This window comes from Crinia signifera, chromosome 1 (genome assembly GCF_055691185.1).
Source record: "Crinia signifera chromosome 1, ASM5569118v1, whole genome shotgun sequence".
Classification (NCBI taxonomy): Eukaryota; Metazoa; Chordata; class Amphibia; order Anura; family Myobatrachidae; genus Crinia; species Crinia signifera.
In genome coordinates, this window is record NC_139217.1 from 112051406 (window position 1) to 112339763 (window position 288358).

General features: G+C 43.1%; 2 protein-coding genes across 3 annotated transcripts in view; one reads left to right on the plus strand and one right to left on the minus strand.

Moving 5' to 3' along the window:
• Positions 1-50247: 50247 nt before the first annotated feature.
• FHIP1A (FHF complex subunit HOOK interacting protein 1A) lies at positions 50248-237653 on the plus strand. 2 transcript variants are annotated; one of them, XM_083171581.1, is made up of 12 exons: positions 50248-50739; positions 125035-125255; positions 140657-141283; positions 156538-156696; positions 159208-159294; positions 204223-204390; positions 206812-206891; positions 218192-218376; positions 222069-223088; positions 228043-228221; positions 233227-233365; positions 237049-237653. In XM_083171581.1, the coding sequence occupies exons 2-12, from the start codon at positions 125157-125159 to the stop codon at positions 237285-237287; spliced, it is 2982 nt and encodes a 993-aa protein (XP_083027707.1). In that variant the 5' UTR covers positions 50248-50739; positions 125035-125156; the 3' UTR covers positions 237288-237653. The 2 variants fall into 2 exon arrangements, with proteins under 2 accessions (XP_083027707.1, XP_083027716.1); XM_083171590.1 differs by lacking the exon at positions 50248-50739 and adding an exon at positions 57791-57929.
• A 21109-nt stretch (positions 237654-258762) lies between these two features.
• Positions 258763-288358, minus strand: part of GATB (glutamyl-tRNA amidotransferase subunit B) — a 103668-nt gene continuing 74072 nt past the window's right edge. The window contains exons 9-13 of the mRNA XM_083171604.1: positions 287667-287856; positions 273924-274057; positions 270882-270960; positions 263595-263729; positions 258763-259218 (exon numbers count right to left, since the gene is read on the minus strand). Coding sequence (XP_083027730.1) covers positions 259087-259218; positions 263595-263729; positions 270882-270960; positions 273924-274057; positions 287667-287856 — 670 coding nt within the window. The 3' untranslated portion in view covers positions 258763-259086. The remainder of the gene's footprint in view (positions 259219-263594; positions 263730-270881; positions 270961-273923; positions 274058-287666; positions 287857-288358) is intronic.

A 288358-nucleotide genomic window follows, 5' to 3' on the forward strand; every position in this document is an offset into this window, starting at 1 on the left:
TCTTTATAGTATTATGAACCACATAATATTAAAAATTAAACGTGCCAAAGAATCACATCGACTCATACAAACATAATAAATAAATAAAAACCTGTGTATAAGTAGCTGGTGACTCACAGCAATAACTATGAGGAATTAGCTACCGTCATTTTAACTGTTTAGCAATAAACAGCTCAGAGCACTGGAACATTATTGCCACTTTACTAGTGTACACTACCAACTCAATTGGCAGCCACAGTACAATTTGCAGTTACAATTTATAGATCCTAAGCTACATTACATGGAGGTATTCCTTGGAAGGTTTGAAAAACTATGTAAACAACAACATTATTTTTAAGTAATTCTCTTTTGTTACAATTGTTGTATTACTGTGCAATCCTGTTCTCATATTATTTTAGTATTTCCAAATTCACAGCATGACCACTAGGGGGAGCTGGTAGCACAGCATTAGAAATGGAAAAAAAAAAAAGTTTGTTTGCATCAATGGCAAACTATTTTTTTTAGACAGGTTCCATCTTTTCAAAACACAGTATATCTCCATTATATAATCTTCTGGTACAAGGAAAACTTGACCTGGACATCAAAAAATCATATGGGGAAATATAATAATAATAAGTTAAATCAAATTGACTGAGGTGCTTAATATTATTATTATTATTACTAGCTGAAGTACCTTGCAAGAACTGGTTGAAATATTTCAGTTACCGTTATCAATGAGTTGGATGTACCTGTATTCCCACCTCCATTTCTGTCAGTTATTATGTTTTATTGATTTATGGTTATTTTTCAGTTATTACAGGTCATTTCATCCAAATTCATGCGGCGGAAAGCTTAGAACATGCTCCCTGTGTCAAAGTTCTGCAGCATACTCCAACACCAACGGAAGGTCCAACCAAGACCTCAATGATCTAGTATGTATTTTGGGATCCAGTGTTTCCACTTACAAATCCATTCAGTGTTTCCACTTACAAATCCAAATTCTGTCTGGCACAAGGGCCCTTATTCTGATCGGTGCGGATATATCCGCGTGCGTTCGGCCCGCCGATGTTTTGTGTCTGCGCATGTGCAGAGGCGTCTCTGCGCATGTGCGAGCGGGGCGTACGGCCAAATCCCGCATGATATGTGAACACTCCGAACAGGGGGTGGAGAGGGGCGTGAAGGGCTATTTGGGCTCATTACCATATGCATACGCCCCGCGTTTCATGGGAGTTCCCATGAAAACGCTGGGCGTACGTATGGTAATGCGGCCGTGACGCACGTGTAGGGGGCGGACATATGACATCGCCGGATGTCAGCTGCCCGCCCAGATCCCTGCTTTTGCACGGAAACATGTCCGTGTGGTCTGAGGTTGCGGGAGCTGGTGGAGCACTCGGTCCTGCATTCGATGGTCTGCGACCATCGAATGATGGGGGAGGTTCCCTTAGATGGAGGAGGCGTATTCCGTGAAAAATACACGTGCGGTCCGTTCGGCCAGCTTCTTACCGCATACGGACGGAGTTGGCGATCCGTATGGAAGGCGGGGTTTCGCACGCACGGTCCTGGCCGCATAATCGGCTCCGGCCGCACCGATCAGAATAAGGGCCAAGGTCCGACCTGGACCACCTCATGTTTCTTCACGGTTGGTGGATCATCATCATCAATAGTAGTAATAATAGTAGTAGTAGTAGTAGTATCATTGGTGGTGGTGGTGGTAGTAGTAGTTATAATAGTAGTTGTGGTGGTGGTAGTAATACTGGTGGTGGTAGTAGCAGCAGCAGCTGTAGTATCATTGGTGGTGGTGGAGGTAGTAGTAGTAGTAGTAGTAGTAGTAGTAATTATTTAAAGATTTTTCAACCATAAGTACTTGAGATATAAGAACATTGGTACTTGTGTAATATCTGGGTGCCCGATGTGTTTGATTGTATGCCTTAACTTATGGCATACAATCAGATTCGATGGACACGGTTTTCCGGAAAAATCGCGTTGATCGCATCGCATGCAACCAAATCGCAATCTACGCGATTTTTCCATAGGATTCAATGTTAAATGGTCCTGTTCATACCCTCACTATCAAAGTGGGCATGGAGTTGATTTTATATAGCGTGGCAAGCGCAGCGAGCCACAGAGCCCGAAGCGTGACGAGCGAAGCGAGCCCCGCGTGGGGACGCGGATTACTTAAAATGTATTCCGCGTCCCCTCGCAGGGCTCGCTGCGCTCGCCACGCTTCGGGCTCGGTGGCTCGCTGCGCTCCCCACGCTATATAAAATCAACTCCATGCCCACTTGGATAGTGGGGGTATGAACAGGACCATTTAACATTGAATCCTATGGAAAAATCGCGATGCGATCGACCCGATTTTTCCGACCCGATCAAAAAATCGCACGGATATTACACAAGTACCAGAACATTTGACCCAGACATAGATTTGGATAAACCTTTTCCATACTGGTCGAATATGGACCCCCTCATGATGCAGCCAGATCATAAGTATAATAAGCAAACAACTACATTATTGTTAAATATTTAGGTTAAATAAGTACTTGCACCAAGCAATACTTAATCTCTAATTAATGTGACTGTTTGGATATAGTTAACAATCAAATGTAACTGTTGTTGTTTCTTGTCACAATGTTGCTCATCCAGAATTGGATTTGATTAACCAGTTATGCAAGTTACCCAAACAAGATCACTCTTTAATTATATGTATCACACATTAAGATAAGCTATACAATGCAAATTATCAAAAATGAGAGACTGAGTATTAGTGTCAGGGAGAGCGAGCAACAGTGTTGGGGAAAGCAAGTGACAGTGTTATGGAGAGCGGGCATAGTATCGGGGAGAGCAAGCGACCATCATTGTCAGGGAAAGCAAATTAGCATTTATGTCGGGGAGAGTGAGAGCTGCAGTGTCATTGCGAGTCGGGGAGAGTTTGCATCAGTGTCGTAGAGAGCAAGTGAGCATCAGTGTCGAAGACAGTGAGCAACAGTGTCGTGGTGAGCGCGCCTCAGTGCAGGGAGAGCGTGCGTCAGTGCCATCGAGATTGAGCGTAAGTGTCAGGTAGAGCATGCAAGCTTCAGTGTCGGGGAGAGCGAGTGAGTGTCGGGGAGGGAGAAAGCTAAAGTGGTCGGGAGAGAGAGCATCAGTGTTGGGGAGAGCGAGCATCAGTGTCGAAGAGAGTGAGTGACAGTTTTGGGGAGAGTGGGCAATCGACAGTGTGTGTGAGAGTGAGTGAGTGTCAGTGTCGGGGAGAGTGGGCAACAGTGTTGTGGAGAGTGAGTGTCAGTGTCGGGGAGAGTGAGCGACATTGCAGTGGAGAGCAAGCCTTACTCAGTGTCGTGGAGCATCAGTGTCGGGGATAGCGAGCGTCAGTATAATGAAGAGCAAGTGACATTGTCAAAGAGAGCGAGCATCAGTGTTCGGGAGAGCAAGGGTCAGTGTCGGGGAGAGAGGGTGAGTGTCAGTGTCGGGGAGAGTGAGCAACAGTGTCAGGGAGAGAGAGAGACAGGGAGGGAGAGAAAGAAACAAGAGACACAGTGTCAGAAACAGAGGGTGGGGAGATAGAGAGAGAGAGAGAGAGAGAGAGAGGTGTTTTTGGGAGCACTATCTGACCCAGCAGCAGAATTACCTGGTGGGAACGTGCACTTTATGGCATTAAGCCACGCCCCTAAATACCCACAACTATTGGAACTTTGGTAGCTCCCGTCTCCTCCTCTACATTCTCTATGCATTAGGAGGGGGTGGGGGTGGGGGGTGGATGGACACAGAAACGGTGTTATAATATGCTATTGGCAGGAGTGAAGGGGAGCTTTCAAGGCAACTGGTGACTGTGTCAAGGGGGAGCCACGGGTCCTCGAATCAGCTCTGTAGTGGCTGAACAAAGAACCCTTGTTTCTTCCCCACTATTTGCCTTCTTTAGTTATAGTCTGAAAACTATTTTACAGAGCTATACCATGAGTTTTTATTGAGCGCCCTGTAACACCTGACACCCATGCTTATTTTAGGGTTCCACTGCTAACACTCTTTCCTATACCATTTATCTGGAATTTGAACTGTGCCGCAGCCCCCACCTCTGAAATCTCCACTGTCTGTAAGATTAGTGAACTTATGTTAATATAATGACTACCACATCTTTTGCTAGTTGCACATCTGCATTTTTTGCTAACTTTGCTACAAGCCCCTCCCTTGAGTACAGCTGTGTGCCTGAATGTGCAAGGACTGAGACTCCTACTTTGAGAGTCTTTAGACACTCTAATAGTGATTGGTGTGGCCTCCAGTGTAAACATTTGTGTGTCTGAGTTCACAACCACCACAGCTACATATCTGAGACAATCCATCTCCATGCAACAGCTCAGCCACCTCATTGGGCAGTATTCAATGCTCCCGATTCACTTTTTTTTTTTGTCAAATCTGGCTGTTTTCACTCCCTGCGCTGAATTTTTTTCACTTAAAATTTGATTCACCCTATTTAATGTTCACTGTTCCCCGAAAGCGAACAGTGAATGCCAGCCAGTTCTGTTTCATGCTGCAATTCGCTGGTGTATTTCAATAGGGTTTTCACTGGGATTTGCCAAGAGTGTATTCAATGCTAGGATGGCAAACTTCTTTCAGCATGATTTTCACCAGTATTCACCATTTTGCATTCAACATCTTTTTAAGGTGAACTGGAATATGATCTTTTAAAATAAAGGGTTTTGTTTTTATTTGGTGTAAAAAAATCTGTAATTTTATTCTGTGAAGGGGAATGCTATTTTTATTCATGTGCTTGCAGCACATGAATATATATATATATATATATATATAAATATATATATATATATATATAAAAATATATTTTTTGGGGGGGGGGGGGCAGGCAGGGAGGCTTCTATCTCCCTGCCTGGCGCCGTCCCCCCGGTGAAAAATCGCTGTATAGGGCAGCGAGCCCCTGCGGCGTTGAATAGGGTGACAAGGAGGACTGCCCATTGTCACCGCCCAGGAGTGCCTGATTTTCAAGACATTTCTGAGACCATGTTCAACAACTGCAACTCTGGAGGCCTGGACATGCATATATATATCAGCGAGGACGGGCAGAAAGTCACAAGCCAAGCCTGACGCGTTTCGTCACTGGGACTTCGTCAGAGGGCGTCCTCTGATGAAGTCCCAGTGACGAAACTTGTCAGGGCATGGCTTGTGACTTTTTGCCCATCCTCGCTGATTCTCCGCTCCAAGCCAGCGTTGGTGCCTCCGTGTCCTCCTACAGCGTACAGCGCAATCCAGCGTGTGTGGGGTGTAGTGTCCAGGAGTCTTCCACCTGCCTGCCGGTGAACCGTGAGCTGATATTGCCTTTGTGGTATATGTTTATGCCGTGTGGTAACCAGCCCACAGAGTCTGTCAACTTGGTACGAGCAATTGCTTTTACTGTGGATCAAGTGTATTGTTGCATCCTTATTAAACTCTTTTAATGCACCATGAAGCGCCCTCTTCTACCTTCCTTGTTTTAGATCAATTTATGCCCACCTGGACACAGGGTATCCATATATATACGAGTGGAGGAGCTGCAGTCCCGACTTTTTGGACTTTGGTGATATTTATCCTATAGTGTTATCACTAAAGGACTACTCAGCTGGTATTTGATACTTATCAGCGCTCTGACCAACTTCTCTTTCTGTATATATATATATATATATATATATATATATATATATATATATATATATATACACACTTCTTAAAAAAATAAAGGGAACATTTAAACAACACAATGTAACTCCAAGTCAATCACACTTCTGTGAAATGCAGTTGTGCAAATGGAATAGACAAAAGGTGGAAATTATATACAATTAGCAAGACACCCCCAATAAAGGAGTTGTTCTGCAGGTGGTGACCACAGACCACTTCTCAGCTCCTATGTCTTGCTGATGTTTTGGTCACTTTTGAGAGCTGGCGGTGCTCTAACTCTAGTGGTAGCATAAGATGCCGTCTACAACCCACACAAGTGGCTGAGGTAGTGCAGCTCATACAGGAAGGCACATCAATGTGAGCTGTGGCAAGAAGGTTTGCTGTGTCTGTCAGCGTAGTGTCCAGAGCATGGAGGCACTACCAGGAGACAGGCCAGTACATCAGGAGACATGGAGGAGGCCGTAGGAGAACAACAACCCAGCAGCAGGACCGCTACCTCCGCCTTTGTGCAAGAAGGAACATAAGGAGCACTCACAGAGCCCTGCAAAATGACCCCCAGCAGGCCACAAATGTGCATGTGTCTACTCAACCGGTCAGAAACAGACTCCATGAGGGTGGTATGAGGGCCCGATGTCCACAGGTGGGGGTTGTGCTTACAGCCCAACACCGTGCAGGACGTTTGGCATTTTCCAGAGAACACCAAGATTGGCAAGTTCGCCACTGGCACACTGTGCTCTTCACAGATGAAAGCAGGTTCACACTGAGCACATGTGACAGACATGACAGAGTTTGGAGATGCCAAGGAGAACGTTCTGCTGCCTGCAACATCCTCCAGCATGACTGGTTTGGCAGTGGGTCAGTAACGGTGTGGGGCGGCATTTCATTGGGGGGGCGCACAGCCCTCCATGCACTCGCGAGAGGTAGCCTGATTGCCATTAGGTACTGAGATGAAATCCTCAGACCCCTTGTGAGACCATATGCTGGTGGGGTTGGCCCTGGGTTACTCCTAATGCAAGACGATGCTAGACCTCATGTGACTGAAGTGCATCAGCAGTTCCTGCAAGACAAAGGCATTGATGCTATGGACTGGCCCGCCCGTTCCCCAGACCTGAATCCAATGGAGCGCATCTGGGACATCACGTCTCACTCCATCCACCAACGCCATGTTGCACCAAAGACTGTCAAGGAGTTGGCGGATGCTTTAGTCCAGGTCTGGGTGGAGATCCCTCAGGAGACCATCCGCCACCTCATCAGGAGCATGCCCAGGCATTGTAGGGAGGTCATACAGGCACGTGGAGGCCACACACACTACTAAACCTCATTTTGACTTGTTTTAAGGACATTACATCAAAGTTGGATCATCCTGTAGTGTGTTTTCCACTTTAATTTTGAGTGTGACTCCAAATCCAGACCTCCATGGGTTAATAAATTAGATTTCTATTGATAATTTTTGTGTGATTTTGTTGTCAGCACATTCAACTATGTAAAGAACAAAGTATTTAATAAGAATATTTCATTCATTCAGATCTAGGATGTGTTATGTTAGTGTTCCCTTTATTGTTTTGAGCAGTATATATATATATGTGCTGTAGATGCCTGGCACTCCGCTTAAATAAGAACAACTTGTACGGTGCTAATGTCTTGATAAAGGGTTTCAACACCCGAAACGTTGACACATACCCCTGTGTGGGTCTCTTCATTTTGTTGCATTGTATATGAAAGTTGATTGCTACGAGTGCCTTATCCTGTTGGCAACTATATATATATATATACATATATATATATATATATATATATATATATATATATATATATATATACATATACATACACGAGAAGAACAAAATTACTCAACTGTGTCCTGTGTCTGATATCATTCAGCACCTTTATTTGCTATGTCCTTGTCAGTTACATTCATACACACACAATGCGACAACTGCCCACACACACACACAATGTAGAGACATCTGCTAACAAGCGGGTGCACGCACACACATGATTCAGATGTATCTAGAGGTAATTTAGACCTGATCAAACGGCTGCGAATTCCCAGAAGCCAGCAATCAGTTAAGCTCCAGTGAAATCCCGTCTTATGAATGAATGTGCTCACAGTGCGAATGGATGTGTATGGGTGCACATCCGTTCACACCCATGCAAATATGTCCGAAATCCTTTGTAACAGGCTTACCATCTAATGATTTTACATAGGGCACAAGTCATAGCAGGAGCTGCATAGCATGAGAGAGACACATCCGGGCTGAATCTGACATCATAAACCCTCCCCTTACACTGAGTGGCAAGCCTGCATTTTCCCTGGCACACCCAGAGAGGGAGCACATCATTAAAGAGAGCCATGGCTGTGTATACCCTTGCTGATGCCAGCACTATGCCGGTTTCCCAGTGGGTCAGGATCGCATAGTGTTTATGGGCTATAAGAAAAAAGAAATCACTGAATCTCATATGGTCACTGGGACTAGCATCATGGCCAGAATGGAGACAAAGCCAATACTTATAAATGTGGCCAATTGTGATCACGCCCTGTGGACCAAATGATCAAAAATGTTTTGGAAGGTACCAAATAAAATACATGACACAAGTACTACAGCTAACCGATTCGTTAAATCATAACTAATAATTAACATAGTTTATCAGGAAACTCCACATTTTGCCCTGTTCTATTACTATGTATCATATAGATAAACCTACTGTATCCTATATAATGATGACATTGATTATATGACTGGATGGGATAGGGGAAGATCTCCCCCAACTTAGCATACATAAAATCGGGAGAACCAACAATAATTTCTCCAGCGGAATCCCTACTGTCAGGCAGGGCCGTCTTAAGAATATAATGGGCCCCTGGGCAAAATAATTTGAGGGCCCCCCTCCCCTCATAACCCCCCTCCTTTCATAACCCCCCTCCCCTCACAAACCCCCTCCCCTCACCTATGTGCAGCAGCAGCGGGTGGTGGGGATCCGGGCAGCGGTGGGTGGAAAGGTCCGTCCAGGAAGCGGCAACTCAGACCTTGATGTAGTGCTTTTTGCCGCCGTGCGGGAAGCGCTGCAGATTTTGGAAATAATGGCTGGGCGCTGATTGGCTGAGCGTCCGGCCAATCACCATATGGCCAGTCTTTTCAAAATCAGCACAGCAGCGCTTCCTGCCCGGCGGCAGACAGCACTACATCAAGGTCTCCGCTTCCTGGACGGACCCTGCCACACGCTGCTGCCCAGGTCCCCTGCACACGCCGCCCGCTGCCCGGGTCCCCTGCACACGCCGCCCGCTGGCCAGGTCCCCTGCACACTTCGCCCGCTGCCTGGGTCCCCTGCACATGCCTCCCGCTGCCCGGGTCCCCTGCACACGCCGCCCGCTGCCTGGGTCCCCTGCACATGCCTCCCGCTGCCCGGGTCCCCTGCACACGCCGCCCGCTGCCCAGGTCCCCTGCACACTTTGCCCGCTGCCTGGGTCCCCTCCACCCGCCGCTGCCAGGATCCCCACTACACACCGCCTGCCGCCTTTCCCTAGGACAGTGCCATCTTCTCCATTGTGGTGGGCCCCTACTATCCTTGGGCCCCTGGGCAACTGCCCATTAAGCCCAATGGGAAAGACGGCCCTGCTGTCAGGACCCCGACAGGGGGGCGAGCGCATTATAGCCATTATAACCTTTGCAGGCTCCCTGTGCTTTCCACCTTTTCTATTCTCCCTCTATGGGGGTCGTGGACCCCCACGAGGCAAAATAGCCCTTGTAAGTTTGGATTCTGACTGTCGGGATCCTGTATCATATATCATTTAAGTGCACAGTCTGGAACCTGATTCCTTGAGAAGAGGGTGGGCACACAGTAGGGCCCACTGAGGATTTCTCCAGTGCCCCTATGGACCAGTCCAACCTTGCCTATATTATAACCTCTTTACTACTTCCCTCCTCACTACCTGCACCTTCAAAATATTTATTTTCAGTAGAAAGAAACCTCACACCAACAACACATCATCTTGGCATGCCTCATTTTTCGTACTGCTCTTTCTGATCCCTGCTTCCCCCAACCTATGGTATAAACCTCTGATTTATCCATTTATAGACAATGGTCTAGTACCTTGATGGCTAACCTTGACACTCCAGATGTTTTTAAACTACACATCCCAGCATGCTCTGCTTCAGTTTTGCTATTTTGGCCATGCTAAATCTGATGCAGAGCATGCTGGGATGTGTAGTTCAACAGCAGCTGGAGTGTCAAGGTTAGCCATCAAGGGTCTAGTAAAATTAATAAATGCAAAACATTCATTTATAGGCAATTCTTTTAATGGATTACAGTTCTTAAAAGCAAAAGTCTTTGGTAAAAGGTATTGCTAGCGGCAGGGAGGTGTTGATAAGGGTGGGCACATCACTCAATGTAAGTGCCCATCTATGCTCATGAATAACCTAGAATTTTCGGTGGAAAAAGGGTCTATGACTAGGTTTTCTCTATATTTACTTCAGAATATTGGACTAACAAGAGCCTCAGATTGTGCAGTCTAATGATTAGACACAAGATACAAAGCAGAAAAAATCTTGGCAAGTCTGTGCCTTACAGTATATAGTATGTCTAACCTTACATTTCTGTTGTTTTTTTTCCCCTTTGATAATTACCCCTTTTCTATGACACGTCTTACTATTGTATTGCTCATTATTTTGTATTGAGCTGCATAAGAAAGAAGGGTTAGAGAGTAATATGTTTAAGAATATTAAATTACTATTATTTGTGATAATTGACTGTGGGGCAGATTCTCTAAGCTTCAAAAGTGATAAAATGGAGAGTGATAAACAGCCAGCCAATCAGCTCCTACCTGCCATGTCACAGGCTGTGTTTGAAAAATGTCAGACAGGAGCTGATTGGCTGGCTGTTTATCACTCTCTATTTTATCACTTTTGAAGCTTAGAGAATCTGGCCCTTTATCAGCAAATATTGCCTTATGTAACAGACAATCATAGTATATAAGCTGCATCTCAGTCAGTTTCAGACAGTTCCTATGGGAATATGTCATGATCCAGGAATGCAAGATAACTGCTTATTCATAATAAGTCAATTAGAGGTTGTTAATTTCTACTCTTTAGATAAAAATATAAACGAACAAGCCAGCCAGCTTGATTTTGCTTTTACTAGTAAGCCCGCTCGAAGCAAATGCTTCAAAAGCTAGTCTGCTACCATGTACAAACATGCACAAACACTTGCCTCTTTGATTGTGCATGTGTGAGAGAGAATAAAGAGATTCAGTGTTTCGGGGACTCACGGACACACTATATGTATATATATATATATATATATATATATATATATATATATAGACAGACAGACAGACAGACAGACAGATAGATAGATAGATAGATAGATAGATAGATAAATAGATAGATGATACTGATAACTTGGGCACAAGTTAACAACTTCTACAAAATTAAGTAGAGTTGTTAAGTGACACCAACAATTTGGCTCAGATCACTAGGAAAAAACACCATAAATGACTTTGGCTGGCAAAATTGCCATTTATCTGTACCTGTTAATAAACAGTATCCTATATAATAAAAGGCTAGTACTACTCCTCACCTTTGTGGGGGGAATTCCAGTGTTTTGCCTTACCAGAGGCCACTAGATGGCGCCTGACAGAGCAATGCTAATGTTTTGCCGTGTTCACCCGCACTTACTGTTATGTTGTTCTGTTATTTTGACAGGCTGGTAACTAGTATGTAATAAGTGCCAATCAGTAAATTAGTAAAGAGTCAAAACAATACAAATATTAAGAAGAGCTTTAAATGGACAATATTATCTATAATAAATATTAAATTGGTAATTTTCATTGTAAAACAAGTAATTAGGGCAATGCAAGTTTTTGCCAATTAGAGCATATATTAATTTAACGGATAATGGGCCAGATGCACTAAGCTTCAAAAGTGATAAAATGGAGAGGGATAGACAGACAGCCAATCCGCTCCTACCTGCCATGTCACAGATTGTGTTTGAAAAACATCAGGCAGGAGCTGATTGGCTGGCTGTTTATCGCTCTCCATTTTATCACTTTTGAAGCATAGTGCATCTTGCCCGATATATGCCCAAGGCTATTCAATTACAGCCCCTTGTCTTTGAGCAGTAAATTACCTGCTTTTGTGTATTAACCCATAGAATCTGCTGGGATTTAAAAAAAATAAATGCCGACCACAGGGGGCCCCTAGCTAGAGGGGGGGCCCAGTGGTACTGAGCCCCTCCCTTAAACCGGCTTTGGGTAGATAATAATACAATAATACAGAACGCAGGGGCTTATTTATTATCTGCAATTAGCCAAAGCTCTGAACTAATGACAGTTTTCTCTACCTATCACAGAACTACATGTCGTTTATCATCAGAGATCTATCCAACGTTAGTCTTTTTAACCGGCACAGTCCTCTTTGGGATGGCGGACTTAGGCAAGGTCAAAAGCTGAGCATCTATCTGCAATGTAATTCCATCTCATGTGATATGACGGAACGCATAATGAGTTAGTACCACCCACTGCCACCACAACACTCAATGTTAAATAAATACTGACAAACATAAGAAACTTATTATACTTACATCAAAGGATTGAGAGCCATACATCTACCTGGCTAGTCCCCGATTCATTCCCTTATGACATTTTATTTGCCGATCTGTCTGGAACTCTACAAAATACATCATGCTAAAAATTCTCAGAGTTGCCGATTTCGACCATTTTTGTGGTAGACTTGCCCATTCTGCAGAAGAATGGGCAAGATTTTTACGAGTCTCCCTGCTGTTCCAGAAGGGGGAAAGAGTGTCAAATATGGGCTAGCTTTAACCTGTACAACCTGTACCTGTACACCTATACAATAAATTGGCCCTTTCACCGCAGGGCCATCTATGTGAGCGTTCATGTGAATTGGCTTCCCACATTGTCTCGTGTAAACTTTCCTCCATCACTGCATGAAATATGTCCATGTTCTTGTGAATATTAATCTTTTTTTTTTCACAACTGTCCTATTGTTTGAACTCACTAAACTGCTATATGCTATCACGTATAGGTAGATGCATTCACCTTGTTCACCTTTCTTTCTTCCTATATGAAGTATTAGTAAATTCTGTTTACATCTGGAGCCTGAATCGGGAGAGTGTGTATGTTCATTAACGTTCAATATTTTGCATGTAATGGAATAGATGTAAAATTGTAGGTGCGTACCCAGCATTCCATTGCAAGCACTATGAATAGATCTGAATCCCACAATATGCTTATAGATCTGGCCCAGAGAGCATCTTCAGATCAGTAACAGCTGAGAAGAAAGTCACAATACTTGAAAGATTAATGTTGCCCACACACAGTGCGATTACGAGTTTACTTTCCCTTGCTCCTGCATAGTCCATATCGCAAGGCAAAATAGTATGTGCATGTAGGTATATTTGTATTACATTGCATGCTGTGGTCAAGTGTAGTTAAAATCTGGTGTAGTTCAAATTGCATGTACTGTAGTCTAAAGGTCCATACACACTGGGCAATTCCTGGGGGTGGACGACCAGCAGATGAGCGGCTGGGCCAGCGAAGATACAGAAGTGTGCATCAGCACTTACCGCCCATACACTTTGAGCGGCTTTGGAGCTGAAAGCAGCTCAAAAGATGAAACTGAGCTGCTTTCAGCTCAAAGTCGCCCATTCTGTATGGGCCTCCAATCTCATGTAGTTCAAATCACACAATGGCCCTTATTCTGGTTGACTTAGTAAACATTATGCGCATGAGCAGAAAGAAAACATCATACCCTGTGCGAACACGCGGGGGAGTGTATGAACTAGAATGACCCCCAATGTGTACAGTCCAGATCGCATAGCACGTAGTCAGAGGCGTACTTAGATATTCATAGGCCCCATACCAAAAGTTTGTAAGGGCCCCCTATTTAGCAACTGATGGTGATAAATGTATGTAAAACATATTAGTTAGCTTTATTCTCGCCCCTTACCTGTTTGCATGCTGCAAACGTCCCATGTTTCCTGGATATCATGAAAAGTGTTTTTTTATTTTTCTGCAGTTGTCTCATTATCTGTAATTTCCTGTATTTTATTATCATATGAATATCTTCTGCAGGCAATTGAGAGAAAAGAGCTTTGTTTAGCAGGTTTATTGACTATGACAGGAAAAGAGCAAAATGTACTTAAATGTATTATGAATTGGCTTTTTTATGTACGCTCGTCTCTGTCCCTTTTTATCTGGACAGCTTCATTTGCATAATGTCTTAAGTTCCTTTACAGCTTTCATTGCAAGTAAATCATTTGAAATGTCAGAGGTAAGTGCTTGAATTTTAAGAAAAATACAATGAGGTTACCTCCAGAAAGGTGTTCAATTTAGCAGAAGTGAGCGTGCAATTGGAGTTAAATTAGTTTCTTAGAATGTATTACCTGAGGTACACAGACAGGATGCTGGGAGTAAGTGAGCTCAGTTCCTCATAGTCTGACTAGGGAATGAATAGAAAAGTATATATTTGAAAAAAAAAAAAAAAGGATTTTTTTTTTATGGAAATACTCACATTGGTAAATTTTGTTATTAATAAATTCACAAAATGCAGAATACAGTGATACAATTTAGTGACAATCCAGCAGGCTGATTAGGTATAAACACCTCCCGCGGTACAAACTGAGACATTCATGGCAGTGGCGGATCTACATTTTTTGGAACCCTGAAGCTTTAGCTGTTTAGGGGTCCCCTTTGCAACCAGCAACAATAGGGCAATATCCAAGAAGGTCCAAAGGATATTTTAAAAGGATAGTTTCCAGCTAGCATTCAATGTTGGGGCAAAAGTGGATATTTTTTGGTCCAAATCAACACCAGGGTATATAATTACCATATATTGTGGATAACCTTATTTGGAAAAAGATTTTCAAAGTCCTGGAGATTTCCCAGTGGAGGATTCCCAAGTGTCACACAAGTGTGAGATGGTGAAGAATGCAGTCCTTAAGGTATGGTGGATACCAGATTTTAATGGCTGATGATTTTCAGAATTCAAGATGGTGATACAATGAAACTTGTCCGGGTGTGATGTCCTGAAATTATGCCTTCATCACAGTTGTCTTACCTTATTAGACGCCTCCTTGCTCCGCCTTTCATTGCTCCCAGCCTCCTTCCTAGTAGAGACAGAATGTAAGAACAGGTCACTACTACCCCTTTCACAGTGCTAAGCCGGGTCCAACCTGGGTTGGGCGCTTTCACATTAAGGGATGATTCTGATTTGTTTGCAAAAGCAAACTGCTTCTTTAATGGACAAAACCATGTGCACTGCAGGTGGGGCTGATGTAACACGTGCAGAGCTTTAGATTTGGGTGGGGTGTGTTCAATCTGAAATCTAAATTGCAGTGTAAAGGGGTGTACACAAGGGGAGATTTTGGCTAATGGACAATTTTGACTAAGTAATTTTGACTAAGCAATTTTGAGAGAGATTTTGTCTAGATGCACTGGAGATTTTGACTAAGCGATTTTGACTAAGCAATTTTGAGAGAGATTTTGTCTAGATGCACTGGAGATTTTGACTAAGCGATTTTGTCAAAGTAATGATAGTCTATGATCTAGTCAAAATTGCCTTTCCTGTTACATCAGCCGCCACCTGCAGTACACATTGTTTTGTCCATTAAAAAAAAGAGTTTGCTTAAGCAAACCAACCAGAATAACTCCCTTAATCTGAACCGCCACTTTACAGAGGGTGACCCAGGTTTACCCCATTTTAAAAGCTGGGTCAAATTGTCAGGTTGGTCAATAATGATTATAAGCTTTGTAAAGGTGAACGGGTGTCTAAAATATACAGCTACATACAGTGGCGTAAGTTCGTACCAATTATCTGGAGGCAAGATAAATATTGGTGCCCCCACACCCACGCACACACAACACCTTATATAGATATATTTATGCATGTGTGTTTGTTTGTATGTATGTATGTACAGTATGCACCTATGTTATGGATATTATATTTAAAATAATGAGAGGAGTGTGACATCTATGGTCCTGCTAGGAGGGGGAATCATCCACAGAAGCATTGATGGCTTTCAAGTAACTGAATTAAACTTGCAGGGAGTAGAGGTGCCCCCTTGGAAGCAGGAGCCCGGTGGCAGCTGACTCCATTGCCTCCCAGAGTTACGCCTCTGGCTATAACCCCCACATTACCAGACCTATATCATGCAAACTTTACTCCTAAGATTGAACATGTACTGGATAGTTGGCACCTACTCCCTTTGTCCTTAAAGCTTATACAGTTACGGTATTAATGGTAGACAATGTCTAGGTTGACAGTCACTAGGTTGATCACTAATGGTCTATAGTGACTAGGTCGACACCTTTAAATGGGCAGCATACCCAAGGCGGATATAGACAAAAAGTCGGCACAGGCTTATGGCAACATATACATGGTCGACACACTTCGGGCAAGGTGCCTCGCTGCACTTGTACACTATAAAATTCCCACTCTATGCCCACTTGGATAGTAAAGTATTAATAACCACCTTTAAAAAAAAAAATATGAAAAATTCATGTCAACCTTATTTATGTTGACCATAAGCTTGTGTCGACCTTTTGTCAATGTTGACCTTGGTTATATCGACCATTTCAAGGTGTCGGCCTAGTCAGGCCAACCCCGCCTGGGCCGGTCGTAGAAAGCAGTATTTTTATATGAGCCACCATCCGAAAGCACGGCCACTTGCCCACATCTGCAAAGTAGTTTGCATTCACTACTGCCATTACAGCGATGTTGAAGTACCCATTGTAGTTGTAGTAGTAAGATCCACGCTAAGTGGGGTAAAATGAATATGATTCAGACCTGTTCACTATGCAGTGTGTATTTGCAGCCTAGTGAGCAGGTAAACGCGGCCTCACCGATCGTCCGCCCCGCCCCCCCTCCCCCCCCCGCTGGCCAAATGCGTTTCCTAGTAGGGGAGCAGATGCGTTCGCATATACATCTCCTCGCATGCACCCGAACAGGAGAGAAATCATTCGATGGTTGTTCACCATCAAATGGTTTCTCTATTGTTTGCTAGGAAAAGTCAGCCTCAACTGCTATCCTCCGAATCCAGGGCGAGTGCTGACGTCATGTGATGTCAGCCCAAGCAAGCATAAACACACCTGCATCTTTACATGGGTGTGCCCACCATTTTTGTGGGCAAGCCTATAAAACACTGGGCGTTCTCCTGCGTCCTCCCCTCAGTGAAAACTCGCTGAAGTCATTCACTCCAGGGGTTTGCACATACCCAGAGGAACGAATCCCCCCCCCCCTATGGCTCCTCCGCAGCTAGGGAATTGCAAACACCTTTCAAACTCCTCACTAATGGCTAACCATTCCTCCATACTTGTAGGGAACTGTAAGGTGAAAAAATGAATTCAAATAATGTTTTTCTGTACTTGTTTTCTAGAAGGGTGCCCACGATTTTGATCTTAGGCATCGCAAGGAAAAAAATCACGTCGGTCGCATCGCATGCAGCCAAAAAAATCGCATGCGATGCGACCGACGCGGTTTTACATAGGGAACAATGTTAAATGGCCCAATTGACCCGATTTCACAAAGGGAACAATGTTAAATGGCCCACAAACCCCAAATACCCACCCTGAAGTGTGAAATGGCCCCCCCAATTGTTAACGCCACCCCACGATCAACGTCAACCCGAAGCGTGGCGAGCGCAGCGAGCCCGCGAGGGGCGGCGGTACGCGTCCTCCGACCTTTTCATACCCCCACTATCCACGTCGGCGTGGAGTTGAGAATAGAAAGTGTGGCGAGCGCAGCGAGCCACCGAGCCCGAAGTGTGGCGAGCGTGGCGGGCGTAGTGCGCCCCGCGAGGGGATAACTTAACATGTATTCCGCGTCCGCTCGCCACGCTTCGGGCTCGTATTCCGCATCCCCACGCGGGGCTCGCTGCGCTCGCCACGCTTCATGCTCGGTGGCTCGCTGCGCGCGCGACACTCTCTATTCTCAACTCCACGCCGACGTGGATAGTGGGGGTATGAAAAGGTCGGAGGACGCGTACCGCCGTCGCTCGCCACGCTTCAGGGTGGCTATTTGGGGTCTGTGGCCCATTTCACATTGTTCCCTATGTAAAATCGGGTCAATTGGGCCATTTAACATTGTTCCCTATGTAAAATCGGTAATCCGTCGGTCGCATCGCATGCAATTTTTTGGCCGCATGCGATGCGACCGACGCGATTTACATTTTACCATGCGTTGCTATGTAAAATCATGGCCATCGCATCGGTTGCATCGCATGCCATTATAATGGCATGCGATGTACATGCGATGCCCGCGATGGGCGCCCTTCTAGGAAACAAGTACCGTTTTTCTTTTCAATAGACTCCTGACATGGAAATTCCATCTGTCCCAAAAACTCCAGGAAGGCAAAAAACAGAGAGGAAGTCAGAGACGCATTATCCATTCCAAACCACCAGACAAATGCAATTGGTGTACCTCATATGTCAGCAGTGCACTACGTGAAGTGCCAGACAATCAAATGATGCATTTCAATAGAATATCATCAGACATGCTCTGTAGAGCATAAAACAGTCTCTAGACCATGGAGACAAACCTCACACCCTTGATCACTTATCCTCCCCAGGCTACTCTCCCCACCCACGTACCCTTCCGCCCAGATATTCCCCCAGACATTATACCTTCCTCAAATTATCCAATTCCAGCTCCGCTTATACCAGCCTGCTCCCACACCCACCCCCTCATACCAGCCTGCTCCCTCATCCACCTCCTCATACCAGCCTGCTCCCACACCCACCCCCTCATACCAGCCTGCTCCCTCATCCACCTCCTTATACCAGCCTGCTCCCACACCCACCCCCTTATACCAGCCTGCTCTCACACCCACCTCCTCATACCAGCCTGCTCCCCCACCTACCTCCTCATACCAGCCTGCTCCTACACCCACTTCCTCATACCAGCCTTCTCCCCCACCCACCTCCTCATACCAGTCTGCTCCCCCACCCACCTCCTTCACAAAGTTTTAAAATTATGGTTTCTCATCTCAGAAATTCTTAAGAGGTTTTCATTTAAAAAGAAAAAAGTTTAATAAAACAGTTTCCTTTTTAAATCAGATACAAGTGTGGTGTTTATTCCTTAATATACCTTGCAATACTAGTACTGCAGCGCCTTCATGATAGCCTTGCCGGTCTCAGGGATGATATGCCCCAAAGCATGAGCCAAGATACGAGTCCCAAACTTCAGGTCTTGCATAGACCTTCCTGTAGCCAGGTACTGCAGCGAAGCCCATCAACCTCTCCTCAGTTGTGATGGCCCTCCAGAACTTGGTATCCTCCAATTTCCGAAAGTCATCACCATATGTGGTACCCCCACACAGTTATTCAGAGATTGAAAGGGTTAGTGTTCACATCAGGGGTTAACTCTCTGGCAGCCTCTTACAGGTGGACAGCACAAGACTGCAATGTGCTGTCAAGGAGGGCTTTAGGACCCAGCATTGCCTGCAGGGGCAAGGGCACTGGAAGGAGAGTGTGCTGGGACAGGAAGTCTGTGTAAGGAGGAAGCATGCTGCTGCTCTGAGGAGCTGGGAAGAGAGTAACAGGCAGTGCTGAAAGCTGTATTTGGAGCAAGTCTTGGACCCTGAGCTGTGGAAAGTTGCAACAGAGGATGCAAGAGGTGTGAGTCAAGTCCCAGAGACTGAAGTGCAGCATCAGTTACAGAAACTGTGAGCAGCAGAAGCAGAGGCTTGTGTGGGGCACCAAAGGGGAGCAATGAGACTTCTCTTACAACTGCAGCCCTGTATAAGACAGTCTATAGCTTCAGCAGAGAGAGTGCTTATCCAGGCAAGCACATACCCATCTTTATCTACAGGAGCTGCATACAGAACCCCAGCAGTGAGAGGTCACCATGCTACCACAGTAACTAACAACGACTACAGTATTACTTAACAGACGCCAGCAGGCCTCAGAGTGATGAGTCATGGACTGTATAACATTGTGCTATACTGGCATCACCCATATCCACTTGTTTGCCACATGACTTTGGCTTCATCTATTTGCTGGAACCCATGACTGTCCTGTCCAGTTTATCATCACCTGAAAGGAACTATAATACTGTCCCTGTTACACCCCTGTGGCTGGATCCCGTATTGCAAGAGCCATTTATTATAGACAGCAGTTCTCCAAGCCGTTTGCAAAGGATTCTTTTATGTTTAAAATGCACCTACATAATCAATTGGGCCCCAACGTAATCGTACGATGAAGACTTAGGGACACTGTTCCTGGATGCAGGAATACGGGGCTTAGAACCAATTCATACTGTTGACAGTTAAATGTTATTCTATATTTGATCATATATTGTGTTGTAGAGTATTGCTCATATGATAATAGTTTTCACATAAAATGCAAAGTAATTTTTGAATATTTACAGTATTAGCAAAGAATTGAATTGGTTCCTATTTTAGTGAACAGCTTGCTTGTAGCATCCAACAATCAGTATTCACCAAATTGCAATGGTCTATAATAAATCTGTTCTCTGCGGAGGAAACTGTTCAACATATCCCTTGTCTCAACTGATCTTCCTTACCTCTCTGAAGAGTGGAGAGAATCTGAACCAGGCCCGGAAACCTAGGTAATGAGGTAAAGCCACACAGTTGCCATTTCATACCACTCGTGGGTGTCACACATACATTCCATCCAGGAAGTTGCAGTAGTCTTGTAGATTGTTCTCACGAATCTCCGTCATCAGGAGCAGCTAGGATCAACTCACCCTCTCCAGCTGCTAATCCTTGGTCCTCCAGGACCTCATCCTCCTCCTGTGCTGGGCACTCTCCCCACTCAGCTTGACTGGGATCTATCGCCACAGATAACTGTATACAACTCAGGATAGTAAGCAGTATAAAGCACTTTGTAATGCCAAGCAAAACAAAGCAATGCACCGTAGCTAACAATGCCTCGCTAGTCTCAAAGCAAATATAAGTCCACAGACAGGTGCACATGCACCTGCTTTATATCCCCTAGTAAGGCCCACTATTTAAATTGATTGCCAATCTTTAAGATCGCATGGTTTTTGTGACTCATGCGATCGTTGATGGGGTAGCTGGATCGTACGTTGCATTATGAGCACATCGTTGGCACATTGTGTGTAAAAAATGCATCAAATATTGATTAAGGAACTGCCGGAAAGTTCAAGGGAAATCATGTCAGGAACGGATGCTGGTCGTTCTAATTTATAGCCATTTTAAGTCTGAGCACCTGCTGCAGCTTTGACAGTGTCACATGGGAGCTACAGGATGGTCATACTCCCCTATCAAACACCCATAATTCCAATGCCTGAATTTACAGAGGACCCCTACACAAACCAAGGGGCCTGGCTGGCATATTTATAGACAACAGATGAGTCCATAAGTTCCCCTTTAAGAAGAAAAATGATTTAACCTGAATGTCTACAATGACGGTTTTTGCAGGTCCCCTTAATGGTAACAGTATTTAACTGCTTTTGAAAAATAATTTCAGGGAGATTTAAAAGGCATGTCATTACAAGGTCATGCCCTTTAAGCCATACAAATGCAAATCTAGGACTGAATCAGACCCAATCTCAGGGCTGCTAAAAAACAGAGCCCTGCAATCAAATTGACGCCACCCCGCCAGAGTGGAAAACTGTCCATGTGCAAGCCTGCAAATGGGCTGCGAGAATAGACAACTTCAAGTAACCAGGTACAGCCAGACCCTCTCTCAGGGTGGGATGTACTAAGGTAAAAATGCAGTAAAACCCCCACATTTTCAATGAATTACGACCCGGTCGCCGCGTCTTCGTCCGGCAGGGTATCGCCACCTTTGGGTCATAACCATCTTTGGGTCATAACATAACACGGTCATAACTAATGATTAATGATATAACCATTAGTTATGACCTGCACTGGGCGGTGATATGGGCTACCAATCCATGGCTAAGCTGTCATGAACCCGGAACTCACGTGCGTGTCAACCACCACAATCAGCATCACATCATTCTTATGTAATCCGTCACATACCTCCATTCACTCCTATTATCTGGGATCATTATTTAATTAAGCCTAATGTTTTAGTATCTACATACTCCATTTGTTATAGCAACCCATACAAAGGAAAACAAATTTTTGTGCACACAGAAATCTCATGCAAATAAGCCTAATCTCAATTAAAAAAACTAAAATTGTCATATTCCAATGTGCATCATGTATACATCAGAAATATATCAACCATAACTGTTGGTCAATCACTACATTTATTATCACTACAATTAGTATCACATTCACCATTTATCCATGATCACAGTCAAATAATCTAAATTAAAGAAAAAAATATATGTAGAGAATAATTCAAAAACAAAATTAATAGAAAGACATTAAACCCATTTTTTTTTTCATTTAACCCATGTGGGTAAAGAGTGTCCAGCGTGCCTCCTTATGTTTCAACAATAATTTGCGGTTCCCCCCACGATGTAACTTAGGTACAAAGTCAATCAGCATACATCTCAGAAGACTTTTGTTGTCTTGTGTCTCCATGGTATTGTCTGTATGCCTTTTGTATACATCTCGATATGGTGTTTGGTGAGAACCCTCTTTGCAGGAATCGCAATCTCATGTCCTCAATCTGTGTCCTTGCTTTGTCAGCTGAGAAATTAATTCAAAGGACCCTCAAATATTGGGACACTGGTAGGTTCTCTTTCAGTGATGTTAGGTGTTGGCTATTTGCCCTCAGGGGCATATTCCGATCTGTGATTTTCTTATATAGAGTGGATCCCAATCCTACATCATTCTTAAAGAGTGTGACATCCAAAAAATCCATCTTTAACGAATCAATGTTAAAGGTGAATTTTACTGGTTCATTTAATGCATTCAGATTGTTAACCATATCAACAAAGTCTTGTCTGGTACCGCACCATAAAATGAAAACGTCATCTATATAGCGAAAAAAACTTTTTTTTTTTTTTTAAATCTTTTTATTCATTTTCATCGACAACAACATACAATAATTCACACTTCAAATACTAGTCTGGATTTCACATCACATTACATTACAAACAGACATTAGGATTATACATCTATTTCTGGGTCCTATCCGAGAATTTTCTTTTAACCCTGCCAAGTTTCCCATAAAATATATTCTCCCCTTCTCTAGTATCCTAGACACTAAGTTTATACTGTACCTTTCTAGACATTTTACCCCTACAACCAAACTTAACATATAACATATTGGGGGTTTCACATTACAAACATAGGGGAAAGGGGGGTTTCAGATATTAATCGTCTTGGTCCTGTCATATATAGTTCTTTTTTATATGCATACTGTAGGAACTGTAAATGTACTGTTCCTCATAGGCCACCATATACTGTAGATATTGGCGTATGCCGGAGCAATGTTTGGACCCATCGCAGTTCCATTACGTTGACCATAGCAATGGGACCCATACATAAAGTAGTTTTGAGTTAAGATTAATTCTATCAAATTAAGCAAGAATTCTGTTGGAGGTGTTGTGTATTTGCCTATCTGTAGGCTTTTTTTAATCTCTGCTATACCTTTATCGTGCAGTATAATCATATATAATGATTGGACCTCCATCGTAGCCATCAAAAAATTGTCATTACCACAATCAAACTTTTATGGTATCGTTTGTATCCTTTATATAACTTGTAATGTCATACACTAATACATCTGTTTGCTTAAACACTCAGTGCATTTGTGATCCATACTGGGTTTTGGTAGGAGTAATGATCAGCGCCTCAGACATGGAGGGAGGGAGAGAGTCACTCTCATATAGAAGGTTAATGTACCAACAAAAGGGGCATGTACATTCCATCCATTTCCGGTGATTTACCACTCGGTAATCTAGTACTAAAAGCACAGAGTTCATCGCACCGTGTATGGGCACCGTAAGAATTCCTGAGTTACAAAGGATACAGACAGTACAGACAGATACAGTATAGCCGCTAAATAGAAGTGCAGTTCCTGTGTCTTGTAAGTTAATTAAGAGCTAAATAACTGCTGATAATACGGATCAATTGCCTGAGCAGTATCAGGGATTGGAAGCAAAGTACATCACCTGGGCCTAGAATTTTCATCATAATAGCTGAGGCGCTTTCCACCTGTGCTAGGGTTAGCCAAATAACTTCCAGGTTTGTCATCTGTTGCATATATTGAGAGTGTGCAATAAATAGGAGTTTATATTAAGTCGAGGGGCTTATTTTTATTTGTAGACCTGGAGCTGTAGGTTAACCCATGTTAATCTGAGCTTCAGCACAAAAATGTGGTAGGGGAAGCCACTGCAAACTTACACTAACATCAAGAAACATGAAAGATGCGTAAAATATTAATGGAGATGTGGATAGGCTTACCACCCATATGAGATTTCTCCAAACAGTCCAAGAATTGCAGTCTCAGTCAGGAATCCGGAGGTCAGATCTTCTCAGATGGGTAGTAGCTGGTAATTATCTGCTGTTGTGGTTAGCTCTGCCTCAACATGGCACGTTTCCTGGCCTAAGCCCACACTGCTGTCATCCAAATGCTGAGACTTGACTTTTGCTTCTCCGCCACGACTTACCTTCTTCTCGCAGACATCATCCGGGACTGTTGGGGACACTGGGAGATCCATCAATCAGGAGATCCATCTACAGTCCGAAGGCTTGGGAATTTTGGACAGAAGGCATTTGAAAATCATGTACACACACACACGTAAGGTTATACCAGGGACGAAACTAGGGTTTCCGGCGCCAGGGCAAGTCAGTCATTTGGTGAATTCAGCCAATCAGCCTCCAGCAAGTCTTTTCAAAGTCACCAGCGCTTCCCGCCGCCGCGCTAGTAGGAGACCGACGGAGTCAAAGTAAGCTGCCGCTACAGCGGCTACACCAGTCCCCGGAACCCCGCTGCCTGTCACCGGACCTCCGCTGGCTGTTCCTGGACCTCACAGCGCCCCCCCTCCAGCGCCCAGTGCGCGTGACCCCCCCAGCCCCCCCCCTAATTATAGCCCTGGTTATACACATGTAACAGGATGGTAACTAGGGGGGTGCAGATAGTGCATGTGCCCTGTGGATGCATAATCGCATCTACCTGCACTCATCACTGCACTACTCCAATGTTTAGCTTTTGTGAAAATCCTGGGTTGGACCCAGGTTTGCAATGTAAAAAGTAAAAAGCCGTATATAAGTGTTACTGTCTTTGTCCCGAACTCTAACAGCAATTTAAGTTCATAGGACACAAAGGAGATCTTAACCATGGAACACACCACTTGTTAGGTCCATGGGTCCTGGCAGTGTGTGGGATGCTCCTGAGCACCTGTTTAATTGCATGAAGCAGTGAAATGTCAGAGTTTTTGCCTTAAGTTGTTAATACTATAAACTTAAACTTGTCTTTATAATGGTGTTATTAAATGTGCAATACTGTAGGTCTGTAGGACAATGTAGTATAAACATATTGCCTGCATAGTTAAAGGAAGGCTGTGTTTCTGTGCTAAGTGAAAGCGTATTTTCCTTGAGGACACACTATTTGCATCCACCAGTGTTTGACCGTTTATGTATGCAACGCCTTTGGCAGCCTGCAGCACTGCCCGCTATGATGTATAATAGTAGTGGTGAACTGGGCTCCTTCTCTGCTGGACACACCAATGCTAATATACAATACAGCTGGCAGCTCTGTTCTCAATTCTAAAGGCAATTGTGGGGACTAATAATGGACCTTTTCCATATCAGCCTCAAGCAGCTGCACTATGAAAAAATAACAATCTACAGCGATTGCAGACAAAATTAGATGTTATTGCAACCAGACACAACAAAGATGCATAGCTGCTTTGGGGTGGGCGAGAGATCAAGGGGCTTTACCTGACATAATCTGTATAAGGTGCTCTGTCTGGCATAATATATATATAAGGGGCTGTTTGGCATAATGTGTATAATGGCCTCTACTGTGGTGTAAGGGTCTCTACCATGGCATAATGTGTATAATGATCTCTTCTGTGGTGTAACATGTATAATAGGCTCTAATGAGGCATAATGTGTATAAGCAGATCTACTTTTGTGTGGTTTGTATAAGGGGCTCTACTGTGTGGCATAATGTGTATAAAGGCCACTTCTATGTGGCACAACTTGTATAAGGTTTGATACTCAAATCTATCTATCAACCCCAGAGTTGTCACCAGTGGTTTTGGGCCGAGTCTCTGAATGTCTCTCTGCCATCTCATTTTGGATGTCTTCTCGCCAACTCAAACTCAATATTTTCCAAAACGGAATTACTTAGTCTCCTAACTGGTCTTCCCAAGAACAGACTCTCACCACTACAATCCATTTTAAATGCTGCTGCTAGGCTGATCTTCCTTGCAAGATGCTCATCGTCTGCTGATCCGCTCTGCCAGTCCATCCATTGGTTACCTGCATCTTACCGTATTCAATATAAAACACTTCTACTAGCATATTAAGCTATTAACCATACTGCACCAGCATATATCTCTCTACTTATCACAAAATATCTCCCATCTCGACCACTCCGCTCTGCACAAGATTTGCGTCTCTCTTCTGAACGGATCACTAGCTCCCATTCACTATTACAGGACTTTCATCGGGCTGCTCCCACCCTATGGAACGCCCTTCCAAGCACAATAATACTCTCCGCTAGCCTCCAAACTTTCAAGCGTTCCCTGAAAACTCACCTCTTCAGGCAAGCCTATCATATTTAAGTTCTACACGCATAACCCTCTGAGGCACTTATGTATTATATAGCTTCCCTTCTGGACTTGTAACTTGGTGGGACTGCTATGCTATTACTGGTGCCTGTCCTTGTGTGTCCCTCCAATATCCCTATAGATTGTAAGCTTGCAGCAGGGCCCTCTAACCCCCAAATCTGTCTGTTGTTACCCAGTTTGTTTTATCACTGTCACTATTGTGAAGCGCAACGGAATCTGCTGCGCTATATAAGAAACTGTCAATAAATAAATAATAAGGGGTACTCCTGTATGGTGTAATGTGTATAATGGACTCTACCCACTGGCGTATCTATAATGGGTGCACATCCTATCTTGAAGTGCCCCTGAGACTACTGTGTAGTGTAATGTGAGTTGGTACTATTATGATCCCATGCCCAATTCAGCATGCTATAGATATTTGTGCTCATGGAAAAGCTTTTGATTTTTAACTTGTAATTTTTAGGCCCTCACACATTAACATATAAAGTGGTCATGCCCATGCCCGGAAATCTAAAAAAAATTCCATCATCTCCAACACCAGCAATGAAACTTTGTTTTGTATTGACACTACTTTTTTGGGTATTATAACTGTATATTCAGAAATGTATAACTCTTGTACTGTAGTTCATGTTCTGCATTTTTTTTTACTGTGAATATATTGCACTTTTATCATACATTTCTTACTGTTCCTGATTCAGTACTTATTAACGTTTTTTATACTCCATGTATCGCAACATAAATAAAGCATAATAATAATAATCATAATAAGAAAAACGTCATTGTCCAAGGTGAAAAAACATAAAATGTAAAAGGAAGCTAATCAGATAGTGAAAGCATGTCAATCTAACTTCTCTGCTTTCTGGTATAGGTATTCTCATGGTACACTGGTGCAGTATGCAGAGAACCATAGCCATCGAGTTGTCGTTGCTGGAGATTTTGTGGAGAAGATGATGAAACCAGTCAGATGGAAAGCGCCAATTGGGAGAAGACATGCATACCTGAAAGCCAATGGATTGTGCTGCGAGGAAGACAGTGTTGATGGACCTTGGTGAATGCATGTTCATCTAACGCTTGTGCTTTCTCTAGCAGATGGTGGTCTGGTATACCAGTATAGTATTAAGATAATTTTTGCTGAAAAATTGTCATCGCTGGAAGTGTTATGGAGAAGAAGAATAGACTAGTCAGGGAGAGAGCACCCATAGGGAAAAGAAGCAAACCTACCTGGATCCAAGAAATTGTTACGAGATGAAAACAGTGACACTGGACTTTGGCCAGGTAAGACAGTAAATCCATATCAATCTAATGCCTCTGCTTTCAATTGCAGGTGTATGCCTGTTTCACTGGTGCCATATGGAAGAAAATATGGCCGTTGAGTTGTCATTGCTGGATATAATCTAAAAGAGATTATGAGATCAGTCAAGGAGAGAATGCCAATGGGACGAAGAAACACACACCTGGACATGGACAATGAAGACAGTGTCACTGGACATTTGGTCAGGTAAAGAAGTGAATGCATATCAATCTAACTCCTCTGCTTTCTATTTAACATGTACTACTGGTTCCCTGTTAAATTGGAAAGGAACTGTAGCCTTACTCAGGGGAGACCCAGGGGAGCAGGACAGCAGGAGCCACGACTGAGGACTCCAACACAGGATTCAAGTTCTCCCGTTCTCCTCCTCCCACCCTGCCCCAGCACAGTTTGCGCCGCTTGTAATGTGCGCGGTGATGTCATGACGTCCTGAGGCACATATAATCACAGACTCAGAGTGAGACTGTCACTCCAGAGTCTGCTGCCCCCCTACTCCCAGTGCACTCCCCAGCAAACAGTGCCCTGCCTGCTACTGGATGCGGATACTGTCCCACCTTCTCTCCAGCCCATATATGTTGTAACTTGTATATTATATAAAATAAAAACGAGTCCCCGGGCCGGCCGGCGACGATCAGCGGCCGCCCAGGTCATGTGCCAGATTAAGGTCTGTATGGGCATGGAGCTGAAATTTATGAAGGGCCAATTGTGTGCCTCTGCAGGGGATGTGGCCAGTGCGTTGTGTGTTCTATGCAGGGGGTGTGGCTATCTGTGGAGGGCATAGGTGGTGTCCACATTTAACCATTTTAAAGTGACGTTATAACAAGAAAAAATTAAACGATAAAAAAACTAAGTTGGGAGCTCTATTGAAGATGGGATGCTGCCCATAGCAACCAACCAGAAACTACTTCTTATTTATTTACCTAGAATCTAGAAGATAATAGGTTGAATCTGATTGGATGCCCATAGAAACATACCACCTTCTGTAGAACTCCCATCTTAGTAAATAAACCCCAAAAAGTCTACATATAAAAATATTTTAAAACAAAAACTATTTTAGATAGCTAAAACATTTTTTGGTTTTACCTTATATGTTCATGCCAAAGTGAAACTATGCCTTTGAAAAGTCATCCCCTTGGTCCCGATTCAGACCAGATCACAAAACTTACTCAGCAAAGCTATTGCCATGGGGGAGAAGGAGGCCGCTTCCTCCTAACGGGGAACACCTGCGTTTTCTGGGACACTCCAAGAGTAACTGCCCCCAGACATCCACAGGGTGCCAATCACCCTGTGAGCAGCCTGAAATGGCTATATAAGACACTGTAACAGAATCTGCTGCGCTATATAAGACACTGTAACGGAACCTGCTGCGCTATATAAGACACTGTAACAGAATCTGCTGCGCTATATAAGACACTGTAACGGAACCTGCTGCGCTATATAAGACACTGAAATGGAATCTGCTTCGCTATATAAGACACTGTATCGGAATCTGCTGCGCTATATAAGACACTGAAATGGAATCTGCTGCGCTATATAAGAAACTGTAACGGAATCTGCTGAGCTATATAAGACACTGTAACGGAATCTGCTGCGCTATATAAGACACTGTAACGGAATCTGCTGCGCTATATAAAGCACTGTAATGGAACCTGCTGCGCTATATAATACACTATAACAGAATCTGCTGCACTATATAAGACACTGTAACGGAATCTGCTGCGCTATATAAGACACTGAAATGGAACCTGCTGCGCTATATAATACGCTATAACAGAATCTGCTGCGCTATATAAGACACTGTAATGGAATCTGCTGCGCTATATAAGACACTAACGGAATCTGCTGCGCTATATAAGACACTGTAACGGAATCTGCTGCGCTATATAAGACACTTTAACGGAATCTGCTGCGCTATATAAGACACTGTAACGGAATCTGCTGCGCTATATAAGACACTGTAACGGAATCTGCTGCGCTATATAAGGCATTGTAATGGAATCTGCTGCGCTATATAATACGCTATAATAGAATCTGCTGCACTATATAAGACACTGTAACGGAATCTGCTGCGCTATATAAGACACTGTAACGGAATCTGCTGCACTATATAAGACACTGTAACGGAATCTGCTGCGCTATATAAGACGCTGTAACGGAATCTGCTGTGCTATATAAGACGCTGTAACGGAATCTACTGCTCTATATAAGACACTGTAACGGAATCTGCTGCGCTATATAAGACACTGTATCGGAATCTGCTGCGCTATATAAGACACTGTAACGGAACCTGCTGCGCTATATAAGACACTGTATCGGAATCTGCTGCGCTATAGAAGACACTGTAACGGAATCTGCTGCGCTATATAAGACACTGTAACGGAATCTGCTGCGCTATATAAGACACTGTAACGGAATCTGCTGCGCTATATAAGACACTGTAACGGAATCTGCTGTGCTATAGAAGACACTGTAACGGAATCTGCTGCGCTATATAAGGCACTGTAATGGAATCTGCTGCGCTATATAATGCGCTGTAACAGAATCTGCTGCGCTATATAAGACACTGTAACGGAATCTGCTGCGCTATATAAGACACTGTAACGGAATCTGCTGCACTATATAAGACACTGTAACGCAGGGCTGGGCAATTGCGGCCCTCCAGATGTTGAGGAACTACACATCCCAGCATGCCTTGCATCAGTTTCAGCATGGCCACATAGCAAAACTAATGCAAAGCATCCTGGGATGTGTAGTTCCTCAACATCTGGAGGGCCGCAATTGCCCAGCCCTGCTGTAATGGAATCTGCTGCGCTATATAAGACACTGTAACGGAATCTGCTGCGCTATATAAGACACTGGGCCTTATTCTGGTCTGTGCGTACTTTCCCGAATTCTTACGGATGGCGTTTTTTAGCCGTCTGCGCATGCGTGGGGAACGCTATGCGCATGTGCCACGCATGGTCTCCGTACTTGTACTCGCCAATACGTACAGAAATGTGCACCGCAATCATTCGGGAAATATGGGCGTATTATAGGCGTCATTCGGAAATACACAAGGGCGTAGTTTCAAAGTGGGCTAAACTGGGCGTAAACATGGGCGGACACGGGGGAGTGCACGAATTCTGGTAGGCGTGCATTCGGACAGCACACCGAATGCACGCGAACAATAAGGCTTGAAATATGCGGTGTTCATAAGCAAGTATTGCTTTGCGGACACCACTCGTTCATGCGCTAGGCAATCGCTACGCCTAATCAGGACGGCCGCACCTCAACCAATGTCAGCTGAAAACAATACAATCCACTCCTTTACTCATTAATTACACGCTTGTCAGTGCTTCAATTGGAACCATTGCAGCTTAAATGGACCATTACTAAACACACACATATATGCTGCAGTTTTCACACACTTTTACACTGCAACCAATGGACAGAACTTACTATCAATAATAGAAATAGACATGTCACTTCTACATGTAACAATTAAACCACACATTTGGGGATACAAATATACATTTATTACAATAAATTTAAAAATAAAATGGAAACCGTAACAAAATAAAAGGTACCATGCCAGGAATGTACAAAAATAATATATATTAAATAAATGAATTTGTGACATACAGAACCACATCAGAATCATTAGGAAAACATCAGGTGGCTTCACAACAAAAGTATAGCACCAACACTTCAAGTACAGCAGACAGTAATGGTAGCCGAAAGAGGCCAACAGGGGAACCAAACAACACATTCAAAACGAGGGCAAATGTGGGTACCCTCTGCACGGGATTGGACACAGGAAGCTGACACACACAGCTCAATGAAAGATTTGGGAAGACATGAGGGTGGAGATTAATGCGGACACAAGTTCATTTGCGGGCACGTTTGGCTCTGGTAGGCTCCTTGCCACGTGCAGCAGCTCTTCGGCCACGGCCACGGCCACGATCAGATGGTGGGCCAGGTGGAGCAGATGCTGGTGAGGGGGGGGATGGTGTTCCCCCTCGGCCAGCAGGGAGTGCTGCTGGTGGGAATGCACCAGAAACGGATGACATTAGGACCCTATTGCTGGAAACTAGCTCCACCATAAGCTCATTATGGTGGAGGAGGAGGTCATTTTGGCGCAGGGCTTGATCTGCCAGAACCTGCAGGCTTGCAGCAATTGATTGCTGGGCCTCAGCCATAGCCTGCAGGCTCCCAGCTATTGTCTGCTGGGTGGTGACCAAACCCTGCATGACCTCCTCGGTCCTACGCATCCGCTCTGATGCCAAGTCTCCCTGCTGGTGAATGTGGCCAAGCACCTGCACCCACCTGTCGTAATCGGGGTTGGCCGGTGGCTGCTGCTGCTGCACGTGCCTGGCACTGGTGGCAGGTGGCACAGACTCCTCCACCTCCTCAAGACATTCTTCACCAAGCGGTGGGGATGCTGGTGAAAGAGAAAATTTCAATTACAACACATTCCAAGAAAATTAGTACCAACTACTTATGGCATGCCAAATAATTACCTTCAACAAAAGCAGCAAAGACTTCCGCTGGGGCCTCGCTATCCATGTTGCTCACCCCCCGGACCTCCTCTACTGCAATGCAGTACTCTGCCATCTCCTCCAGGGGGGTGAGCTTCAGCCGGCCTGGCATGGGGCCAGCCCCAGAGGTGTGGCTGTGTTCCCACCGCTTGGTCAATTTCTTCTTGAGGTTGGTTTTGAAGTCGTGCCACCTGCAATCAAAGTTTACATATTACTACATGTCACTCCTCATGTTTGCTGTAGCACCCATTGCAATCTGCATCTGATTACAACATGTGCTTCATTACACCAAACTTACATAATATTTAAATCGAAAACCAACCCTTAGAAGATACACTCACACTCACCCTACAATAACTATCGATTAAATGACATGGCAATCATGTCCGTGGCTCCAGGCAACGTGACCGGCCATTGACCAACTCCATCTAACATGTAATGTAAACATTACTGGTCTTGTACTGCTCAAATGTAACACACATGAACTTGCCTCTTCTTAACGTGCTCCGCCTCACGAACTTGTGGAGCTACCGCATTAATTTCCGCAGTTATGTCCTCCCAAATCTTCCATCTCCTTGTGTGTGTCAACCTGTCCTGTGGACACTCAATCCAATCCCGTGCGCGGGGTACCAGGATGGCAAGCTCCTGCGCTTCGAATGCCATGTTTCTGCTGCTTGGTTCCTCTGTTGGCCTCTTTCGGCCACGGCCACCTGTCGCTGTACTTGAAGTGCTGGCCAGGCTACTCTGTTGGGAAGCCACCTGTTGTGTTCCCAATGATTCTGCTGAGGCTGAAGATGGGCCAGCTGCCGATTGGCCTGATGTAGATGGCCCATCTGGCTGCTCTTCTCCCACTGGCTGGTCTGTGTTGAGGGGGACATAGGAGGTGCTGGAGTCCATGCGGGCAAACAGGTCCTGGCACTCCTGCTCTTCCTCAGATAGAGATCCAGCCATATTTGCAACAACTTTTGGCCTTTCTAGCACAACTTTAAATACTATTTATGTAATTGGCGTACATCAGCGACACCCTGCGTTCCGTGCGGCAGCGTCACGTACGGCAGCGTACGCCGGGCTGTTTGTGCGGCCCATAGTAGCGGCAATTCGATTGTGCAAAACCTGGCGTACCTTCAAAGTCTTATTTAGGTGAACTGTTGTAAGATTTGCTATATTGGCCACCTCCAACGTTATGAAATGATAAATGCTATCTGTGAATGGTCATTAGTACTGTGCTATTGTTGAGATTGTCCTAAAAATGTAAGTAACCCAATCCATTTGGAAATCCAGGCCACAATTCATGCAATAGTCATCACTGATGTCATGCACAACACATGTGCTAGGCCTATAAATCGTGGTTTGCTGCTAGATTCATTTGTCTCCAGATCTGTATTGTGCCAGGGTCTTGGGTAAGCTCTCCCATGGTCATGGGAGAGCTTACCTTAGACCCTGGCACAATACAGATCATTAGGCAGCATGGCCTCTTAATGCCAATAGCAATAGCACTACGTATTATGTTTGAGGTGTATTGGTTTAAGACCAATATTGCAGGTCACACTTATACCTTGTACATAGATTTGAAAATGTATTTTATGCTTCCATTATTTTAGCTGACCTTATCATCCATGTCTGGTGAGTACATTGAATTTCATACTTTTTTCACCATGTATGTGTGGGATGTGGGGGTGATTATTTTATTTGTAGATGTAATATTTATTATCATATATATATATATATATATATATATATATATATATATATATATATATATATATATATATATATATGTATATATATATATATATATATATATATATATATATATATATATGTATTTTTTTTTTTTTTGGGGGTGTTTATTTTTAAATATATTTTCAGTAGGAGCTAGGCAGCCAGGCAGGCAGGCAGGATTCCAATATAATGGTATAGTCAGGAGAAGTGCTAGTATGTGTATGTGTTTTTTCTCATAAATGTACGCATACACATAAATGCATACAGTAAGTAATGCGAAGTACAGCTAAGCGATGCCAAGCTATAGCACGCGTTGCTTGGCGGTGTGATGTTTTCGCCGATTGTTGGGCGCATACACAATGTCCATGTCAATATGGATAATAAAGTTAATACCAAATAGTAAAGTTAACAACCAATCACACGACAGGAAGTATTTTCATGTGCCATTGCTAAAATGGCTGCCTACCAGCGAGCACCACCCTTCTCCACTGCGGAGCTGCTAGCGCTGGTGGCAGTGATGGAGAGGAGGCTGGGGCAGGCAGGCCCCTACATATCAAATAGTGACAAGCGCCGGGCATATGTTGCAGCCCGGCGCCGCATATTCGCCCGCACTAATGTGCGAAGGACCATCGCCCAATTGGAGAGGCGATGGTCCGACCTGCGGAGGCGGCAGCCGGAGCGGCTGCAGGCTTTGAGGCGGCATCTTCAACGCTGTAAGTATTTTCGCAAAATACACATAATTGACAGTGGGCCAGATTCTCTAAGCTTCAAAATTGTTAAAATGGAGAGTAATAAACAGCCAGCCAATCAGCTCCTACCTGACATTTTTCAAATACAGTCTGTGACATGGCAGGTATGAGCTGATTGGCTGCCTGTTTATCACTCTCCATTTTATCACTTTTGAAGCTTAGTGCATCTGGCCCAGTGAATGTTATCATTTTCACATTATTTAATATTAATATTACATGATGTCAATTGGGTGTTGATGACATAGAAATGCCATATACTATATGTGTGATATATAACACATCTATAATGTGGTTATGATATGTACTTGTTATAGTGATTAGAATGTCAAATGACACTCAACCATTTTGTTTGTTTAACCCACAGCGCGGGAGAGAGCCAGACAGGCCAGAGAGGAGGCCAGAGAGGAGGCCAGAGAGGAGGCCCAGGAGGTAGGCCAGGAGGTAGAAGTGGAGGGCCAGGTGGGGGTGGAGGAGGCGGGACAGGTGGAGATGGAGGAGGAGGAGGTTGAGGGCCGCCATGAGGTGGAATACCTCACCTCCACCACCCCTACACACACCCCTCCCCCTAGCCACTCACCAACCTCCACTGTCTACCTTCCCCCCCCCCCCGTGTACCAAGAGGAGGAGCTCGGCCTACCCCTCCAGGATTTCCCACCACCTCCAAATCTGGAGGAAGAAGAGCTGGTGGAGCTGCCTGGCAGGGGTAAGTAGACGTAATGCCTCATTACTGACTTAGCTACAGTTTGTTATGTTGCACAGCTGATGACATTTTGCTAGAATATAGTAAAGAGTAGTCCAAACAAATGGAAAACAACAGACACACTTTGGCCTTATAGGGCCATGCTGCAAACGTGCAATGTGGAGGCTCATGTAGGTGATGAGTGTTTATTTCTGGAGGGTCTTTGTATAGAAGCAACAATAAAACATCAATGGAATATGGGCAGCCCTGATTTATAATGGAGTCCCAAGTGTCCAGTTCCCCTGGGCCCCCCTCTAGCCAGTGGGCCCGTGTTGTTGCCATGTATTTGTGAAAGGTATTATGTAGGATGGATTGCCCTTAGAAATTGTTTGGTGTATGGAAGCAGATTAGTGCTGCACTTTCACCTATCTGGCAATGTGACAAGGAATCATGAAGTAATGGGTAGAGGGACTAGCCTAGCCTTTTAATGTGGTATCTATTCTCTCTCTATCTCTCTCTCTATCTATCTATCTATCTATCTATCTATCTATCTATCTATCTATCTATCTATCTATCTATCTATCTATCTATCTATCTATCTATCATACAGTTTAGCTATTAAGCAGTGACATGCAGGTATATATGTATGGCTAAATGTGGCATGTTGTAGTGGGTGTAGCTTTCTAGTAGATTGGTGAGTGTTTTGGCAGGAGAAGTGTGAGTGAGGCTCAAGTGTTGTTGTGATTTTGATAGATTCATTGTGAAGTTTATGAGTCACATATTCTGTTGTGTAAGCCAGTGTGTGTGTGTGTGTGTGTGTGTGTGGCAGCATCATATATTTTCTGCCTTTAGATACAGTATTGGCTATGTAATTGTTTGTATGTATGATTTCTCATGCTGTAGGTATTTAGGATTGACTGTACAAGGTGTACCTGAGTAGCATAATTAATGTTGAACCCCCTTTCACATGCCCACAGATGACCCGGAAGAAGGCCAGGGTGTAAGAGGGGCCCTCATGAGGCAGCGGCAGGACCTCATGCAGATGGCGGCCCACAAACAGGACCTGTGCGACCTCCTGCTGGATTAATTAAATTTTTTTTTTTTTTAAGTAAATAAATTTTGGTACTTATGTATTATCTGGACTCCCATGTTAAATGCACTATCCAACTACGCATGGAGTTAATTTTATATAGTGTGGCGAGCGCAGCGAGCCACCGTGCCCAAAGCGTGGCGAGCGGACGCGGTCTCATAAGAAAAACGGGAGCCCAGATATTACATAAGTACCTAAATTTTTCAGTTTAAGTACGAAGTGGTCTGTGTGTTATTTTATTATTTTACAGTTTAAGTATAAATATACCGAAATAAGTAAAAATATTGATGTTTAGTTATGTAAGGTGCAAAAGGTATATACAGTACATAGATGTTTTTATTGCATAGCAGTGATTTAAAGGGAATGTTAGGGTTAATGTAAAGTGGTTTTAAGTGTTTAATTATCAATTAGATAAATAATAGATGACCAGGATAAACAATCCCTTTTCAATGAGGTTGGCTAATTGCCTAAGTGTGTCATGTGATCGCTTTGGGGATTCAGATAAGAGTGGTGGTGATTTGTGCGTAAATACACCACATCGGTGCGTACGGGCAGGTTCCCGTCCGTTCTGACGCGGTAAGACCGTGCATACGCTGTAAGACCGTGCAGAATTTGTGTGTGTCCACCGCACACGCATGGTTTGGATGTCGTCCGTAAACACGCCCTGTTCTTAAAGAGTGAGTCCGTCCGAATGCGGAGGACCGGTGGGCGTTTCTACGGACGATGTCCGCACAGCGTGGCGTGCGGACCGCTACGTAAGAATACGGGAAAGTACGCACCGATCAGAATAAGGGCCACTGTAACGGAATCTGCTGCGCTATATAAGACGCTGTAACGGAATCTGCTGCGCTATATAAGACGCTGTAACGGAATCTGCTGCTCTATATAAGACACTGTAACGGAATCTGCTGCGCTATATAAGACACTGTAACGGAATCTGCTGCGCTATATAAGACACTGTAACGGAATCTGCTGCGCTATATAAGACACTAACGGAATCTGCTGCGCTATATAAGACACTAATGGAATCTGCTGCGCTATATAAGACACTGTAACGGAATCTGCTGCGCTATATAAGACACTAACGGAATCTGCTGCACTATATAAGACACTAACGGAATCTGCTGCGCTATATAAGACACTAACGGAATCTGCTGCGCTATATAAAACACTAACGGAATCTGCTGCGCTATATAAGACACTAACGGAATCTGCTAGCGCAGCAGATTTACAATTGCAGACAGAGATAAACAAACTGGGTAACAACAGACAGACTTGGAGGTAGGAGGGCCCTGCTGCAAGCTTTCTATAGGGATCCATATAGAGAAAAACATTGCAGCCATATAATACAGACAGCACAACAGTGACCCCCATATATGACAGAGAAAATAGGGCATCAGTGACCCCCCTTCCCATATAACACAGAGGACATTGGCGACACCCCCACCCCCTGCTCTGGAGGCACAGCTCCTCTACACACAGCACAGTGCTAGGTTTCCACACACGGCTGGCTTCTCCTTCCTTCTTCCTCCTCCCAGAGTCCTAGCAGCAGTTGCAGAGGCGCCGACTTCATTGGTGCCTCCATAGCTCCCCACGTGAGTACCTCAGTCCTGTTGCTGGGACCCCGCTCTTCTCCTCCGGCGTCCCTCCCTACTCGATAGCCCAGAAATGCATGGGCGGAGCGCAGCATAGTCGCGCATGGTGGAGCTATGGGGCAGGCAGGCAGTGCAGTGGACAGAACAGCGGGCGGGAGGAGACTCTGACGGCAGCCACTGACAGTGACATCCACCAATGACAGGCGGTGGAGGCGGGGCCGCACAAAAGGACTGCCAATGAGCGATTGAGCAGCCCCGGCCTCAGCCCAGGCCCCCAGGCTGTCACTGTAATGCTTGTCAGTGACTGTGGCTTTGCGCATGCGCAACCTTCGGCGGCGGTAGCCTCTGCAGTGTCGGCCTACCGGGAAAGTTCCCGGTAGGTATAATGGCCAATCTGCCCCTGGAGGGTGCCAGTGGGGAGAAGAAACACATACCTAGACGCCAAAGGATTGTGTTGCAAGGAAGACAATGTCGCTGGACCTTTGTCAGTTAAGACTAAGGGCCTTATTCTAGTTCACTCTTTCTGCCAAAATCCTTCTTAGATGGACAAAAAAAATGTGCACTGCAGGGGGGGCAGATGTAAAATGTGCAGAGAGAATTAGATTTGGGTGGGGTTTTACTTCAAAGTGAGATCTATATTGCAGTGTAAAAATAAAGCAGTCAGTATTTACCCTGCACAGAAACAAAATAACTCACCCAAATCTAATTCTCTCTGCACATTTTACATCTGCCCCCCCTGCAGTGCACATGGTTTTGTCCATCTAAGAAGGATTTTGTCAGAAAGAGTGAACTAGAATAAGGCCCTAAATTCTCTGCTTTATTTTGTAGTTGATGCATCTGGATGACTGTGGGTGCAAAGATCCTCGTCTACTGGCCAGTCACCTGATACAGGCAAGGTAACACCAGCTACAATCATATGTTATGCAATTTTGAATACTGTATATTCAAATATTGTATTTTTCTTATTTACTTTACATTTTTCATTAGCCATAGATTAATAAAAAAGCACTGTTTAAATGTTGCAGGTAGAGGTTACTAGGATTTAAGCTACCCCTGCTCCCAAAAAGAGGTATAAAGGGCTTTGGGAGGGTAGAACCTCTTCTTTGGAGCTGGGGTATCCCCACAAGACCAGTCAGGGAGAGAGCGCCCATGCGGAGAAGAAACAAATACCTGGAAGCCAAGGGATCTATTCATGAGGAAGACGACGTCGCTTTTCGCTGGTGAGGTAAGAGGAGTGAATGCATGTCAATTTAACTCCTCCGTTTTCCATTGCAGGTGTATGCTGGGTTCACTAGTGCCATATAGAAAGGCCGTGAGTTGTTTTCACTGGATGTGTTGTGGAGAAGATGATGAAACCAGTTAGGGAGAGAGCACCCATGTGGAGAAGAAATGTTTCCCTGGATGCCAAGAGATTGTGATGAGATGAAAAAAGTGTTGATGGACTTTGGCCAGGTAAGACAGTGAATCCATATCAATCTATTGCCTCTGCTTTCTCTTGCAGATGTACCACTGGTTCACTGGTGCCATATGGAAGGAAATGTGGCCATTGAGTTGTCATCGCGGAATGTGATCTAAAAGAGATTATGAGATCAGTCAGGGAGAAAATTCCAATGGGATGAAGAAACACACACCTGGACATAAAGTGATTGTGACACGATGAAGACAGTGTCACTGGACCTTTGGTCAGGTAAGGAAGTAAATGCATATCAATCTAACTCCTCTGCTTTCTATTAAAGGTATACTCCTGATTTACTGGCGCAATAGGGAAGGAACTGTAGCCGGTGAGTTGTCCTCACTGGATGTTTTCTAGAGAAGAACATGAAAATAGTCAGAGAGAAAGTGCCGGTGGGGAGAAGAAACACATACCTGGACTCCAGAGGATTGTGTTGCAAGAAATACCATGTCACTGGACCTTGGTCAGGTAAGACAGCGAACGCATGTCAATCGAAATTCTCAACTTTATTTTGCAGGTGTCCGTCTGGATGAGTGTGTGTGGATTGCTCCTTGCTTACTGGCCAGTCACCTAATACAAGTAAGGTAACACCAGCTACACTCATATGTTATGCAATTTTGAATACATTCAAATATTGTAGTTTTCTTATTTGACATTTTTCATTTGCCATAGATATTATAAAAAGCAATTAGTTTAAATGTTGCAGGTAGAGTTTACAAAGAATTAAGCTACCCCTTGTTACAAGCTGCAGTCACAGCTTGTTCCTGTTTGTTGGTTGATACCCCCATTCCAGGGTTTGGTATTCTCCATGTAGTGGAGAACCTGGTATTGGGGTCCCTTGACCCCTCTTCAAGGGGGGGTACTGTTAGGATCCGCCTCCAGCGGATCTGTGTTATGCGCAGATTCACATATTCTGTGTGTAGTTTCATGTTCTCCCTGGATTCTGCTCCCTGGGTTTATCCCAGCCTGTGTGTGTGTGTTTACTCGCTGGTGGCATCCAGTGGTCAGCCTGGGCCATTGCAGCTCACTTCCAGTACTGTGTGTTCTGGACTCAGGTGTCTTGATTAGGCTCCTAGCCTGCAGTGCACACCTTTAGGCAATGTGTAATCAGCACCACATTGTGCTCACTATAAAGACTCTCTGCTCACACACTCCGGTGCCAGTTATAGTATTCAGTTGCATTGTTCAGTTCTTTGTAGTCCACTCTGTCCTGCTTCAGTCAGCGTTCTGTCAGCCTATGTCAGAGTGTGTTCCTGGTCCTGGTTCCTGTTGGGAGCCTTCCTATTGCTCCACGCCTGTCCTGCCCTGCCTGGTTTGGTCCTGCTGTGTCTGGGATTCAGCTTGTCTGCCCGGCTGTACACTCATCTGCCCAAGAGATCTGCAAGTGGTGGTCTGGGACTCCGTCATCTTCTCAGATAAGTCAGGGGTTACCCTGTCTTTCTCCTTACGCAGTTTTGACACATGGTGTCACTGGGCATGATAGTCATTTCTTTATATAACATCTCATTAGCATTGTTGCCATTTCATTATATAACATCTCATTAGCATTGTTGCCATTTCATTGTATATCATCCCACTTGCATTGTTACCAGTCAGTGTCACCTGCTCAGCCCGTATTTCTTTTGGGTTTCTGGGAGTTCCCCGACATAGGGTATTAGTTAGCTTGTCCCCTTGCTCTCTCCTGGTCTTGGTGGGCGCGTTGTCACTCTTAAGACCAGGTGGCATCGGGGTTGGAGACAGACTAACTGTCTCCTTCGAACGCGGCTATTATTGGCGAAGCCTAGTTCTGCACGCGCCCGCCAACTCCAGTCTGAGGCAACGGAGGTAGGTCGGCGGGGACACTCCCAGAACCCTTACATTATAACTGGCCATAACAGATAAACTCTGGAGCTGAGTTCTGCCCTCTCAGTCCAGCAGTTTTTTTTTGCCTTGTCACAGTCTTGTCTTGTCACAGTATTTTTTGCCCTGTCTCAGTTGTTGTGTCATAGTCTTTTTGCACAGTAACCTTGCACGGCCATATCATGCAGGCCATGCAAGAGTCATTAGCGGCCCTAAATCTGGCGTTTAATACCTTTAAATCTGGGCGGTTGGAGATTTTGCAGCAGTCCCTACTGCAGCTGCAAAAACTCCTCACTGAAATATTTCTGATCCTTCCCGAGGTCACTGGGGTTAATTCAGCCCCTAATGAGACCCTGTCTAAAGAGTTATTAGGCAGCGAGTCCATAAACCCGGAGGTTCAGGAGAAGCATAAAAGTGTTCTACGGCCAAAACTTTCGCTGGAGGAGCGTCAGCGGCGTAGAGACCTGAATTTATGCTTGTACTGTGGAGATTCAGGCCACTATCTCCAGGCTTGCGGATTGTGCAGGCTTGGTGGTGGCGATAGGGTGTCTCCTCTGGCCAAGTCAGGGCAGGTTGTCAGATCTATGCCTGTCTTCACTGTGGCAGAGGAGCGCTCTGAGTCTCCCAGTAAAAGCACTCTGTTTAATACCGTTGGTCTAAGTGCTGGGAGACCTCATTTTGAGTTTAAGAATCAGCAGAGGAGGTGCTCCCCGCATGATGGTATTTCTGCTAACATTAAGCCAGAGTTGCAAACCCTTAAGAGGAAAGCCCAGGTGATTGACTCAGATGCCGGGGGCCCGCCGAGCCAGTCTGATGCCGGGGGCCCGCCGAGTCAGTCTGATGCCGGGGGCCCGCCGAGTCAGTCTGATGCCGGGGGCCCGCCGAGTCAGTCTGATGCCGGGGGCCCGCCGAGTCAGTCTGATGCCGGGGGCCCGCCGAGTCAGTCTGATGCCGGGGGCCCGCCGAGCTGGTCAGATGCCGGGGGCCCGCCGAGCTGGTCAGATGCCGGGGGCCCGCCGAGTTGGTCAGATGCCGGGGGCCCGGTGAGCCGGTCTGATGCCGGGGGCCCGGAGAGCCGGTCTGACGCCGGGGGCCCGCCGAGCCGGTCAGATGCCGGAGGCCGCAGCCCCGAGTGGGGGCCCGGAGGCCGCAGCCCCGAGTGGGGGCCCGAAGCCTCAGTTTGTAGCCCCAAGTGGGGGCCCGAAGCCTCAGTTTGTAGCCCCAAGTGGGGGCCCACAGTCACAGTTTGTAGCCCCAAGTGGGGGCCCACAGTCACAGTTTGTAGCCCCAAGTGGGGGCCCACAGTCACAGTTGGTAGCCCCAAGTGGGGGCCCACAGTCACAGTTGGTAGCCCCAAGTGGGGGCCCACAGCCTCAGTTGGTAGCCCCAAGTGGGGGCCCACAGCCTCAGTTGGTAGCCCCAAGTGGGGGCCCACAGCCTCAGTTGGTAGCCCCAAGTGGGGGCCCACAACCACATATGGTAGCCCCAAGTGGGGGCCCACAGCCACAGTTAGTCACTGCCTCTGCCGAGGTTCCTAAGGCCACTGTTTCAGGGGGGCTCTCACTGGTCTTGGAGCTACAGGAGATGCTGAAGGCCATAACCTCTAAGGGGGTCCCTAAAGTCACAGCCTCAAGGTTCTCATGTGAGGTCAATGGTGCCACTATCCCAGTGAAGCACTCGAGCCAGTCAGTGCAAAAGGCCCAGCCCATAGCTATTTCCGCTGGGTGTGCCTTTTTGTCTCCCTCTTACAAAGGTCTTCCTGAATTATTACCACCTAGAGCGCTGGTATCCAGGTTTGATGCTTTCTCAGATTCAGACTCAGAATTTGTGTCTGAGATTGATGGGTATCCGGTGTATACAGGCCCTATGGTTTATGAAGAAGCCTGTTTAAGACCAGGGACATCTTCTCGTACCAAACATTCTAAGAGAAGGAAAAAGAAGTATATGCACTGACCTTTTGCTTGTCCTGTTTGTCATATCTGTTTGTCTGGTCTTGTGGTGTCCGAAGGCCACCTTTGAGAGGGGGGCAGTGTTACAAGCTGCAGTCACAGCTTGTTCCTGTTTGTTGGTTGATACCCCCATTCCAGGGTTTGGTATTCTCCATGTAGTGGAGAACCTGGTATTGGGGTCCCTTGACCCCTCTTCAAGGGGGGGTACTGTTAGGATCCGCCTCCAGCGGATCTGTGTTATGCGCAGATTCACATATTCTGTGTGTAGTTTCATGTTCTCCCTGGATTCTGCTCCCTGGGTTTATCCCAGCCTGTGTGTGTGTGTTTACTCGCTGGTGGCATCCAGTGGTCAGCCTGGGCCATTGCAGCTCACTTCCAGTACTGTGTGTTCTGGACTCAGGTGTCTTGATTAGGCTCCTAGCCTGCAGTGCACACCTTTAGGCAATGTGTAATCAGCACCACATTGTGCTCACTATAAAGACTCTCTGCTCACACACTCCGGTGCCAGTTATAGTATTCAGTTGCATTGTTCAGTTCTTTGTAGTCCACTCTGTCCTGCTTCAGTCAGCGTTCTGTCAGCCTATGTCAGAGTGTGGTCCTGGTTCCTGTTGGGAGCCTTCCTATTGCTCCACGCCTGTCCTGCCCTGCCTGGTTTGGTCCTGCTGTGTCTGGGATTCAGCTTGTCTGCCCGGCTGTACACTCATCTGCCCAAGAGATCTGCAAGTGGTGGTCTGGGACTCCGTCATCTTCTCAGATAAGTCAGGGGTTACCCTGTCTTTCTCCTTACGCAATTTTGACACATGGTGTCACTGGGCATGATAGTCATTTCTTTATATAACATCTCATTAGCATTGTTGCCATTTCATTATATAACATCTCATTAGCATTGTTGCCATTTCATTGTATATCATCCCACTTGCATTGTTACCAGTCAGTGTCACCTGCTCAGCCCGTATTTCTTTTGGGTTTCTGGGAGTTCCCCGACATAGGGTATTAGTTAGCTTGTCCCCTTGCTCTCTCCTGGTCTTGGTGGGCGCGTTGTCACTCTTAAGACCAGGTGGCATCGGGGTTGGAGACAGACTAACTGTCTCCTTCGAACGCGGCTATTATTGGCGAAGCCTAGTTCTGCACGCGCCCGCCAACTCCAGTCTGAGGCAACGGAGGTAGGTCGGCGGGGACACTCCCAGAACCCTTACACCCCTGCTCCCAAAAAACGGTATAGACGGCTTTGGGAGGGTAGGACCTCGTCTTTGGAGCTGGGTTATCCCCACAAGACCAGTCAGAGAGAGAGAGCGCCCATGCGGAGAAGAAAGGCATACCAGGATGCCAAAGGATCTATTCATGAGGAAGGTGATGTCGCTGCTCGCTGGTCAGGTAAGAGAAGTGAATGCATGTCAATTTAACTCCTCCATCTTCTATTGCAGGTGTATGCCTGGTTCACTAGTGTCATATGGAAAGAACCATGGCCGGTGAGTTGTTTTCACTGGATGTGTTGCGGAGGAGATGATGAAACCAGTCAGAGAGATAGCGCCAGTGGGGTGAAGAAATGCTTTGACAGTATTGATGGACCTTGGTGAATGCATATTAATCTAAAGCTTCTGCTTTCTCTGGCTCATATATGCCTGGTATACCAGTGTAGTATGGAGAGAATTATTGCTTGAAAGTTGTTATCGTTGAAAGTATTATGGAAAATGATTAGAGATTATTGTTTTACTTAAAGGGGTTTTAGGATTCCGCAGAAGGTTTTCCCCACCGCTTTTGAGGGAGGTCAAGGGAGGCCTCGCCGCCCAGTTATAAGGACTCTGGGAGGTACCCCCAAACCTGACCCCTGACTCTGTTGCCTCTCCTTGTGGTTGATGGACACGTGCGGTGCTTGTCTTCACCTTTACCACGTTCGAAGGAGCTGGTTATGCCAGCTCCAACCCCGATGTCGCCAGGCTTTACGTGAAACAACGTGTCCACCAAGGCGAGGAGAGTGCAAAAGGAAAGCTGACTAGAGAGACACATAGGAGGGGGTACCCCCAGAGTCTCCAGGAGTGCAACAATGCTCAAAATGTGACACACTAATACAAATGACCAGGTGTAACAATACACAAGATACCGTAATAAATAGGATAATAATAGCTGAGATGCAACAATGCACAAGGTGACTACGGAAAGATAAATATAAAAGACAAGAATCCCCTGACTTATCTTAGATGAGGATTGACAAGCCCAGGGGCTCTACAGCAGACAGACAGGCAAGCAGGACTGTGGCACTGGAACCAGGAACACGCTAGCTGAGGCTCTGGAAGCACACAGGATGCTGGATACAAGGGCTGAGACCGGGAACACTCTGGAACTAGGAGCCAAGACCTCCAGACTAGGACTGAGGACTATAACTGGCAGGGTAGTGCTGGCCAGAAAGCCTTATGAACAGCTCAGGTGATTAACCCAGCTGTGACAGATCCAGTCCAACTTCCAGCAGGGATAACGAGGTCATTACCTCTCAGATTTGGCATGGGTAACCTGTAACCAAATAATTATAGAGTATAACCCAATAACGGGAGAGGTTTTTTAGAGTTGGTCCAATAATAATGTAGAAGGAAAAAAGGGAGCAAAATGGGACTCTTTGTGGGGCACGCTTGAAATAAGATTTGTGAAGTTAAAAATTAACTTTTATTATAGAAATAGTTTTACAAAATTTGGGATGTTAGGGCCTATTTCGATAGACCAGATTTAAATTCCAGTTGGGCAGTGAGCTTTTAAATAATATGCTATGCACTGGAGAGGGACCAATTGGTTGTGTGTGCCTGAGGCAATTTGTTAATAAGATTTCATTCTGTCCCCTCTAAATAACATACAATGTTGCAAGGGGTATGAATGCCACTGTCTCTATTGAAGTCTGACATCAGAACATTCCCAGCCAGAATTCTGCACGGCAATCCTCCGTTAGGAATTACAGAGCACAGGCAGCTACACGGCAATCTGTCGACTGGTACCACGGAACAATTAGCCACCCCACTGTCCCTCAAGCAGCGCATCTTCCAAAAGGTATTCTGGTCACTCTCATTGGCGACTGACCCCAGTTGACCCTGCACTGAGGTCCCACAACAGGGCGACGGGCGCTGGGTAACGCCAACAGCAGAAGTGACCATCCGATTAATATCTAGGTATTTTTCCAGCCTTTACAGCAATATTATCACCTCTCTCATCATTTGAGTCCTCTGCGGGAGCATGACTCTATGACAGCAGAAGGTGATCTCATGTGCACGGAAAGGCTACCTACTTTCTTTCCATTTCATTCCCTACATCATTTACCCTACTCTGTCCTACATTTCCATGACATTTTCTCTGTGGCAAATTGGACAAGTTCACTGCCCTGCAATGCATTAAGTTAACAGGGCAAATCAATCGTCGATTTTGCCATCATCAGAATTGTCATCTCTTTTCTCTGTCCCTACCTGAATATAACACCCGGCCAAGATCTCTCATCCTGACTCCGCTACATGTCTGTAAGACTCAAGGAAAGCAGATTTCTGGCTGGGAATGTTCTGATGTCAGATTTCAATAGAGACACCTCAAAACATTGTATGTGATTTAGAGGGGACAGAATGAAATTGAAATTTATTAACAGCTGTAATCTGATACTTTAAATTAAATGTATGGATAATGTGTATGTGATTGACAGAAAATACAGTGAAACCTATAGACACACTCTGTTCCCACAAGCAGTCTCTACTACCTTTGGGGAATTCAACCCCACTTTTTCTTTAGAAAAACCTGACATTTTGTGAATTAACAAATTGCCTCAGGCACACACAACCAATTGGTCCCTACTCCGGACCAATTTCCAGTGCATAGCATATTATTTAAAAGCTCACTGCCCAAATGGAATTTAAATCTGGTCTAGCTAAATAGGCCCTAACGTCCCCAATTTCTGAAAACTATTTCTCAAATAAAAGTTAATTTTTGAACTAAATTCCCAAATCTTATTTCAAGCGTGCCCCACAAAAAGAGTCCCCTTTTTCTCCCTTTTTTGTGTTTTACCAGTAACGTATATTTGGATTCTGATAATTTGCAAAAGGAAGATTATTGTGGTTACTGGATGATAGCTATTGTTTATTTCAGCATATGATAGACATCCCTGCTCCCCCCCCCCCCCATACTGCCACCAATACCCACTTTCCAACCCCTTAAGGCATACTTGCCTAACAATCCAGAATAGCACGGAGGCTCCCAAAAATTGGGTGGTAATCTCAGCTCTCCAGGAAGGTGAACAAGTCCCCTGCTTTCACAGGAGGTCTCCCTTTGCCACCCACAATAGAGTACAAGGAGGAGGGGGCAGCAAAGTAGGGACATAAGCCTCAAGTAAAAGTATGGAGGTGAGGTCTTAGATGTTGCACAGCGTGCAACAAGTACAACAAGGATCCTCTTAGACATTAATGATTTTTTGATAGGCAGACATGGTGCCGCCCCCCCAGATCCTATCACCCTAGGCAACTGCCTTAAGCTGCCTAATGGTAGAGCCAGCTCTGCATCTCTGGGAAGATGAGAAGTTGCCTGCATGTCCTAGCCTACTTCCACAGCTGCTTTCTACAGCCTTGACATGAGATACCCATAAAATTGTAGATGCTAGTGCTAGTTTATGAAATAGTTACAGCTGGTGCCACTATAGCAGGGAAACATGCATCATGAGATTCATCTGCCACATAGCAGTTTAGCGTGGGACTGAATTCTCTATAGTAGGACAGGCCAAACCAGTCCAGGAGGTCTACCAAAATGGGTCATACTTATCTCAGGGAGCCCAGAGAGAAGAGACTGATGCTGCACTTTGGGGGGTAGGAATGGAGTCTGACCCCATCAAGCTAAAATTTTGTGCAATTACATATTTTGCATCACTGTCCCCTTCCTGAAGCACAGTGAATTCTGTCATTTTTATTGGCAGATGGGGGGTGGGGATTTTCATTGGGCCATCCAATTATGGTGAGCCTCCCAACTGACATTTTCAAGAATGTGCTGCATTCATTCCTAACAATAAATTCTACTTATTCACAGTGGCGTAACTAAAAATTTGCCCCCCCCCCCCCCCCTGCAGTTAAACTCCCCGCGCAGTTAACCCACAGTTAAACCCCACACAGGTGCCGGGAGCTCACCTGTGGTCTGAGCCTGGGACCCACAGAAGATTTCTCTGTGGTCCCGGCTCCCCTGTCCGCTCTGTCCTGGCTCCAGCGTCTAAAGAAATTGGACCATCACAAAATGTCCGCCCCCATACAGCAGATTTTATGTTTTATACAGTTTTAGGCTGTATGGGGCGGACATTTTGTGATAGTCTGTTTAGATTAGAAGCAGAAGCCAGGAGGGGATAGGGGAGCGGGGACCACAGAAAAATCTTCTGCGGGTCCCGGGCTCCGACCACAGGTGAGCTCCTGGCATTGGCACCGCGGGGTCTGCGGGGCTATTGTTACGCCACTGGGTTACTGGAACTGTTGTTAGCTCCCGTCGACTTATTTGACCACCTCCATCCAAGAGGGATTCTGGCCATTAAAAAACCCAAGGTACTACATTAGTCATCCTCAGCCAGCAGTGGACCATGGAGGATCGGCCCCCTTGACGTTTTCCTGCTCACTAACACTAGCCACTGAATGGCAGAGCAGCGGAACATCATGTAATGAGAGAGGAGGGGGCTCTGATGTCTAGCGTAACTGTATATTATTTTTCAAAAAATAAAAAAACAACCATTTTACATACTGTACACAGTTGTATCAGGTATATCTGTGGCTTTGCATACTTGTCACATTATGTTGATAGGCTACTTCTGATACTGTTTATTCAGGGATAACCCCATTACATCCCCCCTGTCACTCATGAATAGATGCTCTGCGTATGCACACAGCGTCTATTCCTGCAGCCTAAGGGGCTGGGGGCAGGGCTGCTGCCAGAAATAGTGGGGCCCGGGACTGACAAATTCCCCCCCCCCCCCCAACACTCCCCCGGCACCCCCCCTTCCCTTCCCCTACCAACACCCCCCATTCCCTTCCCTTACCAACACCCCCTCCCGCTGACTGCTGTGTATTAAAAGCTTACCTGCGGCTGCGGTGGTGGTCCACCCGAATCCTCTGGCATCCATGATCTGGCTGCGGCATGCTGGGCGCCCGCACTCTAAGCCGCGCGATGACGTCACACCATGCGCAGCTTACAGTGCGGGCACCCGGCATTCCCGCTGCACCTGTGCGCTGTGCAGCAAGAGGATCCAGCCAGGCCCTGGGGACTGTCCAAGTGCCTATGTGCTGCGGGCTGCAGAGGACCTGCGGCCCACCGCTGTGTAGTGGTGAGGGGGGCTAAAGTGAATGGGGGTGCTGGTGGGCTGCTGCCCGGGCCCTACTGTCTGTCAGAGTGGCCGGGCCCGGGACAGTTGTACCCCTAGCACCCCCCTGTCGGCGGCCCTGGCTGGGGGCATGGTCAGCAGCTCATAGAGCCACCAGCTATGCCCCCACAGTGGCAAAAGTGGGGGCGTGGCCTTACGTAAGGATCGTGATTATAGCTCACACCCCTTTTCCGATTGGCCACACTTCCATAATTTCTGCTGCGAAGAGTATATCTTCTCCGAATCTTCTAAAGTTCGGAGGTATGCCATTATTAGAGCTCTATAGTCATACCTCCTAACATGACCTATTCCAGGAGGGACAAACTACTCTGCTCTTGGACTTCCCTCTTAATTTTTGATTGCCGTCACCTGTTTTGAACTGGTAAACTAATGAGAAAGGTGTTTTTTACCACAGGTGATGGCAATCATAAATTAAGAGGGAAGTCCAGAAGCAGAGCATTGTGTCCCTCCTGGAGAGGGTCATGTTGGGAGGCATGGAGGCTGAGCTAGATATTATATGTATTGGAAGCATATAAGTTACATAAACATAACAGGTATTCCTAGCAGTTTGCTATGTTTAGCTGCACATTAACTGTCATCCAGCAACTGATTTATGTTTTAGTTTCTGAAGTCTTTAAATAGGCTACAAGTCACTTTGTATATAGGGTATGCTAATTAGAGGCTGTGATCACTGTCCTCATATTGCAAAGGAGGAGTAATGCACTTCACACACCTCAGTGAGAGATCTGCAGGTTTAACAACTCCTACTTGTACTATCCAGTCCTCAACACACCCTCCCCCCTGGCCCTCCCTGTTTGCAAGTCAGAAGCAAATTCTCAGCCAGAGTACTAATCCTGAGTCTCTCCTCCCCACCCATACATGCAATCTGTTTTTGTATATTTCATGTTTGTAAGGGGTGAGGAAGGATAAACCTGCGTGAAGCTTACCAGTTTAGTCTGACAATCCCTCAGCATCTCCCAGGATTGCGTTGTAAGGCAGCCTTCCTTGTCTCAGGAGAGTTCACCTGGCAATCTTACCTTTATGTACATTGTATGAGATCAGTAGCCGGCATGCAGAAATCCTGCTCTCAAGAAAACTTTAACGCTCTAACAGCTTACAGTATGTGCATGTTTTAGGATTGCCCTTTTAAGCATCTGCATCTGCTTTATCCCAAGTTGGCATGTACAGGTATGATGATATTTTTTGTTACATTCTACAGTTTGTGAGTTTGTGTCTTCATTGAATTTCATTTGTTTTGTTTTTGTATTGCTGAATGCAGTCTGATTAATGTTTTTTTGTTAGCTTTAGAACCAGATAAACTTGTGATATTAGATGCCCTTTACAATTGTTAAACAAAGAACAAAACAAATAATTACATCTGTCATCAACTTGTGATCACTTCCGACATGCAACACCTTACGGTGTAGCACAGATGCCAGGCAAATGCTGAACATGACAACTGTCTTTCGGTTTTCTTATGTCATTGTCTATATCGGTGCGTGACACCAGGTGACTATAGCGAGATTATTTGTTACACAGAAACATGGGAATTATTTCACATGACCCTGGTGGATAATAATTTCCTGACATATCGGAGTATCACATCTTAAGGCACAGGTCTCTTTGAAACTTGTTCTGTAACTCAGTAAATATTTTTAAATAATCAGCAGTTACCAAAAACTTTGTGGCCTATTGAAGGCCCATTGTTTTTTTTTTCCACAATGAAAGTATAAATTCATGTATCCCACTGACTAATAATGTCTTTATAGAGCTGTATATAGAGTATTTTGCCAGGACAGTGGCTCCGATAAGAGCTGTCTCGATGAAATGTAAAATCAAAGGCAGAACTACCAGTGGTGGGTCCCTGAGGACTCTTCCTGTCACCCACTGTTTTTTTACTGTCACACTATACCTCTCCCTGTCACCCACTGCTGTGTTACACATTGTAAACTTGGGCTGGGATGGAGGAAGGGAGCCCATATTATATTTTTTGCACCTGGGCCCACAACCTACAAATTCCGTCACTGTGTTAAGTGATACTTTAAAGGTGCGTACACACGGGCATAATATCGCTGACAATATGGTCGCTAAGCGACCATATTGCCAGCGATTGGAGTGTGCACCGGCGATAAATCGCCAGGTGCGCGCTCCCGTTTTCAGCCCCTGATTGGTCGCTGGTTGGAGGAGCTTGCTCCTAAGACCAGCGACTTCCCCTGCCTCTTCTCCCGGCAGTGTGACTTTTCATCTGCAGCCATCTTTGGTCGCTGATGAAAACGGAAAACACTGAGCGATATGATTGATGAGCAATATATTGCGAGCGATCATATTGCTTCGTGTGTACACAACTTTAGTTCTTATATTGCTGCTGGGGTTGGCTTAGCTAATGTATTGGTGTGCACCATATAGATCTGCGATCCCACTATGGTGAAATTGTAACCTATAGACTACAATTGCTAAGCTCCAAACAGCTAACTTTTTAGGAGCTTGTAAGTTACTAAAATTTGCCACTTCGTTAGAAAATTATGTGGACAGCAAAAGCAGTCATTTGGTTAGAGCAAGAGATATCTGAGATACATCCTGTTTTGATCGTTGTTAAAATTCCCTGATACTAATATTTGCCTTAATCATGTGGACACTTTATGCATGATAGAAGGTAAATATTTGGGTGATAAATAGGCACTATACATCTATTATCATATGCCTTTCTTTTGCAAAATTGGCTATTTCCAGATCTTATACACCCAAATACTTTCTAAGAGCCACATTACCCTCAACTTAAGCTGTTATTATCACAGCAGCTTGAAAAAAAACGAGATTATTGGTTTTCCTCTTAAATATGAGGTCAATACAATTTACTGAATGCTTGACTGACTGTGTTTGTGAATTGAAGTGTTCAGAAAGTACAAATGTGTACGCACACACCCGATCTGCCATGACTCACGTGCGCAACACACAGCAATGTTGTATATACTGATGCTGCTTTTACTCTAGAGATCAATGGTTTAGGTTTTGACAGCTGTTCAAACTGCAGTGACCTCTGCTCAGGTAGAACCTACTACAGGGGTAAAGACAGTGTCTGTGAGAATGAGCCCAATGGTTTCCAGGGGTTAACAAGTCATTGTAGTATTCCATAAAAAAAGAAGCAGATTGCAACTGCAACCGTAGATGCTGGATGCTGTATTTGGCTTTAATCTCTGATTGATTGTGCACTCTAGTATAGAACCTGCCTAGTGCGTAATGTAGTAAGAAATCTTAAAGCAAAGACATAAAGGTATTTTGTCAGTATGTTTTCACCATCATATTATCGTTGTTAAGTCTCCATAGCCTGCTGGTTTGCGTACATCTTATGTTTGTATAACTTCACATGTGCAGAGCTAGTTCTTTGCCGTTGGATAGGGGCAGCGATGGAGACCACTTTATAAAACCATTTTGTAGGCATGCCATAGCCAGGGTCTCTATAAAATCGGTGTACAATCATATGTTGGCATGCGTAAAGTGAATGAAACCGGTCCTCATTAATATGGTAAGGTTTCTGAAAGACAGGCATTGGTGGATGAATGGGAGATCTAAATTATGCCTAGCATGTAAAGCAGACACAACAGATTAATGCTGGATCTAATACAACTGCATAGATTAAATTCATTAAACACCATTTATGGGGGCTGATGCAGAGGAAGATGTACAGATGGCCAATGTTAATACACACTGATCTGATATTAAATCATGGCAGCAGAAGTCGGAAGAAGGTGTTGGCATGAGATGTGTATATTAATACAAGGTGCATCCTGCAGCATAAGCCTATTGTCAAGCTGTCCATCTCCAGGGCCTGATTAACCAATGGGCTGATTAGGCTGGAGCGCTGGGTCCTGGGTGGGGGGGGGGGGTATACAGTCAGGTCCATAAATATTAGGACATTGACACAATTCTCATATTTTGTGCTCTATGCACCACCACAATGGATTTGAAAAGAACTAAACAAGATGTGCTTTAACTGCAGACTTTCAGCTTTAATTTGAGGGTATTTACATCCAAATCAGGTGAAAGGTATAAGAATTACAATGGTTTCTATATGTGCCTCCCACTTTTTTAGGGACCAAAAGTAATGGAGCAATTGACTAAAAAACTATTTCATGGACAAGTGTGGGCTATTCTCTCGTTATTTCATCATCAATTAAACAGGTAATAGGTCTGGAGTTGATTCCAGGTGTGACATTTGCATTTGGATGTGTCTAGTGATGTCTATGCGTTCCAGACTTCAGGCTGTAATTGACTGCAAAGGTTTTGCAACAAATTATTAAAAAGTGAAAGTTTGATTTAGGATTGTTTAGTTTGTCCCGTTAATTTTGGTCCCTTAAAAAACGGGACGCACATATAGAAACCATTCTACCATCTAGGGGCAGACTAGATGGGCCAAATGGTTCTTATCTGCAGTCAAAATTCTATGTTTCTACCTATTGTGGTTGTGTATAGAGCCCAAAATATGATAATTGTGTCGATGTCCTAATATTTATGGACCTTATTTTATATACTGTATACCAGATGCTTCGTGGTGCTGCTGGAGTTGGGGTCAAGCAAGGTCTCATGAGATCTGCCCAGGGAACTGTAAAAGCAGTAGTATCTGCAGGGATTGCTGGCATCACCGAGGCAGGGACAGTCACAACGGGAAGTGAATATCCTCTGAAACTGAGGCTGTCATTGATGCCACTGCCGCTGTTGCCACACTGCTGGGGTAGTAAGTGGCAATATGAAGGGAGCTAAAGCCTTAGCCGGTTACAGATTTTTAGCTGAATATGAGCGAAAAAATTGCTATTAAGGAGGGGGGGGGGGAGGTTGGAGCCCATTTCTGTAGTTGCCTAGGGCCGCTGCAACCTTTAATCAGGCCCTGTCCGAGGATGCAGCATCAGATCACCTTCAACACCATTGGCTGGCTGAGTAACCCATAAGGTTACATAGACCAGCTGCCGGAACTCTGACGCAATCAGAGGGATGAGTGAGGTTAAGGTAACATTTTATATTAAATGAGTTTACTGAAAGCCCCGGTCATTTTTGCCTATTCACATTTGGTGGAATATACATCCTATGAATAGATCTGGGAATATGAGTCCTTTCATTTTCTTGTTTTATGTGGAAATCCTAAGAAAACTTAAACCCAAAATTCTGATTCCAAATGCAGAAAAATGCTAATATTTTACTAATACTTGACATCTACTATCGTTAATCAGTTTTACTTGGTAAAATAATATTTTGCTAGTAGATAATAGGGATCTACACACCAAGGCTGTGATGAGTGAAAGCATGCTGGATGTCCTGGTCTGGTCATATTATATAATGTTGGTATTGAGAAGAAAACTCAGGACGAATGGTGAAGTTTGTTACAGATAGAATATTTATATTGTTGGACATGTACTTGTTTAACACATAGGATATGTTATGAAAGTACCCGAAACAAGCAACAGGCTCCCTTTTTGCTATGTAAAAAAACAGGTCACAGAAACGTGACCTGACCTTTGGCATATGTCAAGGTTGGAGAAACATCTTAATTACAACTTGCAGTAGTTTTCTGCTCCATACCGACACTTGTGTTTGGCTTGCATACTCACTACTGATAAAGTGAGTTTTTGTGTATTCTATTTGTTGAATATCTGAGATGCTGCAATATATAATATCAGAAGTGATCCTTGTGTTACTTGTGACTTTAGAGAAAATTATTTAAGAAGCTATTCTTCCTAATTAAAGCATAGGAAGCTGGTCACACAGCTATACAATCAAGGGTGAGATTTAATAGGATGAGAGATTCAGAAAGTGAGAGATTTTGTAAGAAATCGCCAGTGCATTTACACTGCAAAGTCAGTTCGATTTTGCATTGTAAATGATTGCCGCTTTAAAAAAACTGGAGATTTCTTATCAAATCTCTCACTTTCTGAATATCTCATCCTATTAAATTTCACCCCTAGTGTTCATTCCAGCACCCTACATCTTTCAAAACCCTTGCAGTTCCTCTTCCCTGTCTGATATGTCACTGTCTGCTGTGGTGCAGAAAACGCAGGCATCTCCCGGTGATTGGGAGGGAGGGCTTTACAGTGCGTTTACAGAGTCTACACTTACTTAGCGCTGTGGTGCAGAGGGAAAGTCATTAAATGGTGAGTGATTTTCCCCTCTGTTTACACAGCTTCGAACGCCTCTGGCGCTTAACTACAGTATGCTAGAATGTGGGGGGGATGTTGGAAGTGATTGGAGGGAGGCTACGGTGAACTCCAACTACTGTAGTCATTTTAAGTTGGTGTGGATACCAGCTAGCACTCCCCGAAAACGCTGCATTACCGCCTCCAAATGCCCGTGGGGTGTTAATCATCCTGCAAGCAGCCAGTGAAGGCTAACCTTCGCTGGAAGCCTACGGACGGATGGTTCAGGCATGCGCACTATGCATCTAACTAGCCTTCCTCATTGCTTTGCTACATTGCTTTCCTGCCTTTAAGTCACTTGAAATAGTGACTCCTAGATCTCTTTCCTCCTCAGTAGTTTCCATTATATTACCCTTGATACTATATTGAGCCTTTGGGTTTTTGAGTCCCAAGTGCATAATTTAGCATTTTTTAGCATTAAACTGTAGTTGCCATTCTCTTGACCAATTCTCAAGTTTACCTAGATCATCAGTCATTTGATTTACCCCTCTTGGTGTGCCTACTCTGTTGCATATCTTTGTGTCATCTGCAAAAAGGCATACTTTTCCTTCAATGCCATTTGCAATGTCCCTAACAAAGATATTAAAGAGCACTGGTCCAAGTACAGATCCCTGGGGTTCTCCACTGGTAACATGTCCCTCCATAGAATGCACTCCATTTACTACAACTGTCTGTTTCCTATCCTGCAACCAGGTTCTTATCCATTTAATTGTTTTATAATCCAATCTAACACTTTCAAGTTTATTTAGCAGCCTGCGATGTGGGACAGTGTCAAATGCCTTACTAAAGTCTAGATATGCCACATCTACAGCCCCCCCTTCATCTAGTATTTTGGTCACGGAGTCAAAAAAGTAAATAAGATTTGTTTGGCATGATCTCCCTGCAGTAAAACCATGCTGTTTTGGATCCTGTAAATGGTTTAATTTAAGCTATTCCACTATTCTTTCTTTTAATAGTGTTTCCATTAATTTCTCTACTACTGATGTAAGGCTCACTGGTCTGTAGTTACTTGCTTCTTCTTTTCTTCCGCTTTTTTGCAGTGGAACTACATTTGCTCTTTTCCATTCCTCTGGAACTGCACCTGTATCTAGTGACTGGTTGAATAAATCTGTTAATGGCGCTACCAACACATCTTTTAGTTCTTTTAGTATCCTTGGATGCACTCCGTCTGGCCCCATTGATTTATCCACTTTCAGTCTTGAAAGCTGTTAGGACTTTCTCCCTAGTAAATGTACTTCCATCTACCTTATTTTTATGAATGTCCTTGCAACTTAACTGTTGTCCCTTCCCTTCTCCTTCTATAGTGAATACGGAGCAAAAATAATTATTTAGATGATCTGCAATCGCCTTGTCTCCCTTCACCAAATTCTCAGTGTCTGTCCGCAGTCTTATTATTCCTCCATTTGATTTTCTCCTTATATACTTAAAAAAAGTTTTGTTTCCTTTATCTACTGACTGAGCCATTTTCTCCTCAGCTTGTGCTTTTGCACACCTGATCACTTTCTTAGCCTACTTGCATCTGGCAAGATACACTTCTTTGTCTTTATTATTTTGAGTCTGCTTGTATGTCCTAAAGGCCATCTTTTTTGCTTTTACACTAGTTGATACCTCTTTTGTAAACCACACTGGCTTCCTTTTCCTGGTACTTTTCTTAACCCTTTTGATACAAAGGTCTGTTGCCTTTTTGACATGTCGACCTAATGCATGACCTCCTTTTTCCTGTGTCGTCCTTTTGACTGTCGACTAATAGTGGTCACCCTAACAACATACTTGCCTACCTGACCCTCTCCATGAGGGAGAAAATGCTCTGTGCCTGGACTTCCCTGGTAAGGTATGATTGCCATCACCTGTAGTGAAACACCTTTCTTATCAATTACCTAGCTCACCACAGGTGATGGCAATCATACATTACCAGGGAAGTCCAGGAACAGAGTATTTTCTCCCTGAAGGAGAGGGTCAGGTAGGCAAGTATGCCTAACACCCCATACCAATTATATACACCTAGGTTGAATGTATGCTGGGTGAGACTGCATACAATCCATGTTATCTGTGCACCTCTAGTACAGCCTTGAGAGACACTTCTGCACATAGAAACAAGCAATCAGCTGGTCTCCAGGGCTCTATTCCCAGTCATGGTAACAGGTAGAGCCCACAGTGCTAGATAACCCGGTGTGCGTTTTATTCTCTGTTTCTGGAGTAAGTACATAGCATTGTGTTGCTTTTGTGGTGTGTTCACAAAAAAATGTGCAGTTTACATAGTTTTGTATTATTTGACTAACTTCAGTATGGTTAAAATGCCTGCAGTACAGTTTCTGTGGGTTACAGCTCTCTGTGTATGATGCTGATCAGGGAGTTTTGTTCTGCAAGGTGCCTGGTGCCACGAAGAAAAAAAAACCTCCAATACTCTCTGAAACGTCACAATGTTCCTATTCATGTGCTGCACACTTCCCAAGCTATACTGCATACCTGCCTAAACCCCCCCCCCCCCCCCCCCCGGACCTAGCAGAGAAATGCAGACACATTTCTCTTCATGTTATTTAATTCTATTACATTATTTTCCTACAGCAGTATTGATAGAATAGTTTTAGTTCCAGTTAAATTAGGACGACCTTATACAAACTGCAGTAATATGTTTATTGTTAATGTGGTCTAATATCTCATAGTCATAGCTGAGGTTTCCCGTGAACATAGCACATCCCACGTTAAACATGAACTTTCTTAGCTAAAGTGATGACGATGAATGGGATACTTATAACGCTCGTGATGTCTGCACGCTGGGCCAAACAGCTAGCAGAAAGCGTCTGTACAAATCCATTTATTTACCTTGCATATTGCCGGGAGTGATGTAATGAAAAGCTATTTAAAGCAGTGATCTTTGTCTGTTTTTTCCCATGGGATTTAAAGCAGCATTTTTGATACGGTGAAATTATACAGGTGTTTTTTTTTATGGCACCTGGATCTTCATTGCATTTGTGTATCTGTTATTCATGCACCACCTCAATTAGAATTAGCAAAATGTATAGAGACTGTTGTCTTCTCTATGCCAACTGTGGCTCCCACACATGCTGGGAAGAGCAGGGGCCTAATCCTGTATACTGGTATGACACATTGCTCTTTATTCTCTTGTAGAGTAATACTGTCCAGGGGAAATCCCCTCCTCTAAGGGTCAGTATCATGGATGAACTTGGGTGCTTGCTTGTTTTTATTTTTTATTTTTATATGGAAAATACACCTAGATGGTGTACCATATTTACCGTACTTGCTTCAGAAATACAGCCCAGGTACTATGTGGGTACATGCTGAAAGGGGCGTTTTAAGAGAGGTTGAGGTCCGTGTGCAGCCTCCTCCATCCAGGCCCTCTCCTCTCTGCCAGGAGTTGTAGACTGCGCTTGAGTCTGAGCACTAGAGTCAGAATATACTGCGTATTCACAGATCTCTGGAGAAATCGCACGATGGCCATTTTTCCAGCTACTACCACATTGATGCTGGGGAGCTTTGTGGACTCTGAGCACTAGAGGGCTGAACTGCCACTGTCACAGGACTCCGGAGGGTAAGTGTTAAAAAAATAAATAAATTATATATATATATATATATAGATACAGAAGTACCAACACACTCGCCATTCCTAGAAATGGGGTGCAAACAGCACCCACATCCCAGGGTGGGGTGCGGTGGCCTGTGACCACAGACTCTAGTAAATACAAACACAGGGGGCCCAGCACTCACTACAACAAACTAACTCACCTTAACATTCAAATAATCAATAAATAAATAATGGGGTTTTAGTTCATGAATTGATCAATGCATTTAAGCTTGCAGCCCATCGCCAAGGGACCCCATTTCACTGCAAGTCCTACACTAACTGGTTTTCTTGGGAACCTGGCACCTGCTTACACATCATAGCTAAAATGAACATGTGTTTTTTCTCTGGGTTAATGCTCAACTGCCAAGTAACATGGCTTTTATAAGGTGAGACAATCCCAAACACAGCACCTGAATTAGTATTAAAGGGGCAGCTGTCACAGGTTTCAGGTAAATGAGCTTATCAAGGGTGCATGAGAAAGCTATGATCACAGTAACAGAGGTTAATTAAAAATCAACCCAAATATATAGATACAGAAGTACCAATACACTCGCCATTCCTAGAAATGGGGTGCAAACAGCACCCACATCCCAGGGTGGGGTGCGGTGGCCTGTGACCACAGACTCTAGTAAATACAAACACAGGGGGCCCAGCACTCACTACAACAAACTAACTCACCTTAACATTCAAATAATCAATAAATAAATAATGGGGTTTTAGTTCATGAATTGATCAATGCATTTAAGCTTGCAGCCCATCGCCAAGGGACCCCATTTCACTGCAAGTCCTACACTAACTGGTTTTCTTGGGAACCTGGCACCTGCTTACACATCATAGCTAAAATGAACATGTGTTTTTTCTCTGGGTTAATGCTCAACTGCCAAGTAACATGGCTTTTATAAGGTGAGACAATCCCAAACACAGCACCTGAATTAGTATTAAAGGGGCAGCTGTCACAGGTTTCAGGTAAATGAGCTTATCAAGGGTGCATGAGAAAGCTATGATCACAGTAACAGAGGTTAATTAAAAATCAACCCAAATATATAGATACAGAAGTACCAATACACTCGCCATTCCTAGAAATGGGGTGCAAACAGCACCCACATCCCAGGGTGGGGTGCGGTGGCCTGTGACCACAGACTCTAGTAAATACAAACACAGGGGGCCCAGCACTCACTACAACAAACTAACTCACCTTAACATTCAAATAATCAATAAATAAATAATGGGGTTTTAGTTCATGAATTGATCAATGCATTTAAGCTTGCAGCCCATCGCCAAGGGACCCCATTTCACTGCAAGTCCTACACTAACTGGTTTTCTTGGGAACCTGGCACCTGCTTACACATCATAGCTAAAATGAACATGTGTTTTTTCTCTGGGTTAATGCTCAACTGCCAAGTAACATGGCTTTTATAAGGTGAGACAATCCCAAACACAGCACCTGAATTAGTATTAAAGGGGCAGCTGTCACAGGTTTCAGGTAAATGAGCTTATCAAGGGTGCATGAGAAAGCTATGATCACAGTAACAGAGGTTAATTAAAAATCAACCCAAATATATAGATACAGAAGTACCAACACACTCGCCATTCCTAGAAATGGGGTGCAAACAGCACACACATCGCAGGGTGGGGTGCGGTGGCCTGTGACCACAGACTCTAGTAAATACAAACACAGGGGGCCCAGCACTCACTACAACAAACTAACTCACCTTAACATTCAAATAATCAATAAATAAATAATGGGGTTTTAGTTCATGAATTGATCAATGCATTTAAGCTTGCAGCCCATCGCCAAGGGACCCCATTTCACTGCAAGTCCTACACTAACTGGTTTTCTTGGGAACCTGGCACCTGCTTACACATCATAGCTAAAATGAACATGTGTTTTTTCTCTGGGTTAATGCTCAACTGCCAAGTAACATGGCTTTTATAAGGTGAGACAATCCCAAACACAGCACCTGAATTATATATATATAACAGGAAGGGCCGTCACTCTGGACTGAGATGAGCTGGAGTGAATAGCTTGCCCCGGTGCCAGCTTACAGAGGGCAGCAGCGATGAACTGCCCACAAAATATAGTAGAGCAATGAATGGGCACTCAGGGACTCACAGATGCTGGTGAAATCAAAGACCAAGTTTATTCCATATGTGGTCTTACAGGCGTCAACGTTTCGGGGGCCGGACCCCCGTCGTCAGGACAAGATGCAGACAAGGTGAAGTACTTCACCTTGTCTGCATCTTGTCCTGACGACGGGGGTCCGGCCCCCGAAACGTTGACGCCTGTAAGACCACATATGGAATAAACTTGGTCTTTGATTTCACCAGCATCTGTGAGTCCCTGAGTGCCCATTCATTGCTCTACTATATATATATATATATATATATATATATATATATATATATATATATATATATATATATATATATATATATATATATATATATATATATATATATATATATATTGGAATAACTAAATACAATTGCTACAGGTTGTGCATCGTGGGTTTGTGTGTTAAAGACAGGACACTCTGAGACACCTACGGTATGTCTCTAATACCCAAAAGTGAATTACAATGAAATGCACCTCATACTCAATCATTAGGATGAGTAATAAACTGTAGCAATCTAAAAATAAGGGGTATTTAATTAGCTGTGGAACTTAATGCCAGCCCTTGGCTTTTAACCATTCGAGTGCCAATTGAATTTGTATATTATGTAGGAAATATATTCTCTTTTTACACAACATTTTGAATTTATATAACCAATTTAAGCTAGCATTTTCAGATGATATTTTCTCTCACAGAAATGTTGGCACTCAAAGGCAGGTATATAATGCTGTGTACACACGGGGTAATATAATTGCTGGGGATATATTGCTAGCAATATATCCCCAGCAATCATATTGCTCAGTGTCTCCTTTTCATCAGCGATGAAAAGGAGACACTGCTACGGGGCGGAAGGGGAGCGCAGCAGCAGCAGATGCTGCTGCTGTCACTTTGATGGGAGGAGGGAGCAGCGGCACGGGGCTGGGGAGATCAACGCTGACCTCCCGGCACAGCGATCGCCGGGGAAAGCCGCTGGTCGCAGGAGCATGATTCAGCGACCATTAGGCAGTGCACACGGGAGCACGCAGCTGGCGATTTATCGCCAGCTGCGCTCCAAATCACTGGCTATATGGTCGCTCAGCGACCATATTGCCAGCGATTTTACATGAAATTGCACCCGTGTGTACTCACCTTAACTCCCAGAGTCAATGGAGGCTCCAGCCTCTGGGCTCCAAGCCCTGAAGGGGTACCTGCATGTATAGCAGCACCTGTGTGGTTTACAGAGGGATCCAAGTGTGACTACTGCTCTTGCAATGGAGCTTTGCGGCACACCTGTAGTTAATTGGCTGTATACCAGGAGCCCTGCTAAAATCTGCAATAGGGGACAGGATGGCTCCTGCCTGGTACCACTCAGCCTGCGCTGCAGCAATGCTGCTGGACTCTGGGATGACATGCACAGGTGAATGTTGACACACACCATATTTGTGGTGGGTGGGGGGCACCAAACTCCAACTTGCCTATGGGCGACTGAGATGATTTTACACCCTTTCATCAAAGGGTTAAGCTTTTCAATTGTATCCTGTGCTAAACCCTGTAGCTATAATACAGTATAAGGCATTGATTCATGGTTAAAGATTCATAACTACACTACTAAGTACACTCATGGGGGCTAACCACATGCAGTAATTGAACGGCTTCAGGCTCTTAACCCTGGAGCAAAAAGCCAGCAGTAAAGTCCTGAGGATAATTGATTCCCCCTGTAAACATACGAAGGACACAGATTAGACATGTCATCTGCTTCCTCTGTGATTGGAGTCTCTGAGCCAGTGTTCTCCAGTCTCTACTGAGAGACAGCTAGATTAGTAATAGGTGGTCCCTATTAACTTCCAATGAGTTTATTTGGGTGGTGCCCATCAATATTCTAGCTAAACTCAATGTAAACAACAATAACATTTCATGCTGACTAGTCTAACACACAGATTACATAAATATAGATTTAAGTAACGTGAGTTGTAAGCTGACCACATTCTGCTCATCATGGGTGACTCATTGAAACGTACGTTTTGAATGCATTTGTTCACACATGCCACTTTAATAACAATCTGATATAATTGTTAGCATATACCACAGTAATGAGTGCATGCAGTATATTAGATATTAGTAGAAGCAACAGCACTGTTCATAAACATGAGCGCTGTGTCATTGTCATTATTTTCTTATTTCATAACAAGAACATCATATCAAACCACCGTGTGAGTGGCCTTTATGTGCATCTTCCAGTGGTGTAGAACATTGAGGATAAGGAGGACATATTCCTTCAGGCCTAAATGCAGGAGTTCTCTCCTTCCACTGAGAATGTAGTTTTGGTGTACTGTATATCTATATATATTTGTGCAGTAAGGTCAAATACAAGTTCTTTTCAACATCATTCATAAAGGAGAACACTATGTCTACGTTCTCTTTTCAATTACCCATATAAAGCACATTTCCCATGAGTTTTGTAATGCAATTCAGGGTTGCAAAGTGTACACACAGACCTAAAGATGCATTGGCCAAATGCAGTAATTGCTTCTTTCAAAACCCACCTAAAGTGGAATTACTTAACCACTCCTTTTATATAAGTTTATAGCCTTATTTTTCTGCCTTCACAGCTGTCACCCACTTGTGGATAAAAGAACACTGCTAGTGTCTTATGATAAATCAATGTAAAAACACTGTAACGTCATATTTAAGCTGCTTTATCATAATCCCTATCTTTTTAGCCAAACACAGAAAAGTGTACAGATAAAACAACTTGATTGAATTCTACAGCCTGACCTTCATTCTGTGTTCAATTAAACCTGGGTTGTCTGCTCTGCGTCACACACATTAAAATGCTTATTGATTATGTCAGTTACACATTGAAGTTCTCGATCTCGCTTCCAATTGTGAGTATGATGAATGCCCATTACTAAAATCTCAGTGCAGTTCTGTCTTGCTTTTCTATTGTTATGTATAGTTATTGTTTGCTGTTGCTTATATGTTGGTGCACAAAAGGATTGTTGGTAACATGAAGACTGCAAGTTTCTTCATTTTATTGTATTTGTAGAAATATGGTTATAATGTATCCAGAGCATGTACATATATGTAGATGACTGATTTGATAATCGTTTAAGGTGTTTCCTTTCATGTAATTCCACATCGACAAATGCACATGCTATTTTCAAAATGATGGGTTTAGTGCCAGCTCCTAAAGCTACGGGCAGGCATGCACGAATACACTATAAATGGGTGAGATGGGGAAATAGGATATTTTCTGTAGTAGGGTTAAAGCAGTATGTAGAACAATGCTTGTTTCATAGTTTTATTATTCAACAAATAGTTTGATAACCTTTTTAGATGTGGTTTGTTGCATATTTTAATAGCCATAAAAAGATTATTTGCCATACAGTATGCAGTATACTGTATAAGGTGGAAAAACACTGGAATAAATCAGACTGGGTATTAACAGACAGATAAAGAGGTTATGAGTGCATTGCTTGCAAGATTACAATTTATAGGACAATAGGAGTTTGATACTATGAGATGGTAGATCCAGATTGCAAGGGGAAAAGGGCTTAATAGGTTATATGTCACACAGCAATGTCAGTCATGTATCAGAGGCGTGTTACAATATAGAAAGAAATTGCATGTATGTTCCGTGTAGATAGATGGTAATTATGGAGAATAGGATTGGTAGTTTTTTTTTTTTTCCAGTGAGTTCTTAAAGATCTTGAGCTAGAGCAGGGGTGGGCAAACTACACCCCGCCACCCGATCTTAACTGGCCTGCGGTGCCGCTGAGGATGTTTTGCACTCCACATGGGGGCAGCTGGCAGGGATTTTCTCATAACCAGGCTCCCCACTGCCCTGACTCAATTGAGTGACAGCTGAGCCGTTGGCGCCACAGAGCAGTGCAGGGCAGCCAGTTGACAGCTCAGCTGTCCCGTAGTTTTCTAGGGGATGCCAAATGCCAGAGGCTCAGTGATTGGCTGAGCCAAAGGTTGTGCAGCGCTGCAGGAGGCGGGATCTCGGGCAGCGTGTGCTGTGCGGATGGAGGCTGCTTGGAGGAGATACAAAGAGAGTCTCTGATCTCCTCTTGTCCCTGTGCTATGGGCTGGCTGCTCCCTTCAAAACCAGTAAAACAGCCTGTTTTTCTATATATATAGAATTTGAGCTCATACCATGTGGCGTAATATGAATTTGTGTGCAGCCCCCAAATATTTACTGGAATTGTTAAGTGGCCCCCCCCTGGCCAAAATAATTGCCCACCCCTGAGCTAGAGGAAGGTTTTGCTGGCAAGCAAAGAGCATTACACAGATTGCGGCAGACTGAAATATAGACCTTTATTGGATGCTCAATGAGTGTGGGTGCAGGTGTTGTACAGAGTGAAAGGAACAAATTCAGATAAGATTTTTGAAACCAAGGCCTTGTACTATTAGTACTCATACACCTATACTGTATAATATTTTAAATAGTTTTACAGTATATAGTACAGCAAATTCCTTTGCACTTTACAATTGGAAACAGTGATAAGACAAACTGGGAAGTTAAAGACAGTTGAAAGAGTAGGGGGGTCGTTCTTTGCAAACTTACATTCTATAGGGAAAAAGGCATTTACACATACACAAGGATAGGTGTTATCTATTGCATAATGGTCCACCAGATTGCAAAAGTTGTTGGTGGGATGATATGTTGACCCAGCAATGTGTGCCAGGGGTTAGGAGAAAAGTATAAAAGAGGATATGTTTGGACTTTACAGTTGGGATGTCATTGGATAGGTAAGGTAGGTCTGGAATTTCATAAGTTTTCAAGAATGCTTGAAGGAGACTAAAATACAGGTTTTTTTTGCATGGGAGGGAATTCCACAGAGTGGATGCAGCACAAGGAAAGTCCTGCAAGAGTATGCAAGTCTCTCAAGTAGCTTGGACTGTCAAAGAAGCTGATGGAGGGAAAAGAAGCTGAGAGTTGGGACAGTAGTTTAGGAAAGACCTTGGGTCAGAATTGTGTTTTTTCAGAATGGGATTATTATCTGCACATTTAATCAATTAAGGAAAGATACCAGTAGAGAGAGAGAGAGAGAGAGAGAGAGAGAGTGCAGATTTTAATTAAGGTTAGAATTAGCATAGGAGATGGAGCTTTACTTATTTGTTAGGATATATGTTCAAGAGGAGAGTTAGTACAGTAGGAGGAAGAGAAAAGCATAGATACTTCCTCTTCATTTGTGGGATCAAATGAAGAGATTGTGCCAGGGGGTACAGATAGGGAATTGAGCAGGTCACAGACTGAGGAAGATCGTACAATTTAATCTCAGATCTTCCCAATCTTGTCCTTGAAGTATGATATTGGTCGGTGGTTTTGGTGAGAGAGGGCTGAGATGTGATTTTAAATATACTAAAAAGTTGTTAGAAGCTTGAGGACAGATGAGAGTTTGGAAATATGTCTGTTTGACACCATAATATCCCCCCCCCCCCCCCGGAAATTATAAGAAATTATAGACAGAATCTGATTGGTTGCCATTGGCAACATCATCTATGTGTATTTGTAGAAGCTTCAGTAAATTTACCCCCTGCAGTCATTCCCATTTGGTGGAATGTCTTACTTTTGCTTATACTATACTATTTTTTAGGACTAGTATGTTAGTTACTTAGGATTAGTAGGTTTGTAGCAAAGTAATTGTTATAAATGAACACATTTTGAAAGAGTTAGGGAGAGAAAGGGAGAAAATTATGCGAATTGTGATGCCAAATGGAGAGGCAGTGATAAATGATGCAAAGTGTGTAATTTTAGCTCCAACCCCACCTGTGGAACTGTAAATCGCAGCATTTTGCCATGGTTGGGATGGGGCCTAATGACTCCACAGACTGGCTCCAGCCCCCAAAGTGACCAGCAGTGTTTCCTCTCCTGAAGGTAGTCGGCAAGTATATCTGTAGACCAGGGTTTCCCAAACAGGGTCCTCAAAGCACCCTAACAGTCCAGGGTTTAAGGATATCCATACTTGTACACAGACTGGCTAAGGTACTAATTAAGTCACCTGTACCAAAGGATGGATATCCTTAAAATGTGGTCTGTAAGGGGGCCTTGAGGACTGAGTTTTAATGTATGAGATAATAGAAACTATTACAGGGCCCAAACAAATTGTAATTAGGTGTACAAATGTATGGGTGCAAACATTTTAACAATTTCAATCTTTGCAATCTGTTATAGAAGTTGTAAAACAATCAGATTCCAAATCACTATTAATGAGGAATCTTCAGATTTACTGGTAGATTGCCTAAAACTTCTATCAAGGAAAATCTGATTCAAGTGCTCATATATTTTTACTATGGGAACAACTCAACTCTTTATGGGGATTGGAATGTTTACCTAAAGTTAGGGTAAATCACCCCAGACATTGCCTTCCTCTATTTCCCTTTTAGTTTTCCTCAGTAATTATATAATTGTTTTTATTACACCCATTTGCTGTTTAGGGCCTAATACATATGTTGCATTTTATAATTGGTTAATAACTAAATATGCAATAAAAAATTAAATTGTTGAAATTGAAAAAAAAAAGTTATATCATATAACTTGTTTAACTTATTTAAATTTGAATAAAGAATATAGCTTCTGTAACACATTACAAAGGATGAGGACATTTGAACATACCTCCCAACTGTCCCGCTTATCGCAGGAACGTCCCATTTTTTTAATGACGTTCCCAAGTCCCGCACGGGGCCGGCAGTGTCCCGTGGCGGGGGGGGGGGGGGTTGTTTCAGTTGGGAGTCCCCCCTGTCTATTCCTGCAGCCAGATGGGCTGTGGGCATGGCCAGCAGCTGCTGGGCATGCCCCCACAGCGGCGAAACTGGGGCGTGGCCTCGCAGCAGCACCACGAGTACAGGCCATGCCCCTTTCCTGCTAGGCCAAGCAAGCACACTCTCCTTCTTTGGGACAATCAGAAGTTGGGAGGTATGATTTGAAGTACATTACAGTTTAGATATAGCATAACAAATTTTATTTGGAAAACTCATTGCAGAATATCCAGTTAGCCGCGGTAATTAACCGTGGCTAATAGAAGCTATCTAATTAGCCACGATAGCTGGCTGTTATCAGGGTTATAAAACACGTAAAGCAAAATCCCTGATAACCAGCTATAGGAGATCCGTTATGCAGTTATAACAAAGGGCTCTGAAAATGGAACATTGGGGATAGCTTAGTAATGACCATCAGCCTAAAATCAAGATGTTCAACCATTTTTTTTTAACAGGTTAAAAATTGACAAGGCTAATAGGAACCCCCCCCCCCCCCTCACACACACAAACACACACACACACACACACACACACACACACACCATTTAACATTACTTTTAATATTTATTGTTTATCTTGTCTACTAAGTTTTGTGTTACAGTATCACTGATAATAAAGGATACAGTACTGTACCTCTCAGTGGCTTAAGTTCGTCCCAGTTGCCCCGGAGGCAAGATAAATATTGGTGCCCCCGTCCCAACACACACATACACACCAACGTTTTATAAATATATGTATGCATGTATGTATGTTATGGATATTATGTTTAGAATAAAGAGAGTGTGGCATCTATGGTCCTGCTAGGAGGAGGAGACAGCCATAGAAGTGATATAAACGGCTTTCAGTTAACTAATTCAAACTCACAGTGGAGGAGAGGTGCCCCCTTGGGAGCAGGAGCCCGGCGGCAGATGACTCCATTGCCTCCCAGAGTTCTGCCTCTGGTACCTCTACCAGTAGGATAGGATAGAAAAGATGGACAGTGTTACATTTTCCTGTCTGTTATTTATATTTGCTTAGAGGCAGCAGAGTTTATAAATTAAAATTCAGTGTAGTATCATGCAGTATTTATTTATTTGCAAATGTCACTAGGTGCCAGGGGTAATATTTGAACACGCCAGATGTATATGCTCTCAAGGTCTCTTATGCAGAAGTCCCACGTGCTATGTTAATGCATACTATAGCCAGGCACTTGGAGTGAAATACATGGAAGGTAAACAATATATTTAATCTACCTCCAAGAACTTCTTGATAAGCTGTGTCGTCAATGATTTTCCAATTTTTTTTTTTAAATAAAATAAATTAGTTTCATGGGCCTATATTTTAATCATGAACATTTAACACTTTCCATGGTGCCTTTCCTGATGACCAAGGGCATCTGAGCATGTTCTGTACGGAATTGTTTAAGCAAATTGTGATATTTTTCAATCCCTAATGCAGTATTTTACATTATTTTGTTAGAATACATTTTCATGGCTTTGTGTAAATTCTTTAAATAAATTGTAGCTTCTAAAGAGTGTCAAGCTAATGTAAGGCCGGGGGGGGGGGGGGGGGTGTATGGTGAGGCACTAGTGGGAGACTTAAGGTGCCCATACTCTAGGACAACATCCATGCGATTTGGTCACTTTTTATGCGATTGTGGCGATTAACCACATAAAAAGTGTCCAAATCACATGTACTATATGTGGCATAAGGTCCGATGTGATGCGTGGTCTCAGACTCATCACTTTGGAACTACTAGATTGCATGTAGGATCTGTCGCATCACACTCAAGCTAGACGGGCTAGGCAGGGATTGCGTGTGATACATTAAATGCAATACAGTGTATCATATACTGCCCTGCCACCCTCGAGGTTCCTGAGCAGCTCATGGGGGGATCACTGCAACTACACAGCTTGGAGAAGTCGCCCAGTGTATGGCCAGCTTTAGGTTTAGGTTGTAGCAGGAGCAATATTAAGGTTATAGTTGCCTATCCTCCCGGAATGGTTGGGAAGCTCCCCAAAACCGGGTCCCCCTCCCGGCCCCCTGGGAAGGTGAAGAAGTCTGCCACGCAGCCTCCGCACCCCCTTCCCTGCTCCACGATTTCCTTTGAACAATATAATACATACACACTAAATGATATAATTCAGTGATGTCATCCTGTCCCTGCTCCGAACATACTGATGTAAAATTGAGTTGCATGTACAGATGATGGAGGACATTGTTAACAACCACAGGAACGCTCATCTTTAACATTGAGTGTAGACACTAGACAATATTACAACTGGAATAGCCAAAATGAGCAACATCTTTTAAAATATTGCTTAGTGTGTACGGGGGCTTCAGACCCGTATAATCACTTTCAGCATGTATCCCTGCTCAGCTGCTCATTTAACATTTTCTTAAATTAATTGTGTCAATAACAGAGTTGGCATCTCTTCAATAAGTGGGTATTAAATAATCTGTGCTGCACAATAAGAAAGAGCCCTGTTTACAGAGCCAATGAATTGTGGTGTCTATGGTGCATTTTGTGTGGGATTTCTACTCCTCTAATTTCACCACCCACAGCACTTTTCCAAGTTGCTTGAGAGTGCTATAAAATGTTTTCAAAGACAAGAGCTGTTATGTGAAATCAGTGTGCAATCAACCATCAAGTTCCGCAACAGATTAACACTTTCTGTTGTTAGCAGAGCCTACATGATATCGTGGTTTTATTCGCGTACTTGTACTCATTGTTAACTGTAGTTCTCAATAAACTCTTTTATATCTACATTTATAGTTTTGGATTACTATTGTTTGACACCATGGGCGAGATTTAATGCCACCCGAGTTCAGTAGCAGTGCGAGCTGTCCGCCAAAAATGTTATTTTTTTTAAAGGGGAATTAACTTTCAAGGCAAAACCATGCCTTGTAAGTTAATTTCCCTTTAAAAAAACATCAGAGTTTGTTGGACAGCTTGCTATTCCGCTGAACTCGAGCGGCATTAAATCTCACCCCATATTTCTGTCATGGCTGTGAGTTTTGTGAACCCAGCGTACAGTATGTGTGACGTATGTGTGAGTAGGTGGAAAACAGGGGGAGGTGAAGCGAGAGAGAGAGCAATCCCTGACCAGGAGTCAAACCTGGGCTTCAGCAGGGAGAGCTGTATCCTGACCACTGGATCACCAGGGAGTTGGTCTTGATAGCAGATTGGTGAAGGTATAGCTGCATGACTGAACTATGCTGGTTGTTGGTGCACTATGGACAAGACTGGATATTGAATAGGACTGGGACGGGCTGGATAATGGATATGACTGGACCAGGCTGGATGCTGGATATGACTGGAAGCAGACTGTGAACCGGACTGGGTACCACAATAACTGGAAGCAGACTGTGAACCGGACTGGGTACTGGAATAACTGGAAGCAGACTGTGAAACGGACTGGGTACTGGAAGCAGACTGTGAACCTGGACTGGGTACTGGAATAACTGGAAGCAGACTGTGAACCAGACTGGGTACTGGAATAACTGGTACCCAGCCCAACTAGTTGGTTGGTTGGACTGAAAATCTAGTGCTGTATGGGGGCAAATTTCAATAAGCAATTTGCTCACAAACTCAGGAGAATGGACAAAAACATTCAGTGAAATTGTTTAAATCAAATAGGTCCAACCACAGTACATTGTCTGAGTGACAGTTGTTGTCCATTTTCTGATTTGGGAAACAAACAAATGACTTAATTACAGATTAAATTTGCTCCTATCCAGTACCAGGTTTTTATTCCATCCAACTAGTTGAATAGTTGGAGGAAAGTTGGTCTGAGGTGTGGCCAGCATTACTCCAATGCACAGGGAATGCTGGCTTTCAGATCCAGACACCAAAGAGCTGATTGCAGAGGAGAATAAAATGCTGCACCCAGGTTGTTGCTAATTACTCACAGATAAATTCCTATTCAGGTGTCTAATTAGAAGTATGCAGCAAAGATTGCAGACTACATTCTGATCTAAAATGCAAGCCACAGGAATACACTGAGGTAAGCCACTAAACATGAAAATAACAGTCAGGATCATGACAATTTCGCCATTATAGTCTTACTACTGCTATCAATGATCTTAAAATATATTTAATTATGTCTAATATGGCATTTATTGTGCATAGTTCTGCCCAAACTAAACAAATATGAATTATGTCATACATTTCTCTTTTCTGGAAGAACCAGTATTACTAGACAATGGCATATGGTGCTGTACCATTTTCACAGTGATTTGCGCATATGTGGTATAAATGTCCTCGGGAACGAGGTGCGGGCGCCATTTAACCGGGACCTACACAAAGCCAGTGTCTGGGGAACTACAGGGAGGTTGACACTAGTCCTCTTCTCTTTTAGGGCCTCATTCTGGTTGACACGATAAGCTGAGAAGATCGCAGCTTACCGAGTGCCTGCCCTGCCGAACCCCCCCCCCCCCCCTGCACCATATCCCCTCCCACAATCTCATACCTCCCAACATGACCCTCTCCAGGAGGGACACATTGCTTTGTTTCTGGGCTTTCCTCTTAATTTATGATTGCCATCACCTGTGGTGAAATACCTTTCTTGTCCATTAACCTGTTTGAAACAGGGGTACTTGTTTCCTAGCACGGCCACACCGATTTGCATCGGGGTGATCGTGTCGGAAAAATCGCGTTGGTCGCATCGCATGCGACGCGATCGACCCGATTTTTACATTGAATCAAATTTGAATAGGGTCCCTGGGACCCTATTTTACATTGGATTCAATGTAAAGTATTCCCCAGAACCCCAATTTTACCCCCTCAACGCCACCCCACGATTGACGCCAACCCAAAGCGTGGCGAGCGCAGCGGTACGCGTCCTCCACCCTTTTTCATACCCCTACTATCCACGTCGGCGTGGAGTTGAGAATATAAAGTGTGGCGAGCGCAGCGAGGCAAGCGGGCGCGTATAACTTCACAGGTATGCGCGTCCCCTCGCGGGGCTCGCTGCGCTCGCCACGCTTCGGGCTCGGTGGATCGCGCTCGCCACACTTTATATTCTCAACTCCACGCCGACGTGGATAGTAGGGGTATGAAAAGGTCGGAGGACGCGCACCGCCACCCCTCGCGGGCTCGCTGCTCTCGCCACGCTTCGGGTTGGCGTCAATCGTGGGGTGACGCTCACAATGGGGTTGCGTAACCCATGACGGGGCCATATATATAATGTGAAATGGGTAATTTCCTGCTTGTATAGAGGAGACGCTGATAAGAGCAAGAATCACTTTGTGAGAAGAATCCGGGGGTTTCTATCAGTCTAAAGCTTCAAACAGAGTCTTTTAAGATCTTACCTGCTGCTTCTTATGAAGCCGGTGATACCGGGGAAACGCGTTGAGCACCTGTGAATATTGCTGTTCATCCACCTCCCACCATTCTGCCAAGTGACCTGTCCACATCCCTCAAAGGACCCTCGTTTTTTCCTGGACTACAAATATCTGTGGGATAACTGCATGATCCCTAATTGCTCCAGACGTACGCAAGAGGATACCACTGGGAACCTTGAGTCTTTGAAATTATAGGACAATTACAGGACATCGTGTCACAGCACCGGGCCAATTCAAATCGGGCCAAATGGGATGGTAATATACAGCTCAAACTTTCTTGTTTCACAATTGAACTCACCTTAAGCTGAATAGCTAAACAACCTGATTATCCTCTTGATAACTAGCTTCAATATCTCATATATGTTACTAGAGTGATTCACCATTTTATATACATTTTATATTGTTTTATTGTTGATATGAATAAATTGTTATAATTTTTGAGAACCGTGCATTGTATTTATCCTAAAACAGCCAGCGCTGGCACAACCTTCTTTCTAAAACTGTAAAACATGATCGTTATTCATGGGGATGTTTTGCTTTTTGTGGTTATTCCCCGAAAATAGCAGTTTTTCGGATGATTTCCTGCATAATTACTTTAATAAATACTGTGTGCCCCATTATGTCAACCATTGTAGATGTTTTATATCCATTCAACTGTATTGTAACTCATTGATTTATATATTTAATTTTTATTTTGAATCATTGATAAAAAATATTTAAAATAAAAATAGATGAGAACCTGTAGTGGGGAAAATAGAAAGAGGGCCCCCAAGAAACTTGGGGAAATAACATGCGCGGTTAAGGGCTCTTGATTGAAGCAGCTTTAATAATATGAGTAAAAGTTGTACAGTCCATATACTTGTGACCCAACACTCACTAGAAGAGAATCTCATGTTGTAGAAACTCATGTTGGAGGGTGGATGTCCCTGGAGTGGAGATGATTTGCTGAATTCTTGGTAGCATACACTTAAAGCTCCTGAGGTCTGGTCAGGGTAAGATGATGGACACTGCTGACATTGTTCCCTTATTGGGTTCCAATGGTAGGAGATATTTAGTCCAGTATTTCAAAAGAGAGATCCCTAAATGGGGTACACCTAAGGTATTATTATTATTATTATTATTATTTCTCTCAATTTGTGCTGTGTTTCTATCTTTTTTTAGTATACCTGTGGTGGGGACAATGTCTTATATGCAAACAATTAGGACTTTTATACCTTTTACTCCTATTGTGTCCTACATATGGAGTCATAATAGGAGTGGGAGTTATCCACTGCCTGTTGACTATGCACTACCCAAGAGAGACTTGGGTACTGTACTAGTATTTGCACTATCATCCAAAGGCCTTTGTATATGATCTAACAATATATGTTATTATTTTTTTAATCCCTTGAATATGATTATTATTATTCCTCTCAATTAGGCTATTTTATCTCTTTTTGTTTATACATGTAGTGGGGACAATGTCTACGCTAACATTAGTGCACATTTAAAGATGTTTACAGGTGAAGAATAGCTACCGCCCCCTCCCTATGTACGTACTGCTTGCAATGGGCTGCGGAATATGATCCAAGTTAGTTTACCCTTGAAAATGTTTGAATTGAGTATGTTAAGAGTATGTTAAGAGCTATGAAGCTGCAACAATTCATCCAGACCCGAAGAAGTATGCATACATTTGTTCAGATAAGGGTTACAAAGTACAAAGTCCTTAAGCTATAGTATCTGGTGTATGTACTCACTGTGCATTGGAGCTTGTGACATATTAGAAACTGGTATGGTTCATTATGTTTATGCAATATATTATTACTTCTAAAGGTGCATACACACTACAATTTTTTGACCAACTTTTTTGACCAATTTCGTTCATTTCGGCCATTCTGAATGAAATTGGTCAAAATATCTTTCAGTGCATTTGCGACAAATGACGAATGATGATGTGCATACCAGTCAGTTGTTCATCAAGGTTGTTCGTCAACTGTGCATGCAGCTTAATTTGGATATCTTTCAAAAAGAGCCTATAAACTGTCTTTCATCTGTCCTCAATATCTTTCGTCAACATCTTTCGCCCAGGACGCTGGGTTCAAGGGAAATGTCTTTCAACGAAATTGGTCAAAAAAATTGTATATGTGTGTATGGACCTTTTTAGTTATGAGTTAAATGGGTACTTGTTTAGTTTCACGGTGGCAGCGTCTCAGTCGAGCAGCGTCTGTGTCCCCTTGAGGGTCTCGCTTCGCACGCCGACGCTATGGGCTCGGTGGCTCGCTACGCTCACCACGCTATCTAAAATCAACTCCATGCCAACGTGGATAGTTGGGGTATGAACTATTCACATTGGCATGGACTTTATTTTAGAAAGTTTGCCGAGCGCCGAACCCGGTAGTAGCGGGCGGCCATGCTGCCGCCGTGAAGCTAAACAAGAACCGTTAAATGAAATAATGAATTTAAGAAAACTAGATGCTTGCTTAACATCCCAAGTGTTAATGTGTCCATACACTGTGCGATGAACTCCGTGCTTTTACACAGAAACATAGAATTTGACGGCAGATAAGAACCACTTGGCCCATCTAGTCTGCCCCTTTTTTAAACATGTTACCTAAAACCATATTTGATGCTTATTTTTTTTCAATATCAATATGACTATCCCAAGCATGTTTAAATTGTTCTACTGTATTTGCCTCTACCACCTCTGATGGGAGGCTATTCCACTTAATCACTACCCTTTCTGTAAAATAATTTTTCCTCAAATTTCCCCTGAATCTTCCTCCCTCTAATTTCAGTGGATTTCCGAGTGTTCTGTTGCACCTCTTCCTGTGAAGAATGTCTCCTACCTGTACCTTGTTAAAGCCCTTGATATATTTGAAAGTTTCTATCATGTCCCCCCTTTCACTTCTCTAACCCCTTAGTACTAGATTAAATAGCATCTAGTACAAAAAGCATACAATGTGCTACAGCACCGTGCTTTTTTTTACTTTATAGGAATCATACGATGCAGTACTAAAAGCACGGGCTGCACAGACTTTATGTGCTGTGCGATGGGATGTCCATGGGAGCGCGCATCTCATCGCACTGCCCTGTTGCACCGTATATGGGCACCTTAAGTGCTGTGAACATTTTGTTAAGGTGCAGTGCGATAAGATGCGCGCTCCCGTGCACATTCCATCGCACAACGCATGAAGTCTGTGCAGCCCGTGCTTTTAGTACTGGATTGCATTGTATCTAGTCCAAAAATGCTTTATGTACTAGATGCTATGCAATCTAGTACTAAAAGCACAGACTTCATTGCACTTTATATGGGCACATTAAGAAATATAGGCAGATGTCCAATTACATATAATCACTGATTGAAGTTAATTGGCTCACCTTTCTTGCTCATTGCCAGTGATTTATGCTGCTCAAACCCCCCTTCCCTTCGCCCAAAGCAGTAAGTGCAACCACGCTGGCAGCCGGCGACCCTGCATGCCAGTCACTTCCAGGATTGCGCTGTCTCCTATTTGCCGGCAGACATTTTGGGTGGGACATTTACATAGTATTACATGTGGACAGCTAGTCCGCATGTAAAACTGCTCTTGTACTTTGGCCGGTGCCCTGGGTGATTACACGGCTTGCCTGCTGATAAAAATGGGCATGCGGGGGCTATTTTATCATGTGACCTAGTTGGATATTGCAAAGTGATAAGTCGGGTAACATAACTCAAAACTTGGGGGTAATTTGGTCCCCCCCAGGTGTAGTTTTGTGCTATTGTTTATGGAACGGAGATTCCTAGTAGAAGCATTCTTTTTCTTGGTATTACCCTTGTATATTAAAACTTTCGGTTCCTATTATTATAACATGACACATATGAGCCAGCACAGAACTGTGGGCATGAAAATATGCTCTGTTTGGGATTAACTTATGAATTAAAAAAATGATTTATCTGAGCTCACTGTGGGATTAGACCCAGATTATGCGGCAACAAGCTAGTTGCTTTTAAACCAAATCCCTCCAGTTCTGTGCAATGTTCCCACAATGCCACTCATAAGCACTTATTGCAGTTGTAAATCTATCATACTGTATATTGCATTGTTTGTCTCACTATAAAATAGCTGCATTATATATATATATATATATTGTGCTGTATATAGTAGGATTAAACTTTAATATTGGTGAATATATTAATTAGCAAGAGGTTAGCTCAATGTGTCATTTGCATAGCTAACAATTTAATCATTAACCTTGTTTCAGATCTACAGTCATGACCCAGAAAATGTATTAAACAGCTTGGCATCCAATCTGACTGTAGTGTCCCACATTTACACATGATGTAATTATGCAAAGACTCATGTGATGGTGACATGTACAAATACGTAAAAAAAATGTATATTGTAAGGTTGTGGTATTGGCCATGTTATTTATTATTTTAAAATAATTTATATAGCGCATACATATTCCGCAGCGCTTTACAGAGAATATTTGAACATTCACATCAGTCCCTGCCCCAGTGGAGCTTACAATCTATATTCCCTACCACATGTACATGCACACACAGATATTCTAGGGTAAATTTTCTTGAGAGCCAATTCGCCTACCAGCATATTTTTGGATTGTGGTGGTAAAACGGAGTACCCAGAGGAAAGCCCACACAAGCACAGGGAGAATACATAAACTTTGCACAGTTAGGGCCATGATGGGAATTGCATCCATGACTTCAGTGCTGTGAGGCAGTAATGATTACACCATCCATGCTGCCCCAATATATATATGAATTTAGTAGTCTTTGATTTAAATAGGTTATATACTTAGTATTCAGACTCCTTATGCTTCCAAGCTATTAGTAGAAGTGATGTGGTAGGTTAATATGGTATTGGAGATGCAATGGATGTCATAGCTGTAATGAAGTACCGATTGTGGGATGTGATTTTGTTATATTAACATGATGGGAGCCATAGCCTTTGCTGACTCTAACATGGATCTTAGGCTGCATTCATTCTAAGGTTGCTTATATACCTAAACAATATTGGCCCAATTAGTCACTGAGGTACAACAAATCATGCACATTGTTTAATGCGTATGCCCGGTTACGCACTCCCACGTGTGGCATACGAGATCTTTTGGTTGACGTGCTTGATATTGTATTTGGAGCTGTGCATATCGTATGTGGAGCTGATGAAGGATCTAACGAGTTGTTGATCATTACATTGGGCAGTGTGTACAAGCAATCTGGCATAGTTCTGCATGGAATCGTTCCAACCATCCCAACAGATGTGAACCTGGCCTAAGTACCAAAAATGAAACTTTAAAGCAGGGCTGGGCAATTGCGGCCCTCCAGATGTTGATGAACTACACATCCCAGCATGCCTTGCATCAGTTTCAGCATGGCCACATAGCAAAACTAATGCAAAGCATCCTGGGATGTGTAGTTCATCAACATCTGGAGGGCCGCAATTGCCCAGCCCTGCTTTAAAGAGATACAGGTACTGTACAACACTGATTATCTGGCACCTCTTTTAATCCAGACTCATTAGGCTGTGGGGTTCGAATCAGTTTTTGGTGGGATGGGGTATGAATAGCCATCCAAATATCACTGTCTCCAACAGTCCTGCTTAATGGATGATCCGGTACTGTGCTGAAACCAAGAGTACCGGGTTATCAATGTTGTACCTGTAGTAATGCAGGGAGTTGCACACCCACACTACATTGTTCTACACATGGGAAATCACTTGTGGTTTATGGATTGTTAAAACTTTTTGTTATAGTTACAAATGTTGAAATACATCCATTTGAAATAAACTTACTTGTATTAAATAAATACTGATAGATGATCCAAAAAAATCAACTGACCTCACATATCTTAGTAATCTTGTATCTTATATAAGAAACTGTTAATAATAGTGGTGAAACTTAGCACTGCCAAGTCTGACCTCGGCAGCGCTCTCCTTGTCCATGAACCGGATCGGGAGTGAAAGATAATACGGAGCTGTCCATGATATCTCCTGCATTATTACTTTTTTGATGAATAGCACTGACAATATATACAAAAGTAAGTGACCTGCTTTTGTATAAATTAAGGGATTATGAATATACCCCTAAATGTAGCTTTAGATTTCATTTTTGGATGTTCAGAAAATGCTAGGAACATCAAATACATGAGCTTAGAACTGTCCATCTGTATTTCATCTTTGAACAAATTGAATGGAGTGCTACTACTCACTTCTTTTCTGTTTATCTAGTTTTCTTTTCTCAAAACCATAAAAGTCCTGAAATACTAAGGGTGGAATAACAGAATACTTGTTGATAAATTCCCTCATACAGTAATGAAGTAGACTGTATTCCTGGCGTTCCTACACTCTGCTAGCCTGTTAGTACGGGCTGAAGTCAAGCTGAGCACTGCTGGGAAACAGATGGCAGAATGTAAGCGCATGAGAGCACATGACCACATGCTGCATATTTCCGAGGCACTGTGACTTCAGTCAGTCAACAAGTGCATTGCAGGATAAGCTGGCGGCTTAATAGGTCATCACAGGAAAAGTTCTTTGTATCACATTCAGTGTTTGTGCTAAAGCCAGGTACACTTTAATAAATCTCTGTGAAATGTGCTCAACTATTTAAAAAAGAGCTTACATAAGTAGTCAATTCATAAGGGTGTATTCAATGCAGCCGACGAGGGGGTTAAACGGCAGGGATCGCCGATAACAATCGATCTTCGCTGTTTAACCCCCGTGCCGGCAGCTCACCCTATTCAACGTGCCAGGAAAATCCTCGATGTCAGAGGACAGTGAGGATTCCCCCAAACAGCAAGGTTCGCGGCTAATGCAGGGAGCGTGCTGCATTTAGCCGCAAGCCGCGCTGTTTAAGTGGCCGCACACGCCGTTTCCCCCCTCGCTAGGTTTTTGGAGCGAGGGGGGAAACGCCATGTGCAGGGGATCAGTTGAATACTGACCCTGCGAGCTGTGACAGCGAGCAGACAGCCCTGCTCACTGTCACAGCTCACAGAATGCATTGAATACATCTCATAGTATCACCACACATGAGGGTGGCCTACAGAACTTTTATAGTGTGAAGTTTTACAACAAGAAAACTAATTTATTTTTGCATACAGATAAAAGCACTTATCTTTTGATGCATTAGGAATAGTGATGATGATATTCTACATAGTTGTCAACATAAATAATCACATATAGGGGGTTATTCTGGTCCATTTGCAAGGAGAACGATGTTTTGCGTATGTGCAGCCACATTTCTACACTTGTGCATGAGGCGACAGCAAACAGACTGTGCAGGCGTGGGGCGGCGGCAGGCAGGGAGATGGAAGCCTCCCTGCCTGCCCCAGAATGTGTGGGGGAGAAGGAGGCATCCCTGGGACACAGGCAGCAGAAGCTGCCCCCAAGGAGAGCTGGCTGGGGAGGCGGGTAGGTAGCCGCTGCACTGGTCCCGCTCATGCACATTCCCTGCTGGCGAATGTGTAAAAAATAGCATGCCCCTTCACAAAATAAAATTTGACACAAAAAACCCCCCTTTTTTTTAAAAAAGATCACATTCCAGTTCTCCTTAAAAAGTTGTCGAATGCAAACCGGTGAATCATGGCGAAAATCATGCTGAAAGCAGTTCTCCATCCTAGCACTGAATACACTCTCGGCGATTCCCAGTGAAAACCCCATTGATATACACCAGCGAATTGCAGCGAGCAGGAAACAGAACTGGCCGGCATTCACTCTTCGCTTTCAGCGAACAGTGAACATTGAATAGGGTGAATCAGATTTTCAGTGAAAAAGATTCACAGCAGAGAGAGAAAACAGCCCGATTCGCCGAAAATAACAGTGAATCGGGAGCATTGAATACTGCCCATTGTGTTTATTATTTATCTGTTGTTTTCCATCATTATTCTGTTTTACATTAATAGTGTTTGCACTTTATTCACTTGACCATTGTCTTTTGGTAATTTCTATCGGATTCTGAAATATTTCGCCTCAGCTTTGCACTGATTCAATGTTTTGTTTTAGTCACTGTTATTAGTGTGTCACTCAGTGATGTACTGTTTAACTACTTCAATGTTCTCCATCAAGTACTTACTCATTATTTCATTGTAATTACTGTATGATACTTGCTGCTCTTACATTGTCAAGCCTAGCTACTATTCTTCTCTGTTTGTGTAATATTGTATTCTCCACTTTTCCTGCCCCATCTCTAGTGTAATGTCAGAACTGCATGCAATCATTTTATTAAAATATAACTCTCTTAACCAGGGCAGAGACTTGGATTTTCATCACCTGGGCCAGTGGTTCCCAAACTGTGTGCTGTGGCTCCCTGGGGTGCCTCGGGACACTTGCAGGGGTGCCACGGGTTGGTGGTCCAGGACCAATTCAAATTATTTATGATTAATTATTTATGACCGTGCTGGTGGCTGCCAATCATAATAATATGTGTACAATCAGAAGCAAATCCTGCCCTTTACCACATAACTGAACCTAAGAAGCACATATAAACAAAATCTACTTAATTTTATATATTTGTTTTTGGGCCATGGGGTGCTGTGGAAAAATTCTGATAGGGTGCCGTGATTCAAAAAATATTGGGATGCATGCAGGTATGGATACTAGATCCAGAACCCACAGCATGCTACCCTTTACCCCCCCCCCCCCTTTCTAGTTGCGGCCTGGCCTCGACCTTCTATAAGTGATCTTCCAGATGCACTAGAGTTGTTGCATGCCATGGTTTTGCTTTTCCTGAGCTGTGTGTGTTCATCATCCTGTGCAGTGTAAAAATCCCATACTGGGGAATGGGACAAGATTGGTTGCCCATGGCAACATCCCTTGTGAAATAGAACTACCATCTTAGTAAATTTACCCCTCAGCAGCGATGACTAGCATCAATAGTGTGCATACCATTGGCCATCCCTACACCATCCCCAGTGCCTAATTAACCAATAGGCTGATTAGGCTGCAGTCTGGGTACCTGGTTGGGGGGGTATCGCTTTACAGGTGACAGCCGAGGAACAATATGAAGGCCTAGTTTATTCTATGCTTGTTAACTATCATCCGTTCCAATGTACTGTGGGGGGTAAAGTTCTAAAAGTGACTGTTCCAATGTAACCTACTGATATGTACATTGTGCTACAGAGCCACCTGGGCAGCCTAAAGCCAAAGTCTCCTTTCCACACCACAAGCATTAGATCCTACATGCCAGTTGTATACCCTTTGTTGCATGCACATGGGCAGTATGAATGGCGAGTTCATACACAACTACAAATGCTAAGTGGCAATGTAATTTGCATAAATGCAAATAATGTTGCCACATATTCATCACAACTTTAAATAATCCAATGTAATTACTCTCCCTAATATTATTACTGCTGCCTTTGAGCAGCATGATCAAGATGGTGCCGCTGATGGCTGCCTAGGAGCTGTGCAGCTCAGCCAAATATGTTCCATGTGTGATAACTGTACTGTCTCTCTGCTTGTATTGTTACCTACCTTGCTGTTTAGCGACCAGTGGCGCCACTGATGGCTGCCTAGGCGCTGTTCAGCTCGGCGGGTATGTGCTCCCTATGTGATAACTGTACTGTCTCTGCTTAATGTTACCTACCTGGCTGTTTCAGCGACCAGTGGCGCCGCTGATGGCTGCCTAGGCACTGTTCAGCTTGGCGGGTATGTGCTCCCTATGTGATAACTGTACTGTCTCTGCTTAATGTTACCTTCCTGGCTGTTGCAGTGACCAGTGGCGCTGCTGATGGCTGCCTAGGCGCTGTGCAGCTCGGTGGGTATGTGCTCCCTATGTAATAACTGTACTGTCTCTGCTTAATGTTACCTTCCTTGCTGTTGCAGTGACCAGTGGCGCCGCTGATGGCTGCCAAGGCGCTGTGCAGCTCGGTGGGTATGTGCTCCCTATGTGATAACTGTACTGTCTCTGCTTAATGTTACCTTCCTGGCTGTTGCAGCGACCAGTGGCGCCGCTGATGGCTGCCTAGACGATGTGCAGCTCGGCGGGCATGTGTTCCCCACATGTAATGTCTTAATGTAATGTATGTAATGCCTTCACCCCCCCTTCATCCCTGCTTGATGCTGCACTGTAAATCCACAAAAAAATCCTAGTGTGCGCAAGCATACATGGCCAATAAAGTTGATTGATTGATTATGTGTATGATATAACATGGTATGTGATAAAGTTTCACAAATTAGCCTAGCAGTAAGGTTCTTGCAGTGAGTGAGAGAGTGCTGGGAGATGTATATACCTTAATGCAAGGCATACAGATATTGCATATAGTGCACATCAGTGTGATGTGAGATGATGGATGTTAGTTTATAAACACAGACCAAGAATAATAATGAATGGGGACAATGCAGTGTGTGAATGCAGTGAGCACCTCCCTGGCCAGTTCTACCCCTATCTTAACTGTGTTGTTTACAGCTCTATGCTTTGTGAGCAACCCACAAACCATGTAGGTAAGTTGGCATTCTACTCTCTCATTACACATTTCATGTCAACCCCTCTGAGAAGGTATGCGGTCGTTAGGTCCACATGGAGAATGTTTTTTTTGAGTCTGTCGACCTATGTTGACATTTACACCATATTAGTGTACCACTGTGCTCGCCATGCTTCAGACACGGTACCTCACTGCGCTCAGCAAAGTATTATATTCTCAGTCTATGACACTGGGACCGTGTCAACCTTTTTCATGTTAACCCTTTGACATGTCAACCTTTTTATATGTGTCCACCTATCGAACTGTCGAACTAATGATCTACACCGCTCTGATACATCTCCTTCTTTCTCCTTTCTTACTGTAAAGTCCACCTTTTTGATCGTCATTGTCATAATTTCTTGAAAGGTTTGCTGCTTGGCACCGCCACTTAATTCATTTTGAAATATTGGGGAAATTTACTAAAGGAAATTTGTAAAAAAATAGGTGTATTTGTATCCAGAAATACACTTATTTTTGACATTTACTATCCCGAAAATACGGCAATTCGTATTGATAGCACATCAACACGAATACAAATTGCCGTATTCTGAGTCACAAATCTCATCTGCAGCAGCATTAGCTCACTTCTTTGAATCGGACCCCATGTTCTTTCAGGACTTTCTCTACTTATATAACTAAATGCTAAATTCTTATTATTATCATTTAATTATGTCAATAAAATTAGCAGTGCTTTAAAATTGGCATTGAGGGGCAGATTTATTAAGCTCGGTGAAGTGATAAAGTGTCTGGTTTTTATCACCGGCCAATCATCTCCTAACTGTGAAGTTACAAGCTTGGTTTGAAAAATGACAGGTAGGAGTTGATTGGCTGGTGATAAAAACCAGACACTTGGGGCCAAATGTAATAGGGTGAGAGTTTCAGAAAGTGAGAGATTTTGGGAGAGTTTTCCCATGCTTTTTGAAACAGCAATCAATTACACTGCAAAACCAGGTTGATTTTGCCATGTAATTGATTGCTGCTTTAAAAAACATGGGAAAACTCTCCCAAAATCTCTCACTTTCTGAAACTCTCACCCTATTACATTTGGCCCTTTATCACTTCACCGAGCTTAATAAATCTACCCCTAAATATCTTAATACAACAAGACTGGGGATTAAAAAAATGGCAAAGAATTTCAAAGCAAATGCTCTGCTTTGCAAGCTATGGGGAATATAAGTTTCCTACACAAGGTTAAATGCCGCAGATTGTATATTGATCCAGTTAGACTGCAATGGAAAAAATTATTTTGTGGCAATTTATAATTCAGGCACACAGCAATTTTTAATAGGGTGATATAAAAGATCACATATAAGTATTACATGAACTGAAGGCTTTGTAATCAGGCTCATTAGGGCTAAACTACAGAAAAAATATAACTTAGGGCCCACAGATGAGCCCTACAACACTCAAGGAGAATAAAGTCTCTTCACTGAAGGGGTGGGCTGGCGTGAAGGAGCACTGCCAGTGGTGTAACTACTGTAAGGCAGCCCTAGCTGCCGCTTGGGGGAGCAAGCAGCAGCAGGGTCTGTGTGGGCGCTGGCACTCCCTCGCACTGATATGCTGCTGCTTGCCGCTGCCCACTGGCTGAGCACCGGAGGAGAGTCAAACGCGGCACGTGTGTGGCCATGACAGAGACGACAAATCCCCCCACTGATTCAGTTGACTGTACACAGAGCAGGCTATTGGCTACTGTGTACAGGATGGCCAGGCGGATGGGCGTGCTGGGGCGCCTGGGATGCATCGGAGCCAGGGGAAGCAGCAGTGTCTGCTGGTCTCTCTTCCTTTATCCTGATTCAGCTTCTCCATTATGCATATGACGTCATCACGTCACACACTTTTGGGCACAAACTTTTTGGCAGGGGGGAGCAAAATTTATAGTTATGCCACTGAACACTGCACTGAGTGACCACTGACCTGAGGAGCTGAGTGACCACTGACCTGAGGAGCATGCGCACATTCTGGCATCGTCTGAGCTGAGTGCTTAGCGCTGCAAGACAGAAACATAAGGCACATGTGCTGCTAAATCCTGCTGAGTTTGACACCAAATTCCGTGATTCAACTAATCCCGAACCCTAATTTTCATCACCTTAAGTAGTCAAAGGACAAGTTAAATTCCCTATCCAGAAGCATCATTTATACACTATACTGTAGCATCTAGAAATGATATGCCAGGTAGCAGCAGTGTTTTTGCTTCCATTTTATATGTTGGTTGAACAGAGACACAGATTCTATCACGAGGGGGTTTACAGCCTCTTGCACTCAGTTTTTCCTCACCAAGTGGCCTCCAACTATGAGGATTGCAGGATGTACCTCACACACCACCTCCGGATAAGCCCTACACATTACAGGCTCATTCAGTAGTTATTACCGGCTGCACATCCTGCTTGTACTGCAGCCTTATGGTTAGTCCAATGTGTATGTGCAGAATGAGTCCTGTGTCCAAGCCCAAGGTGCCCTATAAGCCCCAGCCTAACTGTCAGACAGGTTAATTGAATTTGGGGGTGGGGAAAGGGCAGCGACTGAGTCCAGTCCTCAAAATGAAGGTGTGATGCCTCCATTCTATAGGAGTGCCACTGGCATTGTGTGCATCTGGCAATGCAGACCTTCTGACCTTGACTTCTTAGATAACTACTGGTCTTTAATTATGTATCTTGAGATGCAGCAGCTGATCGCAGAAGCAGTCAGAAGTCATCTGTTTACAGCACATGCCTCCTGCTGCATCAGCATATATCTGTACGGTATTTCCTGCAGCTGTGCAATATCATACAACTCTGAATCAGGCTCATAATCCTATAACTAGCATTCTATGACACTAATTGTAGGAAGTTGCACACCTAGTAAAGTAAGGCTGCATTTTTATTGATTGGTTCCGCAAATGATATACCCACAAACGTGACATAAAGCAAAATCAGGGCAGTTTTAAGAGATGAGGGCCAGTGTTCAAGAGCAACCCCTCCTCCACCCATACCAGTTACCAGCAGTCAGTATACCCATGCACGAAGATTAATAACATTGTAAGAGGCCTTTATTATAACGTGGATGACAAGTATTGTTCAAGATAAATCAGTGCTTACACAAGCCAAGCACCAAATGACCATAGCGACTCAAAAAAAAAAAAAGCATACAGGCCTGTCCCCAGGCACTAAATACCTTGGGTGGGTCTGTAGATTCAGATCAGAATGAATCAGCTGAACTCTTATATTTCACCTCCGTCATCGATGAATGCAAAGTCTCTGAAAAGTGTTTTTGTTGTTGCTGCCTTGTTTGAATACGTTTATTACACTCTGAAGTAGGTGGCAATGTTATTTTCCTTTTAAAATCCAAACAGACAGAAAAACCCTGAAGCTGGAAAAGAACAGAGAGATCTGTAGTATTTCCATATAATAATACAGCTGATTTTGTTGACCTCCTGAACTGTTTATATTCACATGAAGATTAGATTAAGAACATGTCCCATTTATAGAAGTGCTGTATTTTTATAGTTGTATTACTCTTTGCAAGATCAATATTTGATATATAATCTTTAATGGATTACATTTTTTTCTTTGCATTTTTAGTGATAAAATCAATTGATTGCATTCTCTAAGCATAATACAGGTTGAGTTTTCCTTATCCAAAATGCAAAGCACCAGAAGCATTTTGGATAACGGATAATTTAATTTTTTTAAATATTCTTATATTTCAATGAGGTGTCTTTAGGATGGGACCCATGTGTGAACACAAATGCATTAATGTTGTATAAACACATAAAATACACACAAAAATATTTTATTTTTCATGTGTACTGTCAGCGCAGGGATATTTTGTGTTCCCGGCTGTGACCGTGGTGGACCAGTGGAGGGCGCTGGATAGTTGAACGCAGGAGGTTTGATATGAGAAATACACAGGAGGATCAGGGCACTGTGAACCAGAGTGTTGGCGGAGACCAGGAACAGGGGCGCGGAGTCTAACCTGCCAGCGGTATTCACCAGGGAGCCCCGCAAGGAGCTTTGGACTTAGCTGCGTCTGACAGGCAGGTCGCGGCCCCCTGCCCTGGCCCTCTGGATGCAGGCTGGGGTGATGACACTTGAACTTGGAGAGCTCAATGAGGGAAGTGCAATCTGGGAATTGCTGGGGATGTCGACGTGAGATGTCGACCGTGGTGTCGACAGATGAGGGAAGGCCCCGGGGTACTTGCTGGAAGTATAGGACAGATGATGTAGTCACTATGAGAGCAGCAGGGAGTAGTCAACCCCGGAGTCGACAGAGTCTGTCGGCAGTTTTCAGGACCAGGTGGGAAAGTCACTGATGGGCTGAAAAGCCAAATGATGTTTGTAGCGGAACACCGGCTACTCAACTGCAGGGATGGAATCGCAGGAGTCTTCTGGAGATGGAGAGAACCAGGTAGTATCGCAGGGGTACGCTGGGGATCTCGGAGCCTTGGAAACTTCTCTGACACAGGAGATTCTGGGAACAGGTAAGCAATTGTTCAAGGCAAGGAATGAAGGCCCAGGGCCTGAGTTATATCCCCCTTGCCTTTCTGTGATTGGCTGCCAGCCGCAGCACTAATCAACACTGGGGAAAGACAGACACACCTGATTACTGCACAGGTGTGTGTGGGTCAGGGATCAGGCTGCAGAACTCAGGGAAGTTCACTGGAGACTTAATCACTGGGAATGCAGGGCAGCCGCAACAGCAGCAGCTAGGAGCAAACAGGCATAGAAACCTCAGAAACTGACTGAACCAAGTCAGGTTCATGACAGTACCCCCTCCTTTAGGGGTGGACTCCGAACACCCCAACGAACTTGGTAGGGACGGGAGGATCGGGCCCTTGAGGCTAGGACTCCACTATCGCTTAAGTTGCATCTAGTAAGATAGCCAGGGGCTTTTGGATAGCAACTTGTAGAATTCAATTTAATTTTTTCCTGAGGCAAAACATAGTTTTCATCTTCGGAACAGGTGGACCATCCATCATCGATGGAAACTGAATTTATCGGAGTATCATCCTGGAGAAAAACATGGTCGTGGAGGATAGGACCTCCTTGGAAAGGAATTTTATGCTGTGTACCCTTTGGACAGGATGTCACACATTCTTTGATATCTTCTCTGATCTGTGGCCATCCATCGGAGCGTTGCAGAGTCTCGAGGGTGTTTTGGGCACCAGGACGCCCGGGGAACAAAGATTTATGAACCCCTGACAACTGTCTTGGGCGGAGCTCAGGGGGCACAAATGTCTTACCAGAAGGAGGTGTAGGAGATACTTGCGTAGGAGCAAATGCGATGGAATCAGGAATGGGGTAGTCTTCCTTCATGGAGCAAGATAGGACATCAGTTTTTACACTCAGAGTACCAGAACGGCACATAATCCTATCATAGGGCTTGTTTTGTCTGAGCTGACGTGGAACCTCTTTTACTGGAGAGCGATGGGATTCTACGTCTCTGGAATCAATACAAGATCGGAGACCACCTTTTTTCTTTGCAGGGCAAACACCTATACCAGCAGGAGGATTAGAAGGTCGGACGAATCTTTTTTGAAGATTCTTTCTATTACCAGATTGCATGGCCTGATTCTTAGGGACTGATACCGGGTAGGTACGGCCTTTAGGAGGAATTTTCCCTGGGCGCAAATTGATGGAGCAATCCCACTCCTGAGGTGGTGGCAGGGTATCGGCAGCATGCTTATCCATAAGGTCTCTGTAGGTGTCAGGCCAACCAAGAAATGGTGCGACATTCGTGGAACCGGTTGGCAGCGCCGGAACAGTACAATGCTGACGACAATATGGACTCCAATGTTCCAACTGTAAAGTGGACCAGTTGATACTGGGGTTATGGAGTCGGAGCCATGGAAGCCCCAGCACAATGTCATAGGATGCTTTGGGAATCACAAAGAATTTTATTAACTCTTGATGCAAAGTACCAACTTTTAAAAGGACAGGTTCAGTACGGAAATGAACCTCACTGCCAGGAATCTTGCTGCCATCCATCACGGTAACAGAGATAGGCGGAGATATGGGTACCAGAGGAATTTTCAACTTGGAGACAAGGTCATAAGAGATGAAGTTTCCACCTGACCCGGAATCTGCTAGGGCAGAACTGGGTATGGGTCCGGCTGGAGTCTCGAGGGACACTGAAAGGACAAAGTCATTATCGTGAGGAGATTTCACAAGTTGACCCAACCTGACTTCTCCATTGCAGGTCAGGCCTTGGCGTTCTCCTGAACGCTCAGGACAGGCATCAATGAAATGATTGGAAGCAGCACAATATATACACAATCTATTGCGCTGCCTGCGGGCACGTTCGACAGGAGTCAGGCGTGATCTACCAATTTGCATGGGTTCTTCACGGTCAGGAGACACAGAACGTGATTCAGGAATCTCTCTAGGAATTAACTTCTTTTGTTTTTCAAGACCTCTCTCACGGAGGCGTAAATCAATCTTGACACATTGGGAGATAAGGTCTTCCAACCGATCTGGAAGATCCCGGGTTGCCAGCTCATCCTTGATGCGATCTGATACTCCTAACCAGAACGCAGCTGTCAAGGCTTCATTGTTCCACAGTAACTCGGATGCCAAAGTCTGAAAGTGGACCACATATTGCCCCATGGGCCGAGATCCTTGTTTGACCTGAAGGATATCTGTGGAAGCAGAGGCTGAGCGACCTGGTCTATCAAAAATACGGCGAAAAGTCTGGATAAACTTGTCATAGTCTGCAAGGAGAGGATCAGACTTCTCCCACAGCGGCGATACCCATTCGAGGGCAGTTCCGGAAAGCAATGAGACGATATATGCAATCTTTATTCTAGCTGTGGGGAAGTTGTGAGGTAACAGTTCAAATTGAATTTGACACTGATTAATGAATCCCCTGCAGGTTTTGGAATCACCGTCGTATTTGCTTGGTACCGGCAATTGGAGACTGGAATGGGAAGTGGGTGGTAAAAAATTTTGGACAGTCGACACATGAGTTGACAATGACTGCTGCATTGTATCCAATCGACTGGATACCTCTTGAAGATATTTTATCACTCGCTGCTGAGTGGCTTCTTGAGTCTCTATCCGAGCGGTAACATTTTGGATGACCGCTGGTCCCACACTGGGGTCTTGAACCGAGTCCATCGGCCTTGAACAAACTGTCAGCGCAGGGATATTTTGTGTTCCCGGCTGTGACCGTGGTGGACCAGTGGAGGGCGCTGGATAGTTGAACGCAGGAGGTTTGATATGAGAAATACACAGGAGGATCAGGGCACTGTGAACCAGAGTGTTGGCGGAGACCAGGAACAGGGGCGCGGAGTCTAACCTGCCAGTGGTATTCACCAGGGAGCCCCGCAAGGAGCTTTGGACTTAGCTGCGTCTGACAGGCAGGTCGCGGCCCCCTGCCCTGGCCCTCTGGATGCAGGCTGGGGTGATGACACTTGAACTTGGAGAGCTCAATGAGGGAAGTGCAATCTGGGAATTGCTGGGGATGTCGACGTGAGATGTCGACCGTGGTGTCGACAGATGAGGGAAGGCCCCGGGGTACTTGCTGGAAGTATAGGACAGATGATGTAGTCACTATGAGAGCAGCAGGGAGTAGTCAACCCCGGAGTCGACAGAGTCTGTCGGCAGTTTTCAGGACCAGGTGGGAAAGTCACTGATGGGCTGAAAAGCCAAATGATGTTTGTAGCGGAACACCGGCTACTCAACTGCAGGGATGGAATCGCAGGAGTCTTCTGGAGATGGAGAGAACCAGGTAGTATCGCAGGGGTACGCTGGGGATCTCGGAGCCTTGGAAACTTCTCTGACACAGGAGATTCTGGGAACAGGTAAGCAATTGTTCAAGGCAAGGAATGAAGGCCCAGGGCCTGAGTTATATCCCCCTTGCCTTTCTGTGATTGGCTGCCAGCCGCAGCACTAATCAACACTGGGGAAAGACAGACACACCTGATTACTGCACAGGTGTGTGTGGGTCAGGGATCAGGCTGCAGAACTCAGGGAAGTTCACTGGAGACTTAATCACTGGGAATGCAGGGCAGCTGCAACAGCAGCAGCTAGGAGCAAACAGGCATAGAAACCTCAGAAACTGACTGAACCAAGTCAGGTTCATGACATGTACTATCTAAGGCACTGAATTTGAATGCTAAGCAATCATTTTCTTGCACATATTTAGAGCCAGTTACATATCATTTCCCCAGTAGTGCCCGTTACAGATGTCCCCAGTAGTGCCCGTTACAGATGTCCCCAGTAGTGCCCTTTACAGATGTCCCCAGTAGTGCCCGTTACAGATGTCCCCAGTAGTGCTTTTAGTGAAAAAAAGAAGTATGGCCTTCGGAATAATTTGAATAAAAGATATCTGGATAAGGGATACTCATCCTGTAGTATTTTAAATAGCAACGATTATAATTATTACTATTGTTACATTTTATTTATAGCAGCATAAAGTCTCTGGGTGGGGGATTACAATGGAATGTTCTTCATACCTCCCAACTGTTCAGATTTTTGCTGGACAGTCCCATTTTGTATGGGACTGTCCTGCTGTTCCACTCGCAGGCTGCTATGTTCCACAGTTGGTGGTGGTGGGGTAGTTGGAAGACACTCGCTGACTAGACGTTGTGTGCATGCGGGAGCTCTGCTTGGTCATCTGTGAATGTTGGGAGGTATGCAATACAATATAAACAGGTTCAAACAAATACAGGGACAAAAATCAGTGAGATAATTATGCAAATAAGTGAGATACAATCAATAACAGTGTCCTGGGTAGGGTGCACAGAAATAATGTCACTGTGAGGGGGAATACACCGGAGACAGAAATAGTGGAAGAAGAGAGGAGCAAGTGAGTGGTGGACAGCTCATGAGATCTTCCAGTCTATGGGAGTGGGGTGGTGGACTGGGATGAGAGGACAGGGCATGAGCAGAGCATGAAGAAGGCTAGTGAGCTTTAACAAGCAGGAGTTTTTAAGGCCCCTTTGCCCGCAGATAAAAATATATTGTATATTAGTCCACAGAAAACAGCACGTTTGTAACAAAAGCATCATAAGACCCTAATTTAAACACATACTTGCCTACCCTCCTGGAAGTTTCAGGAGACTCGTGATTTTGGTTAGTCCTGACAGCCTCCTAGTGAAGTGGGCAGGATGGGGAGATAATAACGAATTACAGCACCATAATGGAGGGCTAAGGGCTTAATGTCAGGCTGTTTTCTCATTCTTGAATATGATTTTAGCGGATATGTACTGGATATACCTTAAAGGATTTTCATTCAGATGTCGGCAATGAACAAAAGCTTTGAAGGATTATTGTTCAATGCTCTATCATGAAGGATAATTGTTCAAAATGGCTGAAAAACATTCTGTATTGTTTCAGTGCAAACTGACAGGAAGCTCCTGTCCATATATCATGTAGTCTATGGAGGCTCAGCCTGTTGCCTTGCCTGCCTAAGCGTCCTTTAGTGTATTGCCCCCATTATTCTTTTTTGTATTATATATGGGTTTGTCACTTCTATGACATGTTTCAAACATGCAATGCAACATTTTCTAGATGGTTAAAGCATAACTTATTGATTGATCTAACACCCACTCAGTTCATACTGAATGCTGGTTCTAACTACTGGCTAAGCTCCCCATCAATGAAATAACTCTTATTAGTAACAACCTGTCACAATTCTGGGTCTCAGCTTCTCTGGTGCCCGCCAACTGTAACAGGTATGCAATGGCAACACAGAGCCCTACTTACCTGCTACAGAAAGTTGACTTTAGGAACTAGTAAGCCAGCAAATGAGCATTATTTGTGGCATTATGGGGGTTCAAAATATGTGCCCATCCCCCATATATCCAGTCTTGGCGTTAGCTGTGACAGCCCACCTAGCATGATAGTCTAGAGTAAGCTTTGAGACATCTGGACCATTGGTGATTTGAGGTTTGTGAAGCCTAATTTGGAATGGCCATCGACCATTGATGGCTAGAAACCATCAGTGGTTTTCCATTGTAGATATTGGTGCAGATGTATTTAAGCTTTAACAAGAGATAAATGCAAGGGTGATAAGGAGAGATAATCGTCCAGCCAATCACCTGCTAACTGCCATGTTACAGGCTGTGTTTGAAAAAAGTCAGCAAGGAGCTGATTGGCTGGATGTTTTTCTCTCCTTATCACCCTTGAATTTATCTATTGTTAAGGCTTAATACATCTGCCCCAGTGTTTACCACCACCTCAGAGAATGGCAGGATCCATCAGCAATGACATGAGTGAAAGTATAAGCTGCAGGGAGAGCTACGCCCCTTCTCTATAGGTAACACACTGGACAGGTGCCAGAAGCAGGAAGAATCAGCAGCATATGAGCCATTAAGTGCTTGCCACATTCCTGCAGTGACTGACACCAACAATAAAACACAAATTCATCCTTCTCAGAGCACGCATATCCCTGAACTGTATAACTTGTGTGCATACTGTCATTAGATGTATAGCAATTTAATATTCTAAATTGCTAAACTGGCGGTGTTCTGGGAAAACAGGGACACAATGGAATATAATTGGCAGTGGAAATTGCCTGGTCACATATAAGTGAACTTGACACTCACATAAATTGGAGAAAGGCATTTGTTGGGTTAAGCATTACTATGTTTTATTGTTCCTAGTGATTAGTGAATACATAGTTTGCATTCTAATGTATAGTTGTTCAACCCCACTAAAGAGCTGCTAGTCATGTGTATAGGTTACCGACCTACTTTAGAGGCCAAGTTAAAAAAGCACAAGACATGATTTGTTGTTTTTTCAGTGTTTTTAAAGTGCTGGCAAACCCATCTGTTTAAGTGGGGCTTATTTGTTAGAAACAGTGTGATTTGGGCGAAATAGATGCTAAATTTAAAGTGCCATTACGCTTTAAGGAAACAAGTCAAGTTGGTTCCAACCAATCAGAACCTATTACCTATAGCCTCAGGCTAATTGATCTGCTGGGGCTATTCAGTTACAGCCCGTGGCATCCTACAATATGCTGGCAAGCTGCACTTAGTGTGGATTTCTGTTCAACCTGTGGTAGGCTAGAACAAATATCTGCAGTAAGTGCCATTATTGCAGGTGCTGCAAACACGTTAACCCACAACTCCAGGGTATTTTTCCCAGAACCCATACATTAGCTGCTAAGTGAACCTGAGACTGGAGAAAATAAGCCGACATTTTGGGTAATCTTTAATATAGTTTGTGTTCAGGATGCATGAAATGAATGTGTCATGTACTTCTTTTGTTAATACCATTGCTGTGACTTAAATATCCCAGTGTGAGTTAATATGTTATGAAATTTAAAAATTGCACAAGGGTTGGTCAAATAACTACTTTGCAATTGTGCTTTGATATGACAATAAATATATTTTGAGGGGTGTGAGCGCCTTGAGCATGGGAGTTGTGCAGGGCGAAACACCTAGGTACTGTACAACCTGAAATGCAGTCTATTAACCCCTTAGCTGCACAAAATACATATTAGCAATACTACCAGTCACTTTTTTCACGTATAAGCAGCTACCCAAACAGCTGTGTTTGAAATACAAATAGGGAAATTATCCGAGGAACAGGGACTTCCCCGTTTATATGATTGTGATGATGGATAAAAACAGCCTTAGTACAGCATTTACAGCAGTTTCCAATCAAAAACCTTGCACCTTGTGAAATTTTATGTCACCCCTTCCCACTAGATTGTTAGCTCTTTAGAGCAGGGTCCTCTTTCCTCTTGTTTTTCAACACCCTCTTTTCACATTCACTTACAGCTCTCTCTTGCTACTTACATCTAATGTAGGGTACACACCACAATAACCGTGATCATGGGAAGATTTCCTTGAAATCATACAATGGTCACACGATAGATTGGATTACATAATCTGCACACGATCGATACCCAATTCAATTCAGATGATGAATCTTTAATGCAGCAGGTAAAATCTCCAATCCAACAAATAAACGGTGGGGGCGCGCATCGGATCAGAATCGTACTGAAAACAGGTACGATTCTGCACTTTTTACATCCAATAGGTCGCACAATGTGTCGAAATTGGGGGAATTGAGACAAAATAGTTCTGGTGTGTACCCAACATAAGTTTATTGTGTATTGAATTTTGATGCTCTTTGTTACCTGTACTAAATTTTTGTTATTTATTTAGTGTACTTTTTTATGTTGTTCTATATACAACAGCAGGCAGTATAAAGTGCCTGGCACCAATCAAGACAAATCTCAAACTGTTCAAAATATAACTTATTATAGATAACACAACATATAATGTAATAGCAGGTTCTTGATTGTCTATGCAAAGTAATGATAAAGTACACAGCATGAGAGGCTGTTTCCTGTGAACCCAAATACTGTAGGTCCCTGAGACAGAAACTACAGTATGTTCCTCAGATAAAGTTGAACTCCATTATGTGAGAGTTCTTTAGCGGGGCATCTGTTTGCTTAACTCTCCCTAAGAACATGGAGAGACTGTAGCAGATATTGGCAATACGTGCCGTGTCCAACCTTTCTGAATGTGGGTGATACTAAATATTTGAGTTTCCTGATAAAGGTCGGTTTTCGGGAATAAGCTGCAAATATCTTGCAGAGATTTGACGAGCTGACTTGTTAGAAAGGTGACCTCCATTCTACCGCCAATGTTTTGACTATGCTGTTAGCACTTGTTAGTGCTAATGACCCAAACCACTATTTAGAAAGGGGGTTTCTCTACTCATGGCCATGTTGTACATAGCACCAAATATTTTTCAACGAAGAACGTTAACATTCTACTCCCTTGTATGCTGGTGAATAGATAAAGTGGAGATAAAGTATAAGGTGATAATGCACCAACCAATCAACTCCTGTCATTTTTCCCACATAGCTGATTGGCTGTGTGTTATCACCTTCCACTTTATCTCCACTTTATCTATTCACCAGGCTTAATACATCTGCCCCTCTATCCCTTAAAAATGACATACAGCACATTGCTTTCATGGAAAAATGACACAGCACTTCTATGATGAGGCCATCTTTTTGGGAGGAGTTTTAAACCCATGGATCTTTGAGTCAAAACCAGTCATCTTCCCTCTGAAATAAAAACTATTTTTCCCTGCACCATGCCCAATGGGATGAATTCATTCCGGTCTTGATTCCTTGCAGACTTGAAAGTATTCGTATTCCCTTCCAACTTGTCATATACTATCACCTGCTCTATGTTTCAGTTTGTTTGATTCACGTATGTACCGCATTATTCCATTTACGATGCCACATGAAACATCTCTTTCTTTCTGTGTCTAGAGGATAAACCGTGTACTCAACCAAGTAGATTTACTAAGCGCCATGTTCCTTCACGTTTGCAAACACGGTTTTGTTTTTCAATCTCAGTAATTTACGAAATGCAAAACAGAGCAGTGTTTGCTCAAATAGAACTGAAAAACACAGTAGAACAGACATGTACAAACAAATATACCATCGGCCTAACTCTGAAGGACGTCTCTTAGGCACCATTACAACACAGAAATCTATGAAGATGAGTTTCTGCCAACACAACCGTGAACCGGCTCAAAATGCACTTTTAAATAGACCACCTTTTGGCGCAGCTTGTTTGGAGATGCATGCATGAATCAGCAAGATCAGTGCAGTTGTTTGTATTATACATCATTTAAAAAACAAAATACAAACTGCGTACGGTCCCTAATTCCTAAACATAACCAGCCCCGGGCTCTTTGGGTGCCCTGTCATTATTTTAATATTTATTTCACTAGTGGGACTACAGGTTAAACTCATTAACAACTCATTAAAAGCATGAATCTTTGTAAATTTACCCCAACATGTACATGGATAGAAATGAGTCAAAGGCCTGTTAAGGATGATATTACAGGTTAGGTATGAATTCACAAAGAATAAAAATATATACTTTTCCATTCCTGTTGAATGACATTTTAAAGTTTTCTTCTGATGTACGGCTATGCTGAAGTTAGTGTGCAAATACATTTAAATGAGTCATCAAGCCTTCTCATTCTTTTAAGTCCTCTGTCATGGCATCCGATTCTGAAGTATTGTGATATGAGGCCACCAATGTAATGAATACATTTAATTTCTGCAGGTCTATGTAGTAACAAACACTCTTAAATATTTCAGTAGACAGTGTCAGATAATACAGGATTATTTTACTGTTGCTAGGGAATACAGTGCATGGCTGCTAATTCTCCACATGTGCTACATGCAGTTGTTACATATATTGCAGTGCTGAAACGCTCCTTTTGCGTTCTACAGCTGCCTTGCCATCAATTACCTAATGCATTGAAACGTTACTGAATGTGTTTAACTTGTCTGCGGCTGCTACCCCTGTTATAACTGTAGAGCTGTCACTTAGAGAGAGGATGTTCTGAATTTGTGAGGTGTAAATAGGAATGTGTTTCTGTAGAAATTGACTGTGTAGAAAGAGATGTTCATTAAGAGGATCCTGCAGCAACTGAATTAATACTAGGGGAGTATTTATCAAAAACTACATCTAAAATGTGGTTGTGCCCCGAAACTTTTTCATGGCAATATTTTTAAAAGTGTGTCAGGACAGAGCTTACTGCATCTGCCATGTCTTCATTTGCTAGGCCTAGTTTCCCAAGCAGATGCCGATGTCCGTATCTGGCACTGTCCATTAGGTCTCTGTGGGCTAGTTACCTGCCTTGGTTTGGCTGTGCGCCTGCCTCTTTCCAGCAGCTACTTCAAGCAAATGTCTTAAATCTGGCAACCACTCACTTCCTCATCTTTTCTGCATTGCCCATCTATGGGGGGTAATTCAGACCTGATTGCTGCTGTGTGAATTCACATGGCAAACCATTAGCGATAGACTCACATGCGTACGGATGGTACTGTGCATGCACAAGTCTAAACAGTGACACAATTTAGTGACTACTCTATTCACAAGCCGTTTGCAAATTGATTGACGGGAAGCTGCCATTTGCGGATGCCCCCCAGTTGTTTACTGGGGGAACACAGGCACTCCTCAGCGTTTCAAGGGAGGGATTGTGTCTTAAGCTCCGGCCTCGATCAGCCTGTTTCTATCGCAGAGCTGTGGAAGGGTCAGAATTATGCACACTTGTCCACACTGGAAAAATCTTTCGATGATGAGTGAGTTGTGTAAGGATTTGCAAATGGCCGCCAGTTAGCAAGATTTTTGAAAGCCTTTCACAGGGTTGGATTTCTCTGTCTGAGCGTTGGCTATCTGATCGCAGGGTTCTTCAAAATTGGCCAGCAGCAATTAGGCCTGCATAACCCCCTATGATTGGCTGAGCTGTAATAAGCTTTCAGCAAAACATACAAATGAGAACACACAAATGCATCTACAGTATGCAAACTCGTATGCATTTTGGATGCATCAACCCTTCTAACAGAACAAGCAGAACTGTGCTGGTCAGACACATTCTCATAGAGGGCCAGATACTCTAAGAGTGATAAACAGCCAGCCAATCAGCTCCTGTCTGACATTTTTCAAACACAGTCTGTGACATGGCAGGTAGGAGCTGATTGGCTGGCTGTTTATCACTCTCTATTTGATCACTTTTGAAGCTTAGAGAATCTGGCCCAAAGTCAGCAATCAGTGAAGGCATGTTCATGCAAACCCAGGCTATGCAGACCAGTGTGAGATGGATAACTGGTATAAGACTGCTGTAAGAACATTAATGATTTACAGTGAAGCAGGCACATAAGTTACCCATGTAATTGTGCATACAGATGTAGCGCCGCTCATCCTTGGCCGGCGCTCGCCAGATCCCTTTCATTGATAGAGACTGGGACGCGCGTGCCTCCCAGTATTGCGGCAGCTGGTCAGCGTCTCCTTGCCTATCTCAGCTTCAGGGTTGCCCAGTTCAGAGGGGGTCGGGGTGGCGAGGGGGGAGGCAGCGGGAACCCTTGCCAAGCTCCGTTGCCACGGGGCGCGTGAGCGTCTCGTGCACACGCTCCCCTGGCGGTAGCCGGTCGCTGGCAGGGGATGGCGATAGAATTGCCGGTACTTGTGTACTAGCACGGCGCCCATCGCATCGCAGACCATAAGGAATGCGATGCGATGGTGTACAATTTTAAATTGTATACCATCGAATTGTATGGCATTGCATGCCATTCTATCGCATATACAATGGTACACAATTTAAAATTGTATAATGGGTTTTCCCATGTTAAAAGTGGCCCCTTTAAGTTAATTAAACGTGTTGGGTGCTTAATATGTTAAAAGCACCCCCAGTATCAACGCCAACCCGAAGCGTGACGAGCGCAGCGAGCCCGCGAGGGGCGGCGATACGCGTCCTACGACCTTTTCATACCCCCACTATCCATGTCGGCGTGGAGTTGTTTTTATATAGTGTGCCGAGCGCAGCGAGCCACCGAGCCCGAAGCGTGGCGAGCGCACGTGGAATACATGTAAAGTAATACGCGTCCCCTCGCGGGGCTCGTTGCGCTCGCCACGCTTTGGGCTCGGTGGCTCGCTGCGTTCGCCACACTATATAAAATCAACTCCACACTGACGTGGATAGTGGGGGTATGAAAAGGTCGTAGGAAGCGTACCGCCGCCGCTCGCCACGCTTCGGGTTCACATTCATAGTGGGGGTGGCGTGGGGGTGCATTTTAACATTGTAAGCCCCCTTTATGGTGCTTATACAATTAAACATCGTACAGGGGGCTTATACAATTGTGCATCGCAGTGCTTTGGGTGTATGCCATGCGATGCGATTATATGTCGTGCGACCAAATATCGTGGGCGCCGTGCTAGCAATGTTCCCTCTAATTTTACGAAGGCTGTGTGCGGCTAAAGATTTTGGCTGTGCAACTTTGGAATGAAACTTACATTTTTGTGCGTCACTTATATTTAACTGGAAAATGACGTTCAGCATTTGTGTTAACTTTACTTCAAAATGATATTAAACATTCAAAACACAGCACACAATGTAGTTAATGGGTGAAACACACATTAATTGAGTCCACAACTGCAAAAAGGGACCACTGCTGCTTTGTGCGCTCAGTTGTAATGTCTGTGCGCATGCTCCTCAAGGTGTGTGCGCGCGCACGTGCGCACAGCTTAGAGGGAACACTGCGTGCTAGTACACAAGTACCCAATCGCCATCCCCTGCAAACATGTGGCCAGCTACATCTGTAGATGACAAATTCTACATATATTTGACAATTAAGGGTGAGATTTAATAGGATGAGAGATTCAGAAACTGAGAGATTTGGGGAAAAATCTCCAGTTTTTTTAGTGGCAATCTTTTACACTTCAAAATCAAACTGGTTTTGCAGTGTAAATGATTGCCGCTTTAAAAAAAACAGGAGATTTCTCCCCAAATCTCTTACTTTCTGAATCTCTCATCCTATTAAATCTCACCCATAATGTTTTTTCAATGCATAACTTTGGAGCAGTGTACACCAATTTTATTCTGCTTCCACACCTGTATAGCTAGTGCGTTGGTTGAGAGGGCGTGCAGTCAACATGTCTATAATCATAAAGTTGACAGACTATCAACATAGGAAAGGTCCCTATGTCAACATTACCATTCGGGTTAGCGATAGAGGCAGTCAAAAAGCACAATATCAACATGTCAACAATGTCGATATTACATCAGTGTCCACATGATGAATGACAACATGTTTATTATAGACACCATGAACATGTTCATTGTCTACAGAGCGAATGTTGACAAGATATACAACACTCATATCAATTGCATTCCCTAGAAGCCACACCTGTCAATAGCATGTTTATCTTATTGCTACATGAACAAAATACCATGTGATGTCATCTATATATTATAGCCTATCAGTAATCGCTTTATGGAGCACACTCCTTTTTCTCATTAACTTTATTGATGTATCTTATATCTACTGCAGTGTATTTACTGATTTTACCGATTAACCAAAACACGTCCATGTAAAGCCACAGCTGGTACATTTCATTTTTACTTTGTGTGTGAAATGGGAAGTCTCATTATTATACTAATTTTATACTAAATAGTGGTTTGCTAGAATGGGATAATTTGGTCTACCGTAAGTTGATCGACAAGCCTTAGGTCGACAGTCAAAAGGTCAAAATGGGGTTTTTAAAGTTTTTTTGACCCGAATGTGGACACTGGTTAAGAACATTAATGATGGCATGGCTGCGCTCACCGTGCTTCGGGCAGGGTGCCTCGCTATGCTCAGCACACTATTTTATTCTCCCACCAGGCCCTAGTGGATGGTAGGGCATGAAATTCCGCCTGTCGGCACATGTCGGCTCTAAAAACAGTCAAAAACCCCATGTCAACCTATTGACTGTCGACCTAGAACCATGTCGAACTATCCCCATGTTGACCTAATTTTGTCCACCATCATGCTGTAGACCAAATGACCATATCCCGTTTGCATCTGGTTTGTGACCTTTTTCCATTGCCGTCCCTACACGGTATATTGGCACTTGAATATGAGATCTCACAGCGCTGGCTATTTCATTGCAGTAAACAGGTCCCTTATTCTGCAGCGCTTTACAGAGAATATATGAACATTCACCTCAGTCCCTGCCTCAATGGAGCTTACATTTTATGTCCCCTACCACACGTACATACACACTCTAGGCTTAATTTGTTGGGAGGCATTTTACCTACCAGTATATTTTTGGATTGTGGGAAGAAACCAGAGTACACAGAGGAAACTCACGCAAGCACAGTTAGGGTCATGGTGGGTATTGAATCCATGACCTCAGTACTGTGAGGCCGTAATTCTAACCAATACACTGTCCGTGTTGCCCATCTGTTCAATCCTGCTTGCAATCCCTGTTGAAATGCCGGGTTGCACGACCTGGCATATTTAGAATGGGTGCATGTCCGCTGCACAATATCCTGGGTTGCAATATTCGGGGATATTTAGGGCAGTGTAAAAGCAGTATTCCTTGCCAGGAATCATCTCATTAAGAGGATAGTATAACATTTGGTTCTACGTTATGTTGTCGTAGGTACATGCTTAAATGGAGACACTAAACATGTTGCAATAAAACATTAGTTTTGACACTGTTGCTATATTGTAGCTGACAATTACACGTGCTGGCAGCCCCAAAGCAGAGGAGAGTGAACGAGTGGATGTCATGCAGTGAGCGCATTCTCTGTAAGGAACGGCAGCTGCGTGCTATGTCAAGTCATTACAAGGTTTGCCAAGTGAGGAAAGTGTGAATTTTCTATCACAGCTATGTTCTAATTATTTAGCTAGATGAAAAGGGTCTGCTAATAGGAGCATATCATGCGAGAACAGATGAGGCGGCTTACATTACAAGGATCTATATTGCTATCTGTTTAGAAAATCAGTGTCAAAGTCCTTACTAATGTTAAGTGCTTTGGTTCAATTATGTTCAAGTATGTTTAGCAAACTGAGAAAAGTTTTTAATTAGGATATTACAGGTGGCACATTTATCCTGCTACAGTATCTAACAGAATCAAGACTTTCTTGGTTGGGATATACCGTATCTTGTACTGTATGATCATGGTGTGTAGTTTGAGGTAACAATGTCCTATGAGCTTTTGTGAAACACTACCCCTGCATCCTACATAATAATGGCCGCTATTGCACCCCTGGAATCTCTGTTCAAGAAAATAAATCTTGCTATATTTTTACGTACCATTCTCTCGTATCCCGCTCTTGTCTGGACACTAGGATGCAGGGCCCCAGTAAAATTTGGGGGCGTGGTCTAATTGTGGGAGGCGTGACCACCTCCTTTGATTAGGCCACGCCCCCAAAATGTTTAGGGGGTGAATAAACACTCTAAATTCGAGGGGGTGATTTTATTATCTTCACGCTGTCAGGGAGATGCTAATGCTGAGCCTGCTGTCAGCACAGCATATGCTGTAGGTGTGTGCTGTGGCTGCCATGAGGGACAGAGGGGGAAAGGGTGGGGTTGGACCAGGGCCCCCACCGGGCCCCTCCAGCAAGCCCGGGCCCGGGTAATTAGTACCCGCTTGCCCCCCCTCTCTCGGCGGCCCTGCTAGGGTGTATCACATTACCTTACAAGTACATGTCTGTCACTTCAGAATTTGTCATGAAGATGTGGTGTTGGTGCAGGCAGGTATTTGGGAGGAAGGGAAGGTACAGAGGTTACAGGTTGAAGATCATTAGCAATGGAAAGACACTACAGAAACCTTATTTTGAGTAGCACGAATGAAAGGACTGAGGGTTGGGGCGATGGATCTAGCAAGGGTATATTTATTGATGGAGGGTGTCAATTATTGTCTTTTATATATGTATAGTATGTGTGAAAGTTATAAGCACTCCATAGTCCACTCTCGGTTCATTCTCCCCTTAAATCGATGCATTGATAATGTGTCTCAGTGCACAGCCTGCATCATGATCCTGACTCTCTCTCTCAATGTCCTCAGCGCCTGCCTTTAGCTTATGCTTCCTCTCGGGCCAATGTCAAGAGACCTCAAGAATCTGGAAATTGAGTAGGACTTGAAATGAAATGGGGTCCCGTGACGTTGGGCTGCAAGCTTGAACGAATTGATAAATCCATTGACATTGACCAAAACCCCATTATTTATGGATTAAGGTCAGTGACATTACTATGGGCCCTCTGTTTTTTTATGTTGGTAATGTGGTCACAGACCACTGCACCCAAAGCTGGGAATGTTGAATACATGTGTGCACCCATTCCTAGGAACGACAAGTGTGGCCGAATCCTGTATGTGTATATTTCGATTTATTTTAATTAACTATTTTGTGATCACTGCTTTCTCATACACCTCTATGTAAGCTCATTAATCTTAAACCAGTGTCGCCTGCTTCCTTAGTGGTAATCAGAAGCTAGTGTATGTTGGTGACTGTCTCAAAGTTAAAAGCCAAGAGTTATTTGGTAGGTGAGCTTTAAACCAGGTAGCATACGGTCAGTTTGACTATGATGTGACAGCAGTTGCCAGGTTCTCAATAGTCTGGGTGATAGAATAGGACTTGCTGTGAAATGGGGTCTCTTGACGTTGGGCTGCAAGCTTGAGTGCAATGATTAGTCATTGAACCTAATTCCCTTTTATTTAATGTATTTATTAATTTATGTATTAAGGTGAGTGAGTTTACTATGGTGAGGGCTGAACAATCTGATTTTTTCATTTTGTCCTGTCATTTAAATTTTTTTTTTTTTAACTAAATGGAATCCAGTTGCAATTTGATAGGAATCACTATTGCTATTTTATCCATTTTGTTAAGAGAATGCATTTATAGCAAGTTATCCAAAGTCAATTTTGTCACTTAAGTCAATGGGATAAAACTAGAACTAGAAACTTGAGCCATGAATGAAGAAGTACTAAAGACAAACAATCTGTACAATGTATTATTATTATTATTATTATTATTATTATTATTATTATTATTATTTTAAAATAACAAATATTTCACAATGTCACCCACATCTGGAAAAAACATTGAAGTCCCTAAGGTAAAAGAAGGCAAAAAGAACAACTATAACATAGCCTTTAATACAAGGTATAACAAGAGGCATAAACAGGTAGAAGGAGTCTTTAGAAAGTATTGGGACATTTTATTAAAAGATGAAATACTGAAGAAGGCATTACCTCCAAAACCTGTCTTTATATACAAAAGAGCTCCTACAATCAAAGACCATCTTGTAACCAGTGCCTTGCACATGGATGGTCGGAGGTTTTTGCCCAGGAATAAGGGATTTTATAGATGTGGGGAATGCAAAATGTGTAAATCATGCAAAAGTCCAGTTACCAAATATACCCAATTTAATATCAACGGAAAGAAGGTTGATATTAAGGATTTCATCACATGTCACACTAACTATGTGATATATGTGATAATCTTCACGTGTGATCTTGCATATATCGGCAAGACTAAACGCCCTGTGAAGACCAGATGGGCCGAACACGTGCGGAATATCTCAAATGGGAACCCCAGTCACCCCTTTTCCATGCATTTTAAAGAATCTCCCTTTTTTACTTTTTGAACGCCACATATATTTTGCAGATTATTTTTAGATGTCACATGTGCTATATATATTTTTTATTATAGATACGGTATTTGAAAAAGGCACCGCAGCGTGCCGAAACGCGTCATCAAGTGTCTTGTTTTTATGAAAAATACAGTTTGGGGATTGCATTCCAAGTATACATCTCATTACCACTGTTGATACCCGGGATACATCCAGTCTGGTATTTTGATCTTTGGAAATCCCTGATAGCTGCTGTTCCTTTTTAAATAAAGTTGTTTTTATTGGAATTGGAGTATTGTGACATCTTAGTGAAAAGATACCTTTATGGGAGTCTACACAGCCTAGTGAATGTAAGCTTTCATGTAAGCACTATTCCATATCTGCACGTTTGAGGTGATCCATTAGAACCTCGGGGACGTTTGGAACCTTTTGGGGCATACACCATCTCCATATGTCCTGCACGTTTTAAAGGAGATTATATCATCTTTACCCCATGGGATACTAATACATCATTTTTTCTCCTTCCCTCCATATACCATTATCGAGTGTGAGAGAAGAATTGGATGTATCAAAGAAGTTTTATGGAACCATCCTTATAGCGCAAGTGGGACTATTCTCGTGTTTGTGGAAGTTGTTGTTGGTGGTTGGGTGACCGCCATTATAGAACCCTGCTGCTCATAAGTATACAGCGCCTTGGTGGAACATTTTTGTTTTATCTGGAAAAAACTATTCATCAATTGGCCAGTCCCGAGTAATGTAATTTAAAATGCTCCATTTTATTATTGTGGTAGTAAATTAATTTCTTATTGGATATTATTAATTGAACCATGTCCTCACCAAGTTAGAGTATTCATTTTACACTAGAATCGGTAAGTGACTCAATGCTTCCTATTTTATACAACAAAGTTACCCAGTGGTTTCCAGCTCAGGTGCCAATTCAGACACGATCAAAACAGGTCGAATTCGTCCCCTTCCCCGGTGTTTGGGGTTTGGGACAGTGGCGTAACTACAAATTTTGCCCCCCCCCTGCCAAAAAGTTTCTGGTGCTCCCCTTACACCCCGCCAGCGCTGGCTCCCCCAAGCCGTCGTGGGGTCTGCCTCACTATAGTTACGCCACGGCTTGGGAGCAAATGGCTTTGGGGAGTCTCACATACAGATGAAGGGAGGCAGGTGCCATTGCCACGGGCATCTCGTGCACATGCGCCCCTGGCGGGTATTGATTTGGCACCGCCAGGGGCGCATGCACACGAGACGCTTGTGCACCCCGTGGCAATGGAGCCTGCCGCGGGTCCTAGCTGCCTCCCCCGAACTGGGAAGCATCTCCCTGAAGCGGAGACGGGCAGGGAGATGCTGCCCAACCGCTGTGATACTGGAACGCGCGTGTGCGTGAGACGCATGCACGTCCCAGTCCCTATCGCCAGCACTCGCCAGAGAAGGGGATCTGGCGCGCGACAGCAATGGATGGAGTCGGCTCCATCTGTACACGGAGCCATTCCCTCCAGAGGGGAGGGAGGGGTAGGCAGGGGTGGACACAGGGCTGGAGCAAAGGGTATCCAGCATTTTATGGACATCCCCATGAAAACGGAGGCCATTCCCCCTGGGAATGCAAATGGGCCAATGCCTGCTTGGGGTGGGCGGCTGACGTCACATGACACCAGCGCCTGTCCCTTTTACGGCCGTCTCCGTGTGAAATAAAAGACAGTGTTCACTGACTTTTATCTCCGAAGGGGAGAAAAAGAAAATCGGTGACCATCGAATGATTTCCCTCCACTTTGGCCGCATTCGATGGGATTTTTTCTCCTAAACAATGGGTGCATTCATATTCACATATGAATTGCACATGTATCACTTGACAGCAAATACGGCAAAGTTTGGACATATAAATTTAAAACTATTGAAAAGCCAGCAGCAGTTATTAGGGCTCTTAGGGGAAATTGTAAACCTGTATTAATGAGCAGCGCATCTGCCTGTCTGATGATTACTGCTTTATCTGCCATAAGTTTCTCTGTATATTTATTTATAACATTAAATGGAAAATGAATTTATATAGTGTATTGTATTGTAAAACAACCTTGTGATAAATCTTAAAATATACTATGTATCTGTGATTCACATTATCTATTCATATTAGGATGACTGCAGTTCAAGGTCTGAGAGATAATTGGAGTAGAGATAACTTAGTATATATGGAGCTTTATATAATTCATGAGATAAATGAGAAATATGGTACAAACTACTGTATTGTATGTACTCTCTGGTCTTTGCAGAACCATGTAATATTAATAATAATAATGTTATTTATATAGCACTTTTCTGCCAGTAGGCCTCAAATTCTTTACATTTGCCTTTAGAGCACACAAAACAAGCTTAACAGTGGATATTACTTAGTGAAATGCTTGAGAGAACAGGAAAGTCTTGAGCCTCTGGTACTGTGCGGGGAAGAGGGTTTCATAGAGTCTGAGCTGTAAAGCCGAAAGTTCTACCCCCAGATGAGTTCAGACAGATTCTAGGAATTGCGAATAGTCCACAATCTGCAGATGGCCATAATCAAGATGGGCAGTAAGGAATCAGAAGCTGCTTTAAGTACCTTGGGCTCTGGTCATGAAGGACATTAAGCCAATCTTAAGATACTGTTAACAAAGTCATCAAATCAGCAGAAACAGTGCAGTTGATATTGATTGCACTGCTAACTGCCAGTTTAATTTATGATCCTGAACACTCTTCTGATTATACAGTATGTGCACACCTGTAGAAGTGCCCACGGTAACTGGCATCACAAAACAGCATTTTTGTGTCACTTATAAATATTTGTAACCGACCTGTACTTTACAAACACCAAGGAGGTGCCTATGATGTACAGTAGTAACTCAATTAAACTAATAGTGATGATTCAATAGGCATTATGCGTACATCTTCAACATTTCATTTTATTCTTATGTGACCAATGTTATCATTGTAGATGTTGTCTTTTTACATCGTTAATCCTTCTTTCACATTGTACAGTGTATACATGTGAGCTCGGTGGGACTCTGATTTCTGCAGGGGTATCCTTCCTCCAAATGCAGCCAAGAAACACAGCCCACAGCCAGTCATTGAATAATAGACCAATTCTTTACTGCAACTCTATAAAGAAGCTTGAATGTTTTCACTTATAAAACCGAACTCATCCAACAGCCTGTGATGTTAGATAACCGTGAACACTTTAGGGTAACACACTTCCTTTAGAATTTCTGCAAGTGCGCATGAATCCATAAACTGTATTAGATAACAAGTTTTGTCATATCACCGACTGCTTCAGGGATGCCGAATTCTGGGGTAGATGTATGAAGCAGTGATAAGGGAGAAGTGATAAAGTGCCTGGTACTTTATCACCGGCCAATCAGCTCCTGACTGCTAAGTTACAGGCTGGGTTTAAAAAGGAACTGATTGGCCGGTGATAAAGTACCAGGCACTTTCTCACTTCTCCTCCCTTATCACTGCTTCATACATCTACCCCGCAATGTTCACATGCAACACTGTTTCCTACACAACAGGACTGTGACTACTGATCCACTAAGTGTCGACAGAGTTTGGGTCGCCACATGAAATAGGTCGACGTGACTATGGTCGACACAAGTATTAGGTCGACAATAGGATGGTTGACAGTCAAAAGGTCGACACGAGTTTTTAAAGTTTTCTTTCCAAAACAGGTTTTATTTCATACCCTACCATCCACTACGGCGTGGATGATGAATATAATAATGTGCTGAGCACAGCGAGGCTCTGTGTTTGAAGCATGGCGAGTGCAGCAGTACATTGATACAGTCTAAATGTTGACTTACGTCAAAATTTGGGACAAAAAACGTGTATGTCAAGCTTCATAGTGTGGACCCTATGACCCATACCCTCCTGAGGTATGTTAAAATAGGCTGTTAGCCCCCTGAGAATCTGTACAGTGTTCAAACAGATGACTCCTTTCAACTGCAATACTGATCCCCGACCACAGTCTTAGCAGCAGTTATTGCAATGTATTACATGTAAAATTGTTACAGCGCGTTGGGATAGGAAGACTCCCAGATGATGAAACGTTCCTAGAGCCAAGATGACCAGCTGAACAGGGAGTCCATGCCTATGATGAACAAAAGGAGGCGCAAGGACGTGGTAGGATGGACGCAGATAAAAGCAGGCAGCCAGCAGTGCTTAGAATTTAGAATTCTGCATGCCCTCCAGCAAGTTTATTTTCATATATTTCATAGGGCATCCCTTACCTCAACCCTACTGCTGTGGTCCTGTCCCTAGTTTAAAATCATCTGGGTATTGGTTTGGTAATGTGGTCAGACTATCCTCCCAGGAACTGTGACAGCATGTGTCTTGTTGGGGTTACTTTGGAGGACACATTAAATATATACCTTTTCAAGTACATCTTTAACCTTGCATCCCTTGCTAACTCTATTATGTTGGCTTGCAGCTGAGCCTAATAGTGTGGATTTGGTTAATGACCTACAGTAGTGAACCATGAGATATTTATTTATGCAAGCAGAAACATGAGCATTCAATAGGCCTATTAACCCCTTCCTGACAGAGCCAGTTTTTGCGTTCCTGACAGAGCCCTTTTTTTCAAATCTGACATGTATCACTTAAGTGGGTATAACTTTTTTTTGCTTTTACTTATCCCAGTGATTTTGAGATTGTTTTCTCGTGACACATTGTACTTCAAGTTAGTGGTAAATTTTGGTCGATACAGTCTGTGTTTTTTTGTGAAAAATACCAAAATGTCGTAAAAAAATGGAAAATTTTGCGATTTGCAAAATGTTAAATTTTCTGCTTGTGAGACAAATAATCTTACCACTCAAAATAGTTAATAACTAACATAGACCATATGTATACTTTATGTTGCCATCATTATTTCAACCTCATTTTCATTTTTTTGGACACTAGGAGGCTTAAAATATGAATAGCAAATTCTCAAATTTTCAAGAAAATTTCAAACACTGATTTTTTTAGGGACCAGTTCAGTTCTGATGTGACTTTGAGGGACTTGTATGTGAGACACCCCCATAAATGATGCCATTTCAAAAACTGCACCCCTCACAGTATTCAAAACAGCATTTTGGAAGTTTGTTAACCCTTTAGGTGTTTCACAGGAATTATAACAAAGTGTAGGTGAAATTTCAAAATTTCATTTTTTTTGCAGATTTGCAATTTTAATACATTTTTCTAAGGAACACAGTAGATTTTACTAGAGAAATGTGACTAAAAATTGATTCCCCCAATTCTTTTGTTTTCATAAATATCCTATATGTGGCCCTAGTGTGCACGTTGACCAAACCACAGGCTTCATAATAGAAGGAGCACCTACTTGATTTTGGAGCCTCCATGTAGGTTTCCATGTAGGTTTCTAGGCACCATAAGATGCTAAAAGTTAGAAAACCCCCCCACAAGTGACCCCATTTTGCAAACTACACCCTTCAGGGAATTCATCTAGGGGTATAGTGTACATTTCAAACCCCCAGGGGTTTCACCAATTGTGGTACAACTGGGCAGTGAAAATAAAAAAAATTAATTTTTCATTTTCACAGCTCAGTTGTATCAAAATTGGTGAAACCCCTGGGGGTTTGAAATGTACACTATACCCCTTGATGAATTCCCTGAAGGGTGTAGTTTGCAAAATGGGGTGACTTGTGGGGGGGTTCCACTGTATTGGTGCAACATAGCACCCACCATTCATTCCACCAAAATCTGTGCTGCAAAATCCAAAAATCACTCCTTCCCTTCTGAGTCCTGCCATGCACCCAACTGGTATTTTTTGGTCACATGTGAGGCATTGCCGTACTCGGGAGAAATTGGGGCACAGATTTTGGGGTGCTTTGTCTCCTTCATTCCTTGTGAAAATGAAAAATTTTGAGCCAGATCTGCATTTTTGTGTAAAAAAATGTAATTTTTTACAGAAAAATGCAGTTCTGGCTCAAAATTTTTCATTTTCACAAGGAATGAAGGATACAAAGCACCCCAAAATCTGTGCCCCAATTTCTCCCGAGTACGGCAATGCCTCACATGTGACCAAAAAATACCAGTTGGGTGCATGGCAGGACTCAGAAGGGAAGGAGTGATATTTGGTGGTGGAATGAATGGTGGGTGCTATGTCGCATTAGCAAGACCCCCGAAGCACCAATACAGTGGAACCCCCCCACAAGTGACCCCATTTTGGTCACCAGCTTTGGGAGGGGGGCTGGCGCTGCGGCAGCCGGGTGGGTGGGAGTGAGGGGGGCTGCCGGGTGGGAGGGGGGGGGGCTGGCGATCGGTGGTGATCGGTGCTGTACTTAACAGCACCGATCACCACCGATCACTGTGTTACCGAGCGGCTTAGCCGCCGGTAACACAGAAAACGCTGCAATTGGCTGTTCACATTTGAACAGCCAATCGCAGCGATCGCCGCGAGGGGGGATGTCTGCTGTCAGGGACAGCAGACATCTCCAAACTGTCACCGCGTCTATAGACGCGGTGACAGTTTATAACCATGACGTATATATACGTCTTCGGTCGGGAAGTACCTCCCGACCATGACGTATATATACGTCATATGTCGGGAATATCTTTCTATATATATATATATATATATGTGTGTGTGTGTGTGTGTGTGTGTGTGTGTGTGTGTGTGTGTGTGTGTGTGTGTGTGTGTGTGTGTATATATATATATATATATATATATATATATATATATATATATATATATATATATATATATATATATACACACACATATATATATACACACATATATCTGTCTATATATATATATATATATATATGTGTGTATATATATATACATATATACACATACATATATGTGTGTATATATATATATATACACATACACACACATATATATATATATATATATATATATATATATATATATATATATATTTCAGTACCTTTTTTTAATTTTTTTAACTCATTGCTGGGGTGGGAGGGGGGAAGCGCTGCGTGCGCTGAGGCTCCGTGCTGCTGCTGCTGCCGGGGGACCTGGCGTGCTGCTGCTGCTGCCGGGGGACCTGAGGGAGCTGCCGGGTGAGTGCCGGGTGAGTGCCGGGTGGGTGGGAGGGGGGTGCTGCTCATCGGTGGTGATCGGTGCTGCACCGATCACCACCGTTTTCTGTGTTACCGAGCGGCTTAGCCGCCGGTAACACAGGAAACGCTGTGAATGGCTGTTCAGATTTGAACAGCCAATCACAGCGATCGCCGACCGGGGGGGGCACCCCTGCCCCCCCTGGGCGGCGAGGGGGGATGTCTGCTGTCAGGGACAGCAGACATCTCCTAACTGTCACCGCGTCTATAGACGCAGTGACAGTTACAAGCCATGACGTACATGTACGTCAAATGTCGGGAAGTACTTCCCGACCATGACGTACATGTACGTCAAATGTCGGGAAGGGGTTAATATTGTTGTCAGTATGATTTTAAGTTTGTTATATAGTCAGTGACTACCACAAATGATTAATATGCAATGGAGGCAGACATTGATTTTGGGTATGCAACCCTGCACAGAAACCACAATAACATTCACTAAATGTTTAAACCTTCTGTATGTTTTATAGCATTTTCAGTTTGTGGGCGGGATGTTCTAACATCCGCAGCCCTCTAACGCCCCCCTTCGCCAGGTACCGCATTGTTAATAATCGCATATGCTCTAACATATGCGATTATTAACGCAAGGTACAGCTCTTGCTCTAACATATGCGATTATTAACGCAAGGAACAGCTCTTGCGATAAGAGCTGTCCCTTGCGATGCGGTGCCGGTGCTGGACTTCCGGGTCTAATGCGCAGAGCACCGGAGCCGGCCGCAAGCATGCTATGAGGGATCTGTGACGGATCCCTCACACAGCGCTGCGGTAAGAAGCCCATAGGCTTCTGCAGGGAATTGACAGCTTTTGCTGGCGATTCCCTCCGCAGTGTCAGCGCTGGGGTTAGAGAATACAGAAATGTGGTAAAAACCCTGATCACTGGGTTTTTACCACATGTTTCGAGCATCCCGGTATTAATCTGTATTATTTTTTTTTTTAAACAGTTGAGATATGCAATGGGTAGTATAAAGTCATTAGGTCAACACAGTAAAGGTGTGGGTTTTACATTGGGTCAACCACTCAAAAGAGTGTGTCTTTTTGCCAATGATAATAAACTTGACTTGACTTTAGAAGTGGGAATAAGATAAACTCTGGTGAGTGGGAAGCAGGTTAGTAATATGTACAGTAAGAGTAGGCAGCAGATTTTACAGTTGACTGAAACATTTTCAAATGTCGGTGTTACTACAGATGAGTCCTTATTCACTTAGACCAAGGAGTCTCAAACTCGGTCCTCATAACCACACATAGTTCTGTTTTCCAGGTTACCTGGCAGGTGCACATTTGCATTCATTACTCACTAACACGTGATTCTGTGAGGAGACCTGTAAAACATCCACTGTGTGGGGTCCTGAGGACCGAGTTTGAGAACCTGTGTCCTAGACTTTAAAAGTGTAATTGAAAATTAAACTACACTGCGCTATGCACCCTGTAATTCTTTATCTTCTTACCGAATTTTGGTCTTTTCAACACTACTAATGCTGTAAAAGCAGACAGTACCATTTGTCTTGTTCTAGCAGTGCAACAAGGGTGCTAATCTGAGAAGAGACAGGGGTCTGATATGACTTTTTTTCACAATATGGGAGGTATGCAATTGTTTTTGCTGCTGGCAGCCACTAGATTGCTCCCAATGGAGCTATTCTTTTGTTGCTCCATTTGGTTGTTGGCAAAGGCATTTCAGCTTACTCCGCCATTTGAGTGCTGAAGTGGGACTATTCGCAGAGCGTCCAGTTTAGTATTATACTGTATGGGCAAAGAAAAAGATAAACTGATATCTCCTGTCACTCCCGTAGCAATTGAATACCGCCCGATGTGCAGCTGCGTGCAATACTGGTATTACAATTTGCAGACTTTTTTTTAGCCCCTAGGGGCTCTGCAATCTAAAACCACCAAATCCTCATTACTAAACCATGGCAGCAGAAGAAAGCTGTGCTTGTGAGAACTTGCCAGCATCTCTATACTGTCGCCCCATCTGCAATGTAATGCTGGGTATGGACAGGAACATTAATTGCCTGTCCGCCCAATAGTTGACTGTTATAATGGCATTTTGACCAGGATGTACTTTGTGCTTTGGCTAGGGTTTCAAGTCGGAGTGTACTCCTACTTTTGCTTCCGTTACCATATAGAGGTCTATGGGATTCTTTCCTCATACCCCATAGGAGTGATTCAATCAGATCTTTCCCATCACCCTCAGCAGTCACATAGGGACTTCCAGAGCCGAAAACCAGATGTCTTGGCATCGCAAAGGTGTCTCTTATCGGAAGAGCTGTACTTTGCAATACTAATATTGGTACATGCTAATGATTGTACATATGCAATTAATATCAATGTGATGTCTGGCTAGATGAACCACCCTGGGTTAGTACATCTCACCCTATACTCCATGGATGGAATGTGTTTTCTTTTTATGAATAAAGCACAGAGATCATGGGAGTCCTAAATGCAGCAGAAATAATCTAATATATGAGGAGTTATCTATCTCGCCCAAAAGTCCAGGAGACTCCTGTAGTAAGGGGGCATCTCCCAGAAGACAATTCACTCACAAGGTAAATTCAATCATGAGGCCATGATTGTCCCCATTGAAATGGTACGGCATTAAGTCCAATCATGGGTGTGGTATGAATGTCAGCAGTCATAATATTGTCATTTAAATATCAGCAGGGTCTTACTATTGACACTATTGAAATGTTGACAAGCTTCAATTTTAAAATATTGCTTCTGATAGCCCATTGGTAATGTAATGGCTTTAGCAGAGTTATCTGTAGAAACTGGGTTACAGTAAGTATACTGTACCTGTCCTAACCTTAATCAATAACCCTCTATCTAGGGCTTAACCCTACCTCCTCCCTTTAGCCTCCCCCCCCCGTGCCTATCCCTGACTCTAAAGTTGGCATTTTGACCATGCCAATATTTTGCCTGTCAACATTTTTACAATGACGGCATAAATACTGTCAACGTCGTGGTGTCAACATTACAAACGTAATGACTGCATCCTCTTTTTCACACCTCTTTGATTTTAATGCTGTAAAAAGCCACATACTGTACACTAGCCCATCATGTCTCGTCATTATTTTCTCTCTTCCTTGTGCATGAGTAATTAGTGTAAACAAACGATTAAGTGCATCTCATAATTGTTTTGCTGTAAAAGACTCTATTCAATATGACATCCATTTTCCAGTGATTTTCATTTCGTTCGTCAGAGTGATTATTTATGAATTGATATTTTCTAACATATGTAAATCCCAAATGCAAAAGGTTAACACCTGTATCAACAACACCAAGGGACAAATGGTCTTGGCCACTTCCATAAACCCAAATTCCTTAGGACTATTTGCTTTCTACTACTGTAGAGACATTTGTGTGCCCTGTATGGTAATTATAGGAGATGTTCTTATTTGGCACCCTTGTGCAGTAAATGGGACATTGTACTATGCAGCTATACCCATTCAAGCTCTTGTTTGCTGGACCACTAAAATGCACTTCCTTCACAGTGTTTTCAAACATTTAATGGATGAGGAAAGGATTCTATTTAATAGTCCTTTTTGTTTTGTTGTATATGTCATTGAATAGTTTTGTAATTTTCACATTTTAACATCATTTAGTTTTTCTGAGAATGCCTGCTGCCTTAATTAACAAATTAGAAAATTAACTGTTGGTCATTCTTTAAGGCCCAAAGGAAAACCGTCAAAAAAAATTTGGCACAACGATGTTTTATCTGTGGCATTTAAATTATTTTAAAGTAATTTTTTTCTTCATCTTTGTTGAAGCCAATTAAGTGTTCTATATTTTAAAAAAGGATTAGATAATTGAAGTCTGTATTCTCTGCAGAAGCGCTAATGACTCCTTTCAAGTCTTAATTCCAGCGGTAGCAAGGATGCATGTGGAGATTTTACTATTACATGGATGGTTGCAAAAGTCTTTAGAAATACAATCTCGCATTGGATTTGCCTTATTCAAAGGGTCTTTATTTTGTCCTGTTTTATCTAGTATTAGTGTTTATCACAGCCTTGGCTTTGTGGTGCTTTCTGATAACTTGTTTCCAAATGTTTGTTTCCCCCAGACACATTAATAATAATTTTCCCTAAATTTCCTTGGGAATAATTGAAATTGCCACACCGTGTCTCCAGTGAACATAAATGTTGCCAACACACCATAAACAAAATGGAAGCAGAAGGCGGGTGAAAACATAGGACGTCTATATATCATAAAGTTATGGCTTTATTGGGTCACAGTTGTAAATACATATTAGAGTTTGTAATCTCAGCTGAACCAAGAAGTTAGAATTACAATGCGTTTGTCGAGCAGTGGCACAGAGAAAGAGTACGGTACTGTTTTCCCAGGCTTGAAAAGAGCGTGAGTCTAGTATCAGCCTAACTTATTTGCAATCTTTTGACTACCCTCCTGTCATGTATAGCAGTGCAATCAAGCAACACTTTGGGCAGTAAGAGAGAGGAGACTGCCATTGCCTGATTTCCTGCTGTGCTGCTATACAGACAAAGCTTACCCTAGTGGACAGAGAAGAAGGTGCCATCTCCCACTCCTCTGGAGCCACCTCATGTAATGAACGTTGTTTATATTTTCTGAATTTACACCCCTCATCATTTCCAGGGCACCTTACAGCTTTTAACAGCCCTGTTGCCAATGCAGACTTATTTGTAGAGTGCTTCTTTCTTATTTTCTTTGCATTGCACATGCTTCTGAAATAAGCATACATAACTATGGGTGTGTTCAAGGTTGAACTGGATTCTTTAATTAAATTAATGTTAAGAAAGCAAACAAGACAGGACATGCTTACAAATATGCTTTATAGAAACAATACTAAGAACATTTGATGATACTTAGCAAAAGTATCAAAATATGTAGCAAAAATATGATGATCAATCAAGTAGATATGTTCTGCGCAGCAATCATGTCAGCATACAAAATGAAAATGGTCAACACATGAAAAGCTCTGCATGAAGTATTCTATTTTTTTGGTGTCCTAGAGCCTTATGCTTGTAATGGACATTTTAGGGGAGAACACCTGCAAAGTTCCTAGTCCAATTTGGGCCGATTTCACCTGACCCCGATGGAGTAGGCCGAGAAATTGTCTTAAATCTGATGTGTTTGACATCCCCTTCAGGTACGATGTAGGGTCCTGTGCACATTGGACCTGAGCCGGTCGGAACTGCTGCCTGTCCAACTTCTGACACGGCTCCCCTCCGGGTGCTGGGGAGCAGGGTGGCATGCGATACATCACATGTGAAAGAACCCGCATATGATGTATGCTGCCGGGAAGGTGCCTGGCGGCCCAGGGGGGGTAGGATGGCCATACACTGCTGCAATACATTGCGGCAGTGTATGGCCACCTTTAGTATACTGTATTCAAATCTTGCGTACATTTTTTTTAATAATGCTCTTTGTAATAAAGTGCACTCAGATTGCATTGTTTTTCCATACTAGAGAAATGCAAATGGTGATAAAATGTTAAAAAGATATATGTAGCAGATAGAGTAAGTAACACAGCTCAATAATTGCACACATTATATTTAACATTATGGAAACTCCAAAAAATCCGCACTGACAATGTTATAGCAAAGGTAAAGCACTTATTTGTTATTCTGTGTTGTCTGGGTATTTACTTAAATTCACTTCGCTCGTAAAATAGACTTTTTCTTTTACTGATTTTTTTTTTTTTAACGAGATTTTAATAGCAAAGTTGAACATTTGCACTTTATTTCTCCCTTACCTTATTAAATAAGTCTAAAGGTGATTAAATAGACATTTATTAAAGAGAAGTATGGTGTGGTTTTAAACTTCCCACAGTTAAATTTGACATTTCCAGTAACAGCAGGGTAAATCGGGCTAGAAAATTGAAGTTTTCTGAATATCACTGACCTTTCCTCAACATCTATTCCATAACATTAATTTTAGCTTAGTGTTCATCCTTTTTCCAACCTTCTTTTATAGCCTCCTTTTGAACTGCATTTAACAATTATTTAACAAACCAAGAAGGCAAATAAAGAACAATCACTTATATTTATATGACTTATACACAGATCAGGAATCCCTAGTTTTCTGTACCAGACTTCTGCTGGGCTATGTCCTTGACGTAAAGCTACGGATTCCAAATTACATTTAATTGGACATCCTTTTATAGTACAGTATATGGGATTTGTTAACTAGTGTAACAGTATTGTTGGGATTGTCATAAAGGGCCTTATTCTGATCGGTGCGGCCCGATCAGAATATGCGGCCGCGACCGTGCAGGCGAATCCCCGCCTTCCATACGGATCGCCACCTGCCGTCCGTACGCGGATATGTGGCGATCCGCATGAAATTGGACGGGGATACGCCTCCTCCGTCTTGGGAGCTGCCCCTGCATTCGATGATCGCCGAACATCGAATGCAGGGCCGCACGCTCCACCAGGTCCCGCAACACAAGACCACACGGACACTTGTCCGTGTGAAAACATGTATGGAGGCGGGCAGCTGACATCCGGCGATGTCAGATGCCCGCCCCGTACCCACGCGTCACGGCCTCATTACCATGCATACGCCCCGCGTTTGCATGGGAACGCCCATGAAACGGGGGGCGTATGCATAGGGTAATGAGGCTAAGTAGCCCCTCACGCCCCTCTACGCCCCCTGTGCGGCGTATAAAGAATCCGTGCGGCGAAATCGCCTGCACATGCGCAGAGTGACCTCTGCACATGCGCAGACGATCAACATCGGCGGGCCGTCCGCATGCGGGAATATCCGCACCGATCAGAATAAGGGCCAAAGTAACAATACTGACACCAAGGTACTGTATATCATGAAAACAAAACTGTTTTACTAAATCACCGGTTCTTTTCTACATAAAGACCAAGTTGTTCACACCACAACTTGGAGTAACAACAAACACCCTGGTTGGTGAACATCACACAGCCGTCAGGTGGTTATAGACAAAGCATATAGTCTACAGACAATGGGGGATATTCATTTTGCATTTGCACAGAGGACCGATGTTGTGCGTCTGCGCATGCGCAGGCACGTTTTTGCGCATGTGCAGACATAGGGTGCGTGCACCCATGGTGGGGACAGGGGCGGAGAAAGATGGGGAGCGGGGGCGCCGGGAAGCCCCATTACCCCATGGGAACACCCAGCTTTTCATGGGCATTCCCATGAGAATGAGGCCATGACGCGTGTGCGGGGGGCAGGCAGCTGACATCACCGGATGTCAGCAGCCCGCCTATATCTGTCCCAGTGTACACGCATGTGGAAGTGACTTAAAAGTCACTTTTATATGTGTGTACCTTGCACATCTTTCGATGGTCGGTGACGATGGTCCGTCACCTGTGCGGGTGAACCCGTCATTCGAGGGGGGGGGGGGGGGCGGTGCGGTGGACGGACATTCGCAGGGTGGGGTTTGGTGGAACTGCAAGGCTGCGAATCAACCAGAATAACCCCCAATGAATCAAGCAGTGTGAATGTTTTTCCTTTGTTGCCAACAGCGCTACAAATAAACATTCACAATTCAGTGTCTTGGGTTATAGACACCAGTGCGTGCAGTGTCCCTGCTTCAGTGGGAATGTGTCCATCCAGGAACCACCAATACTTAAGTCCCCTTTGGGTCATCCTGGACTGGCCTGGCCTTTGTGGATGGGGCCTGTCCTCTTCTCCCATCCAACCCCAGAGACCCTTACTGGCTTTCTATTAAAACCAAACTACAGGAGCTAAAATGGTTCCTGCTGTCTCTCTGGGGATTTCTAAAGTCTGATGTAAGCATTTTCCAGGTCGTCGCAAAATATGGAATGGATCCCATTTCCTTTTTGTGAGACTCCTTTTGAACTCAGATGTTTTTTTTTAAGGAACAATCATTTACAAGGCATGGCTTTGCCTTGTAAAAGTGATTACCCCTTTAAAAAAAAAAATTCTGCGTTCAAAAGGAGTCTCACAAAAAGGATGGATATAAGGGGGCATAGATAGACAGAAGGGAGGGAACATAGATGGGAGGGGAATAGATGACTGATGGGAGGGGCACAGATGGACAGATGGGTGGACAGGGCATAGACGGGAGGGGGCATAGATGGACAAAAGGGAGAAGGCATAGATGGGAAGGGTACAGACGGAAAGATCGGAGGGGCGCAGATGGACGAATGGTCAGGAGAGGCATAAACATTTGCTGTAATATAAGTTTATGTGTACCCTTTATATATTTTATGTTAAGCACAAACACACACCTCCCTGCTCCATTATTATATACTATATACAGTACTCACTCATTTTTGTCTGTTAGTCCAGGAAGTGAGACTAAAGTAACAGCGCTGTTTTCAGCATGCAGCACTGGATGCTTGGAGAGGCTGGAGCCGGCTGTTCCAGACAAACTCAGTGAGTCAGGGACAGCTGGCTGCGGGGCCGGGCAGAGACCTCCCTGAAAGGATCCATGCTGCGGTTCCTGGTCACAGCTGCGGGCACATGAATAGAGAACGAGGAGCAATTGGGACCATGCTACCGCTGCTGGCTGCTCTGCTAGTCCGGCGGGGCAGTACTCAGCTGAAGTACAAGCAGCCTCCACCTTTCTGCTTCATGTTAACTTAGCTGGCTGGGGGTAGTGACCTCTCCTCCCTAAAAGGGTCCGTGCTGGCACCGCTGTTCCTGAACACCAGCGACAGGTACCTGGGGGTGAAGAGGCGGGGCAATGCTGCTCTGCTGTTCCGGCGGGGTAGTACGGAGGGGGGATGTGATGGCCAGGCGATCCATTGCGGGCACAACTGTTTAGTGTAGGTGGGTGTTGGTGGCCATGCTTCCTGCAGGGATAGATTGACCCGGGCCCTACCCTCTGCCAGAGCAGCCAGGCCCGGGGTTATTGTCCCCATAGCACCCCCCTGATGGTGGCCCTGCTTATTGGAACCAAGAAGGTTTACAGTACTTCAGGGAAATAAATCTGCCATATCATTGACCTAGATGCTCAATGCCCCACTGTATAAAGATATCATCACCTCATGTTTGGAGGAGCTTAATGAAGTTGGGGTCTCTCCAAAGAGGAATAGGTTAGTCACTACTAGCAAATAATTGGACCGATCCTCTCCAGAGTCATGAGTAATAGCACATGTTTCTAGAGTAAATGAGGTTTGTGCTGAACACTCACATGTAAGCAATAGTAATTAGAGCATGATAAGTACAGCTTATTGAAGTTCAAAATACACAATATGCTGTTTAATTAAAGGATTTTCATTTCATGTCTGATGGAGGCAAGCAGATATTGCTCTTTATAGCAGTGGTTCCCAACATCGGTTCTTAACTCTTTGAGAGAGATGTGCAAAAATATCCTCTAAAAATGCCAACATCTCTGTGAGATATGCGCAAAATATGAGTGCCAACAGCTCTCTAAGAGAAACAAAAAATATCTGCTAAAAATGCCAGTGTCGCTCGCTTTTGTTATATTAATTCAAATAAAAAATGTTGTGTAAAATAAGATTATATTTCCTATAAAAGGTAAACATTACAGGTCATTGTGATGAATAAAAATATTTGCTTGGCAATTTTCACACCAATTTGACAAATTCATTTGGCACTGAAAGGGTTAAGTACCCCCCAATAGTTCACGGTTTCCAGGTCTCAACAAAATCACAAGGGAAATAATTAGCTACACCTGGGGATCTTCTAAAATGTGTCAGTGACTAATGAGTGCACCTGCCGGGTGACCTGAAAAACGTGAAATGTTAAGCCCCGTATACATGGTGTGATTCCTTTTCTATTGCTTCCTGATTCAATCAGGATCAAATCGCAGGGCACAGTGTACCCAGGGCCGTAACTAGGGGGGGGGGCTGGGGGGTCATGCGCACCAGGCGCTGCATGTGGGGGGCGCTGTCGAGCCGGGCAGCGGGGGTCCGGGGACAGGCAGCAGGCATCCGGGCGACGGGCGTAGCGGCAGCTGGAAGCAAGCTACGCTATTTGCCCGACGGGAAGTAGATTTTAAAAAGTCTTGCCGGACGCTGATTGGCTGAATTCTCTCAGCCAATTAGCGTCCGGCAAGTCAAAATCAGCAGCGCCAGGCAAGTAGCGTAGCTCACTACAAGGAATAAAGCCGCCGCAGCGCTGCCTGTCCCTGGACCCCGCTGCCCGTCCCCCTGCTGCCTGGACTGGAACCCCTGCTGCCTGGTCCGGAACCCCCGCTGCCTGTCCCTGGACCCCGCTGCCCGTCCCCCTGCTGCCTGGACTGGAACCCCCGCTGCCTGGTCCGGAACCCCCGCTGCCTGTCCCTGGACCCCGCTGCCCGTCCCCCTGCTGCCTGGACTGGAACCCCCGCTGCCTGGTCCGGAACCCCCGCTGCCTGTCCCTGGACCCCGCTGCCCGTCCCGGGACCCCGCTGCACAACGGTATGTGGGCGCAGGGTCTGCTCAGCCTCCGGTGCCAGGGGCAAGGCAGTCATTTGCCCCCCCCAGTCAGTGGGGGGGGCGACCAAATGACTGCCTTGCCCCGGGAGCCGGAAACCCTAGTTTGGGCCCTGGTGTACAAATTTAATTTTGACTATATAGTACAGAACTATAGTACAGTACTATATCTGTACTATAGTCTTGCCTGCACAGTCTATAAAATATACAATGAATGAGAGCATGCATCGGCATCGAATCAGGATTGAATGTGGCTCAAAACTGTTTTTGACTATATAGTCAAAATGAAATTGAAAGTGACCGAGAATCGCACTGTGTTTACGGGATGTTAGGGGTACTTGTGGACCGAGGTTGGGAACCGCTGCTTTATACACTGAACAGGACAGAATTGGAACATTTCTGTGCAGTGTCCTATGAGAATGACTTTTGTCTTCACACTTCAAACGTTGTCCTAAATACACTCAAACACAAAAGTCCCAATGTTGTGGTTGCACAGTAGTAGTAATTGGAATGTTCAGCTACATGTATAAACAAATCAAGCTAAAACACAAGATAAGGCATATGTGATGTGTTTGCAAAACTGTTTTGTAATATTGAATCAAATATATCTATGTACTTTTTCCCTATGTGCTTTGGTCACTCGGCTATATAAAAAGCCAGCTTAATATTGTATACTAGCACACTTGGATATGCAGTAATGGGGCCTACACATGTAGCGATTTTGTGTCATTTTATATTTTGACTTTGGCTTAATTTGACTGAATCGCTTAGAAAATGACAGTACATCGCTCCATGTGTAGGCGATGGCCAGCCCCACGCATCGATATCACCGGGCAATGTAGATCACGCATGCAGATCTCACCAGAGAACACTGGCCCTGACAAATCGCTCACAACTTCACCACGTTTCACCCTTAAGTTATTGTTTTATTTTCTATGTTAAGATGTAAGTAAAAATGCCTTTATACCACACCGAATTTTTATAGACATTATCTGTGCTTAAATATATTTACTTGTTTATTAATGCAGTTTCTAAAAATGCACGTATGACAAATCAGGGCCATGTTATTTTGCTGACGCCAAATGCACATGGAAACGCATATGTAAAATGTTCTGCATTAACTCATTTTGTTTGTTTACAACCGTATCAACTCTATAAATTGATCAATTAACATTAAAGTAAGACACAAAGCAGGAAACTACAATTTAAGCACATGTATAAGCTATGTTTTGCCTCATTTGGTAGGAGTTTTACATCTGCTTATATATGTGTAATGTAAGTAAAATTATAAGCACAACTTAGATGTGTGCAAATTGCCTTAACCCTTTGAGTTCCAACATCTGTGGGAGATGCAAAATATCTGATAAAAATGCCAGCGTCGCTCACATTTGTTCTATAAATTCTATAAATTCAAATAAAGAATGTTGTAAAAAAAAAAGATTATATTTCCAATGTAAGGTAAACATGACAGGTCATTTCATAATGAATAAAAATGTTTGCTTGCCAATTTTGACACCTATTTTGACAAATTCCCTTGGCACTGAAAGGGTTAAAGTGGCTGTGGAATTCCCTGTGTGTTGCGCACAATTCTGCCTGAATTGTTGGTCTATTTTACATGGCAATACCTGGTTGCTAGGTGACGTCTGACTTCATAGTTTTGCTACAAGGTCTACATGAGTAAGCACAAATTGATACTGTGAACTTACATGAAGCGGAAACCAAACACTTTGCATGAAATGTTTAATATGTCTTTTGTTTCTGTCTTTAAAAACACAGGAGTGCTGAGGGCATAATGCTATACAAAAGTCATTTCAAGAAGAGCATGACCTAAAAGGAAGAGATCATACGCAGGCTGAGCATGGCTTAGTGAATCTAGCCTTCTGTGTAGCAGACACACCATGGCACAGATCAGTGTCAGCAAGGCTCAGCAGAGTATCAGCCTACAGGGGGTTGATCCAGAGACATGCACAATAGTATTCAAGAACCACTGGGCTCAGGTAATGCTATGTGAGAGTTTATCTTTTATTTTTGTTTTTCTCTGACTGATTTTAGAGTTTACAGTTGAAGAAAAATTATCACATTTGTGACCAAAATTATTAAGACGATGAGTACAGTGTATAAAATTTCATGCCATTTAAAAGCATATAAATTATTATATACGAATATACTGAATTATATGTCGGCTCTGAGCATCTCACTAAATAGTATTGTCAATGCTTATGCTGGGGTATGCTGTGTGTATGACAGTATACAGTATATGTTTGTGTTGCATATTTAAGCTACCTGGCACTGAATGCCATAGTGTCCACAAGCTTACCCTACCAAGTAAGACTTAAGGCACCCATACACTTATGTGACTGCATAAGATTTCCCTTGATATATCGTAATTGGTCTGTTTGAATGTGATTATATCACATGCAATACAATTCACCGCTGCTGCTGGAGGCTGTCTGATCCAACAGATCCTATGTGCAGCGGTTCTGACCTCAGACTCCGATGCGCATCAGATGCAATCTGGCCACTTTACACCCGATTTCTTGGCCCAATGTGTTGGAATCGGGTAAAAATTGTCCAAATCGAACTATTGTATGGTCAGCTTTAAGCTTACAATTAAGTCTAAGTTTGAGTGTTTATGTAGGAGTGAGGGCCCTGCTCATGCCTAGATTCTAGAGGGTAAGAGCACAGCTGAGGCAAGAACAATAAGGTGATCTCAGAGTAGAGGCTGGAGCATTTGTGAAGCTATCTCAGTGTGAGCAATATAGATGAGAGTAGAGAGGACTCTAGTACTATCCCTGCCGAGTATTGCGATATGCAGATGAAAGACTTTTAGCAGTACCTAGAATCTTTTGTAAGTCATCTGGAGGGGGTCGAGCTTTTAGCCATGCGGCTTCGACTCTATGGAACTCACTTCCCTGCCCATTTTGAGTGACCCCCACTCTAGAATCCTTTTAAAACTGAAGACTTTCCTGCTTACTCAAGCATTTCCGTAATTCTTTTAAGTATAGTATATGAAAAGCTTTTCTGTACTTCATTGTTCTTATACTGTATTACATTAATTTTTATTTGTTAAGCGCCTTGAGTCCCATTGGAGAACGAGCGCTATATAAATAAAATTATTATTATTAATAAAGAGAATGTACCTCCCAGATGTCCTTATGTACGCGGGACAGTCTCATTTGATGGCGCTGTATCACTGTCCCATGATCAGCTTATACTGTACGTCCATATATCTGATTCCTTTTTCTATGCACTTAATAACTACCGTTACAGAGCAATAAGTTGGGAATCTGGATATGGAGGAGATAAAAAGCTGTTTTGCACATGTTGAGTTTATGGAAGCTTATTGAGACCTTCATGGAGTATAGTAGAGAGACAATTGGTCACCAAAGATATTGGAGATAGGATAGGTCCTGCATGTTGGTGTTATCAGCATTAAGGTGTTAATGGTGCCAAATTAGCAAATCCCCATCTATGTCTTTTCACCCTAAAAAGTACATTATTATTATTATTTTACTTTTGGTGGAGTTCTATCTAGGTAATTGCCATATATACTTAGTTAAGCTTGCCCTTATGTCCATATAATTTGGGACACGTATAAATTACACCGGTTCTATGGCTAAAATGGGTATAGGTCAGTAGGCAGACAGTGCCTAGGTCATCAATCAATAGATCGGCCACTGTGGGTCGACAGGCAATAGTTCGACACATGAAAAAGGTTGGCATGCTTTAAGTCGACACATGCAAAAGGTTGACGTGAAAAGGTTGATGCACATTTTTCATGTTTTTTGGTGTCTAAGTTGACATGTGGACATGGTATAAGTGTACCGCGTTCCCTGCTTCGGGCACAGCGCCTTGCTACTCTCGGCACACTATTATATTCTCCCTTTATGCCCACTGGGGTAGTGAAGTATGAAAAAGCTGGATTAAAAAAAATCATGAAAAACTCATGTCAATCTTTTCCCATGTAGACCAATTACATGTTGACTTCATGCTTGTGTTGACCTTTTGTCCATGTCGACTTAAATCATGTCGACTGTTTTCATGTGTCGACCTAATGACCGTATACAAGCTAAAATAAAGCCTGCCTTCCCCCGATGGAGAATTGGTTGCAGAACACATGTAAATCATAGGTGTCCACGACTGAAGGGATATTATGGTTAGGCTACTTATAGGTTATATGTAATAACCATAGTGTAATAAACATGCTTAATATTCTAAATCCTTATTGTTTTCACTGAGTCCTATGAGCAGTTTATTATTAACACAATTATTCCTGCTTCTTTCATTATATATTACATAAGGTGCCCACACGGAGCACTTTGGGCTTCCGATGCGATGTGCGTTCATGCGCACATCACATATCAATGTCCAAAAAGTATGTGCAGCGCGTACTATTCAACTACATCGCATTGCATCTAGTTCAAATCACACGCTGCTTTAGCATACTGTATCACATGCGTTTGGCGCTAGATGCCAAAACGCATGGTGCACATCGCACAATATGTAGGCATCTTTAGTTCCAGTTTTCTGTGTCTGGCTAACTTTGAGCCTGCATTTCACCTGGTATTGATCACACACACACACACACACACACACACACACACACACACACACACACACACACACACACACCCTATTTTATGAGTTTCCCTGTTAAAGGATAGTACAATAAGTAGGGATGAATGGGTTTGGATCTCTAAGATCTTTGCCTTCTTCACTTCAGCATTGGAGAGGGCAGAGGACGGACCTCTGTCTGTCTACAGGTGGTTTCTGGGTGCTGTCTTGTGCTGTACATGGGTGATATAGAGGCTTTCCTGTGCTGTGTGTAAAGGGGTTTTGTGCTGTGCTGTACAGGGGTGCTGCGGTCCTGTGCTGTACAGGAAGCTGATAACCTTATCTGCTGCCTTGTGCTGTAAAATGGTGCTGCTGTCCTGTGCTGTACAGGGGTACTGCTGTCCTGTGCTGTTAAGGGGGTGCTATCCCGTGCTGTACAGGGGTGCTGCTGTCCCCTGCTGTACAGGGGTGCTGCTGTCCCCTGCTGTACAGGGGTGCTGCTGTCCCCTGTTGTACAGGGGTGCTGCTGCTCCCTGCTGTACAGGGGTGCTGCTGTCCCCTGCCGTACAGGGTTTCTGCTGTCCTGTGCTGTAAAATACTGGATTAACAATGGGCCTGATGGAGCTACAGCTCGATTTTGTAGCTGAGGGCCAGGGCTTTCCAATGAGCTCAGCCCCGTGTCACTAGCCCCCCAGGAACCGGAGATACCTCCAGGCAAAGCTGGAACATTTTCCTCATAGGATAACATAGGACCCACTAATTCCACGGCTGCCAGTTCCCCCTCCGGCATCACAGAAGTTCGAGGTTGATCTCATTCGAACCCAAATCGCTGGGCCTTCAATCTAATACCAGGTCGGTCCATATGGGTTCATTGATTCTTGAGATATTGTGGGTAAACTGATTTTTTTCATTTCTGAAATTGTAATTTCATGTTGTTTGAGGACAGATTTCTCTGGAACCAAACGGCCCAGTTTCACGGGACCAAACTCATTCAAAGCCCACATGTAAATGGGTCAGTTGGTTCTGAAAATACAGCTGCTTGTTTAAAGGAGGGGGGGTTGTTTTCTCTCCCCCTCACACCAGAAAATGGAGGGACTAGGCTGGTGTAAAAGGGGCCAACCCAGGAATGTCCCTGCATGATCCTGGGACCATATTTCCGGCTAAGTCCATGCATTTTCTGGTGTGAAAGGGGTATTATTTCGAATAGCCGGGACCTGCAGTGCTCTGAATACAGCCGGGCAACCCCCTGCTCTCTGCCCAACTGTCAATGGCTGTCATTTCTGCCTGGCGGCGGGCAGATGAGCATGTAATCCCACATGGCAATGAGCATGGAAGCTCTGGCAATGAGCATGGATCTCCTGGCAATGAGCATGTAGGTAAGCAGCACTTATGCAGCATAATTTTTAATAGGCATTATGGTGTGTGGCTTAACATGTAATGGGCATTATGGTGTCAATTTTTAATGCACGCAATGCCCTGTTTATGAAGTGTATTGTGCATTATTGCTCAATCTGTTTGGTATAGTGTGTATTTTGGATCAATCCATGTGGCAAAATATGAATTTTGCCTTAATATATGTGGCATAACGTGAATTTTGACTCAATCTGTGTGCCATAGTGTGAAGTTTGCCTCAGTCGGTGTGAATTTTGGTTCATTCCATGTGGCATAATGTGTAAGAGGCAAGTACAGTATAAGGGGGTTACTATTGTGTTGCATGATTTGTATAAAGGGTATACCGTATTTTTCGGACCATAAGACGCACTTTTTCTCCCACAAAATGTGGGAGAAAAACTATGTGCGTCTTATGGACCGAATGTGGACAGCTGGAGCAAATAAGACCCGAGTGCCTGGCCAGATATATGCAGCCGGCAGGAAGCTGGCAGAGAGCTGGGAGGAGAGGCAGTACTGGAGTCCGTTTACCTGATATGTGGCTGCCGTAAGCGTCTCTCAGGTTACAGTAGACGTCAGTGCCAGGAAGTGGGGCCAGGGCCGTTTCCAGAGGCAGACAAGCCGTGTAGCCACACCTGCCACCACAGGACTGCACGGCTTGTCCACCTCTGCTAGAGCCGCCCGGGCGCTGCGCCAGCACCCCCGTCCTGCCGTATAAGCTGGAAGCGAGTGCCGGGTCAGCACGGGGGACGGAGGAGCAGTGGAAGTAGCGGGGCTCCATGATCACCCGCCCTATGCCCCCAGTCTGCGGTGATGAGCTCCTGGCTGCGCGCTACCCTGACAGCCACCGGTGCTGTATATAGAAGCACAATAGGTAGGACAGCTGAGCGACAGCTCAGCAGTCCAATAGAGCCTCTTGCACCAGCCTGCAGCACAGTGATTGGCTGTGCATGCAGGCTGCTGAGTAAAAGGAGGATTGAATCGCTGAGAGCGGAGCCAGCGTATGGTGCTGCTTGGGGAGGGAGAGAGAGGAGAATAATGTGCAGGCTCTCTCTCCTGTTTTCTGTAAGTACAGCCTGTCTGCCAGCAACAATACCAAAAAGTAAGTCAGGCTGTACTAACTTCTTTATTTCCTGATGTTATTAAATATTAGTCTCTCAAGCTCTGGGCTTATAAATTATAACACGTGTATGTACATGGATGTGCGTGTTGTTTACATGTCGCCAGTCAGGCGTACACTGAAGGACCGGGCACCGGTGTCACTGCTTTTAGTTCATTGAGCAGCCTGTTGGCATATGAGCTGGCTGGGGTAGGGCCTCCAGGCCTCCGCAGACACTGTGTGAGTGTATAGGAGGAGCTGCAGCAGAAGCCACACAGTTGCTGCATGTGGTTATTGTAGGGGCTTCTCATCTCATGAATCTATGTATAATACCACACTTGCTGTAAAACCACTGTCCACTTATTTTATAGTGCTATGCCAGGGCATTGGGTGGCAGTGACTGCACCTGGGCACTGTGGTTCAGAATATTTTTTCACCCTGTTTTCCTCCCCAAAAACCAGGTGCGTCTTATGGTCAGGTGCGTCTTATGGTCCGAAAAATACGGTATGTTGTGGTAAACTTAGGTGACCACATAAAAGGTGCTGAATTGTTGTCTACCAAGTTTCGGCTTGCAGTATTTTTTTTATGACTGGAGTTCCGCCTCACCCCGCAAGTAACTTAGGACATCGGCATCCTGCGGGTGCAACTTTGGAGGGCACCCGCCAAAATATCTCCTTGCATTTTTCCTATGCCCGCCCCCTGCCTTTTCCAGGCATATATAATTAGTTGAAAGTATTTACACAAATCGAGACACACCAATGAGCAGACCACCCAACCAGAACACTGGTCACGCCCCCCCCACATTATTAGGTGCTAGCCAAAACCCCTATTATTGTGCATAATAGGCCCTCGATGATTTTCAGCTCCAGGCCCATTTAGACCTTAATCTGGCACTGGTGCTACTGACCTGTGCTGTATAGGAGTGCTGCTGTCCCGTGCCATACAGGGGTGCTGCTGTCCTGTGCTGTGCAGGGGTGCTGCTGTCTCATGCTGTACAGGGGTGCTGTCCTGTGCTGTAAAAGGGTGCTGCTGCCCCATTTGCTGTAAAAATAAAGGGGTGCTGCCCTGTCCTGAAAAAATAAAGCTGCACTGCCCTGTGTCCGGTTTGTTTTATCACTGTTGTTCCAATATTTGCTGCGCTATATGAGTAACGTAATGCCAGCACTTGACATGGAGTGAATTAAACATCCCCATCTGCGTGTCACACTGGGATGCATGTGACTCGGGGATCCAATAGGGGCATAGGGCTGGTTAGGTTGACTGAGTTAAGATAGCAGGAAGAGGAGGAAACTTCCTCTTCTTCCTGCCGAATTCCCCGTTGTTTTCCCTGTTGTTTTATTGAGGGTGGTGGTGGGATTGTATGTAAATCGGTCGTGTTTTGGGCCATTTCGCTGCCCTTTTGATGCAATCCAGATCCATTGCGCGTCCCCGTGGGTCATTAGGTATTTTCTGAGATCCTACCTGCTGCAGGTAGGATCTCAGAAACGACCATTGTAGTGGGTGCGGGTCGCGATCGGATCGCGATCACATCAGGGGCTTTTTCTGTGCCGGTCGGCAGCGGGTTGGTGGCTCCGTCAGCTCGTGAGTGGTTTATACGTTCCTGTGACGACCTGCTCACGAGCAGGATCGTCCTGGTGTGTACCCAGCATAACATCGTTGTTATGGCCTCAGTAATTTGCTTTGCAACTGGGTGATTGCTGACATCTTCCTTATTCCTTGCAAATAGTATAATTTTAAAGATACCTGTAGGTTGAACTCGATGGACTGATGTCTTTTTCAACCTCACAAACTATGTCACTATGAGTCAGTCATGCAATTTTACACAGAGTGTAATTAAAATATAATCATTTCTTAACATACATCTAACAAATAAACTGATTATATATATAAAAAAAGGGTATAAAAATATGACAATAAAAAGTGATCTTGACTTTGAATAATTATGATGTGATGTGGGGAAAATGATACCCCTGTTTTCCTCTTTGAATGGAATCCCGTTCCTATAAACGTACTTGTATTACGGCACTGGTAGTTGTGGTTAGACCTCCTCTTTCAGTGTTAGGGTACTGTGTGGGATTTTTTATTGCACATGCGTATTTGAGAACTATTGCCTATAAGTTCTCTTTGAAATTTAGTAATTGTTCGATTCTTATTAATTGTTTGATTCTTATGGAAGACATTTATGCTTTTTAATGGGATAATTAAATGTGTTATGCTATGACCATTGTTCTTCTATTTTTATGAAACCGCACCGATACTCGAATACACAAATTGATTTAAGGGGTGTTGTTTATATGTGTTTGTGTGGAGGCGCAGAGGTGCTAGAATATATCATTTTCTTACACAGTTTTGTAAACCACTCACGATTCACGGGGAGAGTCCTGCACTGTTTATATTACAGATTAATGATGACCCTTTGGAGTGGTGACCGCTGCTTGTTGTCCTATGCTGGCAATGTGCTGCTGCACATATATGGGGTCCATAAGTCCTGGCTCAGGTATCCATCAAATCAATATTTGTAATCCACAATGGGTGATTAAAGAGGAATAGGGGTGTCTGCATCTGACACGTTTCGCTGAGAGGTACTGCACTCAGCAGTGCTGGACTCTCCCCATGAATCATGAGTGGTTTAGAAAACTGTCCTAATTCTATCTCCACAACTCCCAGTGCCGTAATATAAGTCTGTTTATTGGAACGGGATTCCATTCAAAGAGGAAAATAGGGGTGTCATTTTCCCCACATCACATCATAATTATTCAAAGTCAAGATCACTTTTTATTGTTGTATTTGTAAACCCTTTTTTTTATATATATATCAGGTTATATTTGTTAAATGCAGTGGTGGCTCGTACCTTCTTGGGGGAGGGGGGCTGCCTCTGGCCGCAGCGGGGGTACCGTGATTCAGGCACCCCTTGTCGTCGCTGCAGCTACAGCCACCTCTGCCTCTTCTCTTGGGTCCCCAGCGCCTGTGCTATGATGACAGGCTCTGGGACTGGCGCATGCACAGTACAAACATCTGTACTGCGCATGCGGCAAGCTTCTATGGGCTGCTTCGGCAACAGCTCATAGAAGGAATCTTAGTCCCAGCGCCTGTACAATACAAATGACAGGCACCGGGACTAGGTCGTGCGCAGTACCGATATAGGTACTGCGCATATGCCATTTTTGCAAGGCAGTCCACAGAAAAGCGTGCCTTTGTGACTGGCAGGTTGGACTTCCAATAGAAAGTCACCCAGTCACAGTGAAGCCAGTACAGTCTCACAGACTGCATCTGGCTTCACTACAGTGGCGGATTTTACCTGGGGGGGGGGGGAGGGGGGGAGAGCTGCAGCCCTGCATGCGCTTGTATGTTAATAAATGTTTAGATTTTAATTACACGCTGTGTGTCATTGTATCTTTCCTCAGAAGTGCAGTGTTTTCCTTTTTCTTTTGTCTACACATAATGGACTGACTATACCTTTATCCTAACTGCTGCTGTTGGAGAAAAGACCTAAGTAACACCTGTAAATTATCCCTAGGGATAATACAAAAATGCCTATAATATTGCTTACAGGGCTGCTTCCGATTCTGATTGAGGAAGCCATTGACGATGACAATGATGATGTTGGTGGTGTGCATTATAGATGATTGGATACAACAGAGAAAAGCGAGCTAGGTGTCGCTGGGCTAATTACAATTTTAGCCAAAGTTTCTGAATTTGACAATAACATTTGATTTTTGATGAAGGAGCTACAAGTGACCTATAAGGGAGGATGTTACTTCTAGGTGGTTGACGTCCTTAGCACTGGCTTTACAAAGGCTACATATGGCTGCTGTCTCCCTCCTCTCTCTCTCTCTTTCTGGTGCTGTTTTCCTCCCTCCCTCTATCTCGCTTTGGTGCTGTGTCCATCCCTCTGTCATTCTTTCTGAAGCTGTCTCTTTCCCATCTCTTTCTGTCACTGTCTGCATCCCCCTCTCCCTCTCTCTCTTTCTGATTCTTAATCCTTCCCCTTCTCTCTTTCTGATGCGGTCTCCCTCCTCCCTCTCTCTTTTTGATGCTGTCTCCCTCCCTCTTTCTTACTTTCTGAAGCTGTCTCCCACAGAATGCATTTATGTTTCGCATACACATAGCCTGAAGGTAATTTTATATGATTTTTTTAAATATTTTTGGGCATACAACAGTTTGTGTACATTTATGTATCATATACACCATATACTCAGCCTGAAGGTAATTTTATATAATATTTTTAGCAATCGTGTGCATTAGTGTGCCGGACGGGTTCGATCCCGACTGTCAGAGTCACATACCACACCCATGCATTAAACAAAGTTTAGCACAGTGGACCATCAGTAAGCAGAGACGTCACTATCTCTGTTGCCCTAAAAAAATTCATTATTTCAGAATATTTTATTTCTGAATACAGCACTCAGGGCTCAAAGCAAACAACATCTTTGTTTGTTTACTTTCCTCAGGATTACAAATAGAGTATAAGCTAACACCATTCTACCTTATATCACAAAGTATTAGCAGGTGTGGACAGTATTTAATCAAGTCAGGATGCTACGTGGGTGCCTTACATCACTATACAAAATCCCATCACAATGACCATACACACTGGATCTAACATATGACAACTTACACAAAAAATTTGCATAAAATAAAATGCACATATACTGTATGCTAAATTGCAGTGTAAAAAAATAAATATATATATATATATGTATTTCTTCCCGATGTATGGCAACGTTGTTTGTTCCAGACACAAAGTTACTTTTTATTTTTTTGCTTTACTTACAAACATGAATCAAACCCATTGCTGCTAACAGAGCCACATATCTACACTTTGGATCTTAGCCAGTGACTTAGGAGTTGGGATGGATTTCACAGAAATGTCTCATGTGAGCAGTTTGTGACTGAGAATGAATAAGAACTTTTCCAACATCCCAGCAGAATCATCCAGAGCACATTCTTCAATCGACATTGAGAGATTAGTTTTCAGGTAGTTCTATTTTAAAGTCATATAAATCTTTCTCATCAATGTGACAACACATTTTTCTCAATGGAAGATATCTGAAGGAATATGCACATTGCCTGTTTTTATCCAAAAAATATATTTTATTTTTTCTGACTTGGCACTAACTTTATAGCTCGTGAGCTTACATACTTGATAACACACTTTGGTACTTGTGTAGTTTCACGGCGGCACTGCCCGCGGATCGCATCGTATGTATATGATTTTCATGCGTTTTGCATTTGATTTTCATACGATGCAAATTTGCACCCCCCCCCCCCCCACTATCCACGCCAGCCCGGTATGCATCTTCCCAACCTGTTCATACCCCCACTATCCACGTCGGCGTGGAGTATATTTTATAATGTGTGGTGAGAGCACCAAGCCACCGAGCCCGAAGCGTGGCGAGGGGGCGTGGAAAACAAGCCCGAAGTGTGGCAAGTGCAGCGGATTACTTGACGTGTATTACTTGACGTGTAAGGGTGGTAGGGGAAGCCCAGATGTGTAAGTTTATATATTCTCCCTGTGCTTGTGAGGGTTTCCTCCGGGTACTCTGGATTTCTCCCACAATCCAAAAATAAACTGGTAGGTTAATTGGCTCCCTACAAAATTAACATGTGCATGTACATGTGGTAGGTAATATAGATTGTAAGCTCCTCTGGTGGCAGAGACTGATGTGAGTGTTCAAAAATTCTTAGTGAAGCACTGCGGAATATGTGCGCACTATATAAATAACTGCTAACAAATAATAATAGTGCCACAGATTAGACTGGATATTGCACATATTTAATGAATGTATGAAATTGAGCAGTGAGAATATATACTAGTATAGACAATAAAAAGTACAAAAAAAATTAATTACAGTAAAATAGGTAATGAATAAAATTTCTCTGTGAATTTAACAAATATGCCACAGAGTATGTGATCTAATGTAATCCTGCAATGCGGTGAATGAACGCCTGCTGGTGTTCAATACAGTGGGGTAAAGGGTTAGCTGTTTTGTCGGGTCCCAGGGAGCCCGAAAGGAGATTACATACTGTAACATGTTAGTCTGCATATTATGTCAGGACAATTCTTAAAAAGGAAGAAAGTGTCAAACACCCCTGCACACACGCAAACCATACCTCCCAACTTTCTTGGGGACGGAGGAGGGATAGAGTGTTGCGCGGCGAAAATTCCAGGGGGTGTGGCCTGATTCCAGGGGCGTGGCCTATATTCGCGGCTCTCCCACGAGGCCACGCACCCATTTTGACGCTATGGGGGCATTCCCCACCCTCGCCGCGGGACACTGCCGGCCACGGGAGGGACGCGGGAATGTCCTGAAAACCCGGGACATTCCCGCAGTTTTCGTGACTGTTGGGAGGTATGCTTGACAAACATAAACACCCCCCCCCCCATTTACCATATTTCTTTTGTGGGTTTAGCAACTCTAACAGATGAAGGAACAGCAATTATGCATATATTTTTGCCCCGTGTTCTTTTATACGTTCCGTACCATACTTGCACCTGCTGCCCATCTTCATATAGGATTTCTAGGATCATCAGAGGCTCTGGTAAACAAAGATGACATCTGAAATTCGTTGTTTTTAACCTTGAGGTATTACACATACATTCCCTGGATATGCAGCAAACTAACTATAATTTACCGTTACTAAATGGCTGATGTCATTGGTTGAATATCACTTCCAATGGTGGGAGAACGCATCGTTAACAATATTGAGAATACACACTAAGCAATTTTTTAAAAAGACATCGCACAGAATGGCCAAAATGAGCAACATCTTTTAAATATTGTGTATGGTCCTTCATTCTTAGGTCAGCCTTGAAAAAGCCGACACAGGCGAAATGCGCATCGGCAACTCGCTCTGTTGTAGCCGTTAATTAATTGGTTAAAATGTATTCAAATGTATTGATGTATCTATAACTCTGTTTCTAAATACGTAGCATGTTACAAGCGCTCACCGCAGCGTGTATCACAGTCGGGACAGGCGGGGTGCACTTGAGACACTGCAAGACAGGCAGAGCTCAGTGACCCGGTCCCTGACAGCGTGGGCTGCGAGCCGCTTACTTTACTGAGAGCGCTCCGGCGTCTGTACATCTCAGAAAGTGATCTTTAACATACTAATGATATTGCGGAAGCCCTATTAAGGGTGGGCGCACATATAAGTCAAGAGTTACTCACTTAGTAATCGGTAATATTAAACGTGTAATAAAATGGCAGTGATTCATGTCAAACAACTCTAATGTTTTGCAAATATCTGGCTGACAGACAGAATTATGTAGTGGCATGCAATTGTATTAATTTCAGAATATAATTGATACATAAATCATCTCCTGCAGAATTGGCATTAATTGATCAATCTGCACGAATATATCTGAAACAGCAAATTGCACGTGTGATTGGTTGTAATATATACTGTACAGACTGGGCAATTTGCTCTGATCTGTCTGCAGAAAATGTCTGAATAAAAATTACATGCACGATTAGTTGCAAAGTATATAGTACAGACTGGGCAATTTGCTCTGACCAATCTGCACGAATATATCTGAACAATAATTGATGAATTGCAAAACTTATAGTACAGACTGGGCAATTTGCTCTAAGCCTATTGCTAAGTACCACGCATTTGAGATAATCAGGAGCGCTTGAAAATCACAAATGTGGTTCTAACATACATTTGATAATGCGCTATTATATGAGCGTCATAACAATAAATGTGTAAGGTGCATCTCACCTAATACCTGTCAGATACAGGCATAGGGAAACACGGAACTAAGAGCACAACCACTTACTATATCTACATTATAAGTAAATCAATGCACCTATCTATACGTATATGACTCTTGACTCAACTGACAGGATTTGAAGAAAGAAGTGGTTGACTAGGCCGTACGGCAGGTCACCACCCATCTTCATATCTGATATCCTAGAATACAGTATACACATGTGAACAGTCGAAAGAGATTACTCTATAAAGCACGCAATATAAAACGACATTAGCTGCAGAGTTGGGAATAAAACCCATTCACTAATTACATTTTAGCCAATAAGAATGTACCGTACTTACCTGAAATATTAACAGGAACCGTCTCTATAATACTTAATACTAACGGCCAACAGAGACTAATTTTAATCTTTCTACAAATTTCTTTTTCTCTATATCTATCATCTTATTTTAATTTTTTCGCCACTATAATCCCTGATACAGGGAAACATATTATCGGGTCAAGCATTATTTAATAAATAATAAAAATCTGAGATTACCACTGAAAATAATGATGACCTGTAAGTGATACCTACCACTATAATTGTTCTTTAATAAAGATATATTTGAATTTTAGTAAATTTTTGACATTTTTTGTGAATAAGGAGTGCGTCACATTGAAACTGATTTACTTTTCTTCTCTACATAAGTTCACATTTATTAAATCAGTTGACTGCACCCTCAACCTAGGAGGAAAGTATATATATATATATAACACACTTCCTATAGGTGGGCTCATTGCCATTCACACATACAAATAACCTATATGAATATCTGACGTACCATATATAGTGCGGGTCGCTCACTTTCTCCTCATTCATATGTGTCTGATTATAAATGGCTGGTTTGCATTTCTTTGTACATAAATGTATTGTAATATATATGAGGGAGTTCCAATGTACATAACCCAATATGTAAATGATTTCAGATGAACACACCTGTAGAGAAGGCATGTATCCATACGGTTACCTGCTGAAAGCAGAGCAGCAGGTGTAAGCCCCAGTTGCGTTCAGCTTGGCCTCCGTGCCAGCCTGTGATATCAACTCTGCAAACAGAAGTGTAGCACTCATTGATTTTGGCTTTATAATTTGTGCGTGGTATTTAAACTAGTTGAGTGAAAATGGATAACTAGCGTTAAATTGGAGATGAACGAAATACATATTCTGTAGACACCTCTGCTTCCAGTTTACTACCAGAAATTGCGTGGTATTTTATTTGCTAGACTATAGAGTACAGTAATCCCAATGTTACTACCTGTTTCTTCTTCCTTCTCTTTCTGGGATGATGTCCTACAATATCTATGTGATAGTATGCGTTAAGCATTCTGGTGGATTGGATGCTGGCAATCACAATACCAAGTCAGCATCCCAACTGCCACCACAAGACCACCGCTGGGATTCCAACATCAATCCGAATTCTGGCTGGTGGCATTCCGAACGTAAGTTAAGTATATGGGAAGTGGTAGCGTTAGATTCGGGTACAGGAAGCGTTAGGTGTAGGCTCCAGCAGGGACATCAGCTTTGGGGGGGTGGGGTTAGGGTTAGGCTGTAGGGCAGGGTGGTTAGGTTTATGTGACAGGGTCCGAGGGTTAGGCACTAGTGGGGAGGCTGGGGAGGGGGAAGGTTTAGGGTTAGGCTGCAAGCATTGTGGGAAGGTAAGTATACTTCGATGGTCTTCCTTATGTATCCTGTAGTGATTCTTATATGATCAAGCCACACTACTACAATCCACACACAACTAATTGCATGACTTTGGTTGTGAATTATAAGATAGACAGTGTCAACATAGACAAACAACAGACAATCAACAAATACTCAATGGGATCAAAAGGTTGATGAGGTGAAAAGTAAGAGACTTAAAAGATCTTTGGTTTCATTACATGGGCATATTCTATAAAGGAATCTTGTACAGTGTGAGACCGGACACATAAGGCAGGAGATCTTTCACATCGTTTTCCTGCCTATGTAATAATACTATATGCCGTACTATGGAAACTGCTGTTAACTAATTTTTCCCCATAGAATGTTACCTACTGCAAAAAGTAAGCTCTCTTAATGCTGAATACAGTGCCACCTTCTTGCAGTCTGATTTCATCGATTTACTAGTAATATAAGAATGAGGTTATACATAATAAAAGAGTGTCTGCAGGTAATAAATTTAAGGTAGCATGTGTGGGAGTTTATGTAATAGGTTTTTTTTTATTTTTATACTCTAACATCTGTGTCCCGTGTAGCTGATTGGTAGACTTAACATTCTAAACAAATGTTTTGCATCTCTGGGACTGTTTGGCTCCTGTTCATCAATTGGCAAAATGCTGCAAATGAACATTTATATCATCTTGATTGCACAGTGGTGCTATTATGTGATCACTGAGAGTGCTTCGAATTAAGCTTCATTAAGATTATTGCTCATTCAGAAACATGCATTTTTGTTTCTCTGTTGAAAGCTGATGTTTAAATTGCTTTCCACTGTATAAACCCTTCCTAATCAGATTTTCATTGTTATATGTTATTATTATAAACACTATGAAATTTTAAGTCACCGCACTGATCGTATTTTGATATTTATATCCTTATTATTATTATTGTTGTTTACCATTAGGTTCAGCGGATTTTGGAAAAGCATGATCCTTTCAAGAACGCTAATGCCAGATATGGATCTATTTCTATAGATGAAGTAAGCGCTGTGCAGAACTATGTGGAACACATGATCTTGCTGTTAATTGAAGAGCAGGTGGAAGATGCCGCCATGGGGCCTATTCTGGAGTTTGTTGTGTCGGAGAACATTATGGAGAAATTGTTTCTGTGGAGTCTCCGAAGAGAATTTACAGACGACACAAAGTTTGAGCAGCTGAAGATGTATGAGTTACTGGTCACACAGTCTCACCAGCCTTTGCTACATCACAAGCCTATTTTAAAGCCATTGATGATGCTGTTAAGTACTTGCGCAACAACGTCAACTCCAAATGTGGAGACAGAACTAGTTGTCCTACTTAATCAGCTCTGTTCAATACTTGCCAAAGATCCATCTATCTTAGAACTGTTTTTCCACACAAGCGAAGACCAGGGAGCTGCCAATTTCCTTATATTCTCCCTGCTGATACCATTTATCCATCGAGAAGGCACAGTGGGACAACAGGCCCGGGATGCTTTGCTCTTCATCATGTCTTTGTCAGCTGAGAATAATATGGTTGCTAAGCACATAGTAGAGAGCACTTACTTCTGTCCAGTGAGTTTTGAATTCTTCTTTATTCTTTATTAATACTCATAGCATTTGTTACCTTGTCTTTGCATTGCTTGATTTACAGTATTTGAATTTTGACACTGCTTGAAGTATTATTGCTTGAAAAATACAATGGAGTGCAATAGGAAACGATTGGCAAATGTATAGTTTACTATGATGCAGGAAACTTTGAGAACATGTTTATAATGTAATGTTTGTGTGTGATGTGAATTTCTTTTCTATCAGTTTGAGAAAGAGAGGGTGAGATTTAATAGGATGAGAGAATCAGAAAGTGAGAGATTTTGAAAGAAATCTCCAGTTTTTTTTAAAGCGGCAATCATCTACACTTCAAAATTAAACTGGTTTTGCAGTGTAAATGATTGCCGCTTTAAAAAAAACTGGAGATTTCTTCCCAAATCTCCCACTTTCTGAATATCTCATCCTATTAAATCTCACCCTTGGTATTTTATGTGAAAACTCTTATAGGAAATATATTTTTTACGAAACATTTTTCATTTGAATGTATATAACCAATGTGAGCGACGCTGACATTTTGCAGATATTATGAACATCTCTCACAGAGATGCTGGCACTCAAAGGATAAAGCAGATGCTTCTGCACTAAGAGCCTAGTGGATCACACTTAAGAAAATTCGCAGTGGACTGGAAGTAGAAAGCCGCTGCACAGTCGGAAAGAAGAAACACCTAATGAATTGAGAATGGATCGCTAACTGCTATCTATTTGCAAATCCATTCACAATTCCCAAAACATTGAAAGTTTTTGCTTGTACAAATGTGAGTAGGGACTGAGGCTTCCACCAATCTGTGACAGACAGGCTGGAAGTGGTCATCACTGACATCAGAGACCCACCCTTAAAAAAAACCTTTGCATGTCTTCGTTTCTACAACCACACCCAGAAAACTGCACGTTTCCACCCCCAAAAGCTGGTCAGTCACATTGTGGCTACCTTGCGAACCATTTGCATTTTCAGTAGCTAATTGTCCTCACTTATGCTTCGTGCAAATGGGACACATGTGCAGTCATTTCATAATCGCTTGATTTGCAAATTTTAAAATGAGCAATCCATGTTGATTTAGTCCCTTCATGCCGAGCTTACTGCAGTTCCGGCGTGGCCAGCCCCAAAGCACCACTTTATGTAGAATTTCTGCTTACAGCGTCCTGCTATAAGTGCAACTTTGAGGCTGCTCAACCAAACAATTGAATAACTCCTGGGCACTAAAGATAAACGTTCAATTCACGACCAACTATTGAATTACCCCCTTTAAGTCTCAGCTGTGTTTGTGGTTTCAGTGTTGGTGTGTTCTCTTCCTAACATCAGTGTGTGTAAATCCATTATTCCTATGCTTGGTTCTGTGAGTAGACCTATCTTTAGAGTTGCTGGTCAGGATCTGGGTCAAAATTTCAGCACTAGCTAAGACAAGGTACAATGTTTGTTCCATGCTGCCAGCTGAAGGTCCTGCAATGGGGACATGACTTGACAAATTGTAAGAAAGGATGTCCCATTCTTTGTCCAACCCTCCATTACTGGTGCAGGAATAAAGGTGTTATGGACCCTGTCTTCTGGCCTCTTCATACCTCTTTCTACTCCACAGTGACTATTGGCACGTGTCCCCATAGATTTCATAACCATGGGGAGTGTCCATCGTGCCTCATGGTATATATTTGTTTGTGAAAAACAATATTCAGAATCTAAACTCTATACTCTGTATACTTACTTACCTCTACACAGTTATTTATTATGCATGTGTTGTTTATGTAATTCCTACATATGCAACAGTGTTTATATTGTACAAGCTACTCTATATGGAATGAATCCATGTTGCTCACCGTAGATCACAAGAAGCTCTGTTTTCATCATTTACATTACAACCACACTTTCCTGACCTATAATACGATTAAGTAATTGATATTAAGTAAAATGCACTGGAAAATGTTACATCATTGCCCATCAGTGAGTGTAAACAGCCAGAACACCTGTAGTAAACATTTTCTTTTTAATCTTCGTTTCATTTTACTTTGTGCAATGAGTAACTCGTAGAGGTAAAGTCCGTAAAATGTAAGGACCTCACATGTATGCAGCCTTTATAAGGTGTTCATGCCTACCATTCCAGGCAAAGAAAAGTCTTGATGTGCTTGTCTCTGTCAACTTTTTACATTCTATAAATCATCAACTTTGGCTTTCTTTCTCACTGAAATTGAATACAAAGAACCAGAGGCGGAATTTGGGAGTATTTGCCCAGGTGCAAAAATATCATTTGGACCCCCCCTCCTCCACTCCAAGTTCACAATATGCCACACAGTAGTGGGGTAACAGCAGTGGGCCCCTTAGTCCTCAGGGCCACTGGTGCAATGCACCTGCTGCACCAATGGTAGTTCTGCCTCTGTAAAGAACATCAGATAAGAGCTTGTATATATCGGCCTTAAACACGTGAGTGCACACACACACACACACACACATGTTAACCTTTTGTTGGCAGTCAATATATTTTGGGAGGAACCTGTGGTACCCAGAGAAAACCAACTCAAGCACGGGGAAAATATACAAACTCCACAGACTCCATGATAGAATTCAATTGTATGCTGTGAGGTAGTAATGATATCCATTACACCATCCTTACCATCCAAGCTTTCATACAGATCTCCCTTTATCTTCTCTGACACATGGACTCCAGCTTTATCCCTCAGTATGCGGCTTTGTGGTTATAGTGGCCAATCCAGCCACGGGTTTCTGTCCAGTGAGCATTCAGCACCATGACAGAGTAACACTGAGGGAGATGTACTATATTATAGTGGCAGATATAGCACTTGTTTACCAAGGAAGCAATTCCAATAAGATGTATTAACATCTCGTTTTCCAAAGAGAGAGTAATTGAAAACTGCCGCCTGCATCAATCCCTGCCAGAGCCCACAGCACATCAGCCTAGTGCTGTCCCTGCTGTGGTGATGGGGTATTGACAGCCTTATACTGACTAAAGTAAAGGCTGAGCGAAGTGGTAAGAAACTGAGTATCTTTACCAGCAGTGCAGTGATGGATATAGCTGATTTATAGATTGCCAAGATGGCCAGATGTTGAACTTGTATTGGATGAAATGGTTGCATGTGTGCCTGCTTGCGTACATCTTGCTTTTTGCCACTTTCCATGTTCTAACAGTAGTTTAGGATAAGTTATAATCCGGATACCAGCAAGCAGGCATATTTACAACTACTCAGCAGAGCCTGCAGTGTATTAAAACACCCTCATAACTGGAAATGGGATTGAATTTTGCATTAATGTCTGTTATTCCTACATACAATACTGTATCTGTCAGTGTTTAGAGCTGGGATAGGTGGTATTATTGCATTATAGTGCATATGGTCCTGCCCCAGCTCTCCAGTTTAGGCTAAATGTACCATTATATTTGTGTATGCGCTGTGATAACTGCCTGTGGCAGAGGAATACCTCCTACTCCAATCACCACTGCACAAACACTGTATAGAGTGTGCATAAAATATCAGCCTTATTACCAAAGTTTCCATTAAGTCAGCCATAAGGTATACAGTAAATAATCTTTTTGTTTGGGTAAATCGCCTGCTACACAAATGATATATATACAGTAGGTGGAAGCTGACAGATTCCCTCGTGTACCCTTGAAGTGACTATTTTGCATGTGTTTACATTGGACCATGTATTGCTATGCGATGTTTGCAGCTCTATGTAATTATGCTGGAGTGAAGTCTGTGCATTCGCACTCGCCTAACAAATAAGCTCAGTTTGTTCCTTGTAGTCGGCATGGTTACACATCAGGTACTGGCAATGCTGAAGGCTATGAATATAATGCACTCATTGTTTACATCAACAAACTTGGTAATAATCGGATAATGCAACAGAGTAACATTGTTCTTTATATGGATGTCATTTAGAAAAAGGTCATGTATCAACAGTCCTTGGAGCTAATTCTACGTATATACTGAAGACATCATGTTATATATGCTCAGAGGAGTAGCTAGGTGACATGGTGCCCCCCTCCCCCCCAGTAATCTTTCCCCTTATAGTAATGCTCTGTACACATGATGCCACACAAATTGTGATGCCCATTTCACAATGTCTAATTTATCAATTAATGGAAGCCAGCATGGAACATGAGTTAAGAACACAAAGACAGAACGTATTACATTAGGAATTATAAGACAGAGAAAGTCACAATGTTTTAAAAAAAATGTATTTACAAAATATACTGTACTATTGGAAAACAGAAACTGTGAAAACAGAAATGAAAACTCATGTGACTGTTGTCGAGAAGCTGAAACAGGGACAGATCCTCAATAGCAGATGGACCCTAAATAAATGATATTGTATATATAGTACTAAGCATTCTCTTCACTGTTACTATAGGTCAAAAAAAAGTAGGCCTGTGTATATTAGAGTGCCAATAGAGGGCAGGTTTTATGGATTTGTCAATTTGATTTAACCTGGTTGGCTGGCACACAAAGGGGTGCTCTGGATGGGTACATAAGAGGGCTCTGGGCTGACACTCAAATAGATGCTTTGAGCTAGCATACAAGAATGGCTTTGAGCTAGCACATTAGGAGTGGCTCTGGCTCATAGCTGCCTACCCTCCTGCATTCTGCAGGAGACTCCCTGAAATAACAACAATCTCCTTCTCTCCCTCATTAGTCTAGCAATCTCCCTCATTTCACCTAGCCCACATTACACTGTTACATTTTGGGGGAAAAAAGGAATGAGAGACCGATACATTTACATTGAAACATCAGCACCATTTTTCAGCACTATAGTATCTCTTACTAACTGCTTTGGGGCTCATCTACATTTGTATATAAGTAATTTTAAAAGATTCCTCTCAGATGTAGCAGTACACAGCCACGCTTCTAGGTGCCACGTTCACAATCTCTTTTCACAATCTCTCCATGGCCCTTATTCTGAATCGTGCGGTACGGGCCGCGTGCGGCCGTACCGCCGATGTTTTCAGTCTGCACATGCGCAGAGGTCAATCTGCGCATGTGCAGCCGAATTCGTCGCAGACGTATTTCGTCCGCCGCAAAGGGGGCGTATAGGGGCGTGAGGGGCTTCATACCCTCATTTCCCTATGCATACGCCCCGCGTTTCATGGGCGTTCCCATGCAAACGCGGGGCGTATGCATGGTAATGAGGGTATGACGCCAGTGATGGGGGCGGAAAGCTGACGTCGCCGGATGTCAGTTCTCCGGCCCCATACAAGCTATCACACGGACGATTGTCCGTGTGGTCTCAGCTTGCGGGAGCTGCTGGGGCGTGCGGCCCTGCCTTCGATGGTCGCCGACCATCGAATGCAGGGGGCAGCTCCCACCATGGTGGAGGCGTACGCCCCACCATTTTCATGCGGATCGCCAGCCGTCCGTGTACGGACGGCCGTGGCGATCCGTAGTGTGGGCGGGGATTGGTATGTGCGGCCGGAGCACCGTGTGCGGCTCCGGCCGCACGATTCAGAATAAGGGCCCATATATGGAACTAGACACACACTTTAAGTGGAGCAGGACACGCCCCTCAATGGGGCACTGTGCAAAATTCTACTAACAACTATAATCTCCCTGAAACTTTTCAAATGTAGGCAAGTATGCTCTGGCTGTAACATAAAGGGCTCTGATCTAATGGGGTCTCTAGGCTGGCACATACTGTGAGTGTAGGGGGGTCTGAACTGGTACATGAGGTCTCTGGGTTGATATATAAGGAGGTTCAGGGAGAGCACACAAGTGTGTGGGGGGGTCTGGGCTGGTACATACTGTAAGTGGGGGCTTTGTGCTGACACACGGCTTACGATTTTGTAGGAGGCAACTTGTGAGAGAAATCTCTTGTGGCCTTCTGTTTAAAGTACATTTCCTAATACCACAAGGTATTACAGAGACAGTGCACACCTCCAAATATGGCCGCTGCTGGTGCACAAGGAGACAGCCGCTAGCGGTCCCCCTGCATCTCTAGCGTCTGTCATTGTGACAGACGCAGGACCTTTAGCATGCGTGTCTTGTCTTTCCTGGGTTGGAATCATTTGGTCGACACCATTTGGTCAACATGGGGAAAGGTTGACATGGGACAAGGTCGGCATGGGTCTATGTCAACACGGCATCAGGTCAACACAAGCGTTAGGTCGACAGTGTCTAAGTCGACAGTCAAAAGGTCGACATGGGGTTTTTCACCGCTTTTTTACCCGAATGTCAACACAGTCGTCATGGACACAGTTTGAAATGCGCCACTGCGCTCGCTATGCTTCGGCCACTATTTTATTCTCCCACCATGCCCTAGTGGATGGTAGGCACATGTCGGCTCAAACAGTGAAACACCCCATGTCGACCTTTTGACTGTCGACATTGACACTGTCGACCTAATGCTTGTGTTGACCTAATGACCTGCCGACCCAATGATTGCCGACCATCATGCTGTAGACCAAATGACCGTATCACCAATCACTTGCACTGCAAAACCAGTCTGATTTTGCAGTGTAAATGATTGCCGCTTTAAAAAAACCTGGAGATTTCTTGCCAAATCTCTCACTTTCTGAATCTCTCATCCTATTACATTTCACCCTAAGTGTTAGGAAATTCAGTACTTATATGTTACTTGGGCGCCCACTTAGCTATTTGCTTAGTTTTCCACGTCCCCTAACGGGGCTCTCTGCGCTCGCCACACTATATAAAATCAACTCCATGCCGACATGGATAGTGGGGGTATGAGCGTACTAACTATAGTGGGCACCCAACTAACATATAAGTACCGGAAATTCCTGTATGTGAGATTCTGACTGACAGCTCCTGGAACATGGACTTATTATTTGGCTGTATAGGTAACATGGTATTTGTTTCTTCTTCCTGTTATATGGGAGTGAACAGCTTTGATGAGTTTCCCACTTGCCAAGCTGTTCGCTCCAGAGGGGGAGGTGGGCGGACAACGGGCCGGAGCAGAGGAACGCCCAGCGTTTTATGGGCATCACCATGAAAACTCTGCGCATTCCCCTGGGAGCGCAGGTGGGCCAATGTCTGCTCAGGTTGGGTGGCTGACATCACATGACATCAGCGCCCGCCCCCTCTTCAGTGGACTCCGGCAGAAATAAAAGTCAGTTTTGTGGGCGACCATCGAATGATTTCTCTCCCCTTCGGCCGCATGCAAGGGGATGTGTTTATGGGCTCGCTAGGCAGCAAGCGGACGCAGTTTAGCGAGCCTTGCTGAATCAGGCCCTTCGTTTTTAAGAGCTTGGTACTGTTAGTTAATTCCCGTTAGGCTACTACAGGCTAATGAAATCTATCAGCTACATTTATGTATTATTTTTCTAATGACTGCTGTTCTATGACTGCACATGCTTAGCAGCACACTAGTGAGTCATCTCACTATTATTTATGTGTCTACTCCAATGGACCAGGTGCAGAGTTTTGCATTCTTGACTATGTGGCTCCTGCTGCTATGTAAATCTGTAATGCATGTCACTTTTGAGCAGGGGCTGGCCTACACATCATTGTGGCCCTGTCCCCTAATGTTCAAAGAGGATATATGCACCATCTTATTGCAGGCGATACAGGGGTGGGGGGTAGGCGATACAGGGGAGGGGGTAGGCGATACAGGGGAGGAAGGTAGGCTGATCACTCAACCTTCTGCCCATTCACTTCAGTTGAGGAGCCTTCTGCCCATTCACTTCAGTTGAGGAGTGAGGCCCAGTGAGATGACCCCCCCCCCCCCTCCATCAAATTTGGAAAGGAATAGAAGGAATCTTGGTCCAGGTGCCTGTGCAATACAAATAACAGGCACCGGGACCAGTGATATAGGTACTGCGCATGTGCAATCGCCGTTTTTGCACGGCAGCCCGCAGAAAGGAGTCCCGGAGTGAAGGAACACCTCCCAATGGGACTGCCTTTGTGACTGGCAGGTCGGACTTCCAATAAGAAGTCACTGCCAGTCACAGTGAAGCCAGTGCAGTCTCACAGACTGCATCTGGCTTCACTAGTGGAGGATATTAAATGGGAGGGCTGCAGCCCTGCGATCTGTGCATGATTCTGTCTTAAAAAATGTATAAAAGTTCAAATTAAAAATGCCATGGGGTCCCCCCTCCTGAGCATAACCAGCCAGACATTTTCATGATTAAAATTCGCACATTTTCATGACTAAATATTGCACCATATCGCACTTTTCACCCGCAAATTCGTATCCCATTAAATAGTAAATTTTTTACTAAATTCATGATTTCAGAAAATGCAATAACGTGCGATTTCAGGACCTTACTAAAAATCGCATCCCATTAAATCTTGCCAATAGTCTCACACTCACAAAGTACCATCTGGTGGCATGACAATGCATTGCAGGGACTTTTATTCTGCTTCGGAAAATACCCTATGTGAAGTTTGCTCAAAGCAACAGAATTAGTAAACACCCAATATAGAAAAAATTTAATATGTGCTACGCTGCTGTACTGAAAACATCAGAATGCATACCTGTTCTCTAAATATAATTGAATAATATAGTAAAATAAATATATTGGTTTGACAGGTTACAGGTTACCAATCATTTTAGCAATCTCCTTTCTCCTCTTGCCCCAAGAAAGGTAGTTTCACTGGGCTTTTCTTATTGTGTTGTGTGTGTGTGAACAAGAGAGCTCTAGTCACAAGTGGGATTCAATGAGTTGTCCCTTTTACAATTGCCCTCGACCAGGTTGTTATGCCGGAGCGGTCCAATAGGTAATTGGATACTAAACAATTTCTGAACAGAAAATGCTAAACTAGGACTGGCCTTTTTAACCCTTTGAGTGCCATCATCTCTGTGAGAGATGTTCAAAATATATTCTAAAATTACCATTGTCGCTTACATTGATATATACAGTAATTGAAAATAAAATATCTTGTGTAAAAAAAGATTACATTTCCTACTGTATATAGGGTAAACGTTACAGATTATTCTGATGAATAGAAAGGTTTACTTGCCAATTTTCACACCAATTGTGACAAATTCCCATGGCACTCAAAGAGTTAAACAGATCCCATGAAGACTTGTCCTGAGTATTGTAGAAATTACCAATAAAAACAAACATTAAAATTTTACTTTACGATTTACTTTAATCTTTTGTACTTGTAAGTTACTTACAGTATTTTAATTAACTCATTGCTTAGTTATTGTTATTGTGTGAGTTAGATGTGGACAGACAATAAAAGTTTCACTCGTCTTTTTGGGGTAAAGTGCTGTAAACAATAGTGCTATAATTAACCCGTATGCTTTATGGCACAGGCTGTTAATGAAGACTTTGTACTTCCTCAGCAGAACTTCTGATTGATGCCTTGTTCAGCAAGGAGAATATTTTGAAAATTAAGGAAAATTAAAAATGAAGGACACAGAAAAAAAGGTTGCAATAAATTGCAACTGTGAATCACATACTGGTGTCACACAGATATGGGAAGGCAGCAGAGTCAGAAGTAAAGAAATAACACCCTTAATGTAATTCATATTAGCTGTTTCTGCACCGGAGCAATGAGTTGGATACATAATTATCAGGGGCCACTAGGCCCCCAATAATAAACCTGATGAATAGTTCCCTATGCCTCAGTTGGAAACCGCAATAGCCACAAACAATAATGAAAACATTGTGGCCAGTCATGACCCCATTCTTATAGGTAAAGCCAATTTAGTGGGCACAGCCAAGGGTTTTTTATTTGTGTATCTGCGCATGTCTTTCTCTCCATTTTCTACCTTTTGTTTTATTCCCATGTCTGTCTTTCGCTCCCTTGATCTCGCCATGTGTCCTCCTCCCCTTGCTTTTATGTGGCTGACCCTGTATTATGGGTGTCTGCTCTCTTTTAATTATTTTTTTTTATCAGGTTCAGATAATCAATGTTGGGCTTCAAGGGCTAAAACACAAATATACTATATTATATGTAATATAGTATATACTATACTATATAATTTAAAAATTAATATAAAAGAAAATCATCTGTTAGTAAATGTGTTTTAACCCTGGAAGTCCTTTGATTAAAATTGAATTTAATAGATCTGAAATTTATTAAAATGAGCCTTTAGTTAATATACCCCATTGTACTGTATATATGTCTGTGACCTTTGTTCCCCCGAATCCCATAGAGCTCACTTGTGGAGTTTCCAGCAGTTGCTCAGAGTTAACCCGCACTCAAAGGAACACTTCCTATGTAAACACATGCGCAAGTGCAGATTCTATTTATTCAAAAATAATCTGTCTTTTTAAATTATATTTATCTGTTCCCACCATTCTGCAATTATCATAACAGAACGGGGGGAGAGGGAGGGGGGGGATCAAAGGTTCAACAGTTAATAGGTCAACACCAAAAGGTTGGCCGCTACAATGTTGACATTGCCAAAAGGTCAACGCAAGCAACAGGTTGATAAGAAAAGGAAGGCATATGAAAAGGTCAACATGACCTTATTTTACTTTATTTTGTGTCAATGTGGACAAGGCCACCCAATCGGTGTAGCGCATAGCCTTGCATGGGTCGCTTTGCTCCAAGCTTTCTGTTTAATTTTTATTTTTATTTTAAAATTATCCTGTGCCTTTAAATAATGTTAGTTTTAATCTACTGTGGCTTGAATTGAAGAAAAAAAAACAGATCAGAATTCTCAAATGTATAGTAAAAAAATAAATAAAAAATCCTTTCCTTGATTAAAATTTAATACACATATATTGCATAAATCTTGCAAATCAGCAAAGGATCTTTATGGTTTCAGTTTAATATTAAATTTGTTAATACTTTATATGGATAGCTACATTTTCATAGACAGACTGTCTAATTAGAACTTATCCATCCCAGCATTATATTGCAAAAGGTGAGCAAAATGTTGTCTTAAGGTTCTTGAGTCCTAGATAGTCAGTGAGTGTGTCAATTAGAGAACCTTAACCTTGAACATATATTTTTTAAACACCTAAGCTAATTACTGAGCTCCGAAATATAATAAATTCCAGGGTTTTACTTGCCTCCTCAATTCATCCCTCTCTTTAGGCAATGTCCCCTCTATCTTCAAACATGCATTAATCTCCAAAAGAACCTTTGATCTACAGTAAATGCGCTTTCAAGCTACCAGCCAATTTCTCTCCTCTATCTTTTGTCTCCGAACATCTTAAACGAATTGCGTACAACTGCCTTTCTTTCCTCCCACTCGCTGCTTGACTCATTCCAATCAGGCTGCCATTCTCTGCACTTCAGTGAAACTGCCCCAAAATTCTGAAATGACCTTCAAGCTGAAAAAATCTATGGTCCACTACTGACACTGTGGGTGACCCTATCATTCTGTAAATCCTTCATTTACTTAGTCTATTTGATACTGCCTTCTCCTGGCTGTCCTCTTACCTCTCTGAGCATTCTTCTCTGTCTCCTCTATAAACCCCCACTTAAATACGGGTGCCGGCCAACTGTCCGACAGTCGGGATCCCATCGGCCAGTATACGAACATCGGAATCCCAACTGTTCAACTGTCTGACAATCAGGATCCTGACTGAGAGGGGCTATTCTCCCTCATGGGTGTCCACAACCCCCATAAAGAGAGAAAAGAACCTTTGTTTAGCGCAGCAAGCCACCGAGCCCGCAAGGGGCTTTCTAGCGATCTCCTCTTTGTCAGAGTACTGGTGGTCGGTATTCCGATGTCTGTATACTTACAACTGGAATCCGGTTAATCTAAAAGCACCTGCCGGTTAGTTTGATCATGCAGACATGTAGTCTCTTATAGCTGTTAGTAAAGCAGGGGTAGCTGTCGGAGGAATAATGTCAGTAGGATAAATCTGAACTGTCTATTAACCAAAGACATTGTTTTTCATGTGCTGCTCCTTTCTCTGGAATTCTCTAACACCCCCTCCCCCTTTATCTTCCACAAGATATAAGTTCCATTATACATAACGTGTGAGCGTCGTGGGACTTCGTAGCACCTTTGTTGGATAAATGGCATCTTATTTGTAAAGTTGAGCAAATAGGACACACAAGCAGCTTCTGCTGTTTAAAATGATATTGTGCATGTCTATATTCAGTATGTGACTGCCGCTGTATCTGCATAAGAAATAGAAAACAGTGTAACGTAGCATTTAGTATGCAGATACAGCCACAGTCACACACTGAATATAGACATTTTGCAAATAAGACCCTTTTTAACGAAAACAGTGGCAAAAAACACACCTGGCGCTACTGAGTTGTGACATGGCATGGCACAGCTAGAAGGGGTGTTTAAAGCAAAATGAGGCTAGATGTATCTTCACCAAACCCATCTAAATCTCATCCTTACCCTCTGTTCCATGCTCACTGTCTACCCCGTCTGTGTCACCCCTTCTATTGCCCCTCCCCCTTTAGAATGTTAGCTCTTATGAGCAGGGCCCTCTTCCCTCAAGTGCTTTTCTTTGTCTTACTTAAAGCGTTTTTTTTTTGCCACCCTGATGCTTATTTCCGAGTTGTCTGAAAATGCACCTATGTTTATATACCCTGTACTTGTCCTTTATTGTATTCACCTATAAGCCATTATTTCCTATTTTGCATATTAATTTACATACTGTGTAATTGGGTGCTGCAAATCCTTTGTGGAGCCATGTATTTAAAGGCTGATAATAATCATAATAATATACTTTAATATGCAGTATGCAGCTATAATAAGCTTCCACTCTTCTCGGATGTTTCTGCGGAAATTTGTGCCTAATCATTCTGTAGAACATTTATAAGGTTAGGCACTGATTTTGGTCGAGAAGACCTGGCTCACAATCTTCATTCCAGTTTATCCCATAGGTGATTGATTGGGTTGAGGTCAAGGCTCCATGAGTGCCAGTCACGTTTTCCACACAAACTCCTAAAATCGTGGGCCTAATTCAGGTTGGAACGCATAAGCAATTATCAGGAAACTGCACACTTGAATGTAAAAAACATTCTGCAATTCGGTAAAAAAAAATGATGTGCCCAATAACTGCTACAAATGGCAAACTCTCTGTGAGAGATGTGGAAAATATCAGCTCACATTTGTTATATAAATTCAAATTGAAAAATGTGTAAAAAACTTTATATTTCCTATATAAGGTAAACATTACAGGTCAGTAAGATGAATAACAATGTTTGCTTGTCAATTTTCTCACCAATTTTGACAAATTCGCTCAAAGGGTTAAACTACTTCTGTGTTGTAGTTGTAAATGCACTATACCTGTAGTTGCCTGTTTTTCTAGAATGTTTACATTGAGGTCACCCTACCTTCTTGAAAAACAGGCAATTCTCCCAGGCTCCATATTTTCTTGGCACCCATTCACCTCTACCAAAAGGAAGCTATGAAAAGCAGGGAGATATGCAGATAAGATAGATGTGTACAATTCCCGTGGTGCATATTAAACCTACAAATTGTGTTCCCAGTGTAGAGAATTTTATGTTGTAGGCATTGTTTTTATCTTATACTTATGTGTAGGCTATGAGAAGATGTGTCAACTGTCTAGAAAACTGGCCATACATCAGGATGACCAGCATCAGATCCGAGTCATCTACCGATTTCACCGGCAGCTTCCCAGACACACTATAGATTATACTGTATGTGTATCATTTCACCTAATAGCTATCGTAAGATCTGCAACTCACAGCATACTGATCGTTATCAGCATCTTCAGATCTTACGTGCACCATATAAAATCTGAGAATTGACCTCACAACCGGCGGGACCGGGCATCATTACCAAAACACCTCACAATCTGCACTCAAAACACACACAGTGCATCGCACGACCCGACTTCTGGATTTGTCCATACTCTATATTTATTGTATCGACAGAGGATTATCACACCTAAGTTTGACTTATACGGCCTACACACATGCCGATATTAAGGCATTTTCTAAGCGATTTTGCTTAGTTTGGCAAAGTCGCTTAGCAAATGCCCTCACATCGGTGTATGTGTGGGGGCTATATCGGCAGCAGTGCGCGTCCCCGCGCGTCTTTATCGCTGGCCGAGATTGATGGACAGTGTCCATCAATCTCGGCATCGGCAGGGTTCTCCCACCGGAAAACACTGGCGCTGTCTGCTCGCTTAGCACACAGAGCTGACAGCTTGCTCTGTGTGTGGGCTGTCAGCTCTGTGTGCTATGCGATAGCGGCGCAGCACAGCCCGACCTAGCATAGCTAGGTAGCCCTGCACACATCGCTATGTGTGTAGGGCCCATTAGAGATGGGAAACACACTAATGAATTGTACTAAATCTTGAGTTACAGCTGATGGGGGTTATTCAGACTTGATTACAGTCCTGCAATTTCACCAGGCGTATGATTATTAATTGACTGTGCATGCATACGGATCGAAGCGCACATGCGCGAGGCCATTCAGTGAAACAAAAATCTAGCGTTATTTCTGATTGCAAGCCATTTGAAAAGAAGTCAGCATTTGGTGGTGGTAATGGGCCAGTTTCTGGGATTGTCAGGGAAAATGCAGGGGTGCTCAGCCGTTTTCAGGGAGAGTGTGGCCCTATTTCTGGTCTGAGACCGATGTTTTTTTAGTGCGATGTGCATATGCCGGGTGCGTGCACCCACGGCGAGCATACTGTTCGCTCGGTGCACGCACCCAACATAGCAGGCGGGAGGCATAGAGGGGATTGGGGCGGCGGGCTGCCCCATTACCATATGGGAACGCCAAGCGTTTCATGGGTGTTACCATGGTAATGAGGCCATGATGCGGGTGCAGGGGGCAGGCAGCTGACATCACTGGATGTCCGCTGCCCACCCACTTCCGTCCTAGTGTGCATGCATATGTAAGTGATTTGAAAGTCACTTTTATATGCGTGCACCTTCTACATCTTCCGATGGTCGGCGACCATCGAAAGATGTGGGTGTTCCCCGCAGTATGTGAATTGATGTTTATTGTAACCATCCATTCGCAGCCTGTGTGTGGGAACACTCTCTGTAACATCCGCTCTGACATCGATCAGCCTGTTTCTATCATACAAGCAGAGTATGTTCACGGTTCCGCACAGAATGCACAGATTGGAAAAATCATTTGATGATCAATGCGTTGCCGATGTATTTGCAGCTATTCGCAGTTCAGCCATGTGCAGCCTCGCCCAGGGCAGGTTTTCACTCTGGCAGGGCAGGGGATATCTGATTGCAGTGCTCTGCAATTTCGCAGAGCAATGATCAGGTCTGAATAACCCCCGACAATATTTAATTGATCCGCATAATATTTACATTAGAAAAATACAAAAAGAAAATGAAAAAAGGGTTAGACCTGCTAAGAGGAGTATACATTTACAAATCTATATGTTCTACGTTTACAGGTATTAGCGACAGGACTCAGTGGGCTCTATTCATCGCTACCCACAAAGCTAGATGATAAAGGAGAAGAATGGCATTGCCTCATTAAAGAAGACTGGCTCCAGATTCCTGCTCTCATACAGTTCATGAATTCTCTGGAGTTTTGCAATGCAGTTATACAGGTTAGATCATGCTTTGCCACAACTAACTGCAGTACAAGCGATGGGCAAATGACTCTGGATTCTAGGGGATTGTCTGCCTGTTAGCGTATGCAGTTAAACCAGGGCCTCAGACAAGTGGCAGCCCAGTTCCCTGTTTTATTTATGGTCTGAAATATTAGGGATCATGTGACCGTTAATTACTGGCGCCAACATCTTTTACTAACACTATGACCTACTTACTCATCTGTGGCTGCGATAGGAAATCAGGGGCAGATTTATTAAGCTTGGAGAAGAGATAAACTGGAGATAAAGAGGAGAAAATGTAAAAGGAGATCAAGCACAGCCAATCAACTCCCAACTGTCTTTTTCAAACACAGCTGATTGGCTGGTGCTTTATCTCCTTTCCTCTTTATCTCCAGTTTATCTCTTCTCCAAGCTTAATAAATCTGCCACTCAGTTATTGTAGCGGTTTACTAATAAAATGTTGCCAGCCAGTCCTCAATGCATCTGCGCAATGCACTGGGTGCCCCGGACCAGAGGGCAGATGCGCTAAGCTTTAAAAGTGATAAAATGTAGAGTAATAAACAGCCAGCCAATCAGCTCCTAACTTCCATGTCACAGACTGTGTTAGGAGCTGATTGGTTGGTTGTTTTTCACTCTCCATTTTATCACTTTTGAAGCTTAAGCATCTGGCCCTGGGTCTTCTAGCTTCCCTCTTGACCATAACAACAAGAAAAGGAAAGAGAAAATGAATTGAGCTGTAATGCCCAGCCACTAAGATCATTATGACGATAGGAGAATTGTGAAGGTACAGTACATGTTCTGTACAGATCCTTTTTAAATAGGCCTATTATCTAATCAGGCTTCTTACTTTCTCAGGATGGGGTCACCCTGTGTCTCTGGCAGGGTAACTATAAATAAAACCTTATACGTACAAGCATACAGTTACCAATCAGTCACAATCCTCTTGAACCATGCAAGTTTCTATCAGTGTCCCTTCTTCTTTTTATATATTTAGGCTGCTTACAGTAGCTATAATGACCTTTAAATTCACTTATTCTACAGGATAATGAGGCTGTTTCCCACCTAACAAGTGTTTTGTGTAAAATGCTACGGTTATTATTTTTATTGCTAGACACGTCTCCTTCATATTGCAAAGAACATTTGAAGGTTGCTGGGATATTAGTACTTCAGGCCTGAAATTACATTTCCAACAGCAGTGCCTGCAATATATTATTACTAACACATTAGCGTATGCCTATTAACGCCTTTATTTCTTAAGCTTCTTTTTTTTTTTTTTTATTAAATTACATTGAACAACACACACCTAACAGATAATCTATACTACACAAGTTTTCAAACTCGGTCCTCAGGACCTCACACAGTGCATGTTTTGCGGGTTTCCCCACAGAATCACAAGTGAAAGAATTAGCTCCACCTGTGGTTCTTTTAAAATGTGTGAATGAGTAATGAAAGCACCTGTGCACTTGCCGCGAGATCTGGAAAATGTGAACTGTGCTGGGTCCTGAGGACCGAGTTTGAGAACCCCATGCTATACTACTTTTTACACACTCGACTCTTCCTCTTCTCTGCTATGCTGCATGCACAGACATGGCTGGGGAAATGGAATGCAGCTATGATCGGTAAAAAGGCGTGACAGCAATTACACGGGAACATAATCATAACAGTGTTTAGCAGAGTCATTACATGCAGATATCATTGCTGTAACAATAGCTGTGTGCCCTCATACACATGCACAGCTATGCAGAGGGGCCTTTCTTACACCAGCGGCACTGCGGCAGCTGAGGAAAGCTGCGCACAGCACTGGAATGCTGACGATCTGTATTTGTCATTTTATCATTCCCTGCTTGAACTTTTAAAAACACAGCAAGATATATTGGAACTTGACATCAATAACATTGACACAGGGGAGAAAACACCATAAATCTACTTCAGATCTTTTTTTTATAAGGACCAGACAACACAGAGACATTTTGTACTAGATAATTATTCTTTATTAATTGCTTCTATTTGTGGCACAAAATATGATGCGGTAACTCAAGGGCAATGTGCTCTATTTTTATAAATTGTAATTGACTGGTGCACAGGGAAATCTGTCTTGTCTTTCAGCAGAGTTTACTAACAGACAATAAACCCGCAATGTGCAATTCTCAGGCACCGATACGCTGCTAAGCAACCAACTTCAAACTTTCTAAGTAACAAATTAGATATTGGAGAAAGTAATCATTAAACATTTATACACATTGGGGAATACTATGTAAACATTTACATACAGTACAAAAGGGGTAATTTGTAGATTTGAAGAAACATAGCAAAGAAGCTATTTAACATTCATCATTAGAAAGAAATATGAATTAATAGCAAAACCACCATTTCCTCTATTTCTATATTATGCTTAGGTTGGAATCCTTGTATACTTATTTTCCTTTAATGAGTAAAATTATGAAATTGTTCTTATTATTATTGTCGTCATCATCATCAGCAAAAAACAAAAGTTGGATGTCATTTTAGGTGGCTCACCCTCTTATACGTGCCCAGCTCGTGGACTACATTTACAATGGATTCCTGCTGCCAGTAATGGCTCCGGCACTTCACAAGGTCAGTTTGTAAATAATGTTAATGGAATTCTGAATTTGATCTATTCTAACCCTAGAATAGTAGTCAGGTGAGTGTCTCATTGCAAATATCTCCATAGTTACCTGATTTGGTCATTCCTGACCACAAAACCTATCCACAGGAGAATGGACTGAAACTGTTTCGTAAGGACAGAACATTCCTCTTTGTTTGATTACATGACTGGGCTTATCACACTGAGAAAGGAGAAATCCTGACTCTATCGCCATTCGCCATCCCCAGCCAGCCGCCGGAGTCCGGCAGACGTTCACACGCCCGATTCTTCCGGAGGCCCTGCAGCCCTCCGCCCGTCACCCCACTCTGTCTCCGCCTACCCCGAGTCCCTGTACGTCTCCCTGAAGCAGGGAAGCCTTCTGTCCCTGCTCTCTTACTGACAGGAAAGCTCGAGTGAGTGAGCCGCTTGCGCGTGCCCATCCGCCGGCCTGATGGTGGCTCCATTTGTACGTGATGGTCTCACATTTCAGTGGCGAGCAGTACAAAAAAAGATCTGGGGTGACATTCTATGGAATGAGAGTTGTGTTTTTTGGCGATTTTTACTCCAAAAAACGGCTAATTCACATTTTTCCGTGAAATCGCATATTTAATGTGATTCGAAAAGGTCCCTAAATCGCATATTTTTTGCGATAAGTCATGCGTACTGAAAGTGCGGTAAAAATTCGCACTTTTATCGCATCCAGATGTTTCCCAATAGAAAAGTATACAATTCGCTTATTTAATGGAATGGGATTTCGCAAATCGCACTTTTAAGGTGTCTAATAATCGCCATTTTTTCAGACCAGGTTCTGATATGCAAGTTGGCCAGAACCCTGCACAGATCATTGAGATCTGTGCATGGTTCTGCGGTAAAAAATGTTTTTGTTTTTTTAATTGCGTGGGGTCCCCCCTCCTGAGCATAACCAACCCGGGCTCATTGAACCGGTCCTGGTTCCAAAAATACGGGGGACAAAAAATCTGGGGGTCCCCCCGTATTTTGAAACCAGCACCGGGCTCCAGCAGCCCGCAGTGTCATGCCACAGCCGGGGGACACTTTTTACATAAGGTCCCCCGGCCGTACCATGAGCACCGTGGCTGGTCAGCCTTGGACGGGGTGCCTGGAGGAGTGGGGACCCCCCCAATAAAGGGGTCCCCCCCCCCAAGGCTTCACCCGTCCAGGGCTGAAGCCCGGGGCTGTCACCAGCGTCCCTGGCCATTGGACGCCGGCCTGATGGTGTCAAATCTTTCAATCCTAACATTGCTTTATACAGGAGAACTACAAGTCCCAGCAGACCTCCCCCGCAGGCTGGGACTTGGAGAACCACAAGTCCCAGCATGCGGGGCAGACTTGTAGTCCACCTGTAAAAAGAATGTTAAAAGAAAACACACACACAGGAAAGTAAAACTTTATTACACACACACACACATCTTACTTTTACAACCACATACTCACCGATCCAGGATCCAGCGCTGGTCTCCCTTCTGCTGCAGAGCCGGCTACCCCCGCACTGACAGCGGAGACAACCGGCTGTCTCCGATGCAGCTAACAGCTTTTGTTGCGTTGTCCCAGCGCGACACAGGCTGAGAGAGTCTTTGGCTTATGCGTCTCCATGGAGACGCTTAGCTCAGCCAATCAGGGCTGAGCTATGCGTCTCCATGGAGACGCATCGCCCAATCACGCTCTCAGCCTGTGTCGCGCTGGGACAACGCGACAGAAGCTGTTAGCTGCATCGGAGACAGACGGTTGTCCCCGCTGTCAGTGCGGGGGTAGCCGGCTCTGCAGCAGAAGGGAGACCAGCGCTGGATCCTGGATCGGTGAGTATGTGGTTGTAAAAGTGAGATGTGTGTGTGTGTGTGTAATAAAGTTTTACTTTCCTGTGTGTGTGTTTTCTTTTAACATTCTTTTTACAGGTGGACTACAAGTCCCAGCGGGCCCATTAATGCCCCGCATGCTGGGACTTGTGGTTCTCCAAGTCCCAGCATGCGGGGGAGGTCTGCTGGGACTTGTAGTTCTCCTGTATAAAGAAATGTTAGGATTGAAAGATTTGACACCATCAGGCCGGCGTCCAATGGCCAGGGACGCCGGTGACAGCCCCGGGCTTCAGCCCTGGACGGGTGAAGCCTTGGGGGGGGACCCCTTTATTGGGGGGGTCCCCACTCCTCCAGGTACCCCGTCCAAGGCTGACCAGCCACGGTGCTCATGGTACGGCCGGGGGACCTTATGTAAAAAGTGTCCCCCGGATGTGGCATTACACTGCGGGCTGTTGGAGCCCGGTGCTGGTTTCAAAATACGGGGGACCCCCAGATTTTTTGTCCCCCGTATTTTTGGAACCAGGACCCGCTCAATGAGCCCGGGGCTGCTTATGCTCAGGAGGGGGGACCCCACGCAATTTTTTATTATTTTTTTTAAACAAACCCAAAATCGCACATAAGCTCAAATTCGCACATTTTCATGCCTAAAAATCACACATTTTCATGCCGAAAATTCGCCTATTATCGCACTCAATCACACTTTTTAGCCTCTAATGCGCATTCCATTAAATATGCGAATTATGACAAAAAAATGCGATTTCTGAAAGTGCGAAGTGCAGCGATGTGGAGTGCGAAAAATATATGCACTTTTCTCTCAGCCCATAGAATGTCACCCCTGGCCTTTATAAATATTTGTCTGGTTTATCTATCTGGCTATGAGTTGGGCATATGCGGGGTGTGTGTAGATCATATCCGAGGTGTGAGTTGGGCATATCAGAGTGTAATCAGTGATTAAGTTGACAGGTGCATTATCATTTATGCAATGATGTTATATTGGAAAAAAATGTCTTGTATAAAATATTCATTACTGATGCAAACTGATATTAAAAATAGGGACGGTCCTGCCCACAAGAGCTTAAAGTCCACAGGAAGAATCTAATTCTTAACTATTAATTATATGAATCTGATGTAGTTCTAAAGGGGCATACACACATAACGATCTGTGCTAAGCAATTTTGCTAAGCTATTTTGCTAAGCAATTTTGCTGGTGTCAAGATCTCCCATGGGGAGCACATACACATGCAGAGATTTGTGCTAATTGATTTTGCTAAGCGATTTTGCTAAGCAATTTTGCTTAAGCAAAAAAAAGTCAGGGTAATGGTTCAGAATGAGAGATTGTGATCAGTATCTCTCATTCTGTACACACAGAGAGATTTGCAGTAATTTGCTAACCAATCTGACTAGATTGTGACTGCATGCACTGATTTAGTTAGCAAGAGATATTTAATCTCTCGGAGCATACACACGGAGAGATCTGTGCTTACTTTCTAAGCAATCTAGTCAGATTGCTTAGAAAATAGCACAAATTTGCTCCATGTGTACACCCCTTTATTTCTATAGCATTGGTATATTAAAAAAAAGTAATGGTATAATTTCTATGTGTAAATAACAAACAAAAATAAAACCTGTTCAAAATATGATTAATTTCAGTGGTACATAAAAAAAGGCTTAAAATGTCTGTTACGACAAGCATTGTTCCACTTTTTATGATATTATAAGAATATCTGGATTGACCAATAGCTCTGAGGTTTATCTATGACTCCTGACAGCATTTTTTCTTTTGCTGTAAAAGTGACACAGGTTTAAATGTTTTTGAACACAAGATAATGGGGAGATTAGAACGTTTAAGCACTAAAATATGCTTCAATCCACTAAAACACCTACTTAAATGGTAGAAAGTGATTTAGATTTGGGTACTCTTTACTCTTTACCTAGAACGGCGCCCATCGCATGCCATTATAATGGCATGCGATGCGACCGATGCGATGCCCCCGATTTTACATAGAAATGCTGTTAAAATGTAAATCGCATCGGTCGCATCGCATGCGGCCAAAAAATCGCATGCGATGCGACCGACGCGATTACCGCGATTTTACATAGGGAACAATGTTAAATGGCCCAATTGACCCGATTTTACATAGGGAACAATGTTAAATGGCCCACAGACCCCAAATAGCCACCCTGAAGTGTGAAATGGCCCCCCTAATTGTTAACGCCACCCCACGATCAACGTCAACCCGAAGCGTGGCGAGCGCAGCGAGGCCGCGAGGGGCGGCGGTACGCGTCCTCCGACCTTTTCATACCCCCACTATCCACGTCGGTGTGGAGTTGAGAATAAAAAAGTGTGGCGAGCGCAGCGTGGCGAGAGGACGCGGATACCTGTGAAGCCCACGAGGGGACGCTGATACCTGTGAAGGTATCCGCGTCCCCTCGTGGGGCACGCTGCGCTCGCCACGCTTTGGGCTCGGTGGCTCGCGGCGCTCGCCACACTTTCTATTCTCAACTCCACGCCGATGTGGATAGTGGGGGTATGAAAAGGTCGGAGGACGCGTACCGCCGCCCCTCGCGGGCTCGCTGCGCTCGCCACGCTTCGGGTTGACGTTGATCGTGGGGTGGCGTTAACAATTGGGGGGGCCATTTCACACTTCAGGGTGGCTATTTGGGGTCTGTGGGCTATTTAACATTGTTCCCTATGTAAAATCGGGTCAATTGGGCCATTTAACATTGTTCCCTATGTAAAATCGCGGTAATCGCGTCGGTCGCATCGCATGCGATTTTTTGGGCCACATGCGATGCGATCGACGCGATTTTTTACCTTGCGATGCCTAAGATCAAAATTGTGGGCGCCGTTCTAGGTAAAGAGTACCTAGATTTGTCTTCTAGAGGATCCAGAAGTGTGATCATGCAGTTAATTTAGTATCTACTGAGAGTGTTTTTAGTATGATACAGAAAGAAATGACCCTGTCAGCGTCTATAATGCTAATAGTATGGCTCAGTGGGCCAAGGTGCTAGAGGCATTAATCCACGGACCCTCTGTGAAGTACAGGTTTGTTCCATTTTTCCTGTTCTATTTGTGTATATTGTATCATTGTTTGCAAGATGGTGCCTTCCTTGACCTTCTATGGGCTCGGTGGCTGATGGGGCCAACAGGCTCTTTGTGGCCTGACTTTGCCCTGCAGCATCTGTGATTAGAAAGTAGGTTGGGTGGCTTAAGACATTACAAGGGATTTTATTCCCTAGAATGCCATGTATGCAGGCAAACCGCTTTGTATTTACAATGTAACATTCATTATAAGATAATTTTAACAAATTATAATTATATTTAATTAATGTGAAATAAATAATAAGTGTTCTGTGACAGAAAGTCTCATAGTACATGGTGAAATAGCTAAGGATTACTGTCCGCATCCTTATGTGACCACCAGTCTGAATGCACCCCCTGAGGAATGTGTTTTTTTTAATGAAATGACCCTCGCAAGGCTGCAAATTTGCAGCCTTGCAAGTCCACCAAACCCGCCAGGCGAATGCCCGGATGCCCCCCCTCGTGTCCCGACGCACAGGATGGATGGATGTTTAACATTAACATAAACTTCCATTCGCATGCTGCAGGGAGCACCCACATCCGACCATCGAAAGTTGTGGAAGGTGCTCGCATATAAAAGTGACTTTCAAGTCACCTACATATGCGTGCACGCTTGGACAGAAATGGTTGGGCACGCTTGGACAGAAATGGTTGGCCCGACCCCCCCCCCTACCACCCCATCTTCTTCAGCGGTCCCAGGGGTGAATTGCACGAGTTTGCAGGCGTGCCAGTGACGTCACCGGCGGACCCGCACAATGCACTCCTGGGACCGCTGAAGTTGCTGAAGCATATCATGGACATCAGGGGACTTGGTAAGTATGAAAAAAGGGGCAGGGAAAAAAAATGCGAAATATTCAAAAAACCATGGTTTTTGGAATATTTCGGATAAGAGATCTCCAGGTATGGGAGACTCTACCTGTAGTAGCAAATAATTCCTGTTTAATTATAATGTTATTTATTCAGGTGAGATGACAGAGTGCCATCTTTTGCAAACATCAAAGCCAAGGGTCTATTGGCCAAAATTGTATAAACACCATGCTCCTTTCATGTAACCTGGGAACAGTAAAAAGTAACTACAAGAGCAACAACTACTGTACAAATAACAATCTTAATTGGCAACATTAATCGTGACAACTAAATATTTAATTTCTCATTGAGGAACTCTTACATTTTGTGGTCTGGAACTTTGGAATGCTAAATTGCTTGCGTCTGCATGCACTTTGATCATCATTAGTTTTGTTTGGTGAGTGGTCATAGACTGCTTCGTCCATCACTTCACCAGTCCACCAGGGGCATTACTAAACTGTTGCTGCAATAAAATGTAAGGCCGCTTCTCCTGCGATACACATCAGCAGTGTCATTTAGATTTTATTAGCTTAGTTTCTGGGAAAGTCTATGTTGTTTGTGCACAATAAATATTGTGCTTGTTAGGCAGTTATTACAATGGTATATTAAAGGCTAATAAAAAAGTCACACCACTGTTTGTGCTTGTTCAATACTTTTTCATAAACTTGTATTACTGTAGTTGTTGTTGTTTTTCAGCAAGACACCTTAACTAAATGTGGTTGTGCCTGTCCATTTCTCATTGATCAAAATAAAAAATATTATTTTACAGATTTGACATTTTCTATAAACTCTCTTTGCCACCACAAGTAGCGCTACAATGTTCTCATTCAAGGCAGGAGCGTATCATTACCGGTAGCATTTCCTTTGCTGTAAGGAAAAGCTGATTAGACCGTCACAGCCACAATGACCCTCTCAAGGCTGCAAATTTGCAGCCTTGCAAGTCCACCAAACCCCGCCAGGCGAATGCCCGGCTGCCCCCCCCTCGTGTCCCGACACACGGGATGGATGGATGTTTAACATTAACATAAACTTCCATTCGCATGCTGCAGGGAGCACCCACATCCGACCATTGAAAGTTGTGGAAGGTGCACGCATATAAAAGTGACTTTCAAGTCACCTACATATGCGTGCACGCTTGGACAGAAATGGTTGGACACGCTTGGACAGAAATGGTTGGCCCGACCCCCCCCCCCCCACCACCCGCACTGGCGTCACAGCCTCATAAACATGGGAATGGTGGGCGTTATGGCATATGGTAATGGGGCTGCCCGGCGCACCCCGCCCTTCTCTGCCCCCATTCGCCATGTAGAGTGTGTGCACCCGGCGAACAGAATGTTCGCCGTTTGTGCACGCACCGTGAGTCTGCACATGCACAGAAATGCCTTTGCGCATGCACAGCCGCACAATGCACGGAGGACCGAATGAACCAGATATCCGATCAAATGAAAGGAAAGCTCTATTATATAATTCTCTTGCACATTACTTGTGTGCAGGGCCGGCGCTACCCACTCAGCAGCTCCTGCAAAGCAAGGAGGCGCCATGCTGAAAAGGCGCTGTCTCCCTCCCTGCTCTGCTAAAGCTGCCTCAGCCCTCACTGTCACTGCCTCCTGCACGCGGCCCGCAGCGCCTGTCTGACAGTGGGCGGGCGGCAGTATAAACAGCTGCTCCTTGCACCAAGAGCGCACACAGCCTGCACACCGCCCGCAGTGACTGTCTGACAGCGGACGGCAGTATGGAGAGGCTGAGCAGCTTCCTGCACTGCGCACACACTGTCCTCCTCCTGTGACCTGCCCCCTCTTCCTCACGGACACTTGCGCTGAGGCATGTAGCCAGGGACGCTATTGGGGACTAAAAGTGGCCCTGGAAATTTTTTGGATGTGGCATCATGTGGGTGGCAACAAACCAATAATGGGCGGAGCCAACATAACAGTAGGCGGGATTACCACACTATACTTAGATACATTGTTGACAGCCAAAACTTACTTACAAATGAATTGATGCCACTGGACTGGCAGTGGTAGTAGGCTTCTGCAGTAGAAAGTCTGCTGCCGTGAGCAGGGCAGGGCTCGGGGGAGCAGGAGCCATGACTGATAACTCCAACTGCTGGTCATTTAACTTCAGCTGTTTTTTTACTGCGCAAAATAGGGTTTGATGGCTTCCTCCCGCCCTGCCTCAGCACAGGTTGCTAGTAAGGTGTGCAGTGACGTTATGACGTCCTGACACACATTTCACAAACAGACTCAGAGTGACTGTCACTCCAGACAGAAGAGATGAGTAGCTAGCTGCGCAGTTCCAGATTAAGGTCCACATGGGCCTGGAGCTGAAATTCATGGAGGGCCTATTTTGTGCGCCCAGAATCACAGGTGTATGACTAATGATGTGTATGGTATAACCTGTGGAGGAGGTATAATTAGCACCATGATGGTCATAGATACAACTTAGCTTCAGCCAGGATTGGTACTAAATCCTGACTGCCGAAATCCCGACAAGGGGGGGACATGGATCGCGGTGCCTCGCTACACTCGGCACACTAATTTATTCTCCGTCTATGGGTGTCGTGGACACTCATAGAGGGAGAAAGTGTCGGGATTTCGGCAGTTGGGATTCTGGCGTCGGGATTTTGAACGTCGGGATTCCGACCGCCGGGATTGTAACAGCCTCCCCTTCAGCCACCTCAATGTCCCTCACTTCTTCACACACACACACACACAGATATTGCTCCCACATGCACAAGTATTGCTGCCTGTGATGTGCTGCCTGTGATGCATTATCTTACCCACAACACAGTTGAATACCTGTTGCCTCTGTATGTCCTGTGTTGTGCTACCCCCTCAGCTGTATGTCCTGTGTTGTGCTACCCCCTCACCTGTATGTCCTGTGTTGTGCTACCACCTCATCTATATGTCCTGTGTTGTGCTACCACCTCATCTATATGTCCTGTGTTGTGCTACCCCCTCACCTGTATGTACTGTATTGTGCTACCCCCTCACCTGTATGTCCTGTGTTGTGCTACCCCCTCACCTGTATGTACTGTGTTGTGCTACCCCCTCATCTGTATGTCCTGTGTTGTGCTACCCCCTCACCTGTATGTACTGTGTTGTGCTACCCCCTCATCTGTATGTCCTGTATTGTGCTACCCCCTCATCTGTATGTCCTGTGTTGTGCTACCCCCTCACCTGTATGTACTGTGTTGTGCTACCCCCTCACCTGTATGTACTGTGTTGTGCTACCCCCTCACCTGTATGTCCTGCATTGTGCTACCCCCTCACCTGTATGTCCTGTGTTGTGCTACCCCCTCATCTGTATGTCCTGTATTGTGCTACCCCCTCACCTGTAGGTCCTGCATTGTGCTACCCCCTCACCTGTATGTCCTGTGTTGTGTCCCCAATAGAAAAGGGGAAAACTGCAAAATATATTGTTTGTATATTTCTGCCTTTTGATAAAATTGAACGGAGTCTTCTCTTTATACAAATAAAACAATATTTATTATCCTGAACCTACACAAAATTCACATAGACATATCTAAAACACATAAATATCAAAGTCCTTTTAAGCTAAATTATCATATCCAATACTACTGTATGTGCCTCCCTCTGTGTCTATTATTATATTGTCATACCCTGTGTCCATTACTGTATCCCCAATCCCCCAATATCCATTATTATGCCCCTTCCCAGGCCATGTCCATTAAGTTTCCTCCCTCTCTGACTATAATAATGCCTTCAACTCCATGCCCATTATAATGTTTTCCCACACCACTGTATCCATTATGCTGTTTTTCCCCTTTGAAGATGTATGCTTTATTGGCCCTGCAGATCACTTACCTTGCTCTGACTCGGCTCCTCCAGGCTATCATCCCACTGGCCTTCCCTCCAGAAGATGAGAGGAAGGTCAAGCGCTGCCAGCTGTAAAGGAACATGAAGGATTCCGGAACTCAGTAGGAATCCCTGGCGCCTCCTGTCCTCAGTCAGAGAATCCCATGGTTATTGGTGGCTGCTGCACCCACGCAGAACCCTGCGCGGTGAAGCCTATATGTCATCATCACGCGGTGTGATGACAATTGGCGCTGAGAAGAAGGGGGAGTCAGGGAGGTGCAGCACAGGATGGGCTTGTGAAGCCTTTCACTGCGCAGTGCACTGCAATTGAGCAGCATATTGTCCGGTCACCGGGACAATGAGGTTAGCTCTGAGTGTGTGTGAGGCTTGAAGACGGCCGCTGATGGCTGGTGCAGTGGGGCTATTTGCTCGGAGATCCTCTCAGAGAGGAAAACAGCGGGCGGGAGGAGTCACTCTGACTGCAGCCACCACCATTGATGGAGGAGGCGGGGCCACACGGGGACTGCCTGCCGCTGAGAGGCTGAGCCTGGTGAGCTTCTGCAGCCTGGCCCTGTATATTTGTATTGTGAACTTTCGGCCTCACTAGCGTCGGCCTACCGGGAAAGTTCCCGGTGGGTATAATGGCCAATCCGCCCCTGCATGTAGCGCTGTCTGTGAATGCCTGGAGGACATGTCCTGTCCGGATACGCCCCCTACCCATTGCTCCCTGCGCCTAGCCCATAATGTATGCGATTCTCGCAGCGTGTATGGGCACCTTTAGTGCCTGCAACATTTTGCGGACACAACACTGAGATGGTGTATGCATACATGTACATGCACCCGAGATCCTCCATAGGATCGCATGTTGCATACGCTCCCACAATCGGGCTGCAGCTTGTTGCAATGGCAATGTGAAAGGGCGCAAAATTTATGGTTTGCAGGAGGGCGCCGGACACCCTAGCACCGGCCCTGCTTGTGTGTAGGACATACATAACAATAACTCCACTCACTCACATTACATTAACAGAACATACAGTAACATTAACTCCACTCACATTACATAAATAGGTCCCACACACAACATTAACTCCACTGAATCACATTACATGAATAGGACACACTTAACATCAACTCCACTTACATTACATGAATAGGACACACATTAACTTCTCACACATATTACATGAATACCTTACATTAAATGGATACACACATAACATAAATTTGTTTCCAAAATTTTATATTACAATTAAAATGACACACGCACTTATAAAATTGTCATACACATTTTAGAGTACATGAATGACATGACATCAGAATACTGTATATATATATTATTATGACATGCATAAAATAACAATATTACATGCACACACACAAGTTAGCATGATGCACACAGAACATTAATGTCTCTCATATGCAACATAACATTGGCATCACACATATACATATATACATACATATAGTATACATTACATTAATATCCCACTATACTAATCAGATCTGTAGACATTAGTGTGGTGGGAGGAGGCTCTTCCTGCAGTTACAATATGTACTGAGACATGGAGATGGTAGGAAGAAAAATGTGAAATGGCAGGAGCAGGTGAGTAATGCAGAAGAGGGTATAGGAGGTAAGCAGTTAGACAGCAGGCAGCTGGTGAGTAATGTAGAAGAGGGGATAGTAGGTAAGCAGTTAGACAGCAGGCAGCTGGTGAGTAATGTAGAAGAGGGGATAGTAGGGAAGCAGTTAGACAGCAGGCAGCTGGTGAGTAATGTAGAAGAGGGGATAGTAGGTAAGCAGTTAGACAGCAGGCAGCTGGTGAGTAATGAAGAAGAGGGGATAGTAGGGAAGCAGTTAGACAGCAGGCAGCTGGTGAGTAATGTAGAAGAGGGGATAGCAGTGCTTAGAGTAAGTTGCACTGTGTACCATGTGGTAAATGTAATAGGGTGTGAGAAGCCAAAGGTGCGGGAGTTTGTCCGTGAACATGAGCAGACATACTTTTTATACAAGGCTGCTTTTACCTTGTAACTTATTGCCACTTCAAAAGCCATTCTTGGACAAACTTCTGCATTTTTGCCTTCTGGCATCCTATTACATTTACCACAAGGTGACAGGCATGTAGAGGCTTTCCAGAGAATGAAAACTGCATCTCTAATAAAATACAATTGAAAATGCAACATGCAATAACAGTAAGCCATTAAAGGAAAATTCCATAATTCAATAATAATAATAATAATTATAATAATAATAATAATAATAATATTATCTTCTAGTAGAACAATGAGGGTTCAATGACGAAAACACTATCAAAGTGCACGGATTCTGACATGACAGCTCTGCTAGTTGGGGGAGGGATATAAACTGAAAATACATTATAGGAAATTCATCTCATTTTTATCCCTCAATTAACCTTACAGATCCATTTTCAGGCTCAATAAAATTGTTTGAATTTCTAAGCTATAACTGGTTGGTAGCCAAAAAGAATGTGTTTTTTTTTTCTCTAAGAGCATTTGCATTTACCTTTGAAACTGCAAAGTGACTAAACTTTTTATATTTCAAACTTTAGCTTAGTTTGAATGTGCCAATCTCCACCTTTGTCTGTGAGCTTGCCGGCAGTATAAATAAAGATGCAGTATGCTGGTTGCTTGTCCAAACAGTACCACAGTCAGTCAATGCCTGTCAGTTATTCATTGGCTACTTCTGCTCCTAACTCTCATTAGATGACCTTATTATTGAAATGTAACTGATACAGTAGCTTACATATGAAATCTCTAGCTCAGCATGAGCGGAGCAAGAGATTGGGTTTATTCACGTCCAGTATTTTAAATTTTCTGGTAATAACTTTACTTTGTAATTGATTTAAGATCTGCGCTCTAAGATTGTACCAGCAATTAAAATTGCATCTTTTATTCTCTGTTACTTACCTCTAGAAATATATGTATCCAAGATTATCAATCAATTTATTGTCACTAAAAAAAAACCCATAAAAATTGCAATGGGAATTTATGTTATTCTTATAATATGACAGGTATAAAATATATAAAAAGAACAAACTAAAGCAATATAATTATAACTTCAATCCAGAAATCACGTATAAGGAAAATAAATATATAGTCTATTTGTGTGGGTTCTAATATACCTGTATCGGATTTTAGAGTGCATGAAGGAAAAGCATGACACAGATGACTAAAATAAGCAATGATCTTATTTGCTCACCAGTAGGGCTATGTTTGACCAATCCTGGCTATGGACTTACGATCTACGTGTGTGCAGTTAGCCTACCACTCCATAGTATAAGATAAAAGTTTATTGATATAACACATTAATGAAAATGTATGATAATATTCCTTTGCAAAGCTACAGCTCACAGTCTTCTCAAGAATGATAGACGCTGCTGCGCCAACTGCAAATAATACATGTGAAGGACATGATAAATCTTTAGTGAGAATGACTTACTTTTGGGATTCCCACCATCTGGATGCCTGCATCAGTATTCTGAACACTGGCATCCCCACTGCTGGTCATCCATATGTATCTCATTAGTAGCCCACTGTATATGCAAGAACAAGGCATTGGGCTTAAGGGTATCTCTATAACTACACATAGTGGATGCGGAAGTAGAGATGCAGATGCAATGTTTCTGTACATAAGAGCTTCCACCTTGCAGTGGCATCTTGTCGCATGTTCATTGTGATCGCTGTGCTTGTACAGCCTTACGATAATTACTCAGTTGCGTGGGACATCAGCTTTGTGTCCATCTCTGAATCAGACCTCGTGTCACCACTGTTTACTGCCCAACACACAGGCCTCTTTCACCGCTGCATGTATATGTTATGCGTGTTCTATATACTACTGCATTAACCCGCTCCTGACTGGATCTGTCTTATACTGCATGACTAATGTATATTCTGGAGTTTTGAGTTTATAAAGTATGTAAAAAAAATACAAAGAATATATAAAAACAATATTATTTTTATTATTCTAATAATTTTTATAGTCAAAACTCTGGAGTAAAAAGTCTATGGCACTTCCTCACTTTTCTACCTTTTCTGCACATCTCTTATCAAACCTCAGCGAATCTCCAGCAGTATATACTGCTGCACTTATTATACCCACATTATACACAAGTGGCGCATATATTGTTTGCAAATCTGGTTCTGGTACTTGCCAGGGACATCTCAGCCATTTACCTCACCGCACGTCCCTGCAAAGCACTGCATAATCGGTCAACTATTCATAAACAAATCTAATTAATATCTCCAAAGCTGATGACCTTTGTATGATCACGCACCGTGTTTTGTACTAGACCGCATCGCAAGCATTTTGAACGCAATGCAATGTGCAGTGCCTCACCCCACTGCACGCCACTGGTGCTTTGTATTGAAGGACCATACAAAAAAATTACATTAGGTATACCATTTTGTTGAGGGAACATTGTCTGGCTTATGTACTGTATTGGCAAAGATCTGCTACAAGAGTGTAGTGAAATATAATATAATGTCTTTGTGTGACAAGTGTAAAGTGTTCTGTTGTTTTGTAAAGAGGGATATTTAAATGTGTAGTTTATCCTACAACATGCTGCTATACACAGCCCCCTTTCTCCACTAAGCTCCTCCTTAGTCTTAGAGGTTTATGTATCAAAGACAGGAAGCCCTCATTTTCATTGGATTTAGGGCTTTTCACTATGTATCAAAGCCTGTCTGCTGGTGAAGATGGTCACCGGCTATTGGAAGTTACAGCTTTCACCATTCTGTAAGACTTTCCCATACAAAACTTATTTATCAAGTACTGTTGCTGTTTTCTGATCTCTAACATTGTCTCAGGAGAATGTGCTCATAAGAAAGATGGCTTTGTGCACATAAGGGAGCCAATAAGCTGTCTCATATATGCACTTCTAGACATCTGACAGAACATGCAGTGAGACTACTCTTGCTGCTGCCGGTCAGTGTCCTGGAGAGTTCAGCGTCAATCTGCTGCCATGGTGACATTTTTTACAAATAAATAATAAACCCCCCCCCCCCCCCCCCCCCCCAACTTTTTGTTTCTTTTTTTTGTGGGGATTTATTATTAAATAAGTCTCTAGTCTTAAAATGAGTTAATGGAAAATCAAAGATCTGATAAAGGCAGTTTGGGAGTTTTATCATCACATATCGTTAAAATAGGCAATGAGAGGGGAAGCCAGTGGAAAGGATGGGGACACGGAGTAAAATGTGATCATGTACAGTACATTAAATACTTCTGGAATAGCACAAAAGAAATGAGAAATGATTCTCCTCAAACATGGATATTATGATTTAGTAAAAAGTAAATTGAACTCTGAAATAATCTTCATTGAAAGCGGTTCCACTAAATTCAGCACTAATAAGACAACAATTTACATGTATGCCAAGTAACTACACCTGGGAGTCCTACAAAAATGGTCATAGTAGTCGCCTCATGCGTTCATTTCATGTTATTGTGCATGCACATGTGTTTATGTGAGCTGCATGGTATGAGGGACTATTGTGTACTGGATATTTAAAATGTAGACAATAATCCAAAATAATATTATACTCTATTGTTAAATGCGATGTTTCTGAGTAGTATAGGTTATATTCATTTCCAAATGGTGAATGTTATGTACTCTATCAATGTGGCAATCACTGGCAATGTGAATGCAATTAAAAAGACAACATTACATACCTTGGAAGTGTGATAATCTTAGTCATTATTGTTTTAACTAGAGAACCCCATTACCTTCACACTTGTCAGATGCATTCCTGTGGTCATGTCATCCATCACTAATACCTATTGAGCAAATAGAGAATAGCCAGAGGTAGTTTAGATTTATTTATTCTTTATCAATATTCAATTTCTTCTCTATGGGGTTGCTATTCTACACCTATGGTGATATATTCATACAAAACCTGAGAACAAAGGTATTCCCAGCACCTGGGGTCCCTCCAGTACAGTTTCGCAAGCAATACTCAGTAAGTTTCTGTAGCCCAACACAATAAATTATTAACAAGAGTAGGTTAAATATATTGTAATTCACTTATTTTGCAATTAAGAGGTCAATAGATTATTTTTATTATTATTTTACTTTATAGAGCGTTATAGAGGTAATACGTGGAAAGGCTCTCCAAATAAATTCATTATGAGTAATTGATGTAAGAGAACTTGTTATAGCCGCCGTAAATAAACTTAATGAGTACCACAGCATTATCTACGCTCAACGTCACCAGGTTGAATCTGACATTTCACCATCTGTGAAGATAATTGGTTTGGAGTCATATAGGCTTTGCCTTGTGAAAGTGTCAGCTGTCACCAAGAACATGCATTGTAGCACTTTCTAAATGTTCTTAGTGCATATATAAGTTGCTGGGCATGCAGTCAGTGCTAGCAATCGTGAAGAGGAGATTAATTACCTCCTACACCAGGTCAGGTACTTGTTATCAGCAGAATTGTAGCTCGCCAGTAGTGTTTAATCATGGCAGATACAAGTCATTAATAAAGCTAATTAACTCTGTGTTTACTATTTTGCCTTTAAGCAGCAGTTCTCTCCAGTATATCTTAATTAGTTGAACAACATTGTGATGGCTCTAGCATTTCTTTTATTATCCCACTTACTAATGGATGTTTAGCATATCTGCACCAACCGTATCAACATCTGATAGAGACAACACAGTGACACGAGCAACAGCAATCTGTGACCCTATCCACGCTAATGATCAATGGTAATGATTATGGACTGAAGGTTTAAGATTTGTGGTCTCAGTGTGTCCACCTATCCTTGTTTATTAGATGCAACTTTGATAAAGAAAAAGAAATGAGCCTTGTAATAATGCTTGAATGAGATTAAAATACAGTAAGAAATAATATACTACAACAGTTTGGTTACTCTACAGTCTTTATTTCTATGGTTTGTACTTTGTACAACAGGCTGGCCACATACGTATCCTGCTACAGGTGCCTCACAAGCCCTTTTTTGACAACGTGGCACATGTCTCCTCCTATTTGTGGTGGCCTCTAGTCTATATTCGTCAGGATCCTTTTTTTCGAGGAGGGATAGTAGTGTGCAAAATAGATCTTAGGGTGGCTTTATTAAAAGATGGCATGTTAATTTTTTTATATCTGACCTGCATTTCCCATACCTATAGTCATGGAACTTATATCTGTATGTGGAACATTCTCTGCTTCCAGAATTAATATAGACAGAGCAGAGATTATTTCCTTATCTGGAGACAGGACCTAGCTTTTCCACTCCCCATCTTTAGGGGCATTTAAAATTATGGCCACATAGTTGAAATATTTAGGTATTCGTGTTCATTCGCAATTTTGACTGCCAATTTTACACTTATTTTATCTGTAATTAAATGACTGGATTAGATAGCTGGAGATTTCTCTCTCTGATACTACTAGAGACAATCCCTTTAATTAAAAAATTTCCAAAACTCTCCTATACCATACATATCCCAGTGAGAATTACGGCTGCAGATGTGTCTTTATTTTCACAATAATAAAGACAAAGCAAAATTGAACAGCACTGCTTTTTTTTAAGGCTCCCTGTAAAGAGGTTTGGGTATCCTGGATATAACTTGTTTCTTTAAAGCGTTATATTCTGGTATTATAAAGCAGATTGTCTGTTATCTCATAAAATATACAGTATTTATAAATTAGATTATTCTTTACTGGCCCCATATTCTCCAGGTGCTCTGGAAAGTCACAGATTCCTTTTACTAAAGTACAATTATTTACGATAACATGTTGCGTACTTATACATATGTTTCTTGGTGAGCTGTCAATAAAATATTAGCAAAACCCCTAGGCATTCTAATTTTATTAATTGTTGTGTAAATCCCTTACTCCTGCCAGCACTGGATAATTCTAACTATCTTCAGTTCAAATAAAAGGGCAATACTATATCTATTCCTTCCCAGCTCTTCAGGAAATATAGGCCCCCCACACAGTTACTGTATTTGTTCGACCAGGTGGCATTTCAACACCTTTTAGGACATGGCAACGACATTTTCTTGATATAAGTGAAGGCAAGAAGACCATGCATTGTTATGGTTCTGTCTTTCGTACTTTACTATCATACATTTACTAGCATACATTTCCCAGTAACAATTGAGGCTGCTCTCTGTAACCTAGTTCCGAAGCCGCTCTCCCTACCTACTGCTTTATGTTCCAGCCATCCCTGCCATGCAAACTTATTTCCTTCAGGCCGCCTTTCCTGCACCTCTTGTCACCTGTCTCTCTCCCCCTCCCTCTAATCTGTAAGCTCCTTGGAGCAGGGTCCACATCCTTCCTGTTCTCACAGCCCTCTTTTTGCATTTCAATTACGGCTCTCTTAGGGGTTGTACACACGGAGTGATCCTTCTAAGCAATTTTAACTAGTAAAGATCTCTGTCAAGGTTAGATAATCGCACTGTAATATCGCTTAGTAAAAAATAATTAGAATAATAAAAATAATAAGAATTTTTTTATAAATTATTTGTATGTTTGACACACTTATCAATTAAAAACACCGGCATATGCGCTAGTATGACAGGAAAGACTGTGCCTCACCCCACAGCACGCCAGCGCTACTACCACTTGTGGCACCTTATAAATAAAATGTAAATATAATAATGTACAGGTTGAAAAAAAGATGTTAGTCCATCGGGTTCAATTTATTTGGTTTGTAACCTCTGAGTTGAGAGACTAATTTACATGATTCCTTCCTTTAGTGGCCAAGAATTTATCCAGTTTTGATTTAAATTTGTTAACAGTAGTTGCTCTAACCACCCCCACCGGCACTGAGTTCTGGAATGTCTTTTCCTCGAGCCTCACTACATGCCTGCGTGTCCTAAGTATAGACCTGTTAGTGAAAAAATCATCTCCCAGTTCCATATGATTCCCAATCCTGTATTTGAACATACTAATCATATCACCTCTCAACCTCCGTTTCTCCAGTGAACACATATTCAGCCTGGTTAACCTATCTTTGTATTCTAGCGATTTGAGACCTTTTACTAGCTCAGTCGCCCTTCTCTGTACCGGTTCCAATTCATTTATGTCCTTTTTAAGGTGCGGCGTCCAGAACTGTACACAGTATTCCCAGTGTGGTCTCACCAATGCCTTGTAATGAGGCACTATCACATTGGCATACCTTGACCCCATTCCCCTTTTAATGCATGATGCCAGTGTCCTGTTTGCTTTTGCTGCTGCACTTGGGCAGTGTGCACTATTACCCAATTTATGATTTTATCCCATTTATTGCTATTTAAGAGATTTTTCGGTACTTGTTTCCTAGCACGACCACACCGATTTACATCGGGGTGGTCGTGTCAGAAAAATCGCGTCGATGCGATCGACGCGACCGACCCGATTTTTTGATTGAATGAAATGTAAATCGGGTCCCTGGGACCCGATTTTACATTGGATTCAATGTCAAATATTCCCTAGACCCCCAAATTTTACGACGTAAACCCCACCCCACGATAGACGCTAACCCGAAGCGTGGCGAGCGCAGCGGTGCGCGTCCTCCGACTTTTTCATTCCCCAACTATCCACGTCGGCGTGGAGTTGAGAATAGAATAGTGTGGCGAGCGCAGCGAGCCACCGAGCCCGAAGCGTGGCGAGGGGATGCGTATACCTGTGAAGTTATACGCGTCCCCTCGCGGGGCTCGCTGCGCTCGCCACGCTTCGGGCTCACTATTCTATTCTCAACTCCACGCCGACGTGGATAGTAGGGGAATGAAAAGGTCGGAGGACGCGCACCGCCGCCCCGCGCGGGCTCGCTGCGCTCGCCACGCTTCGGGTCATATTGGCCCATTTCACATTTTTCACATTTTTTTAAAGGTGAGATGGACTTAATCAAGTCCATCTCATCTTGTGCCATTATAATGGCACAAGACCGACGCGATCCTCACGATTTCAATGTTAAAAAATATTTTAACATTGAAGCCTATGGGGAAATCGGGGGCATCGCGTCGGTCGCGTCGGGACCAATGTTAATGGTCCCGACCGACGCGATGCCCCCGATTTTGTACCTTTGCCGGCAAAATGGACCTGATTTCAAAGTAAATCGGGTCCATCGTGTGGATCGTGTACCTTAACTTAAAGGTACACGATCCACAAGATTGTGGCCGTGCTAGGAAACAAGTACCGATTTTTCATTCTGCAATAATAATAGTTGTAAAAATTAAGATTATTGCTGGTATTTCAAGAACTTCAACATGATTAATATTGTATTAAAGCAGAATGCTGTGTACATAGTATATTAAAGCCTTGACTTAACTATATTGTTTGTGGGTGCACACATTGTAATTCAGCCTATCCTTTAACAAATATTTAACACAAGCTAAATATATTTACATCTTGCTATTTACATTTCCCACTGTTTATCACATTTTATAAGATATATCTACATTGCAAGTTCCTTAAATAAGTCTGCCCTCTGTATACTCTCCATGTATAGATGGACTGTACATCTGTAGTATTTGTCCCCTCTATCTGGTATGCTGTAAATGTAGAATGTGTACATCTAAACTATTTCACAAGTAATGTGAGAGATTTGCAGACAGATTGCCAACTCCTTCTGCAAGCACTAAGATTGCTCTGCTGCGCTGTCCTAATGACACATGAAGGAGCGGATAGGACTTTATTCAAAGTTAAACATAAATGTAATTGCAACACGTGGAAAGTCACATTTTATGACCCAACATACATACGTAGTAAATGTGCCTCCCTCCTCATGAGTAGATATGGCTGCAATACAGCAGGGTGTGTGGCTTATCTGTGCGTACAAAAGATGAATATAAAGTACATTAAATGGCTGCAAAGTGCAGACAGTAAGATACCACGTTGTTTGGAGCATGTAAACTGCTAATCATAAATGTAGAAAAAGTAAAATGAATTTTTATAATTGGTACTCTTTACTTAGAAGGGCGCCCATCATGGCCATCTCGGGCATTGAATGCACTAAAGGTACTCTTTACTTAGAAGGGCGCCCATCATGGCCATCTCGGGCATTGAATGCACTAAAAAATCGGGTGCGATGCGACCGACGAGATGCCCGAGATTTCCCATAGGGAACAATGTTAAATGTCTCAATTGACCCGATTTTCCTGTTCAATGCCTCAATTGACCCAATTTTTCCATAGGAAACAATGTTAAATGGGCCACAGAGGCCAAATAGGCACCCTGAAGTGAATAATGGCCACCCGAATTGTTAACGCCACCCCACGATCAACGTCAACCCGAAGCGTGGCGAGCGCAGCGAGCCCGCGAGGGGCGGCGGTACGCTTCCTACGACCTTTTCATACCCCCACTATCCACGTCGGCGTGGAGTTGAGAATAGAAAGTGTGGCGAGCGCAGCGAGCCCAAAGCGTGGCGAGCGCACGCGGATACCTTCACAGGTATCCGCGTCCCCTCGCGGGCTTCACAGCTGTCCGCGTACCCTCGCGGGGCTCGCTGCGCTCGCCACGCTTCGTGGATAGTGGGGGGTATGAAAAGGTCGTAGGACGCGTACCGCCGCCCCTCCCGGGCTCGCTGCGCTCGCCACGCTTCGGGTTGACGTTGATCGTGGGGTGGCGTTAACAATTCGGGTGGCCATTATACACTTCAGGGTGCCTATTTGGCCTCTGTGGCCCATTTAACATTGTTTCCTATGGAAAAATCGGGTCAATTGAGGCATTGAACAGGAAAATTGGGTCAATTGAGACATTTAACATTGTTCCCTATGGGAAATCGCGGGCATCTCGTCGGTCGCATCGCACCCGATTTTTTAGTGCATTCAATGCCCGAGATTTTTTACTAACGATGCCCACGATCAAAATCGTGGGCGCCGTTCTAAGTAAAGAGTACCTTATGATTTCCTAATGGGATTATCATTGACCGCTGATCAGCGGGTCCGGTCAGCAGATTGGCAGTGCTGGTGGATTTCGGGTTTGGGGAAGGCAGGGAAAGGTGCGCATACTGACACTGCGATGCTGGAATTGGCATTCTGACCGGAATTTGGGATTGAAAAACGGAATACCAGGATCGGCTTCCCTAATTAAAAACCTGCCCCAGCCGCCCCACATATTTACTTACATGTGCAGCCGGGAGCCGGGAGAGTGGGGGTGAAGGCAGGAGTCGGTGAAGGCAGGAGCTGGACGGGTTGGTGGGTGGGCAGTAAATCCGGGGTAGCCAAACGGGCGGTGAAGCTGGGAGGTGGGCGGCCAATGCAGTCTGTGGGAGGGTGGGTTGATGAGAAGAGAGGGCAGAGCTCCTAGGACAAGGTGGGCTGTGTGGCCTGCACAACGTGACCTCTGACCTCCTCACACTGTGCTGAGCCGCACTGCCGCCGGAGACGGGAAAAGGAAGCTGGGCAGTGTTTGAGCACCCATTCAGATGCTGGCCGGCATTAGACTGCTCATGCGCGCAGTCTAATCCTAAAATCCCTGGATTGGAGCCCCCAATCCCGGTATTGAAATCCCGGGATTTTAGGGGCCAAATCCAGGGATCCCGTCTATCCTGATCCCGGGATTGGCCACCCTACTTAGGGTTGTGTATTGTTAGGTTGACACATGAAATGGTAGACATGGTCTAGGTCGACATGGAAATGGGCGACATGAGATTTTCACTGTTATGTTGTATATGTCCTCATCTGTCTACATGGACACTGTATAAGCGTACCACATCCGCTCGCCATGCTTAGGGCATGGTGCCATGCTGCACTTGGCACACTGTTATATTCCTCCTCTATGCCCACTTGGATTGGGAAGTGTTTGTGGTGACTATAAACACGTCAACCTTTTGTTTTTGTCGACCTTTAGTCAATGCTAACCTAGACCTTGTCGACCATTTTTCACATGTCGACCAATTGCCTATTACCTATTGACTGTTCACCTAATCACTGTCAATCCATTGACCGGATACCACTATTTAGTATGTATCGAATGCATGTATTACATTTCACCAGCAAATAGGAATGGGTAAATAAATTGCTTCTTCGTCACGGTGCTACTGTAGGATTATTATCTCATAAGGGAGTGTAATATCATGCACCAAAACTTATATGCAATTCATTAACATTCATCACTAGTTAAAAATACAATGGTAGACCCATGAAGTGTATTATGCCATATTGCTACTGCTGTAGAATATTAATGACCCTGTATATAGTAATCCCTGATGTATTGTATGGGATTATTTCACTACTGATCACTGTAACTGGTAACTTGCTGAACCTGCCAGCACTGACACCATAACGTCTTCACTTATCATTGTAGTGTCGCTTGATACGTTATTGATTGCACTCATGTGAAAATCAAACCATAATGAGCTTTACTGTGACCTTTTTGCTCCCGTGCTTCAGAAAATAGGAGCAAAGTCCAGTATCTTTTTATTGTATTGCTGCTTAGGGAAGAGGATATTTTACATTACACCCGCCATTTACATATTTTAAAGGCAATAATTATGTGGCACATTAACCCCAAGAGTTCTATCATGGAGCTGTTAGAGGAGAATAGTTATGTGACAGACATTCAGTCATACCATTTATCTCACAGAGCTGTGCTATATTTTATTGCTCCTAGCCCACCCCCTACAGTAAGAATTGCGGGGTGAAAAATATGCCGGACGGAACATCAGACAGGAATGGGATGTAGCCCCAGGCTTAGACAGAAAAGTCTACTTTTGCTTAGGAGCATACACATGGAGCGATACGTGCTTAATTTCTAAGCAATCTAGTCAGATCAGTTACAAATAGGGCTAAAATCGTCCCGTGTGTATGCCCCGGAAGATTTCTATAAAGATAACAATTCAGTGACTTATAGACCATCGCTCGTGTTCTATTGCTGATGACTGATTAATTCATTTTCTGGCTGTGAATCCTGCAGGTGTTTGAAACTGTGTTGATAATAACTCATGCCCTGTGGTCTGTACCTGCATCTCAGTTGGGGGATATCGCTATCAATGCCATGCTGCCAAATGCTCCTACCAAACCCCCTCAGCCGTTGCTGCAGGCATCGCACTTTCTGATGTTAATTCTGGCATCGGGTCCATCGATAACGAGGTCGTGCTCGGTACACGACGTCTAGTGTGTACACAGCTTTACAGTATAACCATCGATTGGCAATAATAGATTTATTTTAAGCACCAATTTGTTTTTAGAATGACATCTATTTATTGTTATTGTTATAAAGTACAATAATGTATAATTATACTTTCTGTAACATAATAAAAAACAAAGAGCCTACATGTTGTGACAAATTGTTCATCAGAACTGTTTACTACAGACATTTCTTGTTTGTACTTTGATGCAGAGAAAACAGAAGTGTTTTGCTTTTGTGTTGTCATTTAAGGGTCCATTTATCAATCTGTGGTAATGAGACTAATTTTATAAAGCCATATAGTGTAGTACTAGGGAGGGTTCTGCAGCTGAGTGATAACTGAGGACAAAGGCCATGATGAACTTAGGGCAGGGCTGGGCAACACCGGCCCTCCAGATGTTGACGAACTACACATCCCAGCATGCCTTGCATCAGTTTCAGCATGGCCACATAGCAAAACTAATGCAAAGCATCCTGGGATGTGTAGTTCGTTAACATCTGGAGGGCCGGTGTTGCCCAGCCCTGACTTAGGGGGATATATAAATGGACAATTCTCAAATTGAGCTTATTATCAAATGACTGTGCATGCATACCATGCACATACATGAGGGAAATAGCAACAGAATGTTCATATGGATCGTAAACACAATTACCTCGCAGTTGGCCTGACAGGAAGCCGGCATGTAGGGGGTGGAAACCTGCCATTTTCTGGAAGTGGTTGAAAAAAACTCAGGCATGCCCAGGCATTTTGAGGAGGGTCTATGATGTCAGCGATGACCACTTTCACCCTGTCTCAGATGCAAACTAGTGGAAGCCTCAGACCCACAGTACTCACATTACACAGACAGGGCTTTTCTCTTTCTGTCTATGTGACTGCATCCTCCTCACAGTCCACTGCGAGTTCTCACATTAGTGATGCCTTAGTGCCAATTCCCAATGGACAGGTCTGAAGCAGTTCTGCCGGTTCACCCCATGCACAATAGACGATAAAAAATTTAAACATAGAAAAATATATTACACTATGGATTTGTCTTTTGAAAAATAAATATTTATTCCTCGCTGTCTTTCCATACTATTGCCATGTGGCAGCAAGTGTATCCGTTCTTCATAAATAGGCTTTTCATGTTTTGAATGAGGAAGCCATCAGTGGAGGCAGAGTGATCACTATCATTGCATGAGGGGGCTTCTTTAAAATGGAGAACCTCAGACACAGGTTGTCATGGAAAATAAATAGGGCTTATCTCAGTTTAATACTTATATATCTTTTATTTTTAACATATGGGAAGGCACCATATTGCAGTATCTATATAATTAACAAGTCCAATATTCTTACCCAAAGTTTAAAAATGGATGTGTTTAATTGCTTGATTCAGATCTGATTGGCTAGGTCTGAATTCGGATGCTGGACGATGTTTGAGCTACTGTACTACACATACGCTTTGGCCGCAATGCACATTCGCGATGCCTGGCTGCAATCGGCCGATCGCAGGGTAAGTGAGAGGGTGGGTATGTGGAGTGGATCCCGGCCGTGTCATGGGCATGCCTGCAAAAACGGTGGGCGCGCCCAATAAATAGTGTGTCTGGGAAAACTCAGGCATTCTCAAGTCTGCTAAGGGCGGGCGGATGATGCCAGAAGCTGGTGTTTTGTTCACAGCCATTGAGTAAGTCCTGGTCTATGTGGCGGCTGCCAAGAGCAAGGACAAGAGGAAAATTAATTAGGTGGTGAGTTAAAATTGAATGATTTTTCCGCTAGGCAGCCGGATGTATGTGTACACATTCATTTGCAGTACCTGGAAACCTATTTGCAGGGCGGGATTTAGCAAATTTTGTAGTGGGGGTCCCCCACACCCTTGTTTCTTCTGCCTCTCCCCCCCTCCTCCTCCACCACAGCCTTAATATGGACCTGCCACCCAGAATGCAGTAAAAATTAGTTCATACACTAATCATAGCAACAGACTTTGGGGGTGATTCAGACATGTTCGCTAGGCTGCGTGTATTTGCAGGATAGCAAGCAGGTAAATCTGCTCCCTAGCATGCACGTGGTTGTGTCCGCTTACACATCCGCTCGCATGCTGCCGCATGGAGGAAAAATCATTTGATGGTCGCTCACCATCAAATGATTTTTTTTCTCCATTCGGGGATAAGTCAGTCTATAATTACTTTTATCCTGGAATGAGATGGCCCAAAAGGGGGCGGGCGCTGATGTCATGCAATGTCAAGAAGGCATTGACACCCATGCGTCTGCAGGCGTTTCCCTGATTCGCACCTCATGCCCGCCCCTGAGCGAACGGTCCGGCGAGTGTGAAACCATTAGTTTACGGGGGTTTGCACATGCACATATTCACGCATGTGCAAACCCAACTATTGGACAGGGGAGCGAGTCCGAATCACCCCCTTTATTTCCTCTGGGCATCAGTGTCTGTGTGTAAAGTGAAAGTGGCCGCAGTTTTCAATAAATAAATCTACCAACTTCCATTTCACATTGAATCAGTAGCGCAGCCTACTAAATATGGCTCTTTATAGCCCCTTCTCTGCAATCAACTACAAGGAGTCTTGCAGAGCGGAGTTATTAATAAATATGGCCTTTGGTTGTCAGACACAGTGCTTTAATTTCTCTCTTGTAACTCTCCATGTTCGAGCCTTGTTACGGTGTGCACCAACCAATGCTATTTTATAGCTATGGGTCCGGCTTAAGAGAACATAAAAGTAAAAATATTAGGTCTAGTATATATATACAATATTAATATTGTTCTTACTGCAAGATTTCTGGTGGGCAATAAATGCTAAATATTCAGCTGGGATATAAGGCAGATCATTTATAAATCTAAGCAACATTTCACAGACTGTAATAAAATATATATAAGCCATCAAGTGCATACTCTAATGTGTCTGCTGCTGCTCACATGCGGAATTCTGCTTTTTTAAATTAAAATATGGACATATGGTTTTCAGGTCTGTAAATCGTAATTTGTAGAGTTTTCTGTTTCTGTTTTCCCTTCTATACATATGCTAGAGCATATACATTTATTTGGGCTACCTCCAAACTAATGCACCTCTTGTGGGTCTAAACTCTAATTTTAGGCAAACAAATGAAACAAAAATACTCATATGATTGCTAATTGTTTGGGATCATTTGGTCTACAGCAGGCATGTCCAACGTTGGCCCTCCAGATGTTTTGAAACTACATATCCCAGCATGCTTTGCAATAGTTTTAGCATTCTCTAATAGCAAAACTGTGGCAAAGCATGCTGGGATGTGTAGTTTCACAACATCTGGAGGGCCAACGTTGGACATGCCTGGTCTACAGCATGATGGTCGACATGGCTTTAGGTCGACAGGTCATTAGGGCGACACAAGCATTTGGTCAACATGGTCTAGGTTGACAGTCAAAAGGTTGACATGGATTTTTTCACAGTTTTTTTACCTGAATGTCAACACAGTCAACATGGACACAGTTTCAAGTGCACCGCATCCCCTCACATCACACGTGATGCGTCGGGCACACTATTTTATTCTCCCACCACACCCTAGTGGATGGTAATGCATGAAATACCGCCTGTCGGCTCAAAAAAGTCAGCTGTTTATCAGCGTCAGCAGGAGCGTCGACGTGGATGGGCGTGGGGGCAACAGCATCACAGATGTCCTTCTGAGCGGCATTCCACTCTCTGGCTCCAGGTCCTGCTGAGAGCCTGCCACGTGACTCGGGACATGGGAACTTTTTCCCATGTTGACCTAGACCCATGTCGACCTTTTCCCATGTCGACCTAATGGTGTCGACAAAATGACTGTCAACCATCATGCTGTATACCAAATGACCGCATCCCGTCTGCCAGACGTTTCAGGAGAATAGGTGTATTTGGTCTGGTGGTGTATGTCCATATTTTCTGGATGCTTGTCTTTGATTGAGCAGGGTCTTAGGGTATGTTAAGGGAGGCAGCATCTGAAGTGCAGAGTGTGGTCTCCAGGTGCGGTACATGGATATGTATCACTTTCCCCACCCAATTTTGCTATGAGCAGCCATTAATCTGCCTAGTTCAGGCTGGCCATTAAAAGGCTATGAGGTAGACAGGGCTTAGGTTGATACATGAAATAGGTTGAGATGGCTAAGGTAGACCAAGTCGGAAGGTTAACAGAAGCAAAGGGGTTGACAATGAGAAGGTCGACATGAGTTTTTCATGGTTTTTTTGTTCTAAATCTTGCTGTAAGTCGACATGGACACCGTATCAGTGTACCCCGTCATAGCTTGCTGCGCTCGCCTTGCTTCAGGCACACTCTTATATTCTCCTGCCATGCCCATACTGGATGGTAGGGTATGAAAGACCACCTCTCGGCACAAGTTGACTAGAAAAAAAATGTGAAAAACTCATGGCAACCTTTTCACTGTCGACCTTCCAATTGTCGAGCTTATGCTTGTGTTGACTTTCTGTACCCGTCGCCCTTAGCCATGTCAATCTAATTCATGTGTCTACCTAAAGCCCTGTCGAACTTTACTAGTCAACCTAATTTATGTTGACATTCCTAGTGTCAACCTAGTCCCCATTGGAAACAGATGTAATTTGCATATTATTAGTAAATAATATTAACAAAAACACTCTGTCTGAGAAACAAAGACCCAACTTTTCACTGCGTGTGATGTCCAAGACTCTGCAACGGGTGCATCAGTTTCACCTGCTCTCTCTTTGGGACAGCACAAAACAATATAGAAAGGTACTGTATAGGGAGGAACCCATTCTCCATATATTTATTTTTGAGAAAATGAAGGTTCTCCTTTTCCACTATGTTTGTGTGAGTGGCTTTGCTGGTTCATGCATGAGCATTACTCCACTGCCCCATTAAAATGTTCTTAATAAATTGGGCCAAAACAACATTAGTTTATTGATGTGTTATGCAGTGATAGAAAATCGATGGTATCCCCAATACATAAAAATAGGTCAAAAGGTTTAAGAAACACCATAGAAAGAGGTACGTACAGTATATCCTTTTATTACATATTTTCCAAATAGACATCTGAGGCCCAGGGCAAAGTTTATATTCATTGCCTTTTTTGAAATATGAGGAGTCATTTGCAGCTGTTGTGTTTTCTCAAAGGGCAGTTCATTGGAGGTGGGTCTTACATACAGTAGGATGGATTTGGAGAGGCATGATCAGAACTTTAACATACCAGTTAAAAATGCTTGGAAATCTATGCAGCTCTATAACAGTCAGTGTTTGGGTTACAAATGACAATTATCAATATATGTAATTACCAACTAGGATAATATTGATTTGATATCTCCCAACTGGAGCCCTGTGGGCACCAACATGAAGACGTGTCCTTAGGCTCTAAGTTTTTTTTTTTTTAAATTGTAATTACAGTATTTCTTGGAGAGTCACTTTCTGTGATCTGTTGGCAATACGATGGGTTTAGGCCTTCAGCTACTGTACAGAGTGCGATTATCGGCCTAAGGCTGAAAATGTTAATGGGCCTATTATGAGAAGCAGAGAGGGTGTGGCCAGTGCTGAATGGGCGTGGCCAGTGCAATGTACACATGTAGACCCCGTATCAGTGTCTCCGTAAAAGTACAAAAATCACATCATAGTGGGCCAGATGTACTAAGCCTTGAATAGCGATAAACAACTTTTTGAAACCCAGCCTAAAACATGGCAGTTATGAGATGATTGGCTGGTCTTTTTCTATCTACACTTTATAAATTTTCAAGGCATAGTACATGTAGCCCTTTGGGCAGAAAATAGAAATACAATTTAATACTTGTGATTTATGGCTGACCATGTGGCCAGCTGTTGACTGATGATCATCATGCTGTCATGATGATGGGCTCATTTTTATGTAGAGTCTTGAGCTGTAGCTCCGTTAGCCCCATTATCAATCAGTCCCTGGCTACAGGGGGCTTACAGTTAAAACTTGAGTACAAGATGAGTGGTTTAGAGGTTTACCTGATGTGAGGTATAACCGCATAACTGGCTTTGACCCTGTATTTGAAAGCGTTTCCAAAAACGGGTCTGCCAGGTAAAACCCCTTTCACACCGCATCTCTTAAACGGTATATTACAGTTTAAATGCCGTTTTTTTAACCTGGCAGACCCGTTTTTGGAAACTTTCCAAATACAGGGTGAAAGCCAGTGCAGTCTTGGCAGCCCCGCCCCCCGTACCTGGACAGCCAGCGGAGGATGGTCCGTGGTTTCTGCTCTCCCATTGTCTGGCACTGCCAGCTCTTCCTGCCGTGTACTGTCCACTGGCGCCTCACTGCGCATGCGCTACTGCTGCTGTCTCCGGCTCGCCATCCTCTGCTGCCAGCCAGGCTGCCACTGTGAGCTATAGTGAGTGCTGTCTGGGAGGGGAGGGGGGAGACTGTAGTATATCAATCTCGATCACTCCCTGCCTTTGAGCTGCAGCTCTGCGCTCGGAAGATGTGTGCTGTGTGCGGGGTGGGTAGGGAGGAGGGGATGCCTCTCTCCCCCGTGAATATGTAATGAGTGGGTCATTAAATATGCACGCAGCGGGACCACTATTGGCTGGGTCCTAAATACTATTTTAGACCCGATTTCGGTGCCAAAATACCGGGCCTGAAACTGGTAGGACCATCCATTTTAACCGTTTAGCAAAAAACGGTACATCGGTTCTGCACCTTTCAGACTGCACATATAACCGTTTTGAAATGGTTAAAAAAACGGCAAAATACCGGTTATAAAGTGCGGTCTGAAAGGGGCATAAGATTAAAGTCCTGGAGTAGGATAACATTTAGGAGCAGATTCAGCTACTCGGGGTTCACCACAGGGGTGAGGCTCTGGAGGTATTTATTACTCAGTTTCTCTGCATGGTAAACCCATGGGTAACACACGCCTTAACCCATGGAGTCCCTGTCAAATGTCTAAACTTATGAGTTATCCAGTGCGTTAAGGGCATTTAATGCAGATGATCCTTTGCAGGGAGGTATGCTACTGCATTCTGCAGCACTGCCCCCACCCTTCTCACATTCACAGTAAATTGTGAATGCAGGGAAGCGGGGGAGGGATGATTGACAATCCAATAGGTGCAGAATTGAAAATGGGACAGCTAGGTGAGAACCTCATTTCCTTCATGTCTACAATGGTGCCACCTGAGACTAAATTCATATCTTTCATTTTAACAGCAAGTAGGAAATACTTACATTGTGTAATATGCAGAGCAGAAGAATGATGCTGTCTACATGATAATTTAACTTGATCACCTTGGGTTAAGATTAAGAATTGCAATACACATCAATTTGGTATAACTATGAAAAGAACAGAATACATCATTTGCATTTAAATATAATTAAGATGTGCAACAATAAAATACAGCAGAAGAAATGTAAGTATATAGACGCATATTGTGTAAACTAAATCCTTTACATTCTAAATCTGTCCCATGATGAGCAGTTATTAATGATACTCCTTCAGTCATGTCTGCCCTCTTGTGGTTGATATTGTAACTTGCCAGCACAGTTACTGGGTTTGCACCTAAGGCATAATACACACTACTGTACTGTAGAGATTGGGAAGACCATTGTGTTTGTAGTCTGTAGTGTGTGTATAGCCTCAGCTACATAATCAATGTAGGTAGAATGCCTGTTATTATAGAAATCAGTGATCTCTATGGTAAGTCTGTTTTCTGAAGTGTGGGGTGCAGATAATAAAATAGAATCTGCAGAATCCCCCGCTTCACTGAGTACAGTCGCATTTAAAATGAATAATTAGATTGACCAATGAGTAAGCAGCAGTGATTATGGATGTCCGATAAGAGTTAGGTGAAAAAAAGAAAAAAAAAACAGCTGTCATTAGTGTGTTTTTTTCCTTTGCACATTTCAGCTGCAACACCTGATTCTAGTTGTACCAGGGCAAAATTTCCACTGCCCACTTTCTGAGGTACAGCTATAATTGCGCCTTCATTTTAAATGTACTGCTACTGTACTAGAATGAATACCTTGTTAACCATTTGAGTGCCAAAGATCATCAAAATATCGGTTAAAATGCGAGTGTTGCGTTGCTGGCAGTGACTGTTCTGTTTCTTGGGTGCAATATTTAACTAAACGTCAATGAATTGATTTGGCTGTATTTGTATTTATTTATACTAAAAGACCAGATGCTGTGACTGATGCTGGCATCTTCAGCGGATATTTTGAGGATCTCTCACATTGGCACTCAAAGGGTTAAACCGTAGCTAGGCTGTTGCTCCATGAATGCACTATGTACTTTCAGACAACTGCCATTTGTTACTTTGTTCATGTCCACCTGCACCTGTTACTAAATACAAGTCTTCAGCACTTCATTTCTGTTCTCTTCCACAGAGACATTGAAATGATTTTGTAATGAAATCAGATGTTCCTTGTTATTATCCAGCCAACATACAACAAATTGTAATATGCCTGCAGTCATTCTGCTTTCACATGATAGCTCTATAACAGGAAACTCAGCCTTTGTTCCCAGTATCTATCTAGAGCCATCTACATTTCCATTTGCTTATTCTGCACCTGTACCTTTCTTCTCTCTCTCTCTCTCTTGCTCTCTCTCTCGCTCTCTCTCTCTCTCTCTCTCTCTCTCCTGATTCATCCTATTTCTTTTCCAGATTCCTAGCACATTCCTCAACTTCATTAACTGCAATGTTAAAACGTTCAATGAGAATATGTTTAAAATGTATGAATTCAAGTTTATCCAAACATGTGTGACCATGTAAACTTTTAATCTTCATTTACACTACAGTAATATACAGTAACAGCTACTGTAAGTATATACCCATTCGCCACATAACATTAACTGTGAATAACATTGATTATATTGTTACAATAGCACCTGTCCTATCAGGCAGCAAATAAACAGTCTGTTCTCGAAGGTCATGTATTGAAGCAGGAAAAATAGATAAAAACATAATGAACTGAGCTACTTTGACACGAGGCAAACTGTGATGGCTAGATGACCATGTCCGTTCATTTCCAAATCTGCAGGGTTTTGTGGAGATCAACCTAATTTGCAGTGGTTAGCAGGGCCACCATCTTTCAGTGGGACCATGCATCCTGCCACACTGCAAAAAAGTGTTAGGCTGTGTACACACGGGGGTCATTTTGTCTAATATCGCAGGCAATATGGTCGCTGCCATATTGCCCATATATGCCACGACCATATTGCCACGACCATATTGCCCGTGATGGGAGTGTGCACCGACGATATATCTCCGGGTGCGCGCTCCTTGATTTTCTCCCCCGTAGTGATCGCTGGTCGCAGGAACATGCTCCAGCGACCAGCTGTTTTCCACTGCCAGGCTCTCCCGGCAGTTTATTTTTCATCAGTGACCATCTCTGGTCGCTGATGCAAACGGGACACTGAGAGATATATTGCTCATCACGAGCGATATATCGCTCAGTGATATATCCCCCTGTGTGTACGGGGCTTTAGGGAATGGTTTGTGGAACATAGCAAAGACATCAAGGTGTTGTCCTGGCTTCCGTTTTCATCAGATCTCAGTCTGAATGAGCATCTGTAGAATGTGCTGTCCAAGCCCTCTTTGCAACTTACAGGACTTAAAGTATCTGCTGCTAATGTCGGTACTTGTTTAGTTTCATGGCGGCACTTCCCAGCAGATCGCACTTGATTTGCATGCGATTTAGCACACCCTCACTAGTGTGGCGAGCGCATGGGGTAAGTGTCCTCCCGGCCTGTTCATACCCCCACTATCCATGTCGGCGCGGATTTAATTTTATAAAGAGTGGCGAACGCAGCGAGCCACCGAGCCCGAAACGTGGCGAGCAGACGCGGAATACGAGCCCAAATCGTGGCGAGCGGACGCGGAATACAAGCCCGAAGTGTAGGGAGCGGACATGGATTACTTGACGTGTATTCCGCGGCCCCTCGCCACGCTTCAGGCTCGTTTTAAGCAGACCCTCACCGGGCTCACTGCGTTCACCGCGCTTCGGGCTCGGTGGCTCGCTGCGCTCGCCACACTTTATAAAATCAATTCCACGCCGATGTAGATAGTGGGGGTATGAACAGGTCGGGAGTATGCGTACCGCATCCCCTCGCGGAACACACTGCGCTTGACACGCTTCAGGCTGATGTGGATAGTGGGGGTGTGTTAAATCACATCGCAGATCTAATCATATGCAAATTGTATGCAAATATTGCATGGAATTTGCATACAATTTACATACGATATGCTGGGAAGTGCCACCGTGAAACTAAACAAGTACCCTAATGTCTTGGTGCCAGATACAACAGGACATATTCAAAAGGACACCATAGAGCACCTCAACAGTCAGGGCTGTTTTGGCGGCATGAGGTGAACCTACAGAATATTAGGCAGGTGGTTTTAATGTAATGAATGATGGTTGTATATATGTGTACAGATGTGTTCATGTACATCTAGCCTCTTTTCACGTAAAACAGCCCTCCTAGTAATCAGTAGCGCCAGACGTCTTTTTTGCATAATTTCCATTAAAATGTGTCTTATTCGCAAAACTGGGTTATAGGGGGTGTGGGTTGTTAGGTCTACACCAACTAGGTTGACAAGCATTGGGTCGACACCACTAGTTGGTCAGGCAGCAAGGTCGACATGGGTCTAGGTCGACAGGGGTCAAGTCGACATGGGTCTAGATCGACAGGACATTAGGTCAACACAAGCATTAGGTCGACATGGGCAAGGTTGACAGTCAAAAGGTCAACATGGGTTTTTTCACGGTTTTTTTTACCCAAATGTCAACACAGTCGATATGGACACAGTTTGAAGTGCACCGCATCCCCTTGCATTGCTCGCTTTACTCGCTATGTTTCGGGCACGGTGTCCCGGTATGAACACATGTGTATATAATAAAACACTTCAGGGTCATGGGGAAGAGTTTGATGTTATTCATTGTGTCACAGTTATAGGATACTATATTTAACAAGTCGGTTCATTACATTTCTGCCCTGCTAGAACTAAACTTTCTCAACTGTTGGGATTAGTTGGGCCTTGTCACCCAATATAATTTGCATATCAACCACACAAGATATCACAGGTGACTGTTCAGTTCTTGTCCATATTATCAAAACTATGTATCTGTGAAGCAGCATTTGCAGTTATAAGCAAAAACAAATATAACAAATAAATCCTGACCTGCGGAGATGTCTGGTTGTGTCGTTGTGTATGCTGCATATCTACCAACTATATTGCATTTCTGATCAGCACCCGTTTACGCACCTAAGGTTTGCATCTGGAAAAGCCTTGTGGCATAGGGGCCCCGTAAGCCGCTGAACATGCCCGTAGTCCCTTCCCCACCACAGTGGGACACTGTGGGACGGTTGGGGGTGAATAAACTCTGTGAACGTGTTTCCCTGAACAGTTTAATGAAATACAATAACATGCATTTTGCATTTAACAAGTGGTACTGTATGTGCAGACAGCTGTTTCACTGTCTGTAAGGACGTTTCACTGTTACAGACTTAGGATTGCTGCTAGTATCAATCAAAGGAATCACACACTTTGCTGAGCTGAAGTCTTTTCGAGGTGTTTGAAATGCAACATCACTCCAGCTCTGAGCAGTGGTAAGCTGAGGATCAAGCTGTCTGCATGGAACATTCCTGACAATTCTATTCCCTCTGCGCCCTCCTTAATAGAACTCTGCTAGCTGCATAATGTTGGATTCTGGAACTCAGGGAAATCCCAGTGCTGGGACTTTACAGTTTAATAATTGCACACTTCATATGGGTCATTGAAGGATCACTGGGTTAAGTAGCTCTTTATTACAAAGCCAGTCTCAAAATATATACTGTGATTGATTATATCTAGCCTCCAGTGAACACTTCTTTGCAATCAAACACATCCCTAATATGATGTAAACAGCGGGTGGTGGACAGAATTTGAGATTTAAGGAATCACTCTGGAGTAAATGGAACATGAATATGAATGAAGTGTTCGATTTAATCCCACCAAACACTTACAGTATATTCTATAGTTATGTTCATGGGATTTAAGGCCCCCATACACCTGAACGACATTGGACCCGAACGCACAATTCCGACGGATCGTGTGCACACCGTGCATAATGTCGTACCGCGGGTGGAGAGGACGGCTCACAGATCAGATGTGCTGTATGTCTGATCCATCAGATCTCATCAGATCGTACAGTACTGTACAGTATGTGCTCTTTTAATGTGCTGATGCAGCAGGAGGCGTCTGGTGTAAATAGAGGACTTCTGTCTGCTTCTGTAATCTGATGACGCACCATTGGATTACTCTGCGGGACCATTGGTCATCTGAGCTACCTTCACTCAGATTTCTGTCTCTGGTCCGCAGCCGAGGTCAGAAAATCTGCGTCACCAGACACAGACTCTCATTTCGGCATTCCCACAAAATGGAGAGGAAGCATCTCTGTTTTCAGGAATACCCTCAGTTGCTGCCCCTTACCTGAAACCAAACACCATCAGCCTGTCAACCAAGCTAGGATTTTAGGGGCAATGTATGCAAGGACGCAGGATTTGTTCTGGACACAGGTCCTGCACATGAACAGTGTACCCACCATCGGATTTGCACTAGAACCAAATGATTAGCATACAAGTAAGCAGATTTAAAGACAAATACTACAGTATATGCATATTCAGTGTGTACATCACTGTGATACTTAAGCTGGCGTAGTGATGGCTTTTGACATTGCATTCAATCCAGTCTCATGAGTGCAGCTGTCATTTATTCATAAACAGATCAGACTGACACTCTTTCCTTGGTCTTTCTCTTTTATCAGAGTAATAGATCCAAGCTACAGTATTACTAAGGAGCTACTTTTTACTAGGCGCATAACTGCATATGTTGATATACTGCACAGAACAAGAGACTGTCTGAGATCTGACATTCAAGAATTTATTTGAAACTTCTCATGTTGACCAGTGGCATGTTAAAACTATTTCATAGGCGTATATTGCGTAGTGTTGGTATTTTTATGCTCTTCTCTTAACTTGGCATGCCAGTCTCCAGCAAATCTAGCCTTTGTCGTTTGCAGGACAAGTATTTCCATGCTCTTCAGTAAAAACCAGTTCTCATTGTCAGGTGGGGTACTGTTATTGTTACTGAACTAAAGCTAATGTCATTATCTCTATCAATAACCCGTTGACATGATAGCATCACACACAGGGACGTAACTAGATATTCATAGGCCCCATAGCAAAAGTTTTTAAGGGCCCCCTATTTAGCAACTGATGGTGATAAATGTATGTAAAACATATTACTTAAAGATGGGCCCCCTTCAGCTCTGGGCCCCATAGCAGTTGCACCCCTTGTACCTTGTACACACTTTCATGATAATACACTTGAGATGGTCGTAATGATCAGAAGACAGCTGTCCTTGTTACATTTGTGATAGATTCCTTCCCTATGCAAATATATATTTAGCTATGGCCCCAGTTAGACCTATTTGTTGTTTAACTCCTTTGCTACTAAGGGTTTGCTCTGCCTTGTGCTGAGGACTTTTGATTTTCATATTTGCATTTATCATATTTCAACATCAAAATCAATGCTTTTTTATGCATTCAGTACCCAACTTATAACTTAGTTTTTATTTTTTCAAAGACTTTAAATTTTTGTGAAATACAATTTGTCTTTCACTCATTTTAATATGTCAAAAAAGAGAAATGACCTCACTTCCCCATTTAAAAGATGTATTGCAGGCCTATGGCAGATGTTCGGGACATAAGGTCAACGGTATGAAATCGGAGGCATCTTTCCCCTGATGTGCGGAGGCTCTTAACTTTGACTACCTATGGAGGCCACAAGCCATTAAATATTTAGGCATTCAAATTACCAAATTATTAGAGCAATTGTACAAGGCCAAACTATTAAAAATGATCTAAGAAGATGGGCCCCTTTATATATATATCCTGGATAGGACGTATTAACTCTTTTAAAATGAATATTTTACCCAGGCTGCTTTACCTGTTTCAGACAATACCAATAGTGGTTCCATACCCTTTCTATTGCTCAGTTCAGTCTCTATGTGGTGGTTTTGTGTGGGCACACAAAAAGCCTAGACTTCGTAGGGCATGTCTGGCTAAGACATCACTTAGCGGGTTTCTAGGCCTCCCTATTTTTGAACATTATTACCATGCCTCCCAACTGAGTCACATTATGTCGTGGTATGCAAGGAAGGGATCTAAAAAATGGGGGGGCCCTTGAGAATGATCTGATCAGACTCCAAAAAGCTAGTTTTCGCCCATGGCTTTCTCCGGCTCTGAGATCAGCCTCTGTACATGATGTTCCATGTGTTAAAGCTATCCTCATCATATGGGATAAACTTAACAAAAGGAGTGGTTTAGCTCCCTACCCATGCCGAAGACTACCCTTTGGCGTCACCCCCATTTTCAGCTGGGTTGTATGAGTAGTTATATGCACTCTTGGGTTGCACATGGGATTACACGATTTCTACATATATTGGGTGATTTCGCCCCTCAGAACTTCTCAGATCTATATGAGAAATACAAATTGAAGACAACACACAATTTTGAATATAATGTATGCAATTTAAAAAGTTTCATCCAATCTTCCTATAAGACATAAAAGCCCAGGCCACTGACACCGTTTGAACGCATCTGCAACTACAGCCCTGAGCATATAGGAGCCATTTCTATTCTGAGAATCTTTTAAAAGGGCTTGGGAAACGGACCTGGGGATGAGTATAGAGGAAGAAGATTGGGCAGATATTCGACTACGTACAGCTAAAACTTCTATTAACACAAACATTAAAGAAAACTCTTTAAAGATTTACTCATGCTGGTACTTGGCCCCTGAGGAATTACATTCTATTTTCCCAACATCTCCAGACCTCTACTCGCGGAATTGTGGGAATAAGGGCACCTTTATGCATATTTGGTGGGAATGCCCCCTGATTTCTGCTTATTGGGATGAATCTCTGGTTGGCAGTGTGATCAACTTCACATACCCTAAAGATCCGATATATATTCTATTGTGCTAGCCATTGAGTGAGCTCCCTAAGCCCCAGGATAAACTTTGTCTCCATATTTTTAATGCAGCTAAACTCCTCATTGCTACACAGTGGAAAAAGCCTTCTGCTCCACCGATGCCAGCTTTAATAAATAAAATGTGGTCCTTAGCATCAATGGAATATATTACTGCTCTTCTTCACGATAGAGTGGACAAGTACCACGCTGTCTGGGTCCCGTGGTTCTCTCATTTCCATAGACAACTCCCCAGGATGGTATGATTTAATTGCCTCTCTTAGTGCATATCTGTAATCAATATTATTCTATCTCTATTTTTTTTTCTTTTTTTTAAACAAAATTTGTGTCTCAGTGGTTGTTTATCACAACCCCCCCTCCCTCCCTCCCTACCTCCCTCCCTTTACTGTTAAAAAAAAGGGTACTCTTTACCTAGAACGGCGCCCGCGATTGGCATCGCGGGCGTCGGGGGTAAAAAATCGCGGGTACATAAAAAACGGGTGCGACGCGATGCCCGCGATTTTCCCATAGGGATCAATGTTAAAACTGTGATTGGACGCGATTTTACTGTTAAATGCCTCAATGCCCGCGATTTGGCCATAGGAAACAATGTTAAATGGGCCACAGAGCCCTAATAGTGCCCTTGAACTGTGAAATGGCCCCCACAATTGTTAACGCCACCCCACGATCAACGTCAACCCGAAGCGTGGCGAGCGCAGCGAGCCGGCGAGGGGCGGCGGTACGCGTCCTCTGACCTTTTCATACCCCCACTATCCACGTCGGCGTGGATTTGAGAATAGAATAGTGTGGCGAGCGCAGCGAGCCACCGAGCCCGAAGCGTGGCGAGGGGACGCGCATACCTTCACAGGTAAATGCGTCCCTTCGCGGGCTTCACAGGTGTCCGCGTCGCCATGGACACCTGGGAAGCCCGCGAGGGGACGCGTATAACTGTGAAGGTATCCGCGTCCCCTCGCAGGGCTCGCTGCGCTCGCCACGCTTCGGGCTCGGTGGCTCGCTGCGCTCGCCACACTATTCTATTCTCAACTCCACGCCGACGTGGATAGTGGGGGTATGAAAAGGTCGGAGGACGCGTACCGCCGCCCCTCGCGGGCTCGCTGCGCTCGCCACGCTTCGGGTTGACGTTGATCGTGGGGTGGCGTTAACAATTGTGGGGGCCATTTCAGACTTCACGGTGACTATTTGGGCTCTGTGGCCCATTTAACATTGTTTCCTATGTAAAAATCGCGGGCATTGAGGCATTGAACACTAAAATCGCGTCCAATCTCACTTTTAACATTGATCCCTATGGGAAATCGCGGCCATCACGGGCATCGCATCGCACCCGTTTTTTAGTGCATTCGATGGGCGCCGTTCTAGGTAAAGAGTACCAAAAAAAGAAATACACCAATTGTTATAGTTATATAGTGTTCATTCTAGCACCCGCCATCTTTGAAAACCCATGCAGTTCCTCTTCCCTGCCTGGGGTGTCACTGTCTGCTGTGGTGTTTCCAGCACAGGTCTGGTTTGCATATCAGTGCTGATATACAGACCACACTGTGCTAAAAGCACTACAGCAGACAATGACACCCCAGGCAGGGAAGAGAAACTGCATGGGTTTTCAAAGATGGCGGGTGCTAGAATGAACACTAGTTATATATGTCTGAACATTATTTTTCTGACTTTGCATACAGAAATGTATCGGTTTTATACTCTTTTTTTTTATTGTTATGTCATCATATATGCATACTGTATTCCAATGTTTTCGATGCCAAACTTTTCTATGGTGTATATAAATAAAGAGATTTAAAAAAAAAAAAAAAAAACATGAACCCAAATGGGCAAAAAAGTGTTTGTTTAATTGAAATTTCAAGAAAATTCAATGAAATACTTTGTGGTTTTTGTTTCACCAATAATCCACCTTTCCAAATAAATAAATAGCAATATTCGAGTGGTCTTGTGTGAGCCGTTTTCACAGCAGATTTGCACTGCATTTGCCATTCAATTCACTTTTTTTTGTGCGTACGCCATGAGGGTGGGAAAAGTTAGGCAAAATGATGGCGCTGGCTTCAGAAGCCCTTGGAAACCCAATGACTAATTAGGCATGAGGCATTTGGAAGTTTAATTTAGCCTGATTGTGCCAATGTATTTTTGGAGTCTAAAAAAAATAAATTGACTCAAATTACACCAAAATCATTTTCTTTACATTTTCAATTTTTTAACCACAAAATTTACATTGGCCCAATTAACCACAGTGCAGGTTAATAATGTCTGGGAATCACCAGACAATAGCAGCTAGAATCAGAATCAACTTTATTGGCCAGGTATTCTTGCCTATACTAGAATTTGGTTTGGTATTCCTAGTATACGCAAGTATACCTGGCCAATAAAGTTGACTACATAATATGATAAGATGCCCTCTTCAAATAAGGGTGCCCACAAGGCTTCCGATGTCATAGTGCCCTCCTGGTTTACGGTACAAATGGTAGACAATGTCTAGGTCAGCCACTAATAGTCGACACCTTAAAATGGTCAACATACTTAAAGTCAACATTGCGAAAAGGTCGACACAAACTTCTGGTCAGCATAGATATGGTTAATGTGAGTAAGGTTGACGTGGATTTTTCAAGTTTTTAGTGTCTATGTGGACAAATGCCCACATGGACACTGTGTAAGTGTAATTTGGCCCCTCTCATGGCTCACTGCCCTCGGACCCTATTATATTCCCACTCTATGTGCTCTTAGATAGCAAAGTATGAAAAACCACCTTTTTAAAAACAAAAACAAAAAAGTGATAAACTTATGTCGACCTTGTTTATGTTGACAATGCCTGTGTTGGCCATAAACAAGTTGTAAACCTTTTGTCAATGTCGACCTTGGGTATGTCGACCATATCAATGTATCAACCTAGTGGCTGTCAAACTAGACATTGTTTACCCAGGGAACGCATACCGCCCTCCTCCCATATATAGCAAAACATACATTTCTGTTGTGTAGCATAGTTTCTGGGTGATGTGAAGACTGCACACACTGGAAAAATTATTTGATGATGAGTTGCGAATGGATTTGCTGCTGTGTGACGAGCTGCAATATTTTTGCAAGCCGTTCACAGCCTTGCACTGGGCGGATTTTTTCTCTGGTGGGCAGCGGCTATCTGATTGCAGGGGGCTACAATTTTGCAGAGCAACCGGTCTGAATAACCCCCAATGTTCGTTGATCTACAGAGCATAATCAAGGTATTAGGTAATCCTATGCTAATAAACTTGTAGCGCTTATACCCCCCGCCGCGGTACTCTGCCACCCCAGCGGAAAGCAGGACAGTTGGGAGGTATGCATTACACATTATGCCACGCGCCATAATGATTCTTACACATTTTGCCCCACACCATTATGTCTATTACACATTATGCCACAAACCGTTATGCCCATAACACTTTTCCACAAACCGTTATGCCTATAACACTTTATGGCACATGCCATAATGCCCATTAGACATTATACCACCTGCCGTAATGCCCACTACACATTATGCCACAAGCTGTAATACCCACTACACATTATGCCACAAGCTGTAATGCCCACTATACCTTATGTCACACTCCATAATGCCCCCTACACCTTATGGCACATGCCATAATGCCCACTATACATCCTAGTCCTCAAGGTTGCAAACCGACATGTAGCATGAATGATTAAAGGCAGGGTGCTCTCCAAATAAAACTTGCAGCTAAGCTCTCCCTATAAGAAAGCATTCATCTTCATCCATATAGACCTCCTCATAGTCACTTACTGCGCACTGCTGCAGCTCCTGGCTCCCAGCTCCTGCCTCTCCCCTTTTCCAGCGCTGCTGCTGCCTACCTCGCCTCCATCTCCTCCTGGTGCTATCCGCTCTTTCCTCTGCGGCAGGCGTGCGGGCGGGCAGCGCAGGATCATGATCTCATGTACATGGGCTGGCATCTTGGGAGCAAGCTGAGAGTCCCAGCAGCCAGGCCCGGCGGCAACATATTAGGTCTTAACTGCAGCAGCCCGCTTCCGCAGGCTGCTGCTGCGCCCGGCCCTGGCGATCTTTATAAATAGAAAAAATATGTCAAGAAAAACAGATTACTATACGACAGGGGGAGCACGTGCCCGGGTGCCCCCCCCTAAATCCGCCCATGGTCCCAGCCCACACATCAAAGTATCTATCCAGGGAGGGAGCTGGTGCACCCTCCCTTACTGGCTCAGCCCCTGGGCTACAGTCTAGGTACAAAATAGGCACTGAGGATTTACCAAAACCTCTGCTCTAGTAAAATGATTACAGGGGTCTGTTTGTTAAGAACTAGCCAAAATATAAGGAATTTGTTCTGATTTTCTCATATTTACCAATTACACCATGGACAGCACTACACAAACTGGAGGCTATGTTAGATCAATATTAGTCAGACAATGCCTTAGTAATGTCATTACATTAGTTCCAAGAAAATCGATGCACAAAATGGATGTATCTGTGTAGATGACAGCACTGATTTAAGAGTACCTGCAAATCCAGAGGGAAGAAACACTGCTGTAAAGTAAATTCTGCCTAAAATTTCCTCTGGGTACTGGCCAGGAATGTTGGGTTAGGCAAGCATGGGTGGCAGGTAGGGAAGATATGTTAGGTGGAAGGAAGGGGAGCCAGAGCAGGGAGGCAGGTAGGTAGGGAAGATGTGGTAGGTGGAAGGAAGGGGAGTCAGAGCAGGGAGGAAGGTAGGGAAGATGTGGTAGGTGGAAGGGGAGCCAGAGCAAGGCGGCAGGTAGGGAAGATGTGGTAGGTGAAAGGAAGGGGAGCCAGAGCAGGGAGGAAGGTAGGGAAGATGTGGTAGGTGAAAGGAAGGGGAGCCAGAGCAGGGAGGCAGGTAGGGAAGATGTGGTAGGTGGAAGGAAGGGGAGCCAGAGCAGGGAGGCAGGTAGGGAAGATATGGTGGGTGGAAGGAAGGGGAGCCAGAGCAGGGAGGAAGGTAGGGAAGATGTGGTAGGTGGAAGGAAGGGGAGCCAGAGCAGGGAGGAAGGTAGGGAAGATGTGGTAGGTGGAAGGAAGGGGAGTTAGAGCAGGGAGGAAGGTAGGGAAGATGTGGTAGGTGGAAGGGGAGCCAGAGCAAGGAGGCAGGTAGGGAAGATGTGGTAGGTGAAAGGAAGGGGAGCCAGAGCAGGGAGGAATGTAGGGAAGATGTGGTAGGTGAAAGGAAGGGGAGCCAGAGCAGGGAGGCAGGTAGGTGGAAGGAAGGGGAGCCAGAGCAGGGAGGCAGGTAGGGAAGATGTGGTAGGTGTAAGGAAGGGGAGCCAGAGCAGGGAGGAAGGTAGGGAAGATGTGGTAGGTGGAAGGAAGGGGAGCCGGAGCAGGGAGGGAGGTAGGGAAGATGTGGTAGGTGGAAGGAAGGGGAGCCGGAGCAGGGAGGAAGGTAGGGAAGATGTGGTAGGTGGAAGGAAGGAGAGTCAGAGCAGGGAGGAAGGTAGGGAAGATGTGGTAGGTGGAAGGAAGGGGAGCCAGAGCAGGGAGGAAGGTAGGCAAGATGTGCTAGGTGGAAGGAAGGAGAGCCAGAGCAGGGAGGAAGGTAGGGAAGATGTGGTAGGTGGAAGGAAGGGGAGCCGGAGCAGGGAGGGAGGTAGGGAAGATGTGGTAGGTGGAAGGAAGGGGAGCAGGGAGGAAGGTAGGGAAGATGTGGTTGGTGGAAGGAAGGGGAGCCAGAGCAGGGAGGCAGGTAGGGAAGATGTGGTAGGTGGAAGGAAGGGGAGCCAGAGCAGGGAGGCAGGCAGGGAAGATGTGGTAGCTGGAAGGAAGGAGAGCCAGAGCAGGGAGGAAGGTAGGGTAGATGTGGAAGGAAGGGGAGCCAGAGCAGGGAGGAGAACACATGCAGTTGAGTAGATGAGACAGGTGGGCCTGGAGAGAGAGAAAGGTGTCTGGGGCTGTGCAGTGCAATTAATTTTTATTTTACAGTGATACATGGGATTTAATTCTTTCCCTCTCACCCAGGGGCTTAGTTACTAAGATGGGAAGTTCTACTGAAGACAGGGTGTTGCTATCTTCTAGAAGGTGCTAAATAAATAAGAAATACAATATGATTGGTTGCTATGGGCAACACCCAATCTTCAGTAGAACTCCCATATTAGTAAATAAACTCCCCAGAGTCTGATGCTAGTGAGATGCTGTTTTGAGGTAGCATCTATTTATGGTGGTGGGGGTGTGGGATTCAACAGCTAAAATCTTACCTAGGGGGCAAGAAATTGGTCATGGCCAGCCCTGATAACATATGTTTTAATGATGACAGTTTAAGGAAAACAAGTTTTCTTGAAGAGCAAAACAAAATATTTTCCTGTATTTAATTGATAAAAATAGATTTTGTTGTACTGTCTTCCAGGTGACAGTGGAGGAGGTGATGACGACGACGGCTTATCTGGACTTGTTTCTACGCAGTGTCTCAGAACCGACATTGCTGAAGATTTTTCTGCGCTTCGTTTTCCTCTATCAGCATGAAAAAGTCCAAATCCTGGACACGTTGGTCAGCCGCATCAACACACCATTTCGGGTACAGATTTAAAAACAATAGCGTGTATTTAAAGTAGACCGAGCTAAAAGTAAAGCATAGTTTAGAATGGAGGACAGTATGTTCATCTTAAATACATTTATTATAATTTACCAGTGGTGGTGTGTTCTTCTGATACTTCTTTTTATACTTCCCGCAAAGTTGCTACTACCGAACCTGGCTATTTGTAGTATTACTGTGGTTGATCTGTTAGGTCCAACAGTGATCTACACTTACTGCCCTACAGAGGCATATATTGGTTAACTCCCTACCTAAGGAGCGATTGAAAAAAGACACACTTCCAGGAGTTTGAGTGAGACGCTATGAACATTTTAGTAGATTTGGGCGATCAAAGATTTGAGTTTTAATTCATGTATGGATGCGATGTATCTAGTATGTGATCCCAGTCATGGCTGCGGAATATGACAACTCCTTGTGGCAGATATGACTATTTCTGGATCCAATCTGATGTGCACAGGACTGCTCGATTTCTCTTCCCATCCATTCACTTTGATTCAGTCTATCCTTCAACTCCTTGGTTAGCTTTCCTTCCCCTACATAGTCCAGTTTAGACCTCTTGCTTCTCTCATTCCTACATCTCTGATCACAACTAAATACACATGCCCTCTCTGTCTGCCCTTCCTCTGCCTGACACCTTGCTTGTGCATTGATTACCTCCTGCCACTACTGCATCCAAGTACAAGCCACCGCATGGAGCGATATAGGGTGATTTTCTAAGCAATCTAGACAGATTGCTTAGAAAATGGTCTGAAATTGCCCTGTGTGTAGGCCCGTATAGAGTTACTATCACTGCTGCATACAAACACTTCCTTCCGCAGTAGCAAACCGACTTACCATTGGATGGAAGCAGGTTGCTGTCGCCCTGCATCCTGGGTGGCAGGATCCAATAATTGGTACTTTGTGGCACAGGGCACACCTCCAATTACATCTGAATTTATATGATGTTTTGATTAGAAAGAAAATACTTTAAAAAAAATATTCAATAAAAATTCAGTTTATTGGTACATCCCATGTGCATGTAATACATGGTACACACAAATAAAATGCCTATCAGACTAACAGACATTTTATCTGGAAGCCTCTGACAGTGCTGATAGCACAAGACTACGCTGTGAGATTACTTGAAGTGCATTGGCCATATTCTATCCCATGTGACGTACAGGGAAAATATACATCCATACATACACTGATCGGCCCAGACGATTATAGTATGTATGCCAAGCATAAGGGAGGGGTTAATATACACTAGTAAAAAACCAAAAGCCCCAGGGCGAGGAGGTGTCTCACCATATAACGTCTGGAGATATATATTTTTTCCTGTCTCCTGTGCCAAAACCTCTTTTCCACACAAAATGTGCCATTTACATGCGCTGTCGGTTGACTTGACAACAAAACCCTAAAATTAATTCCTTTGTATTTACCCCACAACAGTTCAAAGGGTATTATTGGTGAGAAGTTTTTGTGAGGAACTTTCTCCCATGGAAAAAAAGTCGCTTCCTTTCATTAATACTGTACTGTGCAGTTTGGCATTTTAATACCTTCTAGCAGAGGGCTTCTTTACATCTATCATCTAAATATGACAGCGTGCGATGATCATTACTCTTACATATCACTTTCTGCTGACTGCATTAATGCATTAGAGTACAAATTGTAAATGTTACGTGTACAATGACATACATTAGTAGTCATTTAGCTGCAATATCAACATTTTCCAGGTAACTTGTTATATAGACAGAACAATGTTCATGCATTGTGTATTTCAATCATGAAATCTAAATGATTTCTTACATTAGCTGAGAAGATTAAAAGTGTAAGCGCTGGCAAAAGAGAAGCCGAATGGATTTTGGGAAAAAAGATTACTATTGTTAATTAAGAGCTTGCTGCGTTCTGTACGTGCCTCTAATCCATATCTTGGCATGGCCTGTGTGGCTGCCAATGCCTAGTAGTGGAATACAGATGGCCTTGTTGCTGTGGGATGCTACAGACTAACGGAGCACTGACTGAAATAGAGAAGCTCTGTACATAAAAATCAAATCATCATAAATACTATAAACCACGCAGCCATATAAACTAAACCAACCGAAGAAGCAGTGCGGAATATTAAGGAGATGGCCAGCTACTGCATTGTATGTGGCACCAAGATCTGAGCTGGAGCTATTTTGTTAATTGCATTATCCCAGCAATATGGCATAGACAACCATGTGTTTTCATGGCAGACTGGTCACTAGATGCCCCTGTTGGTTTCTGTGTTTTGTCTTTTATTCAGTGAAATTTAAAGCAGCTGAAGGAAAAAGCTGTCCGATACAACTGTATTTCCATTTATGTATACATAATTTTACATTTTGAAAATAATTGTGACTTTATATAATAATACAAATACTGTATTCTGTATTGGTTTCCTAGCTCTGCGTGGTGTCCTTGGCATTATTTCGGACTCTTATTGGCTTGCATTGTGAAGATGTGATGTTACAACTCATATTACGGTACTGTATGGCTTCTTATGTTTTATCTATTCTAACGAAATGCTTGTTATGAAACTGAGACGGGGCGCCTCTCCGCCAGATTCTGGTGCTGGCGCAGCACCAGCAAAAATGAGAGGGGCTCCATCTGTATACATTTATTCATATTTCCCTACTTTGCTGCCCCCCTGCTCCGGTGATCCCCTGCAGAAAACCACTTGTACTCTGATTTGGGGGCCTCTAGAGAGGGGGAGGGGTTTGTGGAAAGCCTCTGGGGAAAGAAGGTGACTTATGCAACCTTTTTAGGTGGCCTGGAGGGCCAACCAATTTTTTAAAGCTGAGATGTAGGCAATTATACTTTCATTCCCATAGGCCAGGCATTCCCAACCACGGTCCTCAAGGCACACCAACAGTGCAGGTTTTAGTGATATCCAGGCTTCAGCACAGATGGTTTAATCAGAATCACTCAGGTACTAATTAAGTCTCCTGTGCTCAAGCTTGGATATCTACAAAACCTGCACTGTTGGTGTGCCTTGAGGACCGTGGTTGGGAAAGCCTGCCATAGGCAAACGCGCGGGGGGGGGGGGGGGGGGGGGGGCTGTTCCGGTTGCACAGAAACCCCCTCCTCTTGGCAAGTGGCTAAAAATATGACAACATATGACAACAATAGCAGTATTATGCAGTATAAGGGACAGAGGAGAGCTGTTTCCCAGTGGTAGCAGCTTCTAACAAGTTTCCTGTGTGTGTGGATTTGAGTCCTCAATGAGTGCAGTAGACCAGAGAGCAGCTACTAGGAAGAAGAGACAGGAGCCTTACCATGAGCTGGGAGAATGTGAGCTTAGAAATGTTTAAATGTTTACAGCCAATACTATAAACCATCTGTAGTGTTAGATATTAATACTGTATTCCATACAGTATCCAGTATATAAAAAGACCAATGTGTACATAAATGCCCAGGGATCGTTACTTGGTTCTTCTACCCCCCTGTGAGATTGTGGACTGAATTTGGAAACCCCCCTCTAGAAATCCTGCGTTTGCCACTGATTCCTTATCTATAAGAAAGCTTTCACTATGCATCTGCTAGCACTCCAATGTATTTTGTAATATTACTGTACAATGGTTTGTTTCACAATGTACATAAAGAAATTGTTCCATCAGTACATTACTTTGGCACAGCTATCTGTCAATCACCTTAAGAGCTTTGCCGCCCACAGTACATCAGGACAGGTGATGGCTAACAAGCACGGAATAAATTAGGCCTTAATTTTATTCCCTGACTGTCACCTGCTTGTGCCCCCTCAGTCCTGGCACCCTAGGCTGCAGCCTAATCAGTCTATTGGTAAATCAGGCCCTGGTTACAGTATTTCTCTGTTTCCTTAAAAGCATATTCTCTGGCAGCTTACCAGAGTAGGTTATCTACCTTACAACGCATCTAGCAGCCACTTCTCTAGTGTTAATGTTTCAGTAATTTTAACCCGTTTCTGACACTGTGTTCTGGAGAAAATGCTTCTAAGATCCATCAGAGGTGTATGTATCAGGTTTATTAGCCTGCAATTTTATTTATTTTGCAAAAGAGAGCAATGCAGATGTGTCCCATTATACCCATATGGACTTTTGCACTTTATTATTTATTTATTAACATTTTTTTATATAGCGCATACATATTCCGCAGCGCTTTACAGAGAATATTTGAACATCACATCAGTCCCTGCCCCAGTGGAGCTTACAATCTATATTCCCTACCACATGTACACGCACACACACATTCTAGAGTTAATTTTGTTTGGAGCCAATTAGCCTACCAGTATATTTTTGGATTGTGGGAGGAAACCGGAGTACCCGGAGGAAACCCACGCAAGTACAGGGAGAATATACAAACTCCGCACAGATAGAGCCATGGTGGGAACAGAACCCATGACCTCAGCGCTGTGAGGCAGTAATGCTAACCATTACACCGTCCGTACTGTCCTGCACTGTACTGCACTTTAACCTAAATCTCTCAGAACATAGGGTCTTTTTCACATTACAGATGATGTTGTATGCCAGGATGCATGGCTTGGTCTCTTGCGTTTTCAGACTACAGTAGCATAAAGGTCGCATTGCTATTTTGTAGTAACTGCAGTGTAAAATATACTGAGCAACCCATAGCTTGACCCATTTTCTATTATTAATAGTGCACCAAATGGGGCTATTTGGCAGGATTGGAGGATAATTTAGGAGTCAGGACACAACTATCTATGACTCCAGTAGCGGTTTGACATTGTGCATGGTGATAGGCCTGTCTGCAGCTGTTCTTATGGTGATATTGGATCTAGAATCAGTTTGGATTGGAACGCTGTATTTGAGTGTTTTCCTCCACGGACATAGCATAACGTTCTACACTCTTCAGCACTCGGTGGTCCTGTACTGTGAGCATATGTGACATACAGTACTACTTCCCTGCTGAGCTGCTGTTGCTGCTACTACATGTACTACTGTACATGCTTCCAATTACAATGACAACACTTACAGCTGACAATGGCAGCTCTAACAAAGCAGACAAAAAAGGTTGACTCCAAATCATCGACATGCACAAGGTTGAAATGACAAGAGGACAACATTTAACCCCTTCCTGACACAGCATGTTTTTGCCTTCCTGACAGAGCCCTTTTTTTCAAATCTGACATGTATCACTTAAGTGGGGATAACTTTTTTTTGCTTTTACTTATCCCAGTGATTTTGAGATTGTTTTTTCGTGACACATTGTACTTCAAGTTAGTGGTAAATTTTCGTCGATACAGTCTGTGTTTTTTTTGTGAAAAATACCAAAATGTCGGAAAAAAATGGAAAATTTAGCAATTTGCAAAATGTTAAATTTTCTGCTTGTGAGACAAATAATCATACCATTAAAAATAGTTAATAACTAACATAGACCATATGTCTACTTTATGTTTCCATCATTATTTCAACTTCCTTTTAATTTTTTTGGACACTAGGAGGCTTACAATATGAATAGCAAATTTTCAAATTTTCAAGAAAATTTCAAACACTGATTTTTTTAGGGACCAGTTCAGTTCTGATGTGACTTTGAGGGACTTGTATGTGAGACACCCCCATAAATGATGCCATTTCAAAAACTGCACCCCTCACAGTATTCAAAACAGCATTTTGGAAGTTTGTTAACCCTTTAGGTGTTTCACAGGAATTAAAACAAAGTGTAGGTGAAATTTCAAAATTTCATTTTTTTTGCAGATTTGCAATTTTAATACATTTTTCTAAGGAACACAGTAGATTTTACTAGAGAAATGTGACTAAAAATTGATTCCCCCAATTCTTTTGTTTTCATAAATATCCTATATGTGGCCCTAGTGTGCACGTTGACCAAACCACAGGCTTCATAATAGAAGGAGCACCTACTTGATTTTGGAGCCTCCTTTTTATGAGATTATTTTTTAGGCACCATGTAGGTTTCTAGGCACCATAAGATGCTAAAAGTTAGGAACCCCCCCACAAGTGACCCCATTTTGCAAACTACACCCCTCAGGGAATTCATCTAGGGGTATACTGTACATTTCAAACCCCCAGGGGTTTCACCAATTTTGATACAACTGGGCAGTGAAAATGAAAAATTACATTTTTTTACACAAAAATGCAGTTCTGGCTCAAAATTTTTCATTTTCATAAGGTATGAAGGAGAAAAAGCACCCCAAAATCTGTGCCCCAATTTCTCCCGAGTATGGCAATGCCTCATATGTGACCAAAAAATACCAGTTGGGTGCATGGCAGGACTCAGAAGGGAAGGAGTGATTTTTGGTGGTGGAATGTTGGTGGGTGCTATGTCGCATTAGCAAGACCCCCAAAGCACCAATACAGTGGAACCCCCCCACAAGTGACCCCATTTTGCAAACTACACCCCTCAGGGAATTCATCTAGGGGTATAGTGTACATTTCAAACCCCCAGGGGTTTCACCAATTTTGATACAACTGGGCAGTGAAAATGAAAAATTACATTTTTTTACACAAAAATGCAGTTCTGGCTCCAAATTTGTCATTTTAACAAGGAATGAAGGAAAAAAAGCACCCCAAAATCTGTGCCCCAATTTCTCCCGAGTACGGCAATGCCTCACATGTGACCAAAAAATACCAGTTGGGTGCATGGCAGGACTCAGAAGGGAAGGAGTGATTTTTGGATTTTGCAGCTCAGATTCTGGTGGAATGTTGGTGGGTGCTATGTCGCATTAGCAAGACCCCCGAAGCACCAATACAGTGGAACCCCCCCACAAGTGACCCCATTTTGCAAACTACACCCCTCAGGGAATTCATCTAGGGGTATAGTGTACATTTCAAACCCCCAGGGGTTTCACCAATTTTGATACAACTGGGCTGTGCAACTGAAAAATTACATTTTTTACACAAAAATGCAGTTCTGGCTCAAAATTTTTCATTTTCACAAGGAATGAAGAAGACAAAGCACCCCAAAATCTGTGCCCCAATTTCTCCCGAGTATGGCAATGCCTCACATGTGACCAAAAAATACCAGTTGGGTGCATGGCAGGACTCAGAAGGGAAGGAGTGATTTTTGGATTTTGCAGCTCAGATTCTGGTGGAATGTTGGTGGGTGCTATGTCGCATTAGCAAGACCCCCGAAGCACCAATACAGTGGAACCCCCCCACAAGTGACCCCATTTTGCAAACTACACCCCTCAGGGAATTCATCTAGGGGTATAGTGTACATTTCAAACCCCCAGGGGTTTCACCAATTTTGATACAACTGGGCAGTGAAAATGAAAAATTACATTTTTTTACACAAAAATGCAGTTCTGGCTCCAAATTTGTCATTTTCACAAGGAATGAAGGAGACAAAGCACCCCAAAATCTGTGCCCCAATTTCTCCCGAGTACGGCAATGCCTCACATGTGACCAAAAAATACCAGTTGGGTGCATGGCAGGACTCAGAAGGGAAGGAGTGATTTTGGGATTTTGCAGTTTAGATTCTGGTGGAATGTTGGTGGGTGCTATGTCGCATTAGCAAGACCCCCGAAGCACCAATACAGTGGAAGCCCCCCACAAGGGACCCCATTTTGAAAACTACACCCCTCTGGGAATTCATCTAGGGGTATAATGTACATTTCAAACCCCCAGGGGTTTCACCAATTTTGATACAACTGGGCAGTGAAAATTAAAAATTTAATTTTTTACACAAAAATGCAGTACTGGCTCAAAATGTTTCATTTTCAGAAGGTATGAAGGAGAAAAAGCACCCCAAAATCTGTGCCCCAATTTCTCCCGAGTACGGCAATGCTTCATGTGTGACCAAAAAATGGCAGGACTCAGAAGGGAAGGAGTGATATTTGGATTTTGCAGCTCAGATTCTGGTGGAATTTTGGTGGGTGCTATGTCGCATTAGCAAGACCCCCGAAGCACCAATACAGTGGAACCCCCCCACAAGTGACCCCATTTTGCAAACTACACCCCTCAGGGAATTCATCTAGGGGTATAGTGTACATTTCAAACCCCCAGGGGTTTCACCAATTTTGATACAACTGGGCAGTGAAAATGAAAAATTACATTTTTTTACACAAAAATGCAGTTCTGGCTCAAAATTTTTCATTTTCATAAGGTATGAAGGAGAAAAAGCACCCCAAAATCTGTGCCCCAATTTCTCCCGAGTACGGCAATGCTTCATGTGTGACCAAAAAATGGCAGGACTCAGAAGGGAAGGAGTGATATTTGGATTTTGCAGCTCAGATTCTGGTGGAATTTTGGTGGGTGCTATGTCGCATTAGCAAGACCCCCGAAGCACCAATACAGTGGAACCCCCCCACAAGTGACCCCATTTTGCAAACTACACCCCTCAGGGAATTCATCTAGGGGTATAGTGTACATTTCAAACCCCCAGGGGTTTCACCAATTTTGATACAACTGGGCAGTGAAAATGAAAAATTACATTTTTTTACACAAAAATGCAGTTCTGGCTCAAAATTTTTCATTTTCATAAGGTATGAAGGAGAAAAAGCACCCCAAAATCTGTGCCCCAATTTCTCCCGAGTACGGCAATGCCTCACATGTGACCAAAAAATACCAGTTGGGTGCATGGCAGGACTCAGAAGGGAAGGAGTGATTTTTGGATTTTGCGGCTCAGATTCTGGTGGAATGAATGGTGGGTGCTATGTGGCATTAGCAAGACCCCCGAAGCACGGTGAAATGATGAACCTAATAATCCATAGATGTGTGGTATATTTTAAAACACTCCTTTATACATAGGCCGGGTTTGTCGGGGCAAGTGTCACACTGGAAAATAGTTTGCTTTCTCATTCCCTTTTTATAGCAAACTTTGCACCTTTTTTGTGTCCTGCCCTTTTTTCCAGTGGAGGGGATTTCATCAGGAAAATGCTGCCCTGGTACAATACGGGGGCCAGTACTAGAAGTACTGGGGCCCTCTGCCTGCTGGTTCCCAAATATTAGGCCCTTTATGACTTCCTCTTGAAAGTGCATAAATGTCCCCCTCTGGCTGGTAGAACGGAATAGCACGTAAGCGTTATACAGTGCCATCTGGATGATATACACGGCCAGCTTCTTGTACCAGATTTTTGTTTTCCGCAGGGCACTGTACGGCTTCAGTACCTGATCTGAAAGATCCACTCCGCCCATGTACCTATTGTAATCCAGGATACAATTAGGTTTTGAGGTGTGGGTACTGGTACCTCGTACAGGGACGGAGGTGGTACTGTCTCCGTGAATTGTTGTCAGTATAAGGACATCCCTCTTGTCCTTATATTTGACCAACAACATATTTTCGGTGCATATTCCCCTGCTTTCACCCCTTCTCATTACTTGGGCAATGTGCGTTTTTGGGAGGCCTCTTTGGTTTTTGCGCACAGTACCGCAAGCTGCTGTACCTCTTGAACCAAGGGCCTTAAACAGGGGGATGCTGGTGTAAAAGTTATCCACATAGAGGTGATAACCTTTATCCAGGAAGGGGTGCACTAAATCCCAGACAATTTTTCCACTAACACCTACGAGGGAGGGGGGGCATTCTGGCGGTTCAATTCTTGAATCCTTCCCTTCATATACCCTAAACCTGCGAGTGTACCCTGAGGTGCTTTCACACAGCTTATACATTTTTATGCCATACCTTGCCCTCTTACTGGGAAGGTACTGGCGGAATTTAACCCTTCCTTTAAAATGTATAAGGGACTCGTCTATGCAAATGAATTTATCTGGGATGTACATCTCTTCAAATTTGGCACTGAAGTGATCAATGACCGGCCTGACTTTGAATAGCCGGTCAAAGGTGGGATCATCTCTGGGTGGGCACTGTGCATTATCGTTGTAATGCAAAAATTTAAGGATTAACTCAAAACGATTCCGGGTCATGGCCATACGGTAAAGTGGGGTGCTGTACAGAACATCTGTACTCCAATATTGCCTAATTTCTGGCTTTTTTACTATGCCCATATGAAACACCAGACCCCAAAACGTCATCATCTCTACTGCATCTACAGGGGTCCACCTAGCAAATGATGACGTGGGGTTTTGAGCAATAAACTGCTGGGCATATAAATTAGTTTGGTCCACCATTAAATTTATAAAATCATCAGAGAAAAATAATTTGAAAAAGTCAATTTCTCTGAGACCTGTGGAATCAAATTGGATTCCTGGGATGGCCAAAAACTCAGGAACCTGGGGCTCAAAATTGTCTGGTGGTGGGGTCCATACGAGATCAATTATTGGGGGGGGGGTCTCAGCTGCTCTACGGGGGCGTCTTTGAGGGGGTCCCTCATCACTAGAGGAGGAAGAGGAGCTTAAGATGAATCCTTCAAATTCCCCGCTTGCCTCACTGGCTGTGTCAGAGTCAGAGGCAAGCATGGCATATGCCTCCTCCGCTGAATACATTCTTCTGGATGACTGGGATGACATTTGGGATGACATTTGGGATGACATTTGGGATGCCATTTTTATTTTTGTGTTTCTGGTAGTGAAATGTTTCAACACGTGTATAGTGTAGGGGGGGTACAAACTTTATTTCAATGTAGTATGTAGTGTGTAGTGTGTATGTAGTGCAGAAAAAAAAAAAAAAAAAAAAAAAGGTCCTGCGCCAAAAATTGAGCACAGATGTTGGTCAGTAACGTCCGTCACTGAACAGCGCTCAAAGGCAACAGGAATTTGATCAAAAAAATTTGATCAAAAAAAATTAAAAAAAGACCCCACAGCACGCTCAAAAAAAAAAAAAAAGGTGATCAGTGATGCGACACTGATTACCAGTGAGGGGCAGCAGGTGCACAACCTTTGGTGCAACTGACAGTGCAACTGGCAGGTATATATAAAAAAAAAAACCCTGCACCCCCAAAAAGTTGCTGATCAGCACAGATATACTGATCAGCACAAAAGGGGGGGTAGCAGACACAAAATATAGCACTCTCTATCACTCTCTGTCACTATCTCTCTCTATCTCTCTCTATCTATCTCTCTATCTCTCACTATCTATCACTCTATGACACTGCAGCAGCAGCAGCACTGACAGTTATATATATAAAAAAAAAACCTGCAGCCCCAAAAAGGGGGGGTAGCAGACACAAAATATAGCACTCTCTATCACTATCTCTCTATCTCTCTATCTCTCACTATCTATCACTATCTATCACTCTATGACACTGCAGCAGCAGCACTGACAGTTATATATATAAAAAAAAACCCTGCAGCCCCAAAAAGGGGGGGGTAGCAGACACAAAATATAGCACTCTCTATCACTATCTCTCTATCTCTCTATCTCTCACTATCTATCACTATCTATCACTCTATGACACTGCAGCAGCAGCACTGACAGTTATATATATATAAAAAAAACCCTGCAGCCCCAAAAAGGGGGGGTAGCAGACACAAAATATAGCACTCTCTATCACTATCTCTCTATCTCTCTATCTCTCACTATCTATCACTATCTATCACTCTCTATCTCTCTATCACACTGCAGCAGCAGCAGGAAGTCACAAGAAGTCAGATCCAGGAAGCATCCAGCACGCTACAAGCAGTGATCAGGTGATCAGGTAAGGTATTTGCAAGGATCAGGTAAGTATTTGCAAGGATCAGGTCAGTATCACGGCAGATAGGCACGGTGACCGCTCTGCACGCAATTCCAGACCGGAATGGCGTCTGCAGCGCAATCACTGTTAGTTTAAATGTCGCGCCTTGGCTGTGATTGGTCCGTGGGTCCCACGGACCAATCACAGCCTTGGGGGCAGGTGGGGTGAGGTGTCGTCGTCACCGATGACCCCCTCATGCCCCCTGACGCCCGGCGGTGATTGACACCTGTGTTACCGAGCGTCTGATTCGCTGGTAACACAGGAAAACGCTGTGAATGGCTGTTCACACTGAACAGCCAATCACAGCGATCGCCGACGGGGGGGCGGCATCGCAGCCCCCCCTGGGCATGCAGGGACATGTCTGCTGTCAGGGACAGCAGACATCGTCCCTCTGTCACTGCGTCTCTAGACGCAGTGACAGTTTAAAGTCATGACGTACATTTATGCCATGTGTCGGGAAGTACATCCCGGCCATGACGTAAATGTACGTCAAATGTCGGGAAGGGGTTAAAAATGTTTTTTTGTTTTTGTTTTTTTTGTGCTGTTAATTTGTATAATTTAGAACATGAACCCAAAACTCGTGTATGTGTCCCCTTTGAGTAAGATTTACCACTCCCAATCAACACAAAATTATTATTATTTTCTTTTTAAACCCACTGTTTCATGTGTTGACCATTGCCATGTCCATCATATACATGTCGACCATATGGCATTGACTTATTGGCTGTCAACTCATCTATACCGTCCTATGGCCATGCTGTGTTGAGTAGTTAAGCTCCAATTCTGCTGACGTGTAACCTGCGTGGTTGTACGCATCATGTCATGTTATAAGTATATGTGTCTGAAACTGGCATACAGTACAGTATTTATTAGAAGGGCTGTAGGCCATGCAATGCAGTGTTTCCCAAGCTTGGTCCTTAAGACCCTTTTTACATTCCAAGTGTTAAGAATATCCATTATCCTATTTGCCCCGATGCTGGTGTCCTTTTCCATGATATACCTGATCTTATGGAGTATCCTGTGGCATGGAAAGCGAAATCCTGGATAAGCAGCTGCCAGGAGCCGTGGTAACACATCAGATTGGGTACTTATCCCTGATCCCATGTGTTTTTAAGGGGCGATTTTCAGCCGCTAATTGGGTACCACAATAATTACCATCGTTCTTTAATCACGATATCCGGCCATTTTTATGGGTTGAAACGGCATCTGGGTAAATAGAATAGCGCCCTTACAAGGCTATATTACCTTTAAATTCATTAGGATTATTCTAATCAATAAATATTGCACAAATCATGTAGAAAGTAAGACTGTATGAACAAATGATTCTCCTTAAAGTTCACACAAGGTTTAAAACAGTATTAGTCATATACAATGTGAGATATAAGAGAGATAAAAATAAATAGAGAGAGAGGTATAGAAATAGATAGAGTTAGTATGCTGGTGTCGATGGATGCACTGTAGAGTCCGATTCCTCACTGCTAGGGTGACTCTGCCCCTGTCCTTCAGCTCCTCACTGCTAGGCTGACTCTACCCCTGTCCCTCCGCTTCTCACTGCTATGCTGAGTCTGCCCCTGTCCCTCCGCTTCTCACTGTTAGGCTGACTCTGCCCCTGTCCCTCCGCTTCTCACTGCTAGGCTGAGTCTGCCCCTGTCCCTCCGCTCCTCACTCCTAGGCTGACTCTGCCCCTGTCCCTCCGCTTCTCACTGCTAGGCTGACTCTGCCCCTGTGCCTCTGCTCCTCATTGCTGGGCACTGGCAGTTGCTCCTATGCTGGGCTGGCTGACAGTGGGATTCTCAGTGCTATTATGAACGTGTGGCATCATGTTGTCATGTGCAATGGTCCTGTGGGAACATTTTAGGTGAGCAGTATATCTTTATGGAGAACCCTTGAGACACGTTGGGCTCTAACCAGGTGCCTATTTGCATTGTGGGAAAAAGCAGCAGAAGTGCGGGGTCCACTTGCAATTTGAAGGGTATAAAAATACCGGAAGCAAAAGTATACACCTCGCGACCCTTCCAGTCATGTTCTATGCATAGGCCTCTCATGTTGTCATGTTGTCATGTTGTTGTTGGGACTCTGCATGATAATTCTTACAAATGAAAATGACATTTTTAACTGTATCATGTGTAAATAGAGATGACAGAAGGTATGTAGAATCCTTATGTATAACCAAGAAACCATTGCATCTTCCTGACTCATCCTCTGGACTCTTCCCAAAGGTTGTTGACCTGAGCCAGTAACCAAACATATTTTCTTTGGCAGATATCTGATTCCATGTACCCACATGATGGTTAGCCAGAGATGGGCGGTGAAAGAACGAGACTGCTATTCTGCATCTGCTGCTAGATTTTTGGCCTTGACTCCAGACTGCTGTCCTAAAGCATCTATTAGTAACAGTGGGACTTTGGAGAGAAATAATAGAATCAATTCAAATGTCACACACAAAGGTAAGGAACAATTCTGAGTATCACTAATGGAAACCAGAAATGCTTTTTTAAAATAGCGAAACTATACAGTATCGAATGGGATGTATTAGTTTAATTTCCCAAATTTGTGTTAACTTACTAGTAATAGGTTGTATTAGAAATGTACGCACTACATAAACCACTTTCCATGCAGCAATGGAACATTCTAGTGACTTACAATGTCCATACAGACAGGAACACTATATTCATATCACAGTCACATGACTAGTGAACAAAATAATGCTGACAGTCTGCAACGACCCACTCCCTTGGTGGTGGTAGTGGGTCCATGGGAGCAAATGACGTGAATCACGTCATTATAGCCCCGCTCCTGCTGTGCAATGCCTAAAATACCAGCACAGCGGGGCGTGGCCACGAAGACGCAACCGCATCGGCCATCGCGCCCCTTTCCCACCCATCAGCGCCCCCCTGCCTCACTGAACTGGCAGCCAGAAAGTAGGCAGCTATGCCTTTCACATCGCAATGCCGGGTCAAATCCAGGATCTTGATCCCGTGTCCGGTGCTTTTACATTAAATCTATGTCACCCATTATACAGAGGGCAGCAGTGTTTAACCCTCCTTATCACCCTGGCACCCTGCTCAAATTGCTGGGTTGATTACCAATACAGCAATTGCCCGGGTCCAAGGTGTGTTTTGAAAGGGGTATTAGACTTTGAGTCTACTCTGAACAATCATAGGACAGCACGCCTACCACCATCACAGAAGCATTAAGCATGATCAGCATAACATTGTATTAAACTCTATATTGTACATACTCCATCACTAGATGTGAACGTAATGGAATTCTGTTACATTTTAACCTTGCCAGATTTCAATTTAATTTACAGACAGGAAAACAACGAATTATTGAGTACTTCAATTTGCCAACAAAATAAAGAATAACTACTGGTCAATTCATCAATGGTAAAGGGACATTGTCTAGACAAAGGTTCCTAGAGCCTGATACACTGTATGAAATCTGAGATTGTGCTTTGCAATTTGTCTCTGTGAAGCTATTCATTACATTAATGAAAGTCCGACATAGGTGTGCAAAATGTGTAACTATACATTTTTCGATAAGACCCAAAGATTACTGCTGATACAAACTTGAAGCCCTTCTGTAGGGTGTAAATGTAAAATCTCACTTCTGCACTGATACTTGCGCCTGCTCCATCCTTTTCTGGAACAGTGCAAATGTCTACTACTCGCAAACTCTTCATCTCACTCTGTGGACTGATGTATTTTAGGTGTAGATCCATATAGTAAAGAGAGACAAATGCTAGTGCGTGTAGAGGGGTGAAAGACTTAACCCTCATTTTGTTTCATGATTGTGTGTTTTTTTCTTTCTTTTAAGATTGATACTCATTATTTGAACCTGACTTATGGTGCTTTATTTTGATGGAGAAATGTTGTTCCACCGCCATTGTATTTATTATCAATACCACTAGATATCTCCTGCAGGGATTCTACTATAATTGCATATGGCACTTTTATTATCTATACAGGTTGAGTATCCCTTATCCGAATTTTTCAGAAAACCATGCATTCCTGAAAGTGAAAAATATATATATTTTTTGCTAAAAACTTATTGGGGACATCTGTAACAGCACTTCTGGGGACATGATATGTAACTGGCACTATATATGTGCAAGACAATGATTGCTTGGCATTCAAATTCAGTGCCTGAGATGGTTATACTGACATCTGACATCCAGTGATGTCAGATGATCCAGATGATCCAGTGATGTCAGATGATCCAGTGATGTCAGCTGACCCCCCGACATCCCCCTACCCCCCCCCCCCCCGGAGTCACCGGGCAATTTGCATGTGAACGCCGAGCGTACTGATGGGAATGTCCATGAAAGGCTGGGCATTCCCATGGGGCAATTGCCTGGCATGCCGCCGCACACACCCCCCCCCGCCCGCAATCCCGGGTGCATGGGCCCGGCGAAAACCCTGTTCGCCATGGCCGCATGCCACCTGCGTTTCGATTGCACAGGGAGAAAAGGGACCAGAATAAGGTCCAGAATCTATAAGGCAAACACAAAATTCATATCTAGTGTTTTTGCGTTACCCCCAACTTGTTTCCTGCAAATGGCAACTACATGTATGCCACTGCTTTAGAATTAAAGATAAATCAGTATTTGGATTAGGTTAAGTTTGCAAAACTCTTACCAGATGTAAGAAGCAGACAAATGATGTGTCGAGTGTCATTTCTATCTATTCCATAGCGTAGCCTGAAAACAAACAGAATTCTTTTAACAATCTTGTCCTGGTCCTGCAATGTTTCCTTTCAGCAGCACAGATTAAATTGCTGGCTTATTTGTCATCTGAAGCATGTGTACACTCCAGTATAACTTTTCGTAAGGTTAAGAGGATCAGCGCTGAGAACAATTGCAATAATAACTTTTCAGTATACAATCAGCTGTGTGTCAGGGCAGCATTTACCATAGAAGAACATATTTCCAGCGACAGGAAATGATTTCCCCTATTTTACTCTGAGCTGTGAAATATAGGAGGAAGCTTCTAACATTTACTCGTTTTGCTCACAGTGTGTAAGCAACATAATAACTGAATGGTTACTGGTCACCTCATCTCCTGAACAGTTTTCATTTGGGTATCGCAATCAGAGATGACCAACTTTTATAGCAGAGGTGTGCTCTTCAACAGTTGGTGAACTACTATTTTCTGCTATCCAGTGCATAGGCTTATATATACTGTAGAGCTATTGGTTGCCTCTAAAGCTGGCCATATTTTGGCCAATTTCATCTGATTTCGACGGATCAAGCTGGGAAATAGGGTGAAAAGTGTCCAAATCGCACGTGTTTGACATCCAATCCGATGCACGTTCACATCGGATCGGATACAGGCATTGAACCTGCTGCACATAAGATAAATCAAAATTGCATCCTTCAGTGCACAATGCGGCTGCTTTTTTAGCAGCTGCGATATACAGTATAGCATCCAATTTCCCTTAAACTACCCCGACAGTCCTTCTATGCTATTTTACATGTGATAAAATCCATGTAAAAATGGCACATCAAGTACCAAATCGGATGGAAGGACTCCCTGGGAGCTGGCAGGAGATTTCAGGGGAAATCAGATGCAAATTGTGCCAAGACAAGTCGCACTAATGTATGGTGGGCTTTAGACTGTCATTGCAGTATTGTTTTGTAATTCAGCAGTAATTGTTCCCACTGTATATAGCTAATAAATGATTACTACATCACTAATCTTGAATGATGCTACTGAAATCCTTCCGGAGTATCAATCCTATAGTTAGTAAATTATAATTTACTATTAGTTGGCCATTGTTTGCAAATGCTGGTGAGTTCTGTAGATCAAGACCATGGGTTGTATCCAATTATGGGCAGAGGGTGCGCATTGCAGCGGGGCTGGAATGCCATCAATGATGTTTCAATGCTGCTGTCCTCCTCTCAGCCTGCCGTTGTCCCACTCACACCCCACTCGTCCCACTTTCATCCTGAATTTGTAAATTTTTACTCACAGCCTAAATGGATTCAGTTTCGTGTGAGTTCAAACAGCTTTAAAGCGGGTGCGAGTATTTTTCCTCAGTTGGGTTCCACCCCATGTTTGTTAATTAGTATATTGTATTATCTAATTATTGCATACTAGAGAATGGTTTTACCATATGTTCCTTATTATTTGTACAGATGCCGCTGGACATAAGTTACCATCATCATCATGTTTAAATGACACTGAATGCACATCTGCTGAGGAATATATGGAAACTGTAGATGCCAGCTACCTTGAGTACCTTTGGGAAGCTCATGAAAACATCCTGAGATGTGTAGAAGACTGTAAAGTCTGGTCATCTCCATATGATGGAGAGAACCCAGACCCAGACACTTCTTTCCAAGCACTATTGGAGACCAATTTTCGAACAGGGGAGTTTCCTACCTTCAGGGGGAGAGGTAGGCAACAGTTAGGCTCTTTCTCCTCTGAAACACCCTCTTTTGCAGGTAGACTTTTTGATCTCGAGTGGGATGACAGTTACGACACTGGAATATCTCCAGATTCTGGAAATTGTTCACCACAACCACCTCCTGAATCTGTGTTACCTCCAGATCCCCCAAAACACATCCAAGAGATGAAAAAGAATGCAATAATGTTTATTAAAGGGTCATACATTGAAGAATCTGACTTTCAGGATGATGTGATGGTTTACAGGTTATGTGCAGAAAAAGATTCCATTGATGAAATTGTTCCAGAAACTAAAGATGTCTCAACAAAAGGATTGACAGTGGATCCTAAACTGACTAGCCAGCATCCTCATGTACGGAAAGATAGTAAAATTGATATTAATAATCAGAAAAATTCAAGTCTCAAGGAAAATACTTTAAAAAAAGCTAAACAAAATCATAAGAATATCCCAAAACTGAAGCTCTCTTCTGATGCAGACTGTGATTCTAAAAGGAAACCATTAAGCCCAGACAGTGAGGAATTTATAGCTCGTTGTGATGAGATCATAAATGGACTTGACACCACCTCAGTAGAGGAGTCCAGCTCCCCAACTCCTGGGAGTGCTTCTCTAGTAGAGGAGGATGAAGAGACATTTGAAAAGTATTCCTTAGGAACACCGTCCATAGAAAGTATGACATCACCCTTTGGGCCAAATGAAGCTACAAGCCTTTCTAACTATCCTCCAAGGTCCCAAGCAACACCATTTACAGGTAATGACGTTAATATCAGTTGAAAAACTTCATACAGTAGATATTGAAAACTTGTTTTTAAAACATAATTAACATTGTTATTGTATATATGAGAGGAGCAACCAGAATATTTGTATCCATCCCGGTTTGTGATGGTTAGGCAGGGGGGAGAATTACAGGGAGGCGAGGCAGCTGCCTAGGCTACAGTGATAACTTTGAAGGTATTCGCCTCACATTTTCTTTTGCAGGGGAACGGCTCAGTATTCCCAGATTTCCAATACCTTTCTTAATTCATTGTAACTTTCATAGTGCACCTAAAAATGGGATTGCACAACAGAAGTATTTAGCCAACAGATGATGATGTCAAGTGTGGATCAGAGAATCAGTTTGGCGTGTTTGCCAGGGTTATTTTATTTATTAACAGTTTCTTATATAGCGCAGCATATTCTGTTGCGTTTTATAATAGGAGACAGTTATACAACAAACTGGGAATTTACAGACAGTCAACGGTATGAGGGCCCTGCTCGCAAGCTTACAAAATCTGTTAGCACAACAGGACACACTGATATCAGACTGTTGCTTTGTCAGCTTAGAACTGTCTCTGTATGTATTTTTCTTCAATAGTTAATAATCACTTAAGTCTTTAGTAATTTTTATCGCTGATGGCCCTATCGTTAATTAGGTATCTAAGGGGCAGATTTATTAAGCTTGGAGAAGAGATAAACTGGAGATAAAGCGGAGAAAAGGTAAAAGGAGATAAAGCACCAGCCAATCAACTCCCAACTGTCTTTTTCAAACACAGCTGATTGGCTGTGCTTTATCTCCTTTTACCTTTCCTCCGCTTTATCTCCAGTTTATCTCTTCTCCAAGCTTAATAAATCTGCCCCTAAGTCACTGCATATTGTGGTAGTGGATACCAAAGTAATGGAGTATTAGAGTATTACTTTCGCAACCTTAATGCTGCCAGTCCCCAGGATTTTTAAAACCAATACCAGGCTCAAGGGCCGGTCCTGCTTCCCAAAATATGGGGGACGGTACTTGTTTCCTAGCACGGCCACACCGATTAAGATCGGGGTGATCGTGCTGAAAAAAATCGGGTCGATCGCATCGCATGCGATTTGGTCGCATGCGATGCGATCGACGCGACCGACCGATTTTTCACCCGATTTTTTCATTAAATCCAATGTAAATTGGGTCCCTGGGACCCAATTTTACATTGGATTGAATGAAAAAAATTCCCAACCCCCCCAAATTCAAGCGCGTAAATCCCACCCCACGATAGACGGCAACCCGAAGCGTGGCGAGCGCAGCGAGCCCGCGAGGGGAGGCGGTACGCGTCCTACGACCTTTTCATGCCCTACTATCCACTAGGGTGTGGAGTGAGAATAGAATAGTGTGGCGAGCGCAGCGAGGCGAGGGGACGCGGATACCTTCACAGGTAAACGCGTCCCTTCGCGGGCTTCACAGCTGTCCGCGTCGCCACGGACACCTGTGAAGCCCGCGAAGGGACGCGTATAACTGTGAAGATATCCGCGTCCCCTCGCGGGGCTCGCTGCGCTCGCCACACTATTCTATTCTCACTCCACGCCCTAGTGGATAGTAGGGCATGAAAAGGTCGGAGGACGCGTACCGCCGCCCCTCGCGGGCTCGCTGCGCTCGCCACGCTTCGGGTTGGCGTGTATCGTGGGGCGACGACGGGGACATTTATAATGTGAAATGGGTCATATTGACCCATTTCACATTTTTTGACATTTTTACACCATTTCAATGTTAAAAAAATTTTTAACATTGAATCCTATGCAAAAATCGGGTGCATCGCGTCGCATCGCGTCGGGACCAATGTTAATGGTCCCGACCGACGCGATGCCCCCGATATTTTAACTTCCCGACAAGATTTCAATGTTAAAATTTTTTTTAACATTGAAGTCAATGGAAATATCGGGGGCATCGCGTCGGTCGCGTCGGGACCAATGTTAATGGTCCCGACCGACGCGATGCACCCGATTTTTGTTTCCTAGCCGGCAAAATGGACCTGATTTCAAAAGAAATCGGGTCCATCGGGATAATCGTGTCCCTTAATTAAGGGACACGATTACTTACGATTGTGGCCGTGCTAGGAAACAAGTACCTGGGGGACAAATTAAACCACAAGTAACAGCATGCTGGGCATTAAAAGCTAGTACTTGTAGTTCTACAACAAAACAAATAGTGAGAAAAAAAACACAGAAACATTAGAGCAATAAAACTTTAATTCACACTACAAACATTCATACAATACTTACCTATGGATTCCAACGTTGGCCTGTACCCAAGTCCAGTAGAATCCCATCGGTACCTGTGGAAGTAAATTATACTTACTGAGGACTCCGACATGGATCGTGTCCTCTTCAGTTCATAGTACTAATCCAAGTGATAAAGGTAGCAAAGAACAGGTGGATTCAGAGAAGTAAACCCTGAAAGAGCGATTAGAAAAGGTAGGATGTGAACCAAGAAAGGACTGTCTCCTGAAGACCTAGGGATTGCACTGTATGTATGAGGAGATATTAGTCAAAAGTAAGAGTAAGCTATATAAGTGAGTAATAGGCTTAAGCCTTTTGACCAGATAGTTCACTACTTTAGTCAGTGCTGTCTCTGTGGAGACAGTGATAAGATAACTTGACTTACTGTAAGTGGGTGCAATAAGTTGTGCAAGTTAAAAAAGTGTGTGGAGTGTACACAAGTCTCTCATGTAGACTGGAGGGGCATTTGGAGCTGAGAGATGGGACGGAACAGAGGTGTCCTCCAATATCTTGACTCAATACCCATGTAGCTAGAGATTCCTAGCATGAATGAGCTGACAGGTCCCATGTACCATTCAGGCATCTTATTTTGCTTGTGCTGATTAAAACATTATGTAGCATGCCTGCATTCTCTGTGTGTGACCATGTCTATATCTGAATACTGTATGAAACATTATACACAGAGAAAGAGAGAGAGAGAGAGAGAGAGTGATTCCATATTTTAGTTAAAGTTGGGATGTGCACAGGAGACAGAGCTTTACTGATTTGTAATGATATTGGATTGAGACAAGAGGTAGTAGAGTAGGAGGATGAGAAGAGTGTTGCCACGTCATTTTCATCTGTGGGATCAATTGATAAGAAGGTGCCAGAAGGTTCATGTAGCTAATTGAGGAGGTCAAACTGGCTTGGGAAGAGCATACCATCTCATTTCAGATTTTATCAATCTTGTCCTTGATGGAAACAAGACCTTGTGCACCTAGAGAGTTGGGAGAGAGGTGTAAAATATGATTTAAGTGCAATAACAGTTGCATGTATATGCTTTTATTAATGGTACAAACTTGGAGATTCCTAGTTTTATTTCCTTTTTCTGTCAGAAATGTAATTTAAGTATCAGTGAATATTTGGGCAACAAGAATCCCCCTCAATGTGCGCCAAATATAAACAGCACACTGCAGTGTTATAATAAGGCAAACAATAGTCTATGTTTTATTAACACCATAGCATAATGTTAAGGAAATGTTCAGCTCTACATACTGAGCCCTGGATAAATGCAATAATATTTCCTAAGTAAAGTATAAAATCTGCAATAAATGTCGGGATACCTGCAAAAGAAAAATAAGGAAATCACTTGCCTCCAAACAAAGGAAAATGACATAAATATAATATGCATTGAATGGACAATATGGCAACGATTTATATAACATTTTATTATTTTTTATTAATATTGGCACAAGGTCTTTTCCTACAAATTGCAAATGAAAATAGCAAAATGTACTCTATTGGAGATATAAGATGAGACTTGAACTTCGTCACCTCATAGCTGTTCAAAAATGCAAGTACTGTAGGTTTGCAGCTTAAAATGACTTTGTACCCTTTTGGATGTACTCATTAGGTCAACTTGTATGTATTTGGGCAAAAATAACATTGTTTACAGCTCCGATGTTGAAAGGCAACATGACGAGAGTCTCAGAATGTTAACATGTGAATGCCAACATTTTCAGAATGTCGACATAAGGGTTACTCTGTGGGATGAGAGTGTTACAGTTAGGCACTACAGGAGGTTAGGCACTAGAGGGAGGGTTAGAGGAAGCGATTAGCCTTAGGGAACTGTACTTGCCAAACACTGTTTCCATAGATGAGTGCCGGAATTGTTCACATGTCCGCCAAGACCTGGAAGCTGCTGCGGGTGACAATGCTGATCCCTGGACCACCTACATGATTGCTGGGCACAAAGTAACAACTGGCACGGCATAAAGATAATCTAATATGTTGATATTTTATCAGTGTCGACATACAAATGTCAAAATGGTCATAATAGTGACATTGATCATGTCAACATTCATCAAATAGACACTGATGAAATGTCAACATAATTACTATAAAAGAAATGTCATTGAAATGTATTTTTTTGGCCAGGGAACCCTCGAAATTACACAGAAACTAGGTCAAAATTGTGCTTTCTACCATAGGGACTTATCAGTTATTAGCAAACATCTGTTTACTACGAGTTAGATTAGGAGAACATGTATTAGATTAGTTACATTCAGAATGGAGTTTTAATGCTTTAACTTCAAAATCTGTGAATATATCACTTCAGTAGATTTACTTAGCGCCAATGAACAGCGCCCACACAGTTCCTTTGTTATGCATACACTTGCCACTCGAACTGAAATATACCAATCCCCCACATTACAAGTGGGTAAGACAGACAAGGTAAGGGCTCGTAATGAATTTGCAGTAGCAGTGACATGTTTCATGAACACTATTTAATACTCTTTGTTACCTTTGAGAATCTGTATATTTATACGTTGGTTAATGCACTGCATATTGCATACTGGCAAAGCTTTTACTGTGACTACAATCCGCAATGCAGAGACACTGCGTTTTTCTTTTACATATTTTTTGTCTATTTAAGTTTTCATATTGTATTTGCAGATTTGCAATGATTTATTTTTAAAACATATTTTCTCCACCAGGACCATTCATCAGTGTTGTCTTGTCAAAATTAGAGAACATGCTCGAGAACTCTCTACATGTAAACTTGTTATTGATCGAGATCGTTACTCAGCTTGCGAGCTACCCTCAGCCTCTCATCCGATCCTTCCTGCTCAATACAAACATGGTCTTCCAGCCCAGTGTACGATCCCTCTACCAGGTACTGTACACCTATCGGGTGCTTCTTACTCACTTTACAAACTTTCAGTTGTACGTTGATTACTTAAGACTGATAAATGGTAAAGACACCGAAAACACATTTCATTGGCTGTACAAATAGCTAACACTGCATGTGCTGTAATCCATAGTAACCAGTGTGGGACGTGTTGTCTCAAGTTGGGTACACACTGGGTGATGCATCAGGCATTTGTTCAAACAGGCAATATATTGGCCAATACTGGTACTGCAAGAACTTTTAATATTGGCCGTGCAGCACAGGCGACTCCTTATATATCTGCAGATATATTGCTGCATTGATGGATTTAGTGGCCCACCAGTTTCCCCTACACTTGGTGAAGGGATTAACATCTGAGATGGGTGGGCAACTTCAAGTGCCAAATCAAATGTCATGTGGGGACCGACTTATCGAGCAGACGATTAGTAAGTGTATACTGTATGCAAACTGAATCAGCCCCCTTTCTGTGCAATGGCTGGTTAGTCAAGTCCGCATAGTGTGCGCCCAGCCGATTGCCTGTGCACTTGCTGAAGGGACTGGCATCACAGCTGAATGGGCAAATTCAAATCCCTGACCAGCTGTCATGTGAGGACTAACATATGGAGCACCCTTGCACCCTTCACAGGCTGGTTTCAGCCTGAATTCACAAAAAATTGCTCACTGCCCCATGGGGTAGCAAGCACTTTTGTGTGAGTCCTGGGTGCCATAAAGTGCGCCCACTATGATTCACACCCCCAAAATCATTGCAGCAAATAGGATTGATCCCTAAGAGTCTGCACAATGGGAATCCTGAGACCATTGGAGCAAAGTACTGTTTTTTGGTACTATGCCCCTCATAAATGGGTCCTGCAGCATAGGACGCAAGCTGGCATCAGATTGATATTGATTGGTAGTCTGATACCCTTTTGGGGAAAGGGTGGGGCAGCTGTGGGCTCAGTTTGGAAAAACAGAAACATGTCACCACTGTTAAGGGATTGTGAAAAGGCCAATAATCGCTGTCGTAGGATGGAGATTTCCTAGCCTCTGCGGCAGGCGGTTTGCAAGGCACCATGGGTGCCACAAGCCAGTGGCAAACGCAGGATTTTCAGAAGGGGGTTTCCAGAGGGGCGGAGCAAAGCACGGAGATGGACACTTAGGTGACTCAGTATATGCCGGGTCAGTTAAAGTATTATAGATAGACCAAATGTATATAAATAATAATAATAACAATAATAATACACACACATATATATACATACATATATACATACATACATACATACATACATAACAGCAGTGTAGACCCCTGGGCATAGCAATGTATTGGGGCCCCTACCTATCCTCCAGCGGTAAGGGTGGGGGAAGCTTTAAAGTCCCCCGAGTGGTAGGGGGTATTCTATCAACCGCTCAGCATGTAGGGCCTGGATCAGTAATTTCCACTAATTGCCCCTTTACTGCACAGATGGTGGGAGATGGGGTGGGAGAAAGGGGCATTGGGCTGAATGAAGGGGCCCTGATACATAACTTCCAGGGTGGTAGAGGATGTTTAATATGCAGAGGAGGGGTTTATAATGGAGTGGGCTTATTATTCATAATTTTCTGGTGGGAGGATAGCTTGCTTGACTGCAGATATCTCCAGTTCCCAGAAATAGATTCCTAAGCTTTTAATGGAATTAAAAATTAGAGAATCCCACCTACCAAATGGTATTGGGGACTAGGGCATCAGAATTCAGCAGGCAGAGCAATCTGCCAACGAGTATATAAAACTACATACCAGGTGTTTGGAGATGGAGCAGTAACCAGCTGTTTGAAGGCTGATATCTCTGGTTCTGGGAACAGTAGAGACTAGCTACTAGTGTCCCTCAAAGGGGAAGAGTCCCAGCTTTTGGAATATACCCTCAGAAAAACTCTAAGTCAGACAGAACCTGAAATATCTGACTGGGAAGAGCAATTAACAGGCTTGGATGGGGACTACTGTTTGAAGTCAGATATCTCTGGTTCCCAAGGGCCGATTTTTAAAATTCTTGTACCCATGGAAAGAGGGGACCCTCAGCTTTCAGGCTAGTGCCCCTAGACTCCTGGGGGGGTTTCTGGGTACTCAGAAACCCCCCCTGCGTGCGCTACTGCAAGCCACCCGATGATGAGTACTTTGATGCAATGTTGAATGCTAGGACTGCAGCAGGAGGTGTCTGCTTGTAATAGACGCCTCCTGCTGTATCATCATACATCGCTGTCACTGCCGATTCCAAGGAAGGAGCGGTGATAGCATCTCCGACTACACCTAATTGATCCTCAATATATTTTGTGAGATGAACTGTAACATAGATAAGTGTTCATGATGCTTAAGCTGTAGTAACCAGTGGCCAAATTATCCATGTCATCACCATTTTATATAATTGGGATATGTAATGGCATACAGACTATTACCCTAAGGCAAATGTAAGTTTTTTGGACTATGGGTGCTATCTGGGGAGACTAGGAGCTTTCCTAGTGAGCACTTTGGGAACTACTTACCCTAGTAGCATACACGTGGCAGCCTCTATGATGTTGCATGTTCAGGGATCCGCTGTTGAGCCATGGACAGTCCACCCATGTCCGGCTCCACTATTAAGAAGCTTTAGGCAGATGCCGAGGGTGCCAAGATCTGAGTTGGGTCTGCCTATCACAAAATGAAGAATGTCTATAAGGAAGACATCCTTGTATTTAATGCAGACTGTGACTGTGGAACTTCTAAGACACCACTTCTTTAGCTAGAAAGTGGGTATTAATGCCAGTGTGGGTTGGAGGGGAGGAGGCGGTTGGTTGAAGTTTTGCCAAGGGTGCCCGAGAAGCTTTACACTGGCATGAGACGTATGGCATAAGTGAACCACCAGGTCATGAGTGACTCACCCAACATCTTTTTTTTCTCAGTTTCTCAAATATGTACTGTATGTATAAAGGGGGGTTGCCAAATGCTTGAGTTCTGTATGTATGTACAGTATTATTGCGTATTTGCCATTATATACCATTTTTTAAATGAAATTGTTTATGAACCATGGAGCATCCTCTAGTTTTCATTTAATATAATATACATACTACACACTCACAACGGGTGGTTTGGATGTCAGCAGTGTTAATCTCTGGTGACATACACATGAATGCATTTTTGGCATTTAGAGACCTGGGTACAGCGAATTCCTGACAGTAGGCAGTGAAGAGATGTCAGATAAGTGTAAGACACATTCCTTTTTTTGCCTTTTCAGTGTCCTCTTTCTGTTGAATTGATAGATATCTAGTACACCTTGACAACAAAATGCTTCTTTATATTTTGTAATGGACACACAGGAATGGCGGATAAAATAACTAAACCTCTGTGACACACAGTACACTGTCTGCTGATAACCACTTGAAATGACAGTCTTTATTAAGACTCTTCAATGGATTGCAGGCTCCTGAGCATTGAGCGGTCTAACAAAACAACTTTTCTTGTTCCTATTTTTAAACCAATGTACTGAGTCCAATGCTAGAGAAACTATGCAAGTGCCTCTCCTATTCACCCCGATAATGGCAGTTTCTGTCTCTGGGGCCTATTTATGACATTATTGGCACCGACAACTTTTTCCACATAAAGTCAGCAATGAGGTCCTTGGAGTGATGTCAACCAAGGCACAATGGGTGACATTTAATAAGATGCGATTATTGGTCATTTTAAATTTGCCCTTTATCGCACTTTTTAAAATCGCATTTTTTGCAGCGAATTTGCATATTTAATGAGGTGCGTATTCTGGGTAAAAAAGTGTGAATAAATGAGATAATGTGCGAATTTTAGGCATGAAAATGTGCGAATTTGAGGAAATGTGCAAATTTGTGTTTAAAAAAAAAAAAAAAAAAAGGCGTGAGGTCCCCCCTCCTGAGCATAACCAGCCTCGGGCTCATTGAGCCGGACCTGGTTCCAAAAATACGGGGGACAAAAAGCATATGGGGTCTCCCTTATTTCTGAAACCAGCCCCGGACTCTTGGACCGGTCCTGGTTCCAAAAATACGGGGGACAAAAAATCTGGGGGTCCCCAGTATTTTGAAACCAGCACCGGGCTCCAACAGCCTGCGGTGTCATGCCACAGCCGGGGGACACTTTTTACATCAGGTCCCCCGGCCGAAACATGAGCACCGTGGCTGGTCAGCCTTGGACGGGGGTACCTGGAGGAGTGGGGACCCCCCCAATGTAGTTGTAGATGTCAGAAAGTAATGTAGGAGGTAATGCTTGAAAGCTGCTAGCAATGGAATTGTGGAGTTTTCACCCAGAAGTTTATGAACAAATAAATAAAGGAGGGAAACAATACTGATGACATGCCGAAAATATAAATCATTCTTATAATTATTTTAGACGTGTGATTTAATGTTCAATATTATTTATTTCATACATCCATCATGGTCAGTTGGGGCGTAATCAGAACCAATTACACTTTTGAGCTTTCCAGTTGTTGTTCAGTGTATAATAAAGTTGGATGCCAAATTAATAAAATCCCTTGTTGCTACATTCGTGATAAACAGCAATTTCATCCTGTATCATTTTTATTGTGATTGACACAGTGTAATGAACATATAAGGTAATGCCATTTTTCTTCTGACTTACGAGTTCCTACATAAGAACAGAAAAGATGCAGTGAGAAATAAATCTTACGCTACTGTAAATGGTAAAATCCTCCAATGTATCCTGGCAGTAAGCCCTGAACTTGTATTTGGAGCGGTTTTAGCTGAGAAAGTAGAGTGGGATTCAAACGATCATTTAGTTTCAATGCTCTGGATGTCAAGTGAGCTGCCAGTTCTATTAGAGACTCCATCATGACACAGACACTTGCTTCTCAGCTGTTCCGGGTTCAGTCTCTTTTGGGACTTTCAAGGCTATTTTGTTGGAAAATCGCTCATTCGTCACCTCATGAAATCAGCTCAGCCCATTTCTAAACATCTGAAGAGAAAAGTAATTTCAGCAAGGAAAACCATAACTGACATATTTTTCCCTCTTCGTTTCCAGGTTCTGGCCTCTGTCAAACATAAAATTGAACAATTTGCTACATTAGAGGAAAATTTTCCCATATTGCTTGCAGACGCTCAGCAATGCTTGCTGGATCGCATGGAAACCAGTCACGAACCTGACGATGTGTTAATCAGAGGTACTGTTCTCCTCATCTTAGTATTTGCAGCTTGAGGTATTTGGTGCTTGTGCCTAACAAGTTCAGTACTGTAATTGTACATTGTGCCTAGTTCTGTAAGGATCGCATAGGATTAGCTGCTCTCAACAACTTGGCATATGAAATCCTAAAGCAGTGCAAATGCAGGAGGAGGTGTATACCACCGCATGCCTGTATTTGGGATCACATCAAACTGGGATCTGATCACAGTTTAAGAGGAACATCACGAGCATCAGTCATAGTGTACCTCTGCGACTGCAGCTTGAGTACGTCTATCATTATTTGGGCTGCCTGTCAAAGCCTGGCTTGCAAGGTCTCGTCTCTCCCGAAAAACAGGTGCAACACCCCAGCTGCCTCCAGTTTGCAGGGAGGGTTAGGGCAGGGGAGGCCTGAATTCGGGCATGGTGATGCCAAGGACTGCGTCACCTTTGCTTCCTTGGCCTTGCAAGGCTCCCTGCTACTGAAAGCTGGATCAAACCTCTTATGATTTAAGGTTGTTCTAGTAGCAGGTGTCAAAACTTATACACAAGAATAATGACAGTATAATAAACTACTTACACCCAGTAGTTCTAAGTACTTGCACTTTTTGTATCATCTCCCTTGTAGGCCAATGTACTAACAAACACTTGGTCTATACATATGTTTATTTGTATGTTTAGGGGAGAGTATTTCTGACTTCTCTATACTTGTACAAATACAGGAAAGCTAATAGTATTGCTGCACACCTGCAGGATGGTCACTTACAAGTCAGTATACTGTAGTAAAGCATTGTAACAGCTGTCAGAAGAGAGCCCTGTGCACAGACAGGTTCACCCTAGTACAGGCCTGCAGCTACATTACCATGCAGGCAGGCATGGTTAGATGCACAGAAGTCATTTGCTATTCTACACATCCTTTGTCATTGCTATTTCTGCTGCTGCTGTTATTATTATTATGTCTTTCTATTTAGCAGGTAGTCCCTTCTGCTGTATATATCTCTCCGATGGCTGCACTGGCATACAGTAGCATTTGCATAAATAAAGCATGTGAAGACACATAAGCACTATGCTACACTATTCGCATGTAGTGTACCTGCTTTTACCATTAGTTTATATAACCATTCATTTCAATGTAAGAGTGTATAATCCCATTTAAATGACGGGCTATTGAAATGAATTAGATAAACTACACAATTAAACAAATAAAGCACCGCCCTACCAAATTCCTCAACCAATATTATACTAACCAGACTGGGCTGATTTCTATTAAAGCAGTTTTATATCCTCCCACTAGAGTGAGAATGAGTCCTGGTCTGACCTGGCTTCACCCACTGAAAGCTGCAGTGAGGGCTCCTGTCATAGTGAAGCCGCCAAGACTTGTCAGTGCAGGGTTGTAGATATAATGAAGAGATGGAGTCAGGAAACCCCCAAATCATACAGAAGCCTGCTCCCTTCACTCCCATAGACTGGCCGTCCAGACCTGAAAGAACTGGGGCACTCCTTGGTTGTGTGGTACAGCTAAATTCAGGTCTATGGGAAACTCATTTTAATAAAGATTTGTGTAGTGCCACACCCTGCCACACACAGGGGGTTATTCTGATTCACTCGGAAAGGCACAATCACTCTCTAATGGGCAAAACCATATGCACTGCCAGTGGGGCTAATGTAACATGTGCAGAGAGAGTTAGATTTGGGTGTTTTATTGTTTCTGTGCAGGGCAAATACTGGCTGCTTTATTTTTACACTGTGATATAGATATCTGTTTGAAGTACAAACCCCACCCACATCTAACTCTCTCTGCACATGTTCCATCAGCCCCACCTGCAGTGCATATGGTTTTGCCCATTAGAGAGTGATTGTGCCTTTCCATGTGAATCAGAATAACCCCCATAGTGTCACTGATTGAGATGAATGGAAAAAATTATATACAGCACAAACCTGGCTGAAGCGCTTGTGGCACCCGCAAGTGCATTGAACTGGTCTTCTAAAGAAACAACAGCACCCAAATCATGCTGTGCACATGTACCCCAACCACCTGAACCCTTCACTGTTTATGCCACTTTTGTACTTGTCCATTTTTCAAGAATCTGGCGAGAGATGATTTATTTGACCATATCATGGAGGGAATCCTCTACCGATCACCATTGGCCTTTGCTCCAGATACATTCCCTCAGAGTAATTTTACCTGAAACATTGTTGCTCCTGGAACATCTGCATGTTGGGCTGTCTTGAATGTCTAAACCTGGTTCCAAATATGTATACACAATAGCCTATAGCAGCGATTCCCAAACTTTTTGGAATCACGGCACCCTAGAGCATCAACATATTTTCAAGGCACCCCTAGGGCAAATGTTTCTTATTGAGAAAGTCAAATATGTCCACATATTGTTATGATTGGCAGACGCCAGCACTGGTTTTGCCTGGTACATTACCCTTAAATAATATGAATTGTTCCTGGTCCACAAACCCAAGGCACCCCTGCAAGTGTCCTGAGGCACTTCAGGGTGCCTAGGCACACAGTTTGGGAAGCACTGGCCTATAGTGAAAAACAAAAAATATACCCAATGCACTGGAATGGAAATATCAATATACTAAAGAAGATGTAATTAGATCCACTCTGGTTATAAATAGAAATGAGTGAAATTAGCGGCTGTGTTAAATGGTAGCCAACCAAAAAATGCAAACACAGAAAAAAATAATTGAGTGAATGCAGCACTGGTTTTCTGATTCTTTATAAACAATAGCCTATGGACCTTATTCTGGTTGACTCGCAAGGCTGCGTATTTGCGAATGCTGGGTCGCCCGCCCACAGCGATGTGAATGGATGTTTTACATAAACATTCATTCGCAGGCCAGAGGGATAATCCCACATCTTTTGATGGTCGCCGTCCATCCAAAGATGTGTTGAGTGCATGCATATCAACTGTGACTCTCGGGTCACTCAGATATGCGGGCACATTCGGGAGGAAGTGGGTGGGCAGCTGACATCCGGTGATGTCAGCTGCTCGCCCACGTCACTGGGTGATTTTCATGGAAGCGCACAGCATTTTCATTGGAACCACCCATGAAATGCTGGGCGTTCCCATGGGCGAATCCCCCGGCCCGTTGCCCCACACCACCCCCCCCCCCCCAATCGGTCTGTTCGCCTGCACCCAGCATATGCACATGCGCAGAAATGCACATACGCCCACCATCGTACCCCTTGCGAACAAAGGGGTCCGATCGAACAGACCAGAATAAGGTCCTATGTCTCATAATCAATGAATTCTTCATTAGCCATTATCATATTCAACAAACGCAGTTCCATGTTACCATGCTAGGATGTTGTTGGCTTAACGCAGTCCAGCAACACTGTGTAGTAACACTTGTTTTCAATATGTTTGGTGCTCATTGGTTTTTCTTGTCTGCTGCACAATTCTTAGGGGGCGATTTAATTAGCTGCTATTTACATGTGGCCATAAGTGCAACTCTATGGCGCACTTGCGGTACCTCCAGACTCACTGAGTTTGGCGTGCAGCCCCACAGTGGATGCAAATTGCAGTGTTGGCAAAGCTGTGGTCTTTTGCAGTTTAATGAAATGACTACTTAGTATGGTATCAAATATATTTACTTACTTTAAATAATGTAACATCATTTGCAAATAAAAAGTCATCGTACAGGTCTAACAACAATAACTTTTTTTGCTAGATAACGCTGCGGTGAATGTGAATAGAGGCAAAGAAACAAGTACTGTGGACAATTCACGTGCTACAGTACAGAAGTATAAGGAACAAAGAACAAATATGTTGCCTCCTCTTCCTACACTCTCTAAGCGCACCAGAAACGCTATTCTTGCAGCCGCCATATTTCCGGAATTCTTGAAAGAACTTGCAGCTTTGGCCCAGGAACATTCTGTGCTATATTATATGATTGGGAACTCTTTTTAGAAAATGTTTGTTTTATTTAGTTCTTAAGTATTGTTGTACTATTTTTATGTTGGATTTTTACTAAATGAAAACTACCTGTTTTTGTTCCAGCTAGGATTATTTCCATATAGTGTTAGCTTTTACTACTTCCTGTAATACTTGATAGAAAAATGGGTTTGTGGTCCATCTGACTGTGGTGGTTGTTTTTCCTTTGTGGGTTCATAACCCTGTTCACATATAACTATTGCCTCTGTACCCTTTGTGCTTTATAATAATTAAGAGGTATTTTTAATACTTTGTTCTTTAGTTGTACCAGTCCTCCAGAGATCTTCCTACATAGAAGACCCAAGTTTATAAATATTGGGGGAAATTTAATAGGAAGGCAGATGCAGAAAGTGAGAGATTTATTAAGAAATCTCCTGGTTTTTTAAAGCAGCAATCATTTACACTGCAAAACCAGTTTGATTTTGCAGTGTAAATGATTGCCGCTTTAAAAAAACTGTAGATTTCGTACCAAATCTCTCACTTTCTGATTCTTTCATCCTTTTAAATTTCACCAATTGTGTCCACAATATAATTACATTCCAATATAAACCACTCTGTATACGCGATGAAATGTGCACTTAGGCAGTACTCCGTGACATATGCCACCTGTTCTATTAACATCATTAACTGGGCTTATTCCTTAATCGCCAGCTTTGGGCCCTAATGAAATTGAGCCAGTTATCAAATAACTATTTGTCCAAAGACAAGGAAAGACTGCGCTAATGAATATTGATTTTCTTATTACACCCTGAATGAATATGCATACTCGATAAAAATGGAGACTGTTTGTATATATATATATTAAATAGCGTACAATTTATTATTATAAATAAAAATGAACAAATAGGCGGCCACCTATATCAATTAGTTAAAATGTATCCCATTAATAAAATACGTATGATATAATAAACTTTTGTAAAGCAGCAAGGTTACTTCTAATTTCAGCCCTAGGTGTTGGATCTAATAACTAGTATGTGCCACATGGTTAACTGCTCCGTATGGATGATGTAATTGCGTATATCATACGCATTTTATATATCATTTTTCCAGTATGTATATGTGAGTTGCATATTAATGTGATACATTTTAACTAATTGATGGCCGCCTATTTGTTCATTTTTATTTATAGTAATAAATTGTACGCTATTTAATATATATACAAACCGTCTCCATTTTTATTGAGTATGCATATTCATTCATGGTGTAATCAGAAAATCAATATTCATTAGCGCAGTCTTTCCTTGTCTTGGACAAATAGTATCTTTCTGTGTGGATTTGGGGCCCGGGATCAAACCCGGCTCCTGATCAGACACAATTTTTGTACAGGCATCAGTACAAATTAGAGAACTGCCGCTTATATATATTACCGCCCAATCTACCACTGGTTTTCCAGTGGTTGAATATCAGTTATCAAATAGACATCATTATAACTGCCTTTACATTTTGGATGTCACCCATGAACAATTTGAATAACATACATTTTACTTAATTTTTATTAGTTTGAGAGGGAAAAATTGTTACTCAATGTGCCTTTTAACATAGGCTGATAATGCATACAAAAACTCATAATAGTATATGATCAAGCATTTATATTCTACACACACACTTATTTGCACCCTAAGAACCAATTTGGCTGTAAATTGAGCAACATAAACAGATAGTCGATAGCAGTTAGTGTATAGTATTAATCCTTAAAGACTAGTGTCACACTCAGACTGTAATAAATAACTATAACCATTTGATCTGAGGTTTGAATGGACAGTTATGATTTACAGTATTGCAGGGTTTTGCTGTAGCAAGGTCTGTAAGAATGCCTGCACAAGAACTCCAGCTGGTAATTACTGCCAACCGATTTTCTGGCAATGGAGGTCATGTGAGGTATGGGTAAAACGCCCATATATACCCTTTAATAATAGCATACAAACAAAATCAGAGTAGAAACATCACTGTATTTAAACTTAATAACAATTTTAGCGATTAAGAAGTGCTGCTCTCAAGTGCCAAATATATTGTTTTCCTTTGGAATAAACCTGGGAAATTAACGCTAACTACAATTAGCAAAAATTCCACAGAGAAGCAATTTGTTACTACCACTCCTACACATTTATCGCCATGGACAAAAATGCATAATTCATGTTATAAAAATTAAAGCAAAAATAGATCCAAATAATAAAACAAAGAACACTGTGGATCCACGTTGTGTGTGTGTGCTGGTTTATTAATATAAGCCAGCAATCACTGAAATGAGTCAGTTTTTATGATCCTATTGTATGTGCCTTTATATGCTTGGGATTTACTCCAGAAATATTCCTCCACATCCATGTTTGTGTAATGTTATATGAGCCTGCCCTGCTTTTTGTAGGGTGAGAGGGAAGGATTGGGGTAACGGGTAAATGGTAGCAAGTTGGGATGTGTGAGTGCAGTTATGCGGGAGAAAGTAGGAACTGCTTTCATGCATTGTACTAATCAGCTTTTCCGGGTCACGTGACGTGCGCAGTTCTGTATAGTTCACAATACACTGAAGCAACAAGAGCCTTGCTGTGCATAGCCTACTCACGCACTGCTCCGCTTGTAGGCAGTTTGTTGGAATAGAAGGCAAATTGTCAACATCATTGTGGGGGTTTGTTTTGATGGTTGAAAGATTGGAGCCGCCCCTACAGTACCAAGTTCTTACACCATGTTAGACTGCCAAAGATCCACTATTAATATAGGAAATATTGTATATTAATGTAATCCTCATAAGAGAGCACACTCCAATGTTCTCATCACCCTTATGTACATGAGGATGTTCATATAATATTTCTGCACATGTAGTTTTGAGGAAATAAGGTTAGATGGCATCAGCAAAAGTTCTCATTATTAGGCAAGTACTTGATAAGTGATCGCTTGCTAGCTATAGAATGTAGTACATATTACAGAGCCGGATTTCCACAAGGCCATCTATAAAGATATCTGTCTGTCCAAAACCTTCCCAGAGGAGCATTGCGGTACTACCACATGATGTCATGACATCACATGGTCCTTCCCACATGACCAAAGTCCCTTTGATGTTCTTTGATAGGAATTTTATTTTCATCCACTGTATGAGAGCAGTCAGTTTACATTAGGTGTCACACAAGTAATAAGCCTACTTCCAAAATACCTAGAGCCTGATTCATATTTGTAGGCATACCGTTTACACAGCTGGCCATTTATCGGTAGACTTCGCACATGCCATGGTACTCTATCGATGCCGCCTGCAATCAGTAGCAAAAATATAGTTCTGTGGATTGTTTGAGGGGGCCCCAAACTGGTATCTTGCCTAGGGTCCCATGAAGTCTAAATCCGCCTCTAACACATAAATATTTGGTAAAAGTTGCAAATTGCTAGTTGTGTGCAGTAGTTCATTGTGTGACTTCCCCTTATGCAGTGCAATATGCAGCAGCCTTACACCAAAGATGTGCCTTAGCAGAACTACAGACAGTGCAGTATGCCCACACACTGTGTAATGACTGGCCAAGCTGACAGATCATTCACAGCTTATTGGTCTTATTTGGTCAGATATTGAAGGTCTAGTACAAATGTAATAGGGTGTGATAATCAGAAAGTGAGAGATTTTGGATTCTCACACCCTATTATATTTGGCCCGTACAATCAGATGTTTGGTTGTCACATGTTAAGCCCCATCCACTACGCAGACAAGCTACAAATCTCTTCAGATGGGTATGGATCATTGGATAGACAACAACTAGGTCGACAAGCATTAGGTCAACATGACTGAAGGTTGACATGGGGTTAGATTGACAGGGTCATTAGGTCGACAAGCATTAGGTCGACACGGGGAACGTCGACAGTCAAAAAGGTTGACATGGGGTTTTTCAATTGTTTTTACCAGGATGTCGACACAGTTGATATGGACATTAAAAAAGTGCGCCGATTCGCTCGTCGTGCTTTGGGCATAATTTTATTCTCCCACCCATCCTAGTGGATGGTAGGGCATGAAATACCAGTTGTCGGCATATGTTGGCTCAAAGAAGTGAGAAACCTAATGTCAACATTTTGACTGTCGACCTAACCCCATGTCGACCTTCATACATGTTTTCCTAGTGACCGTATCCCCTTCAGATTTCTCTTGAACTCTCCAAGGAATCTCATCTGACCCTGTGCAAAATTTTCACTATATTCACTTCAGATACATCTGATCAATTCTATGTTAAGGCCCCCATACACTATGCGATTTGGGCACGATTTCACCCGATTCGGACGAATCGGGCCGTGAAATCGGCCCAAATCGCACCTGCAGACACCCCATCCGATGCGCGGTCCCGTGCGCATCGGATCGGGGTCAGGAGGTCGGACGGACTGCACACAAGATTTTCTAAATCTTATGTGCAGCCCAGCCCCGGAGCCGTGCGGGGGATGCCGGCTATAGAGAGCCGAGCAGGGGGAGGCTGCATAGGGAGCCAGGCAGGAGGCACTTGAAGCTGTTGTCATGGGGTGACAGCGGGAGCAGGGCGCCGGGCAGGGAGGATGATGCTGGCTTCCTGGTAGCGGCGGGAGCTGGGAGGAACAGATAACTTTTGAAGAAAATCGCTGATTGGCTGAGAGAGGTCTCAGCCAATCAATGGCTTGCTAGTCATCTGTATGGGCTTTTTTTTAAAGTTATCTATCTGTTCCTCCCGGGCCGGCTCCCGCCGCTACCCGGCAGCAAGCGTCATACTCCCTGCCCGGCGCCCTGCTCCCGCTGTCACCCCACCGCAACAGCCTCCTCCTGCCCGGCTCCCTATGCAGCCTCCCCCTGCTCGGCTCTCTATTAGCTGGCATCCCCCGCCCGCTGATGTCCCCGCATGGCTCCCTCCTCCTGCAGCTCCCCGGGGACTGCATATGATAAATCCATGCGATATATCATATGCAAACCTTGGCACATCAAGTGCCTAATCGTGTGTCCCCCTCCCGGGGAGCTGCAGGGTGAAATCAGGTCCGACTTGTCCCTAGGACAAGTCGGACTAATTTATGGGGGCCTTAAAACCTCTGACAGCTTAGATCAAATGGATCTTTGGTGCAGCACGTAAGATTTTTTTGTCAGATGGATCTGAGCCTCAGCCGCACATCTGATCTGAAGGAGCTCAGATTTTGCCTTTTTCTTTCAGATCAGTTTCTCAGATCCATCTGAATCTGTAGAAAACAGCCAAATCTGACTAGTGGATGGGGGCCTTTAGAGCACATTTGTGTTCTTTGATTTTGCCATTGTCCTCTGATTATTTATTTTAGCCAGATAGCAAAGTTACCAGATCTATAGCTGATTAGGCCAAGGCCAAACCTTGTTTATCCAGCTGGCCTATACTTCCTATAATGTGACTACTGCATTCACAGGCTGACCGGAATCACATCATGTCCAATTAGGTTTGGAAACTTGATTATTCACAGGAAGATTGTTGCTGTGACTACACACAAGCCAGTTTCCTTTAGCCTGGATGATAAATGTGTGGCTAATTTCCGAGTGATAGGCACACATGTAGAAAGCCTTATTGGACGTGTTTTGCATGAAACACATTGTCCTCCGTTCCTATGCAAAAGTTTTTTGTTTTTAGAAGTATCAACATAATTATGATTCCATAATATATGTAACATCTCATCTAGGTTATACGGTATATTTATTATAACCTAATGTTGTATCCTGTTCTCTTATTGCACCTTATTCTGTATGTTCTGTATAAAATATATATCATAATAATATAAACATTATAAAAACCTCACTGATGTTGCTTTGTTTTGTTTAGCCAAATACCATAAACTAGGTGATTCATCGTGCCCTACGGCCGCTCTTCACACCGTCGTAAGGGGGTCCGCCCTCTTAACCTGTAAACGCCTTTTTGTGTGAAATATGGTTTAAGAAAAGTACTGTGTTAAAATGTCAATGACCATACACAGGGCGTCATTTAGATTTGATTGTACGGCTGCGTTTTTTGCACGACTGCATCTGGTCCAAACTGGGCAGCGTATGCACCACAATGCACATGCACGTTGTACCCACACAAAGCAGATCGCCACTGGGCGAGGGGTCTGTGCGAAGAAAGTGTTCACACAGTCCTTTGCTAGGACAGTAACAGAAAGAGGGTGGATATGGGCGGAAGAAGGTGTCAGCTGACCGTTTATCACATGCACTCCTCACCCCACACCCTGTGCTCTATCGCATGGGCGCACTTCCTCACCCTGGGGCCAATATTTCTATCACACTCATGCTCTCCTTCATACCACGTCCTGCGTTTTTACCAGACTGATGCAATCCCTCACCCTGGGGTCTGCGTTCTATCACACTGATGCACTTGCTGACCCTATGGCCTAGGCTATATCACACTGATGCTCTCTCTCACCCTACGGCCTGTGCTATATCACACTGATGCACTACCTTACCCTGCGGACTGTGCTCCATTACACTGCTGCACTCCCTCACCCTTTGGCCTGCGCTCTATCATACTGACACACTCCCTTACTTGCATTTTATCACACTGACGCAATACCTCACCCTACGCTCTGCACTCTATTACATGACTCACTCCCTCACCCTGCATTCTATCAAAACGACGCACTCCCTCACCATGTGCTCTATCACACTGATGCACTTCTTCATCCTGGGGCCTGCGCTTTATCACACTGATGCACTCCCTCACCCTACGGCCTGCGCTCTATCACACTAACACACTACCTCACCCTGCAGCCTGCACTCTATCACACTAACACACTCCGTCACCCTGCGGGCTGCATTCTATCACACTGATGCACTTCCTTTACCCTGGGGCCTACATTCAATCATACTGATGCATCCTTCATCCTGGGGCCTGCACTCTATCACACTGACGCACTACCTTAGCCTGCATTCTATCACACTTATGCACTCCCTCACCCTGTGGCTTGTGCTCTATCACACTGACGCACTACCTCACGCGATGGCCTGCCCTCTATCACAGTGATGCACTACCTAACCTTCCACAGGGGGCAGGCTGGCTGGGCAGGCCTGGAATACAGCAGCCTCTCCTCTCCCTCATGCGGAGAAAGAATCCCCTTTAGCCCTGCCCTCATCGTGTTCCATGTACTCCACCCATCCACCGAGCAGGGAAGCTTGGCTATTGGCTAGCCATCTCAGGGGGGAAAGCTATAAGTGGGACAGTAACAGTGTCAAAGAGGGAGGGAGGCCATTGCTGCTCTGATAGGCTATTAGCCCCACCTGTCACTCTATGACTTTGCCCAGTGTTCTACACACACTCACAGTGACAGATCTGGGTTATTATATAGGAAATGACAATATGCATAGTGCTCATTAATGTTTTGTACATTTTTAACGTTATACAACTAGTTTCAGAAATTCATTATTTCCTTTAATAGATCTAACAGTAACTGACTGCTTTAACCTCAGAGTAATACTTTGGAATCAGCTGGTATTTTACATTGTGAAAACCACTTCTAAACCTTTGTATTAGCCTCAAACTGTATAATAAACATTTAGCAAACTTAATATATTTTCACAATTCCTATTAATTGAGTTTTGATGAGCAGGCTCTAGAACTCGGCTCAGCTGACCAACAGAGCGGTATAAGCCTGCATTTTACACTGAAGTGCTCTGGTATAAAAGCACTGTTATTTTTAGCAATTATGTATATTGTTAATAGATTAAACTTGACCTTGATAACCTCCAAACACAAACAACAAAATCATTCTCATTACAGCTGAGCTGTCACCACTTAAGGTCTGATGCAAATTTCAAATGTTATTACCAATGCTGTAAATTGCCATCCTACTACTCATGTCTGATGCCTTTAATATACTGTATACCAAACCAGTTTACAGATCTAGTTCACATCAGTCATTTGTGTGTGACAGTAATGCCGGCATGTACATTCTAATCTACCTCGTTGATAGCATCTTCCTTTCTAATTAATTCAATTGTTGGTATTATCTCCCTTGCACTGGCTGACTCTGCTCTTTGCATGCATCTCTTGTGGCTCAATACAACGACGATACCAACCAGAAAAACGGTTTGTTGGCTCCTGTTTAAGAAAATGATAAATATTGCATATCTTTCATTCTAATTCTAGGGGCATGTATTTTGTTACTAACATATTTGTAATTGTGAAATCAAGGAGTGCCCTTGGTTTATTTCTAATAAGGACACTATCTGTGATGGCAGGGAGGGGGCTATGTTGATCTTACAGGGGGCAATCTATGTGGCATTCAGGCATGAGGCACTGGGGGCATAATCAGAGGCAGGATGGGGCATAATCAGATGTACTAGGGGGTGCCAATTATGTTAGGAACACCATTGGGCAGCAATGTTTCTAAAAGAGGGAGCAAAGAAGGGAAAGGGGGGACATAACTTTAAAGTATATCAAGGGTTTTAACAAGCTCCGGAGGGAGACATGGCATCATTTTATTTTTCACCAATTACCATCTCTCTCAGCCTCTAAGCTGACGAAAGCTTTGTATTACTTTTTTTTGTTTACTGTTTCTTTACAATGATTTGTACCATGTACCTCCGTAACCACTGTTTGCAAAGCCTGTATGCTGTACCATCACTTTTTGCACACCCTGCCAGCAACAAGCTGGCAGGGTGTGCCAGCTTTGGAAGAATAGTGCTACATAAATAAAAATAATATTATTACTGCTGCCTTTGAGCAGCATGATCAAGATGGCACCGCTGATGGCTGCCTAGGAGCTGTGCAGCTCAGCCAAATAAGTTCCCTGTGTGATAACTGTACTGTCTCCGCTTGTATTGTTACCTACCTGGCTGTTACGGTGACCAGTGATGGCTGCCTAGGCGCTGTGAAGCTCGGCGGGCATGTGTTCCCCACATGTAATGTCTTAATGTAATGTATGTAATGCCTCCTCCCCTTCATCCCTGCTTGATGCTGCACTGTAAATCCACAAAAACATTACTGTCCTGGACTCACTTGCAGTTGATGTGACAGTTACAGAGGTTGGGCTCCAGCACAGTCCAAAATTCAAAGAGGGGGTGAAATCAACTGGAAGTGAGTCCAGGACAATGATATTTGGAGTGGCATTAGGTATGGCTCCCCTTTTTGAATATTGGACAGTGCTGGAGCCCAACCTCTTTAACGGCCACTGGTAGGGAAGTCCAGGAACAGAGCATTTTGTACCTAGTGGAATGGGTCACGTTGAAGGGTATGAGCTATGTGTAAGCGTTGCACTTCCGGAAGACGATATGTGTGTAAGTGGCACTACTCCTGCAGGCACTATCTGCATAAATGATACTCCTGTGTGTACATGTCGCTACTACCACATGTGCTATGTGTGTAAGCAGCGTTTCTTCTGTGGGCAATATGTGCCTTAGCAGCACTACTCCAGTGGCCATGATATTCACTGTATTCAACATTCACTGTTCGCCGAAAGTAAATTCCGGCCAGTTCTCTGTTTCATAGTCGCTGCAATTCGCTGGTGTATTTCAATGGGGTTTTGACTCTAATTCACCGACAGTGTATTCAATGCTAGAATGGAGAACTGCTTTCAGCATGATTTTCGCTGAGTTTCGTAATTTTGCATTCAACATCTATTTCTATACATTTTTTTTTGGGGGGGGGGGGTCGTCTAGGAAACAAGCACCAAAAAAACATACTTGTTCAATTAAAAAGTCTATTGTAACAATGTAGCTTTATTCTATGGCCCGTATTCAATGCTACGTCGAGCACACTGCAATTTGGATTCACCATACGCTCGCCGTAATTCTCCTGGGTCCCTGTTTCGCCGCCAGCCCCTCTTCCACCCTATTCAACTGGTCAGGGACTCGTTGCCCCTGACTGCAAAATTCAACCTCCCCAGCAAATGGAGGACAGCAGTAAGCAGGGGGATGGCAGCCTCCCTGCCAGCGCCGCACACAGCAGCATTGGGGATGGCGTGGAGGAGACAGGGCAGGCAGGGAGGTGCGGGGAGCGCTGCGCTGGTCCCGCTCCATGAATATGTAATGAGCGGGACCAGAGAATATTAATGAGCGGGTCCCTGCCCCCCTGCTTAGGTCATGTAAAAAATAAATGTATGTGCTGCATGTTTTTAAATAAAAATAAGACCCTTCATAGAAAAAAAATCCAGATTTTTTTGACACCCCCCCCCCCCCCAAAAAAAATGTATAGAAAAAGATGTCTATATAAACATTTCAATGAAAAATACAGTACAGTTACTATGGTGGAATTAACTGTGGTATGGAACAAAGCAGAGAAGCCATTTTTTTTGTGTTATAGAATACAACAAATTGTATTTTTATTAATTTACAATTTCACAGATATGACATAATAAGTTGTACAGAACAAGTAATATCTGTGGAACTATTTTTTGTTACAGCATTCTCAATTATGGCATGAAGACAGGCTTAGGTGTAACAGACCCGAATATCCAAATGTTGACAGCAGCATCCTGTCAGTCAAACTCCCAACAGATCCGGGTAATTATCTTAACCCTGCCAATTCCCCAAACAAAATATTGAAGTACTGTAGGATGTTTCCAACCAGACAATGCACTGCCCAGAGTAAAATGGTGCAGTGCTTTCCACCCGTCTAGCAGACATGTGGAATTCTGCATAGTTTCCGGAGGCTTATATGTATGTAGTGGATGTCAATACCATAGAGCCTGAAACCTTGGTATTGGCACAGGCAGTGGTGCATTTCCTCTCTCCAGCCTGTGCTGCACTAGTCTATCAAGATACTTACCTGTGTGGCAGTAATCATGCCATATACCTATGCAAAACAAAAACCATTGTTACCGACACTAACAATAAATTAGTATACGGAATATATTTGTGTATTTAGCAAATGCAAGCATGAGATTTTGTTCATATTTTGATCTAAAGTTTAAATTCTAAACATTTAACTTTGCAGCCTATCAGCAATAGACTACAATTTATGCAAGTTCTGAGACTAGTATTAAATTGCAATTAAATGCACTCATCTCTCAGGCGTCGATTGTAACATGTAGACAATACTTACCTGTAACTCCAGGTTAGTGTCCTCCTGGTGGTTCTCATAATTTCTGAATGTTGGCACTGCCATGTTGGAATGATGTCACCAAGATATTTAGCCTATCAGCATTCAGCATGCCTCGAGCCAGTGGCCAAAAAGTGGGGCGGATGGGGATATACATGCAGAGTGCATTTGTTTTACTCACAAATTAGCAATGGGTGTGTGTGAAATGGGCCAGCACTTTAATTAAAAGGCTTGTACACATACTTTTTGCTATGTATTAGCTATAAATAATTTACATGGAGTATCTTAGGTTAAATATCTATAAAGCAATTGTGTATTTATCTTGCATCTGCTGTAATATCATTATATATATATATATATATATATATATATATATATATATATACACACACACACACACATATATATATATATATATATAAAAATAAATTAGAGCGCTCCATAGTGCAGTATATCAAAGACATTTATTTTGTAAAAAGCAATTTTAGCCTTGCATAAAAACAAGCGGTTATAACGTACCGCAACAGGCGGTTCAACAACCGCTGGACAACAGCATATACAGTGATCTCACACACTGAGCAGTAGGAGCGGTTACACTCTACAGACGCTTGCTTGCATCAAGTAGGTTTGAGACAAGGACTCCAACGCCAGGCCACGAGGCAACGCGTTTCGTAGTCACGTACTTCGTCCCCTCTGACGAAGTACGTGACTACGAAACGCGTTGGGGCGTGGCCTGGCGTTGGAGTCCTTGTCCCTACCTACTTGATGCAAGCAAGCGTCTGATGAGTGTAACCGCTCCTACTGCTCAGTGTGTGAGATCACTGTATATGCTGTTGTCCAGCGGTTGTTGAACCGCCTGTTGCGGTACGTTATAACCGCTTGTTTTTATGCAAGGCTAAAATTGCTTTTTACAAAATAAATGTCTTTGATATACTGCACTATGGAGCGCTCTAATTTATTTTTCTAGAAATCCCACACCTGTGAATTCAGGTGATTTGGAGCTGCCGGGCTAAATTGAAAAGACCCAGAGTGCTTATTGAAATTGGCTGAGACGGATTATCTCCCGTTGTGTGTGCACAAGTCACACTATTTCTACCTGGTCTCTAAGGTTTTGTTTTTGCGCACTTATATTTTCTTTGTGTATATATGTATATATATATATATATATATATATATATATATATATATATATATATATATATATATATATATATATATACAGGTTGAGTATCCCTTATCCAAAATGCTCGGGACCAGGAGGATTTTGGATAACGGATTATTCCGTATTTTGGAATATTTTAATATTTCAATGATGTATTTTGAAGTATCTTGCATTTATGCTGTATAAACACATAATATACACACAAATATATTTTATTACCACATAAAATACACACAAATATATTTTAATTGTTCAAAAAACAAGGTTTCAAAACGTGAAACAAAATGTGTGTACTATCTCAGCACTGAATTTTAATGCCAAGCAATCATTGTCTTGCACATATATAGTGCCAGTTACATATCATGTCCCCAGTGATGCTGTTACAAATGTCCCCAGTGAGTTTTAAGCAAAAAAAATTTTTTTTTTCACTTTCTGGAATGTCCGTATTTCGGAATAATTCGGATAACGGATATTCGGATACGGGATACTCAACCTGTATATACTGTAAATAATTGGGGGGTTCATTTGTGTTATTTTTCCATGGAATGTATTTTCTCAATTCGGAAGTTTGATTATGGTAGCACTCTTTTTTTTTGAGATGCTATACTAAACAATTTTCTTCTAATTACAAACATATTGATCAATTCTTGGACGTCTTTTTAAATTGGCAATCATTTACAAGGCATGGTTTTGGCTTGTGAAGGACTGCCGTGTTAAAAAACATTCAAGATTGGCCGGCATGTATGTTATAGTTCTTTAGGTAAATCAACACTTTTGTGGCCACTATGGTCACTCAAGAGCGCTGGTTTTCCTACAGAATTATAACGAGGATGATGGCTTTTTTAACCAAGCTGCAGCCTCCTATTCAGAGGAATTGTGTGCCTCTTATGGATCAAAAATGTAGGTTTTTGGTATCCAGCTAAAAGCTGGTACATCTAGGTGGCGCTGCTTAGCCAAAAATCCGTTTATCAGTCAGATGTCTGAATTAAATAATACAAATTTATTAAAAAGCATATTTCATCAATAAAGTAAATCCAGGTAAATCCATGCAAACAAGTCATCCCTAACCATAACGTTGACATTTTGGGGATATTATGTTGCTTGTAAACATTTTAACAATGGCAGCATCATAACTCTCGACATGAAGGTCTACCTTATGGCCCTTATACTGGTTCACTTGCAAAGGCAAATGCCTTCTCAAATGGACAAAACCATGTGCACTGCAGGTGGGGCAGATGTTACTTGTGCAGAGTGAAGTAAAACCCCACCCAAATCTGATTCTAAGTGAGATCTATATTGCAGTGTAAATATAAAGGAGCCAGTATTTTTCCTGCACAGAAACAAAATAACCCATCCAAATCTAAATCTCTCTGCACATTTTACATCTGCCCCCCGGCAGTGCAGCATGGTTTTGTCCATTTGAGAAGGAATTTGCCTTTGCGAGTGAATCAGAATAAGGTCCTATGACTGCATACCATGTGGCACTGTATGCGACTGGCAATAGAAAATAAGGAAATAATGTATCAACAGCGATTCCTTTCACATATACTATTTGTTGAAATATCTTTATATCTCTCTCTATATAATATGTATCTATGTGTTCAATGAATGTGGTAGAGGTTAAAGATGTGGTTATATAGCAAACAAAATATGTATGTAAATTATCAATTACATCAAACCTTTTAGGATATGATGGTCTCATTTGCTTTGTATTTAATTAGAAGTTTCAATTCAAATAAGTAAATTCAGAAGGTACAGTAGCTAATAAAATATCCAAGGCATGCGGACAGCTGGAGAAAGCTTCCAAGAGAACTTCTAAAGCTATGTGAAAACTTGTGATGCATTGAAGTATGGGTTAACATCCACCAAATTCCCTTCCCAATAGCAGCCTGACCTTAAGTACAGACATGGATGTCCCAACAGGGAACTCATTTACAGTGACACAGAAAAGGCAGGGACTAATAGTGCTATCAAGCATATGACTGAGTCACCCAGGACCTATTTTTCTTTCATTACACGCCATGCTGAAATGCTCCATCAATTTCTAGTGATGTTCTTCGCTTAATCTCAGAAGTTATAAGGGATAGTGATTTTGTTTTTAGTACTTTTTATTTTGAAACTTATTTGCAATCATCGGTTTCTCATGTTGTATAATCATTTTTATAACCTTTAAGCATTGGAAAAATTGTGCTCAAATTAAAATACAGTTAGCTTGGTCTCATTTAAACAAATCAATAATCATGTGAAGTTCCAATGTACATACTACCGACCTATGTGAAATGTTTGCATATAATTGTGATAACAGTAGTCCTAGCTAGGGTACGTTATACCTGAAAGTGCCTTAGTGGTGGCAGTGATATTAATAGTGAGTGCTCACCTGCCCATATTAATTGACAGCGGTTTCACATTGACTTATCTGGAAAAACATAACAGTTCTGGACATCCTTACATAGTATAAAGCAAAGTCTGGGAAGCAGGTCTGTTTGTCCGAACACGGTCATTTTGCAAACTGCTGGCCAAAATTCGCTCTACTTTGCCCTATTACGTGCTGAAAGTTCCCTGAAGATTTACCGATATTCACAACTTATATTTTCCTTGCTTCCCATCCAAATACATAAGCCCACCTACTCAGATCGCTTATAAATGGGGGCTGAAATTGCCCAGTGTGTATGCCCCTTAATGGTCCAGGCTTTAAGAATATCTATATATTTAAGTTGACATAATAAGTACCTCCGTCATTTTGATTTAAACACTTGTCAGCTAAGTGACCATTGAATGCGATTGATTGGCACATACTGTACACACTAAATCACATTGGTTAATGTGAACAGCAGCAACTAGTGTAAAAATGCAATGTGTTACAAGGAGATATTGGTTGGGGGAGATACAAGAACAGTAGCGGTGTAGTGAAGAGCATCTCTCTGTCAAACTTGGTTGCATTCCAAATTTACAAATCACGAAAGGAGTTACATAAACTCTATAGAAAACCTATACTTCAAAATAAAAATTGCACTTCAATAATGTGCGAATAGAAGATTTACAGTCATTCCTGAACAACATCAGGAAATAAAAGAGTCAGATGGTAAATTAATATCGGTAAACAGCCTTCCCTATTGTACATGGATTTACCAGCCCCAACTGTTTCTTTACATGCACAAACAAATGTGAGTGATGCTTATGTAATTAGAGACACAAGTTGACATATAAATGTACCAAACCAGAGTGACTTATCACAGCAACCCCACCCTCCCAAAAGAAAACAAAACAATCCCTTTTGTGCTGCTGTACCTACAAGAAAAGTACACTGACTTATCTGTATCTGTGCCCACAATGCCCACAGCAGCGCAGTCAGCTCAAGCAGCAGGGAAAGTCGCACATCACATCTGATTGTAACGTCCATGGCCACCTGTTTGGTTTCCCATGTCACTTCTGCAAATCACTAGTACAACACAGGAAACGTGTTGTGTGTTCACATTGATGATTACCTGTAGTGTTTTCACACATTATAGTAACCTTTTTCTAATTAAAAGGAGTCAATTTATAAATCAAGGACTAAGGTGCACATATGCTCTATTAAAATACGCAGAGATGCAATTTGAACTTTTGATCTGACCTGAACAGAGATTTATGTAGCGGTAAAGAGGGGAATTCACAGATTACACAGCACACCAGACATTGGGGACCAGCTCACTAAGAGCTGTTTGGTAGGTGGTTTATCACTCTCCATTTTATCACTTTTCCAGGCTTAGTACATCTCGCCCTGGTGATTTTTTTTTTTAGATGCAGGTGAGTCACATGACCAGCTGGATAGTCAGAGGCTTAATTGCTCACATTGGAGGCCACAGACTGATGGGGAAACTGCACCTAGTATATGGCAGGTGCCAGTTTTGTTGGTGAGGCTGATTGCAGACACTAAAGGTGCACAAACTGGGATGGTTGCACCTGAAGTTGCAGAGAGGATGTCCCAGTCTTTGCACACTTGTACAGTATACCACGGAAAGGGTTTGTAATTAGATAAGCATAAACTCACAAGAGGTCCCCTGAGCCCCCGTTATTGTGCAGTGCTAGCTTTACACTGGCCATCCTGTCAGCTGCATGTACATGTCCTTTGCCAGCAGTTCTACAAATCCTCTTAGGAACAGCCATAATATAATTAGTGCTGATTTATTGCAGCATACAGTAAATACAACTGTAATTAAGTGACATGAGTAGTTTTGGCGTGGTTCTGTGTATATACTGTATGTACATGAATATATAATTGCACTCCATGTCGACATATTTTATACAATGAAACAAATGCATTGGTTCATAGGTATTGTTTGCATTCTATTGTGAAACGTGAGTGCCAACTGCCCTAATAGTGATGTTTGGGAACTTCCTTTTAACTGGAATGCTCGTTGGGGATTGGATAGATCCGTATGCTTTCCAGGGTGCACATGCTGTTGTTACTGGGAGTTGATGAGAGATCTGATTCCGCATACTGTAGATACCAGCCTTCTGCTGAGGTCTTGTAACAGCTGACATTTCTCACAACCCATATCTCGTGAACTCCCATTTACTTGCTTATGAGTGGGTTTAATAATGGTCAGCAAAGGAACCCAAACCGATGCATTTTGACTATGATTTGTGATGCTAATTATTGAATGCCCTGCTTTTCCCACTGTGTCTATCATGTCTGCAGACTCCCAGGCATCATCCATAAGCCTGCATCTATCAGTTCACTCACTGTCCCAGTGCAGATCTGTCAAGAATCAGAATGACGCAGCAGCACTATTCGTACCAAGGTCCAAAATGTAATAGGAGTGATGGGTGCTGTAGACAGTCAAGTGACCCCTTATTTGGAATAGCCCTCATTTTTTTTATTTGCAAAATCACTCCCCTTTTAGACAATGAGCGGATTACACTTAATTGCACCTTAATCACCTGTTCAAGTTACACCCAAATAAATTGGTAACTAATAAAACTATGTGGATGTAAATATTCCTCCATAAGTAATTTATACTTATGTTACCTTAGTTTCTTTAGTGTCCTTTAAGACATATAATTAATCATTGTAGAAGGCGATGCTTGTTGCACATGGTGCGTATAAGGCCTACCCTTTGCCCTAATACGCAGGTGTGTGTCTGATGCAGAAGCCATTTTGTTCACAATGACTTGGTATAAATTATCTTAAAATGGCATATAGTTTGGAATGTTTCTCTCTTACCTTGATTTACTGAAGAAGATAAGAGTTTTTGTAGCAAGTCTATCTATCTTATGGAAAAAGCGAATACCTAGATCTCATACTTGCCGACTTTTGCTGGCTGCCTTCCGGGAGTGGGCAGCCAGCTCTGTTATACAGGGGGGCGGGGCTATCACTGGGCGCTAAAAAGAGGCAGATTGGTGGTGGAGCCACAGACGGGCTTTCCTGTTGGGGGGGGGGGGGGTGTCTACAGTGAACGCGTCATTTTAGCCACGCCCCCCACCGTGCAATGCCGGTATTTGCACGCGATCACGTCATTTTACTCATGGACCCCCCCGCCGAGGGGCGGATCGCGGGGGATTGGGGTTAATGCAGGAGGGTTGCCCCCCTTTCTGGGGGGCCGGGAGGGGGACCCGATTTCCGGGACCCTCCCGGAATGGCCGGGAGGGTAGGCAACCCTGATGTGTATGCATATAAATATACAAGGCCAAAGAGGCAACCATGCTAAGATTCTACATGGGAACCAAGGAAATGAGTAAAATGATGCCAACAATATGTTGACCAATAATACAATAATTATGAATAAACTACTAAATTAACTTGAACTTATAAACAAAATAAAAGGTAAAAATATTGGGGAGAAAGGGGGGAGAGTTAGGCAGTTGTGGAGAGAGCAAGGAACATGGAAGGAGGATCAGCAGTGACAGTTACATACTGTATGTATGAGCTTTTGGCTGGCTGCTATCCCGGTTATTCTGTACCTACAGTATTGTCTTTAAACTTTTCTTGTATTAGTATTAATTAATCAGGGTTATACTGTAACCTATGTTAGTTCCTGTGTTAAGTCTGCATTGACAATATATGTGATCAAGTTGTCTTATAAGTAAAGCAGTGTCCTTGTTAGCGTGCAATTATTTCGGTGATCGCCGTTATATTTAAGAGCTATAAATTACTTAGATATGTCTGTATTAACATATTCCACTCCACTTATTACAAAGGTAAGGCTAAAATATGATGCTACAGCGGTGAGGGACATAGTGTAACTACATACAATACATGATATTGCCAAATGTAGACAGGTACACACGTCTACCCCAGGTAGACTTTTTATCATGTTGACAGTGACATGATAACTACAAGGAGATACCAATTTTCTGAATAAATGTATTAAATGCATATTTTTAAACAAGTACATTTTTCTTACAGCCCCTGCAAATTACAGTAGCTCTCAATTCAGCCAAAAGAACTAAGTAGTTGTGTATCCCTGATTTATATAGGACCTTACTCCCAAAATCCACATAATACATATATCATTCGGTGCATTTTACCATTCCATGTCCTTAAATATTAATGCTAAAGCCAGAGAACAGGAATATACAGTGGAAATTTCATAAAATAAATAAAATTACATGAGTCAGAGGAGCAAACTTTAAAACCTGAGGCTGGAACAATGAGTAAGAGAGCGGTCTATGTTAAGAGGATGACTATGTAGTGGTGTAGCAATGCCATTGTAGCCCATGCAGTGTCCTCAGCTCCCCCTGTGGATCTTTTAAAACGTGTCAATAAGTAATGAATGCACCTGGGGGCACCTGACAGCTGATCTGGAAAATGTGAACTGTGTGTGGTCCGGAGGAACACATTTGCGAACCCCTGGACTATGCAGATTTCATGTGTGCAGGCCATCTGCATGAAATCTGCTGAAAATAACACTCCAAATATGGCTGCCGTCTAGGAGTAGATTAATGCTACATGTCCTACTTGACCTCTAATGTAAGTCAGGGAAATATGAGCTAATCACATGATCAGGAACACTGGCATGCCTGCGAGCATGAAACCCGTGGCAATGTGCATATAACTAACGGCAATAAGCATGTAAGTAAAAAATGATAATGGTATAAACTGTAATGCCCCAGCAACTTTGTGGCAGTGGGCATTTCTATTTATGCCACTGTAGCAATGGATTATGTACATAATATTTAGTACTGATACTTCGGCTTTTTAGGACTATTTTTATTGGTGTAAATAATTGAGGCTCAGACTTAAATCTCTTTATTGCAAAAGAACCATCCTGTTAAGACCATGGAGCCAGACCTCTGACTGGCCTGGGTTACATCTTCTTCAGAGTTCTATCACAGTATTGGGGTCGAGGTACACACAATTTTTTTTTATGTGTTTGTAAAAATGACGATTGGCTTGCTTTTGCCTTAAAAACAAACAAAAAACTTTGCTGGAAAATGGCTAAAACAGTGCACAACTAACCTATTATATTCGCCCTGTTTGTTCTTAACCTCTACTCATACAGTGTACATTCAGGATGTACTGAGCACACCATTTATAAAGGGCACTGTGACCTCAGTACCTTAGATTTCCATGCCTTGCAGAAGTAAATTCTGTTATATTTCAGCTTTAAATAATACTGTTTCAACATACAGTAGAACAGAACTATATACAGTACATACACCAAATATGGTGATCAGTTGCTACGTACTGTATATATTTCTAATTAAACTCTGTTCAATTTAAACTACATGATGCTCTACTCTATATATGTATGTATGTGTATATATATATATATAAATATATAAATATATATACACTGCATGTATATAAAATGTATTGAAATCTATAAAACTGTTGTCACTGAATGCATCAGAGAATGTAAGCTCTCACAATCAGGGCCCTCTCCCCTCGTGCTTTTTCTTCTCTTAGAATATATATATATATATATATATATATATATATTTCATAGCTTAAGTTGACCATTTCCCTAGATGATTAGTGACAGGTGTGTTGGCAACTGCTCACCTTTAAAAGCGTAGGCTGCTAGCTTTAGACCAGATTTTAGACCAGAGAGCATGCCTGGAATCAAACATTAATGGGTACTTGTTTCCTAGCACAGCACCCAGATTTCCTACGTACGGAACCATAGGGAAATCGCATCGCATCGGTCATTATAGCGGCATGCGATGCAATTTTTCTATGCTCATTGTACCCCACTATATCGCATCGCATGTCCCGCAAAATTGCATGCGATTTACTAGGATGTGCGATGCCATGAAATTATTTATACGATATATGATTGTATGTCCCAAAAATAGGTTTAATGCACCCCCCCTCCACTATCCACTCCAGCCCGAAGCGTGGCGAGCGACGGCGGAACGCGTCCTCCGACCTTTTCATTTCCCCACTATCCCCGTCGGCGTGGAGTTGATTTTATATAGTGTGGCGAACGCAGCGAGCCCGAAACGTGGTGAGGGGACGCGGATTACTTTACATGCACTCGCCACGCTTCGGGCTCGGTGCGCTCACCACACTATATAAAATCGACTCCACGCCGACGTGGATAGTGGGCTAATGAAAAAGTCGGAGGACAGGTTCTGCCACCGCTCGCCACGCTTCGGGGTGGCGTGGATAGTGGGGGGGTGCTTTAAACCTATTTTTGGGAAATACAATCATATTATTGTATGCCTAATGTCATGGCATCGCACACCCTATAAAATTGCATGCGATTTTGCAGCAGATGCGATGGCCCGGGGCTGAGAGAGCAGTGAATAAATTACACAGGAAAATCGCATCGCACAGCCCTAAAATGGCCCATGCGATGTGATTTCCCTACACTATAGCTATGTGTATTGTAGCCATTTTGAGCAATAGCGTTAGGACCTGCAGAAAAGTGGGGTCCATTGAAGGGGGCTGTAGGCTTAAATGCATTGATCAATTCATGAACTAAATCTCCACTATTTATTGATATCAGTTAATTTAGTGAGTGCAGAGCCCCTACAATTTCTGTTTAAACAATGTGGTCACAAGCCATAGGGCACCCCAAAACTAGGAAAGGTGAGTGCCGATGTTTAGTGTATATATTGTTTATTAGATACATTTTTTAATTAGTCTTATTGTGGTCACATTCTCTCATGCACCCTGGTTTAACCTATACTTCATAGCTTATGTTAACCATTTCCCTAGATGATTAGTGACAGGTGTGTTGGTGACTGCTCACTAGGGTGACCAACTCATCCCTTTTATCCAGGACACATAGTAATTACACAGGTTCTGTGGCAGTTTAAAACCAGGTGAAATGTAGTCTTGAGGTGTGGCAGTTTAAAACCAGGTGAAAGCCAGCCACAGAACCTGTGTAATTAATGTTTCCCGGATTAAAGGGATGAGTTGGTCACCCTACTGCTCACCTTTAAAAGCATAGTCTGCTGTGAGCTTTAGACCAGATAGCGTGCCTGGAATCAAACATTAATGTGATAGCTTGTACAGTAAGTTGATTTCTTGTGTTTGCTCATTTATGTATTCTGTTAGGCTCTGCGGAACCCTTGTGGCACCATATAAATGATAAGCATAATTGACCATGTCAATTTATCACAGCAGTGTGTTTGCAAGCATTCCGGAAATTGAAAAGTATTTTTTTTTTTTAAACCAATTAATTTATTATACATTTACTTCTTTGAGGAAGAATTACTATTTTGCTAACAATTTTTCTTCAAGTATAGTCTTTACAAGAACTGGATCTGCCCGTCCGTTTGTAGACTTCTGCACTAATCCAATCAGCTTGTGAATCACTTTGAGGTTTCCTTGTTGTACTGCCGCAACCTTAAATATAAGACAAATACAATCACAATGTAATAATGTGATACAAGACAAATACAATCACAATGTACTAATTTTCTGCTAATTACTAAACCTAATAGTGATTAAAGCACACATGAGATATGAAATAAGGTGGCTCTCTGACCTTCACTTATGGACACTGTCGTGCTGTATGTGTAATTGATCCTTTTACTCAGCTGAGCTTAAATCACGGTCCAAGCTCTTGCTGAAAGTTGGAGGCTTTAATGAAGCTTTGGGGTCATAAGAATGAGGCTGATGTCATTATGTAGTCAGTTAATTTCACATCAATGACCTCCTTAGCACAACACAGAATAGTCTAATTGAAGTGCTAGGAGCATATCTGTGATCAGAGGAGGACGATTATACAGTCTGCACCCTCCTTCCTCTCTGATACAGTACTCTGATTCCTGATCACAGATGGAGCAGCTCTCATTAGAGCTGCTCCTGGCCAACCTATTGCCAATCACCGCTGCTCGCTATCTGCAAGAAGGGGGCACGAGCGCACAAAATGCTTGCACGCCCCGTTCTGACAGAGCCCACCACCGCCTCCCTGTAGCTGCCCGTACCCCCCCCCCCCCAACCCTGCCGGTCTCCCTGAAGCAGAGATGGGCAGGGATTCTGCTCCCTGCCTCTGTGTGAATGGGACGCGCGTGTGTGTGTGAGACGTTACTGACAGATGCAGCGCCACTCCGCCAGCGTTCACCAGTTCAGGGAATCTGGCAAAATCCTGAGCTGGCTGAGAAGTGCTACATCTATAATTCATTATTACAAGCTAAGGTACGTCAGACCAGTGTGCGGCAAAATCTGGATCTCTAGTTGCTGTTCCATTTAACACATGTACACAGTCATTATGGGGCATGTAAAAACAACACATGCACAACACAGATGTGTTGCACTGCTCCAGCCTTTCACTTAAATCTCTGAATCTGGTCACCTAGAAGTCGCCTTGTAGTGTCAGTCTCTATGGCGCAGGTGGACAGAGAAAGCAAAGAGAACTATATAGTGTATGCTGCAAGAGTATGTGCATCTATTCCAGTTATATATCACTCTGATTAAGGTGAGAATTTTAACTGCAGGCTCAAACTTTTTTAAATAGGGAATCATGCGGTTCACATTAGCAGGAAATACTGTATATCATGTCCTCCGAATATCATACTTTTACATTCTCCATTTTATTCAGATCAAACAAGTTTAAAGTGATTCAAAAGCTCTCAATGTCTCAGGGATAACCAATGTCATTAGTTGGAGGAAATTATTACATATAGATACTAACCACAGACCTTTTACTATGGAAGGAAGGAGTCCTACTACTACTACTACTACTGTAGATGATTCGCTTAAGCCATTTACTTATTTGAACTCTAAAATGGCTGCAAAAAATATATAAATACAATTAACCTGAGATGAACACTTGTACAGTACAAAGTGGGGGCTCTGGTTCTGATCAGGGATGGATGCAGCTGTGTCTGTGCTATGATAATGCTGCAGGAGAAGTCTTGTATTAATAGACGTATCTTGCATACTTCTGTGATCCGCTGCTGCCTGCATCAGATCATTTGGCTCTCAGGTTACTCAGGATGGGCGGAATTTTGACACTGACAGGGCTCAGAACATTGTGTCAGAAGTGGTGGACCAGTGGAGAGGTTATGCATAACAACCAATAAGCATCAATGTAAAACTTATCAAGTACAATTTATAAAATGATAGCTAGAAATCGACAGGTTGCCATGGGCAACTTCTCCACTGTTCCGCTTCTCCCCACGTTTCACTACTTAAATAGTTACATAGTAGTTAAGGCTGAATAAAGACTTGCGTCCACCAAGTTCAACCTTCGTTATTAAAGTGATACTCAACTACTAAAAGTGGGTAGTTCACGGGCAAAGTAAATTGTTCAGGCCAGGGCAAGAAAATGTTATAAAGAATGTCAGCGGGTAAATTTCGGGGAGGCTTTAACTTTCTGAATGAACATAACTATTGATTTTTGACCAATCTCAGAGATGGTGGTGATCCAGCATCAGCCATTATTCTCAAATACATTTTCTTTGGGAAAGTGGGTTAGTACACACAACACAATCAATAATACAATAAGTGGCAAGATTTTATGCAACACTTCCACAGAATAGATGATGACTTGGTAGGGACAGGGGTGGTTAGAGAGGTGTCAGTATACATTATTACCGCAGTGGTTTTTGAATGTGCATCTTAGTCACAATGTGATGCGAGAGAACCATTGCACTGGCTAATTTGATATGCATATATGTGTGAAAAGGAATCCGTATACAAAGTGATGCGATGTTACGTTGTGCTTTGTCTGTGACTTTATACATGTCTCAAATTAATTTCGGTGCGGGTAAAGTCTTTGACCAGCTCTTGTACAGGTCACATGGTGTTTTGTGTGCCTTTGGTGTGAATAAGATGCAAAGAATTCACTACACTGCTTGGTGCGTCTCACTGGCGCTAATCGTAATGCGCTGGATTGTGTGTCAAGTCCAGGTATACATGTATACATCTGTAACATGAGAAAATGTAATTACTCACACTTATTCACTATGGAACCAGAATAAACAGTAGGTAGGATACATCAGACATATCTACACATATAATGAAACTGTAAGGGTTGTGTCTATACAGAAATTGTTTTAAACAAAATATCCTTTTAGGGACTGTTTACTAGTTACCAGCTCGGAACAGTATAACAGTAATGTCAGCACCAATGGCTATGTTCGCCCGAAAGAACCACACTTGAATTGCTCTGTTGGGTGCCATCTAGTGTTCGCCATTGCGCAAAACACATTAATTGCCCCCATAAAGGTGAGGAGCAGCACTAGTATTTTTATCATATATAGGATGGAGACATAAAAAAAATCTCTACAATTTTTCAGTCGGTTTGTTCCTGCATTGTGCCAAAAAACCATACTGAATACATTTTCCAGGTCCAAATGCAAATGAGGAAAACACAGAATATAGACATGCCCCATATCATTTTAATCAGCATAAGTTGCATGTGTGTCCTAAGAAAAATATTAATGAAGGGACATTTGAAGCCACCAAGTCCCACGAGCAGTGGCGCCGGAACGGGGGGGGGGGGGCGAGGGGGCAGCTTGCCCCCCCCCAAAATTACTGAGGCAGTATGTCCGGCCCGCCCGCCTATATTACAGCCGCCCGCCCGCCTATATTAAAGAAGTATCATCCGCCCGGCCGCCTATATTTCATACCAGCCGCCGGGGATGGCTGCTGCTGCTGCCGCCGGGGAGATGTGCATAAGACGCGCCAGCCAATCACTGCCGGCGCATCCCCTCCACATACACTGTGATTGGCGGGCGCGTCTTTTACACATCTCCCCGGCGGCAGCAGCAGCAGCCATCCCCGGCGCCTGGTATGTAATATAGGAGGGCGGGCGGGCGGATGATAATACATAAGTAATATAGGGGCGGGCGGGCGGCTGATAATAAATCAGTTATATAGCCTGGCGAGCGGGTGGGCAGCTGATTAATCAGTAATATAGCCGGGCGGGTGGCAGGGAAGATGTGCGCCCGCCAATGCTGCTTCTCTCACCCTCCCTTCCCCAGTGACTGACACATCCAGGGGTTGTCATTTACCCCTGGATTCACACCCAAACAGGTTTATGTAATTATGTCTGATTATCATAATCAGACATAATCACATAAATCTGTTTGGGGGTGACACTGCCACTTTTTCCACTTTTTACGAGTAAATGACAACCCCTGGATTAATGTCAGTCCTGGTGTCTCTGGCCACATGTATATGCCGCTGCCCGGTGTATAATGCCCACGTGTATATGCCGCTGCCCTGTGTATAATGCCCATACGTAAATGCCGCTGCCTTGTGTATAATGACCACGCATATATGCCGCTGCCCTGTGTATAATGCCCATGCATATATGCCGCTGCCAGTGTGTATAGTGCCCGGGGGTAACATATAGCAATTTAGGGGGCGCCAAAATGAGATTATATCTTGCCCCCCCCAACCTAAAAACGTTCCAGCGCCTCTGCTCACGAGTCAGAAATAATTCTCTACTAGCTAGCACTGTATATTAAGAGGGGCTAGGGAAAAGGCAGTGCTTTTGAAAGATTTATTTTTAAAACAACCTTTTATGTATAACAATAGGAATAATTTTGTATGGGAACTGCTGCAAAAACCTCTGTGCAAAAGCATCCCTTCTAAAAGTGAATTAGGGTGCACTACCTCTGCTATGTAACCGACCCCCACTGAGTAAACAGGATTCATTCTTTGAAGACATAATTAGCATAATAAGCTAAAAGCGGTGTATAGTAATGTATAAGGTAATTAACTGTATTAGTAGTGAGGAATAGCTAGATATATAGAAAGTACAATACCTCTTCTTTGTGCCCATCGACAATTCCCTGGCAGATGTCTTCTAGTTGTCCTCGATCAGTGAGCTGTCCTAGGTTCTTCTCCTGTACTATCTGCGTTGGGGTCTTACTGTCTCCCTTGCAGAGCTCCTGGAACACCTACAGTACAAATTATCCTGTAATCCCCTGCTGGACTGTCTATGATTGATGCTTATTTGATTAAAGTGAGATCACAGATTTTTCACTTTGCAGCATTTCTAATGTGTGATCTAACAATTGCCCTTATACTAATGAGACTATTGAAGTGGCTTGATAACATAATTAAGTTTTAGATTAAATGAAAAAAAAAATCTTAATTGCTTTTTTAACAAGAAGATACAAGCCAACGTGAATTAGAATAAATAGTAGTAAATTATCTCATCCGCTTCAGTGGGCCATGTGATTTTGCTCTTGTTCTAGGATGTCCGTTATTCCTGCTTTATAAGGACTGGACCTCTAGAGGTTAGGGAACAATATATTCTAATGATCTACCTTAAGACATTACAGATGTATGAAATTCTGCATATTGATGATTCATTTGCTTATATTAAGCACATAAAATGCAATAACATATGTGAAGGAGTCACTTCATATATAAACAATAGAACTAGCAGAACATCCTTCAACATTATTTCTATGAACAGATAGAGAAGTCAGACGTACTTTACAATAGGTGGATTAGTTCAAATCGGTTTTTCAAATTTAGTTTTAAAATGAAGGATTAACACAAAGGAGTAAATCAATCCAATTAATCTAAATGAAATCCTGGTGTGAGTAAGTACGGCTGAATGCCGCATTTACGGTTCTGTTGGACTTTTGTATGCAACACCAGCAATTAGGGTGCTGTTCCAAGAGTTTAAGAGACGCCACAACGGCAGCTCGCTCCACCTGCAAATTGTTATATACAGGTCGGGTATCCCGTATCCGGGCATCATCCCGTATCCGAATTATTCCAAAAACCGTGTTTTTTTGGAATAATTCAAATTTTTTTGTCCCCCCCCCCCCCAACCCTCTTTTAATACTTACCAAGTCCTCCGGCGTCCATAGCAGGCCTTCAGCATCCTCTCCGGCATCACCGGCGCGCCTGGGAACTTGCGCAAAGCACTCCTGGGACCGCTGGAGACGGTGCTGGTGGCCTGCCGTGGACGCCGGAGACTCCATGGACGCCGAGGGACCATCGGGGACCCACCAGGGGCAGGTAAGTATGGCTAAAAAAAAATTATTCCAAAAACCGGAATATTCCCTTATCCGGAATGCTCGTGGTCCCGAGCATTTCGGATAAGGAATACTCAACCTGTATATGCTGCTAGGAATGACAGATCAGAAAGAATGATATAACAACGGTTGGCCACTGACATTTTTCTTTTGCGTTTTGGTATTGAGATTATGGCCATCTGTTGCTGTTTTTCCCGGCACAAATGTCCCCCCCCCCCCCCCCCTCGCACAGCGAGTTCCCCCGAACGCATGCAAATGGATGTTTTGCAGCCTTGTGCGCAGGGCCGAAATCATTCGATACTCACCGACCATCAAATTATTTCTTAAGCGTTAGCAATTCTAAGCCACTCTGGTGATTTGCAGTGCCCTGCTACGTGAACAGGGCAGGCAGCTGACATTCGGTGACGTCAGCTGCCCACCCCAACACCCGCATCACGGTGCCATTTTCATGGGAACATCCATGAAACGCTGGACGTTCCCATGGGAGCAACCGTTTCCCGCCCCCCACCCCCCCCCCAAAGCCCGCAGTGCTCCGTGCAAGGGAGCGAATAGATAAGAATTACCTCCTTAGTGTCTATGCAGGGCTTCTTGCCTGTAGGTTGAGACACACTTATCTAGGCCTTTTATCCAGTGGAAATGTTCCCATTAGGAATGTGCCAGGGGGGGCACTGTCAGCCCAAAATGTACCAGTAACTGCAATACATTTCCACTGTACTGTACCATGTGCCATCTTGAATGGAGTGTAAATGGGTAGGACATGCACATACTGCCCCTGCAAACTGTCCTACTTAGAAATGATGTATACATATTTTAAGATAAAACCATAGCTAGTGTTTTTTATTATTATTATTATTATTATTATTATTATTATTATTATTATTATTATATTAAAATTATCCATCATCCATTTAGGGCTCATAACAATTCAATGAAAATAATAAAATTAGGCAAAGGACGAGGTTGGTGTTGTTGTGCCTATGGACACCTTCACCCATCAATCTGCCGACGATTCCAACAACAACTCTCCACTGGTGCTCGGCTGGCTATACTGTACAATATCCTATACATTACATTGCTAGAGATGCAAATATCCCCTCTCACATAAACTTAGTTTAACCCATGTCCTGGGCAGTAGCTCACATTCACACCTCAAACAGAACCCCCATATATAATCTGGGTAATGCTTTGTGCTGAAGAGTTGAACTGTTTCTCCCAGATCATAAAATATAACCAAACTAGACAACGGAGTCTGATGTAGAGTTGGATGCATTTAGATCTATACTGCGTAAATGTGTTAATCCCTGTACACACGGGGCGATTCTAGCCTATATTGCCAGGGATATGGTCGCTAAACAACCATATACCCGTGTGTACGGGACAACTGTCCCCGGGAGCACACTCCCGAGACCAACCCTGGGGTGGTCTCTGGTCGGAGGAGCGTGCTCCTGTGATCAGCTGTTTCCCCGGGCAGAGTCTCTACTTTTTTTTATCAGAAGCCATCTCTGGTCTCTGATGAAAACGGGACACTGAGCAATATATTACTCAGCAATACAGTATATTGTTCCGTGTGTGGGGAGCTTTAAGATCCAGTATGTGCCGCTCTGTACAGTAAGTTACATGAGTCTGAAGGGTAGATGCATGAAGCAGTGATGAGAGAAGTGAGCCAGAAGAGAAATGGCCCACGGCAACCAATCAGGTGCTCTGTATAATTTTATATTATGCAAATTATACATGTTACTTCAGTGCTGATTGGTTGCCATGGGCCACTTCTCCTCTGGCTCAATTCTCCTCCCTTATCACTGCTTCCTACAACTAGTCCTGATTGAATAACATGTGTGATATGCCTTAAGGGTGCTACTGATGATGCTCGTTTCAGAATGTTATTTTAAAACATGTGCTCCCAGCATTTTCCCTCCACCTATAAAGCGACAATTCTATGGAAAAAAAAAGAAAAAAGACTGTGCACGCCATGATAAACAAAGAGTGGAACTTGTGAAAGGCAACTTACGTTAGAAAAGGCTATATGTACAACGGGGGGGAGATGTATGAAGCAGTGATAAGGGAGGAGAAGTGAGCCAGAGGAGAAGTGGCCCATGGCAACCGATCAGCACTGAAGTAACATCTATAATTTGCATAAAATAAAATTCTAGAGAGCTGCTGATTGGTTGCCATGGGCCGCTTCTCCTCTTGCTCACTTCTCCTCCCTGATCACTGCTTCATACCAGTCACAACAGAAATGTTCAGTGGATCTATTATATTAATAACCTTGCTTTTTACAGCCCAAATAGAATTCCAGCGTATGACATTAATCAGTTGTTATGACCACGGTATATTTAGAGCCGGTTGCTGTTATTTAATTGTTATGAGGTACATAGACAAGCAATGAGACGCTTCATGCATTTACCAGTGAGTGAACAAGCTGTGACTATAGAGTGGGATGCGGCGCTTTCCTCCAGCACTTTGAAGGTTAGTATTAATAGACATGATTATATTCTGCACATCATAATTCCGTGTTAGCATGCCGGCTTCAAGCTGCTCATATCATTTAATGCACTCTGAAGTAAGAATAGATGTGTTACTACTAAACATTAACAAATGTTGCTTGACTGACAAATGCTTCTTCTATTCACGTAGGCACGTGGTGCGGTCAGTGTTTTCTTATGCCAAAGACTCTGACGAAGGGCCTTTTGCTGGTTTTAAATAACTACTCTGACACCTTCCATAATCACATATATTAAAACTTCTATTTTCACATAAATGGAGAAGGGTGTTTGACGTTTAATTTGGATTTATTGGAAAGGAAACAACAAATAAAATGAGTCCTTCTGGCACTTAATATAATAAACCATAAAACTACAGAACGCTTAAAGCAAAAAAAAAAAAAATAATAATAAAAAAAAAAAAAGCGCTAAATAAAGATTGCATCCCTAAACCAAGGATATGATACAGGAGTGATATGCTAAAAATCATGCAATTGTCTTTTAAAATGATTTACATTTATTCCCAAGGCATACACATTATAATAACAGATCAGCTGAATCTCTACAAGGAGAGGGTACATCGATGATCACTGCAAATATTACATCATTAATTTGCCATGTATATAAATGTAGCATACACGTCATTTTAAGCAACAGCTCTGTGGGAAAACCAATGCTTGATACCCACTGTAATGTCACAATGAAGGACGACTGACCAACTAAAACGCTGACCATACACCTAACCAACTTTTTCATCAGACCAGCCAACTTTTTTATGAAAGGAGCCAACTTTTGTCCAAATTGTGATGTCAGAGATGTAGGCAAACAGTGTCTGTCTACTTCTGCATGTTATGAACTAATAAATATATATCTTTTTTATTTCACTGAAACCAGGGGCTTTTGAATTGGGCTTTTACTCGCCCTATGCTATAATTGTTAGATTTTAGGTATGGCAGGGACACGTCAAATCGAGCCTCTGGGAAAGGCTGCAGCATTATATTTACCAAGTTTTAGTTTCATCTGTGTAATTTTGTGTGAATTGTTTTGCATTAGAATTTTGGTCTGTATATGTTTGAATTGTTTAAAAATAGAACACTAAAATAAATACGGTTTCAATTGCATCCAAAGGGATGTCATTCAGCAGCCCCGGCACATAAGTCTATACACCAGGGACATCCCCATGCATGTAATATCAAACACCTGTCCCCCTACACAGACATTTATGTCTGTCCCTTTCCTTGGTAGCCTAAAGCAGGATGGACCATGTTGAGGAGGTCCCTGTGACTGGAACTTGCAGCGGGCTCCTTGAGACTAGAGAATCATCTGGCTTACGTATCTCTCATTTGATCTCTTGTCAGTTCTTACCTCTCTGCCAATCTCTCGGTCTCCTTCCCTTCTCCTACTATCAGTTATACAGTCTGTTCTCTTGCCATCTCCTTAGCGTCTATCGTGCCCTCTATTCCTGTTGCTTCATCTCTCTCACAGGTTATCCCAGAATACCTACAGATGGCTGGCGGACTAGGATGCCGGCTGTAAGAAGACCAACAGCTGCACCCCAATGAAGAGAACCCAACAGGGGTAAGTATACTGACCTTCTCCCTCCCCTCTAACCCTTCCTCCTTGCAGACTAACCCTCCCCTATCATTAGTACCTAAACCTAATCTCCCTACTCTGTAAAGTCTCCATCAGCAGTATAACCCTAACCCAGGAGATCCCATATTCTGAACTTCAACCTCCTTGTCTGCACTTCGCCAAGAAGCAGCTGACCAGGATGAACAGCTGCCCACCGGGCAGAGTTTAATTAGCAGCCACAGCCAAAATGCCGGCCAACTCTGCTCCTGCCTTCCTACAGACAAATTGACTATGATGAATGATCAGGCTCTTGGCTCGGTCACCACACTGTCCCTGTCATTGTAGTCAAAATGTATTGGAGCATGCAGGGAAAGAATGGAGGAGAAGTCAAAGGGGGGTTGAGGGAAGAAGGGGGGCAGAGTTATCAGTGAACTAGGTCCCCAAATGTTCTCTTATTTAAAATTATGTGTTTCTATATACAAACTAGTAGTTAAAAATGAAAACATACTTAATTAGGCCATATTTAGGGGTAAGCCCGAGTCTCTCATATCCTAAGTGCTTGGGACCAGAAGTATTTTTGATATTGGATGTATTTTGGAATAATTGCATACCATGGGGACTCATGACTAAACACAGAATGCATGTATATGCTTCATATACACCTACACACACACATAGCTGGAAGGGCATGGCATAGAATATGAATATTTAATAATTTTGTGCATGAAACAAAGTTTGTGTACACTGAACCATCTTAAAGCAAAGGTGTGACTCTCTCAGCCTCCAGTAATGTAAAAATGTGGAATATTCGGTATTTCAAAATGATGGATAATGGAGACTCAACCTGAAGTAATATTATTATTATGGGTGGAGAACTGTTACCATTAATTTTTATAACGGAAACACATCATGTAAGTTTATCCTGTGGAAATCTTTGACAAAAGCAGCAGATTATAATTTGCAGAAAGAACAGGCAAGCTGAGGAGATGCGGTTTATTCTGTCACATCCCACTAGCAGCACAATGCGTACAGGATCCTGTAACATAGATTCTAAGCTATAATCATATTTATATTTGCTAGTTACTTCCCAGCTATGAATGTTCTTACACGCACACTGAATTTGCAGTCTCTCATGTGGTAACTCTTACTTTGGAAGAAGAAATAAAAATAAATAGAAAATATTGGATCCACACACAACACAACCTACACAAGATAGAAAACTGAGCATTTTTTTGATTGTGTGGTCTAAAATCAGTTGTCAGCATAGATTTTGGGGGATTCCAATTATCTAATACCCCTTTTACACCAGCTATGGAGCAGGGTTGTTTCCGGGTTCAACCCCGGGTCCTGGCCGGTGTGAAAAGGGTAGGGGTACTCACCCCAATTGCCTGGTCCTCAGTGTGTGCAGTCAGGCAGGGGATCCACACAGGTCGCGGGCGCAGATGACAGGACAGGTTGCGGATGAAGATGGCGCAGCTCTCTGGTGCCCGCCATCTGACCTGTAATCTATGCCAGCCGCCTCTGTGAATCACCAGCCTACACCAAGGACTAGCAACCCAGGGTGAGTATTGTTCATCTATGCCTATGCCACCATCCCAACTCCTGCCCACCACATCCTGCCCGCCTCCCTCCGACACCAGAAAATGAAGGGACTTTTCTGGTGTGAAAGGGGCCACACAGGAATGCCCTGGCATAATCCCTGGCCTTAATTCCCGGTTGGTTCCCTGCATTTTCTGGTGAGAAAGGGGTATAAGGGTGAAAGCCATCTTCATGTGACTGCACTCCATCGCTGCACAGAGAAAATGCTGTTCTGTGATACCATGCAACACTTCTTTTATAAATGCAACAATTCTGGCTATATCCGGTCTGTCATTATTGTTATTGGTTTGTAAGGCGCCATAGTGCTCTGCTGCGCAAAACAGTTGGGAAAGCAGAAGATACATAAAAGAATTACCTGATACAGGTGTAGCGTGTATATAGTCGCAGAACGACACTGTATACATACCTGTTTAGCAGCTGATGAGGAAATAACCCTATTCTCCAAAAGTGTCATAAGGTCAGCTAACAAGATGGGACTGATTAGACTACAAACAGAAAACAGTGATTGTTTAGCAGTCTGCCATAAAAAAAAAAAGTACTGTATTTTTTGTTACAATGTTTACAGAAATATTACCCATCACTATATCCTACTCACAACTACTCCTGTATCTCATCACATTATTTTCATGGAATAAAAAGCACAACTTTAATTTGATTCTGCTTATTGAAAAAGGACATTTAAGGTGCAATAATCAATGGCTGAGTTATCTCAATGCTATGACATATCCTATATCACCACATATTGCATAACACAGCACAAAGAATGCACCAAGAGTTCCGTTGCTGTAGAGGTCTTGTGGTGACTGACTTATGCTCCACCCTTTGTCCCACTGTATAGCATCATTACATGCCACACTTCTTTGTCAGACCATGGCCCTAATCCACTATAAAGGCCATGCAAGCACATTACTCAGCTTCACTTTTTTAAAACACATTGCATGTGCGTGCACACAACAAATCTGGATACATGCTGGGATCCAATTGTTTCAAGCGCTGTAGTTCTCATCTTAAATACCTGGCAGCCAGTGCCCAATAGTTGGACTCAGTGCATTTAGGCACCCATAAAATGGACTTTGTGCAGATTTTTGCTTTCGATGGGAGCTAAGGACACGTGAAACAATTCAACTACCCCCAAAGAAGTACTGCAGACAAGCGAATGCCATACACAGATACATCAACAGAAACTGTTGCCATCATAGTTGGAATTATTGCACAGGTGCCACACCACGAAATGCCTTTTCATATATGAAAAATGAGAGTAACCCATTTCTTCACTGGAAACAAAAAAAAATGGGGGTTACCACTGCTTCGTGCACTGACCCTTTCATTTTCATAGTTTGCCATTTATACTCACAAGTCGATTCTGTCACTTTCATCTGCAGTTGGGGTGTGCATTATTAGAAGTTAGACAGTGTCTAGATAGGCAGGCAATAGGTCTACCCCAAAGGTCAACATGCAATAGGGTCAAAATGTCAACATGGAAAAGGTATCTGCATGAAAAAGGTGGAAATGAGTTTTTCACATTTTTTGGGGTGTCAATGTTGACAACTGTGGCCAGGGATCACCAATTAGTGTAACGCTACACTATTATTTTCTCCCTCTATGCCAACACGGATGGTGAAATAAGGGCAAACTAGTTTAGAAAAAATAAGTTTCAGGTGGAGCTTAAACCTCAAACAAGCAACAATGATAAAATAAATATTCAATTTATTTTCAGCAGCATGAGAAAATGAAAACATCATACATATCACCTCAATAAAAGTTTACAGAAATGATGATAAAACATATAGACAGTCACTGATGAGAAATATGCAACTTTCATCAGTGCAATAACATTAATTGGGTTGTGGTATGAGGCACCGACAGTCGGGATCCCGACAGTCATTATCCCGACTGCCTGGTCTCAGACAGCGTGGCCAGCGCAACAAAGCCCCTTGCGGGCTCGCTGCGCTCGCCACGCTGCGGGCACGGTGGCGAGCTATGCTCACCACCTATTCTATTCTCCCTCTATGGGGGTCGTGGACCCCCACGAGGGAAAATAGCCGACGGCCGTCAGGAACCCGGCCGTCAGTGTATTAACAGTCGGGATCCCGACGTCGGGTTAATGACTGTCGGGATCCCGACTGTCGGGACCCCGTCCGGCAGCCCATTAATTGCACTGGACCAAAACTTACAGATGGAGCGCCTCTCATTCAGCATCAGGAATTGCCAGTCACTCGGGGATGGGAAGCAGGAATCCTGCCCGTCTCCACTTAAGGGAGACTGGCAGGGTTGGGGGTGTGCGGCCAGCAACTGGGGAGCAGCGGTGGAGAGCTCTGTCGGAAGGGGACGCAGCTTCTGGCGGGGCTGGCACAGCCACTGTAGCCCGGGCCCACTGACCGGTGGCCCCAAGAGGAATGGAGAGGTAACATCAGTCTTTGCCCTACAGAACCCAGCCATTGGTACATTAAAGCAATTTTCAGCTGGTCATGTGCACAATTCCTACTGCACCAGACGAAATACAGGTAAAGACAGGAATTAGGGTGAAATACTGACTGAGTTATCAACTTTTATATCCAGCACCCAGAGGAATATATTTGTTGATTTCCCCATTACCACCCTATACAAAAAATCCATAGGTGTTGGACTCCTACTACTAAATGTATAGAAGTCCAGTGCAATTAATGTTATTGTATTGATGAAAGTTGCATATTTCTTATCAATGACTGTCTATATGTTTTATCATCATATCTGTAAACTTGTATTGTTATTTTGATACCCCCAGGGAGGTGAAATGTAGGTTAGTCTTTTTCATTCCATCCTGCTGAAAATAAATTGAATATTTATTTTATTATTGTTGCTTGCTTGTGGTTTAAGCGCCACCTGAAACTTTTTTGTCTATATACTGGAGGCTGGCATTCCACTATTCGGGTGGCTGCTGACTCACAAACAATCCTGACCTTTCCACACTTAAGCACTGCTGACAAACAACCCCAGTAAAAAAAAAAAAAAAAACACATGAAAAATTAATTGTCAAACTTTTCATGTGTGTAACTTTTTTCAGGTCAACATTTTGACCCTGTCAACCTACTGCATGCCAATTTTTTGACTCAGTATCTTTTGGGGTAGACATATGGACTATCTAGAAACTGTAGATATATTAACTGGAATCATGGTAGCTGTAAAAGTCCTGCCTATATATATTGCTAAATAGATTTAAATACACCAAATTCCTGACTAAATATGGCCCTTTCTTCCATGGACCACAGTACAGTCTAGGACTAATGAAATCAATGATGTTTTTTTTTCAAAAATAAAAAATCTAATACAAAAATAACACTCATCGATATACATCACAGAAAAGAAACCCTGGCAATTAAGAGAAATACAGAATATTTAGTAAAAACAAAAATCTCCTCTTACCCAGTAAAAGTCAAGTACACAGACACATACAGTAACGGTCTCTCACCTTTCTTGGGTTGTGAGATTTTGCTGCTTTAAGTAACCAAGCAAATCCTTAATTACCCATCCAACTATCTTCTTGGGGTCAACTTTAGTCACTCTGACAACCGTTTCAAAATATTCTTGTAGTCCGTCCTCATTCTACAATAAAGAAACTATTATTCAAAAACATAAAATTTATATTTCTGAGAAGTTTATGACAAAGTTGGCACCTGACTATAGCTTGCTAAATCCATTCCTACTTCTACGGGTCATAAAGTAATGCAACGTTCCGCAAATGCTCCAGAAAGGACACATCTGTATTGTTCAAAATGAGCGACATTACAAATATAAATAGATCTCATAAACCATGCCATCTTTCTGTGCCATAAAATACAACAAACCCCACAATCCCCAATTGCTTTTTATCTGCAGGCATACTGCACTACATTGGATGCGTGACAAGGGAGTACACTCTGACATGTTATACAGGGGCAGATGTACAAAACAATGGAGAGTACTAATGTAGGGAGAGAAAAAGTACCAACCAATCAGCTCCTAAGTGTTTTTCAAGCACAACCTGTTATATTGCAGCACTGGGAGCCAATGGCTAGTACTTAATCTCTCAAGGTTTACCACATCTGCCCCATAATCCAGTGAAGTGTGGTAAGGTCGATGCTTGGTGAGGGACTGGCTGGTATTAGTGCTGATGTTTGGCCAATAATGTTTTTTTTTTAATAATACAAAGATTATATTTATTAAGTTTTAAATAAATTCCTTGTATTATTCTAATCATTTTTATAAATTCAAAACTATGGATTGTACTGGAATATGAAAGGTGAGGAGCTGCTTTGGCCGGCAGCACGTCACTACTATAGTCATATAAAATAGCACCTTCAGCACACATTTTAGCTTCCATGGTTGATTTAAAAACTATCTTCAGTAGATATCTAGGACACTAAGATGGTGCTCTATATATAAATGGAAACTCTTGCTTTCCTCTGACACACAAATGCGGTAGACTGAATAATATTCTCAGTAAACGATCTTGCATGAGGATTCAGCATTCTAAAGAGCACCAAATGTGTGTGACGTTACTGTTGATCATCACATGGTAATTATTCAGCATCCTGTTTTACATGAGCAAGTAACTTCTGTATGTTGGAAAATAATGATTCCTACATTTTCCCCTTTTCGTCAGTCCCCTGCAAAGGTGTTTTCATCATGTGATTTTCAAATAATAAAAAAAATACCTCCCACCCCCACAGCGTATGGCTACCCCACCATGTGCTATTCCTGTAATATGTACCTCATCAAATTGCACACACTGCCAGCGGTATCCTATGCAGTGTACCCCAGATGGTGGCCTCAGATGGTTCCTTTGTGGGCAAGATGTGTTTCACGTGGATGTTTCCGTGCATGGGTACTAGTACACAAGCATCTGCTTTCCCATACCTGCATAGTGCACCCAACATGGCTGCCTTATATGGTACTCTTGTGGAAGGGGTGAAAAATACATGGACCTGACTGTCTAGTTGGGACCAAATTAAACACTGAAATCACCTATTTTGTGAAATACTTTCTAGGAGTAACCTATGTTACCCAGGGTAATCCTACGCAGTGCGCCCAAGATGGCTGCCTCACCTGGTACCCTGTTAGGGTAGAATACACAACTTGTGGAAGCTATTATCCAAAATGTCTACACCAATCCCGCATTTTGCTTACTGTGCTCTCAAGGTTTTCTCTTATGTCTTACTTATCTATTTCTGTACTACCTAAACCCTCTGTGCATTATTTTGATGTCTGTAAAGCCCCGTGAGTCCTGTTGGAGAAATTGCACTATATAAATAAAATGTACTTAGTTCATATATAAAGTTTTTTTTTAATTATTATAAAAAATGAGGTTTTCACTTTTTTTTCTGTCTATGTCGACATGGACACCTTATCATTGTAACCGCATCCCCTTGCATGGCTCACTATGCTTGCCATACTTTAGGCACACTATTATAATCTAACTATATGCCCACTTGGAGGTGTAAAGTATGAACAAGCCGGTATAAAAAAAAAAAAAATTAAAAACAGAAAAACTATTGTCGCCCTTTTTTCTATGTCTACCTTTTTATTGTGTCTGCTTTTGACCATGTCTGCATAATGCATGTCAACCTTTTGATTGTCAATCTAATAACTGGATACCTTCTTTCACAGCAACTGTGACAGTGCATGCTGGGATGTGTAGTTCCCTAGCAGCTAGACTATCACAAATCGCCCTCCCCTGAAATAATCTGTGCTACTCTCTCTCACAACTGAATACTAGTTGTGATCCAAGTCAAAACAACCTGAGCCAGAGTAAAGCTTCATTGTGAGGTGACACTTGTACAGTCATCTTTGTTCATCTCAAATATTTCAATGTGCCTCCCACTACTAAGACAGACTGATAACTACAAGGGGAAAATCAATTCAGGACATCACAGGAATTTGCCATTATAGATAAGAATCTCTTCTAGGCAAAACAATACACTGCACAAGACAGTTGGTTCAAAGTCTATCTATGTGAATTCTGTGCTTTGATGTAAATACCCCCACTGTACTTTTCATACTCTTTATCACAATACACCGGTGTCCTGGAACAGCTTGTACTGAGGGATTAATAACTTTTCCTCAATGATGCGGAATATAATAGGTGTGTGAATAAACTGACAAATGCTTTCCATTTCCACTTGCTAGGTAAGGGAACTGTCTCACTGAGCTACCTGAAAACATTAACTTACAAGACAAGAAAAGGAGAAATGATTAATAGTTACACACCGCACATTCAGCTGCTCACCCTTCATGTTTAAGAGAGTACAGTTTATAAAACTGGAGTCAAAGGACAGATTCCTGTACATGGACAAATGATTTATGTGCAACACACATATGTGATAAGGTAGAGGAAAGTTAAGGCCCAAACACACTCTGTGACTTTGAGCTGAAAGCTGCCCAGTGTGTACAGGGCAGCGATTAGCAGTGAGCGCTCATGCACGCTCCCGCCTCATCACAGGCCCGGCCGCTCATCTGCTATATTACCAGCAGATGAGTGACATGGTGACCGGCTTTCCATAGCTATGGAGAGTTGTCCACCCCAGGGAAAATTGCCAAAACGGGCAAAAAAGCCCAGCGATTTTCCTCAACATCTCTCACCATACATACTGGGCCAAATCGCCCAGTGTGTATGGACCTTTACCTCCGCTGTTCTAATGGAGGTGGTGGCAATATTATATCTATGTATCGGAACCTACTGTATGGCGTTTTTCTCAAACTCCAACAGTATCAGTGATAGTGTGCTCAATAAAACCAAATGCAGCGTAACACTGTATGTAGTGAGTGACAGCCCACATATACTCACACACATTAGAATCAAGGGTACTTGTGTACTAGCACGGCGCCCCGATAATTAGTCACCCGATTTTTTAATCGCATCGCATGCCATGCACCCGATGGCATGCGATTTTAACGCATATACGATATTAAATTGTATAAGCACCCTAATGGGTGCTTACAATGCTTAAATGCACCCCCACGCCACCCCCCCCCCCCAGTATAAACGTGAACCCGAAGCGTGGCGAGCGCAGCGAGCCCGCGAGGGGCGGCGGTAGGCGTCCTACGACCTTTTCATACCCCCACTATCCACATCGGCGTGGAGTTGATTTTATAAAGTGTGGCGAGCGGACGCGGATACCTGTGGCCATCCCCACCACTGAAAACTTCTGAGTGCGGCACGGAAGAAGCCGTGCGGGGTTTCGCCGCCCGGCAGGAGCCGGAGCGTGTAAAAGGAGCATGTATCCGTATGGTGATTTTCTCCTTATTGTTCACACTTGGGCAAATAACTTTTGGGAATGCCAGAAGCGTTACACACTTATGTTCTTTTGTATGTCTTCATACTCCAATATGACAGAGCTGCCAATAACCTAAAATAGTATGTTCTGCTCAGTGAGGTAGCGCTTCGGACAGGGGCAGTGGCCGTTATAATTAACAATGTTGTCCATGGGTCCCGATATTGCATGTACACAATGAACGATATCGGCTGCCGATATCGTTCAGTGATTTCCCGGGACCTGCAGAACTGGAGAGACCAAGTGAAGAGGTTGAGGACAGGAGGAAGTTAGGGAGCAGGACACGGAAGTGCTAGGGGAACGGGTATAGAGCATCAAAATAATAATGTGTGGGTAGGAGTACAGCTATACAGTGCACTATATGTTTTAATTAAACGTGTATGAGTATTGACGCATGTTTTGTGTATAGGAACAGTATTATGATCTGATCCTAGTTTTACATGTTCCTTTACGTTCCATATAAACTGTACACATGGCAAGCACAAGCCTATGGACTACACTGACACACAAGCCTACACACAGCTGCTGAAACCTGTGGAAGCGGTCATTGTGCAGTCTGGGAATAGGATACACAGTCTTCCATACACTGCTTGATCAATACTGGAATCACCCGGCAGAAAGTATGAATAAAAGGAACAATTTCCTTGCCAACAATTATGTAATACCCCGTTCTCACTGCAGGCAAATTCCCGGGTCTAGCATGTCGACGTGGAAATTAGCCTTTTAACACAGGTTTTTTTGCAGTGTGAACGGGTCTCATACCCGGATCTCATACACGGGTAAAACCCTTCTTTTTACCCGTTTGAGATCTGGGTATGCAGACACGGGTTGACCTGTTCTCACTGCATAAAAACCTGTGATTAAAGGCAAATTAACGGGTAGAACTCCTTCACCCGGGAATTTGCCTTGCAGTGAGAACAGGGGGCCGTCCCTGCAGTCCCCAGCATTTTAATGCCGGGTAAAAGCCGTGTATTTCTCATTCGCAGTGAGAACGCGGTATAAGCATTACTTTGCCTCGGTGACAAATCCGTAATCCTTAAGTTTGTTTTCTCAGGTATTAAATAAAAGGCAGGAATGTTTTGTACCGGAAACTGAATACAGAAGACACCTTAAGCAGTCAAATATAAATAATATCTCTCTCATCTGTTACAAAGTTTAGATGTAAATCAGACACAAAAACGATGTATTCCAAAGATGTATTTTACATTTTCTATTGGAGGATCAAGAAGATTGCCGCAGAAGATTTAGCAGTATGCCAGGTTGTTAATATGAAGTTTCATATCTACAGGATGTCGCAGTTGTCCCTGCACTTGTAAAATACAGAACATTTTAGCAATGGAAATAAATCACATATTAAACTTTGTTATACAAGAACTATACCCAAAAGTATTGCATTGCCGGTGTGCCTAACAGCCAAAGGGCTGCAGTATTAGCCAAGCAAATCACATCAACCCACTGCTTCATCAGTGTTATGGATTGCATAGGAAATCTGTTTTGTTGTTTAAAAACTGGATTTAGATTTTGTAAAATGAATGTACGTGGTATAAACTGCTGCCTGAAGACAAAGCAAAACAGGTTTCCGATAAACAGTATTACATAAAACAAACATTTCAGGTCATTATGTCCTGTGGTTCCCATCCAAATTCTGGGTATCTTAGCCAGTTCTATTATAAAAGAGTTTTTTGGTCCTGATTCAAGTTGGCTCGCCAGGCAGCCCCACCCCCTCGATTCCGAATCCCTTCGCTAGTAGTGTTTGCTAACACATCCCCTCGCATGCGGACGCTAGCAGGAGAAATCATTTGATGGTCACTCACACCATCGAATGATTTCTCCTACCTTTGGTAATAAAAGTCAGTCTAAACTGACTTTTATTACATCTGCTATCTGCGGAAGAAGGGGCAGGCACTGAAGTCATGTGACAACAGCCACCCACCCCACGCAGGCAGCGACCGCCTGGCGTTTTCATGGGGCCATCAATAAAACTCTGGGTGTTCCCCTGCAGCTGCCCCCTGCCCTCCCATTAGTGTGTGAGCATGATACTCGCCAAAAGGTGTTCACACAGGGTGTCTGCACATGCGCATACGCGGAGACCCCCCCATTAGACACAAGGCCGAATTCCGACCCGGAAGAATGGACCTGAATCGGGGAGATAATCAGAGGCAATGTAATCTGTTCATAGGTGCACAATACCTGTGCCCATTAATAGTGACATGGTTCTCCCCCTTAGCTGCTATAGCAGGGCTGGGCAACACCGGCCCTCCAGATGTTAATGAACTACACATCCCAGGATGCTTTGCATTAGTTTTGCTATGTGGCCATGCTGAAACTGATGCAAGGCATGCTGGGATGTGTAGTAAATCAACATCTGGAGGGCCGGTGTTGCCCAGCCCTGTGCTATAGGGTCTTCTACTCTTCTGGGAAGTATTTCCAATAGATTTTGGAACATTTCTGCTGAGATTCACAACTATTCAGCCATGTATGACATGATATTTTTGGCTTAAGATGGACATACACTATACAATTATCTGGCAGACCAACTGCCCAATCTGGCAGGTTGTAATGAAAATCTGCCACTGTATGGGAGCAGATGACAATTAACCATTTGCTCCCAAACACTGGAATACAAATGAACAGTTGTTCAAACACCAATTTGTTTGCTCATTATCTAGTTTTTGTGATCGAATAGTCAATTGTCATTTGCTCCCAAACATTGCCAGATTTTCAATACAACCAGCCAGATTGGACAGATGGTCTGCCAGATTAAGTAACTGTATAGTGTAGGTTTAGCCTTTTCCACATCAATCTGGCTGCTTTGTGTAATGTTAAAGAAAGGTAATTACATATATGAATGTTATATCTATTTATTTTTTTATGATACTTGTGGATAATCACAACTTTTAACCTAAAAAAATGACTGTTGTAAAATTTTAGACAATTTTTTTTTGAATCTTGGATGTTTTCGGACGTCTTTCCACCATGCAGATTAGACATTTTAAAAAGTTGACACTTGAATTTTGCCAAACCACTTGTTTTGTGTCAGACATTAAATAGCTTTTGTTGAATTGGTCGATATTTTATCTTTCTTTCTTTTAACAGTCGGAAAAAGAGATTGAATTTGTCCCTATAATGGATATCTGTTCTCCCCACATTTTAATTACGTATGAACCCCTCTGAATTAATTATACACTTTAGGCTGTTCACTTTATCGCAGATAACAAGAGCTTTAGTCTCATTCTCAAGTCTTCCATTGTTAGAAAATATATATAAATATCACAGATTCACATCTCTCTGTCTGGACCACAAGGGAATTAAAACAATGTAAAAAAATTAATTAGTGCTACCAATGACTAATACAGTACATCAGGTCTACTGAACTGGGCTTTTTGCAGGATGCACAGTACCCAATACAGTATGTGACATAACTGTGAATGAACCTCTTCCGGACCTTTCTAGCATGCCTCAATAGTTTCGGAGTCTTCTCCTCAAACTTTAATTGACAGCAGGTTGTCATAGAAACAGGCAAAGTATGAGGGTGTGTGGGCCACTTTGCTAGTTACTGTACACTGTTATTTCCTGCCTGACATTAAGTTCTACAATATCCATTTATGCCATACTGCAACTTCTGTATAACACATGAAATAATTACATTGGATACATTGCTAAATCGAACAGGTTGCTGAAAGACGGGCATGATTTTTAACTTTTTCCCTGTTTACATTTCTTATGCTAGAACTGAAGTTTCAGTACACAGATTGGCTCTATTTGATGTTGCTCATTCATAAAATGAATAACAATTATTAGTATCGGTATGATCCATGACATTTTCGAGGGTCGAAGGAGCCGTACAATTGCAAAGGCTGCCTGCAGCCATGGCCTCTTTCAGACAGTATTCCATGTGATCTGACCATAATCATGGAATACTGCGGAGAAGGTCCCACCCAAAATTTGGGGAGAGACAGTTACTAGAGACAGAGGGGCGCAGGCAGATGCAAATAGCAGTGTTGGGACTGCAACCTGATGAAACAATGCCTGGCAATGAGCAGGTAGTGTTGCAATTGTAAGGGGCATGACGCATTATATTTTGTGTGGGGCACAATATGGTGCAACTATTGTGTTGGTATAAGTACAGTATGTCCTTCATACCCCTGTCCACCTTTTTCTTTTCTTTATAAAAAAAATGATATTTTTACACTGACTGAGGGGGAGGGATGCCTTTTTGTGTTTGCGCTGGGAGCAAATTGTCTGGAAGTAGCACTATCAAGATCTCCCATAAAACCCTATTGGTAAAACAAATGCAATGTGTGCCAGTCAGTTTGCTACAAGGCAGCACCCTTTATTAATAATAATAAAATACATCAGTGATAAAGCTGCCCAAAGCACGAAAACGCGTCAATAGCTACCCCAATCTCCATCAGTGAAAAAGCTTGAACCACACTCGCTACCTATGCATTGGACCATTACCCACTTCCAGAACACACTGCAAAATCTTGCCTTCTATCTAACCACCATGTAATTGAGAGGACTCTCCCGCATACGTCTGGACTTTCAAACTCTCCTTCATTGGTTTGGTCATTGGTACTTATACTGTGACATACTTACTGTGACTCAGGAACTTTGCTCCACCTTGGTCCCACCAGTGACTATCAGAACAAGCCTAGCCACCCTTCTTGCTGTCGTGGTAAAAATGTATATCACCTCTGCCATTGTAATATGTGAATCAGCATGTGGTTGATTTTACAAATTGTTATTTTTTATTCCTTTTATTCATTAAATAAGCATATTTGTACTGACAATCCCACTTAGTGGTCATTTTTACGGTTTAACTACAGTATTTTGGAGCGCTGTTTTCTTTGTACATTGTTGTACAGATGTGTCCCCATACACCTATCCTCAGATTGTGCCAAATAGCCCAGTTTAGGGTGCCAATCTAGCCATGACACATTCATCCTGAGTACATAATGAGGCTCTCTCTTATCTGGAATTCTAAATACAGAAATATTCAGAATACGAAAGTTTTACCAAACCCAATCTGCAAGTTGCGTCCAAGAATTGTGGGTCTGTGAAAACACAGAGAGCTTGGTACAGCCTGTGGCAGAGCCACCCACCACCTCACACAGGTAAAGTATGCAATGGGGGTGACAGGCAAGCAGCACTGTTGCAAGGAGCCACAACAGCTACTGGGGCCGAAATCCAAGACCTCCGTAAAGAGGAGACAGCACTGTAGCTGGCAGAGACAAGCGGACCAAATAACCAATAAGCGTGTAAACCCCCTGGCAACAAGCATGTATGTCCCCTCGGCAATGAGCATGTACCCTACCTCCTGGCAACAAGCATATTACTCCCCTCTGGCAATGAGCAAGCAACAAGCATATAGCACCCCTGGCAACGTGCACATACAGTAACTCCCCAGAACAGCCTGCATGTAGCCCCCCCCCCGCTTTCAGAAAACATGAAACCCCACCCTGGCAACGAGCATGTAACCTCCAGTTTGTTTGGCATAAAGTGTAATGGGCATTACAGTTTGTATGGCATAATGTGCAATGGGCATAGCAGTTTGTGTGGCATGATGTGCATTGGGCATAATGGTTTGTGTGGCATGATGTGCAATGAGCATAATGGTTTGTGTGGCATGATGTGCAATGAGCATAATGGTTTGTGTGGCATGATGTGCAATGAGCATAATGGTTCGTGTGGCATGATGTGCAATGAGCATAATGGTTCGTGTGGCATGATGTGCAATGGGCATAATGGTTTGTGTGGCATATTAAGGAATAAAGGGAATTATGGTGCATTGCATAATGTGGTGTGTTGCCTCATGAGTGTAAGGGGCATTACTATAAGGAACAATGGCTAAGGAGGAAGTGGGGGTTCAGAAACAATAGAAAGAAGAAAAAGGTACACGGTTCGCTGTGCAATAGATCGATACATTAAAATGAAGTTAAATACAATTTAAATGAAATAAAATTCTGTAGTGCCAATTTAGGTCTAAAACAGTGGTTCCCAACCCTGGTCCTCAAGTACCCCCAACAGTGCACGTTTTCCAGGTCTCCAAACAGAATCACAAGTGACATAACTAGCTCCACCTGTGGAGCTTTTAAAATGTGTCTGAATAATAAGTGCACCTGCTGGGTGACCTGGAAAACATGCACTGTTGGGGGTACTTGAGGACCATGGTTGGGAACCACGGGTCTAAAATATAGTAGCATTTAGTAAAGACATATAGAAACTAAGACATAACCTGACATGAATAAAAAATCTGCAATGTGACAGATGGAAATGATGGGTCTAAGGCAGTCAATACTGTACCATATTTGTAAAGTCCTGTATAAAGTGGGTCCGTTCCTATGGTGCCTCTTTGATGGTAAAATAGAGCTGGTGCCAACTTGCTGCAGCCCCAGCTCTATTTTATGTCTTTATTAAATGCTACTATATTTTAGACCTAAATTGGCACTACTGAATTTAATTTAAATTGTATTTAACTTCATTTTAATTTATTGATATTTTGCACAGCGCAGTGTGCCCTTTTCTTCTTTCCAGCATTTTATAAGGGGTTGACTACCCCTTACCCACACTGCAGCTTGATAAAAGGAATCTCATACTCTCTTGAGCACCCATAACCTGTTGATAACTTGTTTCTTCTTTCGTTCAGAAACAATACCCTTGCTCCAGGCAAAATGGAGGAGACACATGCTGGGGAAGTAGGATTAGAGATTACACTTCTTTCTATTGTACAAATTCAGCTCAGTTTTCAGCCACATTTTCCAGAATCCAGAGAGTAATAGCCTGCTCTCTCTTCATAGCAATGCAATGTAAATAGAATGTCTGCATACACTGATCCTCAAATAGTCGTTTAATGCTTCACAAACTTTGTGACTTAGCCTCGCCAAAACATCAATCTTACATACTTGGCACAGTAAAAGAGATGTTTGATCCAAGAGACCTGCACCATGCACAGTTATGCAGTTTCAATGAAATTGTGACAAAAAAATAATCCAAGCAGCTAGTACATTATGGGCCTGATTCTGGGTTCAGGTGGGGTCGACATTTTTTTACACTGTTGTTAAATATAACGCAGTCTTGACTGACCTAAGTTTTCGTGGGAACACCCAGAAACCGCTGGGCATCCCTATGTAAATGCCCCCTGCCCACCTCAATCGCTCCCCCCCTCCCCAATGCAGTCGCCTGGGGACTATGGAAGTCACCAAAGGCATCCCCACAGCAGCCCTGCACATACGCATGGCACAAACATCGGCCCCCAGTGTGCATACACCAGGGACTGAGCAGATCAGAATCACCTCTATATTCCAACATGCAAAACTGAAGAAAAAGTAGCAAAACCAAGGTGAAGTAAACTGCACAGGAAGGTGTATGAGAACATATCTGGGTACTTATGTAGTAACTGGGCTGCCGATTTTGAAATCGGGTCCATCGCATCGCATCGCACCCGACCATATCGCATGCGATGCGATGCGATGCGATGGACCCGATTTTTCCATAGGATTCAATGTTAAAATGGACTGAGTCCATTTTAACATAGAATTCAATGGGAAAAGGGGTCCTTTTCATACCCCTACTATCCAAGTGGGCATGGAGTTGGATATAAACCTGTGGCGAGCGTAGCGAGCCACCGAGCCCGAAGCGTGGCGAGCGTAGCGAGCCCCGCGAGGGGACACAGAATACCGTCCCCTCGCGGGGCACGCTTCGGGCTCGGTGGCTCGCTACGCTCGCCACAGGTTTATATCCAACTCCGTTCCCACTTGGATAGTAGGGGTATGAAAAGGACCCCTTTTTCCCATTGAATTCCATGTTAAAATGGACTCAGTCCATTTTAACATTGAATCCTATGGAAAAATCGGGTCATCGCATCGCATGGTCGTATGCGATGCGATGCGATATCGCATCGCATCGCATCTGATTGTATGCCTTAACTTAAGGCATACAATCAAAAAATCGGCAGCCCAGATACTACATAAGTACCCATATCTGTATTGAGAATGTTGTTACTATCAATTTTATATAAGCAACTTCTACGTTGGGTCTTTAGGTCATAAATTGGCTACTTTAAAAAAAAGTATTTCCTTGAGATTGTGAAAACAACACCTATAAGTGGGTGTTAAAGTGGACGTACACTGCCTGAGAGGCGTGTCATAAAAGATACTAACATCCAAATGTACACAAGCCTCTAAGAGCTATAGTTTGCTGCAAATATACAGAATACTCTTAACTCTTAAGTGGCGATGAGAATCTTATGTGAAAATGCATGTAGCCATTGCAATCACTGTGCCTTAACCCCTTCCCTGGCACTCCCGAGAACTTTTCAGGCTATGCTCCAGTGCCCAGACTAACAAACCCAGAAAATTCTGGGGCAGCGCCGCTGAGTCGAGCACTGAAATCCGCTTCAGCCGCTGCCTGGCTGCTTGGCCCCCCCTCCTCCCCCACTTGGCTGTGTGCGACACGACCTTGTAATGTCACGCCGCACACAGCCGGGTTGCGGCTGATATACTGCTCAGCTGCGCTGCCCGACCCGGGACATTCAGCAGTGAGTTTTTTTCTAGGGAGAGATCTCAAAAAAAAAATCTGCCCTGTGGGGAGTGCTCCCTAAAAAAAAAAAAAAAAAACACCACATAAGGGGTTAAGCTGTGTACACAAGGTACGATTTTGGCTATCGATTTTGACTATATAGTCACAATCGCATAGCAACTTAGTCAAAATCGCAGTGTTCAGCCACATGGAATCCCGATCCACCGTCCTGCGCCGTCGGTACCGCATGGCTAAATAGACTGCGCAGGCAAGTCTATTTCGACTATGATGCCTGTAGAATGTATTTGGCCTAGGGCCAAATAGCAAGATGGTGTAAATCTAAAGTAAATCTTAAGTGCAGCTAGCCAAAATTGGATAGTCAAAATTGGCCATTAGCCTGAATCACACCATGTGTACACATCATTATAACTAATGCAGGAAACTTCTCATTTGAATGTTTATGGGCCAAATGTGTCAAGCTTTAAAAGGTGATAAAGTGGAGAGTGGTAAACAGCCAACCAATCAGCTCCTACCTGTCATTTTTCAAACTCAGCCTGTTATAAGGCAGGTAGGAGCTGATTGGCTGGTTGTTTATCACTATCAACTTTATCACTTTTTGAAGCTTCATACTGTACATCTAAGACACTATCTCTGAAGTATATAACTGTTACATAATGGGGTTAAGATGCAAATAAGTAGATTGTTGCAGGGAGTCAGGGAGACTGCCACTATTTCAGGAAGTCTCCCTGACATTTGGGGAGAGTTAGGAAGTACTGTATATGCTTTTGTTGCAGTGGTGTTTTAATGTCAGGGAATGTTCATCCTTTTCAAGAGCTGCACAACAGAGCTACAGAATGAGGCAGGAGTCATAAATTAGTAGACAGTAATGTATTACCAGCACATCTTTGCAAATGTACACTAGAAGAAAATTTCAATTCACCTTGTAGTTTTGAGATATGTCTCATTGCGCTGGCTAATGCCTTTTCTGTAGACAGAACTCTACAGAGACTGGCAATGTCCTTATAATTTATATCTGGGTCTGCATTATACTAAAATCATAACCCTACATTGTTATACCAATGAAAAGTTGGGGGTGATTCAGGTTGGCTCGCAAAAACTAACTCTTTCTTTACTGGACAAAACCATGTGCACTGCAGGTGGGGCTGATGTAACATCTATATTGCAGTGTAAAAAATAAAGCAGCCGGTATTTACCCTGCACAGAAATAAAATAACTCACCCAAATCTAACTCTCTCTGTACATGTTACATCTGCCCCACCTGCAGTGCACATAGATTTGTCCATTAGCAAACAAAATGTACTTTTTTTAGCCAACCTGAACCACCCCCGGTGACCAGTAAAAACAACTTAAAATAAACTTACCACCAACGTAAAACTGTGCTCAGGTAATATCCCGTATTGTTCTACAAGCCTCTCCCTGGTGACACTGGGAAGCTCTGGGAGTCTCTCCTTAATCAAGTCAATATTTACGACCTGATCAGCATCCACGTTAGCTGGCAATGACTTGGTATCGTACAATATTAATGGGGGGAGGTTAGGTTCTGGCATAAACCTTAAGAAGAAGAAGTAAGAAGACCCACATTGAAATGTAAATCGGATTAGTTCTTTTTCCATAATAATACTGCTATTGTGATATAATAACCAACATTTTCATGATGTCACTAATTTTATTCATTCCTTGTAATCCTCTTATATACATGGGCCATAAACTTAATCTCAGACATTTAAAAGAACATTCAGTATGTGTTACATCTCTCACAGATGAGAACAATTAACCCTTTGAGTGCCAGGGGAATTTGTCAAAATTGGTGTGTAAATTGCCCATCAAACATTTGTAATCATCTTGATGACCTGTAATGTTTACCGTATAAAGAAAATCTAATTTTTTTTAACATAATATTTTTTATTTTAAATTTAAATGCGAGAGGCGCTGGCAGTTTTAGTGGATATTTTGCGCATCTTTCACAGATATGTTGGCACTCAAACAGTTAATAAACCCCCCCAGAAGATGATGATTTGTAGTGGTGCTGTATAAACACATACTATTATCAATG

Bases quoted from the DNA above. Each gene is read 5' to 3' on its own strand.
- FHIP1A (XM_083171581.1), top strand. From the start codon at position 125,157: ATGGCACAGATCAGTGTCAGCAAGGCTCAGCAGAGTATCAGCCTACAG. The intron at 204,391-206,811 runs GTACAGATTTAA...TTGGTTTCCTAG, and splicing joins GCATCAACACACCATTTCGG to CTCTGCGTGGTGTCCTTGGC. The intron at 218,377-222,068 runs GTAAGGAACAAT...TTATTTGTACAG, and splicing joins TTCAAATGTCACACACAAAG to ATGCCGCTGGACATAAGTTA.